This window comes from Lithobates pipiens, unplaced genomic scaffold (genome assembly GCF_037356315.1).
Source record: "Lithobates pipiens isolate NorthernLeopardFrog02 unplaced genomic scaffold, aLitPip1_a1.2 Scaffold_25, whole genome shotgun sequence".
Lineage (NCBI taxonomy): Eukaryota > Metazoa > Chordata > Amphibia > Anura > Ranidae > Lithobates > Lithobates pipiens.
In genome coordinates this window covers 165248915-165537272 of record NW_027507787.1, presented here as the reverse complement: position 1 = coordinate 165537272, position 288358 = coordinate 165248915, and the positions used below count along the sequence as shown (strand labels likewise).

Sequence of the window (288358 nt, the reverse complement as noted above, 5' to 3'; positions counted from 1 at the left end):
AGAGCAGCCCATTCGCTTGAACGCGTGAAAAACGCCCAAAAGTAGCTCCAGAACCTTTTTCGGTCCGCTACTTTTTTTTCAGTGCACGTTTTCTATCACGTGGCAAAAGGCCTGTCTACTCCCCGCATTTGAGATGCCTTTACCATTAATGGCGCTTGCTAGCGTGACCCGTGTTTTCAGCACTTTTCCGAAATGCATGGCAAAACGCACAATTTTTTCATGCGTTTAGGAAACACACAGGTGTGAATGCAGCCTTAACGCCACCCTACGCATCTGTGCCACGGCATCATTTACTTTAGTGTAGCATCATTTTTTAAAAGGGTCAGGGACTTATTCAAGGGTTTCTAACACATTGAGCAGTCCATTGAAATTAATGAGCTGCCCTACACGCGATGTGTGGCACCGCATGTGCGCTTCATTGGACCTTAAGACCAATCAGTAACATCAATTGATACATAATACTGCGATAAATAATGTATTTGACAACATCGGTGAGATTCCCTATAATACCAGGTGACTTATACATATTGTAGAGTCCAGGAAAATTTTAATTAAAGTAGAGTTAAACTTAAAAAAAAATGCTGTGAGGTAGGATTTCTATGAAAGAAGAGACCCTATTGGTTCTCCCTGCCCATCAGCATTAATGTACACTGGGCCTCGCATGCGCAGCTCAATGTACGTTTATGTCATGGCTCTGTGGTGTGATGACGTTATTCCTCGCACATGCGTGGGAGTGACATCATCACAGCCTGGCCAGACAAGAGTCCGAACATGAAAGGAAGACCAGGAGAAGATGGAAGCGCCCATGACATCTGATTGTGCTCATGCCACGTTGCTAGAAGGAAACATTTGGCAGGTAGATCTTCCACAATGTACTAATATTCAGTACATGTTAGTACAATATGGCATAAAATTCCTAGGGACCATTTTTAACAAAAAAGGTTTTTTTGTTTGTTTTGTTTTTAGGGTTTAATTCCGCTTTCATTGGTAAAAAAAGTGATCTGAAGTGTTTTGGTAGTTCAGAAACTCCCTTCTTCATCGGGGCTGTATAACAATTAATAGACATATGCACTGCCAAAAATCGTGTTCATTTATTTAATTATTTTTTTTTTGTTTTTTTTTAAATCATTCGTTATGATCGAAATTCGTTATTTTGAATACATTTTTAAATTCTAAAATTCGTAAATGCTAAATCCGAAAATTCTAAAATTCCGAAATTCGAAAAATCGAAAATTCAGAAAATTTGAAAATCTGAAAATTTGAAAATCCAAAATAAAAACTAACTAACTAATAATAACTGTGATATGGATAGTGGAGAGGAGAAGGGGAAAGAAAGATGGATTATTGAAAAATATCTTGAATGTAATGTATATTGGCTTCTCTTTTCTCTTTTGTCACTTTTTATTATGAAGTTTTATAATAGAGGAAAAATTCAATAAAGAATAAATAATTAAAAAAACGAATTATAACTAACTATTAAATTATAGGTATTGGAATTTCCTTTCAAATTTGGCTGTTAGTGAACAAAACAAATATGAATTTATTTGAGGTTACATATTATCCGAAATAATGAATGAACAATAATAATAATATAAATTAATAATCAACATCTAAACGAATGGAACATAACAAATTAATAATAATAATAACGTTTTTATTATTATTTATTGTTATTAATTCATTACGTTCCATTCATTTAGATGCAGCATTTGTTATTTTGGATAATTCATAGCTTTGCATAAATTTGTATTCATTACGTTCACTAATAGCCAAATTTGAAAGGAAATTCCAATACCTATAATTTAATAGTTAGTTATTATTATTAGTAATTATTTCAGATTTTCCAATTTTTCGTATTTTCAAATTTTTGGGATTTTTGCTCTTATTTTTGGATTTTCGTTCTTTTGCATTTTTGGATTTTTGTTCTTTTGAATTTTCAGGATTTTCGTTCTTATTTTAGAATTTTAGAATTTTCCAATTTATGAATTTTTGAATTTCTGAATTTTTCGAATTACCAAATTTTCCAAACATTTTAATCTTCGAATTTTCCAATTTATGAATTTTTGAATTTCTGAATTAACAAATTTGTCAAATTTTGTCCAAGAAAACAAATTCAGAGCGAAGCGGATTGCACAACATGTCCAACAATTAATGAGTTCATATAAAAGGACAAAACACATGTTGCAGATTCATATTATAAAGGATACCATTTTGAAAAGGGAAGACAAAAAGAAAAACATTTTTTAACAATACATGTTTTTCTGAATATTATCCCCTATAATATGAATCTGCAAAATGTATTTTGTCATTTTAGATTAACTCATTAATTGTTATACATTTATTGCAGCCCCAATGATTCATTTTTATACTTTTATATTTAAAAAAAATGCTGTGCCAATGTCTTACAGCTGTCACAAATAATCCCCTTAAATGCGTGTTATGTGAGAAATATCATTGTCTATTTATCGCCTATGATTGTTGGCTCCATCTAGTGACCACAATGCAATATTTTACTATTTGCAGTATTTCAGGAAGATTCTGCATTATGGCCACTAGATGGAGCTGACAGGTATAGGAAATAGAAAATAACATTTCACTTATATTAGACACGCTATAAGGATTATTCAAAATGGCTGTGTGAATGGTAAGGCATTTGCACAGTGATCTTTTTTATATATAGATATTATTATTATTATACTGGATTTATATAGTACCAACAGTTTTTGCAGTGATTTACAACATGTATTATTGTATTATTGTTTTTTAGTAGCCCTGATGAAGGAGAAGAGGGTCAGAACCCCCTTTTTTTGTCTACCAATGATTTCATGAAAAACTTTTCTGGACTCTGTCTTTGTCCCCACCTGGGAAGATTCACCCTTTGATCTGTCTTGGTGGCCATTGTCCCATTGATGGGAAATCCAACATTTTACAGTTGTCACCAGAACAAGAAGTGAGGGCAAATCTTCCAATGGAGACACCAATTCCAGTGACAACTCTCTAAGTGGGGAACTCTGTAGGGATTTTGTTGCAATTCATATTGCACCCCCGTGGGAGCAAATTCATTACAATTAATGCAACAAGACAGAGAGCAAAATAATTTGCTGATAGGGGTTTTTCCATTTGTTACTCAGAAACCAATAAAAAAAAATTGTTTGGGCTATACAGTATCTCACAAAAGTGAGTACACCCCTCACATTTTTGTAAATATTTTGTTATTTGGTTTGGATGGTGTCAAGTGTGTGTGGTGGCAACCAGGTGAGGAGTACAAAGACAAGTGTGTCTTGCCTACAGTCAAGCATGGTGGTGGGAGTGTCATGGTCTGGGGCTGCATGAGTGCTGCCGGCACTGGGGAGCTACAGTTCATTGAGGGAACCATGAATGGCAACATGCACTGTGACATACTGAAGCAGAGCATGATCCCCTTCCTTTGGAGACTGGGATGCAGGGCGGTATTCCAACATGATAACGACCCCAAACACACCTCCAAGACAACCACTACCTTGCTAAAGAAGATGAGGGCAAAGGTGATGAACTGGCCAAACATGTCTCCAGACCTAAACCCTATTGAGCATCTGTGGGGCATCCTCAAACGGAAGGTGGAGGAGCGCAAGGTCTCTAACATCCACCAGCTCTGTGATGTCATCATAGAGGAGTGAAAGAGGACACCAGTGGCATCCTGTGAAGCTCTGGTGAACTCCATGCCCAAGAGGGTTAAGGCAGTGCTGGAAATTAATGGTGGCCACACAAAATATTGACACTTTGGGCCCAATTTGGACATTTTCACTTAGGGGTGTACTCACTTTTGTTGCCAGCGGTTTAGACATTAATGGCTGTGTGTTGAGTTATTTTGAGGGGACAGCAAATTTACAAGCTGTACATACACTACTTTACATTGTAGCAAAGTGTAATTTCTTCAATGTTGTCACATGAAAAGATATAATACAATATATATACAAAAATGTGAGAGGGATGTACTCACTTTTGTGAGATACTGTACATACTAATTATTCATATTTTATGTTATCAGTAATATATAATGTATATACTATCTTTGCATAATATCTGTGAATATAATGCTTTTACAGTTGATAGCAATTATTAGTTGATGCACAGAATTTTTAGTATATAATATAGTTGTGTATATATAAAAAGTAAAACAGGCTGTCAGTGATATCTATACTGTATGATATATGACATATACATAAAAGATAACTTAAAGCAGAACTCAAACCAAAAAATAAAAGATAATGAATAGTCCAATAAAAGATAAAAGAACAAAACCAACCTTTGCTGCAAAATTCACCTTCAGTTCAGAGATTTCCCCCGCAGTACTGTTTTCTGGCACTAGATGTCCTCAGTCTAAAGCCCAGCATCATACAACCCACTTGTTTTGAGCTCAGGTTGTCCTGGCTGGAGCCCCCCTCCCATCTTGTGACTGGACAGTGAAAGGAGAAGAAGCACAGTGATGAGCTGACCTGGCTGTCACTCTGCTCTCTCCTCCTATCAGTATGCTTCTTTGTTGTCACAGGATGTGATTGGCTGTGCTGCTACTCCCTGGTATACTCTAACTCTGCTATAAAGGGATTTATCACTGAACAGGAAAACTAAATGTGCTGCGAATAGCCCTCGATTGCAGCCAATGAGCTTTCTAGCAATGTCAAACAATCTGATGGTCATTTTATGCTCCTGGCACACAACCAGCTACGGGGGAGACCCAATGTGATTGGCTTGCTAACAGCGAATATTTTTTCATTGGTATCTTTTCAATGCCTTCCACATGTTGTAGGGATTTCCCCTCACTTCCTCTCCTGGTGTCTCCAGGACAGGAAATAAGGAGGAGTCTCCCCAGCAAGGAAGCACACATAAAAGAGAGAGATTCTACTTCTTCCTCAGTGTCAAAGGAAACGATCAATAAGCCGCATATCGTGACGCAGACCCATGTGCATGAAATTATATGATTGGCAACCTCAGCCCGGACTCCAGCCAGGCCACGCCCCCATGATTAACCCCCTTCATGAACAGACCATTTTTTGCATAACGGCACTGCGTTACTTTAACTGACATTTGTGCGGCCGTGCAACGCTGTACCCAAATAAAATGTATGTACTTTTTTTCTCACAAATAGATTTTTCTTTTGGTGGTATTTGATCAGCTGTGCGTTTTTAATTTTTTGGGCTATAAACAAAAAAAGCCTGTCAATTTTGCAAAAAATAAAATAAAAAAAACAAAAAAAAAACTATATTTTTTACTTTCTGTTATAAACATTCAATAAAAAAGTAAAAAATTTAATTTCTTCATACATTTAAGCCAATATGTATTTTTCTACATGTTTTTTGTAAAAAAAATAAAATAAATCCCAATAAGCATATATTGATTAGTTTGCGCAAAAGTTAGTGTCTACAAACTATGGGATATTTTTAATTTTTTTTATCTTTATTTTTTTTTTTATTATTACTAATGGTGGTGATCAGTGATTGATAGCGGGACTGCGATATTGCGAGAGACATTCTGACACTAACTGGCACTTTGTCGGAACAAGTGACACTAATACAGTGATCAGTGCTGAAAAACATTGAGTCCACGGTACCCGCCGATGGGCTCCTGCTGTGTATAAACACAGCACAAGCTGCTGGCAGAGCACTTGCGCCCCCTACCTAGAAGGGTTTGATCATGTATATATACGGGGTCTGCTATAGGGGTCTGCTATAGGGGTTAAGCTCCAAGGGGAGAAGCGAAACACGTTGAAAGCGTGGCCTGGGTGGAGCATTCAACTGAGGATCTTTTCGTTTGACATTGCTACAGCTTGGAGCTAGGACATGCTCCCCGTCCCTGCCTGCATTCACAGCGATATAGTTGGGCTTTCCCTCTGTACCTGAGCTGCACCTAAATTTGTTTTTTTGGGTCTACTTCTTCCCCATCAGTTAAAAAAAATAGAAAATTTAAAACTTACCATCGTTTTCCTTTCTGGTGCCAATCCAAGGCAGCATACTTATGTGGGCACGTGTATGCATCCACATTGACGTCAAGAAAAAATTTTTTTTTTGCTTTTATGTGTCCCATTGGAATACCATCACTGGGACAGGAAGTGAAGAGAAATTTCCCCCCAACAAGGATATGGACAACAAAATAAGTTATACAATATTGTACACACCACGAAAAAAAGGAAGTTGTCTAGGGACACGGTTAGATTACCTGCTCTTTTCGCCAGGTTTTCTACTTCCCTAATATTCTAGTGGAGTGGTCTCCAAACTGTGGCCTGGGGGGCCAGATGTGACCTTGCCAGCATTTGATTCACTAATGCCATGGGGCAAAATTCTCCCCACAATTCCTCTCAATGACACCAACGATGGGGCACAGTTCCTCTCAATGACACCAATGATGGTGCCCAATGACATCAATGATGGGGCACATTTCTTCCCACTGATACCAATGATGGGGCTCAATGACATCAACGATAGGGCACAATTCCTCTCAATGACACCAACGATGGGGCCCAATGACATCAATGATGGGGCACATTTCTTCCCACTGATACCAATGATCGAGCACAATTGCTATCAATGACAACAATGTTGGGGCACAATGACATCAATGATGGGATACAATTCCTCTCAATGACACCAACAATGGGCACAATAACACCATGATGGGGCATAATGATATCAACGATGGGGCACATTTCCTCCCACTGATACCCACATTTCCTCCCACTGATACCAATGATGGGGCACAATTACTCTCAATGACATCATCAATGAGGCATAATGACATCAACGATGGGGCACAATTCCTCCCACTGACACCCATAACGCAGAGCAATTACTCTCACTGTAACAAAAAATGGGGCATTATTTTTTGCACTATCGTTGCCCCCCCCCCCCCCAAAAGTCTGAAGGACAGTAAACTGGCCCTTTGTTTAGAAAGTTTAGAGACCCCTGCTCAAGAGATGTGTTAGTGGGGCACTGGACATTAGAATAATTTGTAGGCATGAAGTAAGGGCAGGTCTCTGTAATACGGGTGGATCCAACAGAGGACAGTATAGTAACGATGGAAAAAGGATGGTCAAATGTTTGATGATCCAGTTGATTTTTATTTGCCAAAGTAAGAGTTACAAGAGTGTCCAATGCGTTTTGGAGGCCCACCAGTTCCCCCCTCATCAGGGCTTATAGCTGCAGAATAAAAGGCTAAGTAGCACAATGATTAAAATGGTGTAGAAAGGCTTGTTCGGGGGGGGGGGGGGGCTTGAAACTATATGATTATGCCTGTGACTCTTAAAGCGGTAGTAAACTTGAAGAAAAAAATAAATAAATTCCCTGCAAGGCAATGTTATCATGTAATAGTATGCATCGCATACTAGCACATTATGAGAGACTGACCTTAAAATTAAGCCCTCCAGCAGCACACTGTCACCGCTGAGAGGGCTTCCACCTTCACCCGGTCCTCCTACTGGGTTTGTAGGCTCCAGTCCTTTGAACAGCCGAGCCGGGATGATGTCACTCCTGCGTCCTGTTTATGGCGCAGAGCTCTGAAGCAACGGAACAGGTAAGTCATCCCTTCAGAGTGCATACATCAGTGACATCACCAGCGGCTTCACAAGTAAATACTTCCTAAAGGGTGCATATATAGAGTCCATTCACACTTATGCGACTTAAAAATCTCGCTATTTCTACTGTGAATTTACAGTGTGACTTTGATGCCATTTTGATGAGACTCTGGATGAGTACAACTTTGTTGCAAACCCTGGCTTTGACCAATGCGATTGTTTTTGCTCTACAAAGTTGCAGAAAAGTTGCATGTATATGTATGCGCTTTCATGCGACCTTTGAGGGTTTCCATTGAAGCCTATAGCCCTCATGTCACAAGAAAGTTGGACCAAAGTAGTGCAGGAACTACTTTAAAGTCGCAGCGATTTTAGGTCGCACAGATAAGAATAGTATTCATTGGGAAACATGGGGTGCGACTTGTCATGTGTCGTTGGGGTCCAAGTCGTAAAAGTGTGAATGGGGCCCTAGGAGATATTTACAGTACCTACAGGTGAGCCTTATTATAAGCTTAGCTGTAGGTAACATATAAACGAAAGGCCTTTACTACCCCTTTAAATCTTGGCAGGTTTTTTTGCTCCATCGGTTCTGTATACAACTATATACAATATACAATTAATTATATTAATTTTCCAAAGTGAGAATCACATTTCGGGTGCTCACTAGTCCCCCTTTATCAGAGTTTGTAGTTGCCAGAAAAAGAATAGTTGGAACATTGGACCAGAAAAAATTGGTAAGGTGAATCTGATAAAATGTGGAGGAAGGCTTGTTGGGTGCACCCTGAAACGCGTTGATTACTCCTGTAACTCTTAATTCCTGCCAGGTTTTTTGTGTCCTTAATATTGGCCTTGCTCTATCGGTTGTGTTTGCTATGATTTCAGTGTATGTTTCCCTGTAGTATATCATTTCAGTTGGGTTTACTATTACTTTTTGAAACAAACTGTTCCTGTGTACTGTTACAACTATATACAATTATTGATTTTTGTTTGCCAAAGTTAGAATTAGAACCGCCGCATTTCGGGTACTCACCAGTCCCCCTTTATCAGGGTTGTAGTTTCTGAGTAAAAGACTAAGTAGAACATTGGACCATGATGAAATGGTTAAAGTGGCTCTTCTGTCATTTTTTTCAACTTTCCATCTATTAAATCTTCTGCCTTGTTGTTTTAACTTTGGATAGTAAAAAAATGTTTTTTTCTGCCAGTAAATACCTTATACAGCCCACTTCCTGTTTCTTGTCTGATAATAAGCATAGTCTTATGACATCATGCACAGCTCTCTCTCTCACTCTTGTGAGAGTTTGCCAGGAAGGGAGGGAGGATGAACCATAAGAGGGCCAATGAGAGCTATAGAGCTGGAGGTGTGCCTTTGTGTTTCTGTATAAATCCAGGAAGTGAACAGGCAGCAACTTCAGCTGCCCACAGTTAAAATGGCTGCAGCCAGAGGAGGGGGATTTCTGCAGCATATTTGACAAGTACAGAATCACAGCATACAGTGCTGTGAAAAAGTATTTGCCACTTCCTGATTTTTTATATATTTTTTGCATATTTCTCACACTTAAATGATTCAGATCATCAAACAAATTGTAATAATACACAATGATAACCCGAGTAAATCCAAGATGCAATTTTTAAATTATTATTTCATTTATTAAGGGAAAAAAGCTGCTCAAACCTGTCTGGCCCTATGTGAAAAAGTAATTGCCCCCTCAGATGCTGAATCATGAATGAACTGTGAATTACCACAATTTTTTGGAAAGCTGAGTTAAAGCGGAGGTCCACCCTACAGTGGACCTTCCGCTCATTGGAAACCTCCCCCCCTCCAGCGCCACAATTGGCACCTTTCAGGGGGGAGGGGGGTGCAGGTACCTGTACAGTACAGGTATCTGCACCCACTTCCGGCGTAGATTCTGCAGAAGGTACACCCCTTTCTGCAGAATCTACGCCCCTTCCCGAAAGGTCCCCCACTGCCTGCTGGGAAACACACGGATCCCAGAGACAGCGGGGACCATCCTTATTGCGCAGCGCAACTCGCGCATGCGCAGTAGGGAACCGGGAAATGAAGCCGAAAGGCTCCACTTCCTGATTCCCATACCCAAGATGGCGGCGGCAGCACCCGAGAGACGATCGAGAGATCGGGCTTCGGGTGCCGACATTGCGGGCGCGCTGGGCGGGTAAGTGTCATTATTTTAAAAGTCAGCAGCTGCAGTATTTGTAGTTGCTGGCTTTAAAAAAAAAAATAACGCGGACTCCCGGTGGACTCCCGCTTTAAATTTAATTTGCCACACTCAGGCCTGATTACTGCCAGACCAGCTGAATCAAGAAATTACATAAATAGAAGCTGTCTGACAAAGTGAAGCACGCTATCGGTCACAAAAAGCTACACATCATGCCACAATCTAAAGAAATTCACAGATTATAAACCAAGTAATGTACATGTATCGGTCAAGGAAGGGTTTCAAAGCCATTTCTAAGGATTCAGAACTCCAGTGAACTACGAGGAGAGCCATTATCCACAAATGGAGATTGGAACAGTGGTGAACCTTCCCAGGGGTGGCTGGCCTACAAAAGTGACTCCAAGAGCATGAGGAAGACTCATCCAGGAGGTCATAAAAGAACCCAGGACAACATCTAAGGACTGCAGGCCTCACTTACCTCAGGTAAGATCAGTGTTCATGATTCAACTATAAGAAAGAGACTGGGCAAAAATGGCATCCATGGGAGAGTTCCAAGGCCTAAGCCACTGCTGACCAAAAAGAACACAAAGGCTCATCTCACATTTACCAAACAAATCTTGATTATCCCCAAGACTTTTAGGCAAATATTCTGTGGGCTGATTAAACAAAAATTTTACTTTTTGGAAGGTGTGCGTCCTGTTACATATGACATAAAACGAATACAGCATTTCATAACAAGAACATCATGCCAACAGTCAGACATGGTGGTGGTAGCGTGATGGTTTGGGGATGCTTTGCAGCTTCAGGACCTGGATGACTTACCATGATTGATGGAACCATAAATTCTGAGCTCTACCAGAAAATCCTAAAGGAGAATGTCCGGCCATCAGTTCGTGACCTCAAGCTCAAGTGCACTTGGGTTATGCAGCAGGACAATGATCCGACACACAACAGCAAGTCCACCTCTGAATGGTTCCAACAAAGCAAAATTTAGGTTTTGGAGTATCCTGGTCAAAGCCCAGACTTAAATCCAATTAAGACGCTGTATCATGACCTTACACAGGCCTTTCATGCTGGAAAACCCTCCAATGTGGCTGAATTAAAATAATTCTGCAAAGAAGAGTGGGCCAAAATTGCTCCACAGCGATGTTAAAGATTCATTGTCAGTTATCGTAAACGCTTGAGTGCAAGGGTGGCACAACCAGTTATTAGTTTTAGGGGGCAATTACTTTTTCTACTAAAGCCAGGAAGGTTTGGACAGCTTCCATGCCTTAATAAATGAAACCATCATTTAAAAACTGCATTTTGGATTTACTCGGGTTATCTTTGTGTAATAATAAAATTTGTTTGATGATCTCAGTCATTTAAGTGTGACAAATATGCAAAAAAAAAAAAAACAGAAAGGGGGAAATTACTTTTTCACAGCATTGTATATAAAATAATATGCAAAGTGGTTGGAGGGAAGCTTCAGAATGGCAAAGATGTTTTTATTACAAATTATATGAGCAGACTGCAGTTCCTCTTTAAGGAAAATTTAATAAAACGTAGGAAGGCTTGTTTAGGGCTCACCCCGAAACGAATTGGAACTTCCATGTCTTTTAATTCTTAAAGGGGTTGTAAAGTAAAAATTTTTATTTTTTTAAAATAACAAACATGTCATACTTACCTCCACTGTGCAGCTCGTTTTGCACAGAGTGGCTCCGAACCTGCTCTTCTGGGGTCCCTCGGCGGCTGTCTCTGCTTCCTCCCGCAGGTGCTTCTCACGTTAATGCGAGCTCCCTCGCATTGGTGAGAAGCACTGCGGGCGCGCTCCCGTGATACAGCCGGCGGCTATAGCCGCTCGCTGTATCACAAGGCCCCGCCCCCCGGCGCGCTGCGTCATTGGATGTGATTGACAGCAGCGCGAGCCAATGGCTGCGCTGCTTTCAATCCATCCACTCCAGCCAATCAGCGGCCAGGCTGAGCGGCGAAGAGGACGGCGGGGGCGAGCGCGGGATTTTCGAGGGGTCAGGTAAGTAAAACGGGGGGACTGGGGGCGCCAGCAGTGTGAGATGTTTTTTCACCTTAATGCATAGAATGCATTAAGGTGAAAAAACATTTACCTTTACAACCCCTTTAAGCATTTTTTTGTGCCCTTAAAGTGGAACTCATTTACACACCTTTTTTGTCCCTCCCCCATCCCTCTTACAAATGCTAACAAAATGTATTTTTTTTATTTTTTTTATATGATTTGATTTGATATGATTTTTGTGCTGCAAATCAGCACTTTCTTGTGTCTTACCTAGGGTGCACCACGCTCCCTCTTGGGATTTCTATGACACAGCTATCCTATGGGGCTGTGGCTTACTAAGCGACAACAACGTGGCGCATGTGCACATTCGTGGCGCAATCCTGTTCACACACATAAATGCCACTGGGTGCCATATTACCCATCTGCCCAAAGCTGGCAGCATTTGTGCGCATGCACAGGAATCCACCACACATGCACAGATGCGCTGCCAATCTCATCAAGTTCCTAAATGCCTGGAAGAGACCAGTGGATCATCTACTCACTTGTGGGTCTTTTAAATGTGGCGGCATGGAAGAGCGGGGGGTGGGGTTATTTAGGATCGGTTTAGTTCTACTTTAGTTCTACTTTAATATTGGCCTTGTTTTCCTGTAGTGTATATCGTTTCCCCAAAAATAAGACCTAGCGTGATTGTTGGTGATGGCTGCAATATAAGCCCTAACCCCCAAATAAGCCCTAGTTAAAGGTCTTATTTTCAGGGTAGGGCTTATTTTCGGGGAAACAGGGTAGGGCTTATTTGGGGGGTAGGGATTATATTGCAGCCATCACCGAAAATCACGCTAGGGCTTATTTTCGGGGAAGCAGGGTATGTTAGGAATCAGCAGCAGGATCTGCATAGATACATTTAGAAAACTGAGACCATATATATTTAAAGTAAGATTTATTTACAATAAATAATAATAACCCATCCAAACTCCATCAAGCATAAAGAAATAGACAAACCAAACACCCTGTGATGGAATACCTGACTAATAATTAACAAACAGAAGCCTAACTAACGTAAATATATACAGTATATATATATACAATGACTAGAGGTGCAGGGAGTAGATGGAAAGGGGGAACCAAAACTAGGATCAGGAGCAAGGCAGCAGGGTACAAGGCAGGAGCAAGATCAGGATCAACACTGGAGCAAGCAGCACTAGCAGGGGAGGGTCTAAATACTCTACCAGCAGCCAGCATCAGGTGGAAACAAATTATTTGAATCTGCTAGCAGTTGGCAGACACCCGCTGGTGGACATCAAAACTACAACGTTCCACTCTGGGAAGCACCAGCAGGTGATCCAAGTCCTGACAATATGATGTCAGTGGGGAATATTAGGGAATTGGATCCTTTTTGAATTGCACTATTACAATAATGTACAGTTAATGTCATAACAGTACAATGAGACATAATGGCAAACACTGGTAATAGTTTAGGACCGCACTACCTATTTTTTTAACAATTTTAGGTTTTGATGAATTTATAAAGAGCTAAATTACAAATGTTGGGAAAAGAGTAAAATATGAATCTGTCATTATTGATCAGAAAATCAGTCCTCAGCCAGATATGCTATGACCTGGACTGATTTACTGGAGCTCATATCAGTCGATGTGTGTGTCAATTTAAAGCTGAATGCTTGAACGAAAAAAAAGTCACTCCCTGTCATTTTAGGAGAATGGTTTTGTTCCCACCCATTATAAATTGACTTTTTTTTATTAATGGGTTTGATGTCCATTCATTAGAATCTGAATGAGAAGGTGAACTGAGGACATAGATGACTTACCTTCGATGTCTTCACTTCACCCAGAGTACTAAATTAATAAATCTTTGTTACGATAACAGAGATGCATTCATGGCAGTGATAAAAAAATAAATAAAAAAAAAGGAAATGAAAAAGTTAAAAGAGAAAATTAAAGTGATTGTAAACCTCAGACATGAAATATGAACAAAGCATATCTCTCTATAGTGTGTACTTGTCTCAATTCAGAGCACTAAGTGTCATTTCTGTCTGCTGCTTTCTTCCTCTGCTATCAGCATAATAGTTTTCCTGACACCAAGAGAAAAACTCAGACAAGCTTTATAAATTCTGGAATTTGAATGGCTGTAGAGGAGAGAATACCGTGTTTCCCCGATAGTAAGACACCCCCGATTGTAAGACGTATCGGGAGTTTCAGAGGGGTCGGCTAATATAAGCCATACCCTGAAAGTAAGACATATGTCTTACTTTCGGGGAAACACGGGGGTATTGCCGCCTCCAGTGGCGTACTAAGAGTGGGGCGGGGGGTGCGGGCCGCACCGGGTGCCACACCCTGGGGGGGTGCCAGGCCAGCGCCCTCCCCCTCCGACTGAAGAGACAGCGCCGTTCTGATCAGTCTCGGGCAGCGGCTGTCACTCACAGCCGAGCAGAGTGAAGCCGCCTCCCCCTCCTCTTGTATGGCTACACAGTGCTGTCCATGAAGGAGAAGGAGGGGGAGGCGGCTTCACTGAAGCCGCCTCCCCCTCCTCCTCCTCCTCCATACACAGCACTGTGTAGCCATACAAGAGGAGGGGGAGGTGGCTTCCCTCTGCTCGGCTGTGAGTGACAGCCGCTGCCCGAGACTGATCAGAACGGCACGACGCAACCACAGAGAAGGGGATTATTGCGCCAGGTCCCGGATCACTGCCGACAGGTGTCACTGGCTCTGTGCCCTCCCGGTACAGGTCAGTGCTGGTCATACAGAGAGAGACCAAGGAGGGGGAGGGGGGGTGTGAAGAGATTCTCTGCAGCTCTTATTATGTAACCGCAAGATGCAGCTGAGGAGGACTACAAGTCCCAACATACCGGGCTGTGTGGGCTTACAGTTCTCCTCTGCATAGCAGCTTTGTATGCTTGGACTTGTAGTCCTCCATAGTGCAGCCTTGCATGCTGGGACTTGTAGGCCTCCTCTGTAGTACAGTGCAGCCTTGCATGCTGGGACTTGTAGTCCTCTGTAATGCAGTGCAGCCTTGCTTGCTGGGACTTGTAGTCCTCTTCTGTAGCGCAGAGCAGCTCTGCATGCTGGGATTTTTTTCCAATATAAGACATACCCCGAAAGTAAGACATAGTGGGGCTTTTGGGAATAAAAAGAAAGTAAGACACTGTCTTACTTTCGGGGAAACACGGTACCACAGATAACAGGTACAACATATGTAGGAGGATTTGTTTTATCTCTGTGTAGTACCTCAGAATAGTCACTTCTCTGGGTATATGGAAGGGCTTACAACCATTTTAAATATAAATCTTCACTCTTTTTAATTTTTAGAGTTTTTTTTTTTGTTATTTGAGCTTTTTTAGACTAATGCCCTGTACACACGATCGGACATTCCAACCACAAAACCGTGGGATTTATTTCTGACGCATTTTGGCTCAAACTTGTCTTGCATACACACGGCCGCACAAATGTTGTCGGAAATTCCAAACGTCAAGAACGCGGTGACGTACAACACATACGATGAGCTGAGAAAAATGAAGTTCAATAGCCAGTGCGGCTCTTCTGCTTGATTTCGAGCATGCGTGGAATTTTGCGCGTTGGAATTGTCTACACACGCTCGGATTTTGTTGTCGGAAAATTTTAGATCCAGCTCTCAAATTTTTGTTGTCGGAAACTCCGACAGCAAATGTCCGATGGAGCCTACACACGGTCGGAATTTCCAACAACAAGCTCCAATCGTGTGTACGCGGCATAAGTGTAATTACCCTTTTAATGCTACTGTCAAAAAAAAAAAAAAAAACCTCAAATAAGAAATAAGGACAAAAGCAAGCTTTGTAAATACCTGTAATATTGGATTGCACTTCATCAGAAAAGCCCCGAATTGCATTCTCAATGGCTTTGCAACTTTTTTTGTAAAAAAATCTGTAAATTACTCCGATATATCATTTTTCAGTGAATTTTGTATAATAACGTATTGCTTTAATATATTATAATGACATTACGATGCAGTCTATTATATCTATATTATATGATATTATTATATGTTTAATATGAAGTCTATATGGTGGTCTATGTACTATATAATATATACCGTATATACAGTGATATGATTATGGAACTTTAAGGCCATTACCACATATTTGAGGCTCAAGCGTCCAATGGGAATTAGCCAACTCCCCCTACTATCACTTATTTCTCACCCTAACACTTAATCCTAACTTCAACACTTAACCTACCCCTTATAATTAACCGTCATCATCACCCATCCATCACTGAGATTTAACCCTTTGCTAAACCCTTTAATCTCCTGTAAAATAATTTGAAAAAAATTCTTAACGGTATTCCTTCCCCTAACCCACTAACATCTGGTCCTAAGGACAACTATAACTTTACCTCAGAAACAAAACTGTAAACGTAAAGTGGTTGTAAACCTCAGACATGAAATATAAACAAAGCATATCCCTCTATAGTGTGTACTTGGCTCAATCCAGAGCATTAAGTATAATTTCTGTCTGCTGCCTCCTTCCTCTGCTATCAGCATGAGTCACTTCTGACAACTTTTCCTGACACCAAGAGAATAATGGTAACAGGTGAGGGGCTTCCAGCACACAGCCTGTGATTGACAGCCTGAGCTGTGTTCCCTCCAATCAGCTCTCAGAGCTCTCCTCACTGAGCTCTGCATAGCGTAATTTCAGTTCTCCGTCCCCTGTTTTCTGAAATCTCAGACTAGCTGTATAAACTCTGGACTTTGAAGAGATGTAGAGAAAAGAAGACTGCAGATAAACAGGTGCAACTTATGTAGGGGGATTTGTTTAATCTCTGTGTATCACCCGAGGCCAGTCATTTCAATGGGTATATGTAAGGGTTTACAAACACATTAAAATAGATCTCTAGGCATATCACAATAATATAGTTTAACACTCCCAAGGGGAAGGTATAATTTAGCTGTGCATCTAAACCCGCCACTCCCATAAGAGTTTGGAACGCTTTTCAGAGGCAATTGACAGGTGGTGAGAAGGTGATGTGACGCCACCTCACCACCAGTTTTAACCTCATCATTGCTGACAAATGTGCCGCAACCATGGGTATTGCTTGTGGTTGTGGGGCATTTGCCATGCCTCTCTATTCGATTGAATGGGTCACATTTAGCCTGCCTATTGTGACATGTTGGATAGTTTTTTCTGCAGGTACAAAGTATCAGAAACACTCCCATCTGTGGGCATTGCAGCTTAGGAAGGGAATGTTTGGGAGGGGGGTGTTAACATGCATATCAGCATCACATTTTTTACTGCCCCCCAGCAACACGTCTGGACTTAGCGTAACGGTCGCCCGACTATCCTGCACGTCATCTCAGTGCAAGGCACAGGTTGCACATAGACTACATTCCCAAGCTCTCCTGCACCTAATGAAAATAAGGTGTATCTGATCCGATTGGCTGCTGGGGACTTGCAGTTGATCAGAAAAAGGCAGGAGCAGGCGGGGCTAAGACAAAGCTGTAGTGAGTGTGACAACACTGCGATTATTTCTCAAAAGGCAGCCTAGTGTTGTCACCCTCTGAAAGGAAATTATATAAAGCAGAGAGGTCTAGTAGGATTAGTGGGCATTTAGTGGAGTTTATTAGAAGGGTAAAACATATAAAGTCCATACTATGAAAAAAAAGACGCATAAAGACCATAATACCCCACGCCAACTCATACCGCCTTCTGTGCCAAGTCATTTCAATGCTAAATTCTCCTCCATTGCATTCATGGCCTATAGTGTCGACAAGAGGCATAACTAGAACCTTCAGGGTCCTGGTGCAAGACACCATGAAGGTCCCCCCTGACCGCCCTTTCCATTGGTCCTGGTGCCCTTTCCTCTAGACCCAGGGCCCTTCTCTCTGGGTCTGAGACCCTTTCCACTGATCCTGAGGGCTTTTACTCCTGTTGTAGGGCCCTATAAGCCTCAGTTCACACTGCGACACACAAAGTTGTGTCGCAAACATTCATTTCAACGGGTGCCCTCTTAATCAATGCAACTCAAGTCGCAGCCACAAAAAATGGTTTCCTGCTCGATTTTTCTGCCACTTTGTTGCGATTTGACTGCAATGTTAAACTACAAGAGTCACTAGGAAGTTGCAAAGATGCGCACACAAGTTGCAGGACTTTGGGGTTGCAGCAGTGTGAACCGAGCCTTACAGTCCCACAGCACTCCCCCATCGGTGGCGTAACGCCAGGGCCCAGTACTTTGCAACCCTTGTAGTTCTGCCACTGGCGCCCACTCTACAATATTTATATTATTGGATTTTGCTAAATGTTGTAAAATAACAATTATTTACTATATCAATCCTATAATATGTAATTAACATATGTTACCTTTTCTACAAACTATACCATGTATACTATGTAATATGTGCCCTTAGGTCAGTGTATATGCTAAGTTAACGCAATTCTGTATTTATATATAATTGCTTGTCTATTAGGTGTTGTATATGACACATACATACCTACATCAGTATTAGATGTTATGTATGTCTGTGCATTATTTTATTACTTTTCCTCTATTTTGTAAGCTGAATGTGCTTATAGGTAAGGGTGCCGTAGTTCTGATAGTGTACATTGCAATATTGTGCTTATAGCAGTATTTGTAATATCAATGTTGTGCAATGTGCACAGTACTGCTTGGATATACATCATCGCATCATAGTATATTAATCACAGCTGTATAGTATGGGACCATATGTCTGTTACATCATTGGCATATAATGTCAGATATTATAAAGATCTAATAGTGTCGTCTTAGAACTTAAAATACAATGTGTGTGTGATTGTACTGTCTGTATACAGTGTTTATGTACATTTGTCTTTGTATTACATATTGGCAGGGCCGGGACAAGGGGTGGGCAGAAGGAACATCTGCCCTGGGCGCAGCATGTATTGTAGTGATGGGGGCGCCGCAAGTTCCTTGTACTATAAGGCTGACAGGTCTAGTGACAGCGGCATCACTACTTCTGTCAGTCCAGTGCTGGAAGCAGCAAGGAGAGGAGGAGAGAGCCGGGAGGAGGTGCGGGCTGTGCTCTCTCTTCTATTCGTCATGAGCTCTCACATAATGGGGAGCGGGGGGGGGGGGTGGCGATTTGGATTCTTTGCCCTGGGCACTGGAGGATCTCATCCCATCACTACTGCATATTGGTGTATGTTGCGTTCGGTGACATACAATCTTTTGGATGCAATATCATATATTGTATTATACGTTTTATATGCTTTTTAAATAAATTATTTAATATTGGTGCAATACATTTGCTACTATACTGTATAATAGTGCTTATTTTTTATTTCCAGTGATGTATATGGGATTGTATTATTTTTCTTTTTTTTGGTTGAACTAGATGTACTTGTTTCTTTTTTCAACCTGACTATGTATAGTATTATAATATAATAAGTCAACTTTTTGCAATATCTGTACAATGAGATCACTGTTTAAATTAACTAGTATAAAGTGTAAAAAAATGAAAGAATTTAAGTAGTAATATAGAAAATGCTGTGTTACATAGCAATATTTTATTATATTTATTGATCTGCTGTGTAGCACTGTGTGTGATGTGCTTTAAGGCAACCTGTTGTGAGAAACACTGATCTATTGAGAACAAAAACGGGGCGCCACACCAATTATCGAGAGTCCAAACAGAGTGCTTATTTCCTTATACACTATTACCAACACATTTTGGACCAGCTGAGGAAATCTGTTGTAACAATTAGTCCTTATGAACATTTTTTTTTTTTATGTTAAACTGTTCACTACAAAGAGTCCATTTGTGCTTTTTTACCCCAACCAACATCAACGCCCTGATGAAGGTTCACTTGAAGGAACCTGAAACGCATTGGTTTACAGTAAATGGTGAAATAGACATCCTGTTTGGACTCTCAATAACTGGTGGGATTTTCCAATTTTCCTCTTTTTGGATCTTGATCCTAATTTCATCCCAACGACCCCTTTGTGGTTTTTGGAGCTGCCAAGCCAGAGATATTACACCCTCCACCCCCAAAAACCCTATTCTCATATCCTATTTGTGTGCTTGGAAAGTTCTCAAACATTGCTTGAAGTCCTGGACTTTGGCTCTGATTTGGAACACTACCACAACCCGACCCCATCATCATTCAATTGAATATCTGTGCTTCAGCAGCCAATAGGGAGGCTACTGCATTAGACAGAAGCACTACAGAGGTGTGGCAAAGCTATTACTACTATTATCAACACGCTTTGGACCAACTGTAGAAACCTGATGTAACAGTCCTTATGGAAATTTTTTATAGTAAGCTGTTCACTAATTACAAAGATTCCATGTGTGCTCTTTTACCCCAACCAACATTAAATGTGTTGGATTACAGTATATGAGATATCAAACATCCTGTTTGGACTTTCAATAATTGGTGGGGTGCTCCAGTTTTCTTCTTTGTGGATCTTGATCTGAATTTCCCCCCAAGGCCCCTTTGTGTTTTTTGGAGCTGCCAAGAAACACAGATCTACTGAGAAAAAATGGGGCACCACACCAATTATTGAGAGTCCAAGCAAACTGTTAATTTCCTATTAATATATTATTAAATACACTATTATCAATGCGTTTTGGACCATCTGTAAAAAACCTGATGTGATGGTTAGTAATACTAAACTGTTAACTAATTACCAAGAGCCCATTAGTGCTCTTTTACCCCAACCAACATCAACGCCCAGATGAAGGTTCACTTGAAGGAACCTGAAAAGCGTTGGTTTACAGTTTTGTGGTGAAATAGACATCCTGTTTGGACTCTCAATAACTGGTGGGATCTTCCCGTTTTCTTCTTTTTGGATCTTGATCCTAATTGCCTCCCAATGGCTCTTTTGTTTGTATTTGGAGCTGCTAAGCCAGAGATATTACATCCCCAACCCCTAAAAACCCCAATTTAGTGTTGGATCCAGCACCTCCCAACTGCATTTTCAGTGTGAGAAATACAGAGGCTATTCATTTTGATCTCCTATTCAAAATGCTACTCAAGATCAAAATAAGATTTTGTCTATATATTACATGTATGTATATATACATATACATCCCCCACCCCCAAAAATGCAATTCGTTGTTGGATCCATGCAACTCCCAACTGCAATTTCAATGTGAGTTAGAAGAGGCTACCATTATTGACCTGCATCTCAAAATGCTTAGTTAAAATCAAAATAAAATTGAATCTATATATTGTGAACATCCTCTTTCTCAAATCCTTATGGTGTCCTTGCAAAGTTCTCAAACATTCCTTGAAGTCACAAACTTTGGATCTAATTTGGAGCTCTACTACACTCTGACCTCATCAATGCCTGTGCTTCAGCAGCCAAAAGAGAGACTCCTGCATTGGGAAGAAGCACTGCATGGGTGTGGAAAAGCTTTAGGTTATTAGAGCCAATGTTGAGGATTTCTCAAACATTCCTTGAAGTCCTGGACTTTTGACTCTGATTTGGAGCTCCACCACACCCCAACCCCATCATACTTTAATTCAATACCCGTGCCTCAGTAGCCAATAGGGAGGCTCCTGCATTGGAAAGAAGCACTGCAGGGGTGTGGTAAAGTTTAAGCTAGAGCCAATGTTGTTTTTCTTTTTCAAACACTCTTTGAAGTCTTGGACTTTGGCTCTGATTTGCAGCTGTACCGTGCCCCAAACCCCATCATCCTTTAATTCAATACCCGTACTTCAGCAGCCAATAGGGAGGCACCTGTATTGCGCAGAAGCACTGATGGGGCATGGCAAAGCCTTAAGTTAGAGCCAATTTTAAGAATTTCTGGAACATTCCTTAAAGTCCCAGACTTTGACTCTGATTTGGTGCTCTACCACACCCCAAACCCGTCATCCTTCAATTCAAAACCTGTGCTTCAGCAGCCAATAGGGAAGCACCTGCATTGCACAGAAGCACTGATGGGGTGTGGCAAAGCTTTAGGTTAGCGTCAATGTTGGGGATTTCCATTGGTGAACTCAGGGCTTGGGATTACTCCAGGAACACAGAACAAACCCTCTGGGAAGATGTAACATTGCGAAAGGGCTCTCTTGGGTGCTTTCTTCTCAAGATTGGTTTCAAATATGCCTAAGTGACAGGTTCACTATAAATGACACCTGTCATTGTCTAATGAAGAAGGCTTAAATTGTAAGATTTAAAGGGATCTTAATCAGGCACACTATATTCTCAGCTGGCAGTATCACTGTAAATCTGAAAATTCAAAATTTTAGGCTAAACAAATCTTATACTCTTCCCAGTGACCTTTGAATGGATGCGGCTGCTGAAATTATTTAAAAGGAGGTAAGATCTTTAGCATAATCCTGAAGCTGTATAAACTATTACAGAAGCAGCATGCATTTATATGTCAGGATTCAGGAATCTGCAGAAAGTGTCTCCCGATCCTTTTGAGGAACTCCTCCTAAAAGATCAGAGGGTTAACATTAGGGAACCTGGTTTACCAAAATGTTTTCACCTGTGAAAGCATGCCTCTTATAGCAGGCTGAATAAAATTTGACCCTAGGAATTAAAAATTGCACAGGAAGCGGGGCAAAGAGAACAGTGGGAAATCCTGACTACAGACTATAGATGGGTGCATGGTGATGGTAAGAAGAGTTTGAATGTTTACGATTGAACGACTTGTATGACTATATGAATGAACTTTTCAGAAAACTGTTACATTTTAATATATTGCACTGTAATTATTGTGTGTTACATTATTGTTTGCTTGGTCCTCTTGATTACTCGTGTTATGCCCCGTACACATGTTCCGATTATCGTAAGACAGATCGTTCACATTTTGTTGCATACAACTAAGATCGAATACAACAGTGCAAAATGTGTGTAAGATTTTTGTTGTACGATTCTGGAAAAATCTTCCGTTGTGCGTAGCTACGTATTTTAAATGATGTCAAATACGTGTGACCCGTGTCCTTCTGGTTTATTTTCATCTTTCCGATCATGCGTGGTGTTTGTCGAAACGACTTTTATCGGACGCATACTGTACTGACTACACGATTGTCGTGCAATGGGCTGTCATCCGACCAAAGTTTTCCTGTTTGTTCCTTCGGATTTGGTTGGACGGACTGTCGTGATCGGCTGTCGAAAGCTGTGTACTAACGATCAGATTATCGAACGATCTGTCCGAAAGCGACTTTTGTGGTCCGATAATCGGAACGTGTGTACGGGGCATTAGTCTCCCTAAAACCTTTGGTTGAGTTGAGATCCTGTGGCTTCCTATGTTTCTTGGGGACTTCAGTGATCCCTTCCGTTGTTTCCGTCTCTTTTTTCACCTGTTTTCACCCTTTATTATTATTTAAAAAGGAAATATGAGTATTTTGTAGGCATGGGGAGCTATGTATCTGTCTTGTGCATCCTATAAGCAACAAAGATGTTAGGTGTTTAGGTAAAATGTTACAGGGCTTAATCAGTGCTTTTATTTCTGAAGAGCATTTCTGTTGTAAAAAAAATCATTTTGTAAATGGACAGATTGTAATGTGTTCCTCATTCTGACTTTGATTATTCATCATTTATCCAGGTGCAAAGTAACAATTGTGATGTGACTGACTTACATAAGCTGAACAATATTGGACAATGCATAAGAACATTTTTGCTACATAGTAATGCAATAAAAGTGCTGTGCCATAGGGTGATGCATCACGGCTCTGTAATATCCGTGTACTGACAGAGCTCCTTTGTACCACTTAAATGTCATCAGTCGATCAGTCGACTCTCCATTGTATACAGCAATAATTTTCTGCTCAGTCTGTCCTATGTCTAACTGCGGTTTCATATTTTACGATGGAAAGGATTGAAGAAGTGGCAATGACTCATTGCCCTCTGTAATATCCTGTTTTTTCAAGAATATAACATTGATTTATTGCAATACTAAAGAAAAAAATGTCTGTATGAGAAGAATCCATCTCTCATTTCAACTTTTCTCCCTATCACTTTTAAAGAGGACTTGTACTGTGGAAGCTTTGCCCATAACAAAAGTAAGCAAAGGACAAATGGCTAGTCACCAGTATGGCCTGTAATCTCTCTGCAGCAGATCTTTTTCCACTTGATAACTCACCTTGTTCCACATTGTGTCTCTGTGTGGGGGCAGCCATCTTGGCAGAGGAGCAAGGCTTTGCTTCCTTGTGTCAGAGCTGCCTCCCCAATGTCTTGTAATCTGTCGACTGTTGTGAGGATAGTCAAGAAGTAGTAGGAGAGTTGAAGGGAGCATTAGTCCAAAGAACTTATGAAACAGAAGCAGGGAGATCCTTGCACTCTGGGTCCTCAGGTACAGATTTCTCTACAGCAAGGAGAACAGTGAGCAGCATAGTAGGGACATCACAACATATCACTGCAAATCTTATTCCAAATTTGGTAATATTAGCAATCAGAGGCAACAGTGCCTTAAATAATCTCACATTGGAGGTATAGAGCTATGGGGCTCAAGACACACCATTGCCTAGGCACGGGAAGTGTACACTGCTATTTATCAGGTGGAATTCAAGTAAAAAAGTAAAATTTTAGCATTTCTAGATAATCCTTATAATATAGCAGGTCCACTTGAATCCCTATATTTTTGTTCTTCCTTACTCTCTTTTCCGCTCTTGCTCAGGGGCATATCTACCATAAAGCAAACAAGGTGTTTGCCTTGGGTGGCATTTTTCAGGGGGACAGATAGGGGGAGTCTCCTAGTTTAGTATGTGGGGCTAGGGGAGCCCTCCTCTCTCTCATCCCCCTCCCTCTCTAACCTCCTCTCTTTCTCTCCTCCCTATTTCTCTTTCACCCCTCTTTCTCTCAACCCCTATCTCACTCTCTCCTCACCCACCTCATCCCTCCCCCTACCTCTTTCCCCCTCCCTCTCTCACCCCCTCTCTCTCTCACCCCCTCTCTCTCTCATCCACTCTCTCTCTCATCCACCCTCTCTCACCCCTCTCTTTCCCTTTCTCACCCCCATCTCCCTCTCACTCTTCCCCTCTCTCTCCTCCCCTCTCCCTAGTGGTGGGACAAGTGAATATAGTTATCTCATTTTATAACACTAGTATCTGCCCATAAGAGAACTTTTGCACCACTTTTCAAAATGTGTCTGTTCAGAGGTTGCATGGGAACTGAATGTAATTCTATATCCCGTGTCCATGTATATGTGATGTATATATTGCCAATGGGAAAAATCTTTTCCCTGCAATATCTATCTGATACAAATATATGCTATAGGAACAGGGGCGGACTGACCGTTGGGCCACTCTGGCACTGCCCGAGGGCCCCATGCCACTAGGGGGCCCCATCAGGGTTGCCAGCCTCAGTAAAACCAGGGACAGTATGTAAAAAGTTGTGTTTTTTTTTTTACATCTGTCTCTGAAATGTCCCTTACCGACATCCTTTTGGTCCAAAAATCCTGAGATTATAGCTGCCCCACCTCTCCAGTACCTTCTCAGCCAATAGAAACATGTCTGTGTATACTGTGTGATTGTATACTGTGTGTGTGTGTGTTTGTGTCTACTGTGTGGCCCCATAATCTCTGATTGCCGGGGGGCCCCATAATCTCCTATTGCCCGGGGGCCCCATGAGTTGTCAGTCCACCCCTGTATAGGAAGTAGACAGAGTAAAATATGTCCAGGGTGTTTGAAGGCCCAGGAGATCAGGGGTCCCCACCATAGTTGCCCCTAGCTCTTTTAAACCAATTGTTCATTTAGTGGCTTTTTTTCTCATATACATTATGAGCCCTTTTTGTAGAATGCTCAAACTTTTTACACATTCTTTTTTCTCTAAAAAGAGGATTTAACACCCAATTGGTATGGAAGCAGATAGGAGAGGCCCATTGAGATCCTACAGTATGTGACTCTTAGTCACTACATCTCTCGGCTAAAAAATAAGGAAAAACCAGTGTCCTCATTATCCACTTTAATAGAGAAAAGGGATCCCATTGAAAGCATAAGGAGTTTTTCCTTTGTGCACTGGTTTCTTCCCAGTTCTATTGCCGGTAGATTAAAAAAAATGAAGTGACTACTTATTATATGGGCTTTGATGACCTGTTGGGGGTCTGCAGTAAATTTTCTCTACAGTGTTCTGAAGGATTTTTATTTAAGAGGTGAATATATTAAAAAAAAGTACTTCTTGTGAAAGAAGATATGTATGAAAGTTTGAATAGCTCTACAAAAAATTAGACATTTGACTTTTTCGATAGTTTACTCTATCTGCCATTTCTACAGAAGATTGTCAGTTGGCCTCAGGAAACAGAAAGTGAACATTGTGCAGAAGAAAATATTGCTCATAGCTATACCATCTCAATTTTTAATGTGCACAATGCAGATACGATTTTAGAATTTTTACATCTTTGTACCTATTATTAGTTGTGAGAAATTTCTAAAACCTTTAGGGCATTAAAAAGAAACACATGTGAAACATATATGCCACTGAAGCATGTTTTTGGCATGATGATGCAAGGAGCTGTTTGTAAAGAGTCTAAGATTTCCCATGTTTATATAAAAAGTACATTCATGAGAAGAAGAAGCTTCCCGAATTTCTTAAGAGCGCCCAAGGCTTGATTGGGGTTCATTGTCATTAACTTGACTTAAGGCACATGCCAAGCTTTGGAAGTTGCCAAGGCCTCCAAAATATTCCTGGATACAGCAAAACAACCAAAAGAGATGCAAGTGCAACGAAAATGTTAAAGTGTGTATAATGTATGGCTTTTATGTGACAGAACAGGTTAGCTTTAAAAGGTATTCCGAAAATGTCAATAATGCATCAGCACATTCCTATTATTTATGGTCATGTGAATATGGCCTTATGTAGTTATTGTTGAATGTAAATGACTATATGTGACATAATTTATGCCTGGTGGCCTTCTGGTTTCATAGAGTGGCAATGCTCTTAAAAAGATTTCATTGGGTGTGAGAACCATTCACTGCACCAATTTTTTAACCCCAAAGAAGGGTTACCCATTACCGAATCTCGAAGTGGATTAGTGAAGTGACCAGTTATGTACAGTTTTATTCACTAACTGTTGGTTAAGATTTGGGTTAAGGCCATTATAGGAGCTTTGCCACCACATCCCAAACCAATCTCTTTGATTGTCATTAAAAAGGATTGCAGAAGGTACAGAGAATCTGCTTAGATTAGATTACTTTGTTTGTAATGTCATGGCCCATCAGACACCAACTGCCTGGTGGCTTTTTCTGGTTTTATAGAGAAGCAGTGCTCTTAAAGAGCTTTCATTGGGCATAAGGCACACCCACCGTGTCCTAAAATGTTTTTGGACCTCAAAGAATGGTAAGCCATTACTAAGTCTTGAAGTGAATTGACCAGTTATATAGTTATTTTCACTATCCGTTGATGTAAAGTTAGGCTAAAGCCAATTGGGGCTCTGAGGAATAGGAGCTTTGCCAACACATCCCCTCCACCCAATACCTTCTTTAAATGACAATAATAAGGATTGCAGGAGGCACAAAGCAGCTGTGCAGATCACATTGTCTGTAGTGGCATGGCCCTTTAGATACCAACTGCTTGGGGGGGGTTAACCTTTTGGCTTTATAGAGAAGCATTGCTTATAAAAAAGATATTTAATTGGGCATGAAGCCCACTGATTGTGTCATAAAACTGCTGTCTAGGGTGCCCAGCCAGTCACTGGTGTTCCTACTCTCTTCTTTCTGCAGCAAGCAACTAAATCTCAGCATCCGCAGGCAGCCACTGTTCTGTTTACACATAGTGTAAGAGGTGCTTCAGCAGCAGAGGACTGTGTCTGTGTCCCGACCCCGAATTAATGGAAGCAAGAAAACATTCATTGATGGGCACTGGTAGACTGAATTTGATGGGGCTGGTGAGGCTGCATTGATGGGGCTGGTGAGGCTGCATTTGATGGGTGCTGGTAAGGCTGCATTGATGGGCGCTGGTGAGGCTGCAATTGATGGGCGCTGGTGAGGCTGCATTTGATGGGCGCTTCATTAAAAAGGTGGGGTATACATGGGCAGGGCAAAGGGGCTGGAGTCAGGGTGGAGCCTGGAGAATGAGGTTTTGCCTAGGGTGTCAAAAATCCTTCTGCCAGTCCTGCATGAATGATAACCCAATACTTAGTCTTGAAGTAGTGTAGATTATCGAACTGACCAGTTATGTTCACTAGCTGTTGGATCACAGTTGGGTTAAGGCCAATTGGGGCTCTGGGCAATATAAGAACGTTGCCACCACATTCCCCTATCCAATCCTTTGCGACTGACATTAATAGGGATTGCAAGTGGCACAAAAAGCTGTTCAGATTATATTGTCTGTACTGGCATGGCTCATCAAACACCAATTGTCTCCATAATTTCAGGGACAGGCAGATGGACAGCTTTGACCTGATTGGGCAATCCCTGTGTTTTTTGGCAAACATGAAGATTGTTCTTACTTTTCATGGACGTTCACCAGGCCTTAGGTTCCTGCTTATGTTGCCTTGTGGATGAGTTGTCTATGAAATCTTTAGATGAACATGTTCTCTAAAAAAATCCACTAACCGTAAAAGGCACCAACAAACTAGAAGTCCTCCTTGCGTTCAGGTTTACAGGTTGTAGGCTGAATGTCCCCCATTTTTGAATTCTTAAAGGCTAAGAGATAGGCTAAAGCACCTGCTGTCAGTAAATTTGTCTTGTCAGTTCCAATGTTTGTAAAAAGTGAAAGAGGCGGAAAAGTGGAGTCTTTCCATGGTGGCTTTGGGTCCTCAAGTAATCCGCCTCATTCACTTAGTAATACCTGTGTTGAATTGTGCCTTGAACCCCCCCTATGTTTCTAATGAACGTGATGCTCTGCAGGCAGTGTCCCTCCCCCAACAGCGTGTTCGTAGGTTCGACCATCTGCAGATGTCTTTCCGGCTGCGATGCTCTGCAGGATTTTGTGGCAGAGACGTTATTTTGTTCCCTGTTTTTCACAGGGACAGCTATATTTATTTATATTTTTTCATTTTAATTTCTTTTTCTTTCTATTGCATTGTGCTTCTTTGGGCTCCCGATTTATAAATCTCTATATATGATATGTATGTATATACATATATAAATATATGTATATATACACGCACGCAGGAGTACCTATATACTGGGCAAGTCTCGGTCAGACAGCATGTGGGAGGGTGCACGGAATAAAGCTGGAGAAGTGAGAACCATTGTGTCCATTCTTGTTATTTCTCTTCTTACTGAAGGGTCATAGTCCACCTAAAACTGATATTATAGCTTTGCGTGTGTAACAGTAACTAAAGTCATCCACTGACATTGTGTACGTCTTGGGTAGACATGTGCAGTTGTTCGACCAAATTCAGAAAGGTCGAATCGATTCAAATTAACTGAACAATTCGATTCCTGAAAACAAATTTAACGAAACTAATTCATGTAAATAACGAATCAAAACGAAACAAATTTTTTCATTCTGCACATGTCTAATCTTGGGGGCTTAGCAATGAGAGCATTGCATCTGTGTTCCCAGCTCCACCCACTTGCTGCTTACAAGTGCGTTTTGCCAGATTTTTTTCCTTATTGTTACTTTACAGAGATCTCAAATGGAGAAATAAAAAAGTGTATGGGGTGGGGGGTAGTGGTGGAGCTAGGAACTCCTAGAGGGAGATCAGTTGTGAGTGGACTGACCCTTTAAGTTAATGCTGTTTCTAATGATGTTATTATGGAGTGTTGACAAACCACCAATGAATGATAAGGTGCACAATGAGACACAGACATTGAGAAACTCACAACATGAACAGGAGGAGAAATGGGCCCTACCCAGGGCAGAATTACAAGGGTCACTGCAGAGAATCACATGCAATATCCCCCACGGCTCCTGTGTGTGTGAATGGAAAGGGAAAAGCGCCATCTAGTGGGCTGTTTATTAAAAATGTTAGAACTCACGGTATACATCTGGCCAAATGCAAAATCTGCATAGGTGTCCCAGTCCCGCCGATGATAGCAAATAACGACTGCTGGAGGTGCTCACAGGGCTGGAGGAGATGTAGAGGTGGTCTACCCCTAAGCTGACATCACTTTCACCCTATACCCAAGGGGTCCACGGAACATTTCCTCCAGCCCTGCGGGCACCTCCAGTAGCCGTGATTTGCTATCATCAGCAGGACCAGGACACCTATGCAGCTTTTGCATTTGGCCAGATATGTACTGTGAGTTCTAACTTTTTTAATACACTGCCCACAAGGTGGTGCTTTTCCCCTCCTATACACAAACACAGGAGCAGTGCAGGAAATCACATGCGACTTGCACAGGAATCGCTCCGCAATTTTTTTGTATTGATGCAAATCGCGCCACGAAGAATTGATTGGTATCGGTGAATACTTGTCTAAAAGTATTGGTAAAACAGTATTGGTGCAACCCTAGTTACAGAGATGCAACAAACCATTATACACTGACAGGGGGTCTTGTAATGATCAGCTATTTATTTATTTATTTATGTAAAATCTTTATTCCCCAAAGGTAACTGATTATAAAGTGTTAGCTGGAGTTTAGCTTCAATTTGTTACTGTATCTAAATCTGTTAGTCCATCTAACACTCCCCTCCCCCCAGGCTGACAATGTGTGTTTCCTTATCCAGAGTGGGGGCGCTCTAATACATGAGGCGTATTACTGGCCAGATCACCAGGGGAAAATAGAGGGAGAAAAGCCTAAAAAGAGAAAACAAATGCAGCCACAACATCTAATGATTGGTAAGCTGCAATATAATACATGTTTGGTTTTAGGTTTAATTCTGCTTTAGGTTGGGTTCACACTATTGCGAATTGGAGCACACTTTAAGGAGCCGGTTCACACATCTCTAAAGTGGCTCCAAAGCGAATTGCACAGGAGTTCTGTGCGTCTTCTGGTGCATTTTAGGTTTGAATTCAGCCAAATATTCAGGCTGAAATCGGACCTGAAATGGTGAATAGGGATGCACCGGACTCCTGCTCTGAACTCCATGCGGCAGTGCCTTAATTAACCACAAAAAATGCAAAAAGACCTTAATAACCCTACTTAAAATGACTTTACCTCCTGAAAAATGTATGCCGCTTAGCCTCTGCCTATAGGCATGAGCCTAGTGTGCCTAAAAGTGACTCCAGTCCTGGTTACAATTTAGGAGGTGGTAGGCAGAAGGAAATAGGTAATGGGTACACAACAATTTTGAAATTCAAATCCTTCATAACATGGATTACACAAATAATTCCAGAGTCCAGCTGCAGAAGATTGACATCTTCTTTTTGGCATTAGAGGAGAAGCAGAGACACAAATTACAACATGGAATTTCACTAATGGAGTGATTGCAGTACACAAGGAGTCAAGCAATGATTTAGTCCATCCAAAACTGAAATATTTGAGAGGGGCTGTCCATAGGTGCCAACCGTTCTAAATATTCTAAGACAATCCCACATCTTGACCCTCAGTCTCATTGATACAGCGTCCCCGCACCATGTCCTGAGACCATGGCATCAACCTTATTTGAGTTATTGCACATGCACATGTAGTGCCTTCTAGTGTGTCTAGTGTTAAAAACATAGTCTGGCTCTTTGTTATTGAATCTGGGTCAGGGTTATTAGAGGCCAGGCCTGGATGACTCATCCTGGCAGCTCTCTGGTGACCCCCCTGTTTCTAGAATGTTGTAGAATGTTCTAGAAGATAGTGGGAGGAGGCTAGAATTGATTGCCTTAACTATTTGGAGGCTTTTGACCAATTCCCAGGTTGGGGGCCTGGCAGGGAACCAAAGAAGTCCTTAAATAGACATGAGCCATGCCAGCAGAGAGTTTGGATGGAAAATGGACAAGAAGTGCTGAAGGAGGCTGTCGGTGGTCCTTAAGGGACCCCCACCTAGCGGGAGGGGGGTTTACCATAGGCTGGAACTCAGGAGGCTGACCTGAAAGGATCCAACCACAGTAGGCAGCTGGAGGGAGGGATTCAAGCTGGAGAGGCAGTGAGAGATAGCAAGCAGAGACAGTGATTAGATCAGCACGGTGCAGGAACAGACATGAGAAGAGACTGCCAGCTCTAGCAGTGCTCTCTTGAAGACCGCGGTGTGCCAAGTCTTCATCCAACCTTGCCCTGGGGAATCTCCATGAGTATGTCAGGAGGACTGGGAAGAGAAAAGTAGCCAGGTGCTGCTGGTGGGAGCCAGGCAGCCCTGGTCTGGCCATAAGGCACACCTAGGATTTGCCTGGTGGGTCGAGGCTGCATTCCCTAACAAGAGAGCCTGTTGATGACTGGGCCGCACAGTGGGAGGTAAGCAGCGACCGCAGTCATCATTTGCGCTTCTGCTATGTGCCATGCCTGTGTCTCCTCTCCCGCCCACAATGTCATCCTTGGTCGAAGATGACAGAGATTGAGGTTGGAGGGTATCGGACCGGTGGGGATATCAGTGTTTCCAAATTTACGGAGAGGAGAGGGAGGGGACACACATGGTCATCCGATCATCTGGCTGGTTTTGTGCAATTTTCTTTCAGCCTGGACACTGATTTCCCCCGCTGACAGAACACTGAGGAGTGGCAGACATCTGGAGAGCCACATGCCCTGCCCCATGTACATGATTGGAGCAGTCATAAGCCCCACCCCCTGTGTCTAATCACTGCAGGCTCCTCCAGGTCTTACAAACAGTGATTGGATGGAGGGGCAGAGTGCCGAGCTGGATCCCAGTTTACTATAAACTAGTTTCCAAGCCCAGGTGACATTAGAGGCACAGGGAATGTGATTTCATGGGCGGGAGCCGAACAGGGTCTGAGTCAGTCTAGGGCAGTGATGGTGAACCTTGGCACCCCAGATGTTTTGGAAATACATTTCCCATGATGCTCATGCACTCTGCAGTGTGGTTGAGCATCATGGGAAATGTAGTTCCAAAACATCTGGGGTGCCAAGGTTTGCCATCACTGGTCTAGGGGGTCAAAAGTTGGGTGTAGGAGGTGTTAGTGAGTAGGAGAATGTGGGTATTTTAGTCTGGGGGATGGGGGTGTCAGCAGTTTGTGATCAGGGGGGTCAGTCTGGGGTAGGTGGGGGGGAGGGCAGACACAAGTTGATGGGGGTGGGGAGGGTCAGTCTGGGGTAGAAGGGGGTGGTCAGTCTCGAGTAGACAGGGGTGAGGGGGGTCCATCTTGTGTAAATGGGGGTCAGTCTGGGGTAAATGGGGTGGGTGTGGTCAGTCTCGAGTATATGGAGGTGGGGGGGTCAGTCTGGGGTAAGTGGGGGTGAGGGGGTCAGTCTCAAATAGGGATGAGGGGGTCAGTCTCAAGTAGATGGGGGTGAGGGGGTCAGTCTCAAGTAGATGGGGGTGAGGGGGGTCAGTCTCAAGTAGATGGGGGTGAGGGGGGTCAGTCTCGTGTGGATAGGGGTGAGGAGGGTCAGTCTGGAGTAGATGGAGGTGAGGGAGGTCAGTCTGGGGTAGATGGGAGTGAGAGGGGTCAGTCTCAAGTAGATGGGGTGTTGGGGGGGTCAGTCTTGACAGTCTCTTGACACCAATAGGACTGACTGCACATCGGGATGGATTTTTTTCGGGGGGGGGGGGGGGATGTGTACACATGCGTATGACTTTTTAGGAGTATGCATAGAAAATTTTGTAGATCTGCATGCAGTGTTAGGGGAAGGAGATCTGCACAGAGAGAGGGAGTCTTTTCATATCAACAAGCAGGTAGTCAGGTAGTATATCACCCTGCTTGCTATGTTAATATGCTCCAGATCTATCATATCCTCTCACCCCCTGCCCTGCTGATAGAATGGCATCATTGGGGGCGGGGCAGGAGAGTGCGGAGAGGACACACAAGCTGAATCTTGCCTCTGCCCTTCAGAAGATTGGACTGTGCAGGGTAGGCAGGAATGCTGGGAACTCTAAAGTAAGTGGGAGCTTTGGTGAGCAGAAACCCCCTTACTTCAGAGTTCTCCTTTACACCAGAGTCTACAGCATTACCCCCTAAAGTGTTCGGGTTTGGATTGAAGAAAAGGTGGCAACCCTAGACAATAAAAGTGGGCATCTTGTGGTGTCTGAACACACATATAAAATGTTTCTATGTTGTTTGTTCCTGACTCTTTAGTTTGAGTGTCGGGGTCAGGGGTCACTTGGCAACTACTGCTCACCTTGAATACATGACCTCATACGTTGGCCTCGCCTAGCTTCTGGGCACGCAGTGTATGATGGAAGGCAGTTGAAAGGGTTACGACTAACAGACATTGATGACTAAAGCCTCATACACACAATGCGATTGTTGGCAGGGGATTGTCTGTTGACAGACTGTTGTCCTAAAATCTTACCGTTAGTACGGTCCTTCAGACAATTGTTGTCCGACTTTTGGCCAACAAATGTTGGATGGCAGGCTAGTAAATTTTCGTGGACAATGGTCTGTTGTCTGATTTTCGTATGGTCAGTACACAAGTCCGTCACACAAAAGTTGAAAGTACAAACACGCATGCTTGGAATCAGTGCTCACCAAACACAAAATTAGCAGATGGGACCCAAAGGGTGGCGCTCAAGGGCTGAAATTTCTCGTAGTACCTCACTACGCTCGTGTTTGTTGACCGACAATTGTGTACCGTTAGTATGCAAGACAAGATCCTGGCACACGCCCTTTTGACAAACATCAGACCCTCAGTTAGCCAACAATCGTACCGTGTGTACGAGGCTTAATTCTCAAGGTGAAAAGCCTGAAATTAGGTGAAGTCAATCCAAAATCAAAGTCACCTTGCTCAAGCTGGATAAGTCCAATATCTTTGAGAAAGTGACGATGTTGTGGCTAGGGCTCCCATATGCTCGCCATATAGTTTGAATGCAAAAGCCAGCACTTATCCACAGATTGTAAAATCTTCTTTATTAACCACTTAACCTCCAGAACATTTACCCCCCCCCCCTTCATGACCAGGCCATTTTTTTGCAATACGGCACTTTGTTACTTTGACAATTGTGCGGTCATGTGACGTTGTACCCAAACAAAATGCATGTCCTTTTTACCACAAATAGAGCTTTTGGTGATATTTGATTACCACTATGTTTTTTATTTTTTGCACTATAAACAAAAAGTACTGACAATTTAAAAAAAAAAAACTAAATATTTTTTTCTTTTTACTATAAAACATATCCAATAAAAAAGTTGATAAAAAATCACATTCTTCGCCAATTTAGGCCAATATATATTCTGCTACATATTTTTGGTAAAAATCCCAATAAGCGTATATTGATTGGTTTGCGCAAAAGTTATTGCATCTACAAACTATGGGATAGATTTATTTATTTTTATTTTTTTAAGTAGTAATGGTGACAATCAGCGACTTATAGCAGGGCTGCAATATTGCGGCGAAAATACTGACACTAATGCCGCGTACACACGATTGAACTATCCGGTGGACCCGACAACCAACGGCCAGGGTTGTCGGGAAGAGGCGCTTGTCCTCATCAACATGGGGACAAGGTGCTTTGGGGTGGGGGGGCGCATCGCTCGTTCGTCCCAACCCTCTTTCCTGACCGGCCGGGCTGCGTGCTCGGATAAGGGTCTGCTATGGACTTTGGGGGGACCCCCACGCCATATTTCGGCGTAGGACTTCCCCTTTAAATCCATACCAGGTGATGGGGCTAGTGAGGTGTCAATCTCGCCGATGTAAATAGGTGTACTCTATTTACAGAGGATGAGTGCTGGCTTTTGTATCCAGACGATATGGGTGAAGTCAATACAGCTAGAAAAGGAGGCAATTATATATTTTTTATAAAAAAAAATCCCTTGCATAGAGGAGGTGTGACATGTTTGTTATTTAAAAAATAAAGTAAAAATAAACTAACCTTTAGTATCACTTTAAAATAACAAAAATTCATATATTTTATCGTATTAATCCTTGGTGTGATGACTGCATTTTTTTTCCTTTATTTTTATCTGACAATTAACACACTTCCTGTCCTTGGGTGGTTACGTCATTCCTCCACTGTAACTATGGAAGTAGCTATGGTTGTCACCTTGGGCTGTTCTCCTTATATGGAGTACAAACATGTCCAGATCTCTTCATCTCCATCACTTGTGGGGGGCAGGGTAATTGGTGGCTTATAGCTCACAGGAAGTGACAGGCTCTGGCAAGGTCAGTATTTTCTTGGTGAAAATGTTCTTAGCCTGAACAAAGAAGACAAATGCAACCACCACATCCAGGGACTGTAAGCTGAAATATATTGTACATTTGTTCTTGGGTTGAGTTGCCCTTTAAACTTTTTTCATATGCCCAGTTCTGTCTGATTGGTTGTTTCAATCTGTCGCAAAGAAAAAACTTGTTTGATAAGGCTTTGATGGAAGCAGCAATTCATATGATGTTTTCGAGCCCTGAAACAGCAAGGCTAAAACTCTTTACTAATAAATGTAAGATTTAGTGTGTATCAGGAACATCTAGCACTCCTGTCTGATTCCAGAATCCTGGTTTTGGCTGTGATACATTCTCTCTGTCTGTCTGTCCATCTGCAAGGTGATCAATGTGGCCTGTCTCTGGGTGGAAACCAAGCCTGATTGAAGCCAGCCAAGCCTGCAGTCTCATACTTGTGATATTGCATATGTTACATGTATTCCAAGCTCCCTGTTTATCTGCCCTGCTAGATTGGATTCCCTCGTTGATGACCTCAGATCAGATACTGACCATTCTCTGAACTCTGCTTGTCTATTGACTTCGAATTTGACTGTCTGACTATTCTGAACCTTGCCTGCCTGGACTGTCATTGAACCATTCCGCCTGTCTGCCAGCCAGAAGTACCTGTTTGCTGTGCTCAGTTTCCGCTTGCCCTGGCCTGGTAGCCAGGCACTATAGTATTGTGTATAAGTCCTGAGGGCAACTGAGTACTGGTAGGCCTGTTTGCCTTATGGGAAAGGGGGCTGCTATAGTGGAAGAACACAGAAGCCAGCTATAGTGTCTGACCACTAGACATGTGTACACTGAAATATTTTGTTTCGGGAATTTTGTTTTCGTCCGAAAAATACATTTTTTTACTTACTCCTGAAATTCATTTTTATTTATTTTGTTTATTTTAAAAATGCATTCGTCCGAAAATCCGAAATAATTAAGGTCAAATCTGTCATTGAAGGCTTATGGTGTCTGTCGAATGTTCTAAGAAGATTAAAGCTAAACTGTACAATGGCAAAATCGGACATTTCCGGTCGAATGTTCCGCCTACAAGCTATAGTAGAATTCTAATGTTTTATGACACTAGTAATAATTATATTTATTAATTATTATTACTAGTCAACCAACATTAGAATTCTTCTATGGGCGGAACATTTGACCATAAATGTCCACTTGCAGTGACTGCTTCGTCGAATCTTCATGTCGAATCTTTTCTCCCTATGTCGAATAATCTTGGACTAATAGAGTTAGGTTAGGCACATTCGACCTTTTTTGCTATTGTCTCTATAATGTTGAATCTTTTCTCTCTATGTCAAATCTTTTCTTTCTATGTAGAATAATCTTGAACTAATAGAGCTAAGGTTAGGCACATTCGGCCACAGGTTCGATGGACACAGATCACTATTGTCAGCGTCATGTCGAATCTCCTATCTATATCAGACAGTTGTCGCAGCGGAAATGAAAATAAAGCATTTGTTTATGTCGGATCTTTCGGATTTCGGATTCTGCACGTTCGTTATCATTTGTTAAAACGTTAACGAAAATACCTGAAATTCGGACGAAAATGCATTAGAGCGAAAATGAATGCACATGTCTATTAACCACCTGTGTTAGGGGCAAGCATTACAGTATGCAATGTAATTCCATCGGTCCCTAGTCAAACAAGTATTTTGCGTCACAGCAGGGCAATGATGTGGAATACTCTGAAATCTTCCAAACAGGGCTCCAGACAGCACACAGTCCTCTTCAAAATGACAGGTGCACTTAAGTGGAGAAAAGTCCATTTAGGTTATGCCAATGTATTCTGTAGAGCTTGACAAAGAACATTTTACAACAGTCACTTGCTCAAAGGAGCTTACAATCTAATGTTTCTATTGGAGTCATACCCCTCCAGGACAATATGATCATAAGCCAGTGAACCTACCATGTTTTCAAATTGTTGGTGGGAACCGGAGAAAACGTGCAACGCTATGAGAACACAAAGACAGAGCATGAAGATAAAGTCCTTGATGGAAGATAAAGCCAGGATCCCAGCGCTGCAAATATAAAGGAGTTTTTATATACTTCTTTTTGGTAGGGCATTTAATATCACACTGATCATCAGCGATATGTGTAGAGAGCTCTAATTAAACCCAGGTATCATCCATAAGAGTGATGAATAATGTAGGAGTACAGATAGCGAGGGCCATACTAATATTAGCATACAGCAGAGACAATGCGGCTTACAGGAGGGAAGAATGATTAATCCCAGATAATGAAGGTTCACTGAACAAGCAGGAGTCTGCTGACGGGATTCAGGAATAATGTGACGCAGCCCTTACAGTCACCTGAATATTGCTTTCCAGTGAAGATACAAGGTCAGTACTGGAAATCTAGCAAAGGTGGACATTCTAGTACCTTTACCTTTCTTTTTTCCTAGTTCCTTAGTGGACATTCTAGTACCTTTACCTTTCTTTTTTCCTATTTTCATACTCTTTATCCACTTTTTCTTTCACTTTTTCCCTCTCTTTCACTTTACCCTTTTTTGTTTCCAATTTCCTTGTCTTCCTTTTTCTTCCTCCTGTTTTCCTTTATTCCTTTTTCCCCAACCTTCTTCCTTTGCTCTGTTTTTCCCCCTTTCTCCTCCCTCCCCTTTACCTCCCCTTTTCTTCCTCTCTTTTCTTTTCCTGCACCCCACCCCCCTCCCATCTTTTTCCTCTTCCCATGCTTCCCTTCCTCTCCTTTCCTCTGTTTTACCCTATCTTTCCCACCTTCCTTCCCTTCTATCTTTTCCTCAAATTTTCCTCCCTTCCTCCTCCCCCCTTTCTCCCCCATTTCTCTCTCCTTCCTTCTTCCAATCATTCCTCTTTTCCTTCCCTTTCCCATCATCACTCCTTCCCTCCCTTCCTTCCTCTGCTTTTTTCCCACCCCTTGTTCTCTTTTTCCCATTCCTCTTCCCTCTTCTCCCTCCCTTCCCATCTACCCTCTTTCCCCCTCCCTTCCCCTGCTTTCTCCCCCATCCGCCACCCCTCCTATCACCCCTCCTATCTTCCTATCATTCCTCTTTACCCAACACCTTCCTCCTTTCCACATACCCCTTCCCTCCTTTCACATTCCCTTCCTTTTCTTTCCTCTGCCCTCCTTCCGTCTTCCTGTTTCCTTTCTCATGCTTCCACTTTTTCCTTACTCCTTCAAGCCCCCCTTTCATTCTTTTCCTCTGGATTTCCCCTACCCCCTTGCTTCCCCTTCCCATTTTTCTTTCCCCCAACCTGCCCTCCCCGGTTTCTGTCCCCCTTCCTTCTTCCCTCATCCCCGTTCCTTACCCTCCTTTCTTTTACCCTGTTTTTTACCTCTTCCCCCCCCCCCTTTATCTTTCTGTCTCACTTCCTTCCTTATCTCTGTTTTCCCTCATCCCACCCTCCATTTTCCTCCTTCTTTTTTCCTGCACCCCCCCTACTTCCTTTTCCCTTCCCCTTATCCATTCTTCCTTTTCATTCCCACAAGTTTTCCCCCTCAGTAGGGGTGCTGGTGTGGAATGTTCTCTGAAGTTCTGGAACAATATAGTTGATTGCTAGCTTTCAATAACAGCGTTATGCAGCTTCACCGATACCCAACGTTGGCCATTCTTAGATGTATAAGGCCTCTTTAAGCACTGCAGGTGCTGAAAACGTGGTTTTGCTGCATTTTTACCAGCCACTGAAAGCCTAACAAGGCTGTGGCAAATTTAATTTGGCCAGAAGAGCTTGACAGGTGGCATTGTCAATTGGACTGCAAAAAAAAAAACACACGATGGAGCAATGGCTTCCAGGCATTCAGATGACAATAATGACACCCCCTGAGTGCCTGGAGGACATTGCTCCACCATCCTCAGAAAAGCAATTAAGGAGGGCAAGATATGGGGTTGATGAGCCTCGATCCTGTTCCCTTCTAAAAGGAATCTTTTGTTTAGTTTTTTTAAAACTAAGCTCACACTTGACCCAGTGTATCAGGATCCTACTCCCCCCCAGAACTACCCCTAAATTCTCATCCCTTCACTGCTCACCGGGGTGCACATGTGCCTGGTGCACCTTCCAGCCCTGATCTATAAACACAGGGACCGCTATGGGGGAAAGAACAGAACATCCAGTTTAAGGACACCTCCAGTTATATATAGGCATGAGCAAAAGTGAGAGTTTTTGATCTGGCAAAATTTCAGCACCAAGTAGGACATACCAACAAAATGTGCCACTTTGACTAAATGCTTTTGTAGGCAAATGCAGTCTATTTTCTACACTGTAGGTGGCACTCGACCACAGCTGTATTACAGCTGGAGGGGAAAATAAACATTATTCCTCTATGGATTCCTGCCTCACTGAAGTAGCTATCCAGTTGGATGCCATGTGACTCTGCCAACCATCTTGGGTCAAGCAGAGTTTATTTTAGCCCTGGCTCCCAGGCTTTGTGTGCATTTTGCATGTGGGCAGTGTAGGGACACGTCACCTGTCTGACAGAGAGCGGCAGGTAGAGGTTCCTTCCCTTCTGGAAACCTCCCCATTAGGGCAAGACCAGCCAGGACACATTTTTCCCCTCAAGGTGGCAGGCTTGAGACGCACTCTGCTACACATTGCTTGCATCCTGTCAGTGTTCCCGGTCGGGTGTTAACCTGTCTGACTTGTTGTGAATTATTGAATTTCAACATTAATACAAATTCTGTTTCTGCAACTGGACCCTGTGGGGTTGATTTACTAAAGGCAAATAGGCTGTGCACTTTGCAAAGTGCAGTTGCACCAGAGCGTAGTAAGTGAGCAGAAGCTCTGCTGATTTCCATCATCCAATTATGTCCAAGCAAAAATTCTCTTTTGTTTTTTTTTTGTTTGTGATTGGGCATCCCTTGAATAGTAAAGCCTCATTTACTAAGCTCTGGAGCATCTGCACTTGTATAGTGCAACTGTGCACAGTTTATTTGCCTTTATTAAATCAACCCTCAGTGTTTACTGCCGCAGCACCACTCTGCACCTCCCCACACAATGGACTTTTCAAAATGCTTAAAGTAAAATACAAGAGGATATATTCTTTTATTTGAGGTTTCCTGATTTGTTTCAATTGCAGTAAGACACATGCCATATAAAGTCTATGAATCAGATGATTTCACAAAATCAACAAGTGCACAGTTCTAAAAAAGCTCAGATCTTAGTAGAAAAAAAATAAAATAAGACTATATAGAGGATTGAAAGACATCAACGTAGACTTGTGGAGCTCTGCAACAGCAGCAGCCTAAAAGGGGACCCATACCATCATTGAAACATTGTGCATGATACTGAGATCCACAGACAAGACCGCCATGATGAACTCTCTCTTCTCCTGTAGCGTAATTCTGAGAATTCATGTAACAAGTAAATGTGGCGGCAAAGTAGGGTGAAATTTAACAGCAATATGTGTTAAGGGACATGCAAGGTTTTTATGTTGAGTGCTCTCACTGCGCTATCCTAGCACATTGACCAACCAAGCTGTCAGACAGCTCCCAGTGCCTAGTATTGATTGGAAGCTGGCAGGCCTGCTTCCTGATCATGTGACCACATGATTGGGCAGACCTTCACCTCCCCCACCCCACCCGCCTGCCTGAGCGTAATAGTCCTGTTAAAAGAATGCTAGGGCTGGGCAGCAAGGGATTAAAGCGACCTCCCAGTAACAGACAAATTTGCATGAATAAATTCTTGACATGTAACAATATACAACAACAGTATCCTTTTTTGGAAAATCTCCACCTTGAACCATCATTGAGCACCAATCTAGTGACTTTTCCTAGGATGAGTTGATCCTGCAAACAGGAGGAGGCAACATGTCAGCCCCCTCAACGCTGACCGGGTCGGGCTGTGGGAGCTTCGTTCTAAGGTATTTGATAATATGCTAGTATGCGATGCATGCTAGCACATAATGCAATTGTCTTGCAGGGTTCTTTTTTCAGAGGTTTACTACTGCTTTAAACAAGGTAGTTAAAGGGCAAGAACCATTTGAAGAGTCCACTGGCTCAGGTTAGGCTGCCCACAACAGACAAGGCTACCCTACTGTGGGTACTAAAGCAGGTTACCAGGAAAAGATGTGCATATATGGAAGGAGCACCAGACCCAGAAATAAGAGTCCAAATGTTGTGTTAAAAGACAGCCAACATATTTTAGGGGTCGAAGGAACTCCCCCTTCATCAGGGCTATAATAAAACATAATACAATGTAAAAATAATTGTGACTGATAAAATCACGAGCCTAACAATCCTAAAGCATTATGGATAACAGGTACATTTTATGTTTTATTGTATTGTGTTTTATTATAGCCCTGATGAAGGGCTAAGTTCCTTTGACCCCTGAAGACACTTTGGCTGTCTTTTAACACAACATCAGTAAATTCATTTGGACTCTTATTGTTTGGTCTGGGGATCTGTGTGTTTCTACTGATGCACGCAGTGTAGGGACACACAACTCTAGTTCCTGCATGCAGGGTTGGCTCCATAGGATTCTGCAAGAGAAAGGGGCCATCCTGAAACAGGAAACCTTCAGCAGAGGTCAAGGCACCAGCTTAAATGAAACATAGGAATAGGTTAAAAGACAAAGAAGCTACATACTCGGTAAGTGATTAAATCAGTGTAAAAAACAGATTTTAATATCACTTTAAGACTTGAAGGTGTATTAGATAAGGCACTGAAAAGACTTCATGCAAAATGCAATGACCAGTGGTAAAAAATCAAATTCAACTTTATTGTAATGCACTGATGTTTTAGTACAGGTCACTGCACTTTGTGTTATTTGGTATTTTAAAGTAAAATTCCAGGCATGGATATTTTTACTAACTTCCTGTCCTGGTGACACCAAAATAAAAAACAAGAGCGAGAGTTAAGTGAAAAAATATCTCTTTGGTAAGAGGTAGCCTGGAAGAGTATGCAAACTGCTCAAAAAATAAAAATAAAGGAACACTTAATAGCATCACACCAATTAAACTCCTGGGATAGTGATCTGGTCAGTTAAGTAGCAGAGAGGGTTGTTAATTTCATTAACACCAAATCAGCTAAAACTAATTAACAACAGGTGCACTAGATGGGCAACAATGGCACAACCTCCAAAACAGGAAAGGTTTTACAGGTGGAGGCCACAGATTTATTTTTTCTACTCATCTTTTATGACTGTTTTTCACTAGTTTTGCATTTGGCTAGGGTCAGTGTCACTACTGGTAGCATGAGTCAATACCTGGACCTTATAAGAATTGCATAGGCAGTCCAACTCCTCCAGGATGGCACATCAATATGTGCCTTTGCCATAAGGCTTGCTGTGTCTCCCAGCACAGACTTAAGAGCATGGAGGAGATTCCAGGAGACGGGCAGTTACTCTTGGAGAGCTGGACAGGGCCAAAGAAAGACCTTAACCCATCAGCAGGACCGGTATCTGCTCCTTTGTGCAAGGAGGAACAGGATGAGCACAGCCAGAGTCCTACAAAAGGACCTCCAGCAGGCCACTGGTGTGAATCTTTATACCCAAACAATCAGAAACAGACTTCATGAAGGTGGCCTAAGGGCCTGACATGCTCTAATGGGCCCTGTGCTCACTGCCTGGCACCGTGGAGCTCCATTGGCAATTGCCATTGAACACCAGAATTAGCAAGTCAGTCGCTAGTACTCTGTGCTTTTCATAGATGAGAACAGGTTCACCCTGAGCACATGTGACAAACGTGAAAGGGTCTAGAGAAGCCATGGAGAATGTTATGCTGCCTGAAACATCGCTCAACATGACCGGTTTGGTGGTGGGTCAGTGATGGTCTGGAGAGGCATATCCATGGAGGGGCGCACAGACCTCCACAGGCTAGTCAATGGCAACTGACTGCCATTAGGTTTTGGGATGAAATCCTTGGGCCTATTGTCAGACCATACACTGGCGTAGTGGGTCCTGGGTTTCTCCTGGTGCACAACAATGCCCAGCCTCATGTGGAAAGAGTATGCAGCCAGTTCTTGGAGGATGAAAGAATTGATATGCTCGCCTGATCTAAATCCAATAGAACACCTGTGGGGCATTATGTTTCGGTCCATCCAATGCCGTCAGTCTGTTCAGGAGTTCAGTGAGGCCCAGGTCCAGATCTGGAAGGAAATACATTCGTCGTCTCATTAGGAACATGCCCCGACGTTGTTAGGCATACATACAAGCACGTGGGGGCCATACAAACTACTGAGTAGCATTTTGAGTTACTGCAATGAAATTTCAGCGAAATAGACTAGCCTGCTGCATCATTGTTTCACGTTAATTTTTAGGGTGTCTTTGAATTCAGCCCTCTGTAGGTTTATTGTTTTCGTTTCCATCAAACGATGTGGCATCCTGTCCTTACTAACGCATTACCCCGTCTATATAAGTATAGATATCCAGCATGATATTTTTCCCCATTGAGATCTGATGTGTTTTTAAAGTGTTCCTTTAATTTTTTTGAGCAGTGTATAAGGGTGAGAACGCCACAAGTCTAGAGCACATTCAACGGTATTTAATTAACAACCATAGGCCAATGTGTTTCAGCTGCTCAAAAAACCCTTCATGAGGGCTGAGAAAATAAGTCCACATGCCTTATCATAATTCATGGAATATAAAACAATGATTAAAACCATTTAGAATCAATGAACACATATGTATGTATCAATATATATATATATATATATATATATATATATATATATATATATATATATATAGAGTATGTCACAAAAGTGAGATACTCACATTTTTGTAAATATTTTATATCTTTTCATGTGACAACACTGAAGAAATGACACTTTGCTTTAATGTAAAGTAGTGAGTGTACAGCTTGTATAACAGTGTAAATATGTTGTCTCCCTCAAAATAACTCAACACACAGCCATTAATGTCTAAACTGCTGGCAACAAAAGTGAGTTCACCCCTACGTGAAAATGTCCAAATTGGGCCCAAAGATCAATATTTTGTGTGGCCACCATTATTTTCCAGCTGCCCTTACCCTCTTGGGTATGGATTTCACCAGAGCTTCACAAGTTGCCACTGGAGTCCTCTTCCACTCCTCCATGACGACATCACAGAGCTGGTGGATGTTAGAGACCTTGCGCTCCTCCACCTTACATTTGAGGATGCCCCACAGATGCTCAATAGGGTTTAGGTCTGGAGACATGCTTGGCCAGTCCATCACCTTTACCTTCAGCTTCTTTAGCAAGGTAGTGGTTGTCTTGGATGTGTGTTTGGGGTCGTTATCATGTTGAAATACTGCCATATGGCCCAGTCCCTGAAAGGAGGGGATCATGCTCTGCTTCAGTATGTCACAGTACATGTTGACATTCATGGTTCCCTCAATGAACTGTAGCTTCCCAGTGCCGGCAGCACTCATGCAGCCCCAGACCATGACACTCCCACCACCATGCTTGACTGTAGGCAAGACAAACTTGTCCTTACCTGGCTGCTGCCACACACGCTTGACACCATCTGAACCAAATAAGTTTATCTTGGTCTCATCAGACCACAGGACATGGTTCCAGTAATCCACGTCCTAAGTCTGCTTGTCTTCAGCAAACTGTGTGCTTTCTTGGGCATCTTTAGAAGAGGCTTCCTTCTGGGATGACAGCCATGAAGGCCAATTTGATGCAGTGTGCAGCGTATGGTCTGAGCACTGACAGGCTGACCCCTCACCCCTTTAACCTCTGCAGCAATGCTGGCAGCACTCATATGTCTATTTCCCAAACACATCCTCTGGATATGTCGCTGAGCACGTGCACTCAACTTCTTTGGTCGACCACGGCAAAGCCTGTTCTGAGTGGAACTTGTCCTGTTAAACCACTGTATGGTCTTGGTCACCGTGCTGCAGCTCAGTTTCAGGGACTTGGTAATCTTCTTATAGGCCTAGGCCATCTTTATACAGCGTAACAATACTTTTTTTGCAGATCCTCAGAGAGTTCTTTGCCATGAGGTGTCATGTTGAACTTCCAGTGACCAGTATGAGAGAGTGAGAGCGATAACACCAAATTTAAACACACCTGCTCCCAATTCACACCTGAGACCTTGTAACACTAACAACAAGTCACATGACACCGGTGAGGGAAAATGGCTAATTGGGCCCATTTTGGACATTTTCACTTAGAGGTGTACTCACTTCTGTTGCCAGTGGTTTAAGCATTAATGGCTGTTTGTAGAGTTATTTTGAGGGGACAGCAAATTTACACTGTTATACAAGCTGTACACTCACTACTTTACATTGTAGCAAAGTGTCATTTCTTCAGTGTTGTCACATGAAAAGATAGAATAAAATATTTACAAAAATTTGAGGAGTGTACTCACTTTTGTGAGATACTGTATATACTATATGTATATAAATATATAAATACATATACATAGTTTCTATGACATATACTTTGTTCCTATAGGCTTTTAATAATTGTTTTATATTTCCTGATTTATTATAAGGTATGTTGCATTGTTTTCCTAGCTTTGATGAAGATGGAATTTTCAGCCCCTGAAATGCGTTGGTTATTTCTTCCTAACTTGTTGTGAGCAATAAAATTTTACTGGACCATTGCTAGACTTGTGGGGCTTTCATCTTTGTATATGGTCTTCAGAGAGCTGATGGGATCCCAAGGAACATTCTGCCCATCTTCAAAATATTTGATTTATAGCTGGACTTTACTTATCTTTTAGGTCCAGCACCCTATCAAACTTGTTTTGAGCATCTTATGGGTATCTATATAAAAAAAATTTAATCACATCCCACTGATTAATGAATAAGAATTATCAAACCAACACACTCTGACCAATCCTTTGGATAAGTCAACAACTCTCTTTCCTTCCGAATTAACTGAGCTTTCCGAGGAAAATTTAATAAGACCGGGTCTTGTATCACCTACACATTCATTGGCAAAGGTCAAAGGGGAGGAAAAAAATTCCAGTGGCATTGACTGCAAAGTGACCATCTAGAGCTGGGGACCATTCCCCAGTGCCATTCTTCTCTCCGGCATCACAGGACTCCGGTAGATGCTGGTCAAGGTATGTAACTTGGGCACCAGATATTTTGGCTGGGAATGCAGAGCTTTGGCTAGTTAGAAGCCTTTGAGGTTGTTGCTTGGTACAAATTTTCAAAGCAGATGTGGATATTGGTGCCAAAGGGCCACCAGTATCAAGCCTAAATGTTTGTATAAAGCTCTTCCTAAGCAGTTTCCATAAACATTGGCACGTACTTAATGTAAGTATGTAAAGCGTTTCTGAGGCCTCTCCAAGGGGCCTTTTTTTGAAATTTGTCACAGAAAGCATCTAGCGTTCAAAACCTTTGTCACATCTTCTGCTTCCCAAAACACATGATAGCCATGCTACCCCTGAAGAAGATCATGGATAGGATACCCTGCCCCATGGAATTATGGGTCTGGGCTACAGTGGCACCTCATCTTCATTGTGTTCTGCAGACACCTGGAAGTCCCTTAGGATCTGAGACACGTTTTCTGATCCTTGACCGGACAGATCGTCCAACTCAGAATCCGGGGTCACTTCAGGGACTGCCGAGGTTGGTGCATCGTCTGGGACCATGGAAGGGTCAGGAGAAGGTGGTGCTTTTGGAACAGCTCTATGGGATTTTCTCAGGGACATGGAGCGGCTGGCATCTCTGAAGCTGGCGAACGGGGGTCGTAGTCGGACGCCGGACTGCGCTGTACCTTCTATGGCTTTTTGCAACTAAAGGAGAAGAAATAAAATGAAACACTTTTAGAATTATTATTATTATATTTATTCTTTTTTTGTAAATATTTTTATAATTATTTATATTATTATATACTATATACTTAGTATAATTATTAAAATTATTTATTTATTTATTCAAGTAATTCTTTTCTTTATTGTTATTATGATTATTCAATGTATGTACTAGATGTATGTACAGTATTTGTTTTATATATGTTCTCTTTAGTATTATTAGTAATAATATTATTATTATTATTATTATTACAGTGATTTATTCTAGTAAGTGTTCTCTTTATTGTTATTATTATTATTATTATTATTAATAAATATATGTACTAGATGTATGTCCAGTATCTTATTTTTTTTATATGCTTTCTTTAGTATTATTATTATTATTAGTAATAATAATATTATTATTAGAATTTATTAGTGAGTGTTCTCTTTTTTATTGTTATTATCAGTGGCGGAATTATCAGGGTCGCAACAGTCGCAAGTGCGACTGGGCCCTGTAATTCTCTGCCACTTCAGGGGGCCCACCGCAGCCCGCCCGCCGCCCTCCGCCCGCCGCCCGAGGGGCCCACCTGACTGTCCGGCCGGGGGTGTGTGGTGTTATTCACTATCGGGTTCATGCAGTGGTGAGGGGGGGGGCTTCCTTCACCAGCGTGAGAGAAGTGCTCTGTGGGCTCCGCCCCCGCCTATCCAGAGCGACTGTAAGGGAGGCGGGGCGGACACAAAAAACTTCAGTCAATTCAGTGAAGGCGGGGGAGGAGCTCCCTGAAGCAAGGCATTCCTTTGCGTCACTCTGCAGGATTCTGAGGAGGGGGAATCGATCATAGATTGATTGGTGGTAAGTCACCAACCCCACATCCAGATTGTGCCAGCCCGCCACCCCCCTCCAGTGCCACCAGCCCACCATCCCCCCTCCAGTGCCACCACCACCCCTCCAGACTGTGCCACCCCCTCCAGTGCCACCACCTGCCCTCCAGTGCCACCACCACCCCTCCAGACTGTGCCACCACCTCCCCTCCAGTGCCACCACCACCCCCCCTCCGGACTGTTCCACCACACCCCCCCAGACTGTTCCACCCCATCCCCCTCCAGACTGTTCCACCCCATCCCCCTCCAGACTGTTCCACCCCATCCCCCTCCAGACTGTTCCACCACCCCCTCCAGACTGTTCCACCACCCCCCTCCAGACTGTTCCACCACCCCCCTCCAGACTGTGCCACCACCGCCCCTCTAGACTGTGCCACCACCTCCCTCCAGTGCCACCACCACCCCTCCAGTGCCACCACCCCCCCTCCAGTGTCACCAGCCCACCACCCCCTCTCCAGTGCCACCACCCCCTCCAGTGCCACCACCACCCCTCCACACTGTGCCACCCGCCCTCCAGTGCCACCACCACCCCTCCAGACTGTTCCACCACTTCCCCTCCAGACTGCCACCACCGCCCCTCCAGACTGTGCCACCACCTCCCTCCAGTGCCACCCCTCCCTCCAATGCCACCACCACCCCTCCAGTGCCACCAGCCCACCCCCCCTCCAGACTGCCACCACCCCCCCTCCTGTGCCACCACCACCACCCTTCCAGACTGTGCCATCACCCCTCCAGTGCCCTCACCACCCCCCCTCCAGTGCCTCCACCACCCCCCTCCAGTGCCGCTACCACCACCCCCCTCCAGACTGTGCCACCACCACCCCTCGAGTGCCACTAGCCCACCACCCCCCCTCCAGTGCCACCACCTCCCCTCCAGTGCCACCACCACCCCCCCCCTCTGGACTGTTCCACCACACCCCCCCCAAGACTGTTCCACCCCATCCCCCTCCAGACTGTTCCACCACCCCCTCCAGACTGTTCCACCACCCCCTCCAGACTGTTCCACCACCCCCCTCCAGACTGTTCCACCACCCCCCTCCAGACTGTTCCACCACCCCCCTCCAGACTGTGCCACCACCGCCCCTCCAGACTGTGCCACCACCTCCCTCCAGTGCCACCACCACCCCTCCAGTGCCACCAGCCCACCACCCCCTCTCCAGTGCCACCACCCTCTCCAGTGCCACCACCACCCCTCCAGACTGTGCCACCCGCCCTCCAGTGCCACCACCACCCCTCCAGACTGTTCCACCACTTCCCCTCCAGACTGCCACCACCGCCCCTCCAGACTGTGCCACCACCTCCCTCCAGTGCCACCCCTCCCTCCAATGCCACCACCACCCCTCCAGTGCCACCATAGTGCCACCAGCCCACCCCCCCCTCCAGACTGCCACTACCCCCCCCTCCTGTGCCACCACCACCCCTCCAGACTGTGCCATCACCCCTCCAGTGCCCCCACCACCCCCCTCCAGTGCCTCCACCACCCCCCTCCAGTGCCGCTACCACCACCCCCCTCCAGACTGTGCCACCACCCCCCTCCAGACTGTGCCACCACCCCCCCTCGAGTGCCACTAGCCCACCACCCCCCCTCCAGTGCCACCACCACCCCTCCAGTGCCACCACCACCCCCCTCCAGACTGTGCCACCACCCCCCCCAGACTGTGCCACCACCCCTCCAGTGCCACCACCCGCCCTCCAGTGCCACCAGCCCTCCATCCCCCCTCCAGACTGTGCCACCACCCCTCCAGACTGTTCCACCACCACCCCTCCAGACTGTTCCACCACCACCACCCCTCCAGACTGCCACCACCGCCCTCCAGTGCCACCCCTCCCTCCAATGCCACCATCCCCCCTCCAGTACCATCAGCCCACCACCCCCTCTCCAGACTGCCACCACCACCCCTCCAGCCTGTGCCACCACCACCCCTCCAGACTGTGCCATCACCCCTCCAGTGCCCCCACCACCCCCCCTCCAGTGCCTCCACCACCCCCCTCCAGTGCCGCTACCACCACCCCCCTCCAGACTGTGCCACCACCCCCCCTCCAGACTGTGCCACCACCACCCCTCGAGTGCCACTAGCCCACCACCCCCCCTCCAGTGCCACCACCACCCCTCCAGTGCCACCACCACCCCTCCAGACTGTGCCACCATCCCCCCAGACTGTGCCACCACCCCTCCAGTGCCACCACCCCTCCAGTGCCAACACCCGCCCTCCAGTGCCACCAGCCCTCCACCCCCCCTCCAGACTGTGCCACCACCACCACCCCTCCAGACTGTGCCACCACCCCTCCAGACTGTTCCACCACCACCCCTCCCGACTGTTCCACCACCACCTCCCCTCCAGACTGCCACCACCGCCCTCCAGTGCCACCCCTCCCTCCAATGCCACCATCCCCCCTCCAGTACCACCAGCCCACCACCCCCCCTCCAGACTGCCACCACCACCCCTCCAGACTGTGCCACCACCCCCCCGGACTGTGCCACCACCACCCCCCCTCTAGTGCCTCCACCACCCCCCCTGACTGTGCCACCACCACCCCCCCTCTAGTGCCACCACCACCCCCCCCTCCAGTGCCGTTACCACCACCCCCCCTCCAGACTGTGCCACCACCCCCCCTCCAGACTGTGCCACCACCACCCCTCGAATGCCACCAGCCCACCACCCCCCTCCAGTACCACCACTGCATTGGGGACACAGGCTGAACTGAGGACACAGCTTGAATTGGTGACACAGGCTGCACTGGGGAAACAGGCTGCACTGGGGACACAGCTTGAATTGTTGACACCGGCTGCTCTGGGGACACAGCTTGCATTGGTGAGATCAGCTGCATTGGTGTGACCGGCTGCACTGGGGTCACAGGCCTCACTGGGGTCACAGGGTGCACTGGGGACACAGGGTGCACTGGGGACACAGGGTGCATTGGTGAGACCGGCTGCATTGGTGAGACCGGCCGCACTGGGGTTACAGCTTGCATTGGTGAGACCGGCCGCACTGGGGTCACAGCTTGCATTGGTGACACCGGCCGCACTGGGGTCACAGCCTGCATTGGTGACACCGGCCGCACTGGGGACACCGGCCGCACTGGGGACACAGCTTGAATTGGCGACACAGGCTGCACTGGGGAAACAGGCTGCATTGGGGACACCGGCCGCACTGGGGACACCGGCCGCACTGGGGACACAGCTTGAATTGGTGATACCGACTGCACTGAGGACACAGCTTGCATTGGTGCCACCGGCTGCTTTGGTGACACAGGCTGCACTGGGGACACAGCTTGCATTGGTGACACCGGCTGCATTGGTGACACCGGCTGCATTGGTTAAGTTGAAATCAGAAACAGAAATGTTTTACTTTGTTGTACAGTGGAAAAAAAAAAGTATCAAAATCATGCTTTTTTTTTGGGGGGGCCACTGGTTATTATACATCTTTATTTTTGCAAATGTTCTTTTTCATATACTGTATATATAACGTATCTCACAAAAGTGAGTACACCCCTCACATTTTTCTAACCCGCTGGCAACAAAAGTGAGCAATAATTCTTTTTTTCAGATCCTCAGAGAGTTCTTTCCATGAGATGCCATGTTGAACATCCAGTGGCCAGTATAAAAGAGTGAGAGCGATAACACCAAATTTAACACACCTGCTCCCCATTTATACCTGAGACCTTGTAACACTAACAAGTCACATGACACCAGGAAGGGAAAATGGCTAATAGGGACAAATTTGGACATTTTCACTTAGGGGTTTACTCACATTTATTGCCAGTGGTTTAGACATTAATGGCTGTGTGTTGAGTTATTTTGAGGGGACAGAAAATTTACTGTTATACTGTACAAGCTGTACACTCACTACTTTATATTGTAGCAATAGCAAAGTGTCATTTCTTCAGTGTTGTCACATGTTACAAAAATGTGAGGGGTGTACTCACTTTTGTGAGATAATGTATATATATATATAACAATATATTGTGTGTGTGTGTGTGTGTATGTATATATATATATATATATATATATATATTTATATATATTTATTTATTTTGCAAATGTTCTTTAGGGAAAAAAAAATTCTGTGTCTTTAGGACAGGAAGTGAGGGGAATTCCCCTCTACTATATTCAAAACTAAAAATAATATATATATATATTTTTTTTAATAAATTTTACCATTTGAATACAGGTCTTCTTTAACAGCTTTTGGACCGCCCCAAGCAGATATACTGTGGCAGGGCGGCCCTCCTGCGTGAAATAACGTACAGGTATGTGTTTTCGTGCACAGGATCTGGGGCAAACGTGCAGCTGGTGGCAGGGCCGTCTTCAATATTGATTGGACCATGGGCAAAAAAAATTCTTGGGGCCCCCCCCATGCAATTTCACTCTCCACCTGCTCTGAGACATACAATAAATAGCAGATAGACTTAGAATCAGTTTACTGTATCAGATCAGGCAGAAATTGTGATTTGGTTGCCAGCAGTTACAGCATATCATTACTGCTTGCTGACTGGTTGCTAGAGGTTACAGCACACATTAAATGCACTGATTAGTTGATAGAGGTTACAGCACATCATCTCCTCACTGCAGGGGAGCATGATATACATACGAATGCTGCCCATATTTACATATCAATGGCTCAGATTTACTTAGTAATGCTGCCCCTATTTACATATGAATGCCGGTTATTTACATGTAAACACAGGGTCTGCAGGTCAACTGTACACAGCAATAGGGCAGAGCTGGGCAGCATTAGTACCAGCACTTCACACTGAGATATCGGGACACAGCACAGGACTAAATCTTCAAAGGACAAGGCAATTTAAACTGGGATAGTTGGCAAGTATGAGGCAGCTGCCTTGGGCCCCACAACAATGACAGGGCCCAGGGCAGCTGCCCCTTTTGCCCTGCCATAAAGACGGCCCTGGCTGGCGGATGCAATGTCCGCTGGGAGCCTCTGATCGTTCACTGGAAAGGCAGACCGCCGTTTTGTGAGAGGAAGAAGGAGAGCTTGTGTTTTTACAAAGCAGAAACAGAGATTTCTGTCTTCCCCAGTCACAGCATTCCCCCCAAAGTCAGAAAACATGCCCTAGAAGCACATTTAACCCTTTGATCGCCCCTGATGTTAACCCCCTTCCCTGCCAGTGTCATTAGTACAGTGTCAGTGCATATTTTTTTTAGCACTAATCACTGTATTAGTGGTTCCCAAAAGGTGTCAAATGTGTCAGTTAGGTGTCCAATTTGTCGGCCGCAGTGTCGCAGTCACTCATTCGCCGCCATTACTAGTATAAAAAAATAAAAATTCCATAAAAATATCCCATAGTTTGTAGACGCTATAACTTTTGCACAAAGCAATCAATATACGCTTCTTGGGATTTTTTTTTTTACCAAAAACATGTTGGCCTAAATTCATGAAGAAATTAGATTTTTTAAATTTTTTTATTGGGTGTGCTTTATAGCAAAAAGTAAACAATATTGTTTTTTTTTTTTCAAAATTGTCTTTTTTTTGTCTATAGCGAAAAAAAAACAAAAAAACACAGAGGTAATCAAATACCCCCAAAAGGAAGCTCTATTTGTGGGTAAAGTTAAAGTAACAAGGCGCCATATCGCAAAAAATGACCTGGGCTGGGGGTAAAACATTCTGGGGCTAAAGTGGTTAAACACACAGTCAAAGGAAGGATCCTGATTGGTTGCTTTGGTTAACTGCCCTTTCTCACTTGTCTTATGAAATAAGATTAATATACTTCATTAATGTATATCTAAGTATATGGTTTTTATGTCTCATATCTTTTTAGTGGTCTCATTTTTAGTGTTAATTATTGAAGCCTTTACTGTACATACCTCCTTTAGAGCGATGACTCCTCTGAGCTTCCCTCCGTTGGTGATATAAGCCTGGCTAAGACCGAGCAGTGAAAACAGTGTATGCGTCTGCAGGGGAGAAAGAATGGGAATAAGACATCATGGAGCATCCTTCACAATAAAAACTTATAGTTACATAGTTAGATTTAAGGGTAACCCTACTTTCAAGGGAAATTTTTTTTGCAAATAAAACATGAATAAAGCATATATAAACTGATCAGCCATACCATTATCACTGCTGACAGGAAAAGTAAATAACATTGATTATTCCATTATGGCATCTGAAAGTGGATGGGTTATATTAGGCAGCAAGTGAACGTGTTGTCCCTGAAGTTGATGTGTTGAAAGCAGAAACAAATGGGAAAGCATAAGGATTTGAGTGACTTTGACAAGGAACGTGACACGCTCAGAACTCCCACTGATTCTGCATTATGGTGAGTTTAAATATTTAATTTATTACTACAATGTAATAAGAGAAATAATGCACTTCAATCACCCTGACACCATAACAAGCATGGTGCCGTGATGATTTAAACGCCCACACCAGCCATTGCCCACAAAAAAACGTTTACCCCCCCCCCAACCCCCGGTGTCCTTGGCACACTTTTTGGTGCCACAAAGGTCGGGGATCGCTGATCAAGAGTACCAAATATGCCTACCCTTTACAAGCAGGCATAGCTGGCACTCTTGACAAGTGCTTGCTGTGACAGACCCAACCTGGACAGGGGCTTTTGAAGGGGACTGCAGGGTAGCCTCTTGTTTATGTTGGCTGTTCCTTACATGTGCTAATTGTTTAGGATAATGTGATCAGCCTCTTACCTGATCTTGTGTACTATATATATACTGTGTGAGTTTACAATAAAGTGAGTTTCAGTTTGCACCTAAGCTAGTGTCGCCTAGTTCTTGGGTGCTCAGCTATAATGCTGGGTTCCTGGTTCCAGACTGGAGGAAGCTGTATATTGACGGAAGCACCCAAGCTGAGTGCTGCATGGTCTGTCACACTTGCAACAGGTTCAGCGGCTCACATTACCCCCCACAGCACCGGAAGATTGCAGCTCATCCATATCTTTATGGACCTTGCTTTGTGTAATGGTGCGCAGTCATGTTGGAACAGGAAGGGACCCAAACTGTTCTCACAAAGCTAGGAGCTTGAAATTGTCCAAAATGTTTTGGTATGCTGATGCCTTAAAGAGGTTGTAAACCCTAAAAAATAAAATAAAAAAACATGTAAGACAAAGGCATAATGAGCTAGTATGCGATGCATACTAGCTCATTATGAAATACTCACGTTAGAACAAAGCCCTGCAGCAGCACCCGCACACCGCTGAGACGGATGACATCTTCCCCAATGTTTTTTCCGGGTTCCCAGGCTCCAACTCGGTGATTGGCCGAAGCTGCGATGATGTCACTCACCCACCTGCCAGTCATGTCACAGGGCCCTGAAGAAATCGCATGGTCAGCCGTTCCTTCAGCGCGCATGACATCATCTGCGGCGTATTATGTTTAGGAGATATTTACAGTACCTACAGGTAAACCTTCTTATAGGCTTACCTGTAGGTACAATTAAAGAAGAAGACTTTACTTACTCTTTAAGAGCTCCCTTCATTGGAACTAAGGGGCCAAGCCCAATCCCTGAAAAACAACCCCAGACCATAACCCTCCTTCACCAAATGATTTCGGCGAGTGCACAAAGCACGGTCCATAAAGACATGGATGAGCGAGTTAGGGGTGAAGGAATTTGACTGGCCTGCGCAGAGTCCTGACCTCAACCCGATAGAACACCTCATCCATGTCTTTATTGACCTTGCTTTGTGCACTGGTCCAAATCATTTGGTGGAGGGGGATTATGGTGTGGGGTTGTTTTTCAGGGGTTGGACTTGGCCCCTTAGTTCCAGTGAGGGGAACTCTTAAGGTATCAGCATACCAAGACCTTTTGGACAATTTCATGCTCCCAACTTTGTGGGAACAGCTTAGGGTTGGCCCCTTCATGTACCAACATGACTGCACACCAGTGCACAAAGCAAGGTCCATAAAGAGATGAATGTGAGTGAGTTTGGGGTGGAGAAAATTGACTGGCCTACACAGAGTCCTGACCTCAACACCTTTGGGATGAATTAGAGCAGAGACTGCGAGCCAGGCCTTCTCGTCAAAAATCAGTGCCCGACCTCACAAATGCACTTCTGGAAGAATGGTCAAACATTCCCATAGACACACTGCTAAACCTTGTGGACAGCCTTCCCAGAAGAGTTGAAGCTGTTATAGCTGCAAAGGGTAGGCCAACTCAGTATTGAACCCTATGAACTAAGAATGGGATACCATTAAAGTTCATGTGTGTAAAGGTAGGTGTCCCAAAAGTTTTGACAATATAGTGTATTTTACATTTTCAGAGCTCTTACTGTAAAAAAAAGCCTTTCCAGCAAACAAGTGTCTGATTTATTTCAAGGTATTATTGGGTCAGGTTCTTGCTGGTTGACCAGACTTGTAGAAGGCAACCAGTCAGGCAAGTTAGAAACCCATCCACTGCTAATGTTCACCCCCATGATAAGTGTCTACGGTTGCATACAAAATGTCCCCCATCTTGCCTCTCCCAGCATCCTGCAAGGTCAGGGCTGTGTGACGCACCTTATGAAGGGAAGTCCTCTCCACCAGCTGGAACGGCGACGGGTCTATTAAACAGCTGTCAAACGAAACGGTCTTACTGAGCTCCTGCTGTTCCCAAACTTCAATCTAAAAATATTGCATTTTTAGTCAATGACAATCCTGCAGTGGTTCCTGCTTCCAATTTTCCTTTTTTTTTCCCCTTTATATAGGCAGCTAAAGAGAATCTATAGTATTTGTACATGATAATGTTATCTGTTAATGTTTGCATCAAAAGGACCAATTTTGCATTTAATTTTTTTATTTTTTTTATTTAATTAAAACCCATGTAGTACTGAAAGGTAAAAAACAAAAACATTGGAATTTTGTACCCATTTCGCTATGTGACATGACTTTGTTTATAAACAAAACCCACATGATTGCAAACAAAACCAATCGTGATATTAAAAAGGCACACAAAAAATGTTTTTATGTTTTTAATAACATTGTGCATGATTACTGATCAATTAAAAACAAATATAACAAAAACACAAGGAAATGTGGTATCCTTTCCTCTGTAGGGTTTTTTCTGCCTATTTTCTCATTTGTTAAGCTAAGAGAGGGTTTTTCCCTCTTCCAAGATGGCGCCGGCGTCCTCGAGCCGTTCTGCGCATGCGCGGAGCGTCATTCGGCGCCGTTTTGGCGCCGTTTTTAAAATCACAGCTGTATGCTTCTGCATACTGCTGTTTTCAAGATACTGCCCTGTATTTCGATTATCAACTGGATAAGGTAAGAATATTCCTTATTTTTTTTACTGTAGCTGCATAGTTCTTTGTGTATGTATACTGCCTCCTATTTTGCAGATGCTAAATTTTTTAAAGGGACAGGTTTCCAAAAAAAAAAAAAATTCTTTTTAAAAAAAAAAAAATGTGTGTGTTTTCTAATTATTTGTTTATTATCGGTATCGCAAGGAAAATTCTTTTCTTCTTCCCTTCAGCCTACTCTGTCTACCTTTTTTCATGGAGTCCACTGCCCACGCAGACCATCGACAGCTGGAAAGGTAAGAGGCTCTACAAAGTCGTAGGTGAGTATTGAAGGGGAAAAAAGAGTGCCGACTGCTAAAGATGCTGCTTTTCTTGCAGCCCTACCAGATCAAGGGGAGCAAGTCCCAGGCATGGAAGAGGCTCAAATCGCACTTCCAGCAGGAGATCGCACAGAAGTCGCTCCAGGTCCTCATCTCGTCAGAGACATGGTCGCTCCCACCACGGTCGCACTCGGCATAGCCGCTCGGACCACAGGTCTCCTTCCTCTCATCACAGCCATCGCACCAGACCCGCAGCTAACGCCTGCTGGATATGTGGCGCACCGGCCCTTCCGGAGAAGCTTGCCTGTCGCTCTTGCTTCAATGAAGCAACTAAAGAGAAGGAAGCAGACGCCAGAATTGCGACTGACCTCATAAGGGAATCAGTGCGTGAATCTATTTTGGCAACAGCACCTGCTATGGAGGTGGCAGGCCCTAGCACATCCACTGAGCACACATATCATTCTCAAGCTTCAGAATCATCCTCAGATAATGACGGCCAGGAAGTGTCTGCAGGATTTGATTTTTCTTTGGTGGAACCATTTGCAAAATCGGTCAAGGAGGCTATCGGCTGGGAGGATATTATTCCTGTACCTCAGAAGACCCGCAAGTACTTTCCCAATTTAAAAAGACGACCAGAGTCCTTCCCATTTATTGAGGAACTCGGAGATCTTATTAAAGATGAGTGGGAATCAGACAAGCGTCCGAGCATAGCAAACAGGTTAGCGAAGATGTATCCGCTGGACGAATCAAAGGTTAAACCTCTGATTAATGCTCCCATAGTGGATTCCTCCCTGATGCGCCTGGCCCGTCATGTCACTTTTCCCATTGAAGATGCGGTCTCTTTTAAAGACGTATTGGACCGTAAAATGGACTTGGAGTTAAAGAAAGCGTATTAACTGGATTCGGCTATTTCCAAAGTCACAGGAGGGAAGTCTGGTCTGATTCCCTCCGACAGAAGACCCAAAGTTCACAAAGGGCCTTCTTTCAGGCGAAATCTTCCGGACAAGTATAGAGAGTCCAGATCCTATCGTCCCGGCAGAGAATTCAGGAGGGATTGGAAGAATACCAAGCCTTCTTTTCTGAGAATGCAAAAGACCAAGGCTACACCCGCAGGGGAGCATCCTAAATCCTTTTGAAAGTTTGCCCGCTCACCCAGCCCAGGTGGGCGCCAGGCTAAGAGGGTTTATTCGGATCTGGGCAAGTCATATACAGGACAATTGGGCACTGTCCACAATCAGGTATGGGCACAAGTGGGAATTCATCAACGGGTTTCCAGGCAACCACTTTCAGCCTACCAGAATGCCTTCCACACTATTCAGGAAAAGCCTCCTGATAGAATATGTAGCGGATCTAAAACAGAAGGGGGCTATTGTGGAGGTTCCATCAACTCAAAGAGGGAGAGGTTTCTACTCCCCGTTATTTTTGGTAAGGAAGAGAACAGGAGATTTTCGTCCAGTACTGGATCTCAAGAAGCTCAACAAGAACATCAAAATAGAAGCTTTCAAAATGGAGAGTCTCCAGTCCATACTCCTGGCAATAAATCTGGGCGATTGGATGCTGTCCGTAGATTTGTCGGACGCCTATCTTCACATCCCAATACATTCGGCCTTTCAGAAATTTCTTCGGTTCTCCATCAATCATTCCCATTTCCAGTTTTGATGCCTTCCATTCGGCATTTCGTCGGCTCCCAGGACCTTTACCAAAACTCTTCTACCGTTAGTGGCGTTCCTGAGGGGGAAAGGTCTTCGAATTCACCATTATTTAGACGACATCCTGCTGTTAGCAAAAAGTCAAGAGTTATTACTTCACCATCGGGAAATTCTTCTTTCAACTCTCCACAACTTCGGGTGGATCGTCAATTTCGGAAAAAGCAGTTTACAACCTACACAGAAGATGGTGTTTCTAGGGGCACAACTGGACACCAAACAGAACAGAGTTCAGTTACCACAGGCAAAGATTCAGCTCCTAATTCAAAAGATGCGGAGACTGCTGTCAGCAAGTCATCTTTCAGCCAGGGCCTGTCTAAGCGTGCTGGGATCCATGTCGGCCACCATACCCATGGTGCAATGGTCCCAATGGCACATGAGGACCCTACAAATCTCCTTTCTCAGGCAGTGGAATGGAGTGTCCATGCATCAGACTATTGTCATTTCCAAGCCGGTGAAACAGTCAGTATGGTGGTGGACACACCAGTACAATTTAGAGAAATTCAAGCCAATAGTCCCTCCAGACCCAGAAGTGGTGACTTCGGACGCCTGTCAGAGCGGCTGGGGAGGACACTACCAGGATCTAGCAGTCCAGGGCCAGTGGCAGTTCCAAGCCCTAGGGGTAGTTTCCAATATTCTGGAACTCAGAGCAGCCTTCCATGCCCTAACGGCATTCACATCTCTGCTCTCGGGGAAGAGCGTGCTTATCAGGATGGACAACAAGGTGGCAGTATCTTATGTGCAGAGACAGGGAGGTACAAGGAGTGTCACCTTGATGGAAGAAGTTCGTCCCATTTTGGATTGGGCCCAAGTTCACCTAGCAGACTTGAGAGCAGTATATGTTCCAGCAACACAGAATGTATTGGCCGACTATCTGAGTCGGAAGCCGTTGTCCAACAACGAATGGTCTTTGAGTCCTCAAATTTTTTCTTTCCTGACGGGAACCTGGGGGACACCGGAGATAGATCTAGCAGCTACTCCCTTGAACACCAAATGTCGCAGGTTCCTGTCGAGGAATCCGTTTCCGTCAGCCGAGGGAATAGACTGCCTGACACATCAATGGAGTTTCAAGTTGGGGTATATATTCCCGCCTACTCCTCTAATTGCGAGGTTCCTGTCCAGACTTCGGAGGTCTTCAGTAACAGTAATCGCAATAATTCCGTTCTGGCCGAGGAGGCCGTGGTTTACGACTCTTCTACAACTCAGTGTCCAGCCACCAATTGCTCTGCCACTGGAACCAAACCTCCTCTCACAGGGGCAGTTTCTTCATCCTGCTCCCGAGAGGTTACATTTGATGGCCTGGAAGTTGAAAGGTCTAGGTTGAAGGCGCAAGGCTGCTCCCAGGAGGTCATTTCTACTTTAATGCAGGCTAGGAAAGTTTCCACGAATTCCGTCTATACTAGAATTTGGGAAAAGTTCTGCCTTATGGCCCAAGAAAGGTTGGGACCCTCTTGCTCCAGGACCACCTCAGATCCTGGAGTTTCTTCAGTCAGGAATTAACAAAGGCCTCAGTTCAAGCACCCTCAAGGTGCAGGTTTCGGCTCTCTCGGCTAAAACAGGCACCAAATGGGCTTTTCATCCTCTGGTCATCCAATTTCTGAAGGCTAGTCTGAAGATAAAGCCTCCTAGGAAGCCTATGTTTCCGGCATGGGATCTATCGGTAGTTCTCCACGCTTTTTCTAGTACACCATTTATTCCTGCGGAATCTATCTCACTATGGGACCTGACCTTGAAGCTTGCCTTTCTGATTGCCATAACATCGGCCAAGAGAGTGTCGGAAATTCAAGCCTTGGTTATTTCGGAGCCTTATCTGGTTTTCTTTCCAGACAGGGTAGTTCTTAGACCCTCAGATCGTTTTATACCCAAAGTGGCTTCTTCCTTTCACTATAACCAAGATATTGTCCTTCCATCCTTCACTGATGATCAGGGATATCCTCATCCGCTGGACATTAAATCCACCATCACCAACTACCTGTCAGCTACAACCTCTGTTAGGAAAACGGACTCTCTCTTTGTTATTCCTCATGGAACTAGACGCGGAATGCCAGCTTCCTCACGCACTATTGCGACCTGGTTGGTGAGGGCCATTAAAAAGGCATATTCTACGCAACATTTGACGATTCCAGAGGGCGTCAGGGCTCATTCTACTAGGGCAGTGGCTACTTCCTGGGCGGCATATTGCAGAGTTTCTCCGGAGACGATTTGTAGGGCAGCTACATGGTCTTCTGAACATACCTTCATTTCTCACTATAGAGTGAACTCTGCCCTTTTGTCCTTGGCAGAGTTTGGTAGATCTGTTATTAGAGCCAACTCTTCGGCATTATAGGAATTAAATATATTTTGCATTTACCCACCCGTCTGGCGAGTTATTTCCCAGTGTGTGCTGCCATGAAGGCGTCAGGAAAACGGAAAATTCTATACTCACCTTTCCGTAATTTTCCTTTCCTGACGCATCTTCATGGCACCACACAAATCCCTCCCGTTTATTTAATTTATGTTGATATTTACAGAGAATGCAGCGGGAGGTCTCCCCTTCAAATTTATAGTTAACCAATCCTGTCAGGTTGTGGGGGCGGAGTCACAACCCAGTGTGTGGTGCCATGAAGATGCGTCAGGAAAGGAAAATTACGGAAAGGTGAGTATAGAATTTTCCGTTTTTCACACTGTTTGTGTATTTTATTGTTATATGTTAAGAAAGGACAAATACCAGTACCATATACTGAAAAATAAAACACAATGTTGTATACCGCATGTCTACATTTTTTTAAGTTATTTTTTATCTCTTTGTTTTTTTACAATACACAAGGATATATTTTTTTTATTTTTAATGTATTTTATTGCTTAAAACAGTAATTCAAAAATATGGAAAATACACAATATACAATACTATAATTGTGTTTTTTCATATATTTTTTGTGTGTCTTTTATTTGTGTATGTTAAAAACCATCAAATACAAATGTCATACACAAAAACAAAAACAAAAAACATTGGTATAGAGCACTGTACTGGCTCTCCACATGTTTAAATTACTATTTGTATGTGTTTGCTTTCCTTTTTGTTTTGTTTTTGGAAATAAAAACATCAATTACCAAAAAATGCATAATAAATAAGCAACAAAATAAAAAAATAAAAAAACTGAAAAGAACTAAAAGCACATTGCAAATTTTTAAGCCAATGCAAACCACCACGCCTTAATTTCACTTTCCCTTGTAACTCCAATGTATTTCGGTGAAGCTTTATTTTCGCTTGCTTTGAAAAAAAAATTAGGTATAGTTTTTAATATCTGCTCAGCAAATTGCCTCTGCTCCTCTTATCTCACTGCAAATTCATCTACATGTGGATTGAAAACAATACACTCTGTTTTTTAACCACTTGCTTACTGGGCACTTATACCCCCTTCCTGCCCAGGCCAATTTTCAGCTTTCAGCGCTGTTGCACTTTGAATGACAATTGCGTGGTCATGCAACACTGTACCCATATGACACATTTTTAGCATTTTTTTGAGACAGATAGAGATTTCTTTTGGTGATTTTTTTAATCACCACTGGGTTTTTTATTTTTTGCTAGACAAACAAAAAAAGACGAAGAATGTTTAAAAAAAAAAAACGTTTTTTTTAATTTCTGTTATAAAAATTAGCAAATAGGATTTTTATAACAGCTTATCTGTAAAATCCTTTTCCTGGAGTACATCACGGGACACAGAGCCACAGTAATTACTGTATGAGTTAAATGGCACCTTCAGTTGATGGACACTGGCACACCCTAGACAGGAAGTTCAACTCCCCATATAACCCCTCCCCTTACTGGGATACCTCAGTTTTGTAGCAAAACAATACACATGTAACCAAAAAGAGGGGGGGGGGACCTCTGTGTCCCGTGATATACTCCAAAGAAAGGATTTTACAGGTAAGCTGTTATAAAAATACTATTTTCTTTATCGTACATCACTGGACACAGAGCCACAGTAATTACTGTATGGGATGTCCCAGAGCAATGCTATCTGAGGGAGGGAGACACAAACAAGAGTAGGGTGCAATCAGACCTGAGGACCTTATACTGCTGCCTGCAGCACACTGCGCTCAAAGGTGATATCATCATGCCTTCTTACATCCACCTGAAAAAATATGGTGAATGTATGGACTGAGTTGCAGCTTTGCAGATTTGAGCCATGGAGGCTTGGTGATGAACTGCCCATGAAGCACAAATAGCCCTGGTGGAGTGCGCTTTGATTTGAAAAGGTGGAACGTTCCTCTTCAAACCATAAGCTTGAATAATTACTTGCCGAATCCATTTGGCAATAGTAGATGTAAACGCTGCCTGTCCCTTTCCAGGACCTTCAGGCAAAAAAAAAAAAAACATCTGTTTTCCAAATCCGAGCAACCTTCAAATAGATTTTGACTGCTCTCACTACATCCAAAGAATGTAGTGACCTTTCTTCCGTAGAACAGGGGAACAATATCCTGGTTTAGATGAAAACCTGAAACCACCTTTGGCAGAAAACTAGGATGAAGACGCAATACTACTCTATCTTTGTGAATGATTAAATATGGCTCTTTACAAGAAAGAGCCGCCAATTCTGATATCCTTCTTGCAGAAGAAATGGCTATCAGAAAACTAGCTTCCTTGTCAAAAAGACCAAGGGAATATGTTGTATCGGCTCAAAAGGCTGTTTTTGTAATGCCGACAGAACTAAATTCAAGTCCCAAGGGTTCAGGGGTGTCATAACCGGTGGATTAAGCCATGTTACCCCCTGTATAAAACTTCGGAGCAAAGAATGCGAAGCAATTGGACATTGAAACAATACTGATAAGGCCGAGATCTGGCCCTTGATAGTACTCAAGGCCATCTTCATCTCTAACCCCATTTGCAGAAAGGCAAGAATTCTACCTATGACATACTTTCTGGGATGCCAACCCCTGGATTCACACCAGGAAACATATGCCTTCCAGACTCTATAATAAATGACTCTGGAAGCTGGCTTAGTTGCATTAATCAAGTTAGATATCACTGAGTCTGAAACCCCACGATTCTTCAGAATGTGGGTTTCAATAGCCGAACCGTTAAATTTAGCATCTGTAAAGTAGGATGGAACACAGGTCTGGAAGTGGCATGACAACATTTATTTAAAGGAGAAAACCCACAAGAATTAGAAAAAAATCCTTAGGAATCTCCCTTACCTTATCCAGCTGCAGGATTCTGTGGTAAAAGCAGACAGATCCAATTTTTATCCCTCATGGTGGGCTCCTTTTAAAATAACCTTCATGGACCGGGGCCCCTTTTTATCGGGGATTCCACACCCCTGGACCTGTAAAGCACCCTGCCAGGAAATGGCTGAAAAAAAAACAGACACTGGATCCCAGGGTCCAACTCTCTAAAAAGAGAAGCGTTACAAGCAAAACCTTGTTTCTTCAGCCACGAGGCCCGGGTACCATTCAATTCAGCCTAAAAAGACACTTTGAATGCATCCGGTTGCATGGTTTGCCCCAGCAAAGATTTCTCCAGCGGAGCTCAGCACAGCACATCTTTACTTGTGACCAACACCAAAGACACTGGCGAAAAAACAGAGGTACTCCCGTTAAGGGGAGGAGACGTTATATGGGGAGTTGAACTTCCTGTCTAGGGTGCGCCAGTGTCCATCACCTGAAGGTGCCATTTAACTCATACAGTAATTACTGGGGCTCTGTGTCACGTGATGTACGATAAAGAAAATAATTTTTCTCCTTCAGCGATGTGCACTAATGAGGCTGCACTGAAGGTCACTGATAGGCTGCACTGATGGGCACTGATGGGCAGGCACTGATTGGTGCTATTGATGAGGCTGCACTGATGATCAGTGCTCTGATTATCTGTGTACACGTCGCCTGTCAGGATTGCCGGTCACTTGCTCTCCTCTACTTGCACTGTAACAGCACGTGAGGAAAGGAATGCCAATAACTGGCAAGTCTGCTTATACTGAGATTGGACACAGCTGATCACATGGTAAAGGGCCGCTGTGATTGGCCCTTTACCATGATCTGTGATCGTCTGTGTTTGACAGACACAGTGATCACAGAGCACGGCGGATGTGTGCCTCAGGGGGCGCATGGTTCCAGGAGGACATCCATGGACACCCTCGCGGAACAACAGAGCTGTACTGTAGCCATGGTCCCACTGTATGTAGGGATGTAGCCACCCTCTCTTCCTAGTTCCCAAGATGGACTATGAGATTTGTAGTGTGCATACAGTAAAGCAGTGCACATGACCACAAGTAACATGCACTGCTCATTCCAAACAACAGGAAGTGGTGCGGGGGGGGGGGGGGGGTTTGGGAGCTCACAGAGGACAATACCAGGAGGCAGAAAAACATAGATAAGAAATAATTTAATAGAAAAAATTTAATTAGATTACAGGGCCATTAAGTAGTGGATGTGAATGGGTTATGTTTGGAAAATAGGGGTATTGTTTAACATCACTATGAGCAGTTGTAAAGCAAGGAGTTGAGGTTTTATGTGTCTCACCTCCTGTGGTGTCATGGGGTCTTCAGTCTCAGATTCCTGTCAAATACAAAAAAAAAGTGAGACTTTCATGACAAGTTTTTATTAAGTAACATAGCAATGTATTATCTATTTAGTGCTAGTTAGTTCAGCCCTAGCTAGACCCGCTTCATTTCTTCCATGTTCCCTGTGTTAGTACTTTACAGAGACAGGGCTTAGGGAAGTTATTGGGATTTATTTATGAAAGGCAAATCCACTTGAACATGCACTGAATGTGCACTTGGAAATGCAGTCGCTGTAGATCTGAGGGATAGATCTGAAATGAGGGGAAGCTCTGCTGATTTTGTCATCCAATCATGTGCAAGCTAAAATGCTGTTTTTTTTTATTTACATTGCATGTCCCCCTCGGATCTACAGCGACTGCAATTCCAAGTGCACTTTCAGTGCAATTTCTAGTGCACTTTGCACTTGTAGTTTGTACTTGTAGTGCAAAGTGGATTTGCTTTTCGTAAATAACCCCCATTGTCTTCTTACACTTCAGACATCTGGAAAAACATCCTCTGAAGTGCAATTATGTGAAGTAAAATCATGTTGGATTCAGTTTCTGTGTCTTAGTAAAGAGTTAAAGGGGTTGTAACGGTTTGTGTTTTTTCACCCTAATGCATCCTATGCATTAAAGTGAAAAATCACCTGGCAGTTACCGGCCCCCCAGCCCCCTCCCCCCCTTTTACTTACCTGAACCCCTTCATTCAGTCAGCGGTGATGCGCTGTTTCTCTCTCCACGGGCTCCTGGCTCTTGATTGGATAGATTGATGGCCTCTATGGACGCCAAATGCTGGACTCGGGTGCGTGCCCGCAAGGTAATCCCCTGGGAGAGCACTTCTCTCAGGGGGTTATCTGATGCTCGGAGGAGCCGGGAGAGCCGCCAAGGGACCCCAGAAGAGGAGGGTCAGGGCCACTCTGTGCAAAAAGAGCTGCACAGTGGAGGGAAGTATGATATGTTTGTTGTTTAAAAAAATCAATCACTTTAAGGTTGCCATTCTACAGGGTATTTTTTTATGGAAAGCACTACTAGAGTAGTCACAAGAGTTTCCTTCGGTAATATTACTACAAACTAGATTGTACAACAGAAAACATTTTGTTTTGTATTTCTTTGTTAAGTTAATAATTTCATTCTGTAAAATTCATTATGTTAGACTGATTCTTTTTCAGAATTTGTTTCATATATTCAGATAAATTTCATATATTTGTATTCGGTCAGTTTATTCATTATTTTCTAATCAATTCAAACGGCTATATTTTTTCAACTCTATTTTATTCTATTCTATTCTAATCAATTCAATTTTTTTTCTTTTCTATTCTTATCATCTTATTTCACTTTTATACCTTACTGTATTTATTGCAATATGTTTCCATTTTGAATTCGAAAATCTATTTCAATTCGAATTGGAAACATATTGCAATTAACAGAGTAAGCTATAGAAGTAAAATGATGATAAGAATAAAAAAGATTTGATTTTAATTTTCAAATTTTTTGAATTTCAATTAATTTTCAAATTTTTCTAATTCAAATTTCTCAAATTCTTTATTTCATTATGTTATTTTGTTTCCTTATAATTTATTTTGGATTTGTTAAAATTTGTTACTATACATCTGAGTCTCCGAATAACGTCTGAATTTTGAATTTTGATTTGTAACTAAACAAATTGTATATGTCTACTACAAACCTTAGGTGGGTCTTCTACTTTGGTTTCCTCAGAACTGGAACGGCAGCAGACCCTCCGCAGGGAAGAGCGTAGTCTCTGACAGCAAGTGGCTGGGAAAAGAAAAAGACAGTCATACATACCGTATTTTCCGGCGTATAAGACGACTTTTTAACCCATTAAAATCTTCTCAAAAGTCGGGGGTCGTCTTATACGCCGGGGGTCGTCTTATAGGAAACTTCTGCGATCGCCGTGGAGGGAGCTCCAAAATACCGCAGCCGCCGTGACATCCGCCCTGTATGCAAGCTACAAGCTGCAGGCGTCTGGGATGCCGAAAAAAAAAAAAAAGACATACAGCGGCAAAACACGCCTCTTTCACCCGTCTGGCCCGCCCTTCTATCCTATTACCATACCTCTTCTCTGACGAGCTTTCGCTCCTGAGGACTGGAGCGAAGAGGAGCAGGCGCGCATGTGCTAGTTCTGAGAGGCAGATGTACAGTAATAGGATACAAGGGCGGGCCAGACAAGTGAAAGGGGCGTGTTTTGCATTAGTCTTGGAGACAGGGAGGGCTGGGCAGGCAGGGAGAGCTTACCGGACTATGATTTGTTTAAAGCAACCAGCAAATCGCTGGTAAGGTGGCTGTTATACCACATACAGTACCAGTAAAATATCTACCGGTATACCAGTACAGCAGTATCTACAGTACAGTACCAGAGGGGTAGTCTTATACGGAGAGTATATCCCAAACACTACATTTTAACTGGAAATGTTGGGGGTCGTCTTATACGCCCAGTCGTCTTATACGCCGGCAAATACGGTACTTACATAACTAGATATTTGCATTTTTTCTTAATCCACCAGACAAACCAATTTATCTTCCTTTGAAATGAATTGGTGAAGGCTTTCTTATTTTAAGTTTTCATGAGCATGTACATGCACCTTCAGTCGCACAATAGAGCACTTTCACTTCTAAACCACAAGATCAGGAGTCCACTGTCCTTACTCACTGACATTTGTCAGATATTGAGGCACCCAATAATTGAAATAAAAATTAAATTCCTGTTCCTGATTTTTGCTCTTGACTACACTGACTTCTGGTTTTCTGACCCCAGCATGTCTGATTGCCCGCTCTAGCATCCAAACATTGGCTTCTGTGTTTTTTTACTATGTTCTTGAACTGTTATTTTTGCCATTTCATTAAAGGCGTGGTTTTAACTGCACTTTCTCTCTCCGTCTGGTTTATGACTCCTGACTCCCCTTTACAGATAGCTAAAAAGATCAATGGTGTCAGTAGGAACGTATCTAAATGCAGGGCCGCCATCAAGGGGACACAGCCCATACACTTGTAAAGGGCCCGAGCGGAAAGGTCTGGTTGACTGGCAGGGATGTGAGAAGGCAGGGACGGGTGCAAAGGAGCTCCGTTAATGCTTCTGTATATGTGTGAGTGGGCAGCTACTGCTCTGTGTCATTGAGCTTACATCGGGCTCTTTGCTGCCACCTCTGGCCATTTCCTGCATGTGCACCCCTTGTATGAGCTGCCTGTACTCAGTGTACTGTATGCTGAACTGCAACACCTATCCGTGTCTCAGCCACATGTGGAAACAAGAACTGGGACTAGGAGGACCACCTTACAAGTAAGGGCTGCGGTACAAGTAAGGGGGGGGGGCTGTGTGTGAGTACATGTATGTGTGTGTGTACATGCCTGTGTGTGTGTGTGTCATATATACACATGTGAGGGGGCCTATGTGTGTGTCTGTACATGCCCGTGTGTGTGTGTACATGCCTGTGTGTGTACGGGTGTGTCATATACACATGTGAGGGGGCTGAGAGCGTACAGGTGTGAGGGGGGCTGAGGCACTGAAGGAATTGGTGGGATAGCTAGTGGGGGCATTCGGTGGGATGGCCAGTGGGCGGGCCCTGGGGAAAGTTGTTGGTCAGCCTCGGGGGGGGGCCCAGCCCTAAAGCTGTGTAAGGGGCCCCACAATTTCTGATGGCTGCCCTGTCTGAGAGGCAGAAATTGTTCATTGCTCAAGAAGTGCCTAGCAACCTCTTGAGGAACCCTAGAGTTCCATGGAACCCTGGTTGAAAACCATGTCCTAGATCATGGTCTTCCTGCCTTTATGTTTAAGCCTAGTACACATGGGTTTAATGTCCGGCGACATCAGCCAGCTCAATAAAAAACAGCCAACATTTGGAACATTTGTATGGCAGCCAGTCTGACAGAAGCCAGCTTCTGTTGGAAGTGCATGCTGGAAAACCACCAGCCAACCGGCTATCTCGATCAGCTCTCTCTGCCAATGGCTGAGCGCACTGAGCGGGGCTGAGCGCACTGAGCCCCAGTTATTAGTGCAGCGGTACCAATGGAAGCTGTCAGGTTTTTTCTTTCAACCCTCATGGTGTGTACTAGGCTTTAGACTTTTGGTTGAACAGTTAGTCTTAATTTGCAAATGTCCAAGAGCACCTGCTTCTTGCCCTCACTCTTTGATTTCTGGTTTTATAATGAGGAATCCTAATTTTCACACCTCAGAGTGTGGTCTCCTCCCCGCCTTTATTTTTAGGTCTCTGGTTAGATAGTAAGATGCATTTATTTACAAGTGTCCAAGGGCACCAGCTCCCTGGTCTGACTCTTTGACCTCAGATAAAGAGGAACCTTTATTTCCACACCTCAGAGATCTTTGTCTCCTTGCCTTTACTTTTAAACCTCTGGTCAGACAACTAGATGTCTCCATTTTAGCACTGGCTCCCTATCCTCACTTTCTGAACTCTGGTCGAATAACAAGGCACCTTCATTTCCACACCTCCATGAGCAAAGAGCCTCCTGCCTTCATTTTCTGTTGTTTGGTTGGATAATTAGCACACCCAGTAGGGATGCCTATATTTGAATAGATTCAATTAGGAAGGAAATACAGGGGCAGGTCCTTGCACTATTATTCATAATAATGTTCTGTAACTAATAGGAATTAATATAATATACTTTATATTTATTGTCAGTGGTGGAATCTTCCACAATCTCCACATTGTCATTTACATATGGAATCCTTTTGAGGAAAACTCATGCAAAAATTCAGGAAGCGGTCAATAATTTATATATTATATTTCTGTTGGTTTAATTGCTGTTTGGCAGAAGGTCAGAAAGCAAAAGAAAAAGAAACACAGTGCCTCTAAGTGCAGTATTGGTAAACCATTTACCGTAATGATAAGTCAAAAGTGAAACTACTCACAAAGGGAGCATATACACAAGCATGATAGTAATCCTGCAACAAAACCCGTGGATTACTATCATGCTTGTGTTTTTGCTCCCTTTGTGAGTAGTTTTACTTTTGACTTATCAGTAAATGGTTTACCAATACTGCAATTAGAGGTGCTGTGTTTCTTTTCATTTGTTGCATTGTAGAGACTGCTTCTAGCTCTTTACACTGGCTGCCCTAAGTGCTGGTGCATGGGTCCCTCTCCCTCTTCATCTTAGAGACTGTTGCTATGGACTTTGTCCCTCTTATTAAGAGACTTTTTTAATCACATTTATTTGGTCTGTGTACACCGCCAGGGTCTCTCCTCAAATGAGAGTTGAGTTTATTTTTTTGTTAGAAAGCACTTTTGAATGTGGGAGCCTGCACTCCAGGAGGTCCACTAGTGACCTGGGAAGGGGTCTAAATCAGTTTTTCTCAGCCTTGTTGAAACCAGGGCCAAATTCTTCCAAAATTCTCCATGCCCCAACATGACCATGATCAACAGGTATATCCTGTATTGTAGGCCTGTTTCTGACCCTCCATTCTAAACCTTCCAGACTATTTTAATAACAAATAAAAGTTTGGGCTATAGATACTCTTAAATCCATAACGTATTATCCTAAGAAGCTATATGACTCATCTATTAAAGCTGAAGAGAAGAAAAATATCACGACAAATATGATACAGTTTTACATATTAGTTGCTGGGATGTTACCTGACTGTGGAGGGTCACTGGTGGCTTCGCCGGAATAAGTCAGAGAATTGGGGCCATTGCATTCTTCCATTGGCTGTAAAACAATCCCAGACAATTAATGATATTTCTGAACTTCCAACCATAACATTTTGTTCTATCTAGCAGAAGACTGATGTCTTTTCAAGAGGAAACAATCACCCAATATCACGGTTTGCACTAACCATATGGAAGTCAAACTTTTCTACAAACCAACAAAGAATTACCAATAAACTAACAAAGAGTTAAACAATGGGAATGATGATTTTCACATTCTAGTTTTAAGCAGAGAAGAGGAGAGAAGGGGAGAATGTTCAAACAATTGTAGGGATCTGCAGCCCTCTTCTGTCTGGATTTGTAAAATGCCTGTAAACATGTTATGTATGCACTTCCTCTCCCTGGTTGTCTTGGAAAATCTCGGAAGGAGGAAGTATAGAGAGAGAAAATCTCAGCCACATGTTATATCCATGCTGCTCCTGGACCAGAAGAGATGATCATAAACTACCAAGGAGGGGCTAAAGCTCAGAAGTTCCATGCCAGGCTGGTTGGACAACAGTTGGAGGATAGAAACACGACAGAAAAAGACTAATTAGTCCATCGAGTTTGCCCTTTTTTTTGTTTTGTTTTGTTTTTTCCATTAAAGCATTTTTTCAACTTTCCATCTATTAAATATTCTGCCCTTGTTGTTTTACCTTTGGATAGTGTAGCGCCGGTACTCCTAATGAGTATGTGCTATGTCTGTAAATTTAGTTTTTGCCCAAAACTGTAGTTGAGTTTTGGGGTTAATTGTTCTAAATTATGTTTTGGCATCAGTTTGGCTGGGCTATATTAAGGTTCTGCCTGGTCATAGGTGGGGGTCGCACCTGTGAGAGCCATTAGAACGCAGTCTGGTTGGACGCATTGGGTACCAATCTCTCTCTCAATCAGTGGTCGTTTGTCTCGCTGTGTATTCCGAGAGAGGGTACTTAAGGTGCTGAAGTCATGTGGTTCTGGGTTCCGGTCCAGAAGTTGTTGCTGACTCCGTGGTCCTGGTCCTCCTGAACAGCCCCCAGAGGCCCTCATGGCCTGGGGTGCGGATCCATCTGTTTCCAAAGCCTCGGAACTGGCTAGTTCGAGGCGCAGTAACTGGAGGGAGGATTCTAAGGTGTTCTGGTGCCGTCTCGGGTTTGGAGAGGCCCAGCAACTCTACAAGCAACCAGGGGAGGACTCTTCGGTAAGAGGGCCACACACGAGGCTGGCTGCTCGGTAAGAGCCTGGAAGCTGAGCTGCCATGGACATTGATTGAATCCACATTTCTTACAGTATCACTGGACCGGCTGCAAGATTCTGGTACAGTAAGAAAAGTTCCTACCTCTATCCTTCCGGTTACAACAACGTTTTTCAACTAAGTCTGTGTGAGAGACTTTGTAAAGCTAGAAATACCTGTTGGCTGCTAGATCCAAGGTCAAGGATTTATACAACAGTTAAAGAGTCCAGTTGCGAGTGGCTATTCCCTGGATTATGTACAGAGAGAGACTTTTATTGAAGTCAGCAGTTCCAAGCACCTGAGCTAAACTTTATCCTGATACCCTCTATTTCCAATTTAGACACTGAGTTTGTTCGACTGTTTTATGCAAAATAAAAATCCTAACAAGGAATTCAAGTGTCGATCTCTACAGTTACGGTCATCAACCCTGGGAACCCCTAGACAAGGACAATGAGTTACGAGCTGTTGGAGGTAATCGGTAAGCCCAGAAAAATTCAGCCGCTCCTTCGGGGGTAAGTGCTACAATAGTAAAACATTTTTTTTATGCCAGTAAATTTCCTGTTTCTTGTCTGGTCATTAGCCTAGGTTTATGACATCATGCACAGCTCTGTCTCTCATGTGAGAGTTTTCTAGGATAGGGAGGGGGGGATGAGTCATAAGAGGGCCAATTAGAGCTGCAGGGCTGCACAGCTGGAGCTGTGCCTCTGTGTGTGTAAATCCAGGAAGTGATCAGGCAGCAGCTTCAGCTGCCCACAGTTAAAATGATGCAGCCAGACTTAGTGGAGGGAGATTTCTGCAGCATATTTGGCAAGTACAGAATCATAGTACTGTATGTATAAAATAATATGCAAAGTGGTAGGAGGGAAGCTTCAGAAAGACAAAGATGTTTTTATTACAAATTATGTGAGCAGACTGCAGTTCCTCTTTAACCTCGCTGTCTGACTATAGATTTATGTTTATCCCAAGCATGTTTGAAGCATTTTACTGTTGACTGTCTCACTACCTCTGTGCTGTGAGACAGTGACCATGTGACCACTAATCTTGTTTTGAGGTCGCCAACACAAAGACAGTTGTCACTTCATCCTCAGGGGCTCCTGCAACTGGACTTTGCTGCAACATTCATCTGGAGGTATCCTTAGAAATAACTTTATATTCCCTGGTATACAATTCCACCAGGACTCCTATTGGGTCCTTTGCTAATAACACCACGTTGTACAATGTATGTATGTCCTGCTATTATTATTTTCTTATAAAAAGCTTGCTTTTCACACACGTTTTAACATATCAAAGCCTGTGTGCAGTTCAGCCCTTGATTTAAATGGCAATAGTTGACATCTTTGACATCTGTGCAATGCGCTGATTTACATACATATCATCCATTAATGAATCAACATGCTGCCATGATGCCATGATGATAATGAAAGTTAATGAAAATATGACTGCTGATAATGCATGTAAAACGCATGAAAATGCACATGAAAACACATGAACCTGGCTGGATTATTACTATTAACAAACAGTATTATCATAACCTCAGTGCAGCCTTTTAAAATGTATCTAAACCCCATAAACAAAAATATAATATATTTCAGCTAACAAGTCTTGTCAGAAACGTAATGTCTTTGTCACTTTCTGGGAGTTGGACTGGAAGTAGAAGACAATCTTACTACTAATCCCACCAACTCCTATGTAATGGATGGGGTTGACACTGATGAGGTTGCACTGATGGGCACCGATGATGTGGTACTGATGGGAATAAGCAGGCAGCACTAATAGGCTGCACTGATGAGGTGGCACTGATAGGCTGCACTGATGCTGTGGCACTGATGGGCATCGATAGGCAGCACTGATGGGCACTGATGAGCACTGATCAGGAGGCACTGATCATGAGGCACTGATGGACACTGATTGGCAGCACTGATGGGCACAGATAGGTGGCACTGATTAGCAATACTGATGGGCATTGATAGATGGCACTGGAGGCCAGCTTCTGTTTACTTCCATGATTAGCTACCATTGTCTGACAGCTCATCATGTGGTAAAGGGCCCACTGTGATTGGCCCATTACCCTGCTCTGTGATCAGCCGAGTCTGAAGAACTTGGCGATCACAGAGCACGCTGTGAGAACATCCATGGACGGACAAGCGAGCTCCCCTCCCCCCTCCTGGACCATGCCAGGCCCCATGCCCCCAACATGGGGGGGGTGCATGTTGATGGTGACAAGGACCTCTTCCCGACAACCCTGGGTGGTGGTTGTGGGGGTCTGCAGTGAGGGGGCATATCTGAGTCTGTAAGCCCCCTTATCAGAGTCTGTAAGCCCTCAGATCACACCCCACCCCTCCATGTGGTGAATGAATATGGGATAGGTGGGGAAGACTGGAGGAAGGAGACCGGAGGGAGAAGACTGGAGGACTTGTCAAAATCGTCTCTTGTTTTTATTTACACTACACTGCCTTTTTTTTGCGGTGAATGATTAGTACCCGATACTCATTCACATAGGGGGTGGACTGGGATCTGGGGGACCAGATTCCGATAAGTTCCCTGCCCGCAGACCCCAGAACCACTGCCCAGGGTTGTCGGGAGGAGGGCCTTGTTCCCATTAACATGGGGACAAGGGTGCTTTGGGGTGTTGAGGGCGTGTGGCTTGGAATGGTCCACGCAGACCTGCCAGGCTACGTGCTTGAATAAGAGTCTGGTATGTATTTTTGGGGGACCCCACACCCTCAAATCCATACCAGACCTTGGTATAGTCTTGGGGGGGCACGCCAGTTTTTCTTTTGGTGTGGGGTCCCCTTCTCAGAGCACAAATCACACCCCAAGTCGGATCATGACGATCTGACTTGGATGCGACTTCTGTTCAAATCAATGGGCTGAAGGTCGGATCAGTTAAGATGGCTCTCATAGGGAGCCATTGATTTTGACATTTAGAAGCCTTTAAAGAGGAAGTAAACCCTGATGGGTTTACTTCCTCTTTGATTCCCTGCAAAGGTAAAGCATAATGGACTACTATGTATCACATAGTAGTCCATTATGTGTCACTTACCTGACACAGGAGCCAGCGGTCCCCTTGTGTACAGAGCTTCCATCTTCTCGGTGGGTCTTGCTGCTCCGGTGCTGTCATTCGACCAAGCCGCGATGACGTCACTCCTGCACATGCGCACGGGAGCCGCCACTCGCTGCATATCTCCGTTGACAGCAGCGCACTTAGTGCGCCTGTGCGCCGCTGTCTACGGCGCATGCCGCCGTAGACAGCGGTGCCTGTGTTTTAGCAAATATCTCCTTAACCGTTTTTGATCCCCCAAGCTGGCTTTCTTATGCATCATCTTTAGAAGAGGCTTCCTTCAGGGACAACAGCCATGCAGACCAATTTGATGCAGTGTGCGATGTATGGTCTGAGCACTGACAGGCTGACCTTCCACCCCCTACAACCTCTGCAGCAATGCTGGCAGCACTCATACGTCCATTTCCCAAAGACAACCTCTGGATATAACGCTGAGCACGTGTACTCAACTTCTTTGGTCGACCATGACGAGGTCTGTTCTGAGTGGAACCTGTCCTGCTAAACTGCTGTATGGTCTTGACCACTGTGCTGCAGCTCAGTTTCAGGGTCTTGGCAATCTTCTTATAGCCTAGGCCAGTGATGGCGAACCTTGGCACCCCAGATGTTTTGGAACTACATTTCCCATGATGCTCCTGCACTCTACAGTGTAGTTGAGCATCATGGGAAATGTAGTTCCAAAACATCTGGGGTGCCAAGGTTCGCCATCACTGGCCTAGGCCATCTTTATGTAGAGCAACTATTTTTTTTCCAGATCCTCAGAGAGTTCTTTGCCATGAGGTGTCATGTTGAACTTCCAGTGACCAGTATGAGAGAGTGAGAGCGATGACACCAAATTTAACACACCTGTGCCCCATTCACACCTGAGACCTTGTAACACTAATGAGTCACATTAAACTGGGGAGAGAAAATGCCTAATTGGGCCCAATTTCCCGATTTACGTCGGCAGAATGGTGCTGGTGGGCAAAAGGGCACACCGGTACGTCCCCTTTAAAATGTGACAGTTAGCACTCCTAGCATGCCATTAAAGCAACTGTTTACATTAGCTCTAATCTAATGGCCACAATGCAATATTTTCTTGATCTATGCTACTCCTTTGAATGAAGAACATTCGACCTGGAAAGAAATAGCCTTTTAACATTCGATTTTGCACAGAGCGGATGTACATGCAGTTATGCAGGATGAAGAGATCTGCAAATTTTTTACAGATACACCCCATGTTTAAAAAGAATTAAAAAAGTGCCATTGGAAAAAACACTATATGTCCCCGTTACTCCCAACAATGGGGTTTCTCCATTATACTGCAAGGTCACTGGTTACACCTCAGAGGTTTTGAAGGACAGCCGTGATACATTGTTCCGCTTCATGTCAGATTACTCTGATTTTCAATACCAGCCACTGCTGCCGCCACTCCATCATCCTGGTAATGTTGCCCCCTCCCGTCATCACTCATTTCCAATAACTGATTATATTTATTTGTTTCTGATGGAACAAAGTTCAACACGCTCAGCGAGGGAGCAGAATATTTGATTTCCATTATGCGATACAGACGAGGGTAATGAAAGTCTTTTGTTCCGCCGTCACTTTTGCACGTACAGAACATTGGAATAGAAATGGAGACCCTACAGGGGAGTAATTAAAGTGACACTCCAGAAAAATAAGAAGGCTGGGCTGTATTTATAGCGCGCGTTTCATGAGTCAGGTATTCTCCGTAGGACTCTTGTCAGAAATTCAAAGCGCCCGTGCTGACGTGAAAAGTGACAAGCAGACGCTCTGTGGTTACAAACGGCTCCCTTCATCTTCTGAAGCTGTGCAGGAGATCCCCAGTCTGCTAAGGATGGCTTTTGGGGGTCTATTATGCTCCCCTACCCCCACCCCAAATCAGCAAATCCATCCATGCAATATACACACCTTCTTACCTTATGCAAGGAAGGCATTGCAAGTGGGGCTCCACCATCTAATGGTAAGTTGTTTAATTATATATATATATACATATATATATATATATATATATATATATATATATATATATATATATGATTGAGGAAATGTTCCCTGGCTTCCTTTAACAGGACGACGACCTTCCACTAGCAGATAATAAAAGTCTATTCGACTGTAACATGAAAATTATTATTTGTAGTCTGGTCTCCTCACCTCCTTCTTCTCTTCTTCCTCGCCTCCAGTCTCTTCCTCATCCACATAGCGGAAGGATTCCCGTTTCCCCCCTGGCCGCGCTGACCTTTGACCTTTGTACGGAGGGGACGCCATCTTCAGCCTCCTCTCCTTGCTCAGGACTCTTTCCAGTAGCGCCGTGATCTCCGTCCTCTCGATCGACCCAAGAAGCACCATGCATTCTGCAAGGAAAGAAATACATTACAGACTGCAAAAAACTGTATTGCTTAGGGAACAATCATATGTCTGGGGGATCTTTGCAACCTCCTTTAGACTCCTTTAGCTTTGATAGATTGTTCTGAGCTGCTTGCTTTAGCTGTTTACTGTCTTCACAATGTATGAACATGGTCTCTTGGTCAATACAAGCTCTAAAGCCCCATACACACTATCAGATTTTCTGCTGAGTTTTTCCTTCAGATTTACCAAAACCATGTAGTAGAAGGGCCTGCCTGATTGCATACATATTGAAACTCCTAAGGTTTGACCTCATATTATATGGTAAATCTGAAGGAAAAACTCAGCAGGAAAACTGATAGAGTGTATGGGGCTTTAGAGTGTAAGCTTTCATGGAGCTTTAGAGTGTAAGCTCTCATGGGCAGGAACCTCCTGACCATCTTCAAAGTAAGAGTTTTGAAAATGTGGAATAGACTCCCTCAAGAACTAGATCTTGGATGTGTATGGAGATGCCCCTGTTACAAAAGTTCACTGCACTTGAAGGACTTTTTGAAACATTTAATGGTTAAGAGCATCAGATATACCCAACGTGTTTGGGAGCAAAAAGACCTTCCCCTTCTTCATGGCTTGAGGAGTCAATGTTCATTAAATTCACAACAGAATGCACAAAGGCAACTGTGTTAAGGTTTGATGGAGACCAGCATCTCCTGATGGCACTAAACTCAGCTGGCTGTCTTCAGTGCCAACAGTAGAAGTTAGTCTCCATCAATCCTAAAGCTGGATACACACTATACAATTTTCTTTAGATTTTTTCCTTTAGATTTACCAAAACCATATTATATGAGGTCAAACGTAAACACTTTCAATTTATATGCAATCAGGCAGGCCCTGGTACTACATAGTTGAAGGTAAATGTACATTAAATCGAACAAAAGTTGTATAGTGTGTATCCAGCTTTAAAGTGATTGTAAAGTCTTGTTTTTATTTAGTTAAAAATAATAAACATTTTATACTTACCTGCCCTGTGTGGTGAGTTTAACTATTTAATCTTATATAACAATATAATAATAGAAATAATACGCTTCAATTATTTATTTATTTATTTTTTTGCGATATGGCACTGCATCGCTTTAACTGGTAATTGTGCAGTCGTGTGACATTGTACCCAAATAAATTATTTTCCCACAAATAGAGCTTTCTTTTGGTGGTATTTGATCACTTCTGTGGTTTTTATTTTTTGCGCTATGAACAAAAAAGAGCAACAATTTTGAAAAAAAAACAATATTTTTTACTTTTTGCTTCAATAAATATCTAAAAAAAATCTTACGTTTTTCAGCAGTTTAGGCCAATATGTATTCTTCTACATATTTTTGGTAAAAAACGCAATTAGCGTACGTTGATTAGTTTGCGCAAAAGTTATAGCGTCTACAAAATAGGATATAGATTTATGGCATTTCTATTATTATTATTTTTTTTTTGTAGTAATGGCTGTGATCTGCGATTTTTAGCGGGACTACGACATTGCGGTGGACAGATCAGTCACTTTTGACACATTTTTGGGACCATTGACATTTATACAGCAACCTGTGCTATAAAAATGCCCGAATTGCTGTGTAAATGTCACTGCCAGGGAAGGGCTTAAATGTGTTCCCTAGGAGGTGTTTCTAACTGTGGGGGGATGGGACTGACTAGAGGAGGAGAGAGATCTCTGTTCCTGATCACTAGGAACAGCAGATCTGTCTCTCCTCCCCTGTCAGAATGGGGATCTGTCTGTTTACATTGACAGATCCCCGTTCTGGCTCTCTGTGGAGCGATCGCGGGTGACCGTCGGACATTGCGGCTGCCGGCAACGCACAGGTCCTTTTATTCTCCAATATACATGTATAAAGACATGACAAGACCTCTTTATATGTATTTACATTTATAGCGCCAAGATAAGTTATCCCCTGGATGTTGAGCTAACTCTGGACTCTGGTGACCTGCTTGGCAGCTACCTTTTCATTTAGGAAAGCTGAAATCTGTACTTGGTTCCAGCATGGCTTAAGACAGGGTCAGTCAGCATCAACACATTCAGTCACCTCCTAGATTAAAGCGGAGGTCCACCCCAAAGTGGACCTTCCGCTCATTGGAATCCTCCCCCCCTCCGGCGCCACAATTGGCACCTTTCAGGGGGGAGGGGGGTGCAGGTACCTGTACAGTACAGGTATCTGCACCCACTTCCTGGATAGCTCTCTGCGGAAAGGGGCGTAGATTCCACCCCTTTCCGAAAGTCCCCCGCTGCCTGCTGGGAAACACACAGATCCCAGAGGCAGCGGGTCCATCCTCATTGCGCAGCGCGACTCACGCATGCGCAGTAGGGAACCGGGAAATGAAGCCGAAAGGCTCCACTTCCTGATTCCCATACCCAAGATGGCGGCGGCAGCACCCGAGAGACGATCGAGAGATCGGCTTCGAGTGCCGACATCGCGGGCGCGCTGGACAGGTAAGTGTCACTATTTTAAAAGTCAGCAGCTGCAGTATTTGTAGCTGCTGGCTTTTAAAAAAAAAAAAAAACGCGCTCCCGGCGGACTCCCGCTTTAAGACAATTAAAAGAGCCTACTCTTCACAAGACCTTCTTGTTTCGGAGGTGTTGAGAGCACATTCAACTAGGGCAGTGCCAGCTCTGTAGACAGCTCAGTGCCGAGTCTCCTGAGGCTATTTGCAAGACAGCAATATGGTCCTCCCAGGACACCTTCATTACACTTTAATAGGTTAACCCAGCTCACTACAGTAAAATTTGGGAAATTCATGGTGCATAATTGCGCTACTGATGCTTACAAAACTTTTCTTGCACCCTCCCGTATGGCGAGTTATCTCCCATTGTATGCTGCCAGGAAAATTGTATACTCACCTTTCCATAATTTTCCTTTCCTGGTGATTTTTCATGGCAGCATACAGGTGTCCAACCAAATGGTGAGAGTTACAGAGCATGCTGTGAGCCGGGTCTGTCTTTGATTTATAGTTAACCAGTCCTATCAGGTTGTGTGGGCGGAGTCACGACCCATTGTATGCTGCCATGAAGATGCACCAGGAAAGGAAAATTAGGGAAAGGTGAGTATACAGTTTTCCGTTTTTCAGTGGACTGACCCTTCAACCTTCATAAATTGTGGACACGTGTGTCCGGTTATCTTACCTGGTGACTTCACTAGAGGGATTGTTTTGTGTTTACAACTCTTCAGTACATTCAGCAGGTCTCTGTAGGTGCAGTGAGAAGATATATAGCGCACATCGCTCACCATGATGTCTTCTACAAAAATGTTGTATTTACTGTAGGAAAAAAAAAAAAACAGGGATAGAGTGTTTGCACGAAGGAAGCTCTTTCTGACCAAGCCTAGGGACAACTGTCACTACCTAGCTCTCAGTCGTGGTTGATTTTATTCTGGAACTAACTGTATGGGTCATGTGATTTAGGCCACTGAAACATCATTGTAAAAAAACAAAAAAAAAGTCAATTAGCTGAAGCTAAAAAAAAAGCACACCTTTACCTGATGCCTTAAAGAGAACCTGTTGCCAGACCAGTAATTAAAAAATAATAATCCCATAATTTTTGTGCATTTACCATATATTATCATTTTATTTACCTGTAAAGCCTCTTTCCAGGCACACCAACTTTCCATTTTAAGGTTGCCTTAACTATCTTCTTAGTGGGGCCACCTCCCAACCCACAGTGACTCACCTAGTTATCATTACCTGACTCATTAGTCCAGCCTACAGCCAACCACTTCTGACTATTTAAACTGCCTTGCTCATTCCTTTTGTGCCTTCACCTGATCAACATGTCCAGTGTATCTCTGCTGCGTTCCCGTTATGGCTTTTGCCTGGCTGATGTTTCTTCTGTTTCTTTATCCTGATCTTTGGTTTCTGACAATGCTGATTCCGGCTTGTCTGATTACCCGTTTTAGTTTCCTAACCCTGGCTTCTGTTTTTGACTACGTTCCTGATCTGTATTATTTTTTCTATTACATTAAAGGTGTGATTTTATCTGCATTTTCTGTCTCTGCCTGGCCCATGGTCCCTGACAGATATATATCTGTCAGATTGGAGTTAGTGACCTATACAGACATACAGGAGCTGTTCAGTGTGCAGAACCTATGTAAAGACATTCCCGGGACCTGCTGCCGCCACATACAGCCACCCATTGAGATGCAACTGTACAGCCATGTGCATGCAGCCTTAAACATTTGTGTAAACACCTATTAATGTAGCGCCATCATAGCATGAATTATGGAATTAGATAAAACATCACTCTGGCCAGCCAATCTATATGTTAATAGTAGGGGTGCAACAGGTTGGCACGGATCTGTGATCCGAATGGGTCAGCCTGTTTGGATACCAACACCATGCACTCCGCAGAGCGATCCATTGATCGTGTGGCTTAGGAAATGCCACGGCTCCGGAGAGGCAGCCATCTTAGTACACCCGGCGGCCGCTGTCTCGTCAGAAAGTGACGTTTCGTCGCCGCCATCTTGCTACACCACACACTCCCGCACAGTAATGATAGTGAGAAGGGGGCAAGCGGACATCTTGTTACACCCCCCCCCCCCCCCCGGAGTTTTAGTTTTCACAGTTATTTTCAACACAAAACATGTAAGGTCAGCAGGTTTACTGCTGCTGTTAAAATTTAACATCTAAACAGTCCGTTGGATTTACAAATACTGTATTTAAGCATATAAGCTCCATTTTGTGTTGAAAATAACTGTGAAATCTATGGTTGGTGTAGCAAGATTTGTCTTTTATTTTTATTTTTTTTTCTGATCCGAAAAATTATCCGATCCGTGACTCTGATCCGAGGAACGATCCGATCCGTGAGTTTTTTGATCCGTTGCACCCCTAGCTATTAGTGTAATTTATTAACCCCGTCTGAAATCTGTGAATTCTTCCAGACTATTTATGATAGGCTGTATTCATTGTCTCTGGCTTTCCAGTGACCATAGGGCAAAGCGACGTAACATAACGTTGTTTCTCCCAGCCGTGCCATTCTGCAGCAGTAAAATTGTGGCAGCTGGTTGGTAAATGGTTAATTAAATTCATTTTTGGAATTTGTTTTGTTTATTTGAAGTGATTCAAATTTTTCGAATTCCATTCTAATTACATTCAAATCAAATTTATTCTATTTGAAATTAGAATTTTGGAAGATGGTTATATTCTTTATATTCCATTCTATTTTGTTATTTTCTGTTCTACTCAACTTTATTCTATTCAAAATTAGAATTTATTATATTTGAAGTTCGAATTTCATACAAAGGTTATATTCTTCCTATTTAATTCTATTCTTTTCTACTTTTCTATTCTATTCTTTATTCTATTCCTTTATTTTCTATTCTATTTTATTTTATTTTGTTCTGTTTTACTCTTTTATATTCTATTTTTCTTTTCTCTTATAGTCTCTTTTCTCTTATATTCTCTTTTCTCTTCGAAAACTATATGAATTCGAATTTCATCTGAAATGTTGATTTGTTAATTTGGATTCCTTGAAATTTGTTACTATTGTAATTCGGATACATTTGAATTTCCAAATAACAAAATATTTGTCCAAATTTAAATTCTGAACAAAACTAACCGCACATGTCTGTACTGCATATGCCTTCAATCTTTATCATATTTGGTCCCCATAACGTGCTCAAACTGTTTAAGTTTCGACTAGATAGATTTTTTTTTGATCAATTGAACGAATATCTGTGTGTGTGCGTGTATGTGTGTAAGACAACCAATTGTAATACACATCAATTAAATGATTGTTTGCAAGAGATATCGATTAAAAAATATGATTTGTCATACACTATGTTTTGCTTCATACAATGTTTTAATTGATGATGAATCGTTTGTGTGCGATCACCCATACCTAGATTGATCATAAAAATCGCTGTGTATGGCCACCTTAAGCGGATAAACAAGTTCAGTGTATCAATCAGTCCCATCAGATGGTAAAAAGTAATTTTACTCGCACTAATTGCTTGTGGAGACTATAAACTCACACTGCTCCTGAATACGGATTGTTAGCTAATTAGTCTTATTACACATTTGTGATTCAGCTGTTGAATGGGTAATGTCAGTACATTAGTTCTTCGTGCCAACAGCTCGGTGCTGGTAGTTTTCAGCGTGCAGCTGATGGCATCAAGTACAAATGCAAGCGTCCTGGTTATGACAATGTTGCAAAGTGTCTCCAAGCAAATGGCTAGATAAAAAAATGGAATGCTTATAAGGATAGGTTGGGATCTTTGCATGTGGGGAATGCGTGCAAAATTGTGCTTTTTCCCAACACGCAGAGATATGCATTGCTCTGTAGCAGATGCGCGGTGGTGCCAATACATGTTACTGACAACCCCATGCATTTGCAAATGTGCGTGTTTTTGGTGTGGCACATTTTAGACAAGAGTTGGGGGACTTTCCTGCATTTGTCATGGGACTTGTAGTTCTGCAACAGCTGGAGGTCCACTAATTGCATATCCCTGCACTAGTAGATTTTCCAATGAAAATCCATAAGGAAATTCAAACAAAGATGTGTACAAAAAATGTTTACGAAAATTCTCAGTACATCCTGTATTTAAAAACTTTTGTTTGCAAACATTCCGTCTTGGGACTAATGGACTTTACGGAACACAAAAGGTTCATTCCAGAAGAATTTTCCATCCTGGTCTTTTACATTTTCTCATGACTGCGATTGAAAACGAATGTCATTTTGATTAGAAAATCAAAAAAAATTCGTGAAAAAAACATTTTGAACAAAATTCGATTAGTGTATAGCCAGCTTTAGAGAGAGATTTCCCTTTAAACATCTTACACGTCCACACTCCACAATGACACATCTTGGAAATCCATTCCCTCTACTTCTAAACAGATGAAACAATTCCTGCAGGCTGAAGACCAGCAGGGAAACGTCTAATTAAAGGATGAGAGTCCCACAGAGCCGAAGTACTTCATAACAACTTTCCAGGAATGAGAGACCTGCTTTCATTATAAGCCCATCATCTGTGTTTTGTCAGAGTGCAGAGCGCTTGTTTGAAGCTGTCCATGCAGCACCATGGCCCCCAATGACAGCCGTACTACAGAGGGAATGGCAGAATCTATGTACTGCACTGTCACCTGTTACGTTCTCTTCCACCCACTCTATCTTCACTTTTACTTTGCTTGTTGTCTATGTAAACTGTCAGTTGTTTCTCCATGCTATAAAAACACCAATTGCCTTCATACAAAGCAGCTCCAGCCAATAAGTAAAATCAGTGTACAATGTGAACATCAGCCAAAAGAAGGTGTTGGTGGATGGAGGTTTTGCGTTTGATACATGGAGAATGCTTGCTGTACTTCATATAACCCTAATACCAATCCTGTTATCCCCAGCAGCTGCCCCAGAACCCCCTAATACCTTTCCTGCAATCCTAACCCTAACCTTTCCTGCAATCCTAACCCTAACTTTTATTGCAATCCTAGCACTGACTTGTGCCTTGTATCCCATGCACTAACCTTTTGTCAGGGCTGGGCCCAGCCCTTCCTTCTCAGAGCTGGCCACTCAGTTGTCGGCTAATAACCAGCTCCTATCTCTCCACAGTTACTCAGCTGTTGATGATATCCTGCTCGTTAGTCCTGCCTACTTAAGCTGTTCAGCCCAGTGGATCTCTACGCCTTGGTCAACATCACAGAAATGATCTCCTGCGAATCCTGTTCAAGACTTGCTTTGCTGACATCCCTTCTGGCTCCAGATCCTGCTTGCTGTTCCACAACATTGATCCCTGATTTCTGGCTTGGCTGACTATCTGTTCTGGTTACTGACTATGTTTTGACTATGTTTGTTCTTTCTACTTTTATTATTAAATAAGTGTGATTTAAGCGTCCATTCACACAGGGACAGCACAACTTCCAGCGTGACTTTGGGAGGCAACTTGGACACGACTTGAGTATGAATCACAGCGCAACTTGGGGCAACTTACAACGCAACTTGAAGTTGCCTCCAGGACAGGGGACATTGCCAGTGGCCAATCATATAATAATCAGCTCTGTGGGATGGAGGGGTTGGCCAGTCCATCACCTTTACCCTCAGTTTCTTTAGCATGGGTTCCAGTATTCCATGTCCTTAATCTGCTTGTCTTCAGCAAACTGTTTGCGGGCTTTCTTGTGCATCATTTTTAGACAAAAAATCATTGGGACAACATCCATGCAGACCAATTTTATGCAGTGTGCGGCGTATGGTCTGAGCACTGACAGGCTAACCCCCCAACCCTTCAACCTCTGCTGCAATGCTGGCAGCACTCATACGTCTATTTCACGAAGACAACCTGTGGATATGACGCTGAGCATGTGCACTCAACTTCATGGTCAACCATGGCAAAGCCTGTTCTGAGTGGAACATCTCCTGTTAAATCGCTGTATGGTCTTGGCCACCATGCTGCAGCTCAGTTTCAGGGTCATGGCTATCTTCTTCTAGCCTTGGCCATCTTTATGTAGAGCAATAATTCTTTTTTTCAGATCCTCAGAGAGTTCTTTGCCATGAGGTTCCATGTTGAACTTCCAGTGAACAGCATGAAAGAGTGAGAGCGAAACACCAAATTTAACACACCTGCTCCCCATTCACACCTGAGACCTTGTAACACTGAGTCACGTGACACTGAGCAGGGAAAAGCTAATTGGGCCCAATTTGGAAATTTTCAATTAGCGATGTACTCACTTTTTTTGCCAGCAGTTTAGAAATTAATGGCTGTGTGTTGAGTTATTTTGAGGGGACACCAAATTCACACTGTTATACAAGCTCTACACTCACTACTCTAAATTGTAGCAAAGTGTAATTTATTCAGTGTTGTCACATGAAAAGATATAATAAAATATTTACAAAAATGTGAGGGGTGTACACTGTATGCATACCGCCGGCATGAAGGATTTAGCCACTTCCCGACCGGCACACGACGATGTACGTCGGCAGAATGGCACGGGCAGGCAAATTGGCGTACAGGTACATCCATTTGAAATTGCCTCCCTGCCATCGTGTGCGTGCTGGTTGGGACCCCCGTGAGTCCGATCACGGGTCCTGCAGATTCGATCACCGTGGGGATACCAGCGATCATCTCACGGGGAGGCTGAACGGGGAGATAACGATGTAAACAGCATCTCCCCTTTCTGCCTAGCAACAAGTGACACTGATCTCTGCTCCCTGTGATTGGAGCAGAGATCAGTGTTCACTAACACACAGCCCAGCCCCCCACAGTTAGTAACATGCCCCTAGGACACACTTAACCCTTACACTGCCATCCCTGGTTAACCCCTTCACTGCCAGTGTCATTTACACAGGAATCAGTGCATTTGTATAGCACTGATTACTGTATAAATGGTAATGATCCCAAAAATGTGTCGAAAATGTCAGATGTGTCTGCCATAATGTTGCAGTCACAATAAAAATCGCTGTTCGCCGCCATTACTAGTAAAAAAAAAAAATTATTAATAAAAATGCCATAAAACGATCCCCTATTTTGTAAACGCTATAAATTTTGTGCAAACCAATCAATAATTGCTTATTGTGAGTTTTTAAACCAAAAATATGTAGAAGAATACATATCGGCCTAAACTTAGGAAAAAAAAACGTTTTTTTATATATTTTTGGGGGATATTTATTATAGCAAAAAGTAAAAAAATAATGTGTTTTTTTCAAAATTGTCGCTCTATTTTTGTTTATAGCGCAAAAAATAAAAACCGCAGGGGCAGGGGTGATCAAATACCAAAAGAAAGCTCTATTTGTGGGAAAAACAGGGCGTCAATTTTGTTTGGGAGCCATGTCGCACAACCGCACAATTGTCAGTTAAAGCGACGCAGTGCCGAAACACAAAAAGTGGTCTGGTCTTAAGCCAGCAAAATGGTCCGGTCTGAGAAAGTGGTTAAAGGTATAAGCGCACCTGTCTTTTTTATTTTTTTGCTTTTTCTTTGTATTCAGACTCACCTGGTGCTTCTGTCTGTCAGTCCGAGTGCAGGTTTTTCCTTTTTCTTTTACAAGCATAACTGAGCACCACAAACCAAAAGCGCTATTTAATTCATTTTTAATATTCAAAACAAACTCCCCTCACCCATCCATGCCTCATGCTTTATTTTGCTGAAAAATCACTTAGAAAAACATGATAAAAATAATAATATGGGTACAGCAGTGTTTCTCAACTCCAGTCCTCAAGGTGCCCCAACGGGTCATGTTTTCAGGATTTCCCTCAGATAAAATGGCTGTGGTAATTACTAAGGCAGTGAAACTGATCACATGACCTGTGCAAAATAATTGGAAATCCTGAAAACATGACCTGTTGGGGCGCCAGTGTAGCATGACCGCGCAATTGTCATTCAAAGAGTGACAGCACTGAAAGCTGAAAATTGGCCTGGGCAGGAAGGGGATATACGTGCCCAGTAAGCAAGTGCGGTTAATTAGTTAGTACAGGGTTTGGGGATGAAAGAGTCAGCACAGATCCACCACAGAATGAGTAAAAATATTCATCTATGCCTATCGTGGCTTAAAGGGTGGTAATACAGGTTAAGGGCAATATAGCCGCTTTCATTGGATAGCAGGCTGGGGGCGGGTCAGTGACCAAACTGTATAGCTAAACTGTAGCAAGAAAAAGTTGAGGTCACCAGGCTGCCCTCTGGTGGAGGCGCCTGGATCACGAGACTGGCAGAATTACAACAGACATCAACAACACAGCACCTTCCCGCTCACCTGACAGAACAGCCAGACAGATCTGGCAGGTACGGCAGCCGCTTAGTCTGGATGATGGAATCGTACAAGCTGGGCTGGAGGTTCTGCGCCACCACATTGGCCATGATGACAGAGAACAGCATGGGGAGGATGTGTGATATCTGACCGGTCAGCTCAAAACAGATAACGGCGGTGGAGACAGTGTGGGTGACGGCTCCCGTGAGCGCTGCCGCCCCTGAAAGAGGAGAAAGGAAAAAAAAAGCAAAACTGTGATGAAAAAATATAATAAATATAATTGTTAAAGCAAAACTGTACAAACTGGGAATTCTGGGCTGAAGCCCAGGTTACTGACGCTGAGGTTACTGCATACTGCATGTCAATTCAGAGATTTGGGCAACTGATGTTATATGCAAATCCTGAGTCTAGTTTGGCTACATCTCCTTTCACCTTTTTTATTAGGCAGTGAAATATCCATCACATTATGTTACCCCAACATTTTATACTCCTGATATGTGTATGTTGTACCATGTACTTGTGTTAAAAAGTATCCTGTTCTCTTTGCCTTTCTTCCTTTGTGTGAAATACCTGGTGAGCCTGCCAGTCCCCCTGCTTTCCTATTTCAAACTTACCACGTTAGGCAGGGATACAATCCATCCCAGCGTGGTCACTGGTCAGTTTAATTGCTGTGCTAGGAGCACAGCTTGCCTGTCCTCCAGTTGCCAACACTTGTGCTGACACGCCCCCTTTACCAGCTACTCACTGGGAAGATCAGTGTACTGTTTTTTCTTTGCTTCCTGACACATGCCCTTACAGTCTCCATTGGTTATGTAATAAGATGAGACACTGCGATCCTGAGGAATGTAGAAATCAACTTTACTTGCTTAGGAGAACAGCATGCATGCGTGAGAACAGCATTACAGTAGAGAGCAGAGAGAAAATAAACCTTACTTCCTGTGCAGAATATGCAAGCATATATAAACACACAGATGCTAGTATATTACAGCGCCATCTATAGTTCAGAGTGCATTGTACATGCTGTTGTACGTCCAACAGTCTCCACCCCCCACTCTTCTGCAGAGAACAGAGGTTATGTGATCAATATCAAAGATCAATATCATTTTTTTTAATATATAGACAAATATTTTGCAATTCATTTCTATTTTAGCCCTTTCGATGCCAGGTCAGCCCAATTGCTTGCATACACCCCTGGTGAGGCCTACCGCACTCGCCATGTATTCCAAGCTCCGCTCGCTGCGGGCCCAGAACTGACACGCCAGGTGCCAGCGGGTGGAGGGGAGCAGATGCGTGACTTGTTGGTGACCCGGAAAGTGACATGTATGACTTCCAGGTTACCCTGTCATTTCCACAGCTAGCATAGCCGGGAAGGAATGTATTGCAAAGCAATTTGCATTGCAATACATCCAGTGTCACCCAACAAATCATCACATGGGGGACTCTTTGCCTCCCATGTGATAAAAAAAAACATAAGTGAAACAAAAAATAAATAAATGTTTAATTGCAAAACAATATTGTTGCTCCCAAGCACACAAGATCCACCCCTCCCACCCAAAAAATTTGGAGGCCCCCTGCCCCCACATATACACAAGTACAAGTAAACGCACGTGGGGGGGGGGGGCGCCTACACATGAAAATGTTGCTGCAATAGATGTTACATATCGCCACGCTGGAGTGAGAGCAATAATTCTAACACCAGACCTCCTCCATAACACTAATACCGCGTATACACGATCAGACTATCCGCCCGTGTGTGGGCTCCGGCTGACTTTTTTTCCCCAAAAGTCCAGCGGACTTAGAAAGTAGTTTTGACTCAAAAATTGAGTCAAACAATCTGGCCGTGTGTGTGCTAGTCCACCGTACTTTTGAAATGAACGGACTTTCCCGCACACGGAGGAAAGTCTGTTCATTTTGAATGCGGCTCCAGGTAACCGGGACTAGTGAAGGAAGTCAATGTCGCCGCGTGCCCTCAACATGGGGGGTGCTTTGTTATGATTATGACATTATGATGTCACAGTCCCAGCATCCTCTGCATCATAAGGGGCGGGGACATCACCCGGCGATGTCCCTATATAAAAGACGCCGCACAGCGCGTCCCTGTCATTGCGGCCAGAGAGAGCGTTGAGTCAACATCTCAAGGAAGAAGAAGAACAACAACAACAACAACACGAACAAGAATAACAACAATGAAATGTTCTCAGGCAATATTCTCTGCAGATCTAATGTGCGAATGCAGAAGATACCATGTTAGGGCCACTAGATGGCGCTGACGATCATTGGAAATAAGCGTGCTGTTCAGCGCCATCTAATGGTTCTAATGCAGTATTTTACTCATTCACACATTCAAATTGCAGAGAATATAGCCCGAGAACATTCAACAGGCAAACTGCTATGCATATTTTTTTTATAAATACACCCCTTAGAGTCAGGGGAAAATCATAAATGGCAAGTTTTATTTTTTTTCCCCAGAAACGTTTGTTCCTCTAGGCCCAAGAATCTAGGGTTATAGTATTGAACTGGTTCAGATGAAAAAAAAAAAAAACCCTAGCGGCGTTCTTTTATTTAATCTTGGAGATTAAATAACCTTTCACTGCGTTGCATAATAATTAGTCCCATCAGATGTTAATAACTCATTCTTTTCTACTAATTACTTGTAGCCTCCATAAAACTCGCACTGTTCCTGAATAGTGATGATTAGCTAATTAGGCGAGCAAGTTCAACCTTTCTCAGCAACCTTTCTTATTATGATCCAGATATAAAGCGTGGGCAACACAGTAGCACAGTGATTAGTACCGTGGACTTGCAGCGCTGGGGTCCTGGTTACAGTTCCCACTAGTGATACATTCTGTATAAAGTTTCTATGTTCCACCCCCCCCCCCCCCCAGTTTGCGTGGGATGCCTTCATCAGTCAAAACCACACGGGGGATATTAACAAAGTGCAAAATAAACAATGTTCTAGTAATTTTCCATTTAAAGCAATTTGCAGATTTTTATAAACACAAACCCTTGTTTTGAATGAACAAGTCTTAGCTGAATACAATGAGAAAGTCAGGGAGCAGTAACATTTACTGCATTTCTAGTACAACTACAGCTGACCTTGATCACTTTTAACTGCTTGCTGTCCGCCCCATAGTAGTTTTACTGCTACAGGGCGGCAGATGTGCGCCTCCTTAGTATATGTCATTCCAGACTACCGCCTGCAGGGGGCATGCACGTGCGCTGCTGCCGGGCTGCTTCTGCTGTGATAATTCACAGCAAAAGCTAATCTGCAAGTTCTGGGCACTCGATTTTCTCCAGCACCCGCCGATCATCTGCAATACACAGAAAACTGAGATTATGCCTATGGGACGGGGGGCTAGGCATGCATTTAACCTTTTGATTTTGATCACTGTATTAGTGACACTGGTCCCTAAACAGTGTCCGATTGTCCACCGCATTGTCGCAGTCCCGTTATAAGTCGCTGATCACCACCATTACTAGTATAAAAAATAAATAAAAATTTCATAAATACAGTGAAAATGTCCAGATTGGGCCCAACGTGTCAATATTTTGTATGGCCACCATTATTTTCCAGCATTGCCTTAACCCTCTTCTTGGGCATGGAGTTCACCAGAGCTTCACAGGTTGCCATTGGGGTCCTCTTCCACTCCTCCATGACGATATCACGGAGCTGGTGGATGTTAGAGACCTTGCGCTCCTCCTCCTTCCATTTGAGGATGCCCCACAGATGCTCAATAGGGTTTAGGTCTGGAGACATGTTTGGCCAGTCCATCACCTTTACCCTCAGCTTCTTTGGCAAGGAACCAAATAAGTTTATCTTGGTCTCATCAGACCACAGGACATGGTTCCAGTAATCCATGTTCTTAGTCTGCTTGTCTTCAGCAAACTGTTGGCTTTCTTGTGCCTCATCTTTAAAAGAGGCTTCCTTCTGGGACTAGAGCCATGAAGACCAATTTGATCTAGTGTGCGGCGTATGGTCTGAGTACTGACAGGCTGACCCCCCCACCTCTTCAACATCTGCAGCAATGCTGGCAGCACTCATACGTCTATTTCCCAAAGACAACCTCTGGATATGACACTGAGCACGTGCACTCAACTTCTTTGGTCGACATGGCGAGGCCTGTTCTGAGTGGAACCTGTCCTGTTAAACCACTATATGGTCTTGTCCACCTTGCTGCAGTTCAGTTTCAGGGTTTTGGCAATCTTCTTATAGCCTAGGCCATCTTTATGTAGAGCAACAATTCTTTTTTTTTCAGATCCTCAGAGAGTTCTTTGCTATGAGGTGCCATGTTGAATTTCCAGTGACCAGTATGAGAGAGTGAGAGCGCTAACACCAAGTTTAACACACCTGCTCCCCAATCACAACTGAGACTTTGTAAGTCACATGACACCGGAGAGGGAAAATGGATAATAGGGCCCAATTTGGACATTTTCACTTAGGGGTGTACTCACTTTTGTTGCCAGCGGTTTAGACATTAATGACTGTGTGTTGAGTTATTTTGAGGGGACAGCAAATTTACACTGTTATACAAACTGTACACTCACTACTTTACATTGTAGCAAAGTGTCATTTCTTCAGTGTTGTCACATGAAAAGATATAATAAAATATTCACAAAAATGTGAGGGGTGTACTCACTTTTGTTAGATACTGTATATCCCATAGTTTGTAGACACTATAATGTTTGCGTAAACCAATCTATATACGCTTATTGGTGCTTTTTTTTTTTTTTTTTTTTTTTTTAACAAATATATGTAGCAGAATACATATTGGCCTAAATTTATGAAGACATTCGATTTTTTTACATTTTTTTTATTGAATGTGTTTTATAGCAGTCAGTAAAAAATATAGTTTTTTTTTTTTCTAAATTGTTGGTGGTCAAATCCTACCAAAAGAAAGCTCTATTTGTGGGAAAAAAAGACATAAATATTATTTGGATACAACGTCGCAGGACCAGGCAATTGTCAGTTAAAGTAATGCAGTGCCGTATCACAAAAAGTGGCCTGGAGGGGGAAATGTCTTCCAGAGAATGTCAAATCAGTGATATAAGCACATGGAAAATATAACAATGAATCTCTCTTATTTGCTTCCTTTTAGTCTGTTAAATGTACCAATAAAAACATTTTTATATCCGTTCGATAAGTGCCACAAGAAAAACGGTTCATCCCGTCAGAAATGAGAGCTAATAACTGCCCGCGCTGCACTTTTATCAGTTACATTGTTTCCAGCTTTCTCTGAGGACTATAAAACACCACAGTTCTATGTTATAGTTAATATGAGAGGGTGGTGGGTTCTGTAGTTCTAGCACACTTCCTGTCCTAGGGTGACATCGCATAGATACAGTACAGTGACATTGTCACCTTAGGCTCCGGTTCACGCCTATGCAGTTTGCTTTTGATACGTTTCTGAAAAGCTTTTTGCATTTGCAGTGCATTTTGCGTTTTTGTACATGTGTTTTTAGCGCATTTTTCGCACATTTTATGATGCGTTTTGCATTCTTTGCTGTTGTTGGGTGGATTAAAAAACACGAAAAGCAAATCACGGCAAAAATGCACTATTTACCATTACTATTTACATTTACCTGCAGCTTCTCCATTGAAGTCTATTGAACCAAAAATGCACCGGTTTGCTTTTTAAAAAGTCCCTGACCCTTTCCAAAAACGCAACGCTGAAAAAAGCATAGATGTGAACATGTCTCATAAGAAACCATGTTAAATGGACTGTACTGCATTTCTGCAAAAAGCATTAAAAAAACGCATAGGTGTGAACCTAACCTTAAAGCTGGCCATAGGCGCATCTATCCGTCTATGGACAGGCTGTTTTGATAGGGGAATCCCTCTCACTACGCTAATGTATTCTGACAGTGGGGAAACCTCCTGCTGTCAGAATACAATTACGCAGTGGGAGGGCTTCCCCTATCAAAACAGCCTGCCCATAGACAGATAGAGCAATTTTCTATCCTTCAACCCATGGTTGAAGGTATCACTGTTCTCTAACTGGTCTCCAGCAGCCATCTTGGAAAAGCCACATATTCTGATTGGTACCAAGATCTCTCAAGATTTTGTCCACCATTTTCTGTTAGCTTCCATATAAAAGAGAGCCCAGTGACCATTTTGAGAGACGTGTGTGGAATGAGTGAGGGAAATGTTTACTGCTTGTGAGGGAAAGCTAGGCCTTATTCAGGAAGAGTGTTCCAACCTGCAGGGACAGAACCGGGGATCCTCAGGAGTCCTGCCTATTAACACTGCTGCTGTGCTTGTGATAGAAGATCATCTAAGATGGACTTATGGACTCCAGCCTATGGCAAGTGATCAAATGTGCCTTGTATACCACTGATGAGCCTAAAGAGAGGGATAGTAACTGCAGTGCCAGTTTACTGAGCTGCATTCTGTATCTTTGGTGAATGGACTGTGAATCTGTGCCTTATATGCTTACAAGAGAACTGTTTACTCCACTTTTGTAAGTATAATTTTCTACTGCTGCTTATCCGGCAATTAAAGTTACTTCATTTACAATCCCACACAGTGTGTTTCCCTCAATAATACAGCCGGCTTACATACCTCTGTGGCAGTCATTAGCTGGGTAGGCCCATTTCTTTTTCCGGGTATGTTTCAACCAGCACTTTACCTTGGCACCTCTGCCAACTATCAGCAGCAGGAGTCCTAACCTGCCTAACCTTTTTTCTAAAGGGGCACTCCACCTGCATCTTCGTCCGGGTGTGCTTCCACAAGCACTTCTTCCTAAACCGTGAGCTCCCACTAATCTCTCTATTCTTTCTACCTTTTGGCCTCTGGATCCTCCCTTTCTTTTTTTCTCCCACAGACCTACTCTCCCGTGACTGTTGGGGACCCACTTCCATGGCATCTGTCAGGGACTGACCCCTCTCACTACCTGTCGCTACATTAACCAACATCATCTGTTTCTCAGCTTCACTAACCGCTGTGTGGTTAACCTTGGCAACCAAAGCATCTGAGATTAACACTGCATCCTTCTGTTTAACCTCAATAGAAAATTTCCACAATGGATTACTCAAATCAATATTGTCAGTGTCATTTGGACCTCTTGTACATTGATGAAATCTCTTTTGCTGTACACCTGCATGTATATGTGGAGGGACCATCTACAGGCAAGCATTTATATGTATACATGTGGAGGGACAATCTACAGGCAAGCATTTATATGTATACATGTGGAGGGACAATCTACAGGCAAGCATTTATATGTGTACATGTGGAGGGACAATCTACAGGCAAGCAGTTACTCTCTATGGGACCTTCCCACAGTTTCACATCGCCCCTAAGGGTCAACCACTCCAATAGCGACGGTCCTACCAACGAACATTCTTCGTCACATTTTTGCAAACCAATCTCTTTAATCATATCTATGTCCATTGGTACCTCAACCAATACCTCTGAGCTGTCCAACAATGCTCTAGAGTGTCCCTCACCCACATCAGTAAGAAGCAACCCAGTGCACTGTGAGACAACATTCCCCATGGGTTTAAACACTTTTTTGTTACAGTTACCAACACTGTTATATCCTGTCAGAGTGTCTCCGGTACCTCAAACTGCACCTCTTTGTGAGTGATTGCTAGAATTCCCACTACTGCCACGCCAGTTCCGGGCCCTTCTTTCACATGAGGTCTAGTGGGTGAGACAGTACACGAGCCATGTACCAACCACTGCTCAGCCACACCTCGGACCGCACCAACAGGAATGCACCTCATCACACCAACATACGGAGAGACTTCCACTATGTCTATCATTTCTGATTCATCTAGCAATTCCCCTGAGCACCTTCCACACACAACTGCCACTGGAAGCACTCTGGCAGAGAATCCTGAGACCACTTTCCAAAAAAAAGTAGCCAACATTGCACTAAGCAATTTTTATTAACATTACCTAATAACGCCTATACCACCTGTCTGATTGGTACTACATAGCACCAGGCTGTCCATTTGAGGTGGATACACGCAGGTGTACAGCAAAAGAGAATTCACTAATTCCAACATTTCTAACAACATCTCAGTTATCTCTAAACATAGAACTTTAGAGACTCTCCCTTTACTAGCGACATGAAGGGGCTCATTTGCCAGGGCTTAAGAGGCCGAGAAACTTAAGGAGGCCTCTACCTTAGTGGTAACTGACACAACTTGCAGCCTGGTGTGTTAAATGTGGTTTTATTGCTCTCACTCTCTCATACTGGTCACTGGAAGTTCAACATGGCACCTCATGGCAAAGAACTTTCTGAGGATCTGAAAAAAAGAATTAATGCTCTACATAAAGATGGAATAGGGTATAAGACGATTGCCATGACCCTAAAACTGAGCTAACAGGACAGGCTCCACTTGGAACAGGTGTCGCCATCATTGACCAAAGAAGTTGAGTGCACATGCATGGCTGTCGTCCCAGAAGGAAGTCTCTTCTAAAGATGATGCACAAGAAAGCCTGCAAACAGTTTGCTGAAGACAAGTAGACTAAGGACATGGATTACTGGAACCATGTCCTTTGATCTGATGAGACCAAGATAAACATATTTGGTTTAAATGGTGTCAAGTGTGTGTGGCAGCAATCAGGTGAGGAGTGCAAAGTCAAGTATGTCTTGCCTACAGTCAAGCATGGTGGTGGGAGTGTCGTGGTCTGGGGCTGCATGAGTGCTGCCTGCACTGGGGAGCGACAGTTCATTGAGGGAACCATGAATGACAACATGTACTGTGACATACTGAAGCGGAGCATGATCCCCTCCCTTCGGAGACTGGGCCGCAGGGTAGTATTCCAACATAACAACGCTAAACACACCTCCAAGATGACCACTTCCTTGCTAAAGAAGCCGAGGGTAATGGACTGGCCATGCATGTCTCCAGACCTAAACCCTATTGAGCATCTGTAGGGCATCCTAAAACTTTTCATTGTAGCAAAGTGTAATTTCTTCAGTGTTGTCACATGAAAAGTTCTAATAAAATATTTACACAAATGTGAGGGGTGTACTCACTTTTGTGAGATACTGTATATATGCATACAGGCTGCACACATCTATGATCAAATCTAAAAGAAAATCCAAAAATGTTGGGTTGTCCCTAGAAAAGTAATAGGAGAGAAAACTTCCAATGGAGACACTAGTTCTGGTGACCTGGGGGTCCCCAAAGAATTCCCTTAATTTGCAGAAATGTCCTCACTTCCTGTTTTGGCTATGGGACAGGAAGTGAGTGAAAATCTCTGCAATGGAACAAAAATGCCAAAAATAACCCTCTCTTAATCTATTCAAAATGTTTAAGTTTACCATTATCACCGAGAGTAAAAGAAAATCCCAAATTTTGGGTAATAAGTTCTGGTTGCAACCAGGTTTTCCCTCACTTTGGAAAGATTTCCTCTCACTTCCTGTTTTGGGACGGGAAGTAAAGAGAAATCTCCCCAATGGAACTCAGATGGCTAAAAAAAAAAAAAAAAAAAAAAACATGACGGGTTATAATCCTCCCTAAGTCTATCCAGGTTTACTCTAAAAAGGTTTGCCTATAGAAGTAATATAAATACCTGATGTAACAATTTTTTACTTCAATCCAATAAAATCATATTCAAGGGAGCTCTGTAGATTGGACAGGACAGGTTTATTTGAGAATACCATCAGAATTTTTTGAAATTGCAAATATGTTTTTAACTGGTACCACATGCTTATTATTATAGATTGCAACCAGAATTACAAATCCGTTATTTTCAGTAAAAAGCTTTTGTGCATGTTCTAATTGAATGTAAAATAAAATAAATGAATGAAAACATTTTAAGATTAATCTTATCATCTCCTTTCTGATCAGGTCACCAAACAAATATCAAATGTTATCAATTCATCCTAAAACACCCCACTTAACACCCCATGTAACAGGTCTAATCAACACTCCCCTTATTTAACCCTGCTACTACAGACAAGGTTACTAAATTAATTTCTAACGCACACCTAACCACCTGTCCCCTGGACCCTATTCCCTCTAAAATACTATGGTCACCCTCTGCCTCTATCCTACACTCTCTAACCCACATCTTCAATTTCTCCCTCTCTTCTCCCTCATCTTCCCCAACTCTCTAAAACATGCACTGGTCACCCCCCATACTTAAAAAAGAAATCCAGGGACCCTACCAATCTAAACAATCCTTATCTCCTTGCTCTCCTTTTCCTCTAAACTCCTTGAACGCCTGGTCTACAACCAAGTAACCACCTAACTAAGAATAGCCTTCTTGATCCCCTTCAGTCTGGATTTTGCTCGCAACACTCCACAGAAACTGCTCTTTTAAAACTCACAAATTACTTAATAACAGCAAAAAAAGCAATGGACACTATTCTGTATGACTAATTCTAGGCCTTTCGGCTGCCTTTGATACGGTTGACCATCTCCTCCTCAAAAAACATCACTCCTTTGGTCTCTGTGACTGTGCTCTTCATTGGTTCTCATCCTACCTATCCCAATGCACCTTCGGTGTCAATTGCAATTCTACTTCCCCCACTCCTCTTCCTTTCTCCATTGGGGTCCCTCAAGGTTTTGTTCTTGTACCTCTCTGATTTTCAATCTACACCTTCTCCCTGGGTCAGCTGAGCCTCCCTTGGCTTTCAATATCATTTCTACACTGACGACACACAAATCTATCTCTCCACCCCTCAGGTCACTCCATCAGTTCCTTCATGCATCACTAACTTACCAACAGACATATCCGTATGGATGTCTCACCACTTCTTCAAACTTAACTAACCAAAACTAAGCTCATAATATTTCCTCCCCCATGTGCCTCTTCCCCTGACTTTTCTGTCAATAGCAATGGCACAACCATCTACCCATTTCCACATGCCAGGCTGCTAGGTGTTATCCTGGACTCTGAACTCTCCTTTTTTTTTTTATAAATTCTTTATTTTTCCATCTTTTCTTTCTATAGATTGCACATTACATTTCGTTATATACCTACAGTTTCTTTAACAGCTATATCTTATAACATTTCAATCTATATCTCAATTCCACATCATCCTCCCCCATCCCTCACCCTTCCCTCCCGGGGAAAAAAAAGGGAGTTTTCATAATAATCCACCCCCTCGCCTCTTCACCCCCCCCCCCCCCTCCCATGATTCGCCAGCTCTACGATATTTCAAATGTTCTGCATCTACTTTCTCTATATTTTAGATATGGAGCCCAAATCTTCTGATATTTCTCATCTTGATCTCTCATTGTCATTGTCAAATTTTCCATTTGTTGGATTTCTGCAATTCTCTGAAACCACTGTGCTCTAGTTGGAGGGCTGCTCTTTTTCCACAGTGCCAGAATACATGCCCTTGCTGCTATCTATAGGTGCAAAGAATTTTTAAATCTTTCTATTGCCATTGGAATATCCAGCAACAAAAAAGTTGCCGGTTTATCTCCCAGGTCAATTCCTGTTATCATTACAATAGTATCAACTACCATCTCCCAGAACACTTATTTTTGGACATTCCCAAAAAATATGTAATAATATGTAATAATGTTCCCTCCGCTCCCAAACATCTCCAACATGTCTCTGATATCTGGGGATAAATTTGATGTAACACTTTTGGTGTTCTATACCACCTAGTAAGGATCTTATATCCCCCTTCTTGATATCTGCTTGCCATCGAGGCCTTTTGATTAAACAGCAACATCTTATTCTTTTGTTCTGAGGAGAACGTAGTCCCTAAATCTCCTTCCCAGGCCTGAAGGAAAGGCAATTCTTGTGGAGTCTCCTGTTCTATTAACATACTATAAAAATAAGACATCAAATGTCTCAATTCGTCTCCTTTCAAACAGATCTCTTCAAACTTAGTTAATGCCCTTATTTCTACATATATTTTTGATTTAGATCTAATAAAGGCTTCTAATTGCCTCATTCTGAAAAGATCTAACTCTAATTCAATATCTTTTTCAACTCTCCTTTTGGCCCCACATCCAATCACTTTCCAAAGTTTGCCGCCTCAACCTTTGCAACATTTCAACAATACTCCCCTTTCTAACCAATGACACTACAAAGCTTCTTATCCACTCCCTGGTTGTCTCTCGCCTTGACTACTGCAACTCATTGACTTACCTTTTAAATAAGTTATCCCCCTTCAGTCCATCATGAATGCTACTGCCAGACTCATCCACCTTTCCAACTGCTCAGCTTCTGCTTCCTCACTCTGCCCACTCTGCCAATCCCACCATTGGCTTCCACTCACCCAACAAATTAAATTAAAAAATACTAACAATAACTTACAAAGCCATACACAGCTCTGCCCCCAACTTCATCACTAGCCTAGTCTCAAAATACCAACCTAATAGTTTTCTTCATTCCTCCCAAGATCTCCTGTTCACTAGCTCCCTCGTCACCTTCTCCCATCCTCTCCAAGACTTTTCCCGAGCCTCTCCCATCCTTTGAAATTCCCTACCCCAATCTGTCTGACTATCTCCTACTCTATCCACTTTTAGGCAATCACTGAAAACTTTTCTCTTCAGAGAAGCCTATCCTGCCTTCACCTAACTGTACTTTCATTTTCTCCATCAGCACATCCCAGAGAGAGAGAGAGAGAGAGAGAGAGTGGGAGAGAGAGATAGGACCATGGAGGGAGCATGGAGGAATGCAGTTCTTGCACTTCCAGCACTGAATATACTTTTCCACATTTTGTCATTTTACAACCAAAGACGTAAATGTATGTTATTGGGATTTTATGTGATAGACCAAAAACAAAGTGCCACATAATTGTGAAGTGGAAGGAAAATGATAAATGTTTTTCAAATTTTTTTTTTTACAAATAAATGTGTGAAAAGTGTGGAGCATTTGTATTCAGCCCCCTTTACTCTGATACCCCTAACTAGAATCTAGTGGAACCAATTGCTTTTAGAAGTCACCTAATTAGTAAATAGAGTCCACCTGTGTGTAATTTATTCTCAGGATAAATACAGCTGTTATGTGAAGCCCTCAGAGGTTTGTTAGATAACTTTAGTGAACAAATATTCCATGCTTTCAACATCTCACAGAGCACTGTTCAATCCATCATCTGAAAATGGAAAGAGTGTGGCACAATTGCAAACCTGCCAAGACATGGCCGTCCACCTAAACTAACAGGCCATACCAGGAGACCATTAATCAGAGAAGCAGCCAAGAGGCCCATGGTAACTCTGGAGCTGCAGAGATTCGCAGCTCAAGTGGGAGAATCTGTCCACAGGACAACTATTAGTCGTGCACTCCACAAATCTGGCCTTTATGGAAGAGTGGCAAGAAGAAAGCCATTGTTGAAAGAAAGCCATAAGAAGTCCAGTTTGCAGTTTGCGAGAAGCCATGTGGAGGAAACAGCAAGCAAGTGGAAGAAGGTGCTCTGGTCAGATGAGACCAAAATTTAACTTTTTGGCCTAAATGCAAAACGCTATATGTGGCAGAAAACTAACACTGCACATCACCCTGAACACACCATCCCCACCGTGAAACATGGTGGTGGCCGCAACATGTTGTGGAGATGCTTTTCTTCAGCAGGGACAGGGAAGCTGGTCAATATTGATGGGAAGATGGATGGAGCCAAATACAGGGCAATCTTAGAAAAAAAAACTGTTAGAGTCTGCATAAGACTTGAGATTGGGGCAGAGGTTCATCTTCCAACAGGACAACAACCCTAAACATACAGCCAGAGCTACAATGGAATGGTTTAGCTCAAAGCATATTCATGGGTTAGAATGGCCCAGTCAAGAATCCAGACCTAAATCCAATTGAGAATCTGTGGCAAGAAAATCATATAAAATCACAATAAAATACATTTGTGTTTTTGATTGTAACATGACAAAATGTGGAAAATTTCAAGGAGCAGGAATACTTTTTCAAGGCACTGTATGTAAAGGCAAGCGGTGCCGAGGTGTCTCTCGTTGCTGGGGAGGTCTATTGCTACTGATGGGGTGGTATTTATGTTTCTGGGGGGTCAATTGTTGCTAGAAGGTCTACTGTTGATGGAGGGGTCTATTCATGCTGGCATATCTATTTCTGGTGTTTTGCTGCAGGGCAGTATCTATTTGTGGTGGAAGGAGTATTTTGCTTCAGGGTTCTACTGTTGGTAGGGGGATCTATTGTTGCTGGCTGTAGGGGATCTATTTTACTGCTTTTTCTGTTATTGATAACACATTCAATGCAAATTACTTAGTGTAACATCCTGAAGTTTAGGCAGAGTTGCTATTAAATTTATTTGCCAAGTGATATTTGCTTGACCAATTGTTAGGACGTCAAGTGTTTTCGCACTAATTCTGGATTTGGTGCACTTTTCTCTTCTGTCACTAGACGGCCAGGTATCTGGTGACATTAGATACGACAAGGGCACTGCAAGGACAGATTAGGAATGAATGGGGTGTCTCAGCAAATGGGCAGGGATTTTCTTGGGTCCCTTGGCCTGCTGGGAGAGCCTATTCATTTGGTTGCAGTAAGGTGATCGGGGTTCTGTGCCACCTGGACGGCTGTCTGGATGGACTTGTGTCGTATTGCCCCGGGCTGCTAGGCCAAAAACCTAAGGCCTATCCTGGGGACATCTGTTTGCTAAGCTATCTGAGAGCCTATCGAAGTAGTACAGGGTTGGGATTGCGGGCTTGTAGTCCAACCAGAAGAGACGGTTCTGCTGGCCGGGGGGACCAGTCATGATTGGAGGTAGAAGGGAAGCTGTTACCACAAAGGGACCATCCACCTTGCTACCAGAGACCATATGAGTAAGCTGAAGCCAGTACCAGAGCAGACTTCTCACCAACCTGGGACGGTGAAGAAGTGGGAAAACATCAGCAAGTGCCAAGTCAGGGACTCAGTGGGACAGCAGGGGTGAAGCTTGAGGAGTATCTGTGAGTAGTAAGCCAGGGACCCAGCAATGAAGTGGCGGTGACGCTTGAGGAAGATACCGAGTGCTACAGTGAAAGAGCTCAGTGGCTAGTGGATCTGAAGTCTAGTGAAAGAGACTGGGAGCTTGTTGAGTGAAGACCCACATTGAGTGTGTGTCAGGTAAAGAGAACTGTTTGCGTTGCATATAGTTGAATATTTTACCGTTAGTAACACCTACAAGATTGTTGCCTTAGGAGACAGCGGTCCTACCTATACAGAAGTGGTGTCCGGCTGGAGGCCTTCACCTGTATAGCTGTCTACCTATAGAAGTATCTGAGTCTGCCAATTAACATTGCATCTACCTAAGGGTGTCCTGGCCCTAATCCTCTCTCCCACAGTTCTGTTTAAGAAACAATAAATCTCTTTGTATTCAAAGTGTCTGGCGCCCACCTGTTCATCTTGCAGTACACCCACCATGCCTTGTAATCCAGGCTACTTTGAAGGATGTCAACTGTCCTTAACTCTGGAGGTCACCATTGGGTTTCAGGGGCCACAGCACTTTGCTACATTAGCACTACAAAATTATACTTGGTTCTGTATGCTCTAAAAGGAGTGGTACTGGGAGGTGGTGGGGGGTGGAACCAAGGGGTGATGCTCAGGGGTGGGTAGGGCTCTGAGAGAAGGAGTGACACAGATAAGAGGAGTACCAGCACCTATTTTCTTAGAAAAAAAGCCCTGTATGTGTTTGTATAAAAAATACTGTATATAGCATAAGATAATGTAAACACTATTGAAAGGCCATCTATAGATTGTGCTTGTTGCTAATCCATGGAAGGCCTTTGGGTAGCACCTACAATGTATTTTGTTGCAGTATTTTTTCTCATATAGAGCACCAAGGTGTTTATCTTGGATGGAGTGCTAATACCGCTTTCCTATAGATAAACTGTACATGTATATACTGTAGATATCGACACAACATTTCAGTCTGTGGATAGTTACCAATCACAGCGTATCCCCCAGGTAAAATCTTATACACGATTCCATCAAACAAGATTCCATTGGGAAAGAGGAAAGCCATCAACTCCCCGACAATTCTTCCAAAAGCGGCACCTGGTCGGGAGTAAGATAATGTCAATGGATGTCCAATTTATCAGAATGTTGTTAGCTACAAGAGCCTAGTGGTCCCTTTATAGGACATCATTTTCACAAAAATTTGCATAAACCAATAATCTGTCTGCAATTAATCACATAAAGCAAGCAGATATGGTCAAGTGGAGCGTCCCTCCCCCAAATATTTGCATGAGGTAAGCAGCTTTGACCTCGGACATAGTTGTTTCCAAGTTTGTGAGTTGCAATGCCATAGAAACTGTTAACATATGGAATATTGATGAAAATGACTACAGCAGCAGACAACCAATCCAGGTTCCTCTACTATCGGCTAAGAACAGATATATGGGACTACAGCAGGTAAAGTATCAAAACTGAAAACTCAATTTTTCTGAAGTGTGTGACCGGTACACGATGGATTCTGATTGGCTGGTACAGTTATTGCTCTTTGCACTGGTTTACACTAGCGTTAGCCCTCTGAATAGCGGTCTGCAGTGGGTTGCTTTTCAGAGAGCACTTGATAGACGATGAGGAGGCGTTGCCTCCTCACAGCCTGTTTTAACCCCTAAAAGCTTGTACCACTTTACTGCAATCACATGCATTGCACACAGTTGCATCACAGCCCTATTCACTTGAATGGGTTGCGTTTGGCAGGTGGTACAGTCCAAACGCAACAGGGGGGATAATGTTTGCCATGTGGAGCCATTACAGCTTAGGGGGGTGGTATAAATGGGTGCAAGTGCAGTGTCCTCACAACAGGGAAACTATTCGTGAATCAAAGATGGAATCCAAAATCGGGTTGTCTCGCTCAAAAGTCCTTCGTCCATTAAATGTAACAATCAGCAAAAGGTAGAGCCAGCAACTGCAAAATCCATATGAAAACCTTTATTGATACATGATAGTGAGTTAAAAAAGAGCTAACACCTTTTGGCAGATAGCCTTAATTATTTTTCTGTGCCCAAAGCCGCAAGTGTAAACTAGGTCTTAGCGCTTTATATTTTGCACTTTGTTAGTTAGTTGTTAAATAGTCTCACTGTGACTTAGAGGTTAGACAGTAGAATAGGTAACATGTACAACATGACTTTTTCTCTGCACTATATATTTACTGTTTCATAATGCAAAGCCATAAAAACCACAAAACACTGGAGAGGTATGTTTTATTCCTTGTGTCTTCTGCTTACCCAGGACAAACACTGGCATAAAGGCCCCGCAGGGTATGGGCATCGTAGTTGCAACGACAGACATCAGAAACTGAAAACAAAACACCATTGGATTACTGTTGGTAAAGCCCTTCAGTTGAAATCATCTAAAGATATGCCCAATGGAGCAAAAACAAAAGGTTTTCAAAGTTTTCTGTCTAAAAAGGCAAGCATGCGCTCTACATTGTTGTTGGTAAATCTATAGGAGATACTCAATGATATAATCCCAAATCATGTGAGTTGACCATGTGATCCATTAGTCAAGGATCTCATTTACCCAGGTCATGGTATCTCTAGTTGTAGTTGATCATATTGAACCTGACTTGTTCTGTAATGTACATTTCATAGCTTCTTCAAGTCACTTTTTCAGTTCTAATGAGTGTCATGAACAAATCCCAACTTTTACATCTATACTGGTAATGTCAATACCTTAATCCAATCATCATGGAACACCTCTACCTCAGTGAGTTGGCAACAATTTATACCATTCCTTCACAAGTTTTTCACCCCCAAAGAACCCTTGAAATAATATTCAGGCCTATGGGAACTCATGCTAAAACCAATTCATGGGTTGGTCAGTGAGAAGAATGCCTCTTACATTGTTGGTCAGAATGAACACCTAAAGGGATCACTTATGTCAAACTGCTGGCTTTTATTTAAGTGGCATTAGACCTGAAGTTTTGCAGGTATCGTAAAATGGGAAGACAATCAAACACAGCTCAAGGAACCCCTAGCAAACCCTGAAGGAATAAACTAGGTTAAATCCCTGCGCCAAGGAACCACCTATTTATAGGTGTATGATATGCCGGCTGCTAATCCAAATATCTGTGCATAAAACACAGTTATCACAATAAAAATACAAAAGAGGTTAGCGCTAGGTGTCAATATCGTGACAAATTAAGTACCATCAAAAATACATAGCTTCCTGAAGACGGTGAAACGTGTCGAGGTGGTGTTACGTAGCCACCTTTGGCACATCCAGTGATGTCATTTCTGGACAGGGAACCATACATTCAGGATTTGTCAGAAAAGCAGTGGTTGGCTTACTAATATTTGAGACATTGCTGGAATTCTCTGGGTGCTGGTCTAGGCACTGGAACATAAGTGTTATTTTACCTTCTTTGCGGATTTGAAATTAGTCATTTTAATAAACTGGTTGCAAAATGGTGCTGCCCGGTGGTTCTTGCACGGGCTGACTACTTTGTACATCTGGGAGCAGTGACAGGTGGATCAGATGGACCTGGATAAAATGTCTGGTGAGAAAACTCAGATGCATCCATTGGATTATGATTTGGTTTGACCTATTTCTTAAACTATGTCCAGTCTCCGAATGAACAACTCTATTTAATTAATAGTACCGTACTTTCCCATCCACAGTGTGCTCCCCATTGGGGTGGATGGCTTGCCTGGAGACTGGACATAGCTGCAGTTGACCACCTATAGATGCATCCCATTGTGCCAGTGTATCCGCACACACACCTGACCTGAGCTTTTGCCTGAAACAGGATATGCTACATAGGCTTCTGTCTCCTGTATTCCAGGCAATAATTGCAGAATCCCACAGTTAACTTTGAAATATAGGTTATCTCCCCTTGGGGCATTTAGGCTATCTACCTTTGTAGTCCATTCATATAGGCACGTACTAACTTAATCGATTGTTCGCTTAACCGGACAACAATGGTTTTCATATATTGTTTTTCCCTTCTTTTTCTCTTTTTGCCTTATTCTGTATGCTATATATGGATTTAAGCTAAACTGTTGTTAATTGATCAGTAGTAGTACTTGTAGTACTTGTAGTACTGCTCCATGTTTTAGTACTTTGTACAAGCTTACTATATGTGTCATTTGTAATTTTCACAATAATTTTCAATAAACTTTCTTTGAGAAAAATGTCTGGTGAGACTCGGTGTGTAGCGGGGAGACATTGGGACCACTGAAGAGCTTGTTGAGTGGCACTATATTGCATGGAGTGTGTGGAACACAGTGATTCACTATAGAAGGATTTGATATTATTATTGGTTACTTTTGTTGTCACTTCCTTGAGGAGTCACTGAGGATTTTTATGGACACTTTTTATTTTAAACACACTTTTGATATTTTGATCTTACATTGTTCATTTGTGTTTTTAGCATTATATGTATTTTTGATGGTACTTTATTTGCCATGATATCGGTACCTATCACTAACCTCTTTGTATTTTCAACCTCTCGGGGGAACCCTAGTGTTCCACGAAACCCTGGTTGAGAATGGATGATATATACCTTCAGCCATGTAAATTGAGGAATTAGCACATGCAGAGACTTTCTAACACCATGGATGTGGTTATATAACTAGATCAGGGAGGTTCCACAACTTTCACACCTTCCATCCTGTTCTTGGACAACCAACATCTCCCTTGACATGGATATAAATATTGGAATATACTCCCAACGCTCATTAGAACTAAAAAAGTGGCTTGAGTAGACTGTGGGAAAACAAGTCCAGTTGAATGTGACTACTATATCATGTGATGTGGTTTCTAGGGAAGCAAAATAAGGTAACTTTTTTTAAGTTGTAATAAACATGCAGAAGGATAATTGGTCAGTACCTTCATGATGAAGAAGAGGGGTAGTGTGACAAAGACACTGACAGTTGGGTGGATGAAGGCAGCAGAGCGTCCTAAGATGGAGGTGTTCCCCACATGTTTTGTCCACGTGTGATTATCAAAAAGAACAGTGATACTCTCCCGGGGCATGAGCTGTGAGATAGTACAAGCAGACAGAGTCACAGAGTCACAGTGAGTGAAAGACAACCAGGCAACAAGAGTAAAAGCCTAACTTAATGATATTTAGGATAGAAGGAAAGCAGACAACCACACTCAAGATTTGAAGTAATCCAGAAAACTTTATTGTAGTTCCAAAAAAGCACACAATATCACAGTTCAACAAGTAGAAAAGCAGTAAAAGCATTTTACACTACAAGTGCTCGCTCACAATGGTACGAGTAAAAGCTTGTAGCTTAACGCATTACCTGCTTCTCTACTCATTCTCTACTAATTGAATTGTGATATTGTGTGCTTTTATGAAACTACAATAAAGTTTTCTTGAGTGCTTCAACCCTTGAGTGCGGTCATCCACTTTCCTTCTATCCTGTGTTTCCTGGCCACAAACTGGACCAGGAGCTTGTGGCATGCTCTGGAGTTATTGGCACCTTTATTCCGCATATTATCTCATCTGGAGCGGTGTTTTCTTTTTGTTTTCAGCTTGTTGAATAATATTTACTTTGCTTTGTGCACTCTGCATTACAAATATTTTTTTAATAAACATATTTTTTTTAAATTTCATCCTCTGTTGCCAATCTCCTGCAGCATCTTTATAGCCAATTATTTTCCAGCAATGGCCGCATGGCATTTACCAGAGTGGGTTTCCAACAGTGGACTATGCCTGTGCAATGTTGTAACAGCCAATTGTAGTCCCCAAAAGAAGCCTCTGTGACAGGGCGACGTAGGAACACATCTGGGAGACATGGGATAAAAGGTTGTCATCCTGTAAAAGGAACTGCCTGAACATAGACGTTCATGGCAGGATCACCAGGGGTTATTTTATGAAAGCTGCCAGTTTCAAGACATTAAAATTACTTTTGGAATAACATTGCTTATGCAATTTAGTGATTGGCTTTACATACCCCAAATTGTCAAAAGTATTGGCCTTTACACGCACATGAACTTTAGTGACATCCCAGTCTTAGCCCGTAGGGTTCAATATTGCGTTGATCCAGACTTTGCAGCTATAACAGCTTCAACTCTTCTGGGAAGGCTGTCCACATGGTTTAGGAGTGTGTCTATGGGAATGTTTGACCATTCTTCCAGAAGCGCATTTGTGAGATCAGGTACTGATTTTGGATGAGAAGTTCCTTCACCCCAAACTCGCTCATTCATGTCTTTATGGACCTTGCTTTGTGCACTGGTGTGCAGTCATGTTGGAGCAGGAAGAGGACATCCCCAACTGTTCCCGCAAAGTTGGGAGCATGAAACTGTCTAAAATGTCTTGGTATGCGGATGCCTTAGGAGTTCCCTTCATTGGAACTAAGGGGCCAAGCCCAAACCCTGAAAAAAAAACCACATAATAGTCCCTCTCTACCAAATGATTTGAACCAGTGCACAAAGCAAGGTCCATAAAGACATGGATGAGGGAGTTTCGGGTGGAGGCATTGACTGTCCTGTACACAGTTCTGACCTCAACCCGATAGAACACCTTTGGGATGAATTAGAGTGGAGATGGGCCTTCTTGTACAACATCAATGCCTGACCTTCTCTAGAAGAATGGTCAAACATTCCCATAGAAACACTCCTAAGCCTTGTGGACAGCCTTCCCAGAAGAGTTGAAGCTGTTAAAGCTGCAAAGGATGGGCAAACTCAATATTGAACCCTATGGACTAAGACTGGGATGCCATTAAAGTTCATGTGCGTGTAAAGGCAGGCATCACAATACTTTTGGTAATATAGTGTATTTCAAGGTGAACCTAGGGCAAAAATAAGACCCCCACTACCCTTAGAGGAGGTCAATACCAACCAATAATCTGATAATAAACTGAGTCTGTGAATTATTGTAATAGTCTATCAGGGATTACCTCTCTATGGCCCTCACAGACTAATACTGACATGTCTGCTCTGACAGGGAAAGAATACAAGTAAATAACACCACACACAATAATCCCAGGGATTACTGCAAATGCCCGTACATGACTGTTCCTCTTTAAAGTCATAAATAATAACAATAGTTCCCCATCCTTGCACATATTCCCCTCCCTGATCACACGGCGCATAAGATCTGGTATTGTCATGGTTGGTGGTGGTTGGTGTAGAACAGGGTAGCGCTTTTCCTTTCAGAATCAAAAATCTTACCTCACCCGCCATGAACTGCCCAAATCCCGGCGGGAAGGTGAGGGTTGCTATGCAGAACGTAACCACTGCTGGATAAATGAATCGACTGGGGAACAAAAAAATAGGAAATTATTAACTGTGTGAATTTATAAAATACTGGACAATATTATTTTCAGTCTAGAACGCTATAAAAGCAACATATAAAATCGGTCTGTGAACTGTTAAAACTATTCAGAAAACATACCGTAGTGTGTATTTATAACAAAAAAATGCATAGCGGTTTATCCATTGAAACTGCAAGTAAATTTGTTCTGTGTGTATGGCGTGAAATCGAATGTTCTCAGGCTACCTTCTCTGCCGATTGAATGGTGTTCATTAAAAAAAAAAAATGCAATAATGGGGAAAACACCACATTATGGGGACTGGATGATGATGAATATCATGGGCACTATATATCACAATATATTGGGTATATTTCTCAGCCCCATCTGGTAACCATAATGCTGTATATTCACCATTACACTGTTTTTTCAATGACTAACATTTAATCTGTCTTGTTTGTACATAATGAATTTACATATACTATACATCAGCTTCCATGGACAAACAGCTATGCAAATTTTTTTTTTTTCATAAAGACACTCCATAGTACAGCTGTTTTCAGGAAGTCCAATCAAAGTGTATCTATGGCCAAAATGTAAAATCATATATTTTTTTCCACACTGAATTTCAATCTGATGATGAAGCTCTTTATCCCACTGATTGGCTATCACAGGGATCAGTAACTATACAGCCCACCCCTGTGTTGTTCTCCCGTCTTGATTGGAGAAAAAGATACATTGTATACATACATAACACATTATAATACATTAAAATGTGGGAATAAAAAAAGGGATTATTACGGTGCACCGTAATAATCCCTTCCTCTATTCCCACGTTTTGATTTGATTCTTTGGGATGAGGTGCCTTATCCAAAACAGACCCTACCGCCACTTTTTCTCCATTATAATACACTGTATATCTATAGGATACATTGTATAATACATTGTATACATACAAGATACACTGTATCTTTTTTTCTCCTTGCTAGAGGCGAAATGTGTAAGAAAAAAAAGTGTATGTAAAAAAATAATGATAAAATGGCTGCATCAAGGTTCGAACTAAGTCAGTGTCAGGGTTAAAGTTAGGGTCAGGGACAGGTGTATTTTAGGTAGTCTTTTTTTAAAAAAAGAAGTGTTTTTTTAATTTAGTATTAGCATCGTAAAAAAAAAAAAAAAAAAATCAAAATACACACTATTGTTTCTGACCCCTATTACGGGTACAAACAACAAATGACATACACATAGAATTTGTCTTGGGTTGTGCAGAAATGGACCTGTCAGATCTCCGCTCTCCTCTATGGGGGGATCGGATGAAAATGGACCCCTTGTCCGTTTTCATCCGATCTGCCAGATGGATGGAAAATAGGGTTTCCATCTGTCTGAATTTAGCGGAGTGGATGGGATCAGGGAGGATTGGATGTCAACGGACATGTCACCGCTGAAATCCGTCACTCCATAGAGATGTATGGAGCGACCGTTTAGGTCCACCTTAAAAAAAACTGACAGGCGGATCTGAATGGTCCACACGTGTGAAAGGGCCCTTACTATTATTTGTTACATTTTTCCATAAAGTCACCAGATAACATGGTTATATCCCATTCCATCAACCCCAGTTCCATAAACGTTGTACACAGTTACACTGATGACATTTTCATATACAGGATTAATAATGTTTCTCCTCGGAATGTGCGGCTTCTCATGTTTTATTTAGCATTCCCTGAATGTTAAATGAAAACTAATTAAGCAGCCAGTAATTGTTCTGGAAGGGAAGGAGGGGAAGACTTTCTGGCTTACAATGACATTTTCAGGGATTGCTAAAAATAAAATGAAAGGTATGTCACACAATAGAGCGGAGGCGGGCATTTAGGAATTTGTACGCTGACGTTTTTGTGAATGCATACAGTATAGTTGTCTGATTTTCTGAAGGTCGTAGGAGTTTGGTAAAGGCAAGAGTCAAAAATGTAAAAGGGAAATTAGCTACATATATATATTTTTTTTTTTTTTTTTTTTTAAAGCATACAAAATACACTTACTTTTTTGGTTGTAACATGACAAAATTTGGAAATTTTTCAAGGGGTAGGAATTCATTTTCAAGGCACTGTAGACAGAGCTAGGTTCTGTATCTCTCCAAGCCAATCAGCGGGTGCCGGCGGACATCTATTGGCACTTGCTGATTGGCTTGTACTGTGTCAAAGCACAGCACAGCCGTGGCACACCTCCTACCTGCAAGTGGCGGATCACGTGCTAGGTACGTGATCCGTAGCAGGAGAGACGCTCTGCCGCTGTATAACTAAGTATGCATTCGGCAAGCAGTTTCGGATTAATTTGTTATGTTATGATTCAGAGATTCTGATGAATCCACCGCCATCCAATCCAAACACAATAAGGATCATCTTATTTCACTTTTATACTTTACTGTATTTATGTTTGCATTTCATATGTAGTGATTTTTTTTTATAATAATGAAAAATGTTAATGCAACTTAGTAACAAAATGGATCTGAATCAATTCAGATCATTCGTTATGTCATTAAGTTATTTAGGATGCTTCAAACATTAATATAAGGTCAAAATGAAAACAATGAATACAAATTCATACAAATAGACTTCATTTCAGATGCGCTGAAAATTTACTATTGTGAACTAAATTGAATAGCGAAAATGTCATCCAAAATTTGATTTGTAACTAAACGGATTGCACTTGCCAACAGAAGAGTTTCGATAGACAATTGTGAGACATATACTATATTCCTTTAGATTTGATGGTACTTGAAGTGCGGTGGGATTACAAAACTTTTTAGGAACAAGCATGGGACCAATCAAAGGCACAGAAACTTTGCTGCTGCAGGAGAGCCGGTTTCTCATATCCCACAAGTCCCGGTGTGTGTTCAACAAAGTACAGTAAAATGAAACTGCTTTATTTTCTTTTTTTGTCTTACTCAACAGTAAGATTAATTGTGAAGATGTACATACAGACATCAAAGACAAACCCTTGTTGTGTTTCGCACAAAGCGCCTAATTTTAAGGACCAGATCTGGATGGACCACAGCAAAGATGACCCATATAATAAGAGTACTAGTAGAGTAGTCAAACACATTTTACAGTCTTGTGGAACTTACTAGCGGCTCAGGAAGGTACTTAAGATCTGGTTCCTTCTGATCCCAAGCACCACCTGCCGATTTAGATAGACAAAGAAAGCACCAAGGAATCCACAGCAGATCCTGCAAGGAGATAGAAATATGATCTTACAACCTGGGTCAGACCATGCCATTACCGACTATACATAGGTGTAGGGTTCAAAGACGGGGAAGTACAATGATCAAATGGAAGGAAGGCCAGAAAAACTGAACTGGTCTAGCTTGGATGAAAGTCACCTTAGGAGTCATTGAAAAATCAAATGTGCACAAGGTTAATTGGGATCCCCATGGAAGCTTGAAATCACTGTAGTAAGCACCGCTACTATAGTGATCTCCACTAGTTTTAAGGTCCTGTGCTGAGTGGCTGCCTGTTGCTTTGTGAGCACAGAAGGTTGCACTGTTGGCACGAGTGCCATTCAGGGAACACTTTACATCTCCTCAATGACTGCAAAGCGTTCTCTGATTAGTCAAGGTGGAGAGACAGGTTTAGGATCTCCACCTCATCCAATCAGAAATCACTTTGTATTAATTGAAAAAAATAAAAAAAATTCCCTGAATGTGACCCTAGCTGTTCAGCAGAAGTACAACTGCTCATGACCCATAAGCAGTGGAGATCTCTGTTGTAGCGATGCCTATTACCACGATTTCCAGCTTTCACTAGGAATATACTATGCTGGACCAGTATGACCTGGAATTGTACCTGGAATTCAGCTTTAGGGATTTCAAAGGACATCAGTTGTGTATAGAGAGGAAGAACTTACCATCAGCATAGTGAGGGATTCATTATAATAAGGGTGGTTAGGCTAAGGAATTCATATTGAGGTCATAACTGTAAAATCAATATCAGAAATGAAAAAAAAGGACTGGGTGACTTTCTTACCACGAACAATATCCATGGTTATAATTAATAAAGGATAATATGGAGGACATAATCCAATTACCCTTGGAGGGATAAGGTATTTTTTTTCCTGTTTGGCAAGCCCACAGGGCCAAAACTGCAGGAATTGTTAGAAGTGGATGGACATGAGTGTTTTCTCAACTTTTTGTTTGTCATGAGACTATATCATATACAGGTGACATAGCTTTCTGCCTTTTAGTGGAGGGATTACACTGAAGGGAGGAAACGAGAGATCTTACCCAATAACTGCAAAAGCCGGTAACTCTTGCAAGTCAAATGGGAACTCCATACGAAAGTTAGTGCGGAATAACGCAGTGATGGTAACTGGACAAAAAAACAAAAACATTCAGCTTATTTCTTAGATCCATTTTTTTTTTGTTTTGTTCTTTTGCATTATAAACACTCTCCAAAACAGACTGGGGTTCCTTTGTGCATTTTGGGTTAACAAATACCTCCAACAATATTCCTAATTTTTTTTTCTGGCTGGAGGTTGAGACAGTGGAACAAGCAAGGGTGTTAACCTATGATACGGAGCAAATCCAGAGAGCTATGAGGTTCCTCCAACAATCTCCTCCCCTTACTGCTCCTCCTGTGTCTACCTGTCTAGCAGCTTCCATAGTAAAGTCAATGAGGCCTACCGCTAAATCCAAGCAGTAGGAAAAGATAAGACAGAGGGGTTGAGAATCAATGAGGAACCGTTGGCCTACCTTTACATAGGCTATCACCCTTTCAGTCTATCATGAATGCTGCTGCCAGACTTATCCACCTTGCCATCCACTCCAAGTGTCCAAGTCCTCTCCCTTTCAGTCCCTCCATTGGCTTTTGCTCAACCAATGAATATAATTTAAAATACTAACATCAACAGCATAGAATGCCATTCACAGCTCTGCCCCAAGCTACATCACCAACCTCTATTAAAAAAAAAAAAAAAAAAACAACCAAAACATATTCTTTGATCCTCACAGTTCTTGCTCTCTAACTCCTTCATCAGCTACTTCCATGCTTGCCTCCAGGACTTCTCCATAGCTTCTTCCATCCTCTGGAACCCTCTACCATAATCTATCCAACTATCTCCTACTTTGTCCACCTTTAGGCAATACCTGAAAGCCAATCTCTTCAAGGAGTCCTATTCTGCCTCTAACTAATTGTACTTTAACTTTCTCCATCAGCTCATCTCTAGCAGTTACAGGGCCGTCTTTAACGCAGGGCAAAAGGGGCAACTGCCCTGGGCCCTGTCATTGTAGGGGGCCCGCCAAACCAGCTGTCCCTTGTGCCCGCGCTGCCAGCAAATTGTGGACCCAACCATGCCATGATAACCCCGCCAAGCGCAGAAATAACTTGCTGTATTCCCCGGCCAGGGATGGGGGCGGGGCCGGGAGCTCCACTGCTGCTCTGACCCCGCCCATGCAGCCTGTATGCTCGGAGGCTTGGAGCTGACATCAGAGTAGGAGAAATGAGAGCCCCGCCTCCGGACCTCTTTGAGCCCCGCCTCCGGACCTCTTTGAGCCACGCCCCCGGACCTCTTTGAGCCCCGCCCCCGCACCTTTGCGAGTCCCGCCCCGGAACTTTCCAAGCTCTGCCTCCAGACCCCTGAGGGCCCCGCATCTGGACCCTTGAAGGCCCTATCCCTGAATCAATGAGAGCGGGTGGTGAGCCTGACTGGCTAGGTAGGTCATTCTCCCCATAGACTGCTTGATGACTGTTATATTAACCCTAACCTGTTTTTTATGAACAGTATAGCTGTACACTGCAATGAAAATGTTTTTTTACTTAGTTTATCACCTCCTGTACTCTGGTCATCTCCTGTATTATATCTGCAGTCTCTGGTCATCTCCTGTATTATATCCGCAGTCTCTGGTCATCTCCTGTATTATATCCGCAGTCTCTGGTCATCTCCTGTATTATATCCGCAGTCTCTGGTCATCTCCTGTATTATATCCGCAGTCTCTGGTCATCTCCTGTATTATATCCGCAGTCTCTGGTCATCTCCTGTATTATATCCGCAGTCTCTGGTCATCTCCTGTATTAGATCCGCAGTCTCTGGTCATCTCCTGTATTAGATCCGCAGTCTCTGGTCATCTCCTGTATTATATCCGCAGTCTCTGGTCATCTCCTGTATTATATCCGCAGTCTCTGGTCATCTCCTGTATTATATCCGCAGTCTCTGGTCATCTCCTGTATTATATCCGCAGTCTCTGGTCATCTCCTGTATTATATCCGCAGTCTCTGGTCATCTCCTGTATTATATCCGCAGTCTCTGGTCATCTCCTGTATTATATCCGCAGTCTCTGGTCATCTCCTGTATTAGATCCGCAGTCTCTGGTCATCTCCTGTATTATATCCGCAGTCTCTGGTCATCTCCTGTATTATATCCGCAGTCTCTGGTCATCTCCTGTATTATATCCGCAGTCTCTGGTCATCTCCTGTATTAGATTTGCAGTCTCTGGTCATCTCCTGTATTAGATCCGCAGTCTCTGGTCATCTCCTGTAATAGATCTGCAGTCTCTGCTCATCTCCTGTAATAGATCTGCAGTCTCTGGTCATCTCCTGTATTAGATCCGCAGTCTCTGGTCATCTCCTGTATTAGATCCGCAGTCTCTGGTCATCTCCTGTATTAGATTTGCAGTCTCTGGTCATCTCCTGTATTAGATTTGCAGTCTCTGGTCATCTCCTGTATTAGATCCGCAGTCTCTGGTCATCTCCTGTCTTACGTTTCTCAGTGAGCAGTAATGATGTGCAGTAACCTCTAGCAATGAATGAGGAAGCAGAAATGATGTGTTGTAACCTCTAGCAACCAGTCAGTGATCGGTAATAATATGCTGTATCATCTGGCAACCAATTGCAATTGCTGCCTGATCTGCTGCAGTAAACTGATTTGGGTCTTGCTGCTATTTGTTATATGTCTAGTAGCGGTTGGGGGCCCCAAAAAAATGTTTGCCCAGGGCCCAATCAACATTAAAGATGGCCCTGAGCAGTTATCATATTTTGAATCACTAGACCCTTCTTTTTAGATTGTAAACTCGAGGAAATGCAGGGACCTCTAATCCCTTCTGTTTTGAACTGTATTGTAACTTGGCCATCTCCATACATTTTGTAATGTAGCACAACCTCTAAGGAGCTGCAGAGTCAGAGGACAGTCTGTGATTTTGTTTTTTTGTTTTATTGAGGGTAATAAATTGGATAGGGATGGGAAGTTATGGGATGCCCACTGGGCTTAAAAAAAAACTTCATGGACAACTTTTCCTATATACAGTCTCTATATACACTCCTCTGCTTCCTCCAGCACTCACTTGCTTGCAGAACTCCACTGGCACACTGATAGTTAATCTGACACAGCACTGTTATAGGCAGGAACCTGAGGCTCCTTGGTTGTGTAACAAAGTTCAGTGTCCAGCATTCATCACTGTGCCTACTGATACCAGCACCACCTCTTTAGACACTGCCAACAGACCTGGCTGCAGCTGCTCCTTTCACTAGCCCACCGGGCTAACTTCTCCACAGTCCTTCCAGACTGACACTCTCTCCACAGTCCTCCTAGACTGAACACTCACCAGCGCACCCAACTGCCCCTGCTGGCATGACTCATGTCTATTTATGAAGTGGCCTGCCCCCTGTCAGCCTATTTTCTGGGGATTGACTGGGGCCCTCATACAAATGCCAAGCAGCTCCTCCACCCACTACATCTAGAAGCTTCTCCAAGGTTCCAGAAAACTGGGGGAGGCACCAGAGATGCTGTTTGCTGAGTCATCCAGCCTCCCTGGGTCATTCAACCCTGATCCAGATTCCACCCAGACCTGGCTCTCAGCCAAGCCAATTTAGCTACACTAACAACTAAACTATATACACCTAGCACACTAGCTAGAGGGTGCTACAGTAAAATGCTGCATAAACTGTTGGCACTATAGAAATCCTATAGAATAATAAAAATAATAATAATTGAATAAATAAACTCATCATGCCAAAACTGAAAAGTTTTGTTTGAAGGTCATCTCATGTTAGGAAAAAAATAGGAAAAAAATAAATAAAAATGGGACAGACTCCTAAACCTTGTGGACAGCCTTCACAGACGAGTTGTTACCCTATGGACTAAAACTGGGAGGCCATTAATGTTCATGTGCATGTAATGGCAAGTGTCCTAATACTTTTGACAATATAGCGTATATTTATGCATTCCTTTCTAAAATCTCTGCTGCAACAATGCATACTGAAACTTACCCGCATCTTTGTTCCATACAGCCAGAACGCGAAAGATAAAGGCACTGAAGGTCGCAGCGAAGAATCCACGCCAGTAGTTCCTTATCGCAAAGTAGGAGGAGGTGACCTCAATGCTGAACAAGACACCTAGGCAATAACACACACCATGACACAAGGTAACACATGGCTACCTGACAAAGAGTTGTTGACACAAAGTACGCCATGCTCTCCATTCTTCATCTTCACTCAGGCAGCACATTTGATACATCCAATGCCATAATGAATTCCACCAACATTTAACTGAATCTATAAAATAGGACTCTACTTTTTAGAATAATTACAGTACTTGTCATAAACTGCATGGAATAGGTTTTTGATTCTTAAATTCTGTGTGTAGCAACCCTGCTGGGAACATCTGGACCAGGACAAAAAATAAAAATAATCTTCCATGACTCACTGGGACTTCTTTTTTTCTCTACACAGTAAAAATAATTACCATGGAGAAGCAGAGTGGTTTCAGCTAAATGGATTTTGCTGTTGGCAAAGTTTTGCTAAAATGGAAACTTTGTTTATGGCATGTTGATTTGTGTGTGTGTGTGTGTGTGTGTGCGTGTGTATGTAATTTGGGTAGTTTACTTTAATTTAGTGTTCTTTTTGTTTGGTAATTGCCTTTGTACATGCAAAATTGCCTACTTTTTACATTTTATTCTTTGTGCATATCTGCACTAGCCAATGTCCCGTACCACCATAAGCTAAACTAGAGTTACTTAAAGGTACAGTTGACCCTAAAAATACAGGATTTTAGCTTTTGGTAGATCCTGGAGAGTTAAATTATCTGATGGTTTCTTCTATCTCTTGGGCATTCTTGGTGAGATCTGTGCGTAGTTTCTGGGTCTTTATACCTGTTTTGCCTATTATAAGGTGCCATACCAACCCTGCTGGATTTTGTCATTTATTTTAATTACGGGGAATATAAAAGGTAGAGCTGGATCACACAAAGTGGGCAGAACACCCAAAACTCAGGTGGACAGAAACAGAGTTTGGAATTATGGCAAGGAGATATCTCTGTTGGGAATATCCAAAACATTCAAGAACACCGGGGCTGACTCGGCCCGCTGGGCAGCTCTCTATAACTACAATATTGCTCTTCAGTGGAGGGGTCCTTTAACATCCTGTTGGTATTTGTGTCTTGCTGGTGTAATTGCATGCATCACAAAACAGTTCACTCTCTTTCACAGGATCATATCCAACTTGCCTCCAAGGGGGGTCCCAAAGCAACAGCCAACACCAACTGCACATCCCACCGTAAGAACGTCAGTGTAATAGTACGCCTGCTACTGATAGGCCATGGGCGACCACAGGACATGGACAGTAGAAAATAAGACAATCAAGATGAGAGGGACCACAAAAGCACAGAAGGAGAAGTGGGTAACAAGCCAAACAAGGTGGGGATATCGGAGAGATCACATGTATGAAACAGGAAAGGAGACAATGACGTTTGGGGGGGGGCGTATCACAAGTTAGAAATGACACACATACAAAGTCACAAGTCATTAACACGACAATAAAAAACACAACAGACAGTTAAAAACAAAGAAGGAGAAAAAAATCAGCTTGTGAGTTAAAGACTTCAACCCAACCCGATTCTCAGAATACCCCAATCTGCATGCAGCTGTTTGACTCCTCAAAGCTGGAAAAGATGCCGAGACCGAGGATCCTTCCAACTCCAAGAAATGAAACAAGAAAATGATGGAAAACAAGAAAGGAAACACAAATAGTGGAGTAAAATGAGATGATAAGCAGACTTTCCAGGAAGATGACAATGTAGCATGCCTCTAGGTTACAGTTAAAGAGACATCTGTGAATTGAGCTACATGAGAACATTTTTAATGGATTGAAGCAGAATTATAAGCAAACAGCTAAATTTTAATTTGAAATTCAATTTGTAACTGGCCAATACTGAGACTCACTAACCCCTTGCATGATAGAGTAGCCACTTCCCTGACCTCACTTTTCCCCATTGCAATTAAAACAATTTGGAACATCACCCATCAACCAATCTTGGTCATAGACGTAAGCCTCCTACACACAATCGGATTTTCAGCAGGAAATTGTGTGATGACAGATTGTTTGCCTAAAATCTGACCGTTAGTACTCTCCATCAGACAATTGTTGACCAACTTTCTGCCAACAAATGTTGGATGGCAGGCTAGTAAATTTTTCGGCAGACAACGATCTGTTTTCAGATTTTCCTATCGTGTGTACACACAAAAGTCCAAAGTACAAACATGCATGCTCGGAATCAATGCTCACCAAACACGACATTAGCAGAAGGTGCCCAAAGGGTGGCGCTCAAGAGCTGAAATTCCTCATAGTGCGTCCCTACGTTCGTGTTTGTTGGCAGACAATTGTGTGCAATACAAAATTCAGGCATGCGCCCTTCGGACAAAAGTCTGATGCTTTGTTGGCCAACAATCCGATCATTTGTACGAGGCTTTAGTCAGGCACTTGTCCAGCCAGGTCTATGACTGGACAGTAAAGGAAAAAAAAAAAGAACAATGGCTGGGGGGAAAAGCACTGGCATGGAGGAGCTGGAAGAGGAGACAGAACACAGTTGTAATGTTCTCCCCACTATCTCATATTCTCCATTGTTAGCTCTCTGCATCCAAAACCTGGCTAACAGGAGTAGTAATACTGTAGTCACTACTGCTGATATCCTGTGGTGGTGGAGCTGGATGGAACTTCGACAGCCCATAGACCCAGCAAAAAACACTGATTAGCCAGAGTCTCAGGGTGAGATTTGGAGAGTTCCCAGCTATGGTAATTACTTAAAGATTAATTCCAGGTATGGCAATTTTTACAAATCTGGACCAATGTAAGTATGAATGTGCCCTACATGTGGGATCCTCCTGGAAGCTGGAAATCACTGTAGTTGGCTCTGCTACTACAGTGATCTCCATTACCTTCCAGGTCTCATGCCCTATTCTTACTGAGCACGGGATGTCGTGCGTTCAGCATGGGCACCATTCAGAGAATGCTTTATTTTTCTCAATTAATGGCAAGTGTTCTCTGATTGGATGAAGTGGAGATAGTGACGTCACAATCCACCTCATCCTATCAGAGGACGCTTTGCATGCATTGAAAAATGGCCCATGCTAAACAAGCAACCTCCTGTATTCACAATGCAGTAGGGCAGCCGATCAGCACGGGACCTGGAAGCTAATGGCGATCACTGTAGTAGCGGTTCCTACAACACTGAGGGATGCCACAGGCTATGTCCCATATATACTTACCAAGCTGATCCAATGTCTCTATGTAACAACTGGCATACCTGGAATTCAGTAGAAATTACTTTGCCACATGAATATAGTGGAAACAAAAAGTTTGGTTATTGGTGCTTTAGAGTGAAATGGGGTAAGAATTGTGAGGAGGAATATTTAAAATTTATATACACTCACCAGCTACTTTATTAGGTACACCTTGCTAGTACCAGGTTGGACCCCCTTTTGCCTTCAGAACTGCCTTCATTCTTCATGACACAGATTCAACAAGGTGTTGGAAACATTCCTCATAAATTTTAGTCCATATTGACATGATAGCATCACACAGTTGCTGCAGATTTTGCAGCTGCACATTCATGATGCCAATCTCCCATTCCACCACATCCCAAGGGTTCTCTATTGGATTGAGATCTGGTGACTGTGGAGGCCATTGGAGTACAGTGACCTCATTGTCATGATCAAGAAACCAGTGGTGAGATGATTTGAGCTTTGTGACATGGTGCATTATCCTGCTGGAAGGAGCCATCAGAAGATGGGTACACTGTAGTCATTAAGGGATGGACATGGTCAGCAACAATACTCGGGTAGGCCGTGGCATTTAAACGATGCTCAATTGGTACTTAGGGGCCCAAAGTGTTCCAAGAAAACGTATTCCACTTCATTAAACCACCATCACCAGCCTGAACCATTGATACAAGGCAGGATGTATCCATGCTTTCATGTTTACGCCAAATTCTGACCCTACCATCTGAATGCCACAGATGAAATCGAGAGTCATCAGACCAGGCAAAGTTTTGCCAATTTTCTATTGTCCAATTTTGGTGAACCTGTGTGAATTGTAGCCTCTGTTTCCTGTTCTTAACTGACAGGAGTGGCACCTGGTGTGGTCTTCTGCTGCTGTAGTCCATCTCCTTCAATGATTCAATGTGTTGTGCATTTGGTATTCTGCATATCTTGGTTGTAACAAGTAGCTATTTGAGTTACTGTTGTCTTTTTATCATCTCAAAGCCAGTCTGCCCATTCTCTTCTAACCTCTGACATCAACAAGGCATTTTCCTCCACACAACTGCTGCTCACTGGATATTTTCTCTTTTTCGGTCCATTCTCTGTAAACCCTAGAGATGGCTGTGCGTGAAAATCCCAGTAGATCAGAAGTTTTCTAAATACTCAGACCAGCCCGTCTGGCACCATCAACCATGTTTAAAGTCACTTAAATCTCTTTTTCTCATTCTGATGCTCAGTTTGAGCTTCAGCAAGTTCTCTTTACCACATCTAGATGCCTAAATGCATCGAGTTGCTGCTATGTGATTAGCAATTTGTGTTACCAAGCAATTTAATCGGTGTACCTAATAATGTGGCCGATGAGTGTATATCTTTAGCTAAACCTTTTTTGTTTTTAATAGATTAGTGAAAGTTTAGGTCCATTCTCATGTTTTTTTTGTTTTTGTTTTTTTTTGCTGTCTGTGTCCCATTAGGAAGATTTTCCTTTGTTTGACATCCCACAGACTCAAAAGAAAGTGAGAAAAATCCCTTCTTGGACATTTGTCATTAGAACAAACTAGAAATGGGCATGGGTTCTAACCCTTCCCCACTCCACCAATAAAAAAAGAAGGCTTTGGCAAGAGATACCCTTTAATTAGTCTTCCTAAATACTTTCAGCCTTTGTTTCAGTTTTCTAAGTTGTGTAACTCAAATAGGAAGGTTAATACCTACCTTCAAGTCTGAAAGCCTATGACTAGTGTGGATCAATCTTAGCACTACATATCTCATGTAGCTGCATTAGACAGATGGAAGAACATGGACAGAGATAAGGTAAGAGATGAGTAGCAGCCATAAGAAATGCAGGCCTAGTAGAGTTAAAACTCATAAGCAGCACTTGCCTCCAAGAGGTGCACCAAAGCAGCATCCAACCCCCACAGCACAGCCAGCGGCCAAAAGATCCAGGCTCCGGTAGGGGTCCTGAGTAAGGGTGTTATATATTTACAGATATGAATGCTAGCAGCATGACATCAGAGGAATGTACATATCAGGGGATCTTCACAAAACTGTGTTGTTATTATATATACAAACAGGTTACAAGGATGCATTTCCCAATGTGGCAGTTAGCAGATATATTTGCACGTATTTGCTACAACAAGTTACATTTGGGTGGACCAACGCTTTAACATAGTAAGACTGGTGACCTGAACAAGCCTATATGCTTGAACATAATTCCTTTCCAAGAAAACCAGCTTTTGGTCCCTCCTTTCTTTTTTACTTCCTAATATCTTTTGCAAGCCCCGATGAAGAGGGATCATTGAAGCCCCCAAACGTGTTGGATAGCTGGACGGATGTTAATACTTTTATGACCAATAAAAATGAATTGGAATTTCTACTACACTTGTAGACCTCTTCTCCTTACTATACATATTGTTGATGTCCCAAAGACCTATCTATGCCCAACTGTTTAGAGCTCCACCAACACTTTTTAATCTAAAATGTGTCTTAAAGGAAACCTTTACTCATCTATAGGCTACCATTGCTAAATTCTTCTTTTCAAAAACACCACTAACTTAGCCAATCATAGACCAGTTTTCATGTATATAACTATACTACACTGCTTCATACTTGTAAATGGTCGGTTAATTTTTCTACTATGCGGTTGGAACTCTATGAACACTTTAAAGCTCAGACAAAGAATTGTAATGATAGTAAAAAGGCCTATTAAAAATCCAAAGTACTATTTTATGTTGCCCAATCCATGGTCCTTTCTGTATAATTCCAAAGGATGTCAGGGAATGAGAGGCCAACCCTTTGTCCAGTCATGGCTTTAACATTCCCTGAAAACTGTGGGATCCCAAAGAGTACCCCCCCCCCCCTTCCATCCAAACACCCTTGATGTCAGGTTCCAGATGCCCTCCTTCCAGTCACGGCCCTAACATTCCTCAGAAAACTGGAGGATCCCAAAGGGCTTTTGACATCCTAGTTCCAGCCATCCTTCATCCAGTCATGGCCTTAACATTCTCAGAAAACTGGACGATCCCAAAGGGTACTCCAAACCCCACCTTTGACATCCTGGTTCCAGCCATCCCCCTTCTATTCATGGCCTTAACATTCTCAGAAAACAGGAGGACCCCAAAGGGTACTCCCCACCCCACCTTTGACATCCTGGTTCCAGCCGTCCCACCTTCTATTCATGGCCTTAACATTCTCAGAAAACAGGAGGATCCCAAAGGGTACTCCCCATCCCACCTTTGACATCCTGGTTCCAGTCGTCCTCTTTGGCTTCAAAATTCTAAGAAAACTGTGGGATCCAAAAGGGTACCCCCCACCCCACCTTTGACATACCAGTTTCAGCCGCCCTCCTTTCAGTAATGGCTTTAACATTCTCTGAAAACTGTGGGATACCAAAGAATACCCCCCATCCCACCCTTGATGTCCTGGTTCCAGCTGCCCTTATTCCAGTCATGGCTTCAAAATTCTCAGAAAACTGTGGGATCTAAAAGGACAGTTCCCACCCCACCCTTAATGTCCTAGTTCCAGCCGCACTCCTTCCAGTCATTGCTTTAACATTCTCAGAAAATTGAGGGATCCCAAAGGGTGGCCCCCACCAGGGCCGCTGATAAGGCAGTACAGCCAGCCCTCCAGTAGGTGGCCCGAGCCTCATCAGTCCAAAAGGGGGCCCGGACAACTGCAGGAGAGGAGAGCTGGCTGTTCTGCCTTGTGACTCCTGTGCTTTATCCCTATGTTCTACTTACTTGCCTACAGTGCCTACAGTGCCTTTGTTTAGCAAGCTGTCCCATGCTGGCTTTATTCTCGGGCTGCATCCTGATTTTAGTGCAGCAGGGACAGCTGCACACTGTCTCTCTGCTTCTGCCTTGAAATCATTACACTGCCCGTGTTCTGTGGGTCCTTAAACTCCCCCTCCCCTCCCCCTGTGATTAGCAGCGTCATCTTGCAAAGAAGAAAGATTGAAGGTAAGAAGTTCTCTGCCTGATGAGTCCTGAGCTCTGCTCTCCTGACCTCTACTCCGTGCTCTGTGAATTGTGGCTGTAGGGTTTTAATGTTGTAGTGCTTCTAATGGAAAGGGGTGACTGAGGAGGTGGGGTGTGAAGCTGCAGAAAGTTCAGAATTCCAGCTGACAAATATCTCCACCAGCCACAATGCACCAGCTATTTCTATATGCCACTCCTGAGGCCCCATTCACACTTAGCATAGCGAGAACACATGTTCCTGCATTTATTTTGACTTTTTTTGTTTTGTTTTTTAGATTGTTTATACATAGGGCAGCCCATTCACTTGAATGGGCACCCTATATTTGACAAACGCACCATAAAAGTTCTAGAACATTTTCAGGCATGCAGCTTTGCAAGTTTGTCACATGACAAAATGCAAGCTGTTTTTGGGGTGCCATTAACAATTAACGGCACCACAAGCACTATGCGAGATTGCAGTGCATTTCTAAAATGCATGCAAAGCATGCGTTTCCCTTACCCTTTGTCACACGGTCAGGAAATACAAAGTGGAAATGCAGCCTAAGAACTCTTTCACATGGTTGGCTGAGCCGTGGATTTATCACCACCCCTAGCTGCACATCCAAATCCTAACAATACCGTCAGACAGGGCTGTACACATTATGTAGTTGCAATGTTTTACTACACAGCTGCGGCATTTTAACACAGGCTGCAGAGTTTGACAGGCAGCACCACCTATCAAACTTCCCATTGAATTCAATGGGGCCACTTTGCAACTGCAAGCCAAACACTTGGCTCACAGTTGCAGCCAAGAGTTGCTCACAGTTGCAGCCAGTCTCACAAAGAAAAATTACCATTCAGCAATTTAAAAAAATTATAAAAAAATACAGATGTCAGGAGGCAGTAGTAGCAAGGGTATAATTTCTGCCATGGCTGCAAAACGGCATTGCTACCATCGCATTTTAGCAAAAATTTTATTTGATAATTTTTTTTTGGGGGGGGGGGGGCCCTGTCAGGTAGGCTGTATGGGGCCCTGTAATTTCTAACAGCAGCCCTGGCCCCCACCCCATCCTTGATGCCTGGTTCTAGCCTCTCTTGTTTCAGTTATGGCTTTAAAATGCTCAAACAAGTGGGGGATCCCAAATGGTAGCACCTCCACCCCACCCCTGAAATCCTGGCTCCAGCCTCCCTCCTTGCAGTCATGGGCTGATACCAAAAAGTGGTGTGACTTGCCCCTTGCCAGAATCTCCATAGATATACAAAAAGAAGGGCATGAGATTATGTGGCGTTAATCTTCTTTCTAGAACCCCCAACTTTTTTCAAGAAGCTGATGGGAAATTCAATCTACCACTGTAAACTCCAAAATGATTTCTTAGTTGAGAGTAAGATTATCCTTTGAAAAAATGTGGCAATTTTATATTGATAAATTATCTTTACATTTCTTCTATACAGTGAGTTCTACATTTTCTTTTTCGTTACAGCAACAAAAATCTTAACATTTTTTGATAGAGCTATGAAATAAAAACGAAAAAAAGAGCTTCATGGTCATAAGATTAGTACAGTGTTTATTTCATAGCAATCCCCCAACACACAATCAAGGGGAACAAAGACAGGCAATGTAACCATTCAGGTAAATCACCAACACAGGCAGTCAGAGCCGGACCCAGGCAGCAAAGGCAACCTCTATTGGCAGCCAACAAGGCAATAAGCCAATCACAGGAAGACAGAGACAAGTCTACCTAAAATACAATTCCATCAACTTCAGCTCCTTACCTCGTACACGCCACAGAAGACGGACATGAACTTGCTAAGTACAACGGCACAGATACTGGCGATGTGCACGAATGGACCCTGTAACACAAAACGTATTATTATGAGTTGTATGATATCCAAGTGATAGAAATATACAGTATGTGAGTTATTTCACACAATACAGTCTTTATTACATGAACTATAAACTATATTGGGATGTCAGTTCAGTATTTTTAGTCCAAACTTGGCAAGACATAGTTAACATCTATAAATGTAACATATTCCACAAACAAAAGTAAGGACCTGATATGTGCACAAATATTACATTATATTATAGTCTATATATACAATATATTGTCAAAAGTAATGGGACACCTGCCTTACATGCACATGAACTTTAATGGCATGGTTTAGGAGTGTGTCTATGGGAATGTTTGACCATTCTTACAGAAGCATATTTGTGAGGTCAGGCACTGATGTTGGACGAGAAGGCCTGGCTTGCAGGCTCTGCATTAATTCATCACAAAGATGTTCTATCGGGTTGAGGTCAGGACTCTGTACAGATCAGTCAAGTTCCTCTACCCTAAACTCCACCATCCATGTCTTTATGGACCTTCCTTTGTGCACTGGTGCACAGTCATGTTGGAACAGGAAGGAGCAATCCCCAAACTGTTCCCACAAAGTCGGGAGCATGAAATTGTCCAAAATGTCTTGGTATGCCGACGCCTTAAGAGCTTCCTTTACTGGAACTAAGAGGCCAAGCCCAATCCCTAAAAGGGCCAAGCCCAATAACCTCCACCTGATAGAACACCTTTGGGATGAATTAGAGCAGAGACTGTGAACCAGGCCTTCTCGTCCATATCAGTGCCTGACCTCACAAATGCACTTCTGAAAGAATGGTCAAACATTCCCATAGACACACTGCTAAACCTTTGCGGAAATCCTTCCCAAAAGAGTTGAAGCTGTTATAGCTGCAAAGGGTGGACCAACTCAATATGGACCCCTACGGACTATATGCCCCGTACACACGATCAGAGTTTCCGACAGCAAATGTTGGATGTGAGCTTGTTGGCAGAAATTCCGACCGTGTGTATGCTCCATCATACATTTTTGTTGGACTTTCCGCCAACAAATGTTGGCTAGAATGTTCTCAAATTTTCCGCCAACAAATGTGTGTTATCAGACTTTCTGATCGTGTGTACTCAAGTCTGTCGCACACATGCTCGGAATCAATGCTCACCAAACACAACATTAGCAGAAGGAGCCCAAAGGGTGGCGCATGACTATTGCACTTCTATTGCACTTCCTTTTTACCGACTCGTCGTACATCTTGTCCGTCACTACGTTTCTACTTGTTGGCCAACATTTGTGTGACCATGTGTATGGAAGACAAGTTGGAGCCAACAACCTTCAACCAAAATTCCATGTTTTTTTTTGCAAAGTCCAATCGTGTGTACGGGGCATTAGACTGGGATGCCATTAAAGTTCATGTGCGTGTAAAGGCAGACGTCCCAATACTTTTGGTAATATAGTGTATATTGAGAAAGTAGTAATGTCACTGCTCAAAAATAATACAGCGAGGAATAGGACAGTAACATCCGTCCTTTAAAATATAAATGAAATTGGCAGTATTTTTGTAAATGATATGGGTAGGGGGTGGGATGGAGGAAGGGGCAGCGATCTGGTTTATTAGTTAGGGGCAGGTGTGTGGATGGGGTTCAGGTGCAATGGTTAAAAGAGGGTGGGGATTGTTGGAAGGGAGGATGAAGATTATTGGAAGGCACAATATGGTTAAAGCAGAGTTCCAACTGTATACAATTTTCTATTTTTTTTTAAGATTAATATCTTTGGATTAGAACTTATATATAACTCAAGTTTTTATGATCGATCGCTGCTCAATTGCCGATTAGCAATCAAAAGATATCTTTTATTATTGTCTCCTGGCATTTTCCATTTTGCTTGTGGGCATGTGAAGTCCACAAGCACTATCTTCTGGGATCGGGTGCAGCATGCCCTTTCTCGCGTATGCGTAGGAGGTACGGCTCGCAGCGCCGTACACTTCTGACATTGCCATCACAACGGGCGGCGTTGTCGGAAGTGCCCGCCCCATTGTGATGGCAACGAAGCCCACTGACTCCTGGGAAATGATGACAAGCATCTCCCTGGAGGACTTGTGAGCAAAGGTGCCAAGGGAAATTATGTGAGGCTCCATGGAGAGGAAGTGGCAGAATACAAAGGACCCCATAGCAACAGTGCTAAAAGGGTGAGTAAAAAATAAAATAAAATCCAAATGTTTTTCCTGATGCATAATGCTGTTGATCTCTACAAAGTTTATTTTATGGGTGGAACTCCGGACCAGACCGTTATGAATTTTACTCTCTGGTTATAACAGAGCCATATAGCCTTCTGGAGGTCATCTTGGAGCAACAGGTGAATCTGTTTACACAGCAGGGTGTGCATAACAAGGGGTCGCAAATGGGAATTTATCACCTGAAGGATGTTCTCTCACAGCCTTCCTGATGTGATGTATGGAGAGTAGACGAGCATCATCTCAGACCTGCTGGTGAGCTAAAAATTAAAATTACTGATTTTCTGACTTGAAACAACATCAAAGGAACCAGAATATTGACCTGGGTCAAGGCAGGTGTTCACAGAGCAATGCTGCCCCCTTGTGGAAGACAGTAACATACTTCCTGGAGGATGTTCGTGGTAATAACATACTTCCTGGTAATTAGGAAGGGAAGCCCTTTATAGCTTCTCATTGGACAGAGGACTACACGGGGTGAGTTTGTGTGGGTTGTGTCTGAGTGCTTTAAAATGTGAGAGCCAACAATGAAGGCCCCTTCTTTCTCCTGGCGCCAATATACAGAACACAGATGAAGGACTTACATAACGTATCATCTCTGCTTTGTTATTTTTTATGCTCTGTATTATTCTTTTAGTTTCCTATGTTAGTGTTCTACTTTCTTTGTGAATAAATAAGACCTTTGCTTCTTTGAGCATTTTTTTTATTTTTTATAGCTAATATTGTTGATATATCATCACCATTAGCATTATCAGAGCTTTGGTAGACTAGCTAAATATAGGAACAGACAAAATAATCCATATTCATAATTTAAATAGGGGGAATCCAAAAAAAAAACACCCCCTATTTATCTCAGGGATGCGGATCACTCCAAAACTGTATGTATAAGTCAAAACGTATTTGTTGTACTGGATAGACAAGGAAAGGGTTAAACTCTCTGTTTATTTTTTTTTCCCTGTCTCTGTCCCATTAGGAAGATTGGCTTTCACTTCCTTTTCTGGGGACACTACAGGAAGTGAGAGAAATTATTTCCATAGATTATCTCTTGGATAGATGTCACCTTTTTATAAGATTTCCCTTCTGTTCTGGTGACAACTTTAAAATTTAGGATTTCCCACCACTTTCTGTCTTGGTGTCAATGGTCAACAAGAAAAATATGGTAGAATAATCTCCCCAGAGGGGACACAGACAGCAATAATAAGCTGTCCATACATAGATTTTCATAGAAAGAAACTACGATCTATGTTTGTAGAAAATTTGTTTAGTGGAAAATTCTTTCTTGCCATCATTGAGTCAACTAATTGTCTTCAATAGTTCTTAAAGTATAACTAAAAGCAAACTTTTTTTTTTTTTTTTAGTTTTGGATAGAGTGGAGAGGGATTAGAACATCTGTCAGTTTTTATTGCTGTCTGTGTCCCCATTAGGCAGATTCGCCCTTTCTATTTGTCCTGTTTACCATTATCATTGAAAGTGAAAGTAAAAGAAAACCCATTTTTTTTTGGGTTGTCCCCAGAAAAGTAATAGAGGGGAAATCTTCCAATGGAGACACTAGTTCTGGTGACCTGGGGAACCCCAAGGAATTCCCTTCATTTGCAGAGATTTCCTCTCACTTCTTGTTTGGCTATGGGGCAGGAAGTGAAGGGAAATCTCCCCAATGGTGAAAAAAAATCAGACAGGGGTTATAATCTTCACTTACTCTACCCAAAATGCTAAAAAACTGTTTTGCCTATAGTTCTACCCTAAAATGTCATCCAGATCTGCTATTTGAAAGAAAATCCGGACATATTGAACAGGTTTCATTACAATATGTACGATTTTTGAACAAATTTTGTTTGTTTGAGAAAAGATTTCCATCTTGCTTCTTTAAATTTCCTCATCACTATGATCAAAAGGTCAGTCTGACCCCCCCCCCCCCCCCCACAAACGTTTTCAAATTGAACTAACATTCGGAAAATGAACATTTTCGAACAAAATTCTACTGATTTAGTCTCCATTTCAAGCAAAACATTATAATGTTCAAGTTCAGATATGTTTGTTCCAAAGACAAGTTATTTACAAAACCCAATGCATTTCGGGAGCTATGCTACGCCCCATTCATCAGGGCTGGAATGTAACATGGAAGATAAAATGATGTTAAATGTATTTTTTATGTATGGAACCGCATCAGGTTATTATTGTTAAGTAGAATGCGATTTTGGTTTTACTCTCCACATTCACAGAAGATAAAAACCTTCTGTGTGCAGCAGTCCCCCTAATACTTACCTGAGCCCCACCTCTATCCAGCGATGTTGCAGGAGTACCTCAGCTACCTGAGACTCACCCTCCTGATTGGCTGAGACAGCAGCAGAGCACCATTGGCTCCCGCTGCTGTCAATCAGTCAGTGAGCCAATGAGGAGGGAAATGGGGCAGGGTCTAGCTGCGCCTATGTCTTTGAATGGATACACAGAGCTGGCTCAGGTGCCACCATAGCAAGCTGTTTGCTGTGGGGGCACTCATTAAGAGGGAGGGGCCAGGAACACCAAAGAGGGACCTAAGAAGGGGAGGCTCTGGGCTGGTCTGTGCAAAACCAACTGCACCGAGCAGGTAAGTATAAAACGTTTATTATTTTTAAACACAAAAAAACAAGACTTTAATATCACTTTAACTTCTATGTCTTATGGAAGAGTTAAAATGATTGTATTTTTTTAAAATAAAGTGTCATACCCGCTCTGTGCAATGATTTTGCACAGAGCAGCCCCGATGCTGCTGTGCTGGGGACACCCGCAGGTACTCCTAACTCCTCCCCCCACCACATTCTCCCATAGCAAGTCATTTTCTATAGGGCATTTGTGCAAGCTTGATCCCAAGCCAAGCTGCATGTGTTCATAGACGCACACAGTGTGGCTTTTTCCCAGAAACCCCCCCACACACAAACACACACACAGGCTGCGATTGACAGCAGCAGCATCCAATGGCTCCTGCTGCTACCTCCATGTCCAGTGAGGCGGGAGAGAGTAAAGGGAACACAACGTTGGATCGAGATCAGGCTCATGTAAGTATAAGGGGGCACTGGGGGGGGGGGGGATCCTGTGGCACAGAACGTTTTTTTCCCTAATGAAAAGAATACATACAAGTAAAAAAACTTCTACCTTTATGACTGGTTAAACTGCCTGGGGATGATGCCAAGTCAACAGATGACCATAGTTTCCAGACAGACCTGGGTCTAAGCAGGTATGTCAATGTCTATAGCGGTATTTGAAAGAGAACAAATGAGGTTGATTTACTAAAGGCAAATGGAATGTGCACTTTGCAAAGTTGCACTCTAAAAGTTCAGTTGCTTCAGAGTTTAGTATATGAGGTAAGGGTTCACTTTGAAAAGAGTAACCAATCACATGCAAGGAAAATTTAAAAAAAGGCATTTTTGCTTGCACATGATTGGATGATGAAAGTCAGCAGAGCTTCTGCTCATTTACTAAGCTCTGGATCAACTGCACTTTACAAAGCGCACAGCCTATTTGCCTTTAGTAAATCAACACCTATAACTTATATACACCTGCAGGTAGCTTATGATTCTAAAATCAAAAACCAAAAAGGGCATCTTAAAAATAAGAAAATTGGGAATAAAGGGAAGAAGGATATGGGAGGGATGATAATAAATAATAGTTCTCATACCCATAATAATAATAATAGTATAAATAAATAATAATATGTTTAAAATAAATAATGATATACAATTGTGGTATTAGCAATTCCAACAATGGTGTTGAAATACTACATTAATAAGAACAATTTGAACAGCAATGGTGTGAGGTGTATAATAGAATATAAAATGTATAAAATAAAAGTATAAACAATGATGGTATTACTCATTTAGAACAGGGATCTCCAAACTTTATAAATAAAGGGCCTTTTTATTGTCCTTCAGACATTAGGGGGCCCAGACTGGCCAGTAGGAGTAAAAATTACTCTGGCATCAGTAGGAGTAAACAATGCATCTTTGGTATTAGGGAGAGGAATAGTGCCCTATTGTTTGTGTCATTGGAAGGAATAGTGCCCCATCATTGGTACCAGTGGGTGTAACAGTGCTACATCATTGATGCCAGTGGGAGGACTAGTGCCCCATCATCGGTATCAATTGAAGGTATAGTGCCCCATCATTGGTATCAGTGGGAGGAATAGTGCCCCATCATTGGTGACAGTTGGAGTAATAGTGCCCCATCATTGGTATCATTGGGAGAAATAGTGTCCCATCGTTTGTTTCAGTGGGAGGAATGGTGCCCCTTTGTTGGTGTTAGCGGGAGAAATAGTGTCCCATCATTGGTGTCAGTGGGAGGAATAGTGCCCCATCATTGGTACCAGTGGGAGGAATAGTGTACCATTACTGGTGTTAGTGGGAGAAATAGTGTCCCATCATTGATATCAGTGAGATGAATAGTGTCCCATCATTGGTGTTGGGGGAAGGAATAGTGTCCCATCATTGTTGTTAGTGGGAGAAATAGTGTCCCATCCCATGATATCAGGGGGCATAATAGTGGGCCATTATTACAAAGAATTACCGCTCTAAGGTCTTTGGGCCTCGATGGGCGCTAAATTCTCCCCCTCCCTTGCTAATTTGTACATGGGTTGGTGGGAGAGGTCCCGCATTTTTGGCGCTGGTTGTCCCCATCGCTCTGAGATTAAGTTTTTCTGTCGCTATATAGACGACTTAGGCTCGGTTCACACAGGCGCGACTCGTCCAGGCGACTTCGCCGCCTGACAAGTCGCCCCCGTTCTGTACTACGGAACCGTTCTAATAGGAGCGACTCAAGTCGCTCCGACTTAGAAAAAAGGTTCCTGTACTACTTTTGGCATGACTTCGGGCGACTTGCATTGACTTCTATACAGAAGTCATTTTGCAAGTCGCCGCTGAGGTCGCGGCAGGTCGCGGCAGGTCGCGGCGCTGCAAGTCGTGCCGCGTCCTGTGTGAACCGAGCCTTAATCTTTGTGTGCACCAGGAGTTTTGGTGAATTAGATGAATGGCTTCTGTATCTTAATGACAACACCCTCAATCTTAAATTTACAGGTGTTATGGACCGTAAACAAATTGAATTTCTGGATGTTGTTCTGATGGGTGAGGGGGAATCTATTTCCTCCAAACTTTTCAGGAAGCCTTCTGCTGGTAATTCCTTGTTAAGGGCTGATTCAGGCCATCCAAGGCATACCATTAAGGGCATCCCTGTGGGACAGTTTTTGAGGTTAAAACGGGTATGTAGTGATGAATCATCTTTTTTGAAAGAAGCCTCTGCTATGAAAAAGCGTTTCATAGAAAGAGGTTATTCAGCCCCTGTACTTGATAGTGCGTTCAATATAGCCCTTAATACGGATAGATGTCATCTCCTTCGTGATAAGGTCAAGAATGGAGATGGGAGAAGGTGGGTATCTGACAAATCCTTAAAAATTCCGGTGTTTTCCACGCCTTATAGTTTAGAGTTTAGTAAAATTAAAGGGATCGTTGAGAAATATTTACCTATTCTCTACAACGATCCTGTCTATGCTCAAATTCTATCTAAGGGTATTAGATCAGTCTCCTGCAGGGCCCCAACTATTGGTGGCATGTTGTCTCCCAGCCTCTATTCGAGCAGCATTCAACGCCCCAATTGGTTACAGTTTAAAGGATCGTTTCGATGTGGGGGCAATAATTGTCCATGTTGCCCCCACATTTTACGAGGCGATACCATCCTTTCTAGGTCTCTAAATAAGGATTTTAAAGCCATGGCCTTCATTAACTGTAACACTAAATTTGTTATTTACGTGATTACGTGTGAACAATGTCGCATACAGTATGTTGGACGCACAACACGAAGACTGAGAGATAGATTATATGACCACCTCTATCACCATTTTCCATTTATTATAATTGTTTTACATTGAGGACAGGCCAATTATTCGATTGAAACTGTTTTTTGAATAGGGCTGTATGCATATATTGCAGCATTTTTCTCTGCAATGATTATGAATATCAGTATTTTTTATGTTAATTAATATCCTATTAGACATGTTTGTCATTCGTTTGATAATCACACAGCTGATATATTATGTTGGGTGTGTGATCAATCAACAGGGTTTTTGTATCAGCTTCTTACAGTGGTGTGAAAAAGTGTTTGCCCCCTTCCTCATTTCCTGTTCCTTTGCATGTTTGTCACACTTAAGTGTTTCGGAACATCAAACCAATTTAAACAATAGTCAAGGACAACACAAGTAAACACAAAATGCAATTTGTAAATGAAGGTGTTTATTATTAAAGGTGAAAAAAAATCCAAACCATCATGGCCCTGTGTGAAAAAGTGATTGCCCCCCTTGTTAAAGCATACTATAACTGTGGTTGTCCACACCTGAGTTCAATTTCTCTAGCCACACCCAGGCCTGATTATTGCCACACCTGTTCACAATCAAGGCATCACTTAAATAGGAGCTGCTTGACACAGTAAGGTCCACCAGAAGATCCTTAAAAGCTACACATCATGCCGAGACCCAAAGAAATTCAGGAACAATTGAGAAAGAAAGTAATTGAGATCTATCAGTCTGGAAAGGGTTATAAAGCCATTTCCAAAGCTTTGGGAATCCAGCGAACCACAGTGAGAGCCATTATCCACAAATGGTGAAGACATGGAACAGTGGTGAACCTTCCCAGGAGTGGCCGGCCGGCCAAAATTACCCCAAGAGCGCAGCGACGACTCATCCAAGAGGTCACAAAAGACCCCACAACAACGTCCAAGGAACTGCAGGCCTCACTTGCCTCAGTTAAGGTCAGCGTTCATGCCTCCACCATCAGGAAAAGACTGGGCAAAAATGGCCTGCATGGCAGAGTTCCAAGGAGAAAACCACTGCTGAGCAAAAAGAACATCAAAGCTCGTCTCAATTTCTCCACAACACATCTTGATGATCCCCAAGACTTTTGGGACAACATTTTGTGGACCGATGAGACAAAAGTGGAACTCTTTGGAAGGTGTGTGTCCAAGTATATCTGGCGTAGAAGGAACACTGCATTTCATAAAAAGAACATTATACCAACAGTAAAATATGGTGGTGGTAGTGTGATGGTCTGGGGCTGTTTTGCTGCTTCAGGACCTGGAAGACTTGCCGTGATAAAAGGAACTATGAATTCTGCTGTCTACCAAGAGATCCTGAAGGAGAATGTCCGACCATCTGTTCGTGTACTCAAGCTGAAACGAACTTGGGTTCTGCAGCAGGACAATGATCCTAAACACACCAGCAAGTCCACCACCGAATGGCTGAAGAAAAACAAAATGAAGACTTTGGAGTGGCCTAGCCAAAGTCCTGACCTGAATCCTATTGAGATGTTGTGGTATGACCTTAAAAAGGCCGTTCATGCTCGAAAACCCTCTAATGTAACTGAATTAGGACAATTCTGCAAAGATGAGTGGGCCAAAATTCCTCCAGGACGCTGTAAAAGCCTCATTGCACGTTATCGCAAACGCTTGGTTGCAGTTGTTGCTGCTAAGGGTGGCCCAACCAGTTATTAGGTTTAGGGGGCAATCACTTTTTCACACAGGGCCATGATGGTTTGGATTTTTTTTCACCTTTAATAATAAACACCTTCATTTACAAATTGCATTTTGTGTTTACTTGTGTTGTCCTTGATTATTGTTTAAATTGGTTTGATGTTCCGAAACACTTAAGTGTGACAAACATGCAAAGGAACAGGAAATGAGGAAGCGGGCAAACACTTTTTCACACCACTGTATACTTGTCGGTATAGTGATATTCGCATTGAACTTGCCCTTGGTTTTAGAACATTCGATATCGATCGTTCATTTGGTCTATTCCTATATTTATATTTACTTTTATTTTTGATATCTATGCATTGTATCATAGGAGAAGACCTAAGTAGACACATCCAATAATGAGATATTTGCAATCTTTCTATTATGAAACCTTTTTTTGGGATGTGTCATTTTTAGGGAATATTTTTAGGGAATATTTTTTGTGTGTTTTTCTCTGGTGGGTTTGACATTTAATGAGCCCATGTATTGGCATGCACACACATTGAGAGTTTGTTTCTTTCTCTCCTTTTTTTTTTTGTGTTGACTGCCAAAGCGTGTGAAAAAATATATAACATATTTTTTTTACATACAAAATGAAAAATGTTTTTACTTATGTCATTTTTTATTTCTTTAGGTTACACCTATACCTCTTCACCTAAGGATAAGATTTATCATGTCATTCATTTATTACCATTATGTATGCTTTCAACGTGTCAGCTTGATTTTGGTGTTTTAGGGGAAAAAGTATTTTTGCTTTTATCCATTTAAATGTTAATCTTCAGACTTTGGATGTTCACAGGTGTTTCCTTAATTGCTATCTTGTCATACACATATTTTATTCATTTGTCTAATTGCTTGTGTGTATGTATATAGCTCTGTATGTATATTCTGCTCATTAGCTATGACTAAGCACCGCGTTCGGTGTGAAACATGTCAGCGGCCGTGCAGTTAGTCTGTTTACCAGCCTAGATGCTATGATTTTAATTATATTTTTGAAATAAAGTTGAATAATTCGGAGTGCGGCTATCCAGCTACATCTTTTCTACTTCAGTGGCCCATTATTGTTGTTAGTGGGAGAAATAGTGCCCCATCATTGATATCAGTGGGAGGAATAGTGTCCCATCATTGGTGTCGTGGGAGGAATAGTGTCCCATCATTGATGTTGAGGGAGGAAGAGTGCCCCATCATTGGTGTCGGTGGGAGGAAGGGTGCCCCATTGTTGGTGTCAGTGGAAAGAATAGTGCCCTATCATTGGTATAAGTGGGAAGAATTATGCCCCATTGTTGCCTTAAGGGGCTGGATAAAGGCAAGCAAAGGGCTACATTTGGCCCCAGGGTCGCAGTTTGGAGACCACTGATCTAGAATATGATCCCCGAAGTATTAGCCTACTTAATTTGGAACATGAATCATGCTGAATATAACATCTAAATGCTAATAAACTTAATGCTTCTAAAAAAAAACCTGCTGAGGATCCAATCCTGCCCTACTATGCCCAAAAATGTTTAAACATTTGGCTTTAAGTCCACTTTAGGATGTGTGTGTCACCAGCAAAACATAATGTTCTAAAGTAAATCTAAATTCCCTAAAAAATAAATAAATAAATCGAATGCCAAATTGCTATGTGTGTGTGGCCAACGGTAGACCACATGGCAGCTCAGACTCCCTCGTGGTAAGAAAACCACAGCTAGCAGCCGTTACAAGTTTACAGAATACAATTTCACTGATGGGGAATTCCTCCCCGGACTCCTCGGTACAGCTATTAAAAACACGAAAGCTTATCAAGTGACTAATCTTTTCAGCAGCGCATTATTTTTAGCTGTAATTACTGTGAAATGTAAATCAAGGGCCCTGCTGGGTTTTTGTGTTTGGTGCATGTAGTTGCTTTTTGTGCTGATTTCTCATAATGCCTGATATTATATTACCCTCAATTAGTTGGGCAATCACTGTCATTTAAAGGGCCACTGTGGTGACAAATAATGTATTCTGATAACTGAATGCAGACAGTGCACATAAGTATATACGTACTGCATAGAAATTACAGTTAATGCATATAAAATAAATATATATTTATAAATTCCTTGTCTTTTTATTGGCTGTGTGGTTAAGAGCACCTAGTACAAACATTCAATTCACTTTTTGATTAATTTATAAAATGTTTGATTAAAAACATCAAAAGCAGTTAACACGCTTCGGGGGGAGGGAGACCTTCCCTTCTTCAGGGTTTAATTATCAACAAATTTGGACAGAGTTCACCGGAAAGCCTTGATTAAAGTGGTTGTAAAGGTAGAAGATTGTTTACGTGAACTTCCAGCCCGTATTAAAAAAATTAAAGGTCAGCAGCTACAAATACTGCAGCTGCTGACTTTTAATATTAGGACACTTACCTGTCCAGGGATCCTGTGATGTCGGCACTTCTAACCGATTCATCCATCGGCTTCGGGTGCAAACACCGGCATCCTTACTAAGGGAAATGGGAAGTGAAGCCTCGCAGCTTCACTGTCTGATTCCTACTGCGCATGCGCGAGTTGTCCTGCGCTTTCTGAGTGGTCCTGTTTCTTGGGAAGGTAGTAGGGGGGGAGGGGCCAGAAGTTCCACAGATTGCCACAATCAGTTTTTTTTTGTTTGTTTTTTGCTGTCTGTGCCTTCATTAGGGAGATTCACCCTCTCTATGTGTCCTGTTTACCATTATTATTGAAAGCATAGGCATGCCCACAGGGTGTTCCAGGTGTGCCTGGGCACACCCTAATCCCCCTTTTCTGTCCTCAGTCCCTTTCTCTGTCTCAAAAGTTAGACATCAGGGGTCTATTTAAACTGATGATATTTCCCCAAAGCCCCCCAATGGGGCTCCTAAAAAATAATAAAACATTTTTGAAAAAAAAAATACAAAAATGTAATTGTAAAAAAAGTAATAATAAAAAAATAATATAAATAAACTACTCTCACTAAATCTCTGCCCTACTGACACCAACCTCTGCCCTCCTCTGCCCTCCTGACATCGTCCACTGCCCAACTGATATATATATATATATATATACACACACCTGATTATGACTATGATTGAAAGGGAAAGTAAAAGAAAATGCCAAATTGTGGGTTATCCCCAGAAAAGTAATAGAGGGGAAACCTTACAATGGGGACACTAGTCCTGGTGACCTGGGGGTCCCCAAAGAATTCCTTTAATTTGGAGGGATTTCCTCTCACTTCCTGTTTGGCTATGGGACAGGACGTGGCGGGAAATCTCTGCAATGAGACACAGATGGCGAAAAAAATCTGACAGGGGTTATAACCCTCCCTTACTCTAAGGCCGCGTACACACGCGCGGACTGTTCGCCCAACTTTGTCCGTCCAACAGTTTCGGCAAACAGTCCGCTCAAACTTAGCATGGACGGACATGGCCACACACGACGGACGAACAGTTTGCTGAAACCGTGCGCGATGACGTGAACGGCACGTACGACGGGACGAAAAATACGACGTCCTATACACTGCATTATAGCTTTCGGCGTGAAAATCCTTTCTGAGCATGCGCGCAACTTTGTTTGACGAACAAGCCTACACACGGGCGGACTGTTCGCTCAAACAAGGTTTCAGCGGACAGTTTTTCGGAATTTCCGAAAAACCTTGTCCGTCCAACTGTCCGCTGAAACTGTCCGCTGAAAGCCCACACACGAGCGGACTGTCCGCCCAAACACTGTTCAGCGGACAAAGTTGGGCGAACAGTCCGCGCGTGTGTACGCGGCCTAACTCTACTTTAATGCATTCTCTGCATTAAGGCTAAAAGAAAAAAAATCTTCTATGAACAGGATACCCTCCCCCTTCCAGCCCCCATAAATACTTTCCTGAGCCAGATCTCGATCCAGTGCTGAGCAGTGTCTCTCTCTTTCTCCTCACTGGACACAGAGGCAGCTGTCAATCACAGACTGTAAGGAGGTAGTGGAGGCCGAGCCACACCATGTCAATGGACGCACACAGTGCCGTTATAGCAAGAGACTTGCTATGGGGGCACTTGGCAAGGGGCAGGAGCCAGGAGAGCCAGTGAGGAATCTCAGAAGAGGAGGATCGGGGCTGCTCTGTGCAAAATCATTACACAGAGCAGGTAAACATAACATGTTTCTTTTTTTTAATTAATGTTTACAATCAATCACTTTAAGGTTATAATGTTTGTTTAATCATCAGCTTATCCCAGTAAGAACGAGGGCACTAAATGGAACTGGCTTTTTTTTTTTTTTTTTTTTTTTTTTTTATTCAGGTAGATGTCCAGCAAAGACACAGGAAAAGGGTATAAACAATCAGATGATTTTTTTTGAAATAACTATTATTATTATTTTTTTATAGCCCTGCTCTATTGGAATTTAAATTGATGCAACCAGCTCCTTCTTTGGATTACTTCCTGTGTCTTTTATGGATATATTTGATATAGATTAATTTTACATCTCACAACGCATTTGAACTTTATTTTGCTCTCTCGTGTTTTATTAGGGGAGCCCTCTCCTTATTTTTAATAGAAATTAATTAACAGCTCCTGATGTGCTTCAAACTATATATATATATATATATATATATATATATATATATATATATATATATATACATTTATTGCCAACTGAAATGCAGGGTTTTCCCAACAAGGTTTTATTAAATTGGAGGGTAACTATTTGACCTGTGTTCCCCCCTCCCTCATTTCTTATTTTTAGTGTTGCACAGCCAGGAGTCAGAATTGACATGTAGGACAAGTGTTGGAAAACGTTTCCAAATTATCAAAATATTTTAGGAAAGTGAATTTGGAATTTATAGGAAGGGTATCATGATAAAGCTAAAGATTGGATTCACAGGCACTAGTTAAAGCAGATCTTCACCCTCCATTGCCACCTTGGGAGGAAACGTGCCCCTTCACCGGTGCCATTGGGAGTACTTGTGTCCCTTCACTGGTGTCATTGGGAGGAATTGTGTCCCTTCACTGGTATAATTGGGAGGAATTGTGTCCCTTCATTGGTGTCATTGGGAGGAATTGTGTCCCTTCACTGGTGTCATTGGGAGGAATTGTGTCCCTTCATTGGTGTCATTGGGAGGAATTGTGTCCCTTCATTGGTGTCATTGGGAGGAATTGTGTCCCTTCACTGGTGTCATTGGGAGGAATTGTGTCCCTTCATTGGTGTCAGTTGGGGGGGGGGGATTATGCCCCATTGTTGGTATCAATGGATGAAACAGTGCCCCAAGGGCCAGATAAAAGCAAGCAAATGGCTGCATCTGGCCCCCAGGGCCACAGTTTGGAGACCACTGGCCTAGGTGAATGATGTGCACTTTGCCCGCTCTGCCTCCTGGGATATGTATGTCACATATCCCAGAAGGCTTAGTCTTTCATTGAGAAATGAGTAGGGGGCGAAGTCAAGTGGCTGCTGAAGGAACCCAGAAGAGTCGGCAGCTTCCTGCTGATGTCACCGAAGAAGATGGCAGCACAGGCTCAAGGTAAGCAGAAGAGAAAACAATCTTAGCAGGACAGCGCTGGATCCACTGGGCAGGTGAGTACCTTAACTGTGCTGGACTGGCATAAAAGGTTATTGGGGGGTTAACAAAAGAATTGGGGGGGCAGAGGGATGATCCCCTTTAAGGCAACTTTTTTTCTGTTAGTTATTGTTATATTTGTGACATCCCAGTAGACAAAGTTATTTTTGTGTATTTTTAGAATTATAGAACTCAGTTTGGCACGTGCCGCACACGCTGCTGTTCTCACCTCTTTGCCCAGAGGCATCCCACTCCCTAAAGAGGCTGTCAGTCCAATCACTTTGGCTACAAACGCCTTGAGCGTCAAATACTCCTTCAGGACGACTCCTCGGAGAATGACTTTCAGCTCCGGAATGCCAGAACCTCAAAAATGAAACAATAACACGATGTTTGTTAAATCCCGGTGGACGACATAACCATATGCAAATCTGCCAGGTAAGAGAGAGAGACGGAGAATGGGAGAATAAGAAATAGAAGAGAGATATAGGGGGAGAGAGGGAATGTGAGAATGAGAAATAGAAGAGAGATATAGGGGGAGAGAGGGAATGTGAGAATGAGAAATAGAGGAGAGATATAGGGGGAGGGAGGTAATGTGAGAATGAGAAATAAAACAGAAAAGAGATGGGGGGTTGATGTGAGAATGAGAGATAGAAGAGAGATAGGGGGGGGGGGGGGGGGGGTTGAGGGAATGTGAGAATAAGAAATAAAAGAGTAGAGACAAATGGGGGAGAGAGAGGGGGGTAATGTGAAATGAAAAATAGAAGAGAGAAGAGAAGGGTGGGGAGAAAGGGAGAGAGAGAGAGAGAGAGTGTAAATATGAGAAATAGAAAGTGAATAGCGAGATGGGGGAGAGAGAGGGAATGTGAGAATGAGAAACAGAAGAGAAGATAAAGTACAAAAGTGAGATCTCACTTCCAAAATTCCCAACTTTTTTCATGCCCAGCTGGCAATTTTGGGTGTCCCTGTCCACCTTTGTGTGTTTTAGCTCCTCCAATTACATGTGCCATAATATATAATAAACAAAACATTCAGCAGAGATAGTGGGCATTGCATATTTCCCCTGCACCCCTCCTCTACACCATAGCACCTGCTCAGAGTACAGATTCCATTTTTAAAGTGGAAAACCCATTTAATAGCTGTATATCATGGGCAGTATTCATCAGCATGAGTAATATGTGTGTGCTGGCAGCATGGAGGAGGTTACGCGGGGTGATGGGCTGGCACGCAGTGACCACAAGATGGACAGAGCCCCTCTTAGGTGTGGGTGACTCACGTTGGCAGAAGCTGGGTGATGCATGCAGCATCCAAAGCAGCTGACACGGTCTCTTGTTCCCATGACTGCCCACCCCCAGATATCCCATCATAGTGGTATCACGGCTGCGGTTTATTTCCAGTATTGTATATCACCAACACATACATAGTCACATTCACAACTATCCCTGAAACCAAAGGAACTTTCAATCTAGAGTCTCTACCATGGTCATATCAGTCAATCACTAGGAGCAATTAATGAATCTATTTAAACTACCTGTATGCTTTTGTATCATGGGAAGAAACTGTTTTACCTGGAGGAAACATAACGGGGTGTTCTCGGTGTTGCCCTTTAAAATTGAGATTTAATCTGATTATATTTCGTTTTCCCTGGTTCCCCCATAAATATTCTACTGAAACCTAGGAATTAGAAACATGCAGCATCTCTTTTGCAAATCTTTATATCACATTTTTCAAATCAAATTTTTATATCCGTGTATACTGCAAGGCACATGTGCAGAAGCTGCATCATCAGTAGCCATCCAGTGGGTGAAGAAGAGTTTTTCAGGACTAAGGCACAGCAGAAAAATGGTGGGTTACAGAACTAAGAAGCTTTGGCAGAAATGGTGGGTTGCAGAACTAAAAGCTCTTGTAGAAGTGGTGGCTTGTAGGACTAACAAGTGACAGCAGAGATGGCGGTGGTTTGCAGGACTAAGAAGCGGTGCAGAGATAGTGGCTTGCAGGGCTAAGAAGCAGCAGCAGATATGACGACTTGCAAGAGGAGTTTTGCAGGACTAAGATGCAATGGCTTGCAGAACTAAGAAGCTCTGGTAGAAATGGTTGCTTGCACAACTAATGCCGCGTACACATGAGCGGACTGTATGGCGTACTTAGTCCGTCATACAATCTGATGGACAGTCCGTCATACTTTCGACTGAACGGACTTGACCACACACGGATAGCCAAACAGTCCGTCGAAAGCTTGCGCGATGACGTGTACAGCACGTACGACGGGACTAGAAATAGGAAGTCCAATACACAGCAAAACACCCTTCCGCCGTGTAAATCCTTTCTGGGCATGCGCCATTCTTAGTCCGTCGAACTAGCCTACTGACGAGCGGATTGTCCGCTGAAACCAAAGTACGACGGACAGAATTTCGAAAAATCCGAAATACTTAGTACGCCAGACTGCACGCTGAAAAAGTCCGCTGAAGCCCACACATGAGCGGACTGTCCGCTGAAATGTGTTTCGACGGACTAAGTACGCCATACAGATCGCCCGTGTGTACGTGGCATAAGAAGCAGCAAAAGAGATGGTGGCTTGCAGGACTAAGAAGTGGCAGCAGAGATGGTGGCTTGCAGGACTAAGCAGCGAAGGCAGAGATTGTGGCTTGCAGAACCAAGAAGCTGCAACAGGGATGGTGGCATGCAGGACTAAGAAGCGGCAACAGAGATGGTGGCTTGCAGGACTAAGAAATTACAGGAGAGATTGTGGCTTGCAGGTCTAAGCCCACGTACACACGGTCGGAGATTTTGCCAACCAAATCCGTCGGATTTTGCCCGTCGGATTTAGTCCGACGGATTGTGTCCGAAACTGTTGCATACACGCGGTCGGGCCAAGTTTGCGAAAAATCCGATCTTTCAGAACGTGATGACGTAATTTCGTTACGATGGGACTACATTCAGGCTAGTAGCCAATAGCTTTGATGTAGGAATTTGATCTGAGCATGCGTGGCACTTGGTCCGATGAAAATGCTCTACACATGATCGGATTAGGTCCGTCCGGCCCAGTTGGTCGGGAAATATTTCCAACATGTTGGAAAATTGGGTCGGACGGAGATTCGGACGGAATCAGTCCGATGCATACCACACACAGTCGGATTATCTGACAACACGGTCCGATAAGACTCATTCCGACAGATTCTCCGACCGTGTGTACAAGGGCTAAGAAGCCGCAACAGACATGGTGGCTTGTAGGACTAAGAAGTGGCAGCAAAAAAAGTGGCTTGCAGGACTAAGAAGCAGTGGCAGAGTTGGTGGCCTGCAGGACTAAGGACTAAGATGCAATGGCAGAGATGGCAGGTGGCTTGTAGGACTAAGAAGCGGTGGTAGAGATGGTAATGTGTGGGACTAAGAAGCAGCAACAGAGATGGTGGCTTGAAGGGCTAAAAAGTAGCAGCAGATATGGTGGCTTGCAGGACTAAGAAACTACAACAGAGATTGTGGATTGCAGGACTAAGAAACTACAGCAGAGATTGTGGATTGCAGGACTAAGAAGCGGCAACAGACATGGTGGCCTGTAGGACTGAGAAGTGGAAGCAGACATGGTGGCTTGCAGGACTAACAAGCAGTGGCAGAGTTGGCGGCCTGCAGGACTAAGGACTAAGGTGCAATGGCAGAGATGTCGGGTGGCTTGTAGGACTAAAAACTGGCCGCAGAGATGGTGATGTGCAGGATTAAGAAGCGGTGGCAGAGATGTTGGCTTACAAGACTAAGAAACGATGGCAGAGATGGTGTCTTGCAGGACTAAGAAGTGGTGGCAGAGATGGTGATGTGCAGGACTAAGAAGCGGTGGCAGAAATGGTGGCCTGCAGGACTAACAAATGGTGGCAGAGATGCTGGCAGAGATGGTGGCTTGCAGGACTAAGAGACTCTGGTAGAAATGGTGGCTTGCAGAACTAAAAAGCAGAAAGCAACAGAGATGGTGGTTTGCAGGACTAAGAAGTGGTAGCAGAGATGGTGGCTTGCTAGACTGATAAGTGGCAGCAGAGATGATAGCTTGCAGGACAAAGAAGCAACAGCAGAGATTGTGGCTTGCAGGATTAAGAAAAGGTGGTAGAGATGGTGACCTACTGGACTAAGAAGCGACAGCAGAGATAGTTGCTTGCAGGACTAAGAAGCGGTGGCAGAAATATCAGCCTGCTGAACTAAGAAGTGACAGCAGAGATGGTTGCTTGCAGGCAGCAATGGAGATAGTGGTTTGCAGGATTAAGAAACAGTGGTAGAGATGGTGACCTACAGGACTAAGAAGCAACAGCAGAGATAGTTGCTTGCAGAACTAAGATGCGGTGGCAGAAATATCAGCCTGCAGGACTAAGAAGCGACAGCAGAGATGGTGGCTTGCAGGACTAAGAAGCAGCAACAGAGATAGTGGCTTGCAGGACTAAGAAGGGGTGGCAGAGATGGTGACCTACAGGACTATAAAGCAACCATTGAGATGGTGGCTTGTAAGAAGATGGTAGCTTACAGTATTAGGAGCAGCCGCAGAGATGGTAATCTGCAGGACTAAGAAGCAGCAACAGAGATGGTGGCTTGCAGGCCTAAAAAGTGGCAGCAGATATGGTGGCTTGCAGGACTAAAAAACTACAGCAGAGATTGTGGCTTGCATGACTAAGAAGTGGCAACAGACATGGTGGTTTGCAGGACTAAGAAGTGGCAGCAGAGATGGTGGCTTGCGGTACTAAGAAGCAGTGGCAGATTTGGTGCTCTGCAGGACTAAGATGTGATGGCAAAGATGACAGGTGGCTCAAGTCCGCTGGACAATCCACCTGTGTGTAGACTTTTTTTACCCATAAGTCCGTCGGACTAAGATTGGAGTTTTGCACATCAATCTGTCCGCCGGACTCGCATTTCGGCGGACAGTACATGTGTGTGCGCCAGTCTGCCGTACTTTTGAAATGAACGGACTTTTCCCGCCCGGAGAAAAGTCCGCTTATTTTGAGAGCGGCTCCAGGTAGCCTTGACCACCGAAGGAAGCGTCGCTGGCCCCGTCACCTGGTATGGACTTAAAGGGGAATCCCTATGCCAAAAAAACTGCGTGGGGGTCCCCCCCAGGTCCATATCAGACACAGCTCCGGGGGTCTTCTTCCGTCTTCGGGGGTCTTCTCGCCGGACTCCTCCACTATCTTCTGCTAGCTCTTTTACTAGCGGAGGAGCCCGGCTTTCTTCTTCGCTGCCGCCCTCTTCTTCCGACTTCGGGGGTCTTGTCCCCCTCTTCGGTTCTTCTTGCTAGGCCACCGTGCCTTCTTCTAGCTCTTTTACAAGTGGTGGCCCGGTCTTCTGTCAGTGATGTCGCCATCTTCTGTTCTTCTCTTCTTCTCTTCTGGAGATGTTGCCTCGTCGCTGTCTCCAGTCACTATGACAGGACACGCGGCGTGCGGCGACTTATATAGGGACATCACTGGTTGATGTCCCCGCCCATTATGATGTCACAGTCCCAGAGGATGATGGGACTGTGACATCATAATGGGCGGGGACATAAATCGGTGATGTCCCTATATAAGAGGACTAAAAAGTGGTGGCAGAGATGGAGGCTTGCAAGACTAGGAAGCGGTGGCAAAGATGGTGTCTTGCAGGACAGAGAGGTGGTGGCAGAGATGGTGGCTTGCAAGACTAGAAAGCGTTGGCAGAGATGGTGATGTGCAGGAAAAATGCACCGTACACACGGTCGGACAGTCCAACGACAAAATCCGTCTGATTTTTTCCGGCAGATTTTGTCCCAAGCTTGCATACACACGGTCGCATAAGTTGTCGGAAAAACGATCGTTCAGAACGAGGTGACGTATATCACGTATGACGGGACTATAAACGGGCCAGTAGCCAATAGTTTCCATCTCGTAATTTATTCTGAGCATGCGTGGCACTTTGTGTGGCGGATTTGTCTACACACGATCGGAATTTAAACAATCGGATTTTGTGGTTGGAAAATTTTAGATCCAGCTCTCAAACTTTGTGTGTTGGAAATTCCAACAGAAAAAGTCTGCTGGAGCCCACACATGATTGGAATTTCCAACAACACAATCCGATCGCACATTTTCTGACAGAAAGTCTGACTGTGTGTATGGGGCATAAGAAGCGGTGGCAGAGATGGTGGCCTGCAGGACTAAAAGGTGGTGGCAGAGATGGTGGCTTGTAGGACTTAGAAGCGGTGGCCGAGATCGCAGCTTGCAGGATTAAGAAGTAGCAGCAGTGATGGCAGCTTGCAGGATTAAGAAACGGCAGCAGAGATGGTAGAGATGGTAGCCTGGAGGACTAAGTAGGAGGTAAGTGTGATTTGCATACTTACACATTACAGTGGGAGCTCACCAACCACAATGAGAACCATGGATTTCCTTTGAGGGTGTCAGAGAATGCTTTGCAGAAGAACTGGCACATCTGCTAATGCTCAACGGAACCGTAGATTGGCACATACATATTCGCCAACCATGTGACCTATATAAAGCCAGCAGAATGAGCCACTAGTTGCTGGATGATCTTCAGCTCCCCTGTGTGTTCCTGAGTTCCTGTTCCCGGTATTGGATTTCCTGCTACTGACCTGGCTTGCCTTTGACCTGTCTTGTCTCCATTCCTGGCTTTGACCTTCAGCTTGTTCCAGTGACTCTGCTTCTGCCTGCTTAACTCTGACTCCACTGCTGTCTGATTATCAGTGTATGACCCCAGCTTCTCCTGACTCTGCTTGCTGCCTTACCCATGGCTCATATTCTGTGTATGATACTGGCCTGGCTCCTGACTCTGCTCCTGGCTCTCCCTTCCGCCAAGCCTCATCTGGTACCTCTGAGGGATTCCTGCCCAGCAGCGTATCCTCTTCTTCAGCCCCCATCCAGCATACATCTCCTCATCACTTCAGCCTGTCGCAGCTGGTAATCCCTACTTCTTTGAGCATAGGACTACCTGTTAGCACCTTCAGGGGCGCTCTGCTCTCGGCCGCAAGGGAGACCCTCTCATCACTTTGCCTTGGACCAGGTATGGGACAGAGGGACCAGTTCATACCAGAACGCAGTGGTGGAAAGGCACTGCCCTTGCGATCTGCATGCAGGTGTCAATGTAATGTTAATGGCACCCCAAACACAGATCACATATATAGTGTTTGGTGGCACCAAATCACATGAATGAATGAATGAAATACTTGTATAGCACACAATGCGAACTGAATCGCTTCTAGGCGCTGTGGCGAGCTTTGATCATCTGCTAAAAGAGGAAGGTCTTGAGTTTTTTCCTAAAAGCCAGGTGATTTTCTTCCAGGCTGATGTTGATTGGTAGAGAATTCCATAGCCGAGGCCCTTGGACAGCGAATCTCCGATCACCCTTGGATTTATACCGGGCTTTGGGCACGAGGAGGAGGTTTTTGTTGGCTGATCGAAGACTGTGGTTTGGTGTGTAATGATTTATTTTCTCCATTAGGTATTGCAGAGCTTCTCTATGCACGCATTTGTGGGTGAGGCAAAGGGTCTTGAACGTGATCCGATTTTTTACGGTTAGCCAATGTAAGCTCCTCAGTGAAGGAGAGATGGATTCCCAGGTTTTTTTTCCTGTTATCAGCCTTACCGCCGTGTTTTGGATCAGTTGTAATCTCGCAAGTTGATATTGTGGTAATCCTATGTAAAGCGAATTTGCGCGAATTTACCATGTGATTTGGTGTGACGTGCTTTTAAAAGTAGAGCATGAACTACTTTTTTCAGTATTCCGGTGTAATTTGCACCGCACAGGGATGCACTCTGATCCCGGTGTGAACTGGCCCCAAATGTATTTAATAATACTACATCAGTCTGTCTTTAAATTAGTGTAGCCACCCTGCCCTAGGCAGAAATGCATATTTAAATTTAAAGTGGAAGTAAACCCTTCTATCGTTTTCAGTCAAGGAAGCTGCCATCTTGGCCTCTAATGATTCTTCAACTGCCATAATGCTGCACATGTGATCAGTTATGAAACCAGCCATTGGATGGTTTGAAAGTTTGGTTGAGAGCACAACCAATGTGAAAGTTAGCATTTCCGGCATGCTGGGAATGTAAGTGTTTTTTGAAACTGGGTTTACTACCGATTTAAAGCAGCGTAGTTGGATCAACTTAAAGTGGTATTAAACCCCAAAACAAACATTTATTATATTACAGCTTAAGCCGCGTACACACGTAGCGGTATGTCCGACGTATTTAGTCTGGCGGACTTCCCGCCAGACTGTCCGTCGGACTTTCCGAACGGGCTACTTGCCCACACACGGCACTTTTTTAGCGGACTAATACGGCGTACTAAGTCCGCCGTACTATCCGCCCTACTTTTGAAATGAACGGACTCGCCCACACATGCGGAGGAAAGTCCGCTCATTTCGAGCGCGTCTCCAGGTAGGCGGGGCCCGTGAAGGAGACGTCGCTGGCCCCGCCGCCTTGTATGGACTTAAAGGGGAACCCCAACGCCGAAAAAAATCGGCGTGGGGTCCCCCCCAAGTCCACAACAGACCCTTGTCCGAGCACGCTACCCGGCCGGCCAGGAAAGGGGGGCGAGCGAGCGCCCCCCCTCCTGAGCCGTACCAGGCCGTGCCCCCCCCACCCCAAAGCACCTTGTCCCCATGTTGATGAGGACAAGGGCCTCTTCCCGACAACCCTGGCCGTTGGTTGTCGGGGTCTGCGGGCGGGGGGCTTATCGGAATCCGGGAGCCCCCTTTAATAAGGGGGCCCCCGGATACTGGCCCCCCACCCTATGTGAATGAGTATGGGGTACAATGTACCCCTACCCATTCACCTGTAAAATAAAAGTACAAAAAAAACACAACACACAAGATAAAATACTTTATTGCACAGCTCCGGGGGTCTTCCGTCTTCGGGGGTCTTCTCGCCGGACTCCTCCGCTATCTTCTTGTAGCTCTTTTGCTAGCGGAGGAGTCCGGCTTTCTTCCTCGCCGCCGGCCTCTTCTTCCGACTTCGGGGGTCTTGTCCCCCTCTTCGGTTCTTCTGCCGGGCCACCGCGCCTTCTTATAGCTCTTTTACAGGCGGTGGCCCGGTCTTCTGTCGCCGCTGCCGCCTTCCGTTCTTCTTCTTCTTCTTCTTCTTCTCCTTCTTCTCCTGGAGATGTTGACTCGACGCTCTCTCCGGCCACAATGCCAGGGACGCGCTGCGCGGCCACTTATATAGGGACAAGGGGCGGTGTCACATGGCTTTATGTCACATGGGTTGGTCACATGGGTTGATGTCACATGGGGACTGTGACATCATAAGGGGGCGGGGTCACCATGTGACACCAACCCATGTGACATAAAGCCATGTGACACCGCCCCTTGTCCCTATATAAGTGGCCGCGCAGCGCGTCCTTGGCATTGTGGCCGGAGAGAGCGTCGAGTCAACATCTCCAGGAGAAGAAGGAGAAGAAGAAGAAGAAGAAGAAGAAGAAGAACGGAAGGCGGCAGCGGCGACAGAAGACCGGGCCACCGCCTGTAAAAGAGCTATAAGAAGGCGCGGTGGCCCGGCAGAAGAACCGAAGAGGGGGACAAGACCCCCGAAGTCGGGAGAAGAGGCCGGCGGCGAGGAAGAAAGCCGGACTCCTCTGCTAGCAAAAGAGCTACAAGAAGATAGCGGAGGAGTCCGGCGAGAAGACCCCCGAAGACGGAAGACCCCCAGAGCTGTGCAATAAAGTATTTTATCTCGTGTGTTGTGTTTTTTTTGTACTTTTATTTTACAGGTGAATGGGTAGGGGTACATTGTACCCCATACTCATTCACATAGGGTGGGGGGCCGGTATCCGGGTGCCCCCTTATTAAAGGGGGCTCCCAGATTCCGATAAGCCCCCCGCCCGCAGACTCATCAACATGGGGACAAGGTGCTTTGGGGTGGGGGGGCCGCGCGGCCCCCCCTTCCCCAAGGCACCCCCCATGTTGAGGGCACGCAGCCTGGTACGGCTCAGGAGGGGGGGGCGCTCGCTCGCCCCCCTTTCCTGGCCGGCCGGGTAGCGTGCTCGGACAAGGGTCTGTTGTGGACTTGGGGGGACCCCCACGCCGATTTTTATCGGTGTTGGGGGTTCCCCTTTAAGTCCATACCAGGCGGCGGGGCCAGCGACGTCTCCTTCGCGGGCCCCGCCTACCTGGAGACCCGCTCGAAATGAGCGGACTTTTCTCCGGGCGGGAAAAGTCCGCTCATTTCAAAAGTATGGCGGACTGGCACACACACGGCTGGATTGTCCGCCGAAATGCGAGTACGGCAGGCAGATTGATGTGCAACACGAAATTCTAAGTCCGCCGTACTGTCGGGTCAAAAAAGTATGCCGGAGGCTACACACGTGGGGATTGTTTGGCGGACTTGAGTTTGCCGGACTTTTCCACCGGATTGTTTGATCGTGTGTACGCGGCATAATATACACAAAGTGGCTTTATAATACCTGATACATTGGGAACAAATAGCGAAAGCCACTTACCTATGGCCTGTGGAGATACTATGTGACAGAAAACAGCAGCAAACAATATAAGGACCATCGGAAACGCCACCCAGGCAATATACTGGTACCAGACGTTATGTTGAGCGGCTCCTTGATACATCCATCTGTAGGCTGGACATGGACATGGAAAGTAGAAGACAGTATGAAAAGACATACAAAACCACAACTGGCTGTGATTTCAACACATTTTTGTTGAAATTTTTAAAAATAAACTATAATGGTCTTGGCTCAATTTTATTTAATACCCAACTTTGGGGAGCTTAAAAATGATCCATTGCAGTGGGGCTGGACCCATCCTGCAAGGGTTAACTAATCTAGGGGAGAGTTTTTGCACTTTAACCTACCTGATTCTCTGCTCCCCCAGCAGATGGCGCTCTCCCCACTCTCCAGCGATGGACTGTCCCTCTGCGTTACCCACTCCAATGCAGGGCTATGGACCTGATGATGTCAGGACTTCAGACCACTGGAGCATGGGGCAGAAAACACTGCAGGGACCGGTCTAGCAAACACGGAGGAGCGAACAGTCAGGTAAGTAGATCCTCTATGTACCTAAATGAGCCATTAACCAGTTTGGGTTTGGTGCTCCTTTTGTATCCTTATACTGTATGGCAGACTTTTTGGATCCATTGGTTAGGAAGGGAAATCCTGAGTAAATTGAATATTTGTAGTTAGTCATGTATAACTGGACTTGTTCTATAATATTGAAGATGTTTCGTAGCTTTTCCAAGCCACTTCTTCAGTACTAACTGAACTGAAGAACATCCAAAGAAGTGGCTTGGATAAGCTACGAAACATCTTCAATGTTGACCTGGACAAATGAGAACCTACATTCCCACATATCAGTGCTGGAGCCTGGTGATTGGCTGTCCAGGTGCTAAGTACTACATCACGGGTGCTCAACCTGTGGCCCACGGGACAGATGTAGCTTTCGGAGCCCTCTGATGTAGCTATAGACCTCAAACCAGGGAAATGCATGCCAGGGATGGGCAACCCATTGATTGCGATCTGGGCTGGCTGACCCAGCAACCCAGAGCATCAGAGTGTATCGGGCTGGCAAAAGAGGAAACAGGTGGCTTTGGAGAGAGTAAAAGCCGATGCTTCTTCGGTAGTGCCATCTCCTGTCCTGTCCCTATTTAAAATATAAAAAAATTTTAAATTCTGAACCATTTCAGTTTATTGTGGCCTGCAACCATTTACCAAATCCCTTAAGTAGCCCTCGCTCTTCAAAGGATTGAGCACCTCTTTGTGACTTTGTGGGAAGGAAGGGGCAAATGTTCCTCCATACCCAGAATTACCCAATATTCTCTGAGCTGCTGAGGCAGATCAAGTTAAAATACGAGAAAGTTGAAAATACACTATATATTTCCAAAAGTATTGGGACACTTCCCTAAGCTACGAACCTTGCTAGAAGGCATAAATTGGGATAAAATCTTAGGAACAAAGAACACAGAGGAGAGATGGGTTTGTTTTAAGAGCATATTAAATAAGGACATAAGCCAATGCATCCCAATGAGAAATAAATTTAAAAGAGCGAACAAAAGTCCTGGATGGCTTAACTCCAATGTAAAAATGCATATAAAAGCAAAGGAGAAGGCCTTCAAAAAATACAAGGTTGAGGGATCATCATCAGCATTCAGACTTTATAAAGAATGCAAGAAGAAATGTAAGGGTGCAATTAGGGCAGCTAAGATAGAACACGAAAGACACATAGCAGAGGAGAGCAAAAAAAATCCCAATAAATTCTTTAAGTATGTAAACAGTAAAAAAGGAAGAACAGACCATACTGGCCCCAGAAAGAATGAAGGAAGGACATCTGGTTACAAAGGATGAGGAGATGGCAAAGGTATTGAACTTATTCTTCTCCTCAGTCTTCACAAGGGAATCGGGGGGGCTTCAGTAACCAAAACTTCAGTGTTTATCCTCATGGCACATCACAGGAAGCATGGAAGCTCCATGGTTAACAGAGGACAGAATTAAAATTAGACTTGGGAAACGTAATAAATCACCGGGACCAGATGGCTTGCACCCGAGGGTATTCAGGGAACTCAGTTAAGTCAGGGCCGGATTAAGAGCATCATGTGCTTGGTGCTGAGGATTTTGGTGGGCCTTTTACTGGGCACCCTTCTGCTTTCCATGAGCCTGTGCTGGCATACGCCCAAACTCAAAAGTAGAGCAGCCGCACAGGCATAACACTAGTGAAGCCTGGCATTTGATTTGCCATGTTTCTGTAAGGGCCGTGCATTGGCGTGCACTCTGAGCTGAAAGAGTGCAGCTGCACAGACCTAACACTATAGAAGCCCCAGACTTCTGTAAGAGCCCTGCATTGACATGCCCCAGGCTTCTGTTAGGACTGCTCATGCAGTGCCCATTATCAATCCCACCACCCTGCCCAGGTGGTGCATGTGGAATGCAGGGCCCGTCAGGGGAGATCTCTTCCCGTTGACCCATTGCTTTCCATGTCCTTTTTGGGTAGCTGGGCCTATATTAAGATAGGGGCCTGGAGCTGCAGCTCCAATAGCCCCTACGTTAATCCAGCACTGAGTTAAGTAATTAATTGCCAGACCATTGTTCCTCATTTTTACTGACAGTCTTCTGACTGGAATGGTACCAGCTGATTGGAGAAAAGCCAATGTAGCACCAATATTTAAAAAGGGCCCAAAATACATCCCTGGGAATTACAGACCAGTTATGATAAGGGATGATAAGGAACTATATACAAGATTTTAGTAATGAGAGTTGTATCATTAGCAGTAATCAGCATGGATTCATGAAGAATCATTCTTGCCAAACCAATCTACTAACCTTCTATAAGGAGGCGAGTTGCCATCTAGATAAAGGAAGGCCTGTAGACATGGTGCATCTGGATTTTTCAAAAGCATTTGACACAGTTCCCCATAAACGTTTACTGTACAAAATAAGTTCCGTTGGCATGGACCATGGGGTGAGTACATGGATTGAAAACTGGCTACAAGGGCGAGTTCAGAGGGTGGTGATAAATGGGCAGTACTCGGAATGGTCAGGGGTGGGTAGTGGGGTTCCCCAGGGTTCTGTGCAGGGACCAATCCTATGTAATTTGTTCATAAACAACCTGGAGGATGGGGTAAACAGTTCAATCTCTGTATTTGCAGACAATACTAAGCTAAGCAGGGCAATAACATCTCTGCAGAATGTGGAAATCTTGCAGAAAGATCTGAAAAAATGAATGGGGTGGGCAACTACATTGCAAATGAGGTTCAATGTAGTAAATGTAAAATAATGCATTTGGGTGGCAAAAATATGAATGCAATCTACACACTAGGGGGGAGAACCTCTGGGGGAATCTAGGATGGAAAAGGACCTGGGGGTTCCTAGTAGATTATAGGCTCAGCAATGACTTGCAATGCTAAGCTGCTGCTTACAAAGCAAACAGAATATTGGCATTCATTAAAAAGGGGATCAACTCCAGAGATAAAACAATAATTCTCCCGCTCTACAAGACTCTGGTCCAGCCGCACCTGCAGTATGCTGTCCAGTTCTGGGCACCAGTTCAAAGGAAGGATGTACAGCAAATGGAGTGAGTACAAAGAAGGGCAGAAAAACTAATAAAGGGTCTGGAGGATATTAGTTATGAGGAAAGGTTGTGAGCACTGAACTTATTTTCTCTGGAGAAGAGACGCTTGAGAGGGGATATGATTTAAATTTATAAATACCATACTGATGACCCCACAATAGGGATAAAACTTTTTTGCGGAAGGGAGTTTAACAAGGCACGTGTCCAAAATTAGAAGAAAAGAGGTTTAACATTAAACTACGTAGAGGGTTCTTTACTGTAAGAGCGGCAAGGATGTGGAATTCCCTTCCACAGGTGTTGGTCTCAGCGGGGAGCATCAATAGTTTCAAAAAAACTATTGGATAAGCACCTGAATGACCACAACATACAGGGATATACAATGTAATACTGACATATAATCACACACATAGGTTGGACTTGATGTGTCTTTTTTCAATCTCACCCACTATGTAACTTGCCTTTACACGCACATGAACTTTAATGGCATCCCAGTCTTAGTCCGTAGGGTTCAGTATTGAATTGGCCCACTCTTTGCAGCTATAACAGCTTCAACTCTTCTGGGAAAGCTGTTCACAAGGTTTAGGAGTTTGTCTATGGGAATGTTTGACGATTTTTCCCCAAGCACATATGTGAGGTCAGGCACTGATTTTGGACGAGGCCCAAAGTCTTCACTCTAATTCACCCCAAAGGTGTTCTGTCGGGTTGAGGCCGGGACTCTGTACAGGCCAGTCAAGTTCCTGCACCAAAAACTCACTCATCCATGTCTTTATGGATCTTGCTACGGACTGGGATGCCAATAAAGTTTATGTGCGTGTAAAGGCAGGTGTCCCAATACTTTTGTGCAATATAATGTAAGTACATGACCTTGCCTCCTGCATGGATGAATTGCAAGTTTGCGCTAAAGCTACAAAGTCTACCTTCTCTGGTATTCATTATTAGGTGTGGCTTGTACACTGGACTACCCAACTCATCAAATTCCAAATCCATTTTATTTAAGTTGTCCTGAATCTTAACCTGTTAAAATTTAGACTAGAGTGTTCCTCATCTCTGAGCTCATTGCAGCCTTGCCCACACATGCTGCAGCATGAGAAAAAGAGTTGCACAGGATAGTCATTTGACAAGAGCCAGCAGTTCTGATGCATATGTAATGAGCAATTGAGACCATATACAGTATGACTACAAAGCATCAAAGCATACACATTAAACATGTATTATATATGAATATTTACCAAGACTGTACATGCCATGACGTTACCTTGTAAACTCTTTGCGCTGGCATAGTCCATGCTCCAGCTGACCAGCGCCATCACAAGACCCAGCAGAACCAAGAAGATCCAGTCTTCACACAGTTTTTTGATGAGATATTTTTTTACGCTCTGCACACAGGCTGCAAGATAAGAAATTAGAATAAGACCAGCCAAGTGCATATCCCTACTGCAGGGGTTCCTAACCAGGTATATCCATAGCCCTTGGGGGTGTGGGAACCAATGAATGTATGGGGCTGGATCTCTGGATAGAAAAAAAGAAAAAAATTAAACTGAATTTTCCTAATTTTTGAACCTGAAGTGTGCGATGACATGGCAATAACATTGTCGGTTAGTGCACCTTCAGCCCATGTTTGCACAAAACTCTCACAGCAGCGACAATCTCACTAGATCTAGCTAGATTGTGTATGTTGTCTTCTTATGTATAAATAAATATTATAAAATCCTTAGAAAATTCCTTTGAATTTTCTTTCTGTTGCTCGGTACCTAGCTATACATATGTACGGTAACGAGAGTCAAGGTATTGGCATCTTTTCAAGTCATACTGGTAGCCAATATGACTGATGATCATTTTGACTAATGACCAGTGTGATATGTCTATGTCTGTGTGATTGGCCGACATTGAGTGTTTTAGTTGACAACATTGTCATTTTTACCCACTTGCCGCCCGCCCACAGTAGATTTACTGAGGACAGGCGGCACAGGCCGCCTCTAAGTCACTGCCTGTCTTCTGGGCATCTATGTGCCCCCTGCTGACCTGTCCCGTGATTAGACACAGTACAAGTTTGGCAGCAGATTTCAGCTGAGACCAGCTGATCAGCCTTGTCCAATCACACACAGAGTTCTGTGTTTACAAACACATAGAACTCTGTGTATATAGGAACAGCAATCTGGCTGTTTCTTCTCCCTGAAAAGGCACACAGTTAACCCAGCCAATGTCATTAGTACAGTGTACGGCATTAAAACTGATCACTGTATTAGTCTCACTGGCAACCTCAGTGCCAGTCAGTGTACTTCCCAACCAGTGTCTGTCAGCGCCAAATTATCACCCTGTCACCCTTTTACAGTCACACTATAAGTCGCTAATCACCGCTTTTACAATATAGTATCTATATACCTTTCACACAAACCAATTAATATACAGTACACTTATTGGGATTTTTTTTTTTACAAAAGACATGTAGCAGAAAACATTTTGACCTACATTTCTGAAGATTTTTTTTTATAATTTTTTTTTTTATTATTGGATATGTTTTATAACATAGCACAGCATTTGTGTAGTGTTGCATGAATGCACAAGTATCAGTTAAAGCGGTTGTAAACCCGCTGATGTTTTTTTTTTTTCCTACCTGCAAAGGAAAAGGCATAATGAGCTAGTATGCACCGCATACTAGCTCATTATGAGATACTTACCTTAGAATGAGGCCCCAACTAGACATGTGCAAAAGGAAAAAATTTGTTTAGTTTAGTTTCGTTTTAATTTGTTAATTAATTAATTTCGTTTAGTTATATTCGTAAATTCATTAAATTTGTTTTCGTATTTCGTTTAGTTTTCTACCGAATTCGAAAAATCGGGCGCATTCGAAAATATTTCAACCAAATTCAACAATATTTCTACCGAATTCGAAATGATTTCAATATGATTCGAAACTATTTCAACCGGATTCGAAAATATTTTGCGACCCGACTTTAGGGCCATGTATCTCAGGGTCACTTGGTGCTAGAAACCCCAAATTTGGAGTGCTAGTTCTATTGTGTTTGCATACCAAATTTGGTGTTTCTAGCTATAAGTGACCCCGAGATATGTGGCCCCGAATTCGGGTCGCAAAATGTCATTCTCTGCTGTAGAAAAGTACTTTCATATTGACCATATCTGGGGCCGCTTGGTGGCAGGTGACGAGGCAAGTGGACAATCAACAACTTGGTCACATGGCACTCGTGGCCGGTCACGTGGCACTCGTGTCCAGTCACGTGGCACTCGTGTCCGGTCATGTGGCACTCGTGGCCGGTCACGTGGCACTCGTGGCCGGTCACGTGGCACTCGTGGCCGGTCACGTGGCACTCGCGTCAGGCCACGTGGTACTCGTGACAGGCGACGTGCACTCGTGGCCGGTCACGTGGCACTCGTGGCAGGTGTCGTGGCAAGTGGACAATACACAACTTGTGGCAGGTGACGTGGCAAGTGGACAAATACAATACACAACTTTTGGCAAGTGAACAATAACATACAGCATATGCACTTGCCTTGCGATCGACATCTGAGACTTCTTCAATCAGGCATGCTGACAACTTCATTGATACCATAAATATAAATGAAATAAGATGTGTGTGTTTTTTTTGCACTGGTACACTGCAAGTATGAAAAGTTGATGTGACAGATATATATAAGTAAGTATAAGTAACTAACCATCTTCCAAAATTTCTAATTCAAATAGAAAAGATTAGAACAGAATAGAAAAAAAAAAATTTAATAGAATAAAATAGAAAGAATATACAACCATCTTCTGAAATTCAAATTTGAATAGAATAAATTAGAATTTCGAATAGTATAAATTCAAATTTTTAAATGAATTAATTTTAAATTTGGATAGAAAAGATTGTAATAAAATAAAAAATAGACTAGAAAAACGATAGAACAGAACAGAATAGAATATATTATATTTTATTCTGTTCTGTTCTATTGTTTTTCTAGTCTATTTTTTTATATTCTATTAAAATCTTTTCTATTAAAATCAAAATCATTATATACTAAATTCGAATTTCGGAAGATGGTTATATATATATATATATATATATATATATATATATATATATATATATATATATATTTCCGACATTTGAATTTCGTATAGAATGAATTCGAATTTGAATAAAAAAGATTAGAATAGAAATAAAGAATAGACTAGAACAATAGAACAGAATAGAATATAGATACTATCTATTTCATTTTTAACTTTTTTGCAGATTACCATTTGTTTTAATAAGATCTCCTGCAGACAATTAGCATCTATTTCTTTTTTTGCAGATCTCCTGCAGACTGTTAGAATCAATTTCATTTTTCTTTTTTTTTCAGATTACTATTTATTTCCATCAGATCTCCTGCAGTATATTAACATCTATTTCATTTTTTTTGCAGATCTCCTGCAGACTATTAGCATCTATTTCATTTTTATTTTTATTTTTTTGCATTAGAACAGCCATATCCTTTAGATATAGATGCTAATAGCCTGCAGGAGATCTGCAAACAATTAAATATATGTTATTATACTGCAGGAAATCTGATGGAAATAAATAGTAATCTCCAAAAAAAAAATGAAATTGATTCTAACAGTCTGCAGGAGATCTGCAAAAAAAAAGAAGTGAAATGGCTGTTAAAAGTCTACAGGAGATCTGCTAAAAAAATAGATGCTAATAGTCTGCAGGAGATCTGGTTAGAAAACAAAATAGATACTAATAGTCTGCAGGAGATCTGCAAAAAAATTAAATAGATGCTAATAGTCTGCAGGAGATCTTATGGAAACAAATAGTAATCTGCAAAAGAAATTAAAAATGAAATAGATAGTATCTATATTCTATTCTGCTCTATTGTTTTTCTAGTCTATTCTCTATTTCCATTCTAATCTTTCCTATTTAAATTTGAATTCATTCTATACGAAATTCGAATGTCGGAAAGAAATATATATATATATATATATATATATATATATATATATATTATAAAACCACCATCTTCCGAAATTTGAATTTAGTATATAATGATTTCGATTTTAATAGAAAAGATTTTAATAGAATATAAAAGAATAGACTAGAAAAACAATAGAACAGAACAGAATAAAATATAATATATTCTATTCTGTTCTGTTCTATCATTTTTCTAGTCTATTTTCTATTTTATTATAATCTTTTCTATCCAAATTTAAAATTAATTAATTCAAATTTTTGAATTCATACTATTCGAAATTCTAATTTATTCTATTTGAAATTTGAATTTCAGAAGATGGTTGTATATTCTTTCTATTTTATTCTATTAAATTATATTTTTTTCTAATCTTTTCTATTTGAATTAGAAATTTTGGAAGATGATTAGTTACTTATATACATCTGTCAAATCAACTTCTCATACTTGCAGTGTACCAGTGCAAAAAACACACACATCTTATTTCATTTATATTACTTTTCTGTAGAAGAGAATGACATTTTGCGACCGACTTTGGGGCCACGTATCTCGGGGCCACTTATAGCTAGGAACCCCAAATTTGGTATGCAAGCACAGTAGAACTAGCACTACAACATATCCAAATTTGGTTTCTAGCTCCAAGTGACCCCGAGTTATGGGGCCCCAAAGTCGGGTCGCAAAATGTCAAGCACTTTTCTGCAGCAGAGAATGACATTTTACGACCCGACTTTGGGGCCACGTAACTCAGGGTCAGTTGGTGCATTTTTGGATATGTTGTAGTGCTAGTTCTACTGTGTTTGCACACCAAATTTGGGGTTCCTAGCTATAAGTGGCTCCGAGATACATGGCCCCAAATTCGGGCCACAAAATGTCATTTTTCGAATTTGATTCGAATTTCGTTTGAATTCGTTAGCATTGCAATTCGGTCATTCGGATGCATCCGAATGTCCGAATAATGAAAATTCGTCCGAATTTCGATTCGGAACTAAACAGAATGCACATGTCTAGCCCCAACATCTGGTCCGATACACAGAAGAAACGCAGAGAGAACATGTCAGCTCCCTCAGCGTTTCTTCTGGGTATCGCGGCTCCGGCACTGTGAGTGTCCGGAGCTGCGATAACGTCACTCCCGCGCATGTGCACGGGAGATTTCTTCCCGGCAGGGTCCGATGTCTGCCGGGCTTTCAGCCGAGAATCCCCTGTGCACATGCGCCGCTGCAGTCAGCGGCGCATTGCGAGGGGAATATCTCCTAAATTGTACAGGTTTAGGAGATATTTTTTTTTACCTACAGGTAAGCCTTATTATAGGTTTCCTGTAGGTAAAAGTCCCAAAAAGGACTATACAACCACTTTAAAGGACCACAGTGCTGAATAGCAAAGAATGCCCTGCTCATAATGGGGATAAACACTTACAGAGGTCATGTGGTTAATTAGGTGGAAGGTTATAGAATTTTTTTGTATTTATTGTCATTTTTTACTTTTTTTGTGCTAACATTTAGCTAGACCACGTATGCCCTACTAAATAAAGCCTGTTCTGTGACCACTCTTTGGGTCATATTGCTTTTTGGTGATAATGAGTCTGATGACCTGTTATTTAAACTTTAAGGGCTTTTACACAAGCAGGCCAATCATGTCCCCCTGACAGTTTTTCAGGTGGACCCGGTCAGACCCTACAGTCTTCTCTATGGAGCTCAACTTTGCTCTGAGCTACAGGCACCATATACTAAGCAAAAGAATGGTCCCAGGATTCCCCCCAAAAATGGGAATGTGCAGTGCCCTACCCAAGTAATATTGGTGTCCCTTAGAATTAACTTAAAACCAAACAGAGACAGGAAAATAGGGAACCAACACCAACTTGTGCCTACCGCAAATTTATTAGAAAAATACAAAATACAATAATAAAAATGAAATGGCAGACCAGAAACCCACCCCACAACACCACATACCCTCCCACAGAGACCCAACCCCTGCGACCGCACCCAACCTCACCTCGAGGTCCCCCATTCCCCCAAAGACCACAACAGTCTACCTACTGCTGGAGAACCTCGGATGGTGCAGCTCCAATTGTATGGACCATCTGGGCCACAATGGGCTGAGATGCAAAAACACCACCAGGTCTCCATGCAGTACCAGGCGTTTAGACCTATATGCTACAGGAACCCTCCCAGTAACCAATGAAACATCTCAGTGTCCATTAGGGAGGTGCCCCTCTATATCTGGAGTGCAGTTATTGTTGGTATTGAAACTCGGTCTTCTAGATGTAAATAGGGTTGCCACCTCATCCCTTTAAACCCGAATACTTATTAATTGCACACAGATTCTGTGACTAATTAAGGTGGTAATTAAACTCTTTTGGTGCCTTATCTGCGTTAAATTAGCCTCAGAACCTGTGCAATTAATATGTGTTTGGGTTTAAAGGGATGGGGTGACAACCCTAGATGTAAATGAGCAAGTAGAATTAGTGCATGAGGTTTCTAGGTCCCAACGACTATCATGTTTCATTATTATCTTAATCCTTTCTGATAAACCACAATAATAGAGATCTCCTATGATTACAGGCACTATAAAACAGGCAAAGTCTGGTTCCCTATATGTCCATTTGGCACCTTGTAGTGCTGGTAGAGCAAGAAATTTTTTTAATGTGTGATCTTACTGTGACACTTGGAGTAGCACTCCCTCTGTACATCAGGTGGTTTGGTCGTGCTGATACTTTGCCTCTCTTGCCGTAATTTGACAGCTTCTTTTCTGGCAAATTGTGAGAGTTCCTCTGTATAATGGCCATATGTCTGGAAAGAGAACAAAGACAAAACTCAGACACTTGTGTGATACCCAAGGGCTAGCCAGAAGCGCATTCGTGAGATCAGGAACTTATGTTGGATGAAGAGGCCTGGCTCACAGTCTTCGCTCTAATTTATCCCAAAGGTGTTCTATCGGGTTGAGGTCAGGACTCTGTGCAGGCCAGTCAAGTTCCTCCACCCCGAACTTGCTCATCCATGTCTTTATGGACCTTGCTTTGTGCACTGGTGAGCAGTCATGTTGGAACAGGAAGGGGCCATCCCCAAATTGTTCCCACAAAGTTGGGAGTATGAAATTGTCCAAAATGTCTTGGTATGATGATGCCTTAAGAGTTCCCTTCACTGAAACTAAGGGGCCAATCCCAACTCCTGAAAAACAACCCCACACCATAATCCCTCCTCCACCAAATTATTTGGACCAGTGCACAAAGCAAGGGCCATAAAGACTTTGGGGTGGAGGAACTTGATTGGCCTGCACAGTCCTGACCTCAACCGGATAGAATAGCTTTGGGATGACTTCGAGCAGAGACTGTGAGCCAGACCCTCTCATCCAAAATCAGTACCTAACCTCACAATGCACTTTTGGAAGAATGGTCAAACATTCCCATAGACACATTCATAAACCTTGTGGACAGCCTTCCCAGAAGAGTTGAAGCTCTTATAGCTGCTAAGGGTGACTCAATATTGAACCCTACGGACTAAGACTGGGGTGTAAAAGCAGGCATCCCAATACTTTTGACAATATAGTGTAAATGTAACTGATGGAGTTCATTGAACCTGCTAATAACCTGCTAGTATATAGGTGCTTACTAGAAAACAGTAATGCTGTGGATCTGCATGCTATCGTATAGAGATGATGTCTTTGTTCTAAAGGTGCAGACTAGTCTGGTGTGAGACCTTATTCATGGCAACTCTCTGGGGGAAAAAAGGGTCTCTGAAAATAATGAGCTCCAATTAATGAGAATGGGGGGTCATACTAAACACAATGCACCCTCTCTTCTCCAAAATGCACAAGTCTGTGACACTACAAATATCTTGCATCCTAGGGTCAGGCAGAGAACTGTCAGATTCCATATAACACCTCTAAAGTAAAAATCCTGATTAAATTGATATGACACAGGGGCTGCAAATACCAATACTTATGACCTTTATTTTCTTAAAACCCCAAAATACCAAAATATCCTCCCCAAAATTGACTAAAAAACTATTATTCTTAGGCTTCATTCACACTTGTATGACTACAAAGTCATACGACTTTCGAGTGCAACTTTGACGCAAATTTGGATGGGTGAGACTTGTATGTGACTTGTTGTCCCTCTACAAAGTCGGACCCACTGCTGCACCACTGTTGCATGTAAAACATTCAGAGTTTATTCTTTGTGTGTGCACGGCACTAGAGTCTGCAGAGACTGGGGTGGAGGTTCAAAAGTGAGGTTGACGTTGCGCTGTTCTGGTTTAAGGTATTACACGGGAGGGGATAGTTCCCTATATTTCTCACTCAACAAATATGAGTGGGAGAGGTATTTCTCACTCAAAGATATGGGGGAGGGGTATTATCCCTTAACACAATATGAAACTCTTCCCCTCTAGCTAGAAGTGCATATAATACTGTTATATTTATATAAATGATCAGACACTGAAATAAGCCCAGGCTATTAAAAAATTAAAAGATTTTTTTTTTTAAATTAGTAAACGCACTACAGGGGTGCCTGCACCTAGACCCCACACAAGAAATATAATACTTGTTTGACCAGAAAGGTAGGTTCAGTGTAATGGTACACCAATACGAACTATATAGTCAGAAGAATTATCAGAAGCTATGGTCAGCTGACTAAACATGCACCAGAATGGAAATATAAGCTTAGTTCCATCACCTTCAGCAAACCCAGCAAGCAAAAAAGTGCTATGTGCTAATAAAACCAGGGTAAATAAATAACAACTACATGTCTCTTGGTGCAGTGTATAAAACTTAATTTAAAATAAAAGTGAAATCAGGTGACCAAAATAGATTAATAAACGTGCTTATCATAAGATAGAATAAACATGATGTGAGAAAAAATGATAAAATTATAAAATCTGTTTCTAAACGAAAAATAAATACCCTACAGAGCCTCTAAATCAGGTATATAAGGTTTAACTCGTTGAGAGGTGCTAAGTGCAATAAATTAATAAACGTGAATTTCATAAGGTAGACCAAAACATAGTGTGGGGGAAAAAAATGCTAAAAGTAAATACCCTACAGAGCCACTAGATAAGTATGTTAAGCTTTTTTAAAAAAACACACAATTCCAAAAGTGCTAAGTGCAATAAAGATTAAGTACCGATACGCTAACGAGACTCAAGAGCAACATATGTGAAAGCAAAAGTGCATAAGTATCAAAATAATAAACACACTACAGAGCCAAGTTCATATGTGCAGTGAGCTGCACGTGGATCAGCAAGCTGCTGAATCTACTTTAGCAAATTAGTCCAACACACAGGTGATGGAAGGGAACAGTGAGGGCACTTCAACAGTATATATATAGTTCCTCAAGGTGCTCGTATTTTTGTTGTAACTGTGCAATCTGATTGGAGAAACACCGCTTCCCAGTGGATTCCTTTTTTCGTGACCATACACTCAGGTGGTCAGTGGCCCCTTACCTTATGGTAAGGCAAAAAACACCTTAAACTGGAGGTCTCTTTAAGGTTCTTCCCACCAGGTTAAAACTTCTCCTTTCCAATGTGTTTGGAGCTCCAGGGGACCATAGTAAATTAATACAAGAGGGGTACCATAGTGTAGTAATTTTGAATGATAACCAATTTATTAAAGAAAATTACCCAAGGTACTCACAATTTTTCATTCATAAAATATCAGTGTAAAAACGAGTAGCGAACTCGTATCTCTATGCAGCAGCAGAGGGCGTCCTTCCCGTCCCTACGCATGGCATCACATCACGTGACTTCATCAGGGGAGGAGGGCGGAGGTGGAGGTTCACCTTCCAGCAGGACAACAACCCTAAACATACAGCCAGAGCTACAATGGAATGGTTTAGCTCAAAGCATATTCATGTGTTAGAATTGCCCAGTCAAAGTCCAGACTTAAATCCAATTGAGAATCTGTGGCAAAATTGCTGTTCACAGGCACTCTCCATCCAATCTGACAGAGCTTGAGCTATTTTGCAAAGAAGAATGGGCAAAAATGTCCCTCTCTAGATGGCCAAAGCTGGTGGAAACATCCCCAAAAAGACTTGCAGCTGTAATTGCAGTGAAAGGTGGTTCTACAAAGTATTGACTCTACAAATGTACCCCACAAATATCACATGTTTATTTGTAAAAAATTCTGAAAACAATTTATAATTTTCCTTCCACTTCACAATTATGTGCCACTTTGTGTTGGTCTATCACATACTGTAAAATCTAAATAAAATACATTTACATTTTTGGTTGTAACATGACAAAATGTGGAAAATTTCAAGGGTATAAATACTTTTCCAAGGCACTGTATATATTAAATTTTTGGTTTTGGGTTTAATAACGCTTTAACAATGAATGGCACCGCAAGCGTGATACACATCTTTTTGCGCATTTTGTAAGCATGCACAAAACCACACGCATGTACAAAATGCAATCATATCATTGCGAATGGACGCGTTACTGCAGGCTATACCTCGATGAGGGGCAACACATGTAATGTCTATAGGTAGTGTTGCCATCCATATGAGTGTCAATCTTTACAGATGGACAGGGCCGCTGTTAGAAATCATGGGGCCCCATACAGCCTACCTGACGGGGCCCCATTGACCCCGCCCACAACCCATCCTGGCTCCGCTCCATAACCCCACCCCTGCCTCCACGCTGTCAGGGCAGGAGGCAGGAGCTGGAACATTTAACATTTACAGCGCCCCACCAATCATAACTGCATCTGAATGGGAGAGATGTCAGTGTTTTGACATCTGTGCCCATTCAGTTTGTGTCTTCATACGGAGCTTTCAATCAGGTCTGCATGAAAAAGGACCTAATTGCAAAGCTTGGGTGAAAGGTTATGAAAGGAGAGTGGTTTGGGGGTGGTAAAAATGCAGCTTGGCTATGTATTTTTACTGTCCCTTCCCCCATCACATGTGTAAAAGTAGCATCTCACTATGTGCTCATGGTCATTATCATTATGATGATCAGAGCACAGCAGGTGCTGTGTGGCTCTGTCAGTGTAACATGACTGTGTGATGCTGACTTTGTTATGGCTGTGCTGAGTTATAGTCTGTAACACACAGTACAGTCATATATCAGGAAAGTCAGCACCACACAGTCATGTTACACTGACAGAGCCATACAGCACCTACTGTGCCCTGATCATCATAATGATAATAACCATGAGCACACAGAGTCTAGGGACTGCACATGCTACAATAGTGTGACCTGTCAGTGTGTGTGTGCAGGGCCGCTGATAGGCCAGTACAACTGGCCCTGTTGTACCGGGCCCAGCCAGCAGGGGGGCCCGGGCAAACAAAGCAGATAAATAATTAAGATAAAAAAAATCCTCCAGCCATGGCCTATCAGAGTCCGTCCGACTCAACTACCAACCAAATAGCCCCCACCAACCCCTGGTTATTTTTAGATTTTTTTTTGTGCAGATAGCTATCTGCAGACTAGGTGGCGGCAGGGGAGGGACTATTTCCTCTATTTCGGGTGCAGAAGAATGCCTCTTACGCACCCACACCTCATGCTGCCTGTGCCTCAAGTCCCAGCCAGTGTGTTCTCTATCATGCCGTCCCCCTGGTGTCGTGGAGTGATTCCACCCCCTCCTCATGAGAGCAGTGTCAGTGAGGTGAGCGGCGGTGGCAGAGCACAAAAAAGAAGTAGCTGTCATCATTGACATCGCATCTGAATGGAATCATTTGTGGACACTCCAGTCCAGGCAGCAGCAGGATCAGGGAAGAAGTGCCTCATGGGGCATGACTAAAAATTACACAGGTGTGTGCTTGCTTGGGGGGGGATTCAAGATCGACTACTACTGATGCAGCAGCATTTAGACATTATGGTATTAGCGCAATGGGTGGCACTGTCTGCAGCAGAATATGGCATTGGTGGCATGGGTCTGCAGGTAGCACATGCGTTATGGCCCATAAGACATGTGCTGCCTGCAGACAGTGCCACCCATGCCGCCAATGCCATATTGTGCTGCAGACAGTGCCACCCATGACGCTACTGTCATAACGCATGTGATGCCTGCAGAGACAGTGCCACCCATGCTGCCAAGGGCATTATGCCATTGGCGGCATGGGTGGAACTGTCTGCAGCACAATATGGCATTGGCGGCATGGGTGGCGCTGTCAGCAAGTAGCACATGTGTTATGCCATTAGTGTCATGGCTGGCACTGTTTGCAGCACGTTATGGCATTGGCGGCACTGTCTGCTGGTAGCAGATACAGTGCCACCCGTGCCGCCAATGCTGTAATGTGCTACAGATAGCGTCACCCATGCTGCCAATGCCATAATGTGCTACAGACAGTGCCGCCAATGCCGTAATGTGCTGCAGACAGTGCCACCCATGCCACCAATGCCATAATGTGCTGCAGACAGTGCCACCCATGCCTATCACTTGTAGACAAACCTGCACTTTGTTTCAAGGCGGGGTCTGGGGAGGGGCCAGGGGCAGGGCGGGGCTGAAGGAGGTACCATGGGCGGGGCCAGGGGTGGAGCTGAAGGGGGCCCCATCAGGTAGGCTGTACGGGGCCCCATGATTTCTATCAGCGGCCCTGTGTGTGTGTGTGTGTGTGCAGGGGACTGCATGCCTGTGCACCACTGCCATTGTCCAGATTACTCCTGCTGCTCTGTCTGTCTCAGCCGTCCCAGTGATAAGTCCCTCAAGCTGCAGCACTTACTGGATGAAGGGAGCCGTATAACAGTAATATCCATCCGCCGGAGAGGCATACAGTGAGCAGGAAGAACTTTAGTTTGTGCAGGTATACTGAGAACAGCATGCGGCACAGCATTGTATCCCTGCACCCGAAAATAGAAAAAAAGTCCCTCTTCTGCTTTCACCTCCTGGGCCCCTCTGGTAACCTGATGGGGCCCAGGAAATGAATATATATTCCTTATATATGTTAGTAATCAAGTGGGTGCAGGTTAATATAGTTATTTCGTTTTTTTTTTTTTTTTTTAGCTAGAAGTTAAAAGCTGCTCGGGCCCCCCCTGCTGGCCGGGCCCGGTACAACAGGGCTGGTTGTACTGCCCTATCAGCGGCCCTGCAGATGGATGCATATTGCAGCGCAGTGCAATGACTCACTAAGGCAAGTGTGGGCAAACTAAGGCCCCCTAGGTGTTGTGGAACTACATGTCCCATGGCTTGGAGGAGGGAGGTTCTTACTGAATATCAGTCAGAGATTAGTCACTGTAGGCTTTTCTTTTGTCTCCTCCCTAATTTCTTATTCCAAACTTTGGTCCTTTTAGCAATGGTGTAAATGATATCACACATATTTCTTGTCAGATTTATTTTGCTTAATTTAAAGAGGAAGTAAACCCTGATGGGTTTACTTCCTCTTTCATTCCCTGCAAAGGCAAAGCATAATGGACTACTATGCATCGCACAGTAGTCCATTATGTGTCACTTACCTGACACAGGAGCCAGCGAAGTCGCCGCTGTCCCCTGTAGTCCGCCGCATCCATCTTCTTGGTGGGTCTCGCAGCTCCGCCGCTGTCATTCGGCGAAGCCGTCACTCCCGCGCATGCGCACGGGAGCCGACACGCGCGGCAGCTCTGTCCTTGAGAATGCCGCGCTCAGTGCGCCTGCGCGCCGCTGTCTACGGCGCATGCGCCGTAGACAGCGGTGCCTGTTTTTGGGCAAATATTTCCTAAACCATATAGGTTTAGGAGATATTTCTTGGACCTACAGGTAAGCCTTAATCTAGGCTTACCTGTAGGTCAAAGTGGTTTGTAAGGGTTTACAAGCACTTTAACTGCCATTGCAGCAGGCGGAGGTCAGTGGGCCTTTGAAGGCCGTGTTAGATACAATTTATTGAAGAATTGTGGATTGTGCCAATCTCAGGTATGGGTGTCCTTTCCCAAAGATAGGTTACATTGGTATTGTGGTGGTGGTGGTGGTGATTAGACTGCATCTGGGGTACATTGCTGGTTATTTGGCCATAAGGCGGTGTAATGGTGGCTCAGGGTATGGATAAGAGGTGCGTTCAAAGACCTTAGACTGAGTAGGAGGTCAATTTTTAAATTCGTACCCCATGTTTTCCAATGATAACCTTTTATGTCTATGCAGCTTAAAGACACTTCAAAGTAGTTCATGCACCCCTTTGGTTTGGCTTTCATGCAACTTGAGGGTCATAGACTTCAATGTTAAAATGTTACTAAACCCACAGCAGTAAAATCAGTCTGTATATGCAGTAAAGCATGCTTGTTATACTCACTGTGAAACCTAAGGGGTTAATCTTCTGCCATAGGTGTGCACACAGGGTGTACAAGATGTGCATGGGCACACTCTAATCACCCTGTGTGGTGCAGATTCCTCCTGTTTAGATCCCATATTTCACCAAAGCCCCCTAATGGGGCTCCTAAAAAATTGTAAAAAAATAATAAATATAAAAACTACTGGCACCAATCTCTGCCCTACTGACAATGTTCATTGCTCTGCTGATACCGTTAGTATATATACACATGCACACATTGCAAATATTCTTGAGCTTTGGGGTGCACGCCCTTATGAAGTAGGCTGTGCACACCTATGTCCTCTGCGTTGTGTAAAAAGGCTGTTTGATCCCGTCTCCTCTGATCCTCCCCTTCATTTACTGTCCCAATCCATCTGCTGATAGTACAGAGCCTTGGGGGGGCACTCTGCACATGCTCAGTTTGGTGTGTGTTGCTAGAGAGTTTTATTTTGGGAGGGTGCATGTGATCAACGCAGGGCCAATTGGCACTCCCCAGACAGAGAGTCAGGGGTCCTGCAGCCTCATAGGACTATCAGAGGAGAATGAAAACTTCTCCTACAAGCTTTAACCAGTGCTCGGACCGTACACTGATAGAAGTCATACGACTGCTATATTTTGCTGATGAGAAAAGGTATTTAACAGTTTATAGTTACTAAAATAATTGCATTTCCATGTTGTGTTTACTGTGGGAGACCAGATATAGTGAATGCAGGGTCCTGGGTTTAGAAACTCTTTAACCCTCAAATGTTGTGTGAAAGTCATACCTGACGGTCTTTCCGACTGAGTTCCGACAGAACGGACTTGCCTACACACGATCACACCAAAGTCCATTCGTTTCGAATGTGGTGAGGTACGACGGGACTAGAAAAGGAATTTCAATAGCCAGTAGCCAATAGCTGCCCTTGTGTCGAATATGGTCCTTCGGGTTAGCATACAGATGAACGGTTTTCCCGATAGGAATTGATTCCCTCGGAAAGATTTAAAACATGTTCTATTTCTAGGTCCATCAGACTTTTTGAAAAAAAATAAGTCAGCTGAAGCACACACAATATCCGATTAAATGATTCCGTCTGACCTTTTCCGCCGGAAAGTCCAGTCGTGTGTACGCGGCATAACAGGTTTTCTTCTAAGATTGCCCTGTATTTGGCTCCATCCATCTTCCCATTAACTCCGACCAGCTTCCCTGTCCCTGCTAAAAAAAGCATCCCCACAACATGATGCTGCCACCACCATGTTTCACGGTGGGGATGGTGTGTTCAGTATTAGTTTTCCGCCACACATAGATGTAGTACCCTGGTGTTTAGGCAGGGTTGCTCCTAAATTTACCTGCCAGGTATAGCTACTTTGGCCTATTGTTAGGGATCAATTGATTTCACTCTAATGCCGTGTACGTGCGGTCAGATTTTCCGATGGAAAATGTTTGACAGGAGCTGTTTGTCGGAAATTCTGACCGTGTGTAGGCTCCATCAGACATTTTCCATCGGAATTTCCAAAACACAAAATTTGAGATCTGGATCTCAAATTTTCCGACAACAAAATCAAATGGAAATTACGATCCTGTGCACACAATTCCGACGCACAAAGTTCTAGGCATGCTCGGAATCAAGCAGAAGAGCCGCACTGGCTTTTGAACTTAAATTTTCTTGGCTCGTTGTACGTCACTGCGTTCTTGACAAATGGAATTTCCGTCAACACTGTGACCGTGTGTATGCAAGACAAGTTTGAGCCAACATCTATTGGAAAAAATCCCATGCCATACTCTTTCCATTTTTGGATGATGCATGGAACAGTGCTCTGTGAGATGTTCAAAGTTTGGGATATTTTTTTATAACCTAACCCTAACCACACTTATTAAATGCGGCAAAGAGGATAATACCTAGACACTGGAAGCAAGTCATAAGTCCGACATTAGTCTGGTGTGTTCCTTGGCCTTCATGATGCTGTTTGTTCACTAAGGTTCCTTAACAAACCTCTGAGGGCTTTCACAGAACAGCTGTATTTATACCGAGATTAAATTACACACAGGGGGACTTTAACCGCTTGCTGACCGCCTCAGGCCAATATACATCAGCAGAAGGTCTCGTACAGGCAAACTAACGTACCTGTACGTTGCCCTTTAAGAGGTGGCCTGCGAGAGCGCGCGGCAAGCCGGATCGCGGGTCCTGCGGACTCAATGTCCGTGGGGATACCCGTGATTGTCTCACGGAGAGGAAGAATGTGGAAATGCTAATGTAAACAAGCCTGTCTAGTGACAGTGTCACTGATCTCTGCTCCCTGTAATCAATAGCGGTGATCAGTGACGTGCCACACGTAGCCACGCCTCCCACAGTTAGAATCACTCCCCAGGACACACTTAACCCCTAAAGCACCACCTAGTGGTTAACCCCTTCACCGTCAGTGTCATTTACACAGGAATTACTGCATTTGTATAGCACTGATTGCTGTATAAATGACAATGGTCCCAAAAATGTGTCAAAAATGTCCGATGTGTCCGCCATATTTGTCGCAGTCACGATATATTAAAAACACTAATTGCCCCCATTATTAGTAAAAAAAAAAAAATATTAATAAAAATGCCATAAAACTATCCCCTATTTTATAAACGCTACAACTTTTGTGCAAACCAATCAGTTTAGTGCGATTTTTTTTACCAAAAATATGTAGAAGATTACGTATCGGCCTAAACTGAGGAAAAAAAATAAAAACTGCAGGGGTGATCAAATACCACCAAAGGAAAGCTCTATTTGTGGGAAAAAAAAGGACTTCAATTTTGTTTGGGAGCCATGTCGCACAACCGCGCAATTGTCAGTTAAAGCGGCACAGAGCCGAATCACAAAAAGTACTCTGGTCTTTGGCCAGCAAAATAGTCTGGGCTTAAGTGGGACTTCTGAAGGCAATTTGTGAGGTCTGAATACAAATGCATGCCACAATTTTAAGATATTTATTTGTATAAAAAACCATTTATCATTTTCCTTCCACTTCTCAATTATGTGCCACTGTGTGTTGGTCTATCACATAAAATCACAAAAAATATAATTATAATTATTGGTTGTAACATGATAAAATGTGAAAAAGTTCAAGGGGATGAATACTTTTTCAAGGCAATGTAAAAATGTGCAAAAAAAAATAAAAAAATGTGCAAGTGTGAATGAGCTCCAAAGCTTTTGCTCTACTGTTCTGTGTGAACATATCACCCTCTCCTCCCGAGCAGACAACTGTTTTTTTTTCCCAGGGGTAGGTAATCCTTCCTGACCTCATATTGACAATTTAATTAATTCCTCGGATCAATCATCCCAATTAGAAATGAGCTAATAATAAGCACAGAGACCACTGTCCTCGCGGAAGCACCTAATCCATCTTTAATACCAGCTAGCAGGATCTGCCATCGCACTGCTCTGGAAAAAAAATTCCACCGCACCGACGGAGAAGACATCTCTCAGTCGACTCCAATGGACATGACTCCGTCACCGGCACAGCTGCTGCTATGAGGAGTGTGCTGAATAAATATTTGTCTGCTGACCTCTAATAAAGAACAGAATAATGGAACTGCTGGAGGCGATTTTTAATTGGAGCCGATGTAATCCCAAACATTTACTGTACTTCTCATGTCTTTAAAATAATCCCTGGAGAGCCTGCCATGAAAGGTCCTTGTTCAGGCAGTACCTGTTAGCCCCTGTACACACGGTCGGACATTCCGATGGAAAATGTCCGATCCGACCGCGTTGTCGGATAATCCGACCATGTGTGGGCTTCATCTGACTTTTTCCCAACAAAGTTTGAGAGCTGGATATAAAAATTTTCCGACAACATGATCTGATCATTTGTAGAGTATTACGATCGGACTAAGTGCCACGCATGCTCAGATCAAATTCCTAGACCAAAGCTATTGGCTACTAGCCTGAACGTAGTCCCGTCATAACTAAATAATGTCATCACGTTACGTACGATCGGATTTTCCAACAACTTTGTCTGACTGTGTGTATGCAACACCAGTTTCAGGCAAAATATGTCAGACAAAATCAGACGGATTTTGTTGGCGGAATGTCCGACTGTGTATACAAGGGCTAATAGGGAGACAATGCTATGTATCCCAATTGTGCTCCTGTGCTGTCACCTTGGAGGAGCTACAAGTGGCCATCCCAACACACAGGCATGATCCACTGACATCATCATCAGAGAAATGGCATGCAGCCATCATTGCAATGGATGTTTCAGACAAGCAGGGAAGTGCTCAAAGTTGGAGAAAAGTGTCACCTGTCAAAGCAGCAGTCTCCTTGCTAGCTCCGTTGCCTTGCATAGATGTGCGGAGCCTGTTGCACCCCAAAGTTCAAATACACACCTATACTGTATATATACAGTATCTCACAAAAGTGTAAATATTTTATTATATCTTTCCATGTGACAACATTGAAGAAATGACACTTTGCTACAATGTAAAGTAGTGAGTGTACAGCTTGTATAACAGTGTAAATTTGCTGTCCCCTCAAAATAACTCAACACACAGTCATTAGTGTCTAAACCACTGGCAACAAACGTAAGTATGTCCCTAACTGAAAATTTCCAAATTGGGCCTAATTAGCCATTTTTCCTCCCCAGTGTCATGTGACTCAGTGTTACAAGCTCTCGGGTGTGAATGGGGAGCAGGTGTGTTAAATTTGGTGTTACCTCTCTTACTGGTCACTGAAAGATAAACATGGCATCTCCAAGACCATACAGCGGTTGAACAGGACAGGTTCCACTCAGAACAGGCCTGGCCATGGTCGACCAAAGAAGTTGAGTGCACGTGCTCAGCGTCATATGCTGAGGTTGTCTTTGGAAAATAGACTTATGAGTCTTTTGAGCTTATGAGTCTTATGACTTATTAGCATTGCTGCAGAGGTTGAAGGGGGGGGGGTATCAGCCTGTCAGTGCTCAGACCATACGCCACACACTGCATCGAATTGATCTGCATGGCTGTCGTCCCGGAAGGAAGCCTCTTCTACAAATGATGCACAAGAAGTGCCACAAACAGTTTACTGAAGACAAGCAGACTAAAGACATGGATTACTTGAACCATGTCCTGTGGTCTGATGAGACCAAGATAAGCTTATTTGGTTCAGATGGTATCAAGCATGTGTGGCGGCAACCAGGTGAGGAGTACAAAGACAAGTGTGTCTTGCCTACAGTCAAGCATGATGGTGGGAGTGGCATGGTCTGGGGCTGCATGAGTGCTGCTGGCACTGGGGATCTACAGTTCATTGAGGGAACCATGAATGACAACTTGTACTGTGACATACTGAAGCAGAGCATGATCCCCTCCCTTTGGAGACTGGGCCACAGGGCAGTATTCCAACATGGTAACAACCCCAAACACACCTCCAAGACGACCACTGCCTTGCTAAAGAAGCTGAAGGTAAAGGTGATGGACTGGCCAAACATGTCTCCAGACCTAAACCCTATTGAGCATCCCTGGGGCATCCTCAAATGGAAGGGGGAGGAGCGCAAGATCTCTAACATTCACCACCTCCGTGATGTCATCATAGAGGAGTGGAAGAGGACTCCAGTGGCAACCTGTGAAGCTCTGGAGAACTCCATGCCCAAGAGGGTTAAGTGCTGGAAAATAATGATGCCCACACAAAATATTGAACCTTTGGGCCCAATTTGGACATTTTTACTTAGGGGTGTACTCACTTTTGTTGCTAGCAGTTTAGACATTAATGGCTGTGTGTTGAGTGATTTTGAGGGGAGAGCAAGTTTACACTGTTATCCAAGCTGTACACTCACTACTTTACATTGTAGCAAAGTGTCATTTCTTCAGTGTTGTCACATGAAAAGATATAAAATATTTACAAAAATGTGAGGGGTGTACTCACTTTTGTGAGATATTGTATATATATATGTGTATATATATATATATATATATATATATATATATATATATATATATATATATATATATATTAATTAGCAGGGCAATGGACAGTGTCAGTAGAGCAGAGGTTGGTATCAGTAGAGCAGTTGACGGTGTCAGTAGGGCAGAGGTTGGTGTCAGTAGGGCAGAGGTTGGTGTCAGTAGGGCAGAGATTGGTGTCAGTAGTTTTTTTTTTTTTTTTTTTTAATAGTACTTACCATTTAATTTTTTTATTCTTTACAATATTGTTTACAATAATTGTTTTTTTTGTTATAATTTTAGTGAAATATTAGGGGGTCTAAACAGACCCTTGATATCTCACTTTTGACTGAGGACAGAGATTCCCAAGTCCCATTTTAAGCAGCAGGGGGAATCTGCGCAGAACAGGGTCATGTTCAGCAACCATTGCATTTTTTCATGCGGTAATTTATTGCCCATATTGGTGGGTTGTCATTTCCTTATAACATTTTATGTTTGTTTTCTTTTGCAAAAAACAAATTTTACTAAATTTTAACATTCTTTACGGTAATCTGTATTTGGAGGCACTGAAATTTGAACTACCTTCGAACACGCAAACACCGTTAAAGTCTATGGGACACGAATGTGAAAAATCAAAAGTGCTAATTTTAAGGGTTAATATGTAAGTTATTGTCATAAAAAGTGTTTGGCACCTGGGTCCTGCCCCAGGGGACATTTATCAATGCAAAAAAAAGTTTTAAAAATGGTTGTTTTTTTCCGGAGCAGTGATTTTAATAATGCTTAAAGTGAAAGAATAAAAGTGAAATATTCCTTGACATTTTGTACCTGGGGGGTGTCTATAGTATGCCTATAAAGTGGCAAATTTTTCCCGTGTTTAGAAAAGTCCCTGCACAAAATGACATTTCTAAAGGAAAAAAAGTAATTTAAAACTACTAGCGGCTATAATGAATTGTCGGGTCCTGGCAATACAGATAAAAGTCATTGAAAAACACGGCATGGGATCCCCCCAGTCCATTACCGGGCCCTTTGGGTCTGGTATGAATATTAAGGGGAACCCTGCACCAATTTTTTTTTTTAAATGGCATAGGGGTCCCCCTGAAAATCCATACTAGACCCTTCAGGTCTGGTATGGATTTTCAGGGGAACCCTGTGCCAAGATGAAAAAAAAATGGGGTGGGGGTCCCCCCAAAAATCCATACCAGACCCTTATCCGAGCATGTAACCTGGCAGGCCACAGGAAAAGAGGGGGGACGAGAGAGTGCCAAATCCCTATACAAGTTCACAGTTTAAAATAACCACCCCCTCCCCCCCAAAAAAACCCCTGGACTGGTTTTTGGAGCCAGTGGAAGAGTACAGAAAATGCTGTGTGCCTGGCTGGGTAAGGGGGAAATAGGATCAAATTCACCAGCGGCACCTTAGGGGGTGCACTACATTTAGAAATTTGTTCTGATTTTTGTATTTCTCGCTTCTACGTTGCACTCAGTCTTCTCGCTGTAGAGGATTGATTGCTGCACTTTACAACCCTCTATCTCAACTCTCACCTAATGTCATTTTTAATCAATAGAGGAACTAGTTAGGTAATCAGTCACACAGCTGCCACATTTTACTCCACCCCTCCCATGACTCTATGTCATGTACAACACTACCCTCTCTGTTGGAGACATTACTGCTGTACTGACACCACCCTCAATGAGCAGCTATAGGCAGATTCTCCACTTATATATAGTATAAAAATAGCAAAAATAAATATCCTCCACCAACAGATAAATAAAGACTACTCAGCAAAGATTTGCAGATTAATAGTTCTCTGCGGATGGGGCTTTTCTCAAGGCAGCTTAACTTTCTATAGAGGAAATGCAAAAGCTACCTTTGCAGTGGGGTTCTTCCAGCACTGCAGGGGTTAAATATTCATTTTTATTACATTTTTTTGTCTAGGGTACCTTTAAATGTTGTTCTTCCTTACCTTATCCCCTCGTTTTCCCAGTAGCCCAGTGTTTTCCTCTTCCCAGTTCCCACCGATGTTGTAGGTGGTCTCTCTGTATTCATACTTACAATGCAGGACTGTTGGTCCTACAATGTACATCCAGTGACGGCGGCATCAGCTGCAGCGCTGACATCCCTGGATTCCAGGACAGGTAAATCTCCTAATATTAAAGTAGAACTAAAGGCAAAACTTTTTTTTTTTACATTTTGGATAGAGGGTTATAACCTGTCATATTTTCTTTTGCCATCTGTTTTCTATTGTGGAGATTTCCCTTCACTTCCTGCCCCATAGCCAAACAGGAAGTGAGAGGAAATCCTAGCAAATTAAGGACCTGCCAGGTCACCAGAACTATGGACACAATGCTACGCTTCATAGCCATGGCAGAGGTTTTACCCCCATCGGACAGGACCCATTCAAGTGAATAGCGCTGCTACAGTTGTGGTGCACTAGTATGGGGTTAAAGCAGGTGGCAGGGAGACAATATGCCTCATGCCTGCCAAATGATAAATAATAAAAAATAAAAATAAAAAAAAAGTATTAAAATGGAACTGCAGTTTGTTTACACAATTTGTAATTCTGAAGCTTCCCACCAACCACTTTGCATATTATTTTATATACTATGATTCTGTACTTGCCAAATATGCTGCAAAAATCTCCCTCCACTAAGGCCCCTTTCACACGAGGCGTTTTTCAGGCGCTACAGCGCTAAAAATAGCGCATGTGTAGCGCCTGAAAAAAACCGGCCCCTTTCACTCCAGTATGAAAGCCGGAGGGGTTTCACAGTGGAGCGGTGCGCTGGCAGGACGGTGAAAAAGTCCTGCTAGCCGCATCTTTGGAGCGGTGAAGCAGCGGTGTATTCACTGCTCCTAAACCGCTCCTACCCATAGAAATCAATGGGGCAGCGCGGCTATACTGCCGTCAGTTTTAACCCTTTTTCGGCTGCTAGCGGGGCTAAAACGATGGTAAAGCGGCTCTAAAAATAGCGCCGCTTTACTGTCGAAGCCCGCACCTGTGAAAGGGGCCTAAGTCTGGCTGCAACAATTATAACTGTGGGCAGCTGAAGCAGCTGCCTGTTCACTTCCTGGATTTACACAGACACACCTGCAGCTCTCATTGGCCCTCTTATGACTCACCCCTTCCCTCCCTTCCTGGCAAACTTTTACAAGACTGAGAGAGAGCTCTGCACAATATCATAAGCCTAGGCTTTTTACCAGACAAGAAACAGGAAGTGGGCTGTATAAGGTATTTACTGGCAGAAAAAAACGTTTTTACTATCCAAAGCTAAAACAACAAGGGCAGAAGATTTAATAGATGGAAAGATGAAAAAGTTCCACTTTAAGGACTTATTCAAATGTGTTTTTCTCTCTCTGAAAAGCAGTCAGCAGTTGGATCGCTCTTCAGAGAGCAAAGCACATTTGAATGAGTCCTTTATTAGTTTTAAAAATGTTAAAAAATTAGAACTTTGTAATTTATTTATTTAACTTTTTTGTTTAACATTTTTTTGGGGGGGTCCTTTGGCAGTCTAAACAGACCCCTGATGTTTCACATTTGAAACAGAGAAAGGGACTGAGGACAGATATTCCCCAGTCCATTTTTCTGCAGCTGGTCTGCAATGGACAGTGAATGAATGGTAAGTGCTCTAAGAATCCTGTTCATTCACAAACTGAAACATAGTAAACAGTGTTTACAATGCTTCAGCGATGAATGGACAGAGGAGAGATTGGTGACTGTGTTCATTCAGGAAAGGAAGGGCATATTTACCAGTCCCCTCCCCGTTCAACCAGTCCCCCTGTGTACCCACAGCAGCTGCCGGCGGGAGAGGAGAAGAGGGAAGTTGGCAGCGATGTGGGGGAGGGGGAGCAGATCCAAGAATCTATCCCCCTGCAGTGCAGCCAGAGGGAGAAAGAAGAGTGAAAGTCAGCAGGAAAATCCATAAGGCCCCTTTCACACGGGACGGATCAGTAATGATCCGCCCCGTGATGATCCGCTCGCTCAGCGGGGATCGCTCCGTTGTCCCCGCTGAGCCGGCTGCGGACAGGGCGGTCTCCACACACTGTGCAGGGACCACCCTGTCAGCTATCCGCTCTCCTCTATGGGGATCGGACAAGCACGGACCGTCTGTCCGTGCTCATTCGATCTGCTCTGCAGACGGATAGAAAATAGGATTTTCCTCCGTCTGCAGAATCAGGCTGTTGTGGAGGCGGACAATAGCGGGTGTCTGCGGATGTTCATCCGCAGACACCCGCTGTCCCATAGGGATGCATGTATGTTCGTATTTCTTCCGCAAACGGATGGATGAAATACGGACATACCATCCGCATGTGTGAAAGGGGCCTAACAGTGTCAGCAATAAGGAAGTATAGTTGGCTCTCCTGCTTGGCAGATGCCCAGGCCCCCCTTTTGAACTGATGGGGCTTCGCGCAGGAGGACTGGCTGTACTGCCTTATCAGCAACCCTGAGGACCTCAGTGTATGCATTATGTACCCATTAAGAAGTACTGTGTTGTGTGAATGAGCCCTAAGGTTAGCATAAAGCCCCATACACACTATTAGATTTTCTGCAGATTTTTGTGTTCAGATTTACCAAAACCATGTAGTGCAAGGGCCTGCCTGATTGCTTACAAATTTAAACTCTTAAGGTTTAATTTCATATTATATGGTTTTGGTAAATCTGAAGATAAAAATCTGCAGAAAATCTAATAGTGTGTATGTGGTCTTAGGCTGGACATACATTATACAATTTTCTTGTACAATTTTCCTTTAGATTTACCACAACCATATAATATGATGTCAAACCTAAACACTTTCGGTTTGTATGCAATCAGGCAGGCCCTTGCACTACATAGTTGAAGGTAAAACTAAAGGAAATTGAATAAGAAAATTGTATAATGTATGGTCAGCCTAACTCTCTGTTGAATTCCCCCACTAGACAAAACAAGAACTAAAGCTGGCCATACATTATACAATTTTCTTATTCAATTTTCTTTAGATTTACCTTCAATCATGTAGAGCAAGGGCCTGCCCGATTGCATATAAACTGAAAGTGTTTAGGTTTGACCTCATATTATAAGGGTTTGGTATATGTAAAGGAAAATTGTATAAGAAAATTGTATAATGTATGGCCAACCTTATCCTGTGCATGCTGGCGGAGGAGGGGAGAGTGGATTTAACTATTTGGGTAAGCTTGGAGTTGGGTTTTAAACTCATTCATATACAAACATTTCCTAAAATTCACACAAAAAACACGTGAATCAATGTATTCATTATTATAGTTTTTTTATTTTATAAGCCATTAAAAAAATGTCTAAGATTTTTAAAGTGGTTGTAAAGGTTTATTCTATCGATGCATGAAGGTAAAAAACCTTCTGTGTGCAGCAGCCCCCCTAATACTCACCTGAGCTCCCTCTCGATCAAGCAATGTGCACGAGAGCCTCAACTCTCCGGGCACTCTCCCTCTTTATTGGTGCCATTGGGTCACGCTGCTGTCACTCACTGTCAGTGAGCCAATGAGGAGAGAGAGGGGCAGGGCCAGGCCGTGGCTAGGGAGCAAACCTGCTCGGGTGCCCCTATAGCAAGCTGCTTGCTCTAGGGGCACTCAACAGGAGGGAGGAGCCAGGAGCACCAGCAGGGGACCTGAGAAGAGGAGGATCAGGGCTGCAAATGCAACTGCACAGAGCAGGTAAGTATAAGATTTTTTATTTATTTTTTGTTCTGCCTTTAATGTCACTTTAACAAGCTGCCTGTACCTCCACCCACAATTGAAGCCCCTATTTTTCCAGATGCAAGTTCCCCATAATCCTGTGCTCTGATCCCTTCTAGAACACAATATTGCAGGCAGTGCAGCAGAGATTTGTGTCCAGACCTCGCCCTGCTCATGTGCCGCCCTCCAGCACAGCGCAAGATAAAAGCGTCCATTAAGCATTCATTAATAATGTAATATCTGGAATTATCAGTGGAAGGAACGTGGTTACTGGGCTAAAGTGGAACAAAGCCAGGAAAAATAAAATGGAAAGCTAAAAAAGCATCATTGTAGCAACAAACTTATATCTGACCTCCAGCCAGTCTAGCACAGTTATATCGGCTCCTCTCCTGGACTGAAACAGTTTACTCTGATTTCACTGCATACTGTGAGCTTCTAACACAATGTGCATTGGAAGCCACAGCAAGTCAGATAGAGGCCACCTCATTTCCTGGCATCATCTAGCCCTTTCCTCTCCAACCTGATGGTTCCTGGTCCCCATTGGATTTTATTTATTTCAATTATGGAGCCTCAGCTTCACATGTGGGCGATCTGCGTGCAAATACAGCCTGCTAAGGAACACCCACTCTTCCAGGTTGACATCTATCCATCCATCACCTCCTCCCATGCTCGCCTCCAGGACTTTTCCAGAGCCTCTCCAATCCTATGGAACTCCTTACCCCAATCTGTCTGATTATCTCCTAATCTATTATGCCGTGTACACACGACCGGACTTTTCGCCAGCAAATTCGAATCCAAATTCGATTGTGTGTGGGCTTCATCGGACCTTTGCTGTCTAAAAATCTGATGGACTTCAGATTTAAAACATGTTTCAAGTTTTTCCAACAGAGAAGCACAGAGACCAAGTAATGATATCACGGGGTCTAAAATGCGGCGTTGAAATCGTGCGATTTCAAGTGAAGTCACGCGATTTCAAAGTCAGATTTGGTGTGAACCAAGGCTAAAGGTTTATGTTTTCCCCGGAGCTGTTCTTTAAGTCCAGGCCCTCGGGGGGGCTTGGAGAGCACCTGGTAGAACCGGCATGATCTGGAGATGGCTCGGTGATAAATGGTTTGGTGATTCTGGACTCTCTCCTAGGGCAGATGAGGCCTCTCAGTTCACACAAATCTCCTCTCTATAAATAGCCATGAAAGACGAGGCGGAGGGATGGAAAAGGAGCCGCTTGTTATTACAATGTGGTCAGCATTATACAGCAGACGCTGCCCGCCGCGGCTCCCGTGTTTACTTTCCATCCCCGGGATACTGAGAAAATAAAATAAACTTCATTTACTACGCAGTCCCGGCCATCTGCTATAAAGGGCACCTGTATCTCCCACAGTGCCGGCAAATATCGCACCTGTCAGAGGAGGGCACCTATTGTATGAATGAAAGCAGCCAATCCCAGTGCTCTGGAATATTGTGACATCATCGGGGCATGTGACAAACACTTCATTTGAAATAGATTGAATCCCAATCACTAAAACCGTTTGGTAGACATAACATGTTTAATTAAAGCTGAACTTGAAAAAAAATTGAATTTAACCATTTAAGGACCAGAAGATTTTCCCCCTTAATGACCCTTAATGACCCAGCTATTTTTTGCCATATGGCACTGTGTTGCTTTAACTGACAATTGTGCGGTTGTGCTACGTTGTACCCAAACAAAACTGTCATTTTTTTTCCCCACAAATGGAGCTTTCTTTTGGTTTTTATTTTTTTTTTCGCTATAAACAAAAAAAGAGTAACAATTTTGAAAGAAAAACAATATTTTTACTTTTTGCTAAAATAAATACCTAAAAAAAAAAAGAAAACAAATTTCTTCATCAGTTTAGGCCAATGTGTATTCTACATATTTTGGTAAATAAAATCGCAATAAGTGTATATTGATTGGTTTGCCCAAAAGTTATAGCGTCTACAAAATGGGGGATACATTTATGGTATTTTTATTATTTTTATTATTTTACTATTAATGGCGGTGATCAGTGATTTTTAGGGGTACTGCGACATTGTCTCTACTTCCTTGACAGAATAGGGATCTGTTTGTTTACATTGACAGATCCCTGTTCTGGCTCTCTGTGGAGCAATCTTGGGGGGCGGGCAGACATCGCGGCTGCCGGCCACATGCATCAGCTCCCCTGCCTTGCAGCGGGCATGCCTGCTATAGCTGTAAGACGGACCGACATACAGCTGCAGCGATTTGCGGGAACAAGCTGACCTGCCGCAGTATAATGATGGCAGCTGGTCGGCAAGTTGTTAAATAAATAAAATAAATTCCTCAAAAGCCATAAAGGATATAAATTCACTTTGTACACACCAAATACCTACATCATCACTGTGCTGTACATAGCTTGTGCATAGAGCTGTGGGAGGCGCCCAGCAGGCCACACCCACTGCATGCTGCCTGAAGAAACCTACAGGAGGGGGCGAAGACAAGACCAGTCTCCCTGCACAAGGAGAGAGAGAGCAGCATTGAGAGGTCTTTATTACAGGAAAAGTCTCACACTGGGTTACTGCACAGATCTGGAAGAAGTACACAATGCACACCAAGATCCAAGGAAGAATACACACGATGAATGTACAGTATATAGACAATATTTGCTTATCCCAGAGTTCAACTTTACTTTCAAAAGTTATTTTCAGTATTTTTAAAACCGCAGCTTTAACCACTTGCTGCCCACTCTATAGCGATCCCTGCTCCTTGGGTGCCAGTCTTTGGTTGTCATCATTGGATCGGCACAGATCAGTGGGTCAGCGCATTATCAGTTCAGCCCCATCAGAGGTACCACCACAGCTGCCCATCAGCTGCCAGTCAGTGCCCAAAGTGCCAGTCAGTGCCCATCAAAGTGCCAATCAGTGCCCCTCAGTAACGCCTGTCAGTGCCCATGTCAGATGCCAATCAGTGCCCATGTCAGATGTAAATCAGTACATCATCATCAGTGCTGCCTATCAGTGCCATCTATTAGTGCCCATCAGTGCCGCTCGTCAGTGCCCATCATCAGTGCCTGTCAGTGCCACCTATCAGTGTTGCGTATCAGTGCTGCCTATCAGTGCCCATCAATTCTACATATTAGTGCCTCCTCATCAGTGCCCCCCAGTGAAGGAGAAAACAACATTTTATAACAGAAACAGAGAAAACTTTTTTAGTTTGTTTAGCAAAGAATAAAAACCTAGTGGTGATCAAATACCACCAAAAGAAAGCTCTATTTGTGGGAAGAAAACAATAAAAATGTAGTTTGGGTGCAGTGTTGTATGACTGCGCAATTGTCATTCAAAGTGTGACAGCTCTGAAAGCTGAAAATTGCCCTGGGCAGGAAGGGGTTTAAAGTGCCCAGTAATGAAATTGTTAAAGATGAGTTCCTGCTTTCTGTCACTTTAAAATAGTTCATTTGGGCTAATAGATGTGCCCGCTGTCAGTGCTGTGTGAATTGGCTACATACAGTAATCAGCGCTGTGTTCCAGCAGTTATGGATCACCTTTCCCACTGCCCACACACATACCTACACACAATTCAGGGTAGTTTGCCACTAGGGATGAGCCGAACACCCCCCGGTTCGGTTCGCACCAGAACTTGCGAACGACCCCCGCGTTCGTTACGAACGTTAGAACCCCATTGAAGTCTATGGGACTCGAACGTTCGAAATGGAAAGTGCTAATTTTAACGGCTAATATGCAAGATAGTGTCCTAAAAAGGGTTTGGGGACCTGCCTCCTGCCTCAGGGGACATGGGTCACTGCAAAAAAAAGTTTTAAAAACGGCCGTTTTGGCGGGAGCACTGATTTTAATGACGATTAAAGTGAAAAAAAAGTGAAATATTCCTTTAAATATGGTGCCTGGGGGGTGTCTGTAGTATGCCTGTGAAGTGCCACGTGTTTCCCGTGTTTAGAACAGTCCCTGCACAAAATGACATTAAACGGAAATAACACCATTTAAAACTGCTTGCGGTTTTAATGTTATATCTGGTTCCTGCAATATGGTTGAAAATCATTGAGAAAAATGGCATGGGTAGCCCTCCCTGCCCATTACCAGCCCCTTTGGGTCTTGTACGCATATTAAGGGGAACCCCGTACCCATATTAAAAAAAGGAAATGCGTGTGGCCCCCAGGCCCTATATACTCAGAACAGCAGTATACAGGCGGTGCAAACAAGACAGGGACTGTGTAGGTTTGTTGTGTTAAGTTGAATCTGTTTGTAATTTTCAACCGGTACATTTTTAAAGTGTAGCTCCAGTCAAAAAAACTATCTTTAAGCTTTTTGGAAAACATAGGGAAGGGTTATCACCCCTGTATAATTTGTTTTGTCGTCCATCTTTTTTCATCTCACTTGCTGCTGTCTCCTTGCGTTTGCAAGTAGGAGATGTTTGTAAGTTGGATGTTTGAAAGTAGGGGCCTGCCCTATATTATAGCGGTATGTACTGGGTACAGAGCACGCAGACAGCACGCACTATCTCCTAACACTACTGACTGCAAGCTCTATTATTAACCACTTGACCACTGGGCACTTAAACACCCTTAATAACCAGACCAATTTTCAGCTTTCGGTGCCCTCACATTTTGAATGACAATTACTCAGTCATGCAACACTGGACCTATAGGAAATGTTTGTCCTTTTTTTCACACAAATAGAGCTTTCTTTTGGTGGTATTTAATCACCTCTCAGTTTTTTATTTTTTGTGCTATAAAAGAAAAAAGACCGAAAATTCTGCGAAAAAATGAATTTTTTTTCGTTTCTGTTATAAAATTTTGCAGGTTAGTAATTTTTTCTTCATAAATTTTGGCCAAAATTCATACTACTACATATCTTTGGTAAAAATAAGTACAAATTGGTGGATATTATTTGGTCTTTGTGAAAGTTATAGAGTCCACAAGCTATGGTGCCAATATCTGAAAATTGATCACACCTGAAGTACTGACGGCCTATTTCCTTTTTTTTTTTTTCCACAAAATTGTCGTATTATCAGGTTATTTCACACACACAGCATATGCATACCACAAATTACACCCCAAAACACATTCTGCTATTACTCCCGAGTACGGCGATACCACATGTGTGAGACTTTTACACAGCGTGGCCACATACAGAGGCCCAACATGCAGGGAGCGCCATCAGGCGTTCTGGAGCACCCAGGCCAATTCTGACATTTCTCTCCTACATGTAAAAATCATCATTTATTTGCTAGAAAATTACAGAGAACCCCAAAACGTTATATATATATATATTTTTTTTTTAGCAAAGACCCTGGAGAATACAATGGTGGTCGTTGCAAATTTTTATCTCACACGGTATTTGCACAGCAATTTTTCAAACGCGTTTTTTTGGGGGAAAAAACAGTTTTGTGCTTAAAAAACAAACAAAAAAAACAGTAAAGTTAGCCCAATGTTTGCATAAAGTGAAAGATGAAGTTATGCTGAGACGTGTCACTCTTCAAAATTGCACATGCCCGTGGAATGGCGCCAAACGTCGCTACTTAAAAAATCCCCATAGGCGACGCTTTAAATTTTTTTTTTACTGGTTACATGTTTTGAGTTGCAGAGGAGGTCTAGGATTAGAATTATTGCTCTCGCTCTAACGTTCTCGGCGATACCTCACATGTGTGGTTTGAACACCGTTTTCATATGTGGGCGGGGCTTACGCATGCGTTCGCTTCTGCATGCGAGCACATGGGGACATGGGCGCTTTAAAAAATGTTTATTTTTTTTTATTGTTCATTTTACTTTATTTATTTTAGTTTGACATTTTTTTCCCCAAAAATATATTTTTGATCACTTTTATTCCTATTACAAGGAATGTAAACATCCCTTGTAATAGGAATATGGGGTGACAGGTCCTCTTTACAGTGAAATCTGGGGGTCAATATGACCCCACATCTCACCTCTAGGCTGGGAAGCCTGAAATAAAAAATAAAAAAAAGATTCTGGCTTTGATCGTACTGGCGAGTTGGTAGAAGCACCGGAGGGCGGTGAGGGGTGGGGGGCGTCTATGGCTGGGTATTTCAGGGTATCACCGAGTATGGCTGGGTATCTCCGAGTATGGCAATTTATGGCAGGGTATTGCAGAGTATTGGCGGGGTATTGGCGGGGTACTACAGAGTAATAGCAGGGTACTGCAGAGTATTGGGGGGTACTCCAGAGTAATGGCAGGGTACTGCAGAGTAATGGGGGGTACTGCAGAGTAATGGGGGTTACTGCAGAGTAATGGGGGGTACTGCAGAGTAATGGCAGGGTACTGCACTGCAGAGTAATGGCGGGGTACTGCAGAGTAATGGCGGGGTACTGCAGAGTAATGGCGGGTACTGCAGAGTATTGGGGGGTACTGCAGAGTATTGGGGGGTACTGCAGAGTAATGGGGGGTACTGCAGAGTAATGGCAGGGTACTGCAGAGTAATGGGGGGTACTGCAGAGTAATGGCAGGGTACTGCAGAGTAATGGCAGGGTACTGCACTGCAGAGTAATGGCGGGGTACTGCAGAGTAATGGCGGGGTACTGCAGAGTAATGGCAGGGTACTGCAGAGTATGCACTGGTATTGCAGAGTATTGGCAGGGAATTGAGGGGTTAAATTCGGTGAGCAGCGATGTGGGCACTGCAGATGCAGCCCACATCGCTGCTGACACCGATCTCTTTCCCCTCCGCTGTACCGATCGGTACAGAGAGGGGAGGGAGGAACCGGTGTCATAACATGACGCCGGTTTGTTTACAAGTGATCACTCCGTCATTTGACGGAGCGATCACGTGGTAAACGGCCGCAACGAGCGGCCGTTTACCGTGATCCGTGATGCCCGGCGGTCACGGATGCTCTCGAGTGCGCGCCCCAGGGGGCGCGCGAGAGCAGAATTCTGGGAGGCCGTTAATTAACGGCCTCTCAGAGTTAAACAACCGCCTTGAAGCCATTAATCGGCAATGGGCAGTTGTTAAGTGGTTAAAGCTAGATCACTAGCTATATAGGTGAGTAGGGATGAGCCGAACACCCCCCGGTTCGGTTCGCACCAGAACTTGCGAACGACCCCCGCGTTCGGTACGAACGTTAGAACCCCATTGAAGTCTATGGGACTCGAACGTTCGAATTGGAAAGTGCTAATTTTAACGGCTAATATGCAAGATAGTGTCCTAAAAAGGGTTTGGGGACCTGCCTCCTGCCTCAGGGGACATGGGTCACTGCAAAAAAAAGTTTTAAAAACGGCCGTTTTGGCGGGAGCACTGATTTTAATGACGATTAAAGTGAAAAAAAAAAAGTGAAATATTCCTTTAAATATGGTGCCTGCGGGGTGTCTGTAGTATGCCTGTGAAGTGCCACGTGTTTCCCGTGTTTAGAACAGTCCCTGCACAAAATGACATTAAACGGAAATAACACCATTTAAAACTGCTTGCGGTTTTAATGTTATATCTGGTTCCTGCAATATGGTTGAAAATCATTGAGAAACATGGCATGGGTAGCCCTCCCTGCCTATTACCAGCCTATTTGGGTCTTGTACGCATATTAAGGGGAACCCCGTACCCATATTAAAAAAAGGAAATGCGTGTGGCCCCCAGGCCCTATATACTCAGAACAGCAGTATACAGGCGGTGCAAACAAGACAGGGACTGTGTAGGTTTGTTGTGTTAAGTTGAATCTGTTTGTCATTTTCAACCGGTACATTTTTAAAGTGTAGCTCCAGTCAAAAAAACTATCTTTAAGCTTTTTGGAAAACATAGGGAAGGGTTATCACCCCTGTATAATTTGTTTTGTCGTCCATCTTTTTTCATCTCACTTGCTGCTGTCTCCTTGCGTTTGCAAGTAGGAGATGTTTGTAAGTTGGATGTTTGAAAGTAGGGGCCTGCCCTATATTATAGCGGTATGTACTGGGTACAGAGCACGCAGACAGCACGCACTATCTCCTAACACTACTGACTGCAAGCTCTATTATTAACCACTTGTTAGCCCAATGTTTGCATAAAGTGAAAGATGAAGTTATGCTGAGTAAATAGATATCAAACATGTCACTCTTCAAAATTGCACATGCCCGTGGAATGGCGCCAAACGTCGCTACTTAAAAAATCCCCATAGGCGACACTTTAATTTTTTTTTTTTACTGGTTACATGTTTTGAGTTGCAGAGGAGGTCTAGGACTAGAATTATTGCTCTCGCTCTAACATTCTCGGCGATACCTCACATGTGTGGCACATGCGAGCACATGGGGACATGGGCGCTTTAATTTTTATTTTATTTTTTTATTGTTCATTTTACTTTATTTATTTTAGTTTGACATTTTTTCCCCCAAAAATATATTTTTGATCACTTTTATTCCTATTACAAGAAATGTAAACATCCCTTGTAATAGGAATTACGGGGTGACAGGTCCTCTTTACAGTGAAATCTGGGGGGTCAATATGACCCCACATCTCACCTCTAGGCTGGGAAGCCTGAAATAAAAAATAAAAAAAAAGATTCTGGCTTTGATCGTACTGGCGAGTTGGTAGAAGCACCGGAGGGCGGTGAGGGGTGGGGGGCGTCTATGGCTGGGTATTTCAGGGTATCACCGAGTATGGCTGGGTATCTCTGAGTATGGCTGGGTATGGCAATTTATGGCAGGGTATTGGCGGGGTACTACAGAGTAATAGCAGGGTACTGCAGAGTATTGGGGGGTACTCCAGAGTAATGGCAGGGTACTGCAGAGTATTGGGGGTACTGCAGAGTAATGGCGGTTACTGCAGAGTATTGGGGGTTACTGCAGAGTATTGGGGGTTACTGCAGAGTATTGGGGGTTACTGCAGAGTATTGGGGGTTACTGCAGAGTAATGGGGGGTACTGCAGAGTAATGGCAGGGTACTGCACTGCAGAGTAATGGCAGGGTACTGCACTGCAGAGTAATGGTGGGGTACTGCAGAGTAATAGCAGGGTACTGCAGAGTATGCACTGGTATTGCAGAGTATTGTCAGGGAATTGAGGGGTTAAATTTGGTGAGCAGCGATGTGGGCACTGCAGATGCAGCCCACATCGCTGCTGACACCGATCTCTTTCCCCTCCGCTGTACCGATCGGTACAGAGAGGGGAGGGAGGAACAGGCGTCATAACATGACGCCGGTTTGTTTCCAAGTGATCACTCCGTCATTTGACGGAGCAATCACGTGGTAAACGGCCGCTATGAGCGGCCGTTTACCGTGATCCGTGATGCGACCCGGCGGTCACGGATGCTCTCGAGTGCGCACACCTCGGGGCACGCGAGAGCAGAATTCTGGGAGGCCGTTAATTAACGGCCTCTCAGAGTTAAACAACCGCCCTGAAGCCGTTAATCGGCAATGGGCAGTTGTTAAGTGGTTAAAGCTAGATCACTAGCTATATAGGTGAGGTGAATATAGTGGTGTATACTGCAGTCAGGGCACAGACAACAACCACTACACAGCAGCAAGATAGGAAATCAGCCAAAAACGATTGGTGTGTACACAGAAGGTACACAGAACACCCACTGCTTCAGATGCTAAGTAACACACTACACGAGGCCGCCTCAAAGGCGGCCTTATATAGTGTGGGGCGTGCACTACACAGCCTGAGCTATGATTGGCCACAGGCAGGATGCCTGTGGCCAATCATGGCTCTCCTCGCTGCCGGCGCTGCGATTGGCCAAGCACGCGGGGTCACAGTGCATGCTTGGCCAATCATCGGGCAGCAATGCACTGCGCCAACGCAGTGCATTATGGTCCGCGCGCGCGTCACTCGAATTTTGACGCGAACGGCCAAAACGTTCGGAATTCGCCGAACGCACGAACAGCCAATGTTCGAGTCGAACGTACGTTCGACTCGAACACGAAGCTCATCCCTATAGGTGAGGTGAATATAGTGGTGTATACTGCGGTCAGGGCACAGACAACAACCACTACACAGCAGCAAGATAGGAAATCAGCCAAAAATGATCGGTGTGTACTGTGTTGAAGGTACACAGAACACCCACTGCTTCAGATGCCAACACACTACACGAGGCCGCCTCAAAGGCGGCCTTATATAGTGTGGGGCGTGCACTACACAGCCTGAGCTATGATTGGCCACAGGCAGGATGCCTGTGGCCAATCATGGCTCTCCTCGCTGCTGGCGCTGCGATTGGCCAAGCATGCGGGGTCACAGTGCATGCTTGGCCAATTATGAGCCAGCAATGCACTGCGCCACCGCAGTGCATTGTGGTCCGCGCGCGCCACTAGAATTTTGACGCGAACGGCCCAAACGTTCGGAATTCGCCGAACGGCCGAACAGCTAATGTTCGAGTCGAACGTACGTTCGACTCGAACACGAAGCTCATCCCTATTTGCCACTAATGATGAGATGAACTGCACTGGGTTCAGTTTGGAAGGGGTTCGGTGAGCTTCAAAAAACGTTTGGATGTTGAACCCCATTTAAATGAATGGGAACCACATCTATTAAATTATTGGCCTAGTAGGCAAGGGGTGCCAAAAAGTAACATGGGGGAGGGAGCTGGGCACTGTCCTGGGGAACATGTACCAATGCAAAATAAAAAAATAAAAAAATCACACACATGGGTTGAACTTAAAGCGGAGGTCCACCCTAAAATGGACCTCCGCTCATCGGAATCCCCCCCCCCTCCGGCGCCACAATCGGCACCTTTCAGGGGGGAGGGGGGTGCAGTTACCTGGATAATCCAGGTAACTGCACCCACTTCCGGGCTAGCTCTCTGCGGAAAGGGGCGTACGTTACGCCCCTTTCCGCAAGCGCCCGCCCCCTTCAGCAAGTGCCCCGCTGCCTGCTGGGAAACACACAGCTCCCAGAGGCAGCGGGGACCGTCCGGATTGCGCCGCGCGGCTCGCGCATGCGCAGTAGGGAACCGGGAAATGAAGCTGAAAGGCTCCATTTCCTGATTCCCATACCCAAGATGGCGGCGGCACGAGCGAGCGATCGGCTTCGGGTGCCGACATCGCGGGCGCGCTGGACAGGTAAGTGTCACTATTTAAAAGTCAGCAGCTGCAGTATTTGTAGCTGCTGGCTTTTAAAAAAAAAAAAAAAACGCGGAGTCCCGGTGGACTCCCGCTTTATTGGGCCTGTGTCTTTTTTCAACCTCACCTACTATGTAACTATGTATATGTAATAAATTGTTCTTGTGACTTTCTAGCGGGCTGCCTGAAGAACGGGACGACTGGTCTATGCACACGTGATTAAAACCCCTTTCACACTGGGGGGGTTTTTCATTTGTTTTTCAGGCGCTTTGGCATTAAAAAATGCACCTGTAAAGCGCTTGAAAGAAGCCTCATCTGCAATCCCAATGTGAAAGCCCGAGTGCTTTAAGAGCCCTTTCGCAATGTCAGCGCCCAAAAAACGCTTGTAAAGCGCTGCTTAAACTAGCAGCCCTTTACCAGCGGTTTCCAATCGCTATTGGGGCGCTTTTAACCCCTGCTAGTGGCCAAATAAAGGGTTAAAAGTGCCCACAAAGTGCTGCTGCCAAAAGAGCTTTTCAGGTCTTTTGCAGGCGCTTCCCATTGATTTCAATGGGAAGGGGCGCTTTAGGAGCGGTGTATTCACCGCTCCAAAAGCACTGCAAAGAAGCTGCTTGCAGGACTTTTTTTGATGCTCTGCCAGCGCAGCTCCTCAGTGTGAAAGCACTCGGGCTTTTACATTGGGATTGCAGTTGCGGCTTCTTTCAAGCGCTTTACAGGAGCTTTTTTTAACACTAAAGCCTGAAAAACGCCCCAGTGTGAAAGGGGTCTAACACTTCCGGAGGATGATGCAGCCGTATCCTTGGAGGTGGCTATTGTCAGCTCCTATGAGGCATTATCAGGTATTTAGGGGTGTAAGGCTCCATATCCCCTTATGGTATCCATGCATGCTACCGGTACTACCTGAGCGTGGGAGGTGGGGATGATCAGGTGGTGCCCCCTCACTTGCCGCCATACAGGAACCCTCAGCTGCTCCATTTCTATTGCTATCCAGACCCTATACTTTGGACAAAGTTTGGGATAATAACACTTGGAGCTGTAGTGAGGAACGGGGTGCTTCTCCAATTTGATGCCTTAAAATCCCAATACCAGTTAGCCAATTCTCACCTCTTTTTGATATCTGCAGCATCAACATGCTTTTTATGCCCAGTTTGTCTCTTCTGGTGTGGTAGTGTGTGTTGGAGATTTGGAAGCTTTGCTAAGAGATGATACTTTGACCAAAGTTCTTTCAGCTAAATATAAACAGTTGCTCATTGATACATCTAAGGTTCTCCTGCCTTGCTGTAATGCCTTGTTAATTAATTTCCCCCAAATGGATAGTGATGACTGGGACAATATATGGGGGCCCCCCCTTCACTAGACGCGTGTCAGCATGGGATCACCTTATACAATTTAAATTCCAGACTGGCTAAAATCTTCCTCATGTGGTCATCCAGCTGTTGGTGGTGTGCTTCTCCTCAGGCCGACTTCATACATATACACTTCATTGTCAAAAGTATTGGGTCACCTGCCTTTACACGCACATGGACTTTAATGGCATCCCAGTCTTAGTCCATAGGGTTCAATATTAAGTTGGCCCACAGAGACAGGCCTCAAACCTTCTGGCACAAAGTCATTTGGAGTGATAAGACCAAAATTTTGCTTTTTGGCCACAACCATAAACACTACATTTGGAGAGGAGTAAACAAAGCCTATAATGAAACGTACATCATTCCTACTGTGAAACCGGGAGGTGGATCGCTGATGTTTTGGGGATGTGTGAGCTACAAAGGCACAGGAAATTTGGTAAAAACTGATGGCAAGATGAATGCTGTATGTTATCAAAAAACACTGGAAGAACATTTGCATTCATCAGCCAGGAAGCTGCACATGGGACATACTTGGACATTCCAACAGGACAATGATTCAAAACACAAGGCCAAGTCAACCTGTCATTGGCTACAGCAGAATAAAGTGAAGGTTCTGGAGTGGCCATCTCAGTCTCCTGACATCAATATCATTGAGCCACTCTGGGGAGATCTCAAACATGCAGTTCATGCAAGACAGCCCAAGAATTTACAGGAACTGGAGGCTTTTGCCAAGAGAAATGGGCAGCTTTACCATCTTAGAAGATAAAGAGCCTCATCCACAATTACTACAAAAGACTTCAAGCTGTTATTCATGTTAAAGTGGTTGTAAACCCTTACAAACCACTTTGAGCTACAGGTAAGCCTAGATTAAGGCTTACCTGTAGGTGCAAAGAAATATCTCCTAAATCTACACAGTTTAGGAGATAATTACAAAAAGACAGGCACCTCTGTCTACGGCGCATGCGCCGTAGACAGCGGTGCGCAGGCGCACTGGGCATGCCGCAGCTAACGGCGATATGCCATTAGTGGCAGCTCCCGTGCGCATGCTTGGGAGTGACATCGCTGTGAGTGGCCAGAGCAGCGATACCCGGAAGAAGATGGATGCTCCGGACTACAGGGGACAGCAGTGACTTCGCTGGCTCCTGTGTCAGGTAAGTGACACATAATGGGCTACTATGCGATGCACAGTAGCCCATTATGCTTTATCTTTGCAGGGAGACAAAGAGGAAGTAAACCCATCAGGGTTTACTTCCTCTTTAAAGGGGGCAATACACGGTATTAAGCACTGGGGGTTGTAAACTTTTGATCAGGGTCATTTGGGTAGTTTGTGTTGTCATTATGATTTAAAAAGATTAAACACAGTTGATTGATAATAAATGGCTTCAGCCAAACACTAACCATGAGTGAAAGAAAAGTTCTTGTGTTATCATTCACATTCTCTGAAAAATGGCCAAGAAATCATAAATTCTGCAAAATTTATGAGCACAACTGTATATATATTTATTTATTATGGATGGTGTTAGTAGGGCAGAGGCTGGTGTCAGTAAACCAGAGCACAGTGTCTGCAGAGTAGTGGACAGTGTCAGGGGGCAGTGAATGGTGTCAGTCGTCTTTTTTATTTTTATTATTTTATTTTTTACAATTTTAATTTTTTTCCTTCTTTTTTACAATTTTTTTTTTTTTCACAATTTTGATAGGTGCCCAGTGGGGTGTCCTTTGTTGGAATATCAAGGGTCTAAACAGACTCCTAATGTCTTACTTTTGAGACAGAAAAAGGGACTGAGGATAAAGATTCCCCAGTCCCTTTCTCTGCAGCAGCAAGACTGGAGAGGAGGGAAGATGGCAACACTACGGAAGGGGACCCGAGCAGTAGGGGGAATCTGCACCCAGGCACATCTGGCACACCCCATGCGCACGCCTATGATTGGAGGTGTTACCAGGTCAGGTGTGATGAAGGTTCTTTACCTTTGAAGTAGCTGTAGATTACATGGGCTAGCCAGTTCCAATGGTCGGATCAGTGTTGGGATTTCTGACACCGGCGCTATCTCAGCAAGTCCAAACACCACACGACTGTCATGGATGGGATCTACGTGTATATAACAGTTTTGTTTGTTCCCTAGGCTGGTTTTATATGCGGGGATATATCATTTTGTATCTGCATACAGCTGATGTGCAGCCAACCCTGGAGTGAGTGCATGTAGACAGAAAGTGGCTGTAGGAAATCAGCAGCTATAGGGATGGGACTCCATTGGCTGCTGCTGTTCATTGGTCTGAATGAGTCACTGATGCACCGGTAGTGCATGTGCAGATTGAATGATTGCCTGAGGTCATTCTGCGCATGCACCACCGATGCATCAATGATTCATTTAGACCAACAGAGTGTAATCAGTGGCGTAGGTGCAGCTGATTACACATTGTTGTTAATGACATGGTCTGAGCAGCTGTGCTGCCCAATAGGGTGCCTGTATGCTAGAAGTTGTATGCATGGAAACGTTGCACAAATGTTATACGTGTACAGCAAATACACAAGATCTTTCTGTTGGCCTCTGCCAGCAAAATCCTGTACATTATGAGAGTGTATTTTGGATACGCCTGTGTGAATGATTCCTAATGTCATTCAGTTTGGTTTTGATTTACTTTAAACCTCTAAAGTCCTCAAGGAATGTGCCATGCAGATAAATGCATACCAAAAAAGAATGAGTGCTGTAATAAAATTAAAAGTATTAGTTTAAGGGTGTACACACATAAGAAACCATATTATTTTAGTTTTTTTTTTTTATTTCAATTTGTTTTTTTTATAGGTCACATTAACCACTTTGACCCGAGCCTCTTTTTTATACTTGTTGTTAAAGTTAGAGTTAAAATCATTTTTTTTTTTTTTGCTAGAACCCCAAACACAGGGGCGTTGCTAGGTGGCAAAAAACAGGGGGGTGGTAGTACCTACCTGACGCACGCTGACCTACTTGACACTGGCCTACCTGACAAACACTGGCCTACTTGATACTGACCCAGACAACATACACTGACCTAAATACAATAAATGCTGCGCTAAAAGGCACCTATTTGAATAGGTGAAAGAAATAAGTGATGTGTATAAATAACAATATGAACGAGTAATTACAAAAGTTCATGAAGTGTTTGGGAACAGTCCCAAAGATTATTCACTCTGGTGCGTCTCAGGCTGAGTTACAAGTCCGCAGATGACATTCAGGGTGAATTATCCTACCAAGTTCTCCGCCCTTAGCGACTCTTGGAACTGAATTGTAAACGAGTAGAAGAAATAGGTACATACACTGACCTAACTGACACACACTGACTTACTTGACACTAACCCACACTGACCTACCTGACATACACGGAACCACACTGACCCACATGACATACACTGACCTACCTGACACACACTGACCTACACTGACCTACCTGACACACACTGACCTACTTGACACTGACCCACACTGACCTACCTGACATACACGGACCCACACTGACCCGCATGACATACACTGACCTACCTGACACATACTGACCTACACTGACCTACCTGGCACACACTGACCTGACCTACACTGACATACACTGACCTACCTGACCAGACTTCAGGTGTCCTCCTGCAGCTCAGCGCCATACCCACCACACAGTACAGTAGTGGGGTCGGGATTTTCTCACAGTGGCGTGGTGGCCACATTGTAATTCCCACCTTCTGGAGCCTGCAGCACCTATGCTGGATGTCACACATCCCACGGTCCCCGCTGCAGGCTCCATAAGGCGGGACTTGCTATTACACTCGAGTCAGATCGGGGGGTAATAATAGCACCATGCCCCCCCCGATCTGGGGCTTTTTGAAGACCCACTCAGGGCTTCAGCTATCGTCAGCATCTCTCTCCCCCGCCGACGCCACTGCCCAAACATTAAATATATTTTTTTCTAACACCCTAGAGAATAAAATGGCAGTTGTTGCAATACTTTCTGTCACCCTATATTTGCAGCACACTTTTTTTGGAAACATACACTTTAGATAGTTAATGTTAGATAATGTTACGCCAATTAAATTGATACCCAACATGTCATGTTTAAAAATTGAGCCCGCTCGTGGAATGGCAACAAACTTTTACGTTTAAAAATCTCCATAGGCGATGTTTAAAAATGTCTACGGGTTACTAGTTTTGAGTTACAGAGGACGTCTAGTGCTGGAATTATTATTCTCACTCTAACAATTGCGGCAATACCTCACATGTGTGGTTTGAACATCGTTTTCATATGCGGGGCACGACTTGCGCACAATCTCGTCGGGACAGGGGGCTTTAAAATATTTTTTTTTCTTATTTATTTTACTTAAAACAAATTATTTTGACACCTTTTAAAAAAAAATAAAAAAATGTGGGTCACTTTTATTCCTATTACAAGGAATGTAAACATCCCTTGTAATAGAAAGAAAACACGACAGGACCTCTTAAATACCGTATTTATCGGCGTATAACACGCACCCCAAGTTTAGGAGGGAAGTTTAAGGAAAAAAAAATACATTTTAAATGCCCCCATCAACCTTGCACACTGTCCATCTGCAGCTTTGCACTGTCCACCTTCAGCCTTCCACTGTCCACCTGCAGCCTTCCACTGTCCACCTGCAGCCTTCCATTGTCCACCTGCAGCCTTTCACTGTCCACCTGCAGCCTTTCACTGTCTATCTGCAGCCTTCCCCAAAATTGCAGCATGTTTTCATTTTACATTTAGCGCCGCCGCCTTTCTTCACCGAGATCTTTGGCTCCTCTCACCGCTGACATAGACCGAGCCGAGTGTACTCGTCTACTCAGCTCCACTTGCAGTAATGCCCCCGTCCCGCCCCTTGGCCCGGGTCCTATGATGGACACAAATCCGATCCAATGGAGGGACGTAAAGGCTAGGAGGTGGGACTGTGTGTGACTGCAAGCAGAGCCGAGTACACAGTACACTCGGCTCGGTAAATGTCGGCGCCACTCCACAGAACGCAGATCCGCGGGGGATCAGCATATAACACGCACCCACAATTTTCCCCTGATTTTAAGGAGAAAAAGGTGCGTGTTATACACCGATAAATACGGTAAGAGATCTGGGGTCAAAAAGACCTCAGATCTCATATTTACACTAAAATGCAATAAAAAAAAAAGTCAATTGAAATTTAAAAAAATAAAAAAACTTCTCCTATATGGGCGGAAGTGACTTTTGACGTCGCTTCCGCCCTCCCATGCCATGGAGCCAAGCAGGGGCCATCTTCCCCACAGTCGGCAGCCGGGCATCCACGGGTGAGGATGCGATCGTCTCCGCCGATACCGGTGGGTCCGGTAAGCGGCAGAGACGACCGAAGCGCGGCAGGAGGGAGGTGGTCACCTCTCACGCCACCGATAAAAGTGATCTTGCAGCAAATTCGCCACGGAGACCACTTTTATCCGGAAAAGAAACACACAACTTTCCTGAAAATACTGAGGTTATGGCAGCTAGCTGCTGCCATAACCCCGGTACTTAGTGTTAAAGTACTCACGTACGGGTACACCGTTTTGCATGAAGTGGTTAAAGGTGGAAATTTCTGAAATTATTTATCTTTGTCTCATTTTTTTCACACCACAGAAACCTGGGTGTGTAGATTTTTATATCCACTGTATATGAAGCCTTCTAGTAAGTTGGCTTCTGCACACATTAATGATTTTAGAAAGTGCTCATATTTATTTTTATTTATTTATTATAGGTACTTATATAGTGCCATCAATTTACGCATCGTGTTTACATATCTATTATACATTCACATCAAGGAGATTACAATCTAAGGTCCCTAACTAACATTCATACATACACATATTGTGGCCAATTTAGACAGGGGCCAATTAACCTACCAGCATGTCCGAGTGTGGGAGGAAACCAGAGTACACGAAGGAAACCCACACAGGCATAGTCTTATAGAATAATTAAGCCCAGCCTTTTTTAATCCAGGTGCCTTGAGGTTTCTTCAGAGGTGCCTTGGCAAAATGCCTAAAAAGTGATCAAAAATTGTATACATGCCAGCAGGGGGATCAAGCCTGCCACAGGTTTTCATTAGACACCATTACGACTTTCTAGACATTGGCATCCTAACAACCAATGACATTATCAGTTATTAAGGAGGATGTCTGTTGGATGCAAACCATCCTTCTTTGACCCTTATGTGCCCCTCTCCCTCAGCACTGGACTGACATTAGCTCTGTGACAGAGAGAAATTGAGGGAGAGTAGAAACATTGGAATACTAGTCAGTACCAGTGTGCAAAAGGGTATTTGCTTTGGAGGAATATATGGCATCTAATGTTGGGTGTCCTACGTGTGGATGTTGCTGCATTATGTAACGCTATTAGAAAAGATTTTTACATTTTAGAAGGGGGCGCCTCGAGACTGTCCTTAATTTTAAAGGGTGCATTGAGATTGTTTATAATTTTAAAGAGTGCCAACTCAAATAGTATAACCACAGGTTATGTACACCGTCTTGATGGGTCCCAGGTCCTAGCCCAAAGATTATCCTTTTTCTCAACCATGGTTCCTCCGAATGTTGCTAGGGGTTCCTTGTAAACTCTGCCTCTCAGATAGGTAATCACTGACAACAATGATGTTTGGAGATATCTGCATTCTTCCCACTGACCACCAATCTAAGGAGCATTCTTCTTACTGACCACCAATGTAAGGAACATTCTTCTCACTGACTACCAATGTAAGGAGCATTCCTCTCACTGACCACCAATGTAAGGAGCATTCTTCTCACTGACCACCAATGTAAGGGGCATTCTTCCCACTGACCACCAATGTAAGGGGCATTCATGTGAAAAAAGTTTGAGACATATACTGCAGAGCTTGGCACCACATCCAAATATATAAGCACAGAAAAATGAGAAAAAATTTAAAACAGACTTTAAAGGTTGCCACTATAATCCCAATAGGAAACAAAATGGTCTCACATTATAATAAAATACCAAAATGTATTAAATCACATATAAAACATATGATAAAAAAAGAGTACATAGACACGTCTTATTGGTACACTGTTCCATATGTATATGTGGGGAGGCTGAACATGAAAAACTGCATAGATGGCCCATAGAGTGGTAGTCCAAGAAAATCCCTTCTGACTGGAGGTCAAACTACCGGAATCATGGTATAAGCGCCAATGGATCGCTACACGTTTCGCCAGTAGCCTCTTCAGGGAATCCTATTGGTACATGGCTAAAAGGGCATCCAGGGTGCACAAGGCATTCCGTCCATGAAAAAGTGCACCATAGAAGGGGAAAGGAAGGAGGGGGAGGAAAGGAGGGGGAGGAAAGGAGGGAAGGGGAAAAGGTGAAGAGAAAGGGGAAGGGAAGGATAGGGGTGAAGAAAAGGAACAGAAACCGGCTCTCACAAGGTTGTACAATGATCTACTGAGGGATCTTATCCATAGATGGAAGCTTGAAAGAGGACTCAATAATGGTAAACAGGTGTGCATAGCAATTATAAATTTCAAATGGACCCCAGAATTTGGCAAAAATCATGGCCTGGCACAGTTTGTCCAGATAGCTTCCCCCTAAGGAGAATTTGAAAAACAGACAATGGGCCCTTTAGAATAGGAGTTAGCCAAAAAGTCGGTCCTGCTCTGTGTCATACGTCCCACAGCGTACAAGACATAGGTAGCTTTATGGCTAACTACTATTTTCCTAATTTCTGATTACTATACAAACTTGTTTACCATTGTTAAGTCCTATTAGGACAATCTTTTAAGCTTCCATCTATGGATAAGGTCCCTCAGTAGGCTGTTGTACATCCTTGTGGGAGCCAGGTTCTGTTCCTTTCCTTCTCCCCTATCCTTCCTTCTGCTTTACCTTTTCCCTTTCCCTTCTTTCCTCCCCCCTCCCCCTCCTTCCTTTCCCCTTCTAGGGTGCACTTTTTCATGAATTGGATGCCTTGTGTTCCCTGGGTGCTCTTTGTAGCCATGCACCAATAGGACCCCCTGAAGAAGCTACTGGCAAAACGCTTAGTGATCCATTGGTGCTGAGGAGGCCTGTAGAAGGAGCAGTAGACTCCGAGTGCGTAGCCTGTTTGTTCTTTCCAAACTCCCCTCTCCTTGTTGCTTCCTCTTCCTGTGACGTTGTCACCTGCGTTCCACCTCGGACTAATCAGACTTCCTGGAGGCCGCAGGAAAAGGACTGAACACCTCGTCTCCCATCACTGCCTTCCTGTGGAATAGGATGGACTAGGGACCAGACCGGACTGCACCACGTGCCACCAGCACAAAGATGAGCCTGTTTTTAATTTCCTTCCTGTAAGTGCATTAAATTTAAATTTATTGCACTTAGGTGGGGCGTCCTTTTGTTCCCTTGTCATCCATTGGCACTGATACTGTGTTTCCGGTATTTTGGCCTCCAGTCAGAAGGAATCTTCTTAAACTAACACTCTATGGGCCATCTATGTGGTTTTACATGTTCAGCCTTCTCACATATACATATGCTACAGTGTACCAATAAGACATGTGTTTGTACTCTTTTTTATCATATGTGATTTAATACATTTTGATATTTTATTATAATGTGAGACAATAATCTTCCCTTTTTTGGATTATAGTGGCAACCTTTAAAGTCTGTTTTCTATTTTTTCTCTTTTTTTCTGCGTGTAAGGGGCATTATTCTCACTGACCACCAATTTAAGGATAATTCTTTCCACTGACCACCAACGAAAGTGGCATTCTTCCCATTGACCACCACTCTATGGAACATTCTTCCCACTGACCACCAGTGTAAGAGGCATTCCTCATTGTACCATGAGCTGTAAATACAGTAAATATTATCATTCGGGTTCCCTGAAACCTAAAAGTTATTTTAAGCGTTCTTTCATGTTAAAAAAGGTTGAGAAAGGCTGTCATAGATGTCACACCCTCTTAGTTAGGCTCCTAACAGGATTCAGTTGTTGTAGTTTTCAGGCTCATCTGTAGAAAGTGGAGCAGGATTTGATTGTTACTGGCTATTCTGGGTTCTGCTGGCTGTAGGTTTGCCTACGTTCCCCTGCATTCCAGTAAGTTGTGGAATATAGTGGGTTGGGAGAGGCAGAACTGGGCTGAATATTCATGCAGCTTCTGCCAATTCCTGTTTGAAAGAATGACCAGCAAGGAGCTGAGGTGTGCATAAATAGTCTGGAGTCCTGATGGAGAGAGACCCAGCCTGGGGGGGTTGTCTGCCCTCCTGGACTAACTGCTGAGATCTGCAGGAGGTTGTTTGAGGTCCCAGCTCAGGGAGAGCTGTAGGCCTACTGCTAATGCTAAAGTTTGGAGAACAGTCAAGGGAAAGTCTGGCAAGGATCTGGCCTAAAGACTCATGGATCTGGGCCAAGCTGCTGCCGGAAGGGTTCATCCATGTATACAGGGGTACAGTGAGTAGAGGCCTGAAAGTATGAAGTCCGAAAAAGAGACTGATGCTGCTTTACTTCTTTGAGTGACTGTTCCAGATTGCTGGCTCAGGGCTGTTTCCAGTGTGGGATCCCCCTGAAGCTGTACATTCACAGACGCTTATCTAAAGAAGGTTATTGCTACCACCAAAAGTCTTCTGTTAAAGTTGAACTAGTACCCAATACCCTCTCCTAGTTTCCTGAACAATAAATCTCAAAAATACTCTATCTACCTGGTTATTTGATGAAGATATTAAGAAACTGCTGTGTGCCTGGCTGCCATGCATCCAATAGGGAATAGAATCTGGGATAATATAGCCAGCCCAGTCTGGGGTCTGTGCTACATAGATACCATAGTTGTCCTACACTGTATTGATGATGGTCAAAATTTGGAATATACTAAAGCGGTTCTGGCAGAGGATCTTGCCATGGGGCATTAAGGAATTATTTTTGTGATGGAATAAAATATGTCAATACCTTCTGTTCTAAGAAGGCTTTACTGTACTACACACAAGTTGGGATTAAATAATGGTGTGACCATAGGTTAATATAAAAATTTGTAGCAAAGCGTACTACTATCATAATTCTTCTGTAACGATTTTAGCTACTCCTTTTCAGACACTCAATAAAGTTTCCTGACTCCTCTTCCGCTCTTACCCATGAACCCTGGTTGCCCTCCTGGAAACATCTCATAAACCCACAAGGAGCTATGAATAGAACTTTCGTGCTCACTTTATGATTTCTAGACACCGTGCTACTCTGTTTGTTTTCTTGGACCCCCATAAGTGGTGCTAGAATGGAACCAAGGACATGGGACAGTATATAAAGCATGCACTGCAGCTATGTATGGAAAAACATTCTTCTATACCCCATTACCCTACAATACAGTATTCACGTACTGGAGCCAATGCAGACTTCACTGTGAGTGAAGATGATGGCACATAGACAAGAGTCACAGGTTGGCCTCAGGAGATCACTAATTTGCTAATACGAGGTTTCTTGATAGGTGGATCTATCTGAAGATCACACAAATTAGCAATCCAGGTAACCGTAATTAGAGTTAGGGGTTACAGGGAGAGTTAATGTTAGGGTTTAGGGCAAAGTTTGTATTAGATTAGTGTTACTGCTGCAGGGAGATTGAGTGTTCAATTTACAAATAGGGTTAGTGTTGGAGCTACAGGGTAAGATTAGTCAAAGGGCTACAGGCAGGGTTGATGATAGGGTTACAGGTAACATTAGTGTAAGGGCTACAGGCAGGGTTGGTGGTAGAATTACAGGTAGGGTTCATATTAGGGTCGATGGATGGCTTGGTAGAGAAATGGCTTTGTGTAAATGGAGGGTTGGTTTTAGGGCTATAGGATGGTTTAGTGTTAGGGTTACAAGGAAGGTTAATATTAGGGTTACAGGGGAGGGTTGGTGTTAGGGTTACATGTAGGGTTTGTGTTAAAATTACAGGAAGGGTTGATGCTAGGGATACACGATGGGTTAGTGTTTGAGGCTGGGTTGGTGTTAAGGGCTATATGCAGGTTATTGTTACAATCAGGTTCGGTCTTGGTGTTACATGAAGGCTTAGGTTACAGATAGGACTGGTGTTAGGGATACAAAGCAAAAGGGTTACAGACAGGATTGATGTCACTCTCTGGGCTGGAAGCCAACAAATTACCACAGCCAATCTATAGATGCTAAAAGGTAATGTATTGTTTTGTGGAATATATCTGGTTAAAGATACTTGTGGTCACACTTAGGAAAAATTGATACAGCACATTGTGGCCACTGGTGACAATACTCTTCTAGAACTTATTCTAGTGATTTGAAGAGTTTTTAACTACATTGAACTCTTATTAAAAGTACATAGACTTATGCCTCACATGGAGATCAAGAATCCTAGTCCCAAAAAAGCACACTTGTATTCCTTCCCTGGATCAATCCATTATCTCAGTATCCTTCGGTAATCACAACTGTAGCTATCATAAGCACCAAGGAAATATATTGGTAAATTGGTAGTCAGTAGGAGGAATAAATCCCTTACAACGGTGGTCAGAATTCCGCCCTTACAGACAGCTTAAAGTGGAGCTCCATCCAAAAGGGGAATTTCCACTTTAAGGCCTTCTTCCCTTCCTCAATTTTTTTTTTTGGGGGGGGGGGGGGGGGGGAGCAGGTACCTGGTTTTGACAGGTATCTGCTCCAAAATTGGCTTAAATTGGGTGATCCAAGCAGAAGTTCTCCTCCACCTCCCGCAATCTTCTGGAGCACATCACAAGTCCCAGAAGACTCTGAGACCATTCACAATTCACAGTTGGGTTGAGATGCCAGAGACAGAGGGAAGGAATGTCTCAGGTGAGTACATCACTGGATCCTGGGACAGGTGACTTTCTGTTTATTAAAAGTCAGCAGCTACAGTTTTTGTAAACTTTGACTTTTAATAAACAAAAAAATGACTGGAACCCCTCTTTACTGGTGTCATGTAGGGTTGGCTCTGGAACTACGCACGTATCATCAGATGGGAGGTCAATTAGCCACAGCTAAAGGAACCCCTAGCATGCTCAGAAGGAACCCTGGTTGAGAATAGATGGGTTAATGAATGTGTTCAAAGAAGCTTCTACTGTGGGCTAAACATTGCCGAACTCACCTACTGATAAAGTTGCCTGGCTCTTTCCATTTTCAATACATTTTAAGTCTCTAACCTAAGCAGATATGCAGCCAGTCAAAGTCCGAGTGAATTTAGGGCTCCTGATCTGTTATTGACTCAAAGTATTGAAGCCATTGGATCCACAAGACAGCTGACATTTTTAGAAGAAGATCTCAGCAATGGTGGCCCCTATTTACTCTCAGTACAGTCTTTGGATTAGGATAAAGTATATGTAAAGTCAAAAACATTCTACTTTTATATAGAGTAGAGAATGATTAGGATTCCTGATGGGTTTTGACTGCTGTCCGGGGCTCTGCTAGAGAGATTTACTCTTGCTTCCTGTCCTCTTAACAACGGTTACACCAGACAAGAAGTGATGGAAAATCTGCAAAAGGGACCCATACAGAAAAACAAATCTTCTAGGAGTTATATCCTTCCCTTACTATACAAAAGAAAAGCAATTTTATTTCGTCTGTGTTGCTGCCGGAGAGTTTCCCTCACTTCCTGTCTGGTACAATGTTGTCAGCAGAACAGGAAGTAAGGGGAAACAGAACTCCCAACAGTAGTAAAACCATTCCTCACTCTATCCAAAACGATGAAAGAAAGTTTTGAGTGGATGTACACTTTAAGAGCCGCTTTCAGAATGTGGATTAGATCTAAAAGGTAAAAGCGTGCCTTCACCCCAAAAAACAATGTGTGTACTTGCCTCCAACCCCACATCCTCTCCCACAATTGGATATACATATTTTTTAGGTGCTTTTGTATTTTTTTCTCATCTAGGTAAGAATGACGTTACACACGCAGAGATCTTCAGCATATTGGCACATCTCCACAAGCATGGGAAGATGGCACTGTTAAGGAGGGCCTCCAAAAGCTGTTTTGTCTGCAACTTACATGTGCCAGACATTCAAAGATGGTAGCACCAATGGGGAGGGGGAGGGTTGGCAGGGCCAGCATTAATGGGACTAAAGTTCCTCTTTAAGGATTAAGTGCAAGTTGAAGGAGGAGGCTTTTTTTGTTTTATGCAATATTTTTTTAATATCCTGTCTTATATTTTTCAAGCTAAAATTGGTTTGTGGTGCCCCATACCTAATTCCACCATAATAGCAGTTATGGCTGCAGGGACCTTTGCGGTTTTATCAAAGCAATACTAATCAATCTGCCTCCAGGAGGTCACATCAGTCTCCTAAATCCCTCATCTATACCTGCAGTGTTAGCAAATGCCAGAACTGCCTGCTCAGGCTAACCCATGAACTGCCATCCCTGTACCTTGGTTTGAGCTGACGTCTGTTCCCCAGCCGCCTCCTGTACCGGAGGAGAACTCTGGCTTGGTATCCCGTAGGTAGAAGAGTCCCGTATTTTTATATATTGGTACTGAGGGTCATCTCCCCACCAGCCTGACTTGGCACCATTGTTCTGGGACTCCTTAGGTGGCTCCATGGACTGCATCGTCCCTCGGCCTCTGGACATTCGCTCAGAGCAAGTTCACCTGTCTCCCGCTGTCTGTCTCTCATTGACTGTTTCTTGCCCGCATTTGTCCATCCACCATGCCCACAGTTGACCCACCAGGCTATCTTACGAGTCCTGTTGGCTCACCACAAGCTTGTGGCTGCTTCTTTCTCATGGGTTGTATCTTTCCTTCCTCTGTCAGTCCAGAAACCTTCATTAAAAGTCTTTTGCCCTTCACAAGTTGTTTCCAAGCGTCTTCCAAGCGTCTCCCTGTGTCCTCTCAACGTGTCACCTCCCTCTCTTCTTGTATCTTACTGCATTTTCATGGCCTCTGGGATCACTGCAACATGTCAGGTCTGTGTCTCTTGGAGGGGCTTGTGAAAAGGGAGCTGGGTTACCGTGCAAGCACAGGTATATAGATATATAGATATATATAGCGCGTCACGTGACCAGTTGCAAAACCTGAGATATTAAATAACAGTGAGATGGCCAAAATGACAGTCACAGAGGAACATGTAAGGAAGGAGAGAGGTAGTGCAGGGGACAGCGTGGAAGGAGAAGGGGAATAGTTGCTGCAGATATCACCACCAACATGAAAAGGCCATCGGACAAGTACTATACAGTTTATCCAATAAAAGTTTATCCAATAAAAAGAAAGAATAAAAAATTAATTTATGAGGGTTTAAAAAACTTGTTAGAGTAGAATATATTAATAATTAGGTTACTGTAGTAGCAAGTTTCCTAATACACAACTCATATACTGTCCTATTTTTCCAAATTTTGCATTTATAAGAAGTATATAGCCCAAAACTGATTCTAATAGAATCCCGGGCAGAAAAAATGCATAAATAGCATGTATCTAATTTCACGCACAGATATGCAAACTCAAAGCAGCCTTCTTCAATTTTTTTTTTCTTCTGAGAAAATCCTTGAAATCTTTTTAAGTTTCAGGGAAACCCTGCTTAAAATTATAATATCTACAACTCATGGTACATAAGCATGATTGCTAAATTGTAGAAAAAAATGAAGAGTGGATAATATTACATGATTCCTGTGCTATTTAAGACAATCATAAAAAATTTAAAAAAATAGCAATAAAAAAAACAATTAATAATTATAAAATACATAATAAAAATAATAATAAAATAATCATAATATTAAAAATAATCATACAATTAAAAAAAAAAATCATAAAATTCACACTATGTCGTTTTGCAGGCGCAATTGCGCTAAAAATAGCACCTGCAAACTGAACTGAAACAGCCGCTGTTGTGTCTCCAGTGTGAAAGCCCCAAGGGCTTTCACACTGGAGCGGTGTGCTGGCAGGACGGTAAAAGAATTCCAGCATCTTTGGAGCAGTGAAGGAACGGTGTGTATACCGCTCCTCCACCGCTCCTGCCCATTGAAATCAATGGGGCACTGCGGCTATACCGCCGGCAAAGCGCCTCTACAGAGGTGCTTTGTGGTGGTTTTTAACCCTTTCTCAGCCACTAGTAAAACCACCCCCAGCTAGCGGCCAAATAGAGCAGCTAAGCCGATGGTAAAGCGCCGCTAAAAATAATGCCCACGCACCTCTGCCCCAGTGTGAAAGGGGCCTAACAACAACAATATGAATTAATAATCATAAAATACATATTTAAATAATCATGAAATAAAAAATAATAATAATAACAACAACAATAATTAACCACCTCGCGCCCGCCCTATGGCCGAATGATGGCCGTAGAGCAGGCGCGTTCGTCCGGGTGGTCGTCCCTGGACGTCCTGCTGTTTACTTCTGCAATGCGCGCCACCGCGGGCGCGCATCGCGGAAGTTTTGTGTTCGCCGTGTCCCCCGGGGACAGGCAAACACAGATCGCTGTAAACGGCCAATCACAGCGGCCGTTTACAGCGTGATCGGCGTGTCCAATGGGAGATGATCTCATATGTAAACATATGAGATCATCTCTCAGCGCCACTCTCCCTCCTCGCACAGACAGTGTGAGAGGGGAGAGATGAACGGCTGCAGCCGTTCTGCCTGTAGTAAAAAATAAAAAAGTAAAAAAAAAAAAAAAAAAGTGCCATCCTCCCCCAGCAGTGCCATCCGCCCCCAGCAGTGCCATCTGCCCCAGTGCCATCCGCCCCAGTGCCATCTGCCCCAGTGCCATCTGCCCCAGTGCCATCCACCCCAGTGCCATCCACCCCAGTGCTACCTGCCCCCAGTGCCATCCACCCCAGTGCTACCTACCCCCAGTGCCATCCACCCCAGTGCTACCTACCCCCAGTGCCATCCACCCCAGTGCTACCTGCCCCCAGTGCCATCCACCCCAGTGCTACCTGCCCCCAGTGCTACCTGCCCCCAGTGCCACCTGTTGTCAGTGCCACCTGTCGTCAGTGCCATCTGTCATCAGTGCCACGTGTCATCAGTGCCACATAGTGCCATCTGTCATCAGTGCCACGTATCAGTGACATTTGTCATCAGTGCCACCTGTCAGTGTCACGTGCCATCTGTTGTCAGTGTCACGTGTCATCAATGGCACTTATCAGTGCCATCTGTCATCAGTGCCATGTATTAGTGCCATCTGTCATCGGTGGCACGTATTAGTGCCATCTGTCATCAGTGCCACGTATTAGTGCCACGTGTCTTCAGTGCCACGTATTAGTGCCACGTGTCTTCAGTGCCACGTATTAGTGCCACGTGTCATCAGTGCCACATATTAGTGCCATCTGTCATCAGTGCCACATATTAGTGCCATCTGTCATCAGTGCCACCTGTCATCAGTGCCACGTATAAGTGTCATCATTGCCACGTATCAGTGCCATCTGTCATCAGTGTCACGTGTCATTGTCCTGGTGCTTCAAAAGTGTAATAAATAGTCAACAAGTTAGATGTGTAATTTATGTTCCTACAACACATGATGGCGCTACCTGCATGTTGGGCCTCTCTATGTGGCCAGGCTGTGAAAAAGTCACACACATGTGGTATTGTAATACTCAGGAGGAGTAGCAGAATTTTTTGGGGGGTGTCATTTGTGGTATACACATGCCACGTGAGAGAAATAACCTATTACAATGACAATTTTGTGGAGAAAAAAAAAATGAAAAATCTTAATTTTGCAAAGAATTGTGGGAAAAAAATGACAACATCAAAAAGCTCACTATGCCTCTTACTAAATACCTTGGAATGTCTACTTTCCAAAAAGGGGTCATTTGGGGGGTATTTGTACTTTCCTGACTTGTTCGGGTCACAGGAAGCGAGATAGGCCACCAGTACATCAGATGTGATCAATTTTGTGCGATTCGCACCACAGCTTGTAGACTCTCTAACTTTCACAAAGACCAAATAATATCCACTAATTTGGGTTATTTTTACCAAAGATATGTAGCAGTATAAATTGTGGCCAAAATTTATGAAGAAAAATTAATAATTTGCATAATTCTGTCACAGAAACAAAGAAATATGCGTTTTTTTTCAAAATTTTCGGTCTTTTTTCATTTATAGCGCAAAAAATAAAAACCCCAGAGGTGATCAAATACCACCAAAAGAAAGCTCTATTTGTGGGAAAAAAAAGGACAAAAAATTCATTTGGGTACAGTGTTGCATGACTGAGTAATTGTCATTCAAATTGTGAGAGCACCGAAAGCTGAAAATTGGTCTGGGCAGGAAGGGTGTTTAAGTGCCCAGTAAGCAAGTGGTTAATAAAAATAATAATAGTCATAACAATTGTAGTGGTGGTCAGAGAAGAAGCGACTCCTTACATTATATGTTAGTTTAAAGTTTTGCCATGTACATAGGTGGTCACTGTAGATGGGAGACACATCTGTAATTCTCAAGGAACCCCTCGGAACCTCAGGAGGCACCCTAGTTGAGAAAAACTGCCCTAAAGTGATACTAAATCATACCTCCCAACTTTTTGAGATGGGAATGAGGGACTCCTATCAGCAAAAGTATGCAGGCATAGGACACACCCCTTGCCACGCCCCCTTAAAGGAGAATTGTACAAAAAACAAGATTGGTTAAACCTATTTTTTATCTTTTTTTTTACCACTACTATTACTTTATATTGGCTTTTGGCATTTACAAATGCACTAATTTAGAAATCAGATGAAATTATTATTCTGGCCATGATATGAATTAACACCCAAGCTCTTGACACATCTGAACACAATACACGTGTTTACAATCGTGAAGCATTTTCTTCCACCAAAACCATGCTGCCAGGAGAATGGCGTCTTTGTCAGCCTGCAACAGGAAGTGCTGTTAATGGCGGGATCTCCATTTAAGAAACTTTACAACAGTTTCACAAAGATATACTCTCTCTCGTCACTTTATTATGTACACCTTGCTAGTACCGGGTTGGAACCCCTTTTGCATTCAGAACTTTCTTCATTCTTCATGGCGTAGATTCAAAAAGGTGTTGGAAACATTCCTCAGAGATTTTGATCCATAGTGACATGATAGTGTAAATTTGTCAGCTGCACATCCATGATGGGAATCTCCAGTTCCATCACATCCCAAAGGTGCTCTATTGGATGAGATCTGGTGACTGTGGAGGCCATTGGAGTACAGTGACATCATTGTCATGTTCAAGAAACCAGTGGTAAGAGGATTTGAGCTTTGTGACATGGTGCATTATCCTGCTGGAAATTGCCATAAGAAAATGGGTACACTGTAGTCATAAAGGGATGGACATGGTCAGCAACAATACTCAGGTAGGCCGTGGTGTTTAAACTATGCTAAGTTGGTACTAAGGGGCCCAAAGTGTGCCAAGAAAATATCCCTCAAACCATTACACCACCAGCCTGAACCATTGATACAAATCAGGATGGATCCATGCTCTGAATGTCACAGCTGAAATTGAGACTCATCAGACCAGGCAATATTTTTCCAATTTTCTATTGTCCAAGTTTGGTGAGCCTGCGCGAATTGTAGATTCAGTTTCCTGTTCTTAGCTGACAGGAGGGGCAACCGGTGTGGTCTTCTGCTGCTGTAGCTCATCTGCTTTAAGGTTGGATGTGTTGTGTGTTCAGAGATGGTATTCTGCATATCTTGGGTGTAACGAGTGGTTATTTGAGTTACTGTTGCCTTTCTATCATCTGGAACCAGTCTGCCCATTCTCCTCTGACCTCTGACATCAACGAGGTATTTTCCTCCACACAACTGCCGCTCGCTGGATATTTTATCTTTTTCGGACCATTCTCTGTAAACACTAAAGTTGGTTATGCATGAAAATCCCAGTAAATAAGCAGTTTTTGAAATACTCAGACCAGCCCATCTGGCACCAACAACCATGCCACTTTCAAAGTCACTTAAATCCCCTTTCTTTCCCATTTTGATGCTCAGTTTGAACTTCAGCAAGTCGTCTTCACCATGTCTAGATGCCTAAATGCATTGAGTTGCTGCCACGTGATTGGATGATTGTGTTACCAAGCAATTGAACAGGTGTACCTAATAAAGTGGCCAGTGAGTGTAAATTCCAAAAACTGTATACATTGATACATAATGCCAAATATACTGAAAAATAGATTTAGGATTTACATGCACATTTAATATCAATCTGATCTCTTTTACATGATGGAAATTACTGTAGATTCCCTGTAACTCCTGAAAGCTGCAATGTGATATGTTTATATCAATATTTCAACGTGATGAACACAGGTGTGTGCAAGGGAAGCGAGAGTCCATAAATCCTGGAAACAGAATTTATCATTTTTATGGCTATTAATAAAAAGGTAGAGATATCAACTTGTGTGCCTAGGGAGATTACAAACAAGACCGGCTCACACCACTGGGTACAATACAGCCATTTAATTGGCCGACTCCCCATCCATATACAGTACAATATACAAATGTAACCATAACATGAATATTTGTACGATAAGGATTTATACTGGAGGGAAGATCTAGAAGAGTTCAAAAGGAAGAGAAATGTATTTTATGAGCAGGTAAGTATTTGGCATTTTACGGGGTAGAGTATTGACTGCGCACAGAGGGATCACTCTGACATACACTATATTGCAAAAAGTATTGGGACACCTGCCTTTACACACACATGAATTTAAATGGCATCCCAGTCTTAGTCCGTAGGGTTCAATATTGAGGTGACCCACCCTTTGCAGTTATAACAGCTTCAACCCTTCTGGGAAAGATGTCCACAAAGGGGGTCTATGGGAATGTTTGACCCTTTCTTCCAGAAGTGCATTTGTGAGGTCAGGACGAGAAGACCTGGCTCATAGTCTCCACTCTATTCATCCCAAAAGGTGTTCTATCGGGTTGGGGCCAAGGCTATGGCCTGGTTCCAGGCCAGTCAAGTTCCCCCACCCCAGACTTGCTCCCCCATGTCTTTATGGACCTTGCTTTGTGCACTGGTGCACAGTCATGTTGGAACCCCAAACTGTTCCCACAAAGTTGGGAGCATGAAATTGTCCAAAATGTCTTGGTATGCCGACGCCTTAAGCGTTCCCCTCACTGGAACTGAGGGGCCAAGCCCAACCCCTGAAACACAACCCCACACCATTATCCCCCCTCCACCAAATGATTTGAACCAGTGCACAAAGCAAGGTCCATAAAGACATGGATGAGCGCGTTTGGAGTGGAGGAACTTGACTGGCCTCAACCGGATAGATGAGATGAATTCTCGCGCAAAATCAGTGCCTGACTTCACAAAGGCGCTTCTGGAATAATGGTCAAACATTCCCATAGAAACACTACTAAATCTTGTAGAAAGCCTTCCCAGAAGACTTGACGTTGTTATAGCTGCAAAGGGTGGGCCAACTCAATATTGAAACCAACGGACTAAGACTGGGATGCCATTAAATTTCATGTGTGTGTAAAGTCTCAATACTTTTGGTAGTATAGGGGGTTATTTACTAAAGGAAAATCCACTTTGCACTGCAAATGCACTTTCAAGTGCAGTTGCTGTAGATCCGAGGGGGACATGCAAGGAAATTAAAAAACAGCATTTTAGCTTGCACATGATTGGATGATAAAATCAGCAGAGCTTCCCCTCATTTCAGATCTACCTCTTAGATTTAGAGCGACTGCACTTCCAAGTGCACTTGCAGTGCAAAGTGGATTTTCCTTTCGTAAATAACCCCCATAGTGTAATTGGAAGCTTGAGCTACTATTCCAATATATAAGCGAACCAAGAATTCCTGTTTTCATGCAAAGGTTTGCTAGAAATTACATCAAGGTTTCCGAATTTTAACAAGCTGCTAGCAGGCTTCAGCACTTCCTGAAGCTTGTTAAAAGCCTGCTAAAGCCTGCTAGTAACTAGCTTAAAGTGACAATCAGCACTCCCATTAGGATTTGTTCAACATTTCCAAACTGAAATAGAATTTTACTTTAAAAGCTCTGCAAATGCTTTGTCAAAGCTTGTTGTTCACATTCCTCTTATGTAAGCTGAAGCCCATGTGAAACAGGCCACAAACTGAAAGCAACGGCTGTGTCTGTGCACCCTCTACATCCTAATTGACTTGAATGGGACTGCCTGCATGGAGAGAAAAGAACCTTTGCAACAGGTTTTACAGAAGAACTATTTGCTTTCGAAAACTGTATAGAGCAGCTGTCCTCGGGCAAGCCTCTGTGGGGTCTTAGTATTCCTCCAGAGGTTGCTAGGGGTTCCTTGACCTTGTCTGCTTAGTTCCAGGACCAACGCCACTTGGCAAAGCCAATGATCTTTTTATCTGTCTGTACAGGGGACAACTTTCCCACTCACCACCAATGGGGTATCTTTCTCAATGACCCCCTTTTTTTTCAGCAGGGGCTCCCTGAGACCTGAAAAATGTTCATGGGTTCCTCTGGGTTGAAACAGTTGAGAAAAGTTGATATACAGTGCTACACAATACCAAACAACATGGAAAATAGAATATATAGGATGTACATACACTTTTATTAATAATCTGATCTTTTTTACATGATTGAAAATACTGTAGATTCCCTTAAGCCTCGGTTCACATTGGTACGACTTGTTTTGCGACTTGCGACACATAGGGAGTTATTTACTAAAGGCAAATCCTCTTTGTACTACAAGTGCACTTGGAAGTAAAGTCGCTGTAGATCCGAGGGGGACTTGCAAGGGAAATAGAAAACAGCATTTTAGCTTGCACATGATTGGATGATAAAATCATCAGAGCTTCATCTCATTTCATAGCTTCCCCTCAGATCTACAGCGATCTACAGCGACTGCACTTACAAGTGCACTTCATAGTCGTATGACAAGTGAAAGCACAATCATTTCGATGGTGGTTGTTCCAATCAATGCAACTCAAGCGCAGCGACTTTTAAAAAGGTGCTTGAATTACTTTGATGCAACTTCAGTGTAACTTAGAGTCCCTTACACTCTAATATTGCAACAAATCCACAAGCAAGTCGCACTGTAAAACGCATGACAATGGGGTCGCAGCAGTGTGAACTGAGACTTAACCTGTGGCACCTAAAAGCTGGGGTGTGTTACACTTATATCAATAATATTTCAAAGTAATGAACACAGTTGTGTGGTAGTGGAAGATAGAGTCCATATAACATGGAAGCATTATTCATCATTTTTATGGCTACCAGTAAAAGGTAGAGATATGAACCTGTGTGCCCAGGGAGATTACAAACAAGCTTGGTACAAGGAAGCCATCTCATTTGCTTGATCTCTCTCTCTCTCTCTCTCTCTCTCTCTCTCTCTCTCTCTCTCTCTCTCTCTCTCTCTCTCTCTCTCTCTCTATATATATATATATATATATATATATATATATATATATATATACACTATATTGCCAAAAGTATTGGGACACCTGCCTTTACACGCACATGAACTTTAATGACATTCCAGTCTTAGTCTGAAGGATTCAAGAGTTGGCCCACCCTTTGCATCTATAACAGTTTCAACTCTTCTGGGAAGGCTGCCAACAAGTTTTAGGAGTGTGTCTATGGGAATGTTTGGCCATTCTTCTAGAAACACATTTTTGAGGTCAGGCACTGATGTTGGATGAGAAGGCCTGGCTCGCAGTCTCCACCCTAATTCATCCCAAAGGTGTTCTGTTTCATGGAATAGTTAGGGGATGGCCTCTTCCTGTCCAAACATGACTGTGCACCAGTGCACAAAGCAAGGTCCATCAGGACATGGATGAGCGAGTTTGAGGTGGAGGAACTTGACTGGCTTGCTCAGAGTACTGACTTCAACCCGATAGAACACCTTTGGGATGGATTATAGAGGAGACTGCGAGCCATACCTTCTCATCCAACATCAATGCCTGACCTCACAAATGCACTTCTGGAAGAAAGGATCAAACATTCCCATAGACACGCTCCTAAACCTTGCCTTGTGGACAGCCTTTTCAGAAGAGTTGAAGCTGTTATAGCTGCAAAGGTTGGGCCAACTCAATATTGAACCCTACGGACTAAGACTGGGGTGCCATTAAAGTTCATGTGCGTGTGAAAAGGCCTGGGCACACTATATATAATATATATATATGAGTAGAAACCTTAAAGATCCTAGAGACTGTCCTTGTCACCTTTGGGAGAGCTCACTCCAGTTTGCTGACTTAGGCTATACCTTTGTAAGATATAAGATATATCATCTTAGCCACGACACATCTGGACCTCCCCATGCATATACTGCCCAGGCTTGGGAAAGAGAAGACTGGGAAAAGAGCTTTATTCTGACCCACAAACTATCATTAGCAAATAAGACACACGAGACACACAAGAAGGGGTTCAAATGAATAACTAGGTGGTACATTCTCCACCACTTCAACTGTGCTGTTCCAGACACTTCCTGGTGTGGCACCTCTAAAGGCTCTATGCTTAAAGCGGAGGTCCACCCTAAAGTGGACCTCCGCTCATCGGAACCCTCCCCCCCTCCGGTGCCACAATCGGCACCTTTCAGGGGGGAGGGGGGTGCAGTTACCTGGATAATCCAGGTAACTGCACCCACTTCCGGGATAGCTCTCTGCGGAAAGGGGCGAAACACACAGATCCCAGAGGCAGCGGGGAGCGTCCTTATTGCGCAGCGCGATTCGCGCATGCGCAGTAGGGAACCGGGAAATGAAGCCGAAAGGCTCCATTTCCTGATTCCCATACCCAAGATGGCGGCGGCAGGACCCGACAGATGACCTAGAGATCGGCTTCGGGTGCCGACATCGCGGGCGCGCTGGACAGGTAAGTGTCACTATTTTAAAAGTCAGCCGCTGCAGTATTTGTAGCTGCTGGCTTTTAAAAAAAAAAAAACACGGAGTCCCGGTGGACTCCCGCTTTAATATCTCAAGGAATTGCCTTCCAATCTGGGCATTCTGGTCACTCATCCTTCACTTGTACTGCAAACTCATGGCCACTCAAATTCTCCTGTCTCCCACAGTAACTCCATGATTCCTGGATCCTTCAAGTCCGCCAAAAAAGATGTCTTCAGGCACTTCCCAGCCTCAGCGAGGATAGTCATTCCCCACTACTGGAAAACAACCAATATACCTCGGCTTGTGGAATAGGCAACTGAACTTGACTCCATCAGAGATTTGGAACATATGCTGTCCCAGGAGAATGGCAGAGAAGAACAGTTCAGTAAAACATGGATCTCCTGGTCTATGTTTCACTATTCGTTTGAATTTCAGGTTTGGATTGAGGAGGATATGCTTCTGCTCTCCAAATAGCCATGATAGAGGGCCCCAAACTACCCTCTTCTCTCCATACAACCAGTTCTTCTTTCTTTTTCTCACATGCCCTTGCCTCTCTTTTTTTCTGTTTCCTAAAATGATTTCTATTTACAGTAGTACCTGAATTTGGGGTTTTGGCTATATGCCCTACAGGTTCTACTTCACTATCGTTAATGCAGACAACCCTCCCAATCGCATTGTGTTACCCTTTACTATATTACCCAGTGGCGTAACTAGAACCTTCAGGGCCCCGATGCAAGAAACCATGAAGGGCCCCCATGAACCCCAGCCAGGGCCCTTCCCTCCGAGTCCGACGGTGGAACTCCAGGGCGTGGTCACAGGTATGACCTTTGTGAGCCCTGTAGTTCCACCACTGGCTGGGGAGAACAGACATCGGACTGAGCAGCAATGCATGGAGCAGGAGAGGGGTACTCTGAGGAGCCGGCCGAGGACACAGGTCATGCAGGGAATGCACAACTAAAGAGCAGCCAGTGCGATAGTCGAGCATGGAGCTCTGCTGATATTACCTAAAAAAGACACTGCCTGGCTTATTTAGATGGGCTGCAGCCATCTAAGCCCCTCCACGGGCCTCACGAACTCCTCCCCCTTAAACACGTGACCCACCCCTCTTAAGTACCCCTTCCCAGACTCCCCAGCGGGGCCCGGCACTCCCACTGATTGGTTCCAAGAAGGTTGATACTCAAAATGTCCAACCAGGCCTGGTTCTGGGCTGTCATGTGCACCTCACCGCTCACATGATCAGGCAGAACTTCCAGCACAGCCCAGCTAGACTGATGTCAGGGCCAACCTACGTAATTCCCTCAGAACCCCTACTGTTCTGAAGCAAAATCTAAATTTATATGCATATGACATTTTGTCCAAAATGTCTTCGGCTACATACCATTTGTACTTGTATTTTCTATTTGAAACAACTTTAATAAAATAAGATTGAACCAAAAAAGCTACCTGCTAATTCTGCCAGAAATATTGTAGATTGATAACTTCCTGTACACTTTGCTTGTGCTGCACTCTTATCAGTTAGCATTGTTTCCAGCTATCTCAGTGGACTATAAACAACTATTTTATGAAGAATAAGAGAGCCTAGGGTGACAACACAAATCCTTCCTAGATACAATACAGTGAGCGAGCGTTGTCACCCTACGATGGGAAGTGAGTTACTGGCAGGATCGGCAGGTAGAAATCAAGGGAAAAAAAATCCTGGAAAAAGAAAACAAATGCAGCCACCACATCTAAGGACTGGTAAGCTGCAATATATTAAATTGTTGTTCTTGGTTTTAGTCTTTGTTTTAAATTGTGTATGGGTGCCAAGCAAGGGACAATGAGCAATGAAAATCGGCTGCAAAAACATTCTTCATACGGATAAGAAATTCAGCACTTAAACCACTTTGAGACCAGGCTTTTACTGGCACTTTTTGTTTACAAGTTTAAATCAGTATTTTTATTTTTTTGCTAGAAAATTGCTTATAACCCCCCAAACATTATACATTTTTTTGCAGAGATCTTAGGGAAGAAAATGGCAATTGTTCCAATTTTTTTTGTCACACACTATTTTGCAAATGCATTTTTTTTGCTAAAAATACACCTAAGACCCCTTTCACACTGGGGTGTTTTTCAGGTGCTTTAGCGCTAAAAAAAGCGCCTGTAAAGGGCTTGAAAGAAGCCGCAACTGCAATCCCAATGTAAAAGCCTGAGTGCTTTCACATTGAGGCGCTGCGCTGGCAGGGCATCAAAAAAAGTCCTGCAAGCAGCTTTAATGAATAATAATAATAATAATAATAATAATAATAATAAATAAATAAAATATATATATATCTATATATACCCCATTTTGTTTGTAAAATGTGAAAGATGATGTTATGCAAATAGTAGAGTAAATAGACTGTGCAAGCTCGTGGAATGGCAAAAAACTACAATAATTAAAATTCTCCATAGGCGAAGATTTAAATGCCTTTACAAGTTACCTGTTAATAGAGTTAAAGAGCAGGTCAAGCACTAGAATTATTGTTCTCGCTATAACATTTTCTCATCTCCCCTACACAGACCCCTCCCCCCTTCAGTTAGAACACACACTAGGGAACACAATTAACCCCTTGATCGCCCCCTAGTGTTAAACCCTTCCCTGACAGTGAGATTTTTACAGTAATCAATGCCTTTTTATAGCACTGATCACTGTATAAATGTCAATGGTCCCAAAAATGTGTAAAAATTGTCTGACGTGTCCACCATAATGTCGCAGTCCCGATAAAAAATGCAGATCGCCGCCATTACTAGTAAAAAAAAAAAATTTATAATAAAAATTCCATAATACTATTCCCTATTTTGTAGACGCTATAACTTTTGTGCAAACCAATCAATGTACGCTTATTGTGATTTTTTTTTACCAAAAATATGTAGAAGAATACATATTGGCCTAAACTGAGGGAAAAAATTGTTTATTTTTTATATATTTTTGGGGGATATTTATTATAGCAAAAAGTAAAAAATCTTGAGGTTTTTTTCAAAACTGACGCTCTTTTTTTGTTTATAGCGCAAAAAATAAAAACCCAAATACCATACATTTTGTTTGGGTGCAAGGTCGCATAACCGTGCAATTGTAATTGCAATTGGAAGTGCTCTCGTCAGGAAGGGGGTAAAATCTTCTGGGGCTGAAGCGGTTAAGCATCATTAACCGCTTCAGCCCCGGAAGATTTTACCCCCTTCCTGACCACTTTTTCTCCCAAAAAGCGATATTTATTTTTTTGCAGTATAAAAAAAAAAGAGTGACAATTTTGAAATTAAACGCAATATTTTTTACTTTTTGCTATAATAAATATCCCCCAAAATATATAAAAAAATGTTTTTCCTCAGTTTAGGCCAATATGTTTTTCTTCTACATATAGATGCAATAAGGGTATATTGATTCGTTTTCGCAAAAGTTATAGTGTCTACAAAATAGTGGATAGTTTTATGGCATTTTTATTGTAATTCTTTTTTTTATTAGTAATGATGGCGATCTGCAATTTTTATGATGACTGCGACATTATGGACACATCAGACACTATTTTGGGACCATTATCATTTATACAGCGATCAGTGCTACAAAAATGCACTGAATACTGTGTAAATGACAGTGGCAGGGAAGGGGTTAAATCCTAGGGGGCGATCAAGGGGTTAAGTGTGTCCTAGGGAGTGATTCTAACTGTGGGGGGGATGGGCTACAACTCACATGACAGCGATCACTGCTTCCGATGACAGGGTGCGGCGATCTCTGTCATGTCACTATGCAAAACGGGGAAATGCCTTGCTTACATAGACACTTCCCCGTTCTGCGCCTCCTTGACATGAACGCCAGGAGACCGGCAGACATCAGGTCCGCGGGTCCCGCGGGCACAGTCACGCTGTATGCGGTGGGCACTCGCATGCCCGCTATCCCCGCCAATTAAAGGGGACGTATAGGTACCCACTGCTGCCATTGTGCCGACGTATATCGGCGCGCAGCGATCCGCAAGTGGTTAAAACCGCTGCTCCTTTAAAAAACATTTGTTTTTAAAACATTTTTTACTATTGATACATGTCCCCCCCCCCCCCAGGGTAATACCCAGGACCCTGTACTTTTTAAATATGGCCAATAACTTGCATATAAGCCTTCAAAATGGGGACTTCTGATTTTTTTATGTTCGGGTTCCATAGACTTCAATGGGATTCGTAGCTCAGGGCTGAACTTTTTCTCTGTTTTTCTCTGTGGATTTCTGGTGCAAACAGAACAGAGGGGTGTTTGGCCCATCTCTAATCATCAGCCATAACCCCACTACACCACTTCAAAGCCGCAACACACATATACATACATATATATATATATATATATATATATATATATATATATATATATATATATATATATATATATATGTGTGTGTGTGTATTGCGGTTTTGAAGTGGCTAGGGAAGAATAGTGCTAGTTGGGCATTGAATCAGAGGCAAAGAATTGGCAGAGATTGGTACTCAATAATCATTTTCAGAAAATTTCTAATTTTAGATTTTTTAAATAGCCCAGGGCTCAGTGGTTAGCACTTCTGCCTTGCAGCACTGGGGCCTCCATTTAAGTCCCAGTCTGGACAATGTCTGCATGGAGTTTGCATGTTTTCTCTGTGCCTGCATGGGTTTCCTCCCACACTCCAAGCACAAGCTGGTAGGTTAATTGGCTCGTGTCTAGATTGGCCCTAGTATGTGTCTGTATGATAGGGACCTTAGATTGTAGGCTCAGAGACTGATGTATTTAAAGGATTGTCTAATTTGTTAGCACTTTAAAAAATGCCTGTAATACAGTATATAAAACAACAAATAGCAGATTCATGTTCCAGTAAATTCTGTAACAATAATTTTTTTCGGCTAGGAAGATCAATGCGTTATAATCGGCGCCCATCACTTACAACTCCTGACGATCATACCCTTTGTAATCAATTACCACGCAAAGATTAACCTGTAATTACATTTTAATTAATGTTAATGCCTCAAGTCATCTTCCTGGCTTCCTGCCAGACATGCCAGATTCTTTCATGTGATGTTATTCAGTATAGCCACAGATGTGTCAATAATCCTCTTAAAGGGGCACTCCAGTTAAACTAGACCAGGGGTCTCCATTCCTTTCAGTACAGGGGACACATTGTATTTTGGACAAATGTTTGTGGGCCGAAGAAACAAATACTTTTATAAATGATTGGATACAATTTAAAGGGGAGGGCCACCCTGAAAACAAAAAAATATTAAAAATTACAAAAAAATATAAAAAAAAAAATGAAAAAAATTATTTTTTTTTTACTTACCAGAAATGCCTGTTGCTAGGCACTTTCTCCTAATCTTCCTCTTCCTCCTCCGCGGAGATCTTCTGTCTTCTCTCCTCCGTGCGGCGTCTTCTGGGTAATGGGCCGCGCTGTGTTCTGGGAACTGTGTGTTCCAGAACACAGCGCGTCCCATTCAGAAAGCGCTGCAGGACTCGCGCATGCGCAGTAGGAAACGGGCAGTGAAGCCGTAAGACTCCACTGCCTGTTTCCCTTACACGGAATGGCGGCGCTGGGACCCGAGAGCCGAGGGACGGGTCGGCCTCGGGCGGCCGACATCGCGGGCGCCCTGGACAGGTGAGTGTGTTTATTAAGTCAGCAGCTGCAGTGTTTGCAGCTGCTGACTTTTTTTTTTTTTAAACGGACCTCCTCTTTAAATGAATGAATAAACACATTGTGAAAAATAACTTTATATCAGAGCCCCCACATCCCATCAGAAGCCGCTATTACTTCATAGTGCCCCTTACATACCAGAGTCTCCCCCCTATATCAGGGTCCCGATCAGAGTTTCTTTTTTACATCAAGGCCCCCCCACATACATTAGGGTCACCATCAGAGGGCTCCTATATACCAGGGTCCCCATCAGATTGCCCACATACATTAGGGTCCCCATCAGAGTCCTCCCTTACATCAGGGTCCCCCCATACATTAGTGTCCTCATCAGATTGTACCCATACATCAGGTTTCCCATTAGAGTGCTCCCTAACATCTAGGTCCCCATCAGGGTGCCCCCATAAATCAGGGTCCCCATCAGAGTTCTCCCTTACATCAGGGTCCCCATCAGATTGCCCCCATATATCAGGGTGCCCATCAGAGTCCTCACTTACATCAGGGTTCCCATCCAAATCCCCCTTTACATCAGTGTCCCCATTAGAATTCTCCCTAACAGCCCTAACATTCAAACTTTTTGGGCTCAGGTACATGAGATCACCTCTCAAATTACCGGCCGCCCCCTAGCATTTACCCCGGCCCAGCTTCTCCTACACCACTCCCCCACACCTGCCCACCTATACCGAAAGTCGCTGGCTATCTGTCTACTTAACGCTGCCAAACTCTGCTTACCCACCCATTGGGGCTCCCCTGATGTTCCTTCCATATCTGAGTGGTTCTCTAGAGTAGAAAAAATGGCTGAAATGGAGGAACTTATCCAGATTGCAAAAGACACCCCCCATAAATTTGCCCGAACTTGGGATAAATGGACACAGTTCAGATCTTCAGAAAGATATAGAGTCCTCACGGGGTTAACCCCCCCTAACCCTTCAAATTAAGAACAGAACCCTTGAGATTCTTATCTCTGGACACCCCACTTTTTAAGGACCCCACCCGCCCTCATAAAAATATTGAGGACGGTAACCAGTAGCTGAAAGCAAACGATACCCCACACAGTACCACCTCGACTCATGCGCTTGAGTTCACACGTCAGAGAGGGGGCAATCGCCACACCCTCTGGGTGGCCGCGGTGGAGACCGAAGAGACCCTCTCTTATCTATCTCCCTTCTCCCACCTTTCCTTCTTCTCCCTTCTCTCTCTCCTCTTTTCGGCTTCTCTTTTCCTCATCTCCGTCCCCCCCATTTTCCCAAACTCCCTTACCCTTCCCTGTCCATCCCCATCCTACCCCCCCCCCCTCCTCCCCTTCCCCCCCTGGTACCCCCCCTATTCAGCCTACTTTTCTCCCCTTTTGACCCTGACAGACTTGGTTCTTCTAGACCCGCGACACCTGACAGTTCCTACGGTACGCCACATACTCCAAGCTCGTTTCCCTGCTCTGCGTGCCAGGGAAACACCGCCTCAGGATGAGATGACTACTTACACGCTTACAGTAATCCGTGACATCACAAACATGAGCTAATGTTCCTCTAATGCCCCATGATGGGCCCCAGAGGAGTCCCCTCTTAGTCATCAATACGTTTCACTATGTTCAGAGGTTGTTATGATTCCAGGGATCCTCCCTATATGCTACAGATCCCGCTATGAAGATTGCTGTTCATGATTGTACTTTGAGTATGTTACTTCTATGTCAAAAGATCTGGAACTACCTTGTTCGTCTTTGTATACAATCTGTTCGCAACATGTACTGTTACTATCCATTTCTTTTTGAAAAAAATAAAAATCTTTATTGAGAATTCTCCCTAACATCTAGGTCCCCAATCAGATCAGAGTCTCACCATACATCAGGGTCCCCATCAGATTGCCCCCATACATCAGGGTGCCCATTAGAGTCCTCCCTTAAATCAGGGTCCCTATCAGAATCTCTCCATACATCAGGGTCCCCATCAGATTGCTTCCCATATATCAGGGTCCCCATTAGAATCCTCCCTTACATCAGGGTCCCCATCAGAGTCTCCTTATACATCAGGGTCCCTGTCAGATTGCCTCCATACATCAGAGTCCCCATTACAATCCTCTCTAACATCAGGGTCCCCATCAGATTGCCCCCATACATCATGGTTCCCATCAGAGATATTACATTAGAGTCTTCTTTGGCATCCCCAATACATCAGGGTCTCCTTCTGAGTCCCCCATATATTATGGTCCCCATCAGAGTCTCCCCATACATCAGGAACCTCCCTTTCACAGAAAGCAAGCCTGAAGCACCACAGCAGAATTGTACACATCCAAGCACAGCTTTATTCCAAAATCAAATAAAAGGATGGCGCACTAAGCCAATGTGTTTCAGGGGCCAAAGTATTTTTTATGTTTATAGCCCTTTTAAAGGGGGTGTTAATTAGGCCCTTAAAACATGTTGGCTCGGTTACCCTTCCATTGACTTTGGAATAACGCTGTATATGTATGTGCAGATTTCTGGTGTGGCCCTTTGGTCTTGATTTCCTTCACTTACAGGCTGGGGGGAGGGGGGTGTCTGTTGGTATGGAGAGGTGGCCTGCCCCCAATCCAGATACCTGGACAAAACTACCATTTTAATCTGTTGCATCAAAAGGTCAATCCTTACATCCTAGAGCCTCTACTCCATTTTTCTCTATGGACTATGGGCTCAGAGGAAGTGGGTTGAATGATGCTGGCTGCCTTTCAGAAGGATGAAAGACTGAGGACAATGAGTAAAAATGAGTACAAAATGAAGATATTTCAGAAAAAGATGTTTTTTACTTTATGTTTTTAAGGGGCTATTTTAAAAAAAGTTCTGCTTCAACTTTTCTTTTCACTTATTTTGCAAATCTACAAGGGCTGTACCAAAAGTAGAGCAAAAGTGAGCATAATGTGCCGATGCGATGTGTCCAGCGGTCAATGCGAGCGTCCATCGGTGGGAATCCCCGCCGGGCTCCCACGATCACCCGGGGAACACCGAGAACTGGGATCTGTGTGTATACACACCGTTTCTGGTTCTCTGAGGCGAAAAGAGACAGATCGTCTGTTCAAACAGAGTACGAACAGCGATCTGTCATCTCCCCTACACAGTCCCCTCCCCCCTTCAGTTAGAACACACACTAGGGAACACAATTAACCCCTTGATCGCTCCCTAGTGTTAACCTCTTCCGTCAGTGACATTTTTATAATAATCAATGCATTTTTATAGCAATAATTGCCGTATAAATGCTAATGGTCCCAAAAATGTGTCACAGAATGAAGATATTTCAGCAAAAGCTGTTGTTTATTTTATGTTATAAGGGGCTATTTAAAAAAAAAATTTGGACTGGAGTTCTGCTTTAACTTTTCTTTTCACTTTGCAAATCTACAACGGCTGTACCAAAAGTAGACCAAATTGAGCATTATTTTTCTATTAACTTATATACAGCAGGTTGCTCTAATTTTATGTTGGTAGAATAATGCCGGCCATACAAAGTTCGAATTTTGAAATTTTTAAAAATCATATCTAAGAATTTTCATACAAATTTCGCACCATTCGTGGACTGCAGCAACACCCTATTTTCGTGCAGAAATCAAATTTGAGGAATCAGACATGTTGGATATTTTTTGAAAAATCAACTTTTTGATTTTCTAATCAATGACGGGAGAATCGTGCGAGAAATGTAATAAGAAAAAGAAGTGCGCATGTGCAAGAAAATAAAATTTACGGAGAGAAAAGAAGATTCCCAGCCATGAAAATTCTTTTCTGTAGCAACATCAGGTGAAATTGAAGGCTTGGTCGGCCGAATTTAGAAAATCAATGATGGCATCATCGGATCACAAAAAAAAAAAACGAACTTTCTGATTTTGAAAAAAAAGAAATTTGACCATGTATGGCCTGGTTAACTCTTCCTCCATAGCAGGGGTCTCCAAACTTTCTAAAGAAAGGGCCAGTTTACTGTCCTTTGGGCATTAGCTGGGTTGGACAGTGGCCAGTGGGAGTAGAAAATGCCCAGGCGTCAGTGAGAGAAAACAATTGGATTTGGCGGGAGGAATAGTGCTTCATTGTTGGTATTAGTGGGAGGAATAATGCCTCAATGATGATTTCAGTGGGAGGAATGGTGCCTACCATTGGTGCCACTTGGAGCAAAAGTGTGCCAAAGGCTGTATAAAGGCAAGCAAGGGGCCACATTTGGCCCCCGGGCCACAGTTTGGAGGTCACTGTTCAACAGTAACTCTTGTTCTTGTTCTTCAGATTCATTAACCACTTAAGGACTGCCTCACGACGATATACGTCGGCAGAATGGCACGGCTGGGCACAATCGCGTACCTGTATTTGATTCTTTAAGTGCCCAGCCATGGGTCAGTAGCACGCCGCCGGCGTGGCTGCGGGACCAGCGGACTCGATCGCCGCTGGTGTCCCACGTTCGGGTCACAGAGCTGAAGAACGAGGAGAGGTCTGTGTAAACAAACCTCTCCCCGTGCCTCCCTGTGTGGCTGTCACCGATCATCTGTTCCCTTTTATAGAGAAGGAAGATCAGTGACTTCACAAGCCAGGCCACACCCACCCACAATAAAAAAAAGCACATCACGTCATACATAACCCCTACACTGCCCCCTAGTGGTTAACTCCTTCACTGCCAGTGTCATTTACACAGGAATCAGTGTATTTAAATAGCACTGATTGCTGTATAAATGACAATGGTCCCAAAAATGTCCGATGTGTCCGCCATAATGTCGCAGTCACAATAAAAATCGCTGATCGCCGCCATTACTATTAACAAAAAAAATATTAATAAAAATGCTATAAAACTATCCCCTATTTTGTAAACGCTATAACTTTTGTGCAAACCAATCAATAATTGCTAATTGCAATTTTTTTTTACCAAAAATATGTAGAAGAATATGTATCAGCCTAAACTGAGGAAAAAAAACGTTTTTTTATATATTTTTGGGGGATATTTATTATAGCAAAAAGTAAAAAATATTGAATTTTTTTCAAAATTGTCGCTCTATCTTTGTTTATAGCGCAAAAAATAAAAACCGCAGAGGGGATCAAATACCAGCAAAAGAAAGCTCTATTTGTGGAAAAAAAGGACGCCAATTTTGTGTGGAAGCCATGTCGCACGACCGCGCAATTGTCAGTTAAAGCAACGCAGTGCCGAATCGCAAAAGGGGGCCTGGTCCTTTGGCTGCATATTGGTCCAGGGCTTAAGTGGTTAAAGGTAAATAAGGTATTCTAAGCAGAAGCAACGTGCTATCATTGAGTTCTTGATGAAGGCTGCAAGCTGTCCGACATCCACAGAAGACTTCAGAATGTTTACAGAGGTTACATCATTGACTAGAGTCACCAATGACAAGACAAGACAATGCTGTCAATTCCATAAACATTCTGTAGCTTTCTGTGGATGTCAGACAGCCTGCACCCCCTCCTTCAGCCCTCGTAAAAGTGTTCTATATGCCAAGGAAAGTACCCATTTTATCCCATGCTCCTCCACCTTCTTATTTAGACCTCCATAGTAATGGAAGAGCTTGGAGTTCCATATTAAACTTTGGGTAAGACAAAGTTTTCTTAAATCCTGGTCTTCAGGATTATATAATTTAATACAGACAGAAAGGCACAGGCTAATACTCTTGCAGGGGGCATACATTCGAGGACCTCTTGCTCGAGGATATGCAGCAGATCATTATTGTATATTGACCAATATATTTTTGCTCCAACCTGGTATCTTTGGGTGGAATTTGAATTAAAAAAATAATAAAAAGGGAATAAAATGTGGTAAATGTAGTGTGACAGAGCGAGGCTCTGTCCTTATGAAATCGGAGGAAAAAGACACAGAGTTTGCATATCTCCAGCCCTGCGTCCAGGTCTTGAGGATAACGAGCAGGGTGTGTGCCCAGCTGCACACAGCCCATATAACGAAGGGCTGTTGGGAGTAGAGTGTAGAGGGATGGTGGAGTGGAGTAGCTTGCTGCTGTGCATGTCCAAAGAGCCCAAAGCTGTGTGCGTTGAAGGGTTGAAGCTGTGTGAGTCCAAAGCTGTGTGTTAAAGGGCTTGAAGCTGTGTGCGTCCAAGGAGCCTAAGACTGTGTGTATCCAAGCAGCTCGTTTGAGGGGCAAGTAACTATAGCGGCACTACTGCTGAAGAGTAGCCAGGTGGGCTAGCATTTTCATTTGGATTGTGTGTATTTAATTTAAGATTGGACCCCTGCGTGGGATTCCTGGATGGACTATTTTGTTTTTCCTTTTAATAAACGTGGGCTACCAGGCCCTTAACTTTAAATGCCTGCCTGATGTGGACTGAAAATGCCTCTAACCACTTGAGCTAAACACCCCAATGTTACAGTAGACATCAGATCTCAGTAGTAGATTTAAAGAGCTGTCAGCGCCTTTTTCCCATTGCCTCATTTAATGAGCCCAAACATTGAAATCATAAATCATATCGGTATGGATATTGTGACAGAAGTACAAACAATCTTTAACGCATATTTTACGACATGATCAGCAGAAGGAATGTGCAATGACCTTGTCAGCATGAATAAGTCCTATATGTTTTGGTAAATATGAATTAGACTCATGCATGTAATAAACATTTTGGAACATAGAGTGGTCAGCAGTTGTTCAGATTCCGGAGTTCCTGGATTTGGGGTTGGCCTGCTTTTGTCAATGATCAGCTCAATAATGGACTCCAGGTTTTTGGAACCTTGTATTCAGTTCTTTTTACATTATGTCAGATTTTAGGTGAATTCATTTAAAAGAATATATAAACGGAAAGGAAAAGAAAAAGAGAGAAGGAAGGAAAGAGAAGTAAAGAAAGGGCAAAGGAGAATAAAAATGAAGAGAGGAAAAGAGGAGAGTAGAAAGCAGAATGTTGAGGAGAAGCAAGGGGGAAGGAGAAGTGAGAAGAAACATGGGAAGAGGAAAGGATAGAGAGAAGAGAGAGTGGAGGGGAGAGAAAATAATAAAATGGAGAAGAGAAGGGAGGAAAGGACAAGGAAGAGGGAGAACAGGGTAAAGATAGAGAGGGGAGAGAAGAGGAAAATGAATAGCAGAGGAGAGGAGAGGCGAACAGAAGGGAAGAGAGAAGAGGAGGGAGGATGAGAAGACAGGAGAGGGAAGAGAGAAGAAGAGAGGGGGTGGGAAGGCAAGAGAGGGACAGAGAAAAGGAGAGAGGATGAAAAGGCAGGAGGGGGCAGAGAAGAGGAGAGGGTGTGAGAAGGTAGAGAAGAGGAGAAGAGAGGAGAGGGTCAGAGAAAAAGTTAGGGGTTGAGAAGAGAGGGGATGAGAAAAGTATGGTAAGGAAGAGAAGGCAGGTGAGGGAAGAGTGAGGAGGAGAGAGGATGAGAAAACATGAGAGGAAAAAGAGAAGAGGAAGGAGGATGAGAAGACGGGAGAGGGTCAGAGAAGAGGAGAGGGGGTGAGAAGACAGGAGAGGGTCAGAGAACATGAGAGGGGTTGAGAAGAGAGGGCTGGAGAGGGGCAGAGAAGAGAGGAGAGGTGATAAGAAGAGGAGAGGGGATAAGAAGAGAGGAGAGAGGATGAGAAGCCAGGACTGGGAAAAGAGCAGATGAGAGGGGATAAGGCAGGAGAGTGGAAGAGAGTAGAACAGAGGAGAGGAAAAAGGGGGAAAGTGAAGTTGAAAGCTATGGAGAGAAGAAAAAAAGTGAAGAATAGGACAGAATATAATAAAAAAAAAAAAGAAAAAAGTAGAGGAAAAAAAATACAAAAAAGGAAAAAAAAAAGAAATAAAATCAAACAATAATTAAAAGGAAAAAAGCAGATGATAAGAAGAAAGGGAAATAAGGAAGGAAAATGTTCTCTCTGATAGTATTATTATATGAATATCAGATCTGTCATTATTCTGCGACAGCCATTGTAGTATCTCCCAGCTGGACTCACCCAGACCTGTGGCAGCAAAGCTTTCATGGACATTTCTTCAGATTATCAGCACCCGGTCTGTCCCAGAGTGAAACTTATTGAATTTTACTGACAGCTCTCTTTATATGCAGGTAGTGTCACCTTGTCACTTACCTGTGGCTCCCCCCACCCTGCGTCTACCATATATAAATGACCGCTCCCAGACAGGGTTAACAAAAAAAATGTTCCCCTTTCTCCCAGGAGTTACTACATGACCTTTACTTGATTTATGGCCTCATTTTACCTGCAACCTTGATGTGTCCCTCATATTATTCCCGTAGTGTTTATTTACGTCTTCCCAATTGCCGAATATCACACAGCTATTTATTAGCAGTGATTACTGTAGATTGCTTTGCACAGTATAGAACACTGTATATCGATTCAATCACAGAGTCCATCACATGCTTTATACTGGCTGCCATGGCTGAAAAACAGCATCCTCACTTCAATACCGGGCACTTATGCCCCTTCCTGCCCAGGACAGTGATCAGCTTTCAGCACTGTCACACTTTTCATGAAATTGCACGGTCATGCAACACTGTGCTCAAAGTACATTTTAATAATTTTCTTCTCACAAATAGAGCTTTCTTTTGGTGGTATTTGATCACCTCTGTGGTTTTTATTTTTTGCTAAACAAACTAAAAAAAGACCAAAATTTTTGAAAAAATAAAAATTTTTTTTTTGTTTCTGTCATAAAATGTTGTTTTTCCCTTCACTGACAGGCACTGAGGCGACACTGATGAGTTAGCACTGATATGTAGAATTGATGGGCACTGAAATGCAGCACCAATGGGCACCAATAGGCGGCACTGATATGCAGAACTGATGGGCACTGATAGGTGGCACTGACAGACGGCACTGATGGGCACTGACAGGCAGCACTGATAGGCACTGACAGGCGGCTGTGATGGGCACTGATAGGCGGTACTGATTGGCACTGATGGGCAGCTATGATGATGAGGTACTGATAAGTACTGACAGGTGTTACTGCTGGGCAGTGATTGGCCCTGTGGTGGGCAGTGATTGGCACTGTGGGGTGCAGTGATTGGCACTGTGGTGAGCACTGGCAGAATTTATTGTTTTTACATTGCTGGGCACTGGTTGGTAGGTGATTTGTACATTTGAGGGGGCTGTGCTGATTATCAGCACAGACATCCCCCCCCCCCCGACAGTGAGAGCCGCCCTCTCCCTGTCAGCGCGAACCGAGGAATGGCGTTTACTGTTTAAGTGGAAATACACTTGAATTCAGCATATAGAGTTTGACAGGCAGCACAGCCTGTCAAACTTGCCCACTAAAGTCAACGGGGCTGCGCAGCAACCATGAGCCTAAAGCGGTCAGAAAATCTGAAGATAAACTTTGTCCAATGAACGGTCTGCCGATTTTCTGATCGTTAGGATGCTGCTTTTGACAGCCGATTACAAAATTTCAGCAGACAAAAACTGGATGTGCAGGCCTGAAAATTTTTGTCTGATGTGACCACAACGTGTTTGTACTTTGGACTTTTGTGTGACGGACTTGTGTACACACGATACGAAAATCTGACAACAGACCATTGTCCGCCACAAATTTACTAGCATGCCACCCAACATTTGTTGCCCGAAAGTTGGACAACAATTGTCCGATGGAGCGTACTAATGGTCGGATTTTAGGCAAATAGTCTGTCATCACACAATTCCCGGACGAAAATCTGATCATGTGTACGAGGCTTAAAGCTGACCATACACTAGACTAGTAGATGTGCACTCAAAATGTTTTCATTTTTTAAGAGTTTCCATTTGTATGCAATCAGGCAGACCCTTGCACTACATGGTTTTGGTAAATCTGAAGATAAAAATCTTCAGAAAATCTAACAGTCTGTATGGGGTCTAAGATTGTTCATTCAATTTTAAGAATGGTTGGTGGGGTCAAATCAATGTCCATTTTCAACTGCAGTGAGGAGAAAATTCAAAGGAGCAGGATAACACATTTTTCTTAGGCCCCATACACACTATTCGATTTTCTGCAGGATTTTGCGTTCAGATTTAGCAAAACCATATAATATGACGTCAAACCTTAAAAGGTAAGTAAACTCTGATGGGTTTACTTCCTCTTTGTTTCCCTACAAAGGTAAAGCATAATGGGCTACTATGCCTCGCATAGTAGCCCATTATGTGTCACTTACCTGACACGGGAGCCTGCAATGTCACCGCTGTCCCCTCTTCCACGAAGTGTACATCTTCCTTCCAGGTATCGGTGCTCTGCCACTGTGAGTGGCCGGAGGAGCGATGACGTCACTCCGGCGCATGCTCGCGGGAGCCGTCAGTAACGCCATGTTAGCCTTCACTAACGGCATGCTCAGTGCGCTTGCGCTGCTGTCTACGGCGCGCATGCACCTTAGACATCGGTGCCCGTTTTTTGTAAAATATCTCCTTAACCGTGTAGCTTAACCACTTCAGCTCCGGACCAATAAACACCTTAAGGACCAGAGGTCTTTTTGCAATTTCGCACTGCGCTGCTTTAACTGGTAATTGCGCGGTCATGCAATATTGCACCCAAACGAAATTTGCGTCCTTTTCTTCCCACAAATAGAGCTTTCTTTTGATGGTATTTGATTGCCTCTGCGATTTTTTTTTTTTGCGATATAAATGGAAAAAGAGCGAAAATTTTGAAAAAAAAAGATATTTTCTTCTTTTTGTTATAAGAAAAATCGAATAAACTAAATTTTAGTCATACATTGAGGGCAAAATTTATTCAGCCACATGTCTTTAGTAAAAAAAATGTCAATAAGCGTATATTTTTTGGTTTGCGCAAAAGTTATAGCGTCTACAAACTAGAGTACATTTTCTGGAATTTACACAGCTTTTAATTTATGACTGCCGATCTCATTTCTTGAGGTGCTAAAATGGCAGGGCAGTACAAATCCCCCCCAAATGACCCCATTTTGGAAAGTAGACACCCCAAGGAAATTGCTGATGGGTATGTTGAGCCCATTGAATATTTATTTTTTTTGTCCTAAGGGATTGAATAATGACAAAAAAAAAAAAAAATATTTTTTTTACAAAAAGTTGTCACTAAATGATATATTGCTCACACATGCCATGGTTATATGTGGAATTGCACCCCAAAATATATTCCGCTACTTCTCCCGAGTATGGCGATACCACGTGTGTGGGACTTTTTGGGAGTCTAGTCGCGCACGGCACCCCGAAAACCAATCACCACCTTCAGGATTTCTAAGGGTGCAAATTTTTGATTTAACTCCTCACTACCTATCACAGTTTCGAAGGCCATAAAATGCCAAAATAGCACAAAACCCCCCAAAATGACCCCATTTTGGAAAGTAGACACCCCAAGCTATTTACTGAGAGGCATGTTGAGTCCATGGAATATTTTATATTTTGCCACAAGTTGCAGGAATATTACAAACTTTTTTTTTTTTGCACCAAGTTGTCACTAAATGATATATTGCTCACACATGCTATGGGCATATGTGAAATGACACCCCAAAATACATTCTGCTGCTTCTCCCGAGTACGGGGATACCACATGTGTGGGACTTTTTGGGAGTCTAGTCGCGCACGGCACCCCGAAAACCAATCACCACCTTCAGGATTTCTAAGGGTGCAAATTTTTGATTTAACTCCTCACTACCTATCACAGTTTCGAAGGCCATAAAATGCCAAAATAGCACAAAACCCCCCCAAATGACCCCATTTTGGAAAGTAGACACCCCAAGCTATTTACTGAGAGGCATGTTGAGTCCATGGAATATTTTATATTTTGCCAAAAGTTGCGGGAATATTACAAACTTTTTTTTTTTTTGCACAAAGTTGTCACTAAATGATATATTGCTCACACATGCTATGGGCAGAAGTCAAATTACACCCCAAAATAAATTCTGCTGCTTCTCCCGAGTACGGGGATACCACATGTGGGGGACTTTTTGGGAGCCTAGCCACGTACGGGACCCCGAAAACCAAGCACTGCCTTCCGGATTTGAATATAAAATGCTATAAAAAACAAACTAACCAGAGTCACCCGTAACACTTATACGGTGATCAGTGGTGAAAGGGTTAACTAGGGGCAATCAGGGGGTTCAAATTTTTATTAGGTAGTATATGGGGGTCCCTGGCGCTATATAAAAACCTGACGGGGAACCTAAATAACTAACTGGCTAACCAGCGTCACCAGTGACACTTATACTGTGATCGCTGGTGAAAGGGGGTGAAAGGGTTAACTAGCAGCAATCAGGGGGTTAAAACCATTATTGGGTAGTATATCGGGGTACCTAGCGCTATAAAAACCTGGCGGTGAACCTAAAAAAATAACTAGCTACCTAGCGACACTAGCGACACTGATGCAGCGTTCAGAAAAATTATCGCTTAGTGACACTGGCAAAAGGGGGTGAAAGGGTTAACTAGCGGAAATCAGGGGGTTAAAACCATTATTGGGTAGTATATCGGGGTACCTAGCGCTATAAAAACCTGGCGGTGAACCTAAAAAAATAACTAGCTACCTAGCGACTGTAGCGACACTAATGCAGCGATCAGAAAAACGATCGCTTAGTGACACTGGCAAAAGGGGGTGAAAGGGTTAACTAGCGGCAATCAGGGGGTTAAAACCATTATTGGGTAGTATATCGGGGTACCTAGCGATATAAAAACCTGGCGGTGAACCTAAAAAAATAACTAGCTACCTAGCGACACATGCAGCGATCAGAAAAATGATCGCTTAGTGACACTGGCAAAAGGGGGTGAAAGGGTTAACTAGCGGCAATCAGGGGGTTAAAAACATTATTGGGTAGTATATCGGGGTACCTAGCGCTATAAAAACCTGGCGGTGAACCTAAAAAAATAACTAGCTACCTAGCGACTGTAGCGACACTAATGCAGCGATCAGAAAAACGATCGCTTAGTGACACTGGCAAAAGGGGGTGAAAGGGTTAACTAGCCGCAATCAGGGGGTTAAAAACATTATTGGGTAGTATATCGGGGTACCTAGCGATATAAAAACCTGGCGGTGAACCTAAAAAAATAACTAGCTACCTAGCGACACATGCAGCGATCAGAAAAATGATCGCTTAGTGACACTGGCAAAAGGGGGTGAAAGGGTTAACTAGCGGCAATCAGGGGGTTAAAAACATTATTGGGTAGTATATCGGGGTACCTAGCGCTATAAAAACCTGGCGGTGAACCTAAAAAAATAACTAGCTACCTAGCGACTGTAGCGACACTAATGCAGCGATCAGAAAAACGATCGCTTAGTGACACTGGCAAAAGGGGGTGAAAGGGTTAACTAGCCGCAATCAGGGGGTTAAAAACATTATTGGGTAGTATATCGGGGTACCTAGCGATATAAAAACCTGGCGGTGAACCTAAAAAAATAACTAGCTACCTAGCGACACTAGCGACACATGCAGCGATCAGAAAAATGATCGCTTAGTGACACTGGCAAAAGGGGGTGAAAGGGTTAACTCTAGGGGCAATCAGGGGGTTAAATCTTTATTGGGGGGTGATAGGGGGCTACCCTGGACCTAACACTAACTGTCCTGACAGTTTTTACTGTCACAAATGACACTGAATGCATTGATCAGTAAAGAAATGATCAATGCAATCAGTGACACTGTGACTGGGGGGGAGGGGGGGCGGGGGGGATCGGGGGGCGATCGGGGGGGGGTTTGTGTGCCTGTGTGTACCTACATGTCAGTGTAGTGTTGGTGCACACTTACTTTTACTCTTCTCCTCGTAGTCCGGTCAAAAAGACCGCCCCGAGGAGAATGACATCACTTCCTCCTTCCTGTGTAAACAATACACAGGGGAGGAAGCTTCTCATTGGCCAGGAGCGATCCAGAGGGGGTGGCCGAAAACCAACGGCCATCCCCTCATCACGGAGCGCTCCTGGACCGAATCGGACCGCCGTAAACAGCGGGAGGGGGTCCGATCGGACCCCCCACCCGCTGGAAGGCAATCACGTAGATGTACGTGATTGTGCCTGCCTGTGCCATTGTGCTGACGTACAATGGCAATACGGCGGTCCTCAAGTGGTTAAGGAGATATTTCTTGCACCTACAGGTAAGCCTTAATCTAGGCTTACCTGTGGGTTAAAGTGGTCCCAGAGGGTTTACAACCACTTTAAGCCCCTGTACACACGGTCGGACATTCTCCCAACCAAATCCGTTGGATTTTGTCTGACGGATTTTGTCAGAAACTGTTGCATACACACGGTCGGACCAAGTTGTCGGAAAATCCGATCATTCAGAACGTGATGACGTTATTTCGCTACAACGGGACTACGTTCACGCTAGTAGCCAATAGCTTTGGTGTAGGAATTTGATCTGAGCATGCGTGGCACTTTGTCTGATCGGAATTCTCTACACATGATCGGAGTATGTCCTATCAGACCAGTTTGTCGGAAAATATTTCCAACAAGTTGGAAAATTGGGTCCGACTGATATTCCGACGGAATCAGTCCGATGCATACCAGTCGGAGAATCCGTCGGAATGTGTCCTATCGGACCGTGTTGTCGGATAATCCGACTGTGTGTACAAGGGCTAAGAGTTTCGATTTCTATGCAATCAGGCAGGCCCTTGCACTACATAGTTTTGCACTACAAAAAACAGAGTATTATTATTATACAGGATTTATTTAGTGCCAATAGCTAACAGCGATTTACAACACGAGGACAGACAGTACAATTATAATACAATTCAATACAGGAGGAATCAGAGGGCCCTGCTTGTTAGAATTTACAATCTAGGAGGAAGTGTCAAGTGATATAAAAGGTAATAACTGTGGGGATGAGCTGATAGAGAAAATAAAAGTACAGTTGTTAGGTGAGAGCAGGACAGGCTTCTCTGAAGAGAAGGGTTTTCAGGGAGGCAAAAGCAAACAGTAGGAGATATTCGGACAGATTGGAGTAAGGATTTCCATAGGATTGGAGAGGCTCAAGAGAAGTCCTGGAGGTGAGCATGTTAGGACGTAACAAGGGAACTAGAGAGCAGGAGATCTTGGCAGAAACGAAGAGAATGATTAAGTTTGTATTTTTAGACCAGGTCAATGATGTAGCTGGGGCTGAGTTGTGGGCGGCTTTGTAAGTTATTGTTAGTATTTTGAATGTAATTTGTTGGGTGAGCAGAAGCCAATGGAGGGATTGACAGAGAGGAGTAGCAGACACAGAGAGAGTGGTAAGGTGGACGAATCTGGCAGCAGCATTCATAATGGACTAGAGGAGGAATAGCCAATCTAAGAGTACGCCAATGAGAATACCTCCCAACTTTTTGAGATGGGAATGAGGGACACCTATCAGCAAAAGTATACAGGCATAGGACACACCTCTTGCCACTCCCCCTTAAAGGAGAATTGTACAAAGAACAAGATGTGCTTTTTATATATAGCTATAGAGACCAGACCAAAATGAGGGACAAGTGAGGGACAGAGGGACATTGCTCCAAATCAGGGACAATCCCTCCAAATCAGGGACAGTTGGGAGCTATGCAATGAGGGGGGAGTTGCAGTAGTCAAGGCGGGAGATGAACCAGGAGTGAAATAGGGTCTTTGTGGTCTCATTGGCTAGGAAGGGGTGTATTCTGGAGATGTTGCAGAGGTTGAGGCGGCAACAGTATGTGGTTTTCGTACGGAAGAGTCCAAACATTCTAAATTAAAATATTAAAAGGAAATTACATATTGTAGTCATTTCAAATGATGTTCGTCAAGTCATTGAATGCACTGAGAATTTTCATACTAATATTTGTGTACAAAGGTTTGTTTGGAAATCTACTCTACGCTTAAAGAGGTTAAAACCTAAAAAAAAAAAAAAAGACAAAGGCATAATGAGCTAGTATGTATCACATACCAGCACATTATGAAATATATCAGTAATTATCACTAATTTCAAGCGAATAGGAAGTCTCTCAGTTAATGTAGCATAAGGGTCTACATACTGTCGTGTAATTCATGTTCCTATATGTATATATATGACATTTTCTGTTTCATCATGTATCTCACTGTATGAATTTTTAATCATGATGTATATTACATTTTCCGTTTTTTACACCCACCACTGTCGACTGCATGTCCCATTTAAAATTCCGCCTTGTTCTCCTTTTTTTCTCAATCTCTCATACTGGTCACTGAAAGTTCAACATGACACCTTATGGCAAATATCTCTCTGAAGATCTGAAAAAAAGAATTGTTGCTCTACATAAAGATGGCCTAGGCTATAAGAAGATTGCCAAGACCCGGAAACTGAGCTGCAGTAGGGTGGCCAAGACCGTACAGCGGTTTAACAGGACAGGTTCCACTCAGAACAGGCCTCGCCATGGTTGATCAAAGAAGTTGAGTGCATGTGCTCAGCGTCATATCCAGAGGTTGTCTTTGGGAAATAGACATTTGAGTGCTGCCAGCATTGCTGCAGAGGTTTAAGGGGTGGGGGATCAGCTTAGAGGTCAGACCATACGCCCCAAACTGCATCAAATTGGTCTGCATGGCTGTTGTCCCAGAAGGAAGCCTCTTCTAAAGATGATGCACAAGAAAGCCTGCAGTTTCCTGAAGACAAGCAGACTAAGGACATGGATTACTGAAACCATGTCCTATGTTCTGATGAGCATGTGTGGCGGAAACCAGGTGAGGAGTACAAAGACAAGTGTGTCTACAGTCAAGCATGGTGGTGGGAGTGTCATGGTCTGGGGCTGCATGAGTGCTGCAGGTCATTGAGGGAACCATGAATGCCAACATGTACTGTGACATACTGAAGCTGAGCATAATCCCCTCCCTTCAGAGACTGGGCCTCAGGGCTGTATTCCAACATGATGCCTTGCTAAAAAAGCTGAGGGTAAAGGTGATGGACTGGCCAAGCATGTCTCCAGACCTAAACCTAAACCCTTTTGAGTGCAAGGTCTCTACTCTGGGGAACTCCATGCCCAGGAGGGTTAAAGTGACACTAAAGGTTCATGTTTTTTTTTGTTTTTAAATAACAAGCATGTCATACTCACCTCCACTCTGCAGCTCGCTTTGCACGGTGTGGCCCCGAACATCCTCTTCTGGGGTCCCTCGGCGGCTCTTGCGGCTCCTCCCCACAGCACTTAACCCCCTGGGAGAAGAGCTCTCCCTGGGGGGTTATCTTGCGGGCGTGCTCCCGAGTCCAGCATTTGGATGCATTAGGCTCAGTTCACACAGGGGCGACTTGTCCAGGCGACTTCGCCACCTGACAAGTCGCGCTCCGTTCTGTACTACGGAACCGTTCTAATAGGAGCGACTCAAGTCGCTTCGACTTAGAAAAAAGGTTCCTGTACTACTTTTGCGGCGACTTCGGGCGACTTGCATTGACTTCTATACAGAAGTCGTTTTGCAAGTCGCCGCTGAGGTCGTGGCAGGTCGCGGCGCTGCAAGTCGTGCCGCCTACTGTGTGAACCGAGCCTAAAGGTGAAAAAACACAAACCTTTACAACCCCTTTAAGGCAGTGCTGGAAAATAATGGTGGCCACACCAAATATTGACACTTTGGGCCCAATTTGGACATTTTCACTTAGGGGTGTACTCACTTTTGTTGCTAGCGGTTTAAACATTAAAGGCTGTGTGCTGAGTTATTTTGAGGGGACAGCAAATTTACACTGTTATACAAGCTGTACACTCACTAATTTACATTGTAGCAAAGTGTCATTTCTTCAGTGTTGTCACATGAAAAGGTATAATAAAATATTTACAAAAATGTGAGGGATGTACTGTATATCCCATAGTTTATAGACTGTATATCTTTAACGCAAACCAATCAATATACACTTATTGGGATTTTATTTTACCAAAGACATGTATACATTTTGGCCTAAATTCTTCAAGAAATTCGATTTCTTTTTTTACATTTATATGTTTGTCTTTTTCAAAATTTCCAGTCTATATTTTTGTTTATATAGTAAAAAATAAAAAACTCGGTGGTGATCAAATACCACCAAAAGAAAGCTTTATCTGTGGGAAAAAATTATGATATACATTTAATTTTGGTACAGCATCGCAACGACCACGAAATTACCAGTTAAAGTGTGGCTAGGGAATGCTCTGCTACATTGCATATTGCTAATATTAGAGATGACAACAGAGATTTATACCCCATACACACGATCAGAAATTCTGCCAGCAAAAGTCGGATGAGAGCTTTTGGTCAGAAATTCCGATCGTGTGTATGCTCCATCGGACTTTTGCTGGCAGAATTCCAGCCAGCAAAAGATTGAGAGCAGGTTCTCGATTTTTCGGTCGGAAAAAGTTCCTATCTGAAAATGCGGTCGATTGTATGCAATTCGGACATGTAAAAAAATCATGCATGCTTGGAAACAATTCAACGCATGCTCGGAAGCATTGAACTTCATTTTCTGGGCTCGTCGTAGTGTTGTATGTCACCGCATTCTTGACAGTCGAAAGTTCAGAGAACTTTTGTGTGACTGCGTGTATGCAAGCCAAGCTTGAGCAGAATTCCGTCAGAAAAACCATCCAAGTTTTTTCTGACGGAATTTCTGATCATGTGTATGGGGAATTACAGTCTGACCCCCTGCGGATTAATATCCAATTTGCAAAATACTATGAAAACCTATATAGATTTAACACCTGATAGATTGAAGGCATTTTTAGACCAGATAGAGTTCCCAGACTCTGCATGCACTAGATTGGGTGCCCCATAATCATTAAAGAGGTACAAACAGCAGTTGTCTCACTTCAAATTCCTCCACAGCCCATACTATACTCCTCAAAGGCTCTCAAGAACATACCCAGCTCCAACTGATCGATGCCCAAAGGCAGGCCATACGTCGGTCGAATTTTCGAAATAATTTTCTTTTGAAAATCTTATCTAAGAATTTTCGTTCATATTTTCGCACGCGGCAAGCAAAATTGAGTAATCGGACATGTTTTCTAATCAATAATGGGAGAATCGTGCTAGAAATGTAATTGAAAAAGAAGTGCGCATGTGCAAGAAAAGAAAATTCTCGGAAAGAAAAGAAGATTCCCAGCCACGAAAATTCTTTTCTGTAGCAACATGATGTGAAATTGAAGGCTTGGTTGGCCAAATTTCAAAAATCAATGGTGGCATCATCGGATCACGAAACGCACAAATTTTCTGATTTTCAAAAGAAAATCATTTTGAAATTCGACCCGTGTATGACCAGCATTAGTCTGCTAATGAACTGGGTACAATTTTGCACGTAGTATGGTCCTGTTCCCTCATTCAGCCTCATTCAAATCGTATTTCATAATTCGTGTCTAAAATTCAATTCGGATTCGTACGAAATACGAATTTTCGACAGATTCTTAAACTTTTTGTTAAAATAACGAAAGTTCGTTATGATGAATTTATCATTATGAGGGGCTCCCACCATCCCTGTGCTGTGCTGACTTCCTGGGGTTTTTGACTTTTAGGTTCGTTAACTTTTCGTAACAATTACGAATTTTCGTTATGAATTTGGATCCGAAATTCATAAACGAAATTTCATATTTCGTACAGAATTGGTATGCATAAAAATTTGTATTTTGGATTCGTACGAATGTATGAATTTCCGGAAATTCATACGAATTTTCAATTAGTTCAAAACTAATTTCACATGTCTACTCTGTAGGAGGATTAAATAATGGGGTCGATCCTAGGGTTGACATCTGTACGGGATTCACCCAGACAGTTTGGGTTTTGAATCATCTGTGCAGGTTTCAGGCAGACTGAAACCCGGACATGAATTTAGACTAGGCTGTGGCTCCCCAAGTAACTAAGATAGTCACACACAAATCTGTTGCCATCAGAGAGCTGCAGTGGCCGTCTGGTGGCAGCTTTGGCATCTGGAGGGCAGGGAGATGATGTCAGGAAGAGTAATTTGGCCACACCCACCATTCACTGCGGCACGCTATCTATGCGCACCGCCTTAATACTCTCCTTGGGGCACCCAAAAGTGTCCCAGGCCGCTAAAGTGTTTGGGTTTGGCTTGAAGAAAATGTGGCAACCCTAGTCAAGCCTCGTATCCTTCTTTTAGGTATCTATGATAATGTTACACCTAACACACACAAAAGATTGTTTATATTTTATACCGTGTTTTACGCTAGAAAAGCTATCTTAATTTCACAATGAAGAGCTATGATTGATTCCACCCTATCACTCTACAAACGTACGTATATGAGTCATAAATGTTCCAAAAAATGAGAAAAAAAATAGGGTGCTTGAGTTAAGAGGTGAGACCTGGAAAACCTGGTAACACATATGAATAAGACAACGGATGTGGGAGGAGATGGAACCATACAGGTTCATCCCCCTTTAGTAAAATATCACTGGCTCCTCCCCCTTCACCTTCCTGCCCTCCCCTCCTCTCTGTCATCGAAAGCAGTGATTGCTGTCATGTCAGTTGTAGCCCATCCCCCCACAGTTAGAATCACTCCCTAGGACACAATTAACCCCTTCACCGCCCCCTAGTGGTTAACCCCTTCACTGCCAGTGTCATTTATACAATCAATGAATATTTATAGCGCTTGTATAAATGACAATGGTCCCAAAAATAAAAATAAAACTATCCCTATTTTGTAGACGCCATAAATTTTGCGCAAACCAATCAATATACTCTTATTGCGATTTTTTTTTACTAAATATATGTAGAAGAATAAATATCGGCCTAAACTGAGGTAAAAAATTAATTTTTTATATAATTTTTGGGGGATATTTATTATAGCAAAAAGAAAAAAATAATGCGTTTTTTTCAAAATTGTCGCTCTTTTTTTGCTTATAGCGCAAAAAATAAAAACTGCAGAGATGATCAAATACCACCAATAGCAAGCTCTATTTGTGGGGAAAAAAGGACATCAATTTTGTTTGGGTACAAGGTCGCAGGACCGCACAATTGTCGGTTAAAGCGACGTAGTGCCGAATTGCAAAAAGTGCTCTGGTCAGGAAGGGGGTAAAATCCTCCTGGGCTGAAGTGGTTAATGTACGCTGTAATGTTTAATATTACAGTATAGTTTTCCTTTTTTTTTTCTTTTTGTACTGCATGTATATGCAAACTATCTCTCATTTTGGAGATAAATAAAAATGTTTCTGTTAACAAAAAAAAAAAAGTAGCGCAGTGCTAAATAGCAAAAAAATCTAATACACAAAAATGTAAAAAAAAACAAAAAAATAAAAAAACTAACAAATACAAACAACATTTTGAATAAACAAAACTATCCTAAAAAATTGCGCCAATAGCAAATTCAGCAATTTTGCTTAAATCATTTATTATTAAGGCAATTAAAAAGAGTACATGTCTATATGTGAAAGGGACCATGAATACCATATGTCCAACTCCAGCCTTGAGTAACATGAGGGTGAAGTGCCTCCCGTTGGCCGGACCTTGGATGTGCCCCTGTCTCAGCCTCCATTGCCCTGGGCCCTCTCTCCCTCTTGGCCATTGGTGACTGGGACCAGTTTCCAGGTGAGCTATAGAGCTGGATATATCAGCTGATAGAGGGAAGTTAGAAATAGACTGAGATAAGCCAGGAGAGGCGATAAGAGAGCCCAGTGTGACGTACAGTGCCAAGCCCAATTCAGCAAGGCCAACCACACATGACCAGTTTGATGTCTCCAGTTCAGGTAAAAAAAAAAAAAAATATATATATATATATAATATATATATATATATGTATATGTGTGTATATATATATATATATATATATATATATATTATATATTGTATCGATATCCATTGGATTGCTCACGCCATCAAATGCTGCTTCAAACTGCTAGAAAGCTGCCCTGCGAAGCACAACATTCCACTGAATCGGTATTGAACACCAAAACAAACTTTTTTATATATATTGTAGCCTGCCAATCATTAGATGTGGTAGCTGCATTCGTTTTCTTTTTTAGACTTTTTTTCCCTCTCTATTTCTGGTGATCTGGCCAGTGACACACCTCTTGTACTAGAGCGCCCCCCCACTCTGGATGAAGGAGCACAGGGGGAACCTCTGGACAGCAGCATTGTCAGTCTGGGGGGGGGGGGGAAGAAGAGTATTAGATGTATTAGCAGATTTAGAAACACTAATGCCCTGTACACACTTTGTCCAACCGTGTGTATGCAACACAAGTTTTGGACAAAATCCGACGGATTTTGTGGTCGGAATGTCCGGCCGTGTGTACAAGGCATAACAAATTGAAGCTGAACTCCAGGTAATACTTTATAAGCAGTTACAGGAAATTTGCTCCTTGTGCGGATAAAGGTTTTACATGACTAAATAAAAGCTGATCATTGTAAGCACCCCTGGCAGTGGTAAATGGTTTGTCTCATCTCTGTAACTGATATAGAGAGCTTGCAGAAAACAACACTGGCTGGATCACCAGATGAAAATAGAAGAATGAAAGCCTGAAAAGAAAAAAATAATACATCTATCACATTGGTAAACTGCAATATAATAAAATGCTTGTTTTGGGGTTAAATGCCATTTTAATCTCACTTTTCAATATATTTGACAGCATTTTAACAGTTGTATCTTTTGTCTCTTCAAAGCATCAGTCTACCCAAAATTAAATTTTTTAGCTGAGTCATCCCCTGGCTTCTTATAAATATAACCAAAAGTATTGGGACACCTGCCTTTACACGCACATGAACTTTAAAGGCATCCCAGTCTAAAGCCTCGCACATACGATCACATTTTTTTGTGGCATGCTAGTCTCATGTCAAAAGTGAAGAGGTTACGTATCCACCGTACCAAAATTCTCGTATGACAGAATACAACGCCAGAAGGGACATAATGTGTGGACTAGTTTCGTATGTCTTTTGTGATTTCTGAGCATGTGTAGTCTTCATCTTACGATTATTTTTTTGTACGAAAAACCGTACTGATTAAATGAAAATCAGACGTGGAGTTCACATACAACAAACATTTTATAGTCTGCACATCCAGCTTTTTTCTGCCGAAAAAACGAAATCAGCTGTTGAAAGCACCGTACTAACGATCCGAAAATCGGCAGTTCGTTCGTTGGACGAAATTTTGCTTCTGATTTTCAGATCGTATGTACGGGCCTTTAGTCTGTAGGGTTCAATATGGAGTCGGCCCACCCATTGCAGCTTCAACTCTTCTGGGAAGGCTGTCCACAAGGTTTAGGAGTGTGTCTATGGGAATATCTGACCATTCTTCCAGAAGCGCATTTGTGAGGTCAGGCACTGATGTTGGATAAGAAGGCCTGGCTCACAGTTTCTGCTGAGGACATGACCAGGTACCGTGCCAAACGACTGTTTGTAGTGTGTTCTTCCCTTTTGGTTACCCATGGTAACAACCTCCTCTTCCTTGCCGAGTTAACTTTTATAGTGATGTTACTCACACCCCATAATGCCATTACATTCATGGAGAGGACAAACTTCCTCTGTTCTCTCTCTTTTCCTCTCCTTCTCCCCTGGGACTCAAATCACTCTTGTTTATAATGGACGGGGAAAAGAGGCCAAACCCCAAAAAAGGTTGCGAACTTGATCAGAGAAGGCAGCAAAACATGAACCCCCTTCTCCCAGACTCGGGCAGCTGAGCTGGATAGCTGTCTACGATAGGCAACTTGCCTCAGGGGCATAACAAGGGGTTGGCGAGACTGGTGCCCACCAGGGGCGCAGGCCGAGGGGGGGGGGCGCAAATTGGCAGTGTTCTACACCCTCCGCCACCCTTTCACCCACTTCCAGCCCTGAACAGATCAACACCGCAGCACGTGTACTCCCTCCTCCTCCCCCAGGCCCACCAGACCTCCCCATCGCTGCTTTAAGGTGGCAGCATCTCGTGGTGGGGCCTCACGCTGCAACCCAATTGGCCCCAGCTCTTCTAGTTCTCCCGGGCACGGGCCAGCTCTGCCCCTGGCCCTTGGACTGTGCAGCGTGCCCAGATCCAGGCAGAGAAGAAGAAGAGCTGGGGGGAGATGACGGAGCGGAGGGTGTGTCGGTGGCAGTGTTGGTTATCTTACTTTAAAAAAGTAATTTGTTAAGTTACAAATTACTTCTCCCAAAAAGTAATTGCGTTAGTAACTCAATTACTACATTAGAAAAGTAATTAGTTACTCAGCAAAGTAACTGTGACTTTTTTTAAAGCGGAGGTCCACCCTAAAATGGACCTTCCGCTCATCGGATTCCTCCCCCCCTCCGGCGCCACAATTGGCACCTTTCAGGGGGGAGGGGGGTGCAGTTACCTGGATAATCCAGGTAACTGCACCCACTTCCGGGCTAGCTCTCTGCGGAAAGGGGCGTACATTACGCCCCTTTCCGCAAGTGCCCGCCCCCTTCCGCAAGTGCCCCGCTGCCTGCTGGGAAACACACAGATCCCAGAGGCAGCGGGGACCGTCCTCATTGCGCAGCGCGGCTCGCGCATGCGCAGTAGGGAACTGGGAAATGAAGCCGAAAGGCTCCATTTCCTGATTCCCATACCCAAGATGGCGGCGGCAGCACTCGAGTGTCGATCCAGAGATCGGCTTCGGGTGCCGACATCGCGGGCGCGCTGGACAGGTAAGTGTCACTATTTTAAAATTCAGCAGCTGCAGTATTTGTAGCTGCTGACTTTAAAAAAAAAAAAAACGCGGAGTCCCGGCGGACTCCCGCTTTAAATATTCTATAATGCAATTATGTACTATAACATCTTTAATATCAAAGATGTTTATATTAACTGATTGAAGAATAAAAACACTATATACAATGCCTTGCGAAAGTATTCGGCCCCCTTGAACTTTTCAACCTTTTGCCACATTTTAGGCTTCAAACATAAAGACATACATTTTTATTTTTTTTGAAGAATCACCAACAAGTGGGACACAATTGTGAAGTGGAACGAAATCTATTGGATTTTTTAAACTTTTTTAACTAATAAAAAAATGAAAAGTGGGGCGTGCAAAATTATTCGGCCCCCTTGCGTTAATACTTTGTAGAGCCACCTTTTGCTGCGATTACAGCTGCAAGTCGCTTGGAGTATGTCTCTATCAGTTTTGCACATCGAGAGACTGAAATTCTTGCCCATTCTTCCTTGCAAAACAGCTCGAGCTCAGTGAGGTTGGATGGAGAGCGTTTGTGAACAGCAGTTTTCAGCTCTTTCCACAGATTCTCGATTGGATTCAGGTCTGGACTTTGACTTGGCCATTCTAACACCTGGATGCGTTTATTTGTGAACCATGCCTTTGTAGATATTGCTGTATGTTTGGGATCATTGTCTTGTTGGAAGATAAATCTCCGTCCCAGTTTCAGGTCTTTTGCAGACTCCAACAGGTTTTCATCCAGAATGGTCCTGTATTTGGCTGCATCCATCTTCCCCTTAATTTTAACCATCTTCCCTGTCCCTGCTGAAGAAAAGCAGGCCCAAACCATGATGCTGCCACCACCATGTTTGACAGTGGGGATGGTGTGTTGAGGGTGATGAGCTGTGTTGCTTTTACGCCAAACATATCATTTTGCATTGTGGCCAAAAAGTTTGATTTTGGTTTCATCTGACCAGAGCACCTTCTTCCACATGTTTGGTGTGTCTCCCAGGTGGCTTGTGGCAAACTTTAGACGAGACTTTTTATGGATATCTTTGAGAAATGGCTTTCTTCTTGCCACTCTTCCATAAAGGCCAGATTTGTGCAGTGTACGACTGATTGTTGTCCTATGGACAGACTCTCCCACCTCAGCTGTAGTTCTCTGCAGTTCATCCAGAGTGATCATGGGCTTCTTGGCTGCATCTCTGATCAGTCTTCTCCTTGTCTGAGCTGAAAGTTTAGAGGGACGGCCAGGTCTTGGTAGATTTGCAGTGGTCTGATACTCCTTCCATTTCAAAATGATCGCTTGCACAGTGCTCCTTGGGATGTTTAAAGCTTGGGAAATCTTTTTGTATCCAAATCCGGCTTTAAACTTCTCCACAACAGTATTACAGACCTGCCTGGTGTGTTCCTTGGTCTTCATGATGCTCTCTGCGCTTTCAACAGAACCCTGAGACTATCACAGAGCAGGTGCATTTATACAGAGACTTGATTACACACAGGTGGATTCTATTCATCACCATCAGTCATTTAGGACAACATTGGATCATTCAGAGATCCTCGCTGAACTTCTGGAGTGAGTTTGCTGCACTGAAAGTAAAGGGGCCGAATAATTTTGCACGCACCACTTTTCAGTTTTTTATTTGCTAAAAAAGTTTAAAATATCCAATAGATTTCATTGCACTTCACAATTGTGTCCCACTTGTTGGTGATTCTTCACAAAAAAATTAAAATTTTATATCTTTATGTTTGAAGCCTGAAATGTGGCAAAAGATTGAAAAGTTCAAGGGGGCCGAATACTTTCGCAAGGCACTGTACAGTATTTTAGAACATTTGGTATTTATTTGAACTCAAATGTTGAGGAGGGTGGCAGCGGTGGTACTTGAGGTGGTGGGGTGTACTTGGGGGGTGGCAGCGGTGGTACTTTGGGGGGTGGCAGCGGCGGTGTACTTGGGGGGGTGGCAGGCAGCGTGGTACTTGGGGGGAGGGGGTGGCAGCGGTGGTGGTGCCATCCTCTCCCACCACCACTGCCTCTTACTGATCCCATCCCCCACCACCACTGATCTCATCCCTACCGTATCCCCCCATCACCTCTGTTGTAGAAGTGATGGTGGGTGGGTAGGGATGGAATTAGTAAGAAGCAGAGGTGGTGGAGGACTTGGGATGGATCGATTGCACTGCAATTCAAATCGTCAGACAGTCACTTACTTGAATGCCTCCAGGGATGCCTTTCCTCATGGGGAGAGAGAGAGACCCTCCCCTTCACTCGATTGGTGCCAGCTGGTCAGCTGACTTAATTTTTCAGTGTCCGCCCGCCTCCCTACATTCTCTCTCTGGATAGGCGGGGTGGGATGGGGCGGCCCAGACAGTCTCAGCCTCTTCTCAGCTCAGCGGGCAAAAGCCCCCCTTCCCCGCGGCGGAACGAACGGCCAGGTAGCGCAGTCACAGCTGGCTTCCTGGGCAGTAGATGCAATTGCGGTAACGCCACCCAAGTAATGGGAACTGAGTTACCATGAGGGGAAGAGTAATCAGTTAGATTACTCGTTACCCTCTAAAGTAACAAGGTTCATGCTCCATTAGTCAGTCAACATCAGGTGCGATTCTTTCACAATGCTCCAAAAGAGAGGTCTCCCTGTTATATTTCCTAACATTGCTCCTGTCCTCCTGGGGGATTTGGGTGTTCCTGTCCAACTTTGTGTGTTGCAGCTCCTCCTGTAATGTTTTTTCATGATATAAAATAAATGCAAAAATCCAGTATAGATGGTGAGAACTCCTCAGAATGGGAACAGCAGGTGTGTAGACCAAGGAACTCAGCACAGGGATGGTGGGAACCTCTCATAACAGCCATAGCAGGTGTACAGGTCCAGAAACCCAGCACAGGAATGGCGGAAGCCCTTCATAATGGGCACAGAAGTTGTACAGACCCAGGTACTGGCACAGGGATGGGAGAAACCCCTCATAATCAGCACAGGACATGTGCAGATGTAGGAAATCATGCAGGGATTGTCCCCCCTATACATTGTAAAGCGCTGCGTAAACTGTTGGCGCTATATAAATCGATAATAATAATAATAAGGGGCACAGCAGGTCTACGGACCCGGGAATTCAGCACAGGGATGATGGGAACCCCTTATAATGGAAACAGCAGATGTACAGGCCTGGGAACGCAGTGCAGGGATGGTGAGAACTCCTCAAAATAGGCACAGCCGGTGTACAGACCCAGGAACCCAGCACAGGGATAGTGGGAGTCCCTCATAATCAGCACAGATGTGTAGATATAGGAACTCCATGCAAGGATGGTCTAAACTCCTTATAATGGGCACAGCAGCTGTGCAGCCCCAGGGACCTAGAGATCTCACCAATAAAGAGATAGAAAAAAAATTCAAGATCATGGGTGGACTGGCGCTTCAGTGTGCCCATTTACACTTGTGTTGTGGTAGTACTCCCTTTACCATGCAGTTAACCACAACACACAGCAATGCATGCTACATGTGTTGCTGTGTTGAATGACATCCCAGCTCACTAAGGCAGCACACGCTGCACTCTGCAATGCACAGCACTGTTTTCTGGTGAGTTAGAAAAATGGGCACATCTGATTTTGGGCACATTTGGGGTGTAAAAATAAAAAAATCTAAAGCATCAAAAGAATCTAAATATTGGTATGAATAAATGATACCATATAAATTAACAGCTGCAGTGAATAAGACTTTGCAAGTGCAAAATGATACTAATAATAAAAACAAATATACTGCGCTAAGTGCCACAAATGTTAAGTAAATATCACATTTGAAAAACTGATGCGACTTTGAAAAATCGCTAAAAAGTCCCATGCAGATCATTTACGCTGAGTGCCACAAAGATTACATAGATATCACATTTGAAACCTGGTGCGTTTTTAAAAAATCACTAGAAAGTCCCCTACAGAAGATTTGTTGCAAACATCAGTAAACTTGAAGCAATAAAAAGTTCCAAATCAGATTTAAAGTGCTTGTGCTCTACAAAGTGGATATGAATCCGTGCTTCATATGTGCTTACAAGACAGTGCCCCCACATGGATGTGAACCAGCGTTAATTTTGTTGACTAAAACATTTTAGTAGACTAAACAAATACTATTTTAGTCGACTAAAATACGACTAAAACTAAAACAATTGAGATGACTAAAACTAAAATGGGACTAAAACTAAAATGCCATTTTAGTCAAAAGACTAAAACTAAAACTAAATTGAAATTTGAATTCAAAATTAACACTGGTCTGTAGTGCGTGTTCATACCTCAATACCATTAATAATAACATATTAGATTTTTCACTCCAGCAGTATATAATGAGTTTGGAAATTGTAGAGAAATGTTAACTAAAGTATTACAATTTAATTACACCCATTAGATTTTAGACGACTAAAATGAGTTTTAGTCGATTAAAACATAGGACATTTTAGTCGACTAAAATCTACCGGAGATTTAGTCAACTAAATCTAAAACAATTGCAGAAGACTTTTAAAATGGGACTAAATCTAGTCTACCCTTGAGAAAGTCACGTGACATGTGACGCAACGCGTCGGGAGGAGCCAGTGACGTTTACCATTGTGTTTTTCATGAACGCGGTAGCAGCGGTGTCAGGAGGAACCACGCTGTGAGCGACTGACTGTTTAAGCAATAAGTGCAGATTATATAAATTGGTGAAACTGACAGCAGCGGCAAGATTGTGTTGAAGGAATATCATATGCTTTGGAAGGAGCTGCGGTGTGCAGTTAAAAGGACATTAGGACATTTATATGTTTTGAGCTAAGTGTTGGCTAAAGGTGTGAACCACAAAATCGCATCCAGTGAACTAATCATCAATTACTTGTATTTTTAGCCAGTATTGGCATAGGTGTGTAACCAACTACAGCTAACTGTTGATTGTCACATGCATTTAGATTTTTATGCACTTTTGTGTATTAATTTGATTTTAGCACGGAATTGTTCACAGACGCATGGTTACTAGCGTGTAGTGGGTTTTTATAATTTGAGCACACAGAATATATACAGTTGCAATAAAAAATATGTGAACCCTTTTGGAATGATATGAATTTCTGCACAAATTGGTCATAAAATGTGATCTGATCTTCACCCAAGTCACAGCAATAGACAATCGCGGTCTGCTTAAACTAACACACAAAGAATTAAAGGTTACCATGATTTTATTGAACACACTATGTAAACATTCACAGTGCAGGTGGAAAAAGTATGTGACCCCTTGGATTTAATAACTGGCTGAACCTCCTTTGGCAGCAATAACTTCAACCAAACGTTTCCTGTAGTTGCAGATCAGATGTGCACAACGGTCAGGAGTAATTATTGACCGTTCCTCTTTACAGAATTGTTTCAGTACAGCAATATTCTTGGGATGTCTGGTGTGAATCGCTTTCTTGAGGTCATGCCACAGCATCTCAATCGGGTTGAGGTCAGGACTCTGACTGGACCACTCCAGAAGGCGTATTTTCTTCTGTTTAAGCCATTCTGTTGTTGATTTACTTCTATGCTTTGGGTCGTTGTCCTGTTGCAACACCCATCTTCTGTTGAGCTTCAGCTAGTGGGCAGATGGCCTTATGTGGTGTGCTGTGCCTCTTTTTCTCTACACATCTCCACAGTGTTGTGTGTTTCTTCCAAACAAAACAACTTTGGTTTCATCTGTCCACAGAATATTTTGCCAGTACTGCTGTGGAACATCCAGGTGCTCTTGTGCAAACTGTAAATGTGCAGCAATGTTTTTTTTTGGACAGCAGTGGCTTCCTCTGTGGCATCCTCCCATGAAATCCATTCTTTAGTGTTTTACGTATCGTAGATTTGCTAATAGGGATGTTAGTATATGACAGAGACTTTTGTAAGTCTTTAGCTGACACTCTAGGATTCTTCTTCACCTCATTGAGCAGTCTGTGCTGTGCTCTTGCAGTCATCTTTACAGGACGCTCACTCCTAGGGAGAGTAGCAGCAGTGCTGAACTTTCTCCATTTATAGACAATTTGTCTTACCATGGACTGATGAACAGCAAGGCTTTTGGAGATACCTTTATAACCCTTTCCAGCTTTATGCAAGTCAACAATTCTTAATTGTAGGTCTTCTGAGAGCTCTTTTGTGTGAGGCATCATTCACATCAGGCAATGCTTCTTGTGAAAAACAAATCCAGAACTGGTGTGTGCTTTTTTTTATAGGGCAGGGCAGCTGTAACCAACACCTCCAATCTCATCTCATTGATTGGACTCTAGTTGGCTGACACCTCACTCCAATTAGCTCTTGGTGATCTCATTAGTCTAGGGGTTCACATACTTTTTTCCACCTGCACTGTGAATATTTACATTGTCTGTTCAATAAAAACATGGTAACATTTAATTCTTTGTGTGTTATTAGTTTCAGCAGACTGTGATTGTCTATTGTTGTGACTTAGATGAAGATCAGATCACATTTTATGACCAATTTTTACAGAAATCCATATCAATCCAAAGGATTCACGTGCTTTTTATTGCAACTGTATATTTTTTAGTGCTTTGATTAGGAAGTTAATTAGAGCGAAACATTTATTATGAATTTTATTTACTAAATCTAAAATGGCATTTTAGTCCTAAGACTAAAACTACATCGAAATCTGCTGCCAAAATTAACACTGATGTGAACTCAGCCCTCCAAATGGACCAACTATTTCTAGTTTGGTCGAACACGCATGTGGGGCAGTCCCCGTGGATTTTCTGTGTACCGATGTGGTTCAGGATCGATACTTCCACGCTGAGTAAACTGTTGGCACTATATAAATCGTGAATAATAATAATAATAACATGACTGGATATGATAAAGAGGGCCTCATTCCTCTATATACTAGTGTTGTTTGGGGTAGATGTTCCTCATGCAAATGACGGGAAATGCCTCATTGCACAGCAACGTTTTTAAAACATTTATTCCATATAAAAAACATGGTAATAGATTCACATGTAAGGGTGCCTGTAAACCTGGCACCCGGTGTGAACAGCAGGTAAGTTCCCAGGAAATCTGCCCAAATGCAGTGGTATGCCGCCGCTGCGGTATACTGGTTGATTTCCGGACTGGAAGTCTGTCATGATGACGTGATGCTGCGGGCCAACCTCAATCCACTTTGTATAGCACAATCACTTTTATTGGGATTTGCAACTTTTTATTGCTTCAAGTTTACTGATGTTTGCAACAAATCTTCTGTAGGGGACTTTCTAGCGATTTGTTAAAAACGCACCAGGTTTCAAATGTGATATCTATCTAATCTTTGTGACACTCAGCGTAAATGATCTGCATGGGACTTTTTAGCAATTTTTCAAAGTCGCATCAGTTTTTTAATGTTATATTTATCTAACATTTGTGGCACTTAGTATATTTATTTATTTATTTCACATTTGGGGTGTGGTGGCAGCCTGCTCATTGCAACAAATTTTAACGCGTGACATAATGCGTGTTAATTCACTGCTAACATTCAAATGGGTCTTGATATTCTAAGGTATCTAATGACACTTCTTTATTTATTTGCAATACAAGCTACAAGTAAGCTACACACAAGTGTGAAGACAGCAGAGACAGAAGGGATAGAGTTGGAGGAGGTGGAGAGGCTCTGGAAATAGAGAAGGGCAAGCAGGGAATTATCAGAGTGCCTTATAGAGGGAGCACACCATGCCAGCCACCTTCGCAGGGACATCTGGAATATGAGACTCTCTGCCACATTACTGGGACTGTCCCACATCAGGAGACTGCTTACAGCTCTGTGCGTGGGTACTGGAGAGGTGAGGTCATCCCACGCCGGGGTATCCCCCTCCATACCAAGGCATGCCGCAAAATCACCCACTACAGAAATAGGAGTCTAAAATAATACATAGGCTGTTCACTGAATGGGATAAAAGTGATCCATGTTAAAATGATGTAGTATTAGGATCAATTCACCAAGCTATCCTACTGACAGTTATTTTCAATCCAATAGGTTTAAATATTTTGGTCACATGACTCAAATAAAGATCCCAAGCTTTTTGAACTGAGGCTAATGTGCTGAAAACAAGACAAAAATATAATGTACAGTCAGGTTGTTACATTAATAATAGAGATTATAATCTTATATGGAAGATTTATAATCTTCCATTCTTATATATATATATATATATACATACATAGATTATATTATATTATATTAACTATTTATTATGATTATTAATAATATTTATTATATTATAATTCTTATATTGTTTATATAGATGACATAGATTTATAATCTTCCATTCTTATTATTATATATATTTATATAGATTATATTTATATTATATTATATATACAGTATATTATATAATATAATATAAATATAATCTATATAAATATAAATTATATTTATATTATATTATATATACAGTATATTATATTAATTATTTATTATGATTATTAATAATTATTATATTATAATTCTATATTGTTTATATAGATGACATAGATTTATAATCTTCCATTCTTATTAATATATATATTTATATAGATTATATTTATTATATATATATATATATATATATATATATATATATATATATATATTGTTTATTATGATTATTAATAATATTTATTATATTATAATTCTTATATTGTTTATATAGATGACATAGATTTATAATCTTCCATTCTTATTAATATATATATTTATATAGATTATATTATATTATATATACAGTATATTATATTAATTATTTATTATGATTATTAATAATTATTTTATTATAATTCTTATATTGTTTATATTGATGACATGGATTTATAATCTTCCATTCTTATTAATATTTATATATATATATATATATTATTATTATTCAGGATTTATATAGCACCAACAGTTTGCGCAGCGCTTTACAATATGAGGGCAGACAGTACAATACAAATCAATACAGGAGGGATAAGAGGGCCCTGCTCGTTAGAGCTTACAATCTAGAAATATATATATATATATATATATAAATTATTTATTATGATTTTTAATAACATTTATTATATTATAATTCTTATATTGTTTATAAAGATGACATAGATTTATAATCCTAATAAGTAAACAACACCTAGAGACTCTTTTACAACAGCCCTGTTGGGAATACTTTGGACCACCCTGTGATCTCCTCTAAACTTCCCCTGCAACTCCCCTTACTGCCCCCAGTGCCTGAAAAATGTTTCATTGAGGGAGACCCTATGCTACCCAGACACACATGAACAAGGTGCTTTGCCATTTTGTGGGACACAGTTTATAAATGCATAATATTATTTCTAGTATTTTGATTCTGTACTTTATCTATATAGTAAATGTTTTTTTTTGGTTTGCCTGTTTGTTTTTTGCACATTTAGTGATTGCTGAATTTGGCAGAATTCTCATGCATCCTGAGGAAGCTAAATAAGACAAATGTGTCGACTCATAAAGGACTCACAATTTCACCATACAAATATACACTATATTGTCAAAAGTATTGGGACACCTGCCTTTACAGGCACAACTTTAACTAGTTGCTGACCGTCAAATGACGGCCAGGCGGCGCACCTATTGTGGCGGGAGGCCATCATATGACGGCCTCCCGTTTAAACAGGGAATGCGCGCGATCGTGCGCGCGCATCCCTGTTTCTTCGGTGGCGGTGTGTCACGGAGACACCGCTCGCCACCGAAGGGGGTGAACAGCCATTCGTTATGGCTGTTTACCACGTGATCACAGATGGTCACACCCCGAACGTGCACGGCGCATGCGCGCGAGCGCGCTGCGCGTGCACGTCGGTGGCGGCGTGTTCCCCGGAAACACTGCTCGTCACCGACACTGGTAAACAGCCATTGGCCGGCTGTTTACCCACCTGATCGGCTGTGATCCTTTCACAGCCGATCACAAAAATGTAAACAAACTGCGGTAACGGGATGTTACCGGGTTCTCCTCCTCACACACCGATCGTGTGTGAGGAGGAGATTGCGGTAACATCTCGTTACCGCATACAGTGTACACCAATCATACTGATTACCCCCCCCCCCCAATAAAGAGGACCTGTCACCACCCCTCATAGTACCTGTCAATCACAGTCCATCAGAGTACCTGTCACAGTCCATCAGAGTATTTGAGTACCTGTCACAGCACATCAGAGTACCCGAGTACCTGTCACAGCCCATCTGAGTACCCGAGTACCTGTCACAGTTCATCTGAGTACCCGAGTACCTGTCACAGCCCATCAGAGTACCCGAGTACCTGTCACAGCCCATCAGAGTACCCGAGTACCTGTCACGGCCCATCAGAGTACCCGAGTACCTGTCACGGCACATCAGAGTACCCGAGTACCTGTCACGGCACATCAGAGTACCCGAGTACCTGTCACGGCACATCAGGGTACCCGAGTACCTGTCACGGCACATCAGGGTACCCGAGTACCTGTCACGGCACATCAGGGTACCCGTGTACCTGTCACGGCCCATCAGGGTACCCGAGTACCTGTCACGGCCCATCAGGGTACCCGAGTACCTGTCACGGCCCATCAGGGTACCCGAGTACCTGTCACGGCCCATCAGGGTACCCGAGTACCTGTCACAGTCCATTAGAGTACCGAGTACCTGTCACAGTCCATTAGAGTACCGAGTACCTGTCACAGTCCATTAGAGTACCCGAGTACCTGTCACAGTCCATTAGAGTACCCGAGTACCTGTCACAGTCCATTAGAGTACTGAGTACCTGTCACAGTCCATCAGGGTACCCGAGTACCTGTCACAGCCCATCTGAGTACCCGAGTACCTGTTCCAGTCCATCTGTGTACCAGAGTACCTGTCACAGTCCATCTGAGTACCCGAGTACCTGTCACAGTCCATATGAGTACCTGTCACCGCCCTTCAGAGTACCCAAATACCAGTCACCAAACCATCAGAGTACCTGTCACCAGGCCATCAGAGTACCCGAGTACCTGTCACCAGGCCATCAGAGTACCCGAGTACCTGTCACCAGGCCATCAGAGTACCCGAGTACCTGTCACCAGGCCATCAGAGTACCCGAGTACCTGTCACCAGGCCATCAGAGTACCCGAGTACCTGTCACCAGGCCATCAGAGTACCCGAGTACCCGAGTACCTGTCACCAGGCCATCAGAATACCCGAGTACCTGTCACCAGGCCATCAGAGTACCCGAGTACCTGTCACCAGGCCATCAGAGTACCCGAGTACCTGTCACCAGACCATCAGAGTACCCGAGTACCTGTCACCAGACCATCAGAGTACCCGAGTACCTGTCACCAGACCATCAGAGTACCCGAGTACCTGTCACCAGACCATCAGAGTACCCGAGTACCTGTCACCAGGCCATCAGAGTACCCAAGTACCTGTCACCAGGTCATCAGAGTACCCGAGTACCTATCTCCAGCCCATGTCTCATAGAATATACGTTGGGGTGTTTGCTTTCCAAAATGGGGTCATTTTGTGGGTAATTTCACTGTCCTGGTGGTCCAGGACCTTCAAAAGTGTGATGGGTAGGAATGAAATGAGATGTGTCATTTATGCTCCTAGAACGCCTGAACGTACTACTTCAATGTTCGGCCTCTCTATGTGGCCAGGCTGTGTAAAAGTCCTACACATGTGGTATCGCCATACTCGGGAGGAGTAGCAGAATGTATTTTGGGGTGTAATTTTTGCTATATACATGCTATGTGTTAGAAATATCTTATAAATTGACAATTTTGTGTAAAAAAAAAATGCGTTTTAATTTTTTTCCACATATTCCAAAAACTTCTGGAAAAAAATGAACCGTTCAAAAGACTCATTATGCCTCACAGATTATACGTTGGGGTGTTTGCTTTCCAAAATGGGGTAATTTTATTGGAAATTCCATTGTCCTGGTACTCCAGGGCCTTCAAAAGTGTAATAGGTGGTTGAGAAATGAGATAACGTAATTTTTGCTCGTAGAACGTCTGAAGGTACTACATCAATATTAGTGCTCTGTATGTGGCCAGGCTGTGTAAAAGTCCTACACATGTGGTATCACCGTACTCGGGAAGAGTAGCAGAATGTATTTTGGGGTGTAATTTGTTGTATGCATATGCTGTGTGTGAGAAATAACCTGATAATATGACAATTTAGTAAAAAAAAATAAAAAATCTTCATTTTGCAAAGAATTGTGGGAAAAAATGACAACTTAAAAAAACTCACCATGCTACTTACTTAATACCTTGGGATGTCTACTTTGTAAAAAGGGGACATTTGGGGGGTATTTGTACTTTCCTGACTTGTTAGTGTCTCAAGAAATGAGATACACCTGATGTACTAAAGGCCTGATCAGATGTGATCAATTTTCAGTGATTGGCACCATAGTTTGTAGACTCTATAACTTTCACAAAGACCAAATAATATATACTAATGTGGGTTATTTTTACCAAAGATATGTAGCAGTATAAATTTTGGCCAAAATTTATGAAGAAAAATTACTAATTAGCAAAAATTTATGACAGAAACGAAGAAAAAGGCATTTTTTTCACAAAATTTACGTTTTATTTTATTTATAGCACAAAAAATAAAAAACCCACTAGTGATTAAATACCACTAAAAGAAAGCTCTATTTGTGTGGAAAAAAGGACACAAGTTTCATATGGATACAGTGTTGGATGACTGAGTAATTGTCATTCAAACTGTGAGAGCGCTGAAAGCTGAAAATTGGTCTGGTCAGGAAGGGGGTGTAACTGCACTGTATTGAGGTGGTTAATGGCATCCAAGTCTTATGCCACGTACACACGGCCGGTTTTCTTGTCGGAATAAACTCTGAAGGAGTTCCAACGGAATTCCACCGAAACTGTATTGCATACACAGGATCACACCAAAGTCCGATCGTCAAGAATGCAGAGGTGTACAGCACGTATGACGGGACTAGAAAAAGGAAGTTCAATAGCCAGTAGCCAATAGCTGCCATCTCGTACTTGCTTCAGCGCATGCGTCGCTTTTGGTCCGTTGGAACAGCATACAGACGAGTGGTTTTCCCGATAGGAATTGGCTCTGTCGAAAATATTTAGAACATGTTCTATTTCTAGGTTCGTCAGAATTTTTGAAAAAAAAAAGTCAGATAGGGCATACACACGATCGGAATATACGAGGAAAAGCTTCCGTCTAACTTTTTCTGTCGGGCATTCCCTTCATACATTAGTCTGTAGGGTTCATTATTGAGTTGGCCCACCCTTTGCAGCTATAACAGCTTCAACTCTTCTGGGAAGGCTGTCCACAAGGTTTAGGAGTGTGTCTATGGGAATATTTGACCATTCTTCCAGAAGGGCATTTGTGAGGTCAGGCACTGATGTTGGAGAGAAGGCCTGGCTCGCAGTTTTCCGCTCTAATTCATCCCAAAGGTGTTCTATAAGGTTGAAGTCAGGACTCTGTGCAGGCCAGTCAAGTTCCTCCACTCCAAACTCGCTCATCCATGTCTTTATGGACCTTGCTTTGTGCACTGGTCCAAATCATTTGGTGGAGGGGGATTATGGTGTGGGGTTGTTTTTCAGGAGTTGGGATTGGACCCTTAGTTCCAGTGAAGGGAACTCTTAAAGCGTCAGCATACCCAGACATTTTGGACAATTTCATGCTCCCAACTTTGTAGGAACAGTTTGGGGATGGCCCCTTCCTGTTCCAACATGACTGTGCACCAGTGCACAAAGCAAGGTTCATAAAGACATGGATGAGCGAGTTTGGGGAGGAGACTGCGAGCCAGGCCTTCCCGTCCAACATCAGTATCTGATCTCACAAATGTGCTTCTGGAAGAATGGTCAAACATTCCCATAGACACGCTCCTAAAGCCTCCCCAGAAGAGTTGAAGCTGTTATAGCTGCAAAGGGTGGGCCAACCCAATATTGAACCCTACAGACTAAGACTGGGATGACATTAAAGTCTATGTGCGTGTAAAGGCAGGCGTCCCAATACTTTTGGTAATATAGTGCATATATCTGATGAACCAGCTCAAGTGCATTTTCATTAATATGAATAGTGGTGATAGTGAGTGGTATTCACTATAAAATCACATATGTGATGTGTTATTGAAATCACAGATTGAGATATAAGTTGTTTTAACATGGTTGTAAATAAACAATATATTTCATGAATTATTTGTGTTCCCTTTCATTGCCAGTAAAGTCAATAAATGTTTTGTTCTTTTTCTATGGGTGTACATTTTATTATGGGTGTGGCAATTAAGTGGTGTGTTCTATCATGTTTCTTTGACAGCATTGTGCAATGCAGTAGATCTCAGTGGGTATAACCTGACAAAATAAAGACTTCAAGTAGTTATAACAGCAGTGTTTATTTATTTCAATAGCGGCACTTTTACCCCCTCCTGCCCAGGCCGATTTTCAACACAATTGCGTGGTCATAAAACACTGTACCCAAACCAAATTTTTTATATTTTTTTCACATAACTAGAGATTTCTTTTGGTAGTAATTATTCACTGCTGGATTTTTTATTTTTTGCTAAATAAATGAAAAAATATGTTTTGAGAAAAAAATAAAGCTTTTTTCTTAGTTTTTGTTTTAAAGATTTGCAAATAAATAATTGTTCTTCATAAGTTAAGGCCAAACTATGATATATATCTGAAAATTGATCAATCCTGATGTACCAACAGCCTCTCATTTCTTGAGGTCCTGAAATGCCAGGGCAGTACAAATATCCCCAAATGCCCCCTTTTTGGAAAGTAGACAGTCCAAGGTATTTAGTAAGAGGCAGGGCGAGTTTATTGAAGTTGTCATTTTTGGTCATAATATTTTGGAAAATTAAGAGATAAAAAAAAAAAATTGCTATACCAGCGCAGTACAGCGTCATCATATAACTGGTGTGGCGGGGATCAGGGGCACTGGCGACAGTACGAAAAAAAAAGAAATATGTAATAGTTTTTGGGGGTTTTTTTAACATTTTTTTTTAAGATTTTTTTTAGCACACTGTGACCAGAGCAATATAATGTTACCATAGTAACATTGTACTACTCAAATTTTTTTTTAACACATAATGATTGCTTTTAGCAGTGAATTACAGTGCTATAAGCAATCATTTTACTGAATGAAACTGATTCATTTGTTTCATTGTGATTAGCTGTGATTGGTCAAAGCTAATCACATGGTACAGATGGGCTGTGATTGGCCCGGTCTATACCATGTGACCACATTAACCACAGCTAGCAACACAATTGTGCACAATGGATGGCATGAAAGGAAGCCATCCATTGTTTACAACTGTCATGTGACCTGCTGTGATTGGTCACATGGTACCAGCAGCAAGCCGGTACACTGATCAGTCATCAGCAGTGTCTAGACGCAGCCGGTGACGGATCGTGCTGCGACCGCATGAGCAACGCTTTCTGAGAGGACGTCATATGATGTCCACTCAGAACAGTAAAGACACTGCAAAGCCATCATTCTGCTATAGGCCAGACGGGAAGGTGTTAATAATACATTTAAAGCTGAACTCCATCCTTCCACACTTTTACAGGCTCCTCTCCTGCACTGAAATGGCTTATTCTGATTCGACTGCTCTCTGTGGGATTCTCACAATGTGCTTTAGAAGCTGCAGCAAGTCAGATAGCGCCTGCCTCATTTCCTGGCTGGAGGACGTCCAGCATTATCTAGCCCTTTCCTACCCAAACTGTCTGTGGTCCACCCCTTTTATTGATTGGATTTCAGTTCTTTCAATCAGGGAGGCTCAGTGGGTGTTACTTACCCTGTTTCCCCGAAAATAAGACCTAGCGTGATTGTCGGTGATGGCTGCAATATAAGCCCTACTCCCCAAATAAGCCCTACCCTGTTTCCCCGAAAATAATCCCTACCCTGAAAATAAGACCTACAAGGACTTCAACTAGGGTTATTTGGGAGGTAGGGCTTATATTGCAGCCATCACAGACAGTCACACTAGGTCTTATTTTCGGGGAAATGGGGTAGGTTGGCCTGTGTATAAATGCAACCTACTTAGGAACACCCACTTCTTCGGATGGACATCCACCCATGAATACATTTTAATATTTGCATAACTCCGCCCCAAGAGCCAGCCCACTGTTTACATCAGACATGAAGGCTCTTTAGAGGAGTAGTGAAGCAGGGGGCTGTGATTTTTTCAGGAAGCTATGTACAGCCCACTGATGGCTTCTCCTATCAGCCATAATCTGCCTGCATCTCATAGAGAATCACAGAAACCCAGTGATGACATCAGCGGGTCTAAAATAAGATATGTAATGAAAACAGAAAAGTTTTATAAAAAAAAAGAAAAAAAAAAAAGGAGGAACCAGGGAAGGCAAAATATAAGCAGATGAAACTCTGAAACCTGCATACTTGTTCCAGGTAAGGGTCTGATTAAAACCATTGGATCAACATGACAGCCAGGAAAAAAGCATTTTCAGAAGGAGAGATCAGCAGTGGCTTTCTATGTATTCGCTCAGTAAAGGGTTCCCGTATGGGGTTTTTATTTGCCAGCAGTCTTGCTTTAAAACGTCAATCAAAAGTTTTTTTTCTTTTAGTTGTGGATTTTTTGGGAAGAATTACAACCGCTATCACATTTTCCTTACTTCTTGTACCTGAAACATCCTGAAAAACCTGGCAGAGTATCTAACCCTTCTAAATTCTATTCAAACCTAAAAGAAAATATTAGATCAGAGACAGTAGAGGGACAGCAATAGAGACGGCAGTTACAGCCAAGAGACAGGTCCTCTTTAGGTCATCTCTTACCTTTAGTAATGTTGTAGACTCCCAGCCATCAGTGTGGAGGTCCATTGTAGCAGATTGGAAAGACACCGATGGACACAAGAACCAGGGTGGGATAAAACAAATATTTGGCAGGGGATAGTCAGACATTGATGGTCTGGACTGTCCGATGAAATACATAACATCCTTTCATCGCCTCTTCATTCAGCAGATTATAGGAATTATAATAAAATCTTCTCTGGCATGGGCACAGAGAGAGAGGGGACAAGGGTTGGGGGTCATACTGGGGGCTCGTATCTACACAGACCTAATCATCAATTCAGTAAGATGTATGAGTTATTTCATGGAGCAACAATATCTTCATCCACACATTCAGTTCACATGTCATCTAAATACCCATTAGGTGTAAAATCATTATCCCTTCATATCAATAGCAGACTTATAATATATATATATCATGTACTGTATACACTATATTACCAAAAGTATTGTTCCACCTGCCTTAACATGCACATGGAATTTAATGGCATCCCAGTCTTGGTCCGTAGGGTTCAATATTGAGTTGGCCCATCCTTTGCAACTCTATAACAGCTTCAACTCCTCTGGGTAGGCTGTTCACAAGGTTTAGGAGTGTGTCTATGGGAATGTTTGACCATTCTTGCAGAAGCACATTTGTAAAGGTCAGGCACTGATGTGGACAAGAAGGCCTGGCTTGCAGTCTCCGCTCAAATTCATCCCAAAGGTATTCTATCAGGTTGAGGTCAGGACTCTGTGCAGGTCACTCAAGTTCCTCCACCCCAAACTTGGTCATACATCTTTATGGACCTTGCTTTATGCACTGGTGTGCAGTCATGTTGGAACAGGAAGGGGCCATCCCCAAACTGTTCCCACAAAGTTGGACACACCTTAGGAGTTCCAACCCATCCCCTGAAAGACAACCCCACACCATAATCCCACCTCTGATTGGGACCAGTGCATAAAGCAAGATCCAAAAAGAGCCTGCTGTGACGCTTTACCAGAAGTAAACTGGAAGCATGGAGCTTCTGCCATTTTTGATGTTTTTACATACAGTGCTGTTTAGTTTTAAGAATGTAAGTGCATTTTTATGCTTTCTGAATAAAGAGTACATTGGGATTTTATACTTGGTGGAGCATTTGATTCTCTCTTTACTGGTACTACATACATGGATCCTTAACTGCGAGGTGATATTGCTGATGATATCTCCAGGGGATGACCATTTTTCCTACTGATGGAGACAACTAAAGATCAGGGATGTGGATCTGATACAAAAGCGCTCGTCTTTAACTCTTATTTCTTTGAGAGTCATAGGTGTCTGGTAAGCAGGTTTGGATTTTGGTGATGGTGCATGAGGATTGATGGTCACACTAAAGAAGACGTCATCTGCATTGAAGATTTTTCTTTGCATTATCTTTTTTCAAAAATGTATTCACTTTTAGGCCTCATGCACACGAGACGCAGATAAAACCTCTGCTGAAACGCGCGTTTAGAAACGCGCGTTTTGCCGCGTTTGCATGCCGCGTTTAGACGCGTTTAGACGCATTTGCATTTAAACGCGTTTATAAAGATAACATCATGTAGACCCTCCCCAAGCTCTCAAAGCATTTTTTTTAACTATTTCTGCTATTTTGATCAGAGTGAGCAGCAGCAGCATAGAGAGCAGTTGTACACTTGCATTTGCCGTGTCACTTGCCACGGCACCTGCCACAAGTTGTGGATTGTCCACTTGCCACGTCACTTGCCACAAGTTGGGGATTGTCCACTTGCCACATCACCTGCCACGTCACCTGCCACAAATTGTGGATTGTCCACTTGCCACGTCACTTGCCACATCACCTGCCACGTCACTTGCAACGAGATGTGGATTGTCCACTTTCCACGTCATCTGCCATGCCACCTGCCACAAGCTGTGGATTGTCCACTTGCCACGTCACCAGCCACATCACCTGCCACAAGTTGTGGATTGTCCACTTGCCACGTGTCTTGCCACATCACCTGCCACGTCACTTGCCACATCACCTGCCACAAGTTGTGGATTGTCTACTTGCCGCGTCACTTGCCACATCACCTGCCATGTCACTTGCCACGTCACCTGCCACAAGTTGTGGATTGTCCACTTGCCACGTCACTTGCCACATCACCTGCCACGTCACTTGCCACAAGATGTGGATTGTCCACTTTCCACATTACCTGCCATGCCATCTGCCACAAGTTGTGGATTGTCCACTTACCACGTCACCAGCCACATCACCTGCCACAAGTTGTGGATTGTCCACTTGCCACATCACTTGCCACGTCACCTGCCACGTCACTTGCCACGTCACCTGCCACAAGTTTTGGATTGTCCACTTGCCACGTCACTTGCCACGTCAGCTGCCACGTCACTTGCCACATCACCTGCCACGTCACCTGCCACAAGTTGTGGATTGTCCACTTGCCACGTCACTTGCCACATCACCTGCCACGTCACTTGCCACGAGATGTGGATTGTCCACTTGCCATGTCACTTGCCACGTCACCTGCCACGTCACTTGCCACGTCAGCTGCCACGTCACTTGCCACAAGATGTGGATTGTCCACTTGTCACATCACCTGCCACATCACTTGCCACATCACCTGCCACGTCACCTGCCACAAGTTGTGGATTGTCCACTTGCCACGTCACTTGCCACATCACCTGCCACGTCACTTGCCACAAGATGTGGATTGTCCACTTTCCACGTCACCTGCCATGCCATCTGCCACAAGTTGTGGATTGTCCACTTACCACGTCACCAGCCACATCACCTGCCACAAGTTGTGGATTGTCCACTTGCCACACCACTTTCCACGTCTCCTGCCATGTCACCTGCCACAAGATGTGGATTGTCCACTTGCCACGTCACCAGCCACATCACCTGCCACAAGTTGTGGATTGTCCACTTGCCACGTCCCCTGCCACGTCACCTGCCACAAGTGGATTGTCCACTTGCCACATCACTTGCCACATCACCTGCCACAAGTTGTGGATTGTCTACTCGCCACGTCACTTGCCACATCACCTGCCACAAGTGGATTGTTCACTTGCCACGTCACTTGCCACGTCCCCTGCCACAAGTGGATTGTCCACTTGCCACGTCACTTGCCACGTCACCTGCCACAAGTTATGGATTGTCCACTTGCCACGTCACATGCCAGTCACCTGCCACAAGTTGTTGATTTTCCACTTGCCACGTCACCTGCCAAGTCACTTGCCGCGTCACCTGCCAGGTCACTTGCCACGTCACCTGCTACAAGTTGTGGATTGTCCACTTTCCACGTCACTTGCCACTTCACCTGCCACAACACTTGACACAAGTTGTGGATTGTCCACTTGCCACATCACTTGCCACCTGCCATGTCACTTGCCACAAGTTGTGGATTGTCCACTTGCCACGTCACTTGCCACAAGTTGTGGATTGTCCACTTGCAATTGAAATTGTTTAAAATATTTTTCTAATGGTTTTTCATCATTTGCAATCATTTTTGAGATTTTTAATGTAAAAAAAAAGGTCACCTTTAAAAACGCATATAAACGCAAACGCGGCTAAACGCGGGTGCCGCGTTTAGCCGCGTTTTGCGTCTGAAACGCAGAAATTTTTGTTTCTGAACGCATTTTTTTGCTTCTGGAAAAACGAGATTAAACGCAACTGCATATAAATGGAAAAAAACGAGACTGTGTGCATGGACACATAGGATAACATTGAATGAGTTCAGGTGCAGTTGAAAAAACTGTCCAACTGCATCTGAACGCGCGTTTAATTGCGTCTCGTGTGCATGAGGCCTTATAGATTTCAGTGCAACACTTAATATATACACCTACAGAGAAATCCTTAAGGCCGCGTACACACGGGCGGACTGTTCGCCCAACTTTGTCCGCTGAACAGTGTTTGGGCGGACAGTCCGCTCGTGTGTGGGCTTTCAGCGGACAGTTTCAGCGGACAGTTGGACGGACAAGGTTTTTCGGAATTTCCGAAAAACTGTCCGCTGAAACCTTGTTTCAGCGAACAGCCCGCTCGTGTGTAGGCTTGTTCGTCAAACAAAGTTGCGCGCATGCTCAGAAAGGATTTTCACGCCGAAAGCTATAATGCAGTGTATAGGACGTCGTATTTTTCGTCCCGTCGTACATGCCGTTCACGTCATCGCGCACGGTTTCAGCAAACTGTTCGTCCGTCGTGTGTGGCCATGTCCGTCCATGCTAAGTTTGAGCGGACTGTTTGCCGAAACTGTTGGACGGACAAAGTTGGGCGAACAGTCCGCGCGTGTGTACGCGGCCTAACAAGAATCCTCATCATCTCACTTTAAAAAGCACCACAAAACATGATGAGAAGCCAACTGACACATTTTTGGGATTCCTCAGTGGCCATCATCAGGTTTGCAATTCTGTGCCTGCTCTATGACGGGTGTAGTGCTCACCCTGTGGATCTGCCACAGGTTCTTCTCACATGTTATTGTAGAGGCAGCCAGGCACACCGCAACAATCACTCTTTCTGGCTCAATGAACAGTCTAAGCGTTGTCTTTTTTTTTTTAAATATATTGCTGAATAAACTTAAATGGGGTACAGGGAGCTGTGGGATACTCCATTAACACTGTACAGTAACAAGAGGACACTATTCACATTGTCACTACTTCATAGAACAATCCCTCTGGTAGAAGCCAGGGGAATGGACAGCACTGAGATGCCATAAGAAATGCAGCAGTCCCAGCAAGCACTGGCACTGATGAACAAGGGATAGTAGCAGCAAGCATTCACCGGGATCCTACAGTATCTCACAAAAGTGAGTACACCCCTCACATTTTTGTAAATATTTTATTTTATCTTTTCATGTGACAACACTGAAGAAATGACACTTTGCTACAATGTATAGTAGTGAGTGTACAGCTTGTATAACAGTGTAATTTTGCTGTCCCCTCAAAATAACTCAACACACAGTCATTAATGTCTAAACCACTGGCAACCAAAGTGAGTACACCCCTAAGTGAAAATTTCCAAACTGGGCCAAATTAGCCATTTTCCCTCCCTGGTGTCATGTGACTCGTTGGTGTTACAATGTCTCAGGTGTGAATGGGGAGCAGGTGTGTTAAATTTGGTGTTATCACTCTCATACTGGTCACTGGAAGTTCAACATGGCACCTCATGGCAAAGAAATCTCTGAGGATCTGAAAAAAAGAATTGTTGCTCAACATAAAGATGGCCTAGGCTATAAGAAGATTGCCAAGACCCTGAAACTGAGCTGCAGCACGGTGGCCAAGACCATACAGCGGTTTAACAGGACATGTTCCACTCAGAACAGGCTTTGCCATGGTTGACCAAAGAAGTTGAGTGCACATGCTCAGCGTCATATCCAGAGGCTGTCTTTGGGAAATAGACATATGAGTGCTGCAAGCAATGCTGAAGAGGTGGAAGGTGTGGGGGGGGTCAGCCTGTCAGTGCCCAGACTATACGCTGAACACGGGACGACATGACTGTCATCCCAGAAGCAAGCCTATTCTACAGATGATGCACAAGAAAGCCCACAGTTTGCAGAAGACAAGCAGACTAAGGACATGGATTACTGGAACCATGTCCTGTGGTCTGATGAGACCAAGATAAACGTATTTGGTTCAGGTGGCGGCAACCAGGTGAGGAGTACAAAGACAAGTGCGTCTTGCCTACAGTCAAGCATGATAGTGGGAGCGTCATGGTCTGGGGCTACATGAGTGCTGCCGACACTGGGAGCTACAGTTCATTGAGGGAACCATGAATACCAACATGTACTATGACATACTGAAGCAGAGCATGATCCCCTCCCTTCAGAGACTGGGCCGCAGGGCAGTATTCCAACATGATAACGACCCCAAACACACCTCCAAGATGACTTTGTAAAGAAGCTGAAGGTAAAGGTGATGGACTGGCTAAGCATGTCTCCAGACCTAAACCCTATTGAGCATCTGTGGGGCATCCTGAAATGGAAGGTGGAGGAGTGCAAGGTCTCTAACATCCACCAGCTCCATTATGTCATTATGTCATCATGGAGGAGTGGAAGAGGACTCCAGTGGCAACCTGTCAAGCTCTGGAGAACTCAATGCCCAAGAGGGTTAAGGTAGTGCTGGAAAATAATGGTGGGCACACAAAATATTGACACTTTGGGCCCAATTTGGACATTTTCACTTAGGGGTGTACTCACTTTTATTGCCAGCGGTTTAGACATTAATGGCTGTGTGTTGAGTTATTTTGAGGGGACAACCAATTTACACCGTTATTCAAGCTATCCACTCACTGCTTCTACATTGTAGCAAAGTGACATTTCTTCAGTGTTGTCACATGAAAGATAAAGTCAAATATTTACAAAAATGTAAGGGGTGTACTCACTTTTGTGAGATACTGTATATTCAGGTCTGTACTCATAATGTCCCTGGATCATTTGATGCCTCCTTCAAATATCAGACAGACATTTCTCCCATGAACTCTCAAGACCAGATGCTCAGTGAAATCCCTTAATTCATTTCAGAGATTTTCAGAAAGACAGCCCCCACCCAGCTCTGGAACCTCGATGTATGCTCTAAATAAGACTGTAGATCACTGGAGGACACAGTTTGGAGAACCAGTCATAAGCCAGAGCAACAAAGGGCATGAGAAGAAACCAGAGCAGGAGGACAAGAGGGAGAATGTCAAGAAGATGTGACAAGGAGCCATCTTCAGCCAACTGCTTTGTCCAACCATGGCTTTAGGTGCTCTGTGGAATCTGCATACGGTAGGTTAGGCTGGCTGGGGTTTTGGCTGATTTCTGCTGTATCAGACAAAATGTAAGATGTGGGTGGCTCAGTGGTACCACCTAACACTGCAATTGAGGAGGATCTGGATAGCAAATGGTCAGCTGAACTGTGACTGCATCCTATCAGATAAAGTCACTGATTGGGTATTCAGACAGCTGTGGGCGCTGTTGCTGTTGGAATACAAAAGCTAACAGGGGAGATTCTTCCATCCCTGTTAGCATGCATGGAGGAACAGGAACCTATTAGGTCTCTGCGAAAGACATCTATGCATGCATGGCTAGCACAACACAGAATGTACATTACAATATTCAAATGGACTTGGTGGACTGAATTAACAGTTCACCTTTTCAATTGTTGCTTGGAATTGGTTTTACACCCCTAGCATTGACCTTATTTAAAAAAAATAATACTAATTACATCACCATCATCCTTACAATGTGATTGAGATGAAAAGATTACCTCCGCAACTAATTTCACATTTATTGCCACCTCTTATAATAACAATCACAAATCAGAGAAAATGTTACAAACACTTTAATTTTAATGATACAAAGCATCATGGCAGGTGAGTTAAACATATGTTGATTCTAATTACAATGTCTCCTCGTTATGCCATAAACCCGCTGCAGAGGAAATAACTCCTCTTTCCTGTCTAGAATAATTTCATAAATCTCTCCTGTAACCTCTGGAACATCTGCTCAATTTCTACACATCCATTGTTCTAATTGCTGTGTGGGCAAAGGGTGATCGCTATTTGTCAACCTGGCACCAAGACAATCATAGGGTGAATAATAATAATAATAATTGGCAACATTCATGATTATTATCTGCTCCAAAAAACCCCAACGGTCTGCCTGGTCCCAACACCTTCTGTCCTTCATTCCTCCAGAACTGTCATTCATAGGTCTGATGTATAAAAGATGAGTTGTATTCAGAGCGGTAATGGCAGAATCTCGGGGCATGATGTGGTATGAGCAGAGTGGGCGCCAGTGCTGGCTTTATAGTTCAGATCATCCCTAAAAACCCAACTCCGGGAAAAGTAAAAGTCCTCCCTTGTAATGGGGCTGCACCCTCACTTTAAGGGTTATCTGCTCGCTTAGTCTAGGACAGGGGTCTCCAAACTTTATAAACAACGGGCCCGTTTACTGTCCTTCAGACTTTAAGGCAGAAGAAAAGGTTCCAGTAACAGTGGGAAAAAACAATGCCCCATTGTTGGTGTCAGTGGGAGGAACTATGCCCCATCATTGGTGTTATTGGGAAAAATTGTGCCCCATCGTTGGTGTTATTCGATCCAATTGCTGGGATCATAGGGAGGAATTGTGCCCCATCATTGGTGTCATTGGAAGGAACTGTGCCTTATCATTGGTGTCAGTGGGAGGAATTGTGCCCTATTGTTGGTGTCATTCGGCCCAATTGTTGTTGTCGTAGGGCCGTCTGCTTTTGGTGGATCGGATGTCAGAGGACAAGTCACCGTTGACATCCGTCGCTCCATAGACCAGCATGGAGCGCCCGTTCAGGTCCGCCGTCAAAACTGACAGGCAGACTTGAACGGTCCAACAGTGTGAAACGGGTCTAAAGGGAGCTGAATACAAATGTATGCCACACTTTTCAGATATTTATTTGTAAAATATTAGAAAAAAAAACATTTATTTTCCTTCCACTTCACAATTATGTGTAACTTGTGTGTTGGTCTGTCATATAAAATCCCAATAAAATACATTTATGTTTTTGGTTGTAACATGACAAAATTTGTAAAATTTCAAGGGGTATGAATACTTTTTTAAGACACTGTAATAAAATATTTACAAAAATGTGAGCGGTGTACTCAATTTTGTGAGATACTGTATGTTTGTTATTTTTAAAGCGGAGGTCCACCCTAAAATGGACCTCCGCTCATCGGAATCCCCCCCCCCTCCGGCGCCACAATTGGCACCTTTCAGGGGGGAGGGGGGTGCAGTTACCTGGATAATCCAGGTAACTGCACCCATTTCCGGGATAGCTGTCTGCGGAAAGGGGCGTAGATTACGCCCCTTTCCGCAACTGCCCGCCCCTTTGCGCAAGTGCCCCGCTGCCTGCTGGGAAACACACAGTTCCCAGAGGCAGCGGGGACCGTCCGGATTGCGCCGCGCGGCTCGCGCATGCGCAGTAGGGAACCGGGAAATGAACCCGAAAGGCTCCATTTCCTGATTCCCATACCCAAGATGGCGGCGGCAGGACTCGACAGACGACCTAGCGATCGGCTTCGGGTGCCGACATCGCGGGTGCGCTGGACAGGTAAGTGTCACTATTTTAAAAGTCAGCAGCTGCAGTATTTGTAGCTGCTGGCTTTTAAAAAAAAAAAAAAAACGCGGAGTCCCGGTGGACTCCCGCTTTAAACAAAACAAAAAAAAAACAAACAAGACATTAATATCACTTTAAGCACCATTGTTGGTATCAGTGGATGAAATAGTACCTCCAAGGGCTTTATAAAGCAAGCAAAGGTCTGCGTCTGGCCCCCCGGACTGCTGTTTGGAGACCACTGCTCTAAGGGCCAGGAAAATCACTTTTACTTACCTGATCCTCCGCTTCCCCAGCAGCTGACGCTCCCTATACGTTGTTAGTGAACTGTCCCTTGGTGTCCTCACATCAAATGCAGGGCTGTGGACCCTGTATCAATCTTGATCAGAGAACCTTATGCCCCGTACACACGAGCGGACTTTTCGACATCCAAACTCCGACGGACTGAGTCCGGCGGACTATCCGATCGTGTGTGGGCTGCAACGGACTTTAGCGAAGCTAAAGTCTGACGGACTTTAGAAATGAAGCATGCTTTAAATTTTCCCGACGGAACTCCGCCGGACCCGGTCCCCTTCGAAAAATCCGCTCGTGTGTGTGCTACTCCGACGGACTAAAACCGACGCTAGGGCAGCTATTGGCTACTGTCTAGGAACTTCCTACGTCGAATCCAGTCGTACGTCATCACGTTCGACTCCGTCGGAGTTTGGTGTGATGGTGTGTGGTCAAGTCCGTTCGGTCGAAAAGTCCGCCAGAACTCCGTCGGAACTCCGGCGGAACTCCGGCGGAACTCCTTTGGAGGTCTGTCAGACTTAATCCCTCTCGTGTGTACGGGGCATTAGTCCACCAGAGTGCAGGAGAAAAGAGCCTGCAGGGACCAGTCCAGCAGCATGGAGGAGCCTGTGGAAAAAGAGGATCAGGTAGGTAAAACTGCCTTACCCGGTCCCCAAGGCATAAACAACCAGTTGGCCCTTGCAGCACAGGTGCAGCTCCACTGCAAGAGAGGACTTTTACATTTCCTGATGTTCAGCTTTATGTTTTTGGCTTGCTGAACTCCAAGCAAACAGCTAAATACACCTTGGAGATGCATATCTGGTAGCTGTTTTACATACCAAGGGATTTGAATGTCTGATCATCCAGTCATGAGCAAAACCCTGTTTGGCAAAAAGACTTAATTTTTCTCTCAGTACTCAGGTACTTCAGTTAAAGTGATGTTGCCACCAAAAAATAAAAAATAGTTTAAAATTCTTTAAAAAAAATTTTTTTTAAATAATTGGAATTTTTTTTTTTTTACTCACCTCTAAATGCCTGTTGATAGGGGGTCCCTCGTAGTCTGCCTTCTTCATTGCCTGGGCTGGTGACATCACTTCCCTTCTCGCCGCGCAGTCATCTGGGACCTGTCACGTGTCCCAGATGACTGTGCGGCGTATCACGGTGCCCTGTGCCGCTCGCGCATTCGCAGTGGGTGACCGGCTGTGAAGCCACAGCCGGGTACCCACAGAAAGAATGACGGCGCCGTGAGCGGAGCGGGGAACAAGGGGGGGAGGGCTTCGTTTCCCTGCATCGGTGGACCCTGGGACAGGTAAGTGTCCAATTATTAAAAGTCAGCAGCTGCAGTATTTGTAGCTGATGGCTTTTAATTTTTTTTTTTAGGGGGCACCCCACTTTAAGTACCATTTACCGGTCTTATTCTTCCCCCAGTCTGTGACTGGCAGTGAAAGGAGAAGCAACAGACAAACAAGTTCTGCTCTCTCCTCCTATCAGCATGCTCTTTGCATAGCCTCACAGGCGATTGGCTCCTTGTACTGCTTCTCCCTTACTCATTCTGAGGTCTGCTGAAGAGTAGAAACCTCCTATCAGCATACTCCTTTTTAGCACTGTAGCATACCTTTACGGCTCTTTTTGTTTTGCTTCTCCCTCTCCCAGTCTGAGTTTTGCTGTACAGGGACTACAAGAGGCTAACAATAAAAATGTAGGTACTTGCATTATAAATTTTAATTTAACTCTCCCTGCCCATGCTAAAGCTGAAAGACGGCTACAGCTTGGGCTTAATTTGCCGGGAGAGTATACATGGATGTCTTCCCGTGATTGCACTGCGGGTGGCGCACTTTGTGATCCTTTGAACTTTGCTGATCACAGATCAGAGTAAAGGGCCAATCACAGCGTTCCTTTACCAGGTGCTCAGCTGTGTCCATGGAAGTAAACACAAGCCGGTTATCGGCTTTTCTATCCTCATTCTGATAGTGTGAGGAGAGAAGAGGAAGCCAATAACCACCTTGTGTTAAAGGGACATCGGCACTGATAATCAGGGCACCGATATCAGTGTCCTGATTATCAGTGCAGCTGAAGCCCACACACGAGCGGACTGTCCGCTGAAACACTGTTCAGCGGACAAAGTTGGGCGAACAGTCCGCCCGTGTGTACGCGGCCTCAGAATCACTGGCTGTTGGAGCTCCTGTCTCTGATTACCATGAACTGTCTCAGGAGAATTGTATATCACTCACAGCTCAGGAGCCACACTAATGTTGCGTACATACGATCGGAAATTCAGCCAGCAAAACACCGATGAGAGCTTTTGGTCGGAAAACGAGACCGTGTGTATGCTCCATTGGACTTTTGCTGGCCGAGTTCCAGCCAGCAAAAGACTGAGAACATGTTCTCAATTTTTTGTTTGGAAAAAGTTCAGATCGTCTGTAGCAATTCCGCTCGGAAACAATTTGAAGCATGCTCAGAAGCATTAAACGCAATTTTCTCGGCTCGTCGTAGTGTTGTGTACATCACTGCGTTCTTGACAGTCGAAAGTTTAGCAAACTTTTGTGTGACTGTGTGTATGCAAGCCAAGCTTAAAGCGGAATTCCTTCGAAAAAAAAAAAAAAGATTTTTCTGGCAGAAAATCTGCTTGTGTGTATGCAGCATCAGACTTCCACAGAAGAGTTCCACAGAAGTTAAAAGATTTCAAGTGTTTTTTACCTGACAACTTCAAGAAATTGATACTTTCAGTTCATTTACCCCTGGAGAGCTGTAAGTTGCCCACAATTGTCTATGGGTCGCGCTATGTTCATCAACAGCCAGAGAGCTGCAAGATTCCTGCGGCTGACTTCCAAGCAATACTGAATCCTACGAGTTCCCCAACATATAAAAAGCTCATGGTGCATTTAGGGACTGGGAAATCCTAAAAGCTGTCCATGGCTAACGTCCTTGATGAAACCTCTGCCTTTCCACTTTGGACTAGCCACCAGCAGCACAAACCTTTTTGCTCACTTGCTACTCAATTGGGCCACCAAGAAGTTATAGAAATACCCCTTTCTTCCAGAATATTAAAGTGTTACTAAACCCAGTAATATGAAAATATTTAATCTGCCCCTCCACAGTTCCCCCAGTTTATAAATCTTCTTTGTATATTAAAATATTGCCACTATATACCTTTTTGGATGATCTTCATACCACAGTCAGTGATAAACTGCAGTTTCTCCAGTGTTGAGAGGTCAGGTGGGAGGAGATTTCCACTATAGTCTGCATACACGCCCACATGTGTGATGCCAATATCATGTGACCTGGCTATCTCTGAGAACAAGTAAATGTTCTCTCCAGCATTAAAGATACAACTGAACATGTGCAGATTGGCTATTGCCTGTGTGTTAGATGGCCTTCCCAAAATAGACATTGCAAGAAGGGAAGGATCTGTGCATACAGGATAAAACAGCCCTTTTAGACAATGCAGAGGATTAACCCCTTAAGTTCCACAGTGAGTATAACAAGCATGCCATGCTGCATATACAGACAGACTGTTGTGGGTTTAGTAACACTTTAACTTCCTCTGGCGCTTATCAATTGGCCAAACAACCATAGGAAGTGGCAGGAGAGCTCCTCAACAATGTACAGCTGTTGGCCCCCAACTACTGGACAACAGCAAGTTTTCCACAGCTGCTTCATTCAGAAAGGAATTTCTTGGCATTCAAAAAGCTTGCAAATTTTCTAAATCCCAAAATTGCCATTTTCTGGGATTTACTGTTCCTCTACAATCAAAGGTCGGCCATAGATGACCCAGAGGCCCTGACCCTCCATTATGGTATATTCACAAAGCCACAAATTGCTCTGCCACTGCCCTTCTCCATATTAGGCACCTAGCATTTAAAATAAACTTGTGAAGACAGAGATATAAAGATTTAATTTGCTTGACCTTAATAAGTGCAGACCCTGGGGGTGTATCATTCTAAACCTGACATCACGATTCAGAACAAGCATGCAGTCAGTAAAGCCTGGAATGCCTCCATACTTATTTCAGGCCAGAGGATAATGGTCCCATTGCCTTCCACATTATAAAGTGTCAGTCTAACATGTTGGTTTCTGCAGTCTGGGAGTCATTTTAGGAGTGCTTTAATAAATTCAGGCATCCATAAAACAGGAACAGACCTAACTTGTAGAGTATAGATAATATTACACATGTAAAACCTATAAATAGTGACATCTACAGGGCAGAAGTATGAACACCACAAAGCCAAATTTGCTTTTTAGATTTTGGACAGTGAAAGGTTAGAAACTCTGCCAGGTTTTTACTCTTGTCTAGAACGATTTACCCTGTTTTGACTGTTTTGGAAGAAATAGTTTTCCCTTTGGCTCAGACTGTCTTCCATCACCCCAAGCAGGGTCACTCAACTCTCCTATGGGAGTAAAACTAGTTCATATGTCATCATGCATGCAGGTTAGAATGTGCACCATAGTCTTCAGTCAGCTTTAAAATACACTGAAGCCACTGGATCACCATAACAGCCAGGCAACTAGCATTTTCTCTCTGGTGAGGTCAGCAGTGTTTAGTTAATAGGGAAAATTGTACTGAGAGAAATCTGTAGTTTGCCAATGATGACCTTTGGAAAATACTGCTTGCCTGGCTCTCTTTGGCGTTGGTACATAAAAAGAAAAAACACATACAGTATCTCACAAAAGTGAGTACACCCCTCACATTTTTGTAAATATTTTATTATATCTTTTCATGTAACACTGAAGAAATTACACTTTGCTACAATGTAAAGTAGTGAGTGTACAGCTTGTATAACAGTGTAAATTTGCTGTCCTCTCAAAATAACTCAACACACAGCTATTAATGTCGAAACCACTGGCAACAAAAGTGAGTACACCTCTAAGTGAAAATGTCCAAATTGAAATTTCAGTGTTGTCACATAAAAATATATAATAAAATATTTACAAAAATGTGAGGGGTGTACTCACTTTTGTGAGATGCTGGAAGAAAATCACCTGGCTTTTAGGAAAAAACTCAAGACCTTCCTCTTTTAGCAGATGATCAAAGCTCGCCACAGCGCCTAGAGGCGATTCAGTTCGCATTGTGCGCTATACAAGTATTTCATTCATTCATTCATTCATGCTGTATAATGTGTACAGGCTGTGCTGTGAGTCCCTCTGGGACATAGGGGCCCATTTAGAATCCCATTCCCATTGTCACGCAGACCCTAAAATATGGGTGCTCAACCTGTGGCCCTCCAGCTGTTGCAGAACTAAAGGTCCCATCATGCCTCTGTCTTTAGGGTCATGCTTGTAACTGTCAGCAGCTTGCAATGCCTCATTGGAGTTGTAGTTCTACAGCAGCCGGAGTTCCAAAGGTTGAGCACCCATGCTCCAAAAAGACTCACACTGTGACTATGTGACTTTACATCTCTGGTCAGGAGTTAAATGGTGGTGGTGGTGTAAAAAAACTGGACTTGGGGGGCCTTTGCTGACTCTATCCATGACTGCTTTAAGTTACTGACAGTGAGATATTCTTATTTACATCATCCATACATCCAGGCAAAAAGCTAAATACACATTTGAAATACATATACCGTAAGGGAGTTGTTTTATATGCCAAAGGAATTGAATTTCTAGCCATCCAGTTCTTAAATGTACACAGCTCTGCCACACAGAACAGACCTGATTTTTCTCTACTAGTCTCTCTGCTCCCTCCTCCTATCACTATTCCCCTTCTCTTTCCCCCAGTCTGAGCTCTGAGGATTCCAAGCAACTGCTACTAAATCAAATTCAGTTACTTACACTGCTTACATGGAAACAAATCATTTAGTAATGTATTGATCAATACAGAGATGCTTTAGTTAACCTGAAATAGTTTTGTAAGCCATAGATTTTTAACAAAAATTTTAACTAACTCTTATATTTTTAATTAACGCCCTTACTACTTAAAGAGGAACTGCAGTCTGCTCAGATAATTTGTAATAAAAACATCTTTGCCATTCTGAAGCTTTCCTCCGACCACTTTGCATATTATTTTATATATACTGTGATTCTGTACTTGTCAAATATGCTGCAGAAATCTCCTTCCACTGAGTCTGGCTGCAGCCATTTTAACTGTGGGCAGCTGAAGTTGCTGCCTGTTCACTTCCTGGGTTTACACAGAGGCACGCCTCCAGCTCTGCAGCTCTCATTGGCCCTCTTATGACTCACCCCCCCCCCCCACCCTTCCTGGAAAACTCTCACAAGAGAGATCTATGCATGATGTCATAAGCCTAGGCTTTTTACCAGACAAAAAAGAGGAAGTGGGCTGTATAAGGTATTTACTGGCAGAAAAAAAATGTTTCACTATTCAAAGTTAAAATAACAAGGGCAGAAGATTTAATAGATGGAAAGTTGGAAAATGACTGAAGGTCCGCTTTAACTCCGTTTGGCTGTTTATATGTAAACTTTATACATACGCCTTTGTTCAAGTCTGTAGCAGCATTACAAAAAATGCTTTGTACCAAAAACATGATTCTAGTGTTTTTATAAAAGTAACAAATCATAGCCAAATTTGTAGTAAATCCTAATTACTTTTATTAACCCTAAAATATATAGTTCAATTTTAATTACCCCTATTATTATTTTTTTATTAGCTCCTGCATTCCCTTCCCTTTATTTATAGTATATTTGTAGTTAAAGCAGAGCTCCACCCAAAAGGGGAAGCTCCGCTTACTTGCCTTCTACCCCCTCTGGTGCCACATTTGGCATCTTTCGGGGGGGAGGGGGGAACTGATACCTGATTTTGACAGGTATCCGTCCCCACTTCCCGGGAGACCTCACTGCTGCGAGATGTGGCGAGACCCCCGGAAGTTTCACTCTCCCCCCCTTGCCCCGCCACCTGGGCCATTCACAAAGCACAGCGCGCTTCCCGTATTTGTAGTAGTGCACCGGCTGTGAAGCTGCAAGGTTTCGTTGCCATTTTCCCTTACAGGCAATGGCAACAGCAGCACCTGAGAGCCGATGGAAACATCAGCTGGGATGCCGACATTGCTGGACTCCAGGACAGGTGAGTGTCCTAATATTAAAAGTCAGCAGCTACAATATTTTGTAGGGGAGGCTGGACCTCTTCTTTAATTCTAATTCATTTTATTAACCCTAAAAATTATAGTTAGAATATTAGTCAACCCCTATTATTTTTATTAACTACTGTATTACCTTCCCATATATATATATATATATATATATATATATATATATATATATATATATTTTTTTTTTTTTATTTATTTTTTTTTACTTTTTAAAATGTGTGTTTGTCATGTTTATAGCGCCAATAAAAAAAAAACTAAAAAAAAACTTTGTACCAGAAACATGACTTTATAGTGACAAATTTTGGGATGCAATTTGTAGTAAATCCTAATTACTTTTATTAACCCCCAACATTTGTAGTTAAATGTTAATGAACTCCTATTATTTTTATTCCCTTTTCTTGTAATTATTCCTAATTACTTTTATTAACCCTAAAAATTGTAGTTAGAAATTTAGCCCCCTATTATTTTTTATTAACTCCTTTATTTTCTTCCCTTCTCTTTTTTTTTCTTTTACTTCTAAGTACTTTCTACGTAAACTTTTTAAATTTGTGTTTGCTCATGTGTATAACACCAATAAAATGGAATTAAAACAACTGTGCCAGAAAGGATTCTACTGACTTCTCTGGGAAATCTCGGGATAAAATTTGTAGTAAATAAATCCAAATTACTTTAACCTAAAATTTGTAGTTCATTTTTTTTTTATTAACTCCTGTATTCCCTTCCCTTAGCTTTTTTTATTTTTGTTTTACTCTTAAGTACTTTTTACATAAACTTTTTGAAATTTGTGTTTGCTCATGTTTATAGTGACAATTAAAAAAAACAAAAAACTTTTAGTTAAAACCTTATTATTTTTTTATGAACTCTTTCATTCACTTCCTTTAACTTTTTTTTTTTCTTTTAGGTACTTTGTTCATAAACTTTTTACATTTGTGTGTGCTCATGTTTATAGCACTAATAAATAATAATAATAAAAAAAAAAACCTTTGTACCTTAAACTTGATTCTACTGCTTTTATTAAAAGCAAAAACCTCGGGATAAAATTCTAATTACTTTTATTTATTTTTTTCTATTCTCAACTTCTCTCTTTTTTGTTTTTATTATATTAAATTCCTGGTCATTTTTGCAGCACAAAATTAAAAAAGCTTGTAGTTGCAATTGGCATCCTTGCCTTGGATGGCAGAGGAGTGTGTCCCGACACTGCTTGTAGTTCCCCATCGGTCACAGAGCAGCGACTTGCCCGTAGTAAGCATGAACAGCACAACCAGTTTCCACAATACCCTCCAGCACACATCTCAGACACCTACCAGAGTATGTTGGTAAGTCAGAGTCCTTCTGGGTAGATCTATAGCAGACATAACCAGATCCAGGCAGGAGGTAGATGGGGACCAGCACTGTCTCTGCTCTGTTCAACTCAGCACCCCCTTTCCTCCGCCTGGACCCTGCGTACAGATCCCTAGTTAAGAGCCTGTCAGAGGGAGAGAGGGGGGATAAGGCTGCTAGGACAGGGAAACATCCGGTTGTCACACGAGACGTGACCTGCTGCTGGAGACATCACCTGTCATTGGAGACATCCGTCTTGTCACATGCATCCCCAGGAATATCCATGTGTCCCAGTCCATCTCCCTGTCGCTGCAATGCTTCGGAGAAGACCCAAACTTTTCCCAAAACGGGTCATGTTTTCCAGACTTCCAGGTAGAAGCAGTTGGGAGAATCTTGGGTGAACACAAATAGACCCCTGTAGTTAAAAATAAAATAAAAAAAAGCAATCTGATTGTACAATCTCCTTTAGATCTACCAAAAAAATCTAGAGCAAGCACCTGCCTAATTAGATACAAGTAGAAAGGAAAGTTTAGGTATATTCTTAGTAAACTTAGTCATACTTAAACTTAGTTGGTCAACTTAGTTAAAGTGATTGTAAGGCCCCTTTCACATGGGCTTGTCCGTGTATGGACTCCGCTTTGCTCAGCAGGGAATCGATCCGCTGATTCCCACTAAGCAGGCGGATGACAAGTCTGTCTCCGCTCACTGTGCAGAGATGGACCTGTCAAACCCCCGCTGACCTCTATGGAGATCAGATGAAAACGGACTGCCTGTTCGTTTTCATCCGATCCGATTCTCCAGATAGATGGAAAATTATATATATATATATTGAAATCAAATTCCCTAATAGAATAATACAATATATCCAATCAGTGATATAAATAAACACAATTAACACTATATAATATCAAAGCAAAATAATGCCAAATGTGTCAATGCTAATGCAAAACTTCCTTGCCACTGGTATCAATCTACTGAAGCAATAATACAAATCAGCTAATATAAGTACTAAATCAAGTATAAAGTGCCATACAATATAATAAATATGCAACAGTGCAATACAACAAATTGTTATGTATAGTAAAGAATTCCATATACGGAATGTGCAGTCCAAACGTGCTTCAATAAAGTGCTGTCCTGTAATCTGAAACATCCAAAAGTGTCTTCTTGTTCCTTCATGTATGTGTTAACATACTCTTGTGCTCCTCCACTAGGTGTGTGCTCACCTGGGAATGTGTGACCTCACACTTAAATTTTTATCATTTTTCACATATTTAAAGGCTAAGTTCATCTTTTTCTTTTTTTGTATAAATTCCACAAATATAGAATTAATGTACTTCTTTGCAAAAATAAAATAGCTTTCCATTAATTCTACACCAACTTACCTCACTCTCTTCATAGCTCTTTAAACACAATGTTCGATTACTTCTGCTTTACTTCCTGTACAGACTTTAGGTCATGGCACAGGAAGGAGTTGACCAGCAGAGGGCATAGTTGCCAATTTCCCACGACATTCCTGGGATTTAGACTCTTTTCCAGATTTTAGTGTTTCCCAGGAAATACCTGTTTTCACGATTTTTCATTGCCGCCACCACTAGAGGTCCGCGGCCAGCGGGGATAATGTCTCCGCCGGCTGCCATTTTCCAAAAGACCAGACGACTTAGAAACAAGAAGTGGAGCCTGCCGAGTGTCTACAATAGGAACAGAGCTACGGCGCTGCCCACCCCCCACCTGTCTGTCATCTGTGACCTGTTGTGAAAAGAGGTGGGGGGTGGGCGGTGCCACAGCTCAATTTCTATTGTAGCCGGCCGGCTCCGTCTCTATTTTGTTCCCCCTCAGCCTCTTCAGTAATGGCGGCGAATACACCGCTGCGGGGATATAGAAGGGCTCCAATGGGGGGGGGGGGGACACCTGAGATGTAAGGTAGCACACTGCTGGCTGGGGACAGTGACACCTGCGATGTAAGGAGGCACTCCACTGGGGACATTGACATATAAGGTGTAAGGAAGCACTCCACTGGGGACAGTGACACCTAAGATGTAAGGAAGCCCTCTGCTGGCTGGGGACAGTGACACCTGAGATTTAAGGAAGCACTCCGCTGTCTGGGGACACCTGAGATGTAAGGAAGCACTCTGCTGGGGACACCTGAGCTGTAAGGAGACATTCCGCTGAGGACAACTGAGATGTAATGAGGGACTCTACTGGGGACCCCTAATGGCATCTGGTGGCAGGCGACGTGACAAGTGACACGCTCGGGGCTCCCACTGATTCTGCATTATGGTGAGTTGAACTATTTCATTTTATATTACAATGTAATAATAGAAATAATGCACTTCAATCACCCTGACACCATAACAACCATGGTGCTGGAATGATTAAAGTGCTAACACCAGGTGTTTGGAGTATCTTTATTTTCAGATTGTTAAACTTTCTGGATACACATATTTCTATTGTGGTGTAGGTCCTGGGCCTGCTGTCCCTCCATTCCTTCTCTCTCTCTTTCTTTGTTTCTCCCTCCACCCATTGTTATCTCAGACTCTAACCACACCCCTTTGAGTTACGCCCATTTAAGCCACGCCCACTATTATGCTTAATCTACACCCATTTTTCATTTCCCTGATAGGCCACACCTACAAACAAATGCCCACCCCCTAATTATAATAGGACTCCGCCCACAGACAAAAAAAGTGTCCCTATAATTTTTTTTACAATGTTGCCAACTATGTGAGGGTAGATGATGCCGGGTGTGTCCTAATGAGAGCAGCTGGTCAGCTCCTTCCTGTGTCATGACCTAAAGTCTGACTGAGGAAGGAGGCATGGCTTGCCTCCGCAATGCATCCCAATTGGATATTCCCCTCCTAGTTGACAGACCGAGCTTCTGGCTCTGAAAGCGCGCTCCCCAGCGTCCTCCGATATCCACCTTCTCTGGAGCCACCGCTGCAGCATGGGATGATAGCCCCTCCGCAGGCAGGACATTACTGTTCTGAGCCTTACAGCCTTTTCACTTATTAAAACGGTAATATGCCAAGAGCTTGCTTGGCGCTTCTCTCCCCTTTCCCTCTTGTTTTGCAGCGTGGGTTTCCCAGCCTACATGGATCACAGCAGCCTTGCACCTCTTTTGGAGTTTGTTACTGGGTTTTAACCCTTCAGGCTAATTTCAGCCATTTATTTCCTGGACTTTCTTATGGATAGTACACCCTATTAACTCATGATCTATATCTTTTAGTCTAGTTACACCCTACAGAGGAGGATTTTGTTTGCTGTATATCAAAGGGCCACAGATTTGGCACCAGGGTCTTAGACCATCATCACGGAAACAGTTGCCCCATTTGGAAAATGTATCCACTTTACCTGTTTCGATGACAGCTCAAAAATGTTGGATTTCCCATATTTTCTGCACTGGTGACAATGGTTGCCAAGACAAACAGAAAGGCTACTTTCACACTAGGACGTTGCGGGCGCTGGCGGTAAATCGGCGCTATATTTAGCGGCGCTTTACTGACATTTTAGCGGCGCTATGCAGCTGCTAGCGGGGCATTTTTATTCCGATGGACGATGGAACCCCTCGTAACGAAAAAAACGTCATCATGTTCAGAACGATCTGATTTTCCGACAACTTTGTCCGTCCGTGTGTATGCAACACCGGTTTGTCTGCTGATTTTTTCCTTCAGGTTTACCAAAACCATGTAGTACAAGGGCCTGCACATTGAAACCCCTAAGGTTTGACCTCATATTATATGGTTTTGGTAAATCTGATGGAAAAAATCAGCAGA

The 288358-nt window shown here is 43.3% G+C and overlaps 1 protein-coding gene and 1 long non-coding RNA gene across 5 annotated transcripts; one reads left to right on the top strand and one right to left on the bottom strand.

Annotated features, from left to right (window-relative positions):
* Window positions 1-46551: 46551 nt before the first annotated feature.
* Window positions 46552-284727, bottom strand: CLCN1 (chloride voltage-gated channel 1). Of its 4 annotated transcripts, none has more exons than XM_077455098.1 (23): window positions 284570-284727; window positions 165202-165334; window positions 158863-158994; window positions 154037-154168; window positions 143841-143974; window positions 128302-128379; window positions 120550-120628; window positions 119316-119441; window positions 115340-115424; window positions 114185-114286; window positions 110987-111071; window positions 108692-108841; window positions 106087-106156; window positions 104798-104908; window positions 89002-89215; window positions 81460-81593; window positions 78096-78295; window positions 71623-71695; window positions 67704-67792; window positions 66001-66036; window positions 56758-56862; window positions 54118-54204; window positions 46552-47411 (listed from the first exon to the last, which is right to left on the bottom strand). In XM_077455098.1, the coding sequence occupies exons 1-23, from the start codon at window positions 284618-284620 to the stop codon at window positions 47112-47114; spliced, it is 2706 nt and encodes a 901-aa protein (XP_077311224.1). In that variant the 5' UTR covers window positions 284621-284727; the 3' UTR covers window positions 46552-47111. The 4 variants fall into 4 exon arrangements, with proteins under 4 accessions (XP_077311224.1, XP_077311225.1, XP_077311223.1 ...); XM_077455099.1 differs by lacking the exon at window positions 284570-284727 and adding an exon at window positions 233745-233832; XM_077455097.1 differs by lacking the exons at window positions 120550-120628; window positions 284570-284727 and adding exons at window positions 124456-124534; window positions 209908-210483.
* LOC143929949 (uncharacterized) lies at window positions 129158-131277 on the top strand. The gene is made up of 2 exons (XR_013262665.1): window positions 129158-130543; window positions 130673-131277. It is a non-coding gene; the product is annotated as an uncharacterized LOC143929949 (long non-coding RNA).
* Window positions 284728-288358: the final 3631 nt, after the last annotated feature.

Bases quoted from the DNA above. Each gene is read 5' to 3' on its own strand.
- CLCN1 (XM_077455097.1), bottom strand. From the start codon at position 210,108: ATGTCCAGAGGCCGAGGGACGATGCAGTCCATGGAGCCACCTAAGGAG. The intron at 143,975-154,036 runs GTAAGTGGCTTT...TTCATTTTTGAG, and splicing joins AGTATCTCCACAGGCCATAG to GTTCTGGCATTCCGGAGCTG. The intron at 66,037-67,703 runs GTTTGTAGTAGA...TGTATTTGACAG, and splicing joins AAGTAGAAGACCCACCTAAG to GAATCTGAGACTGAAGACCC.